The sequence below is a fragment of the Lycorma delicatula genome, chromosome 7 (genome assembly GCF_047948215.1).
Source record: "Lycorma delicatula isolate Av1 chromosome 7, ASM4794821v1, whole genome shotgun sequence".
Taxonomy (NCBI): domain Eukaryota; kingdom Metazoa; phylum Arthropoda; class Insecta; order Hemiptera; family Fulgoridae; genus Lycorma; species Lycorma delicatula.
This window is the reverse complement of record NC_134461.1, coordinates 71,864,701-72,153,058: the sequence shown is the minus strand read 5'-3', so window position 1 is coordinate 72,153,058 and position 288,358 is coordinate 71,864,701. Positions and strand designations below refer to the sequence as shown.

Sequence of the window (288,358 nt, the reverse complement as noted above, 5' to 3'; positions counted from 1 at the left end):
GAAAATATAAGAATGCTAATGATGAAGAAAGTAAAAGGAACTATCGGCAATTAAGAAATGTTATAAACAGGAAGTGCAAACTGGCGAAAGAAGAGTGGATTAAAGAAAAGTGTTCAGAAGTGGAAAGAGAAATGAATATTGGTAAAATAGACGGAGCATACAGGAAAGTTAAGGAAAATTTTGGGGTACATAAATTAAAATCTAATAATGTGTTAAACAAAGATGGTACACCTATATATAATACGAAAGGTAAAGTCGATAGATGGGTGGAATATATTGAAGAGTTATACGGAGGAAATGAATTAGAAAATGGTTTTATAGAGGAAGAAGAGGAAGTTGAGGAGGATGAAATGGGAGAAACAATACTGAGATCTGAATTTAAGAGAGCATTAAAAGATTTAAATGGCAGAAAGGCTCCTGGAATAGACGGAATACCTGTAGAATTACTGCGCAGTGCAGGGGAGGAGGCGATTGATAGATTATACAAACTGGTGTGTAATATTTATGAAAAAGGGGAATTTCCGTCAGACTTCAAAAAAAGTGTTATAGTAATGATACCAAAGAAATCAGGGGCAGATAAATGTGAAGAATACAGAACAATTAGTTTAACTAGTCATGCATCAAAAATCTTAACTAGAATTCTATACAGAAGAATTGAGAGGAGAGTGGAGGAAGTGTTAGGAGAAGACCAATTTGGTTTCAGGAAAAGTATAGGGACAAGGGAAGCAATTTTAGGCCTCAGATTAATAGTAGAAGGAAGATTAAAGAAAAACAAACCAACATACTTGGCGTTTATAGACCTAGAAAAGGCATTCGATAACGTAGACTGGAATAAAATGTTCAGCATTTTAAAACAATTAGGGTTCAAATACAGAGATAGAAGAACAATTGCTAACATGTACAGGAACCAAACAGCAACAGTAGCAATTGAAGAACATAAGAAAGAAGCCATAATAAGAAAGGGAGTCCGACAAGGATGTTCTCTATCTCCGTTACTTTTTAATCTTTACATGGAACTAGCAGTTAATGAGGTTAAAGAACAATTTATATTCGGAGTAACAGTACAAGGTGAAAAGATAGAGATGCTACGATTTGCTGATGATATAGTAATTCTAGCCGAGAATAAAAAGGATTTAGAAGAAACAATGAACGGCATAGATGAAGTCCTACGCAAGAACTATCGCATGAAAATAAACAAGAACAAAACAAAAGTAATGAAATGTAGTAGAAATAACAAAGATGGACCGCTGAATGTGAAAATAGGAGGAGAAAAGATTATGGAGGTAGAAGAATTTTGTTATTTGGGAAGTAGAATTACTAAAGATGGACGAAGCAGGAGCGATATAAAATGCCGAATAGCACAAGCTAAACGAGCCTTCAGTAAGAAATATAAGTTGTTTACATCAAAAATTAATTTAAATGTCAGGAAAAGATTTTTGAAAGTGTATGTTTGGAGTGTCGCTTTATATGGAAGTGAAACTTGGACAATCGGAGTATCTGAGAAGAAAAGATTAGAAGCTTTTGAAATGTGGTGCTATAGGAGAATGTTAAAAATCAGATGGGTGGATAAAGTGACAAATGAGGAGGTATTGCGGCAAATAGATGAAGAAAGAAGCATTTGGAAAAATATAGTTAAAAGAAGAGACAGACTTATAGGCCACATACTAAGGCATCCTGGAATAGTTGCTTTAATTTTGGAAGGACAGGTAGAAGGGAAAAATTGTGTAGGCAGGCCACGTTTGGAATATGGAAAACAAATTGTTAGGGATGTAGGATGTAGAGGGTATACTGAAATGAAACGACTAGCACTAGATAGGGAATCTTGGAGAGCTGCATCAAACCAGTCAAATGACTGAAGACAAAAAAAAAAAAGTATTGATATATAAATATATTAATAAATATTTTTTATTAGACTTAGAAAACAAGATGATTATGGTTTCTTTTTTGTTGAGCTTACGCTTAGTTAGAGATAAATTAATGGCTAAATATAAATCAGGCTTAACGAAACAAAACCTTTATGTGCTATACCGTTAAAATTTTATAGCGGATTAATAAAATTGACATAAAAAAACATAATATTCTTACTTTTATTCTTGTTTCCATCTTTTTACCTTTCTTAGTTAAGACACTTTTCATTCACTGTATACATTTTATTAACGCAGTAGAGCAACGGAATAAATCTTGTAATACGCTTTCTTATAATAGTTATTTAAATATTTTTCAAAATCAAAGATAGTTATTTTTCTCAGCATATGAAAAATAATTCTACAGGGAATGTTCATCTTAGTGGAGTTAATTATTTCCCCCAAAAAATATATAATTGGTATTCTTAGGTTAGTAGCTTTATTCGGATGGTTATTGGTTATCCACAATCATTAATAAATGATCAAGGCAATGGTAATCACATATCGCTCAATAAATTTATATTATATTATTTTTTTCATATACTCAATACGTTTTGTTAGCTCAGGATGGATGGTTATAAATATATCTAATAGCAGTAAATCCTTCATAACCTTTTTTACTGAACAATCATTATTTTGTGATAATCAATGAAATTTTTTATTATTTGTACAGACCTATTAAATGCTAAGCAAAAAGGACTAATAAGGAATAATTATGTAAAACTAATAAACCTTAAATCCACACAGGCACAATCAATTTTTTTAAGACAAAATAAACAGACTGATATTGAATATACGTTATATTTCGGTAAAATCAATATTTTATCAAAAGGATAATTTAACTATTAGTGAAACAAAGGTGCAATAGTTATTAAAAAAAGGAATGATATTTTATACAAAACCAGATGAGTTCTATGTTTTACAAATCTAAACGGATGATATTTTAAGTGAAAATATATTTAACAAAAAATATATAGATATATGGGCGTTTATGAATCAGTTAGTTGGTCAGGACAAGTTATTTTATAGGTACAGATTTATATAATATATATATATATACTGTATATTTAAAAAAGATATATAGAAAACAATGATCACCCAATAATATTGTCTTGAATAGGAAAAATACTGTCCAGTATAGGGTATTTAAATTTATGATGACTTTCACTTGAAATATACAGTGTGTGTGTGTGTGTGTGTGTGTGTGTGTGTGTGTGTGTGTGTGTGTGTGTGTGTGTGTGTGTGTGTGTGTGTGTGTGTTTATATATACTAGCTGGTCAGGATTCGGTCATCCTTCCCGTCTAGACAGGGGGTTCTGCCACCCTGGATCTTTCTGTATTCAATAAACTAACTGATGCTTGTACGAATAGAAATTAAATCCTGTTCAATTTACAAAAATATACCAGTATACTGTTAATTTTTTCGCAGTAACAGTTTATTCAGTACAGGACGCGAACGTTTGAGTGATCTAAAGAATATGGGTTTTAAAATAATTCAGTCTCTCTTAAAAATAGTAGTTATATCTGACTACCCGTCCTTCTCACTAGTAAAAATGTATTTTTCCCCATCCTTAACGTTACCCGACATTTAATATTACCCCATTTTAACCCTTTAAATCCGAAATTTCAAAGATCTAGTAAATGACCATTTTATATATTTACATAAAGATTACATACACGATAAATGAATTTGATATCTTTATTTATTACTTTATATCCACTGATTTATTTATTTATTACTTTAAATCCACTTTTAACACTTTAAACTCGGAATTTCAAAAAACCCTTCCCTAGTATGAACATGCATAATAAAAAAAGTGTGCATAAAAAATTTCATTAATTTATCGTCAGTAGTTTTTGCTGGGCGATGATGAATCAGTTAGTTGGTCAAGACAAGTTGCTTTATAGGTAAAAATATATATATACTGTATATTTCAAGTAAAATCCATTAAAACATTAAACACGGATATACTGGATAATGTTTTTAAACAGTATTATAGTACATACATATATATATATATATATAGTACAACTAACACAAAAACACTACATAACATCATCATGAGAACAGTCGAACAACTTCGAGAATGAAATCTTCAACTAAGCCGAATGAAATCTAATATTGAACGCAGCCTCAAATTCTCGAGATGGGCTGGAGTCGCTTCCTTGTGATAACTACCTCAACTACGGATAATGGAAAACACTAAACAGATTATGAAGTGGCGTGGCCTAGTCAAAACATAACAATCGCAAATGACGGCAAACAGATAGCGATCTCTGTGAATATAGCAAGATACAGAATGACAAACAGTTACCCGATTGCAAACATTTCGGCATATGTGATTCCGGTAAATTGCATAATACCACAGACGAAGAGGTGATCAAATTCCTCGAATATTGGAGCAAGAAAGTAGTATCATTTTAAGCTAGTCGACCGGATATGATAAAAAACTATATAACTTATTCTCAAAAATATTTAAATACAATCAACATTTTGTCAAAAAACAATAAAACCGCCTAACGTTTATTATTAACACAAAACCATAATTTTATGACAACAATAAGTAGTACTCAAATTAATTTCAGAGCATACATTTAATGTTGACAAACTAATTTTTCAAAGGTTTTCAAAATGTATTCTACTAAAAACAATTTGTTTTAATTTTGAAAAATTCATAAAATGTTTCTATAAAGTCTTGTTTTGTTTTCAGGAATGAAAGTTGTTTTTTTTTATCATACACTTTATTACATCAATTTTCTGTGAATTAAATCCTCTACATGGTTTGATAATAAAATTTACTCATTTATTATTAATTTAACAAAGTTATTATACTTCATACCTAAAAAAAAAACATGTTTTTCGTCACTGATATTTTTATATTTTATGTAGGATATCATGAAAACAACGAGAGATGCAGTTCCAAAACAGTATCGGAAACTGAAAGTTCCGTGGAACTTCCATCAACTTGCGGATCCGTAGACGTACCGCCAAACTTTCTGACCTAGCTAGGCTTCTTTTGGGTTGAAATGGGTTTTTGTAATCCATTTTTAAGATTGACACCCGACTAAATTTGTCGGGTGGACAAAGTTGTCTAAATTTTAAAAGTGGACTGGTAAAATCGATGGCAAAAGTGGGTTGGAATAATACTATGTAGAAAAATTCCGGACCTGATTAGCCTCACATCAGCCCCTGCGCGGGAAAACGAGATTCCCTCATAAAATAATCTCAATAACTTTGGGGTTACTTCTGTCCATAAAATGGAACACAGTAAATGTATGTAGATAGAAACTTTCGCCAGACCTAACCTCTAAATTGGTCGAATAACCGTGTCGAATAACAGACCGTTTCGAATAACTGATATGAAACAGCTGATCGGTAGCTACACAATATTCAAGCAACAATAGGCCTTATGTATTTACAAATTATAAATAAACACTAAAACAACATACATTCACCTGATACACACAACCCTTAAAGAATGTGAAAACACAAGGAGTCACACATAAAAAACTACCCGAATACACACGAAAAGTAATAACCAATCTAGGGAGCGCAGCAATACGTCTAATCCTCGTGGAATCCACCACCTAAAATAAAGAAATGACAAAATAATAAATACTTAGTAAAACTCAACATACCCGTTTACATGCAAAACATTAAAATACTCACTGTATCAAATTATTTTAATCTGTAAGGTATGAAGACTTTAAAAACACAAATTTCAAGCATGTATAATAAATTTCCTTCAAATATTTTAGAAATAGATAAAAATAAAACCCACCAGGTTGTTCTAGTGGTAAACTCGTCGCCGTAAATCAGCTGATTTCGAAGTCAAAGTTCTCAGGTCCAAATCGTAATAAAGGATAGGAAGTTACTTTATTCGGATCGTGGATACCGGTGTTCTTTGATGGCTGGGTTTTAATTAAACATACGTCTCAGGAGTAGTCGACCGGAGTTTGTTCAATAGTACAAATTTACCACTGTAAATTTAATTTACCACGGTTACATTACACTGATAAGTCGCTAATGACTTTAATTGATGCAAGATAAAAATAAAATTTTCTATAAAAGAGTTTTTAATTATTTATTAACGGGAATTTCTTAATCGTGTTTTCCTTTTATTATAAATTAAATTATGTTCTATGTTTTAATTATAATTGGTATTTCTTATATTATAAAATGTATATTATAATTTGCAAGTACAGCCTTATTTAGCTAAATGCATTTATTAAAAATTACCTTTATGTATACTTCTGCATTTCCTTACTAGTGTACTTTTGTTAAACCTCTTTTAAAGCAACCTTAATTCAGTATTTGAATATACTAATATTCATACTAAATATATTAATATTTATAGTATAAATATTATAAAATATTTAAAATGTTAAATATTATTTTATAATATATATACATAAATATTGTAATTTATAACTAGCATATGCTTTAATTAGGTGAAATGTACGATTATGAGATTAAATGTTGATAAAACTTTTAAAAAAATGACTGAGCGCTAAAAATAAAGAAATAGTTCCGTTACCATTCGAGTATAAAATATTCGTTGAGAATCTAAACAAATAAATATACCCGAATATATTATTAATTGATTTACTTTAACGTAAAAAGGATAAAATATATCATTTAGAATTTATCTTAAGACTAAAAATAAAAAGACAGTATTCTAGACATATAAATAACAATGTTATCTTATATTTAGCTTTATCTTGCCGTTGATCTTTCGAAGCTTGATTCGTATAGTCAATTGTTCAATTCAATCACAGTTTCTATGTTCAGAAGACGAAGGTAAAGGAATAAGACGAATAGAAGAAATTGTACACTATCCCGTGTAGGTTACGTAGAAAATACCTTTGATGTTCTTTCTGTACAAGAAAATAATCCATCAGAGTTTAGATCAACTCACCGTTATATTGACATCACTAAAAGAAACCATCTAACCAACATTTTTTTTTTTTTTTTTTTGGGGGGGTTTTCTTTTCTCTAACATTATTTTCTTTTCTTTTCATTTTTCTTATTTAATCCTGTTTCTTTTTTTAGTAGTTTACTCTTATTTATTTTATACATTATGTTTACAGAAAAGAATTTAAAATTAAAATAATATTACTTTAATATGAGTGGTCTTATATTTTATATTTTCTGTACTAACGCACAGCATATGTAATGAGAAATAATGGGAAAAAATATATATATTGCATAATTGGGGAAACTACAACAATTTTATCCTAAAGTTCATTGGTCTTATCTATATTTATTTATTATCTACTCTATTATTATTATTTATTATCTGTTATCGTTGTTAACAAATATAGCTTCTCAGCCTTTTTTTTTTTTTTATCTTTTTTATACCCCCTGAGTCAGACCCACAGTTAAGTATAACGCAGTCCAAGGAGTGTCCTTTAACTCCAACGGACCTTCCCGCCCACCAGCGAACATCTGGCAAGGCAGGTCGGCCCGCCGGTTGGATCTTTTACTTTATGCCAACCTCTAACCCCCCCCCCCCCAGCAAGGAGACTCCAGATCCAGCAATGCCGCTTCATCCCCACCCCAGGGGCCGGGTCTCCGTCTTTTGAGTGCCTTATACCTCAAATGGGGGCTCCCAAGGTGATCACCCACCGGGACTTTGGTCTTGACTCCCGCCTAAAAGATGTCAGATCCAAATGATTGTCGACACAGCAGAAAGCGTCGCACTTCACACATGGAGTCTCTAGCTGATCATCGGAGCCAACACACAAGAGCATACCAGCCCTCACAGCTGGAGCTGTCTAACACATCCCGGTAGAAACCCGTCCACCGTTCCTCATCATCTTTGGCTCGAAGCACCGTCCGAGAAAAGAGACTGAACGCATCCCAGAAAGCTGCAGATCGCTTCTCAGCTTGGCTCTGTGCTTTCACACTTTGTCATTGTGTAGGTGATTTTTTTTTCTATTGCTGTGGAAATACCATGGAACAACCGTTCATTGGAAGTGTATAGATGTTTGCACCTCCAGTAATGCAAACTATATATTTATAAATGCCTATATTACTTTTTCGGGAAATACAATTTGCCGGTCGGAGCCCGGCAAATTGACTGAGTTAGGTTTTCCCGGTAGGATAAGTTAGTCAGATACAGAAAAACAGTTCATACAGGTTAACCACTTTTCTCCTTGACAATGACAATTTACTTTTTTCTACCATTTTTTCCATACATACAATTATACATTATAAAGCAAAGTGTAGTTTCTGAGGTTTTATTTCCCTGAATTATTGGCGGTTATTTTAGAATATTAAGGTCACAAAGAAAGGTAGAAAGAAAATATTTGCTGTAAGATCTCAAAGAAAGTATTCTCAGTGATATAAATAATGTTTGTTTACGAGTGCCTTATGTTAGATCCAGAAAGAATCGCCTTTTACTTTGGGTGCAGCAGCCAATTTCATTGCTTTATTTTTAAGGTGCTTAGAAAAAAATTAATGTTTATCTTTCTGATTCAGTGGATGTTGTTGCAGATTGTATTGTGTTAATTTGTGAACCTATCTATTATCTCTCCAACAAAAAACGTGGTGCTTTAGTTTGTTTGCTGTATGTGCTCAAATTTTTATTTTGAATGAAGCGCACAAACAATTCATTCGTTATACGATTTCTTAACGATTAGTTAGAACGATTTCTTCTTAATACTATCGATTTATCTAAAATTATATTTGTGTTTTGGAAATAAAAACGAATATATTGGAGCTTAAGGCTGTGTTATAAAATCACAACTCAATAAACGGATATAAATGTCCAGAATTTTGAAGCTTTTCGTTGTAAACACTTTTGTTGTTATTAGTACGCTAAAATCATGAACGTTAAATAGTTACCATTGGCAAAAACATTTAATAAAATCATGTATAATGAAACATAAACCATGTAACATTTTTGCGGCGGGTCTTAGGCCCGCGTTTTTCCTAGTAAGTAATTAAGAAATCCGTTTTAAATTTTTTTTAAATTATTATGGCTTGTTCCGACAATGAGTATGGTTTTAGCTCCGCTCATTTATGATTACTATATATGGATTTTATATATTTTTTCCTTTTTATTACACCCCAAGGCAACCGGCTCCCACCGTTTAGACATTACTCGATTGCCTCAGGGTGCCGTGGCAGCAGTTTCTGCTCTCCCTATCTTAGCCCCACTAGAGGGTTTTCCCAACAGAGGTCCCCCGAGCTTTATAGTGACACGCCGACCTCCTCTTGCAGAGACAGCCGACGCGCCTCTCCGTTGGGGGTTGCCCTCCACGGCCTTAACCTACATTCTCCAGACTTGCCTTAGTCATATCCTTTGCAATCCGCGCCCCCTGCACACACCTTGAGGGTTCCCTATGTCATCATGGATTTTATATTGAACGAATATTATTAATTTTTGCGTGTTTTATTCATATTTATATCTTATTATTTTTTTGTGTAGCATGTTAAGGTTTAAAATGTTCTGTTGCACTTTATCTTCTTTTTTTAGCTTCCTGAATCAGCGTTAAGTTTGCTTCAGAGGATGAGATGAAATGGCAATTATGTAGGTTGTGAAAATGCCAAGCCTGACCGGGATTCAAACCCGGGACCTCCGGATGAAAGCCCGAAAAGCTGCCACTGACACCACGATGGCTGGCGCGCTTTCTCCTTATCTTTTTCCCTGTTTAGCCTCCGGGAATCACCGTCAGGTATTACTAATGAGGATATGTATGAGTATAAGTGACGTGTAGTCTTGTACAGTATCAGTACAAGAACTATTTTTGAGATGTGTGCTTAATTGAAACCCAACCACCAAAAAACACCTGTATCTACGATACATGGATTAGTATTCAAATCCATATAAAAGTAACTGCCTTTACTAGGATTTGAACTTTGGAACTCTCGACTTCGAAATCAGCTGATTTGCGAAAACGCATTCACTACTAAGCCAACTCGATGAGTACTTTCTCGTTATCTAGGTCATTTCAACTTCCCAGAATTCTATTTCAGTAGTAGGTTGTGGACAGCTGATAGAGAAGGTATGTCTGCAATCAGAAAATTATTATTTTATTATTTATTGTTACCAATTCGTTCCATAAACATCATTTATTTACTCAGATTTTCTGTTTCATTATATTGTTCATGTTTTCATGTTACATTCTTTTAACCTTGTTTTTATGTTTATTATATATTTTATCAACTTTATCTACAACTGTTTTTTTCTTATTATTTTAATTTATGATTCATATTTATTTTTATCATTTATGATGACAGTTTTATTCGGCATTAAATTTTAACAATAAATAATTAAATATAAAAACTGGAACATAAAATCCTATTCATTCGAAGAATTATATCAATAAAAAGGTATCATATTTTACTTACCAGACAAGAAGCAGAACTAGCGGGACCTTTGTTAAAGTATCCGATCATAAATGAATATATACTTTAGGAAAGGACTTAACAAGAAAAAAAACACATAGTTAATATTACTCAATTACAGAATATTTTTACAAAAGTATTCTTTTGCACGGATCGACTATATACTTCATACTTAAATAAAGGATATAATACATATTTTATTAGGTTGAAGCAACAAAACAATTTTTAAAAATTAGTATTTTTTTATTTATTAAAACCTTTAAAAGAAAATGTTTACTAAAAATTGACAGTTTATTTAATATCATTTTACTGAACCTTAAAATATTGTATTTTCTAAACGATATATCTTGAAGATGATCCTCAATTTTTAATAACTCGTTCTTGAAATCTAATTATTTCCCATCATCTCGTGATGTAAAATATTCACAGAAATAGCATTAACTTTATGTCGAATTTTTTCTCTAAGTTCTTCACTGTTTCATGGGATGGGATCTTACTTTCATATAGTCTTACAAGAAAATATCGCACTTGTGAGATCCGATGATCGTATTAACCAAGGAATTCTCGTGAAAAAGCATGGTCTGGAAACATCTGCAGTCATTGTTCGCCCGATCTCTTGAAACAACGTAACTTGAAATAATTCCTTTCAAGTTTTTTCGCAGTCTGAACAGACAAAAATTATTCAGTAATTTGTACTCTCAAATGGTGGTAACAACTTTGCTTTGAAAGAAATATGGGCCAATTATTCCTAAGGGTGCTTTTAAATACGAAATTATGTATTTATTTTTATTTATATTTAGATTTTTGGTTCACCAGTATCAGTATTTTCCTTATTCATTTATTCACATAAGTGGAAATGTGATTTTTCAATCATTAGTATATAGTTTATAATCCCTTCATTGCCAGTAATAAGATTCAGAATTTACCGATAAAGTCATACGATTTATTAGAGCAACATCATTAAATGACGTTGCTAAATGATGTTGCTTAAATGACGTTAAATGACGTCATTAAAATTCTGTTTGAATTTTATATCAATTTATGCAGACATTCTATTGAAAAATCCTTTCAATAAACAAAGTGAGACTTAAATTGCGATAGGCAGATCTTTGGAACTTCGTTACACTATAGCTTATACGGTGTCGATGTTATCAGTTTTACGTATAATCCTTTGTTTACCAGGAAGCTTCTAAACTACTGCTCCCAGATATTAATAGTGGATCCTGACGGTGCCTGATGATTCTAATAGATATCGAAGTATCATCAAAATATCCGTCCAATATACAGAGGTAAAACTAGTCCCATTTTTTTGTAATGCTTTAATCGAAAATACACGTTGTTCAACCTTTTATCATTCCATCATACATAAATGATATAAAAAGTTGGATTTAGTGTTGCCGGTTATTTATGAATAAACCCGAATATTATCGGAATCCGATAAGCCTATGTTTAAAATCGTTTCTTTCAGTAGCTCTTTCATCTTTTTCCATTTTAAAAATAATTATCAAACACATGACATAAGCATCTAGGTACGTAATCGCACGCATCAAAACAAATGAGTTTTTTTGGGGTTCAACGCACTTAAGCACTTTTTGGAATTAAATTCCATCTTCAGGTGATTAAGACCACCAAACTGACAGGACGTTTACGTTGACAAAACTTTAAAACATATGATGTCCAACTGTTGTTATGTTTTTACGCAAATATCACGATTTTCTTACAAATTATATGTTACGTTTTAATTAATGTTGTAAACAGAACGAATATGAGAGTTCCTGAAAATGGAATTTAATTTCGAAAGTTCTTGAACGCATCGAATTCATTCTTTGGTAAGCGGTTTATTGAATATTAACTAAATATAAATGGGTTTTGTAGTATTGCTTTTACTATTTACAAAAAGACCTAAAACTATAAGTTCAAAAAATTGTTTAGTTGTATACTATCTCTCATTCGTACGTACGTGTTAGTTATGAAGTATTTAGTTATTTATTTTCATAGTATTTATACTAAGCTACAATATGATGCGTACCCCCCCCCCCCCCGCACATTCTGAAGATTTCAATTTATTTATGTTCCTATTTAAATTTGTTTCCTATTTACTTAATTATTTCATATATTTGATAATTATTCGACATTCTATTAAATTTACAAAAAAAAATTTATAGAAATAATGACAAACTCTTAGGTAATTTCGAAAAAATATTCTAGGGTATTATATAACGTAAAACACAATCTTATATACTGAATCTTCTGTCTTTTAAAAAAAAAATTATCGATACATGATTTCTAAATGAAATTAAATTTAATCAGAAATACATACTCATTTACCGAGCTGCAATGTTAGTGAATGAACGGTAAGCCCAATTCGCATAGACAAAATAGTCATGCTAAAATTTTGAAGTTTCATATATTTAGGTGTTGATAAGATTTAACTCTGTAATGGAACTGCAGTGTGGGAGGGTGTTGCCTTGAACCTAGCTCCCGAAAGCAAACCAGAGTAGAGAAATATAGTATATTTTCATTAAAGGCTTATTGAATTTGTGAATCTCTTTCTTGATTTTTAAGCAAATCAGGAGGACATGAGTAAAATGAATTATAGGAAAAAATAGTTGTTCATCAAAACCTTGTTTTTTGGGGGATTTTTATCAGCAATTTGTTGTTTTGTTATTGAGGATAGTAATTTTGGTGTTTAGAGACTCACTCAAGTAATGACCTGAGTGCATAGCCTAATTGAAATTAGATATAGGAAGAGTTTTTGGGTGAAACCTTCGGTGTTAGACGAAGGCGCGGGGATCGCGTTTTCGCGAATCGATTAATTTGATAGTTAAGGGTTTGTAAGTTGTGGTAGTCGTGGTTGGGAGAGGCCATACGAAGGCGATAGTAGATTGTGTAAGTACACTGATGGACTTACACTTTTTTGGCTTACACTTTTAGACTTACTTATTTGGCTTCCTGATAGAGACCAAACTGATACCTGGGTTGTGTTATCAAGTTTAGAGCGTCTAAAAAAGGACTTCTAGTAAACCCCATCAGGGCTAGGATCGGAGGCGGTGATGTGACGATTGGGATCGTCAAAAGGCGGGTGTCTTCCCCTAAAGTCGTCGGGATGATAAGAGCTGTTTTTTTATAATTACTGGTCTTATTTTGATATATATATTCATATTACGAATAAAGAGTTACCAACTGCAATAGGAAAATAATTTAAGGTTAAGTAGTTAATATTTCTTTTACACATTTAGTTTTTATCTTATAAATATCAAAAGGTTGGTTTTTAAATGTAAAAATATGAATAATAGTAAAAGATATTTGTTGAAACGTTAGGATTTTACCAATTAACACTCTTACAAAAAATGCTCAATTTAAGAAAATCTGAAATCCAATCTAAAATTTATAAACCAAAGTTTATATTTCGAAGAAACATGATTAAAGCAATTTGACCAACATTACCAATGAATTATTTTTACCAGTTGCATTAATACGTTCCAAATTTGATTTTATCTAGCAAATTTTGTTTAGTTTTATATTTTAATTATAGGTTTTAAACACAATCGCTTTATTAAATTCAATTAAAATAATAAAATTATAAAATTCAGTTAACGTAATATTTAATCAAATTTAATATAATATTAATATTTAATATTTAGACACTACATATACATATATTACTAATGTAATATTTAATCAAATTAAACAAACATTAATATTACTAATTCCTGAACTAATTTATTCATATAAAATATATAACGATCAGAGATAATTAAAATTAATTAATAAACAGAAATATAATTTATCTTCATCAAATGTCACTGATATTCAAGAAATTTGTCGTCAAATACTCTACGGTGGTCGTTACGTTTTCTTACGTTGTTTTATAACAAATTGTTTCATTTCTCGTTTCATTACATTAGTTTAATATCTCACTGCTATACAAATAATCAACATCGTTTTCACTTGGTTCCGATAACCGCGAAAAATACTGAATAAGTCATTATGAAATTTTATCGTAACTTTCTTATGGCTGCAGAAATGTTTACTACAATTCAAACTTCCCGAATCTTCGTTTTATATAAACCATAAATAGAAAAATTATAATTTTTTTCTAATTTTTTATTTACAGTCGGTTACATCTTTGTGGGAATGTTAAGTAAATTATTTGCAGATGTATTCATATTAAAAAGGAATTCCCATTGAGATTCCTCAAAAACTACATACTAGTACTATGTAAAACTTCTGAGGCTAGAAGGTACAAAAGGTAATTTTGAAGAACTGTACTTTCAGAAGTATAATAGAAAACAAATAATAATAACAAGAATCACAAAAATGGCGTATTGATGAAATACTTAGAAAAGAAAAAATAAACCAAAAAATTAAAAATGAATGTGAAAACGTAAACGGAGAGGAAAGAAATTAATGATTGATTAATAAATGCACTATACTTAGCGGGTGTAATAACATTATAGAGTTATTAAGATCCAGAACGTGTAGTCGCTTAACATCCTCACCGTTGTCCAAAACGTTTACAGCATAGTGGTTAACTTGGTAATTTATCCGAAGTCCATATTTCAAACTAAAACGTTGTATTTTTTCTTTACGTATCGTAGACCCAATATTCTTGGATTTCATTGTTTTTAGCAATCCACAGAGCTTCAGTTATACAATTCGCTAGTTTGTTTTTAAACCACTCAATGATTTTAACATTTTTTTTTTACCTGTTACCATTTACTTACCTGTTACCATAACATTTTTACTTGTAGTTGGACGCCACATGTCACCTACATTGGTTTCAAAATTGCCGAGGATAAAATTAGCTTATTAAATAAAGTTAACTCAGACCTCCTACTCGGCAACCAAAACATTATGTTAAGTTGCATTCTCTTCTCCCTTACATGAACTGTCAACGTCAAACCTGGTGAAGAAACAGTTACCATATATTTTCAGTACGCAGGATTAAAGTTCCATCAGGGCGGACTCGTGGGCATTTCCTCTCCTTATTCCAAATTTCACACAGCTCTATTTAGCTTAATTAACCCTTATAATTCATGTATCCAGCCACCTACTGATTAGATTTAAATCGGATTGTAGATTAGTTGAGGCCACAGTTGGATTTTCATCCACAGCCAGAATAGCCTTGTCATCGGCAAAAGAAGCGACAACAACTCCATTCTTAATCGGTAGGTCGGTGGTAAAGATACAGTAAAAGAAAGGCCTGAGCCTTGTGGAACCACCGTCTTAGTCAAAAACAGAGATAATGTTTGATTATATTTTGCCTAAGAGAAACGTCCATAGAGGTAGCTAAGGAGAAGTTTATAATATGAAACATTTATAAAATCTATAAAAAGAAGTATAAATAAATATAATATCTGTATCGATTGTAATCGTCTACACCAATCGTACATATTCTTTAGATAGTTATTATGTGATCTATTAAATTTAATGTCATTGTCTATTAAAAATCAGTTTGTACTATTATTGTAATACATGTAAAACTAAATTAGCTTGACATTAAAATTAAAGGGAATGATGATAATTTTAAAAATTTAACAAACTTTTGATGGTTTGAGGAATGTTGAATTTCGATACCCATATAGACTTCAGAACGTTATTATAACACATAAGCATTTTATTAAATTTGATACCATTGTCTAATGTAGCGCTGATCCTTAGGAACTTCTGTCCTCAAGCGAACAAAGTAGCACTGTGAATTTTTATATACTGAACTAAAAGATTCCATTAGGGTAATTGGCATAGATTCGACTTTCTGTTAGGTATTGATATTTTTAAAATAATATAAATATTAACATTTTCATAATAATATTGCTATTAAGATATTGATATTATGTTATTGTTATTATTATTACTATTATTATTATCGCTTCCTGTAGACGAGGTTCTGTGACCTCGCCTATTGGTAGAAGAGTTTCTAGGGCTACTAGAATTTATTACCGCAGACTACGTAACACTACGTCAGAATTTTCTGCATCCTACATATACCCTCGGCTCAAAATTGAGTATAACTTTGAGAAATACGTTACATGTCAATTCAAATTTTGATCGTTAACTGAATCTAAAAAAGTAAATTTAATGTTTGAATTCATCTGAATTTGAAAGATATTCAAGCCGGTATCATGATTAAAATATGTAATCCCTGCAAAGCCAAACAAATGAAATGATGAAAACTCTCGATTTTGTTGTGCTACTTTACCAACAAAGTAGTTCTTGAAAAACTTCAATATCCTCCTTATTTCATGAAAAAAATTGATTTTGGGAACACATCCTTTATCTGAACATTTTATTTAATCGGATAAGGTGTGAATAGTGATGTGAGCAACACTCCTCACATAACCAATAATAAACTATTTTTTATTTTTTATGTTTTATACGCATCGTGGGCGAATCCACGACGGGGGATGTTAATCATTGAATATAAATGGAATTTTAGCATACCATGGTTTCTTTAAAACTGTCCCTAGATATTTTGTTTTAAAATTTTTATAGCATCGTTACTACAGTGACTTAAAGTATCACTAAGTTGAACTGTGTATGTACAGATAGATTTCAAAATTCATTTCCATAATGCCATCTTAAATTAATTTGTGAGTTAAGATCGTTTCCAATCAATCAGTACATATTTTTCACCGTCAAGTGAAAGTATTTCATTTTCATTTTATGTGCTTCTTCTATGTTAGGCAACAAACCGTGTGCATTCTCTGATATTTGACATTCAATTGACTACCACAAGCCTAAGGTATTCAGCATCGCAGATGAACACACTCCTTTACAGAAAGTATATCACTACATACTGTTTACTTGTTTTCATTAATCCTTTATCAATCCAATTGATCTACCATTTTAAAGATTTAACGAATCCTAAAATGTCAAAAGGATAATGCCTACTCTCATCCACAGGTAGAATAGTTGTGTCATAGGCAAAATGTTTGATCATAATATGTTGAACGATAGGTATAAATAAGCAGCATACAAGACATAAAATGACAATAGTCCAAGAACAATATGTACGTTATACCTGAATAGTTTTTATACGATTTTTTTTTTAAATTGCTTTTGTACAAACTTTGAGTATTTGTAAAGATTTTCACCAAATTTAAATTCTACGCAAAAGCCTTCCTAATAAAACATTATTATGAGATAATAATTACGTGACACTAGCAGCTACACTAACTTATAAAGGATATAAGTAAACAAGCAAAAACTTTCTTTACAAACATCTAATATCATTATAATGACAGTTATATATACAGTGCCTTTTAAATTTATTTTATACATATAAAATGAATGTTATATAATTACTAAAACGAACCTAATTTACGAAACGAAGTTATTCGCCTAAAACTGGAAAAAATTGGTATTGGATTCGTTACTTGTTAAATTTTAAAGGAATTTAATAATAATTATTATTATTGTTTATTTATCTACATGGTAATTACAACTCTTTTATTGAGTACACCATTGATTTATCCCCTCCCCCGGAGCTGGAATCGAAATTAAGCATTTACTCACCTCCAGGGGGTGCCATCACATTAAACTACCTCGTCGGAAACTAAAGTTTCCCCCAGTTAGCCGGGACCCGGACTTTTAATTATACATCATGCCTCTAATGAGGGAACCCCAAATAGATCCCCCACCGAAACTACGGTCTTACTTTGACTCCCCCACACATGTTGAAGACACAAGGGAGAATTACAAGCCTTATACCCTCTTACACTTACTAGATGAATGATAAATGAATTTTTTAGCTTGTGAAAATTGCCATGCCTGACTGGGATTCAAATCTGGGACCTCCAGATGAAAATCCTAGACGCTACCATTCTGCCTAATTTACAATTAGGATTTAGTATTCAAAATTGTTTAGGTTATTTATTTTTTCTTTATTTATGAAAGAAAAAAACTTTCTTTTTTTTTTAATTTTACAAATTTTTGTTTTTATTACATAATTTCATAAGTTCAAATATTATTTAGATTAGATGGCAGTTAACATTTTTTTCTAATACTATGTTAAGGTCCTAAAAAATCTTTTATTTAACAAGCTTTTTTTTTAATTTTTTAAGAGGGGAAAAAGAAGGTTAATTAATCAAAGAAAATTGAATTTTCCGTTTAAAAACCTATTAAAATTTATGTTTATTATGAGATACAATTAAGATTAAATGCTTTTAGAGGATGAGTAGATATTATAGAAATATGTTATATGTTACCTAGATGGATAAATTTTCCTCTAATTAGCTACACATCTACAAAGCAATGCGATAATGAGTAACACAAGATCACATAGAAAATTGTTGTAATTTCCCCACCTAATTCATAACCCCAATACTCAATTTCACTGTCTCTTCACGATCTCAATTTCCTTTATATCTCAAAAGAGCTAAAACCTTACTAATACACATTCAATTCTCATTTGCTTTGAACTTGGCCTCCTCCAAATATTGACGTTAACTCTTTTTATACTATTAACACCTACGGTGTAATTTATGTAAAATTTACTCTCATCTGCTCTCATATATATGTAATAAAATAATAAATCTTCTCAAAAATAAATGCAGTATATATATATATATATATATATATATATATATATATATATATATATATATATACAGTATATATACAGTAATAATATTAATAATATAAATGTTCGTTCGGGAAAGTCTTACTAGACTTTTCATTGATGATGGAAGTGTCTCGGCCTTTGATCCGGTGATCCCGGATTAGAATCCCGGTCAGGCATGGCATTTTCACACACGCTAAATATCATTCGTCTCATCCTCTGAAGCAATACCTGAGGTGGCCCCGTAAGTTTAAAAAAAAAATAAAATAAAAAAAGACTTTTCACTGATAACTAATTTAATTTTTATTTTCATTTATAAACTATCTTCTACGGAATATACATTTTTATTGCTTTAAACATTTATTTAAACTGCTTATCAAAACGAATAAACCAAATTTTGTAATTTTTAAAAGTTACTTTTCCTGTTAAATGAACGGTAACTGAAAAATATTCCTAGATATTCAAAGGTATGAGGTAATTAAGAAAGCATATTTACATTAAGAGATTTATAATACGGGTGAAATTATTTTATTAGTTTTTTTTTTTATCTTTGTTATAAATTTACCGATTAAGTACGCATTCTATCAAAACGATCAGTAGATAGAAATACAATCTAATTCACTATCTACAATTTTTTTGTTTGTTTAATCTTTAAACTTGTGAAGAGGAGGCTTAAATAACTTAATCAAAATCAACTTACGTAACTCTTACTATATACTAATTATGTAATTAATATAAAGTATATTATTTACACTTGTCAAAACGCTGTTTTGACAATTTCATTGTTTATAGAATTGCGTTGATAATATTTTCGATTTTAACTTATTTTGTTCAACATATAAATACGTGTAAATTTCTTTATCATAAATGAGTGATCTTTTTTCAAGAAAAAACCATTTCTTTTACATTAAGGATGCTTTATTCTTAGCAAATTTCATGGGAATTGTTTTCATTCAAAAAAGGAGACTTCATCCACTACATTTTTAATTTTTCCTTTTTTTCCTAGAAACGTATTTTATAAAAAGATTTAGATGACTAAAAGAAAAACGAAATGTTCAAACTGTTTTCATTGGAGTCATATTTTAACAATTTGACCTTCGGTAATCCTTTCAAAATAAATATAAAACATATGTTCATTTATCTTACATTACATTGTACGGTAAAGTATTTACGTAATATTTATTGGCATCAATAACTCTAGTGATGTGCTGCCAGAAGAAATTATTGTAATGAGTCAAAAAATGGGACATGTGTTTTTTTTTCCATTTCTCGAAGTTTTTTGTACCAGAAACCACAAACAAACCGTTTGGGGTAATGTTCATACGTACGTGTTGAAGCTGAATAAATTTGACTGGATAAACCGATTTCGATGAAATTTTATACACAAACTTCTGTATATGGGGCAATTTGTTGGTAAAATTTTGGGCTCTGATCTCCAAAAAATGGGATAAATAGGTTTTTAGGGTCAATTCTCGCAAAGTTTTGCTAACAAAACCTCACTTTATACTAAGCTCAGTAGTTTAACTTACCATTTTTAAAAAAATGGTGCCCCAAAATTTTCCCTTATACAAAAATCGAATAATCTTTTTATTTTATTGGATATTTTGTAACTGATTTATTTATATCTCTCTAGTATAGTGATAAGTGACCCAAACAATTATAGCGATAAATGACCCTAGTATTTGGACTCAATATTGTTGGTGGGGTAGCCGATCAAAGTTTAAAAATATGGATTTTTATAATTTTTTCAAATTTCTTTGGTTTATTTACATTTTTATTATTAACAAAAGTTTAAATAATAGCTTTTAATTTTAGTATTACGATAAAATTTCACCATAATTCACCACCACCCCACCAAAAAAATTCTTAGATACTTTTTATTGGTTGTTCATTTTTCGGTGAAATTTTAAAATATTTCTTCCTTTTAAAATAGTAAACGTAGAAAAATTTTATAAAAAATTTTTGTAATGTGATTTTGTAGGTGGAGAGAGAAGAAAATAATTAACACTTTTTTAATTTAAAAAACTTTTTTAGATATATTTAATTATGTAATGATAATTTTACAATAAAACTTCAACATAGATTACCTACCCCTACCGTTATTTAAGAATAAATAACCAATGCCAGGAAAGTATAGCAGCTTTGTTGTCAGATTTTTTGTTAATTTATAGCTCGATCCGGCAGGTAACCAATATGGGATCCTACACCTGTTGTTTAACACGAAAACATATGTAATGGAATATTAGTATTTTCAAATAATTTTAACAGAATTTTCTTCTTTTATAGTATCACTAAACAAATATTCCTCAATTAATTTTATTTAATTGATGATGATATATATATATATATATGCAAAATCAAACACCAAAGTATTTATAAATAATCAATTTTAAAAAATTAATTTTGAAATAGAAGGTATTAATTTATTAATAAATCTACATATAATTTAATTTAAACTATAAATTTCTTACGCAGAAGTATTTAAAACAAAAAGCAACTTAATTAGAAGAGCGATTCAGGCTTTATTTTTACTTCCAAGATTACAATTCCTACTCTCTTTAGAAAATTTTCACCAACTATTTATCTTTACCTTTCTAAAGAGTTTCCTTCTTGTAGTCATTTGCGTCATATTAATAGATTATCCGACAAAACTGATTGTATTTTATAAATCTAAACTTTTTTACTGAATACACATGATAGAATAAGAAAATGTTTTCGTAACCTTCGCCTTCAAACCTGTACTGAAGACGTACTCAATTTCTTTGAAAAAGACCGCAATCTTTCTTTATATAGCTACTCACTCGCAGCCAGGATTAGCTGTTGAAAGATTAAATTAAAAATAACTGATAATTTTGATTCCAAATTATTACAATTTTACAAACATATTTAACTGAAATAGAAGTTGGCGATCCAGTATTTTAAGTTTCTATCTATGAATATGGCTGTAAAATACCTATATATATATACTCGTATATATACCAAACTTACAGAAAGGTGTTTGTTATTTTCAATAGTTCTAACAAAAATGTATCGAATATATTTTTATTATTTTAAATAAATAAATAACTTAAAATTTTACGCAGAATATCGACGGAAATAATGCAATCCTAAATGATTTTATTTTGTTTTTTTTTACAAGTCGAAAAATTTGAATTAAATAAAAAATATTTTCGATTACAGCATTTATACATTTGTATCAGTAGAGTACATATTTCTATTATTTATTAGTTTTATATGTATGTGTTTATATGAAAGGTTGAAAATTGTTAGTATAAAGGATACAGGAAAATGGGTTTGTGGATTTCCCATGTGGTCAGGAGTCTTTGCATTTATGTTACCGGATAAACTTTTATCATTCCCGAATGAATAAGTTGTTTCTACATACTCGTTAAATATGGTGTATTTTTTTGAATAAAATCTAATAACAATATTTTTTTATTATTATGTATAATATGTTAATAAAAAAAATTAACCTTTCATCATAATTTTAAGTGTATTTCAAACAGAACTAATAAAGTATAAATTTAAAAACCTAATATATTCACCAATTTAATTTAATTAAATTGTTAAATCTATTTTTTTAAATTATGCTGAAATGATTATTTACGGTAATTGTTATAAATTTTCTGTTACTTTAATCGTCGGAAAGTTTTATCAGTAACAGAAAAAAGTCACCTGAAAAAATATGCATCAAACGGCTGTAATCTAAATCAATTCTTTGATGAAGATGGTTTTAAGTCTTCAATTAATATAAATATAACGTACAGTCTAACAAATAATAAAATGACAATTAGGGTTGTCCCTGTGGGCGCATCATACAAATACTACTGGGCAGATTTTAATAAAACTTTGCAGATTTATACCTTAGAGGCTTGGTCCAAAATGATCTCCAAATATAATTATGATTGTATTCCTTGTGGGGGGGTTAATATATTATTGATATTCATTAAAGGAAAAATTGATCTTTTTTCTTGATATTTCTCTTACCATGTTTAAAGAAAAATATTTCACAGTCAGATCAATGTACTTTTAAATGTTCTATTATTATTATTATTATTATTGTTTTAGCTTAAATTAGTACATTTAGTAAACATTTAAGGGTTACGATTGTTTATTTTGACTTTATATTGGATTGTCGAAAGTAAAAAAAAAAATGCCTTCAAGAAAGAAAAATAACCTTTCTTATTATTCAAACTCTGTTAAAAGAATGAGAGTATCTCGTTCCTATGAAACAGTTAGCTCTCGGTTAGCTGTTGACTGAGAGTGCTACGCCGAGCCGCAATAAATTTGCAACTCGGGTTGCAGTTAAATTCCTCATGAGTTCACTGATGTTATTGTAGAGCTACCATGGTCACATAAGAATAGAACTGACTTTACCTATAAAGTAAAAATTATGTTGGTCGATTATGTTCGTGTTGGTGCCATGACAGAAGTGTGTTCGTATCGGAAATGGAAAGGGGAAACAAAAGGGATATGTTGTGCGCCAGGAAAGATTTATTTACCTCCAATTCAAGAACCGCCAACGGAACTTGATGGTACTTAACGGAGACCATCCTATATCCAAATATTTTCTAAACAACATAAGAGCTTTCAACAGCGCCTTTCAAATGGTTTCGTTTGGAGATTTTATCAGTATTATTCTCACAAATATGAGGATAACGAACACAGCGAGGGTTCAAGGGGGTGGAGTCCCCGGGCTAGATGTAGGGTGAGCAAATCTTTCAACATATGCCGAGCACCTCGTCCAATGTAAAAGTTATAAATCGTAATCGTAATTTTTTTTTATATTTTCAAATCGGCTATAGAGTTCTTAATTATTTTGTTTCAAAAAAACTTTTTACAATATCAACTAAGGTTATATGAGATTATTTATATTGGTCAGACACGCAATCATTCTATGTAAAATGAATAAAGAGTCACAGAAATCAATGAAAAGTTAAAACGTATACGTTTTAACTTAAAAAAAAAACTAAATAAAAAGGTGACAACACAGTTGTAGGACTTTCCCGTCACGCTGTTTTTTTTCTGATGTACGGCTTACATTAAAATATTTGCAATTTTCCTTAAATATAATATTTTTTGTACAACTCTATAAAGATTGAGAATACTATACATAGTATTGATATAGCATTCTCAATCTTCGTTATAATTAGACAAATTGAGAATATAGATTTCAATTGTGGCAAGAAAGATGGGATGAGACAACTAATGGGCGTTATACGCATGGTCTCTTCCCTGAGGACTTTATGGGGTGCCTCTTGGTGTTTCCTAATAAATATTCCACACAGTTTCTTTCGGACCATGGTGCTTTTAGAGATAAATTGGCTCGTTTCAGCCTGGCTGGGTCTGTGTCCGAGTTGTGGTATAATGGACAATGCTTTTCACGTTTTTTATGTCTGTCTTCGTTATAAGAACAAACGATTAGAAATTGTGAAACGGCTCGGAGATGCTGGATCTTGGATTTAACTGCCAATTGGAAAAATCTGGCCGAATGGGTTATAGTAGAAAGTTTTATGAAATTTGGTTATTCAGCGTGTTGGGGAAGGCGTATAGGAATGATGTTCGTGTAACACGGGTGGCTAGAGTCGTTTAAGCATTTTAGTTGTCATGACAGACTTTTTTTGAAGTTTTATTTGGTGTTAATTGTTTTCGTTTTGTTATTTTGCGGTGTTGTTCGTTAATTTTCTTTTGTTTAGGCCATTTAGCTCAAAATTTATGATTTGTTCTACTCGGTTTATTTCGTATGAGTATTTTTGGTTGTTCGTTTCTCGTTATCTTAGTTTATAGGGTTTACACCAATGGAAATGTCATTAGTGGCATTTACATCGGTGGCATTCTGTCAGAGACCAAGATGATAACTGTGAGACGTTAATCAGTTTGACGTTAACCACGTTAATCAGTGGTACGGAGGAGATGCCGTGGCAACCAGAATCGTCGGGGTCAGGATGTACAGCTGTACGTCAGTGCTACACAAGGGCTCCTTGTATTGATAGGGGGTACTATTGACCTACTTAGCCAATAGTTTAAAACATTTTTGGGTGGGGATATGATTTCGAAAAAAACGTTTTCTACAAATATTATTATTTTTTAATTGTTAACAAATGTTCTTCAGAAAAATATGACCTTAATTAGGCGAAATTTCGAGACACTGAGGGTGAGATTGCTCTACAGCCTCACCTCCTTGACCTTTTAAGTTGAAAATCTGATGGCATTAGTGCTTCATATACAGAAGTAATCTGACCAAGTTTGGTCAAAATCGGTCCAGCAGTTCTGAATATATAAGATTTGATACTCGAACATATTAATATTCCATATTCCTTCTTGTGAGTAGATTATTATCAGGATTCTGTTAAAAATTCTTCCAAAAATCTCATTCAACTAAATCTTGAAAAGTAGAAAGATTGATAAAAACCATGTGTAATCATTCTGTATTAAACTTATTTTGAGAAACTAACCGAGGACCCACACTCCAGTTACAATTTAAAATGTATTTTGCTTTTTTTTCACAGGATAAATTTAACTAAATATTTTATTAAATATTTAATCTCGTACGTTATCATCATTTTTTATTTTATCTTTTTAATTTTTTCTGTTCTACAAAAATTCCAAATTTTTCTTTTTTTTTGTTATGAATTCTTTTGTTTATTATTAAATCGGATAAGTTTTATAAGGCCAATGGATAATCGGCTAACGTTTTGACAAATTAAATTTACACCGAATAAGTACCGAAGGATGAATACATACTGGACAGCAGATAAAGAACACACTGTGTATGTGATAGTTCATATATATTCAATAAAAAACGGGCTTTTATTTGTTTCATCATGATTTCAATTTTATTTTCAAGAGTAAAATACAATTTTTTTAATTCTTATTTTGTACAAGAAAATGATTAATAGTTACTTTTTAATATATAAAATGTCGTAATAAAGGTGAATTAGCCATTTACTGCGATACTGTTACGTACGTTCTCTAAAGATTTTGTCCCATCAACCGTAGTGTAATTTCATTAATTCTGCTATTGTTCCTCAGTCAACTGAAAGCTGTTCAGCTTCACTTAATTACAGTTAACACATATCTGTTAACGCCTGATACAACGGTGCTCTTCTTTAATTAAAAGAACCTTTTTTAAAAGTAATTTTTTATTTTTTCATTTAAAATAAAATTTTATTCAGTTTTGTCATGTTGAAAAATCATTTTGCCGTTATTTTTTTCTCGGGTGATCAAAAGGATGACAATTCAACTACATTCAAATAAACACTTTTTGACATTCAACTATAATTAAAAATGGGAAATACCTGGAGAGTTAAAATTCATAAACAGTTAAGATACTTAAGATACCAGGGTATCAACTTTGACTTCCAATTTGAGTTAACTGGTGGTTGATTTTTGTGAAAAAGATAATAAATAAATTAGGGTAAAATGAATGTCACATTAAAATTACAGTTGTAAATGGTATTTGTAATTTTACATTTAGTCATGGTATACATTTAAGAAAATGCAATGGTATTATGCATTTAAACATTTATTTAATTCTGAATTTCATCTACTAATTGGTTGTACATTCTCCATAACCTTATACTGTTTACTTAACCTTAACGTAATTAAGATAACAATTTCATTGCTCATTTTTTTGTAAAACGTATATTTTTTTAGACTTTTACTTGTTAAAAATTTCATTTGTTAATGAGATTATATATATATATATATATAATAAATGATAATTTCTCGGTTGGATATTAAATTACAGGGACAGAAAATATTCAGATCCAAATAAGGATCAGATTTATATAGAATATACGAGTATATATATATATATATATATATATATATTACGATAATTCACATATGTGAATAATACATACCGTATATAACAAGTATATATGTGATAATTAAAATATTAATATTAAATCTATTACTAGTACTTCAATTGAAAAAAAATCATAAAATTGATACTATACATATTTATTTCTCTTAATTTAAATCTAATTAAGAATTTGATACAATGAAAAATAAATATTGGTAGAATTCAAATAAAATATTAATTAAATTCTTTATTTCTAACGTAAATGATAAATTATAGGTTTCAAAGGATTAATAAAATGTAATAGAGATTTTATAAACTGAAATTTCTAACATTCCTACACAAAACACAACTAACATTAATAAGCCTTAAAAAAAAATTGATTGATTTAAGTGTACTGTAACTCTGTTAGACAAACTGTTTTTTTTTTTAACTTTCTACCTTCTTTTTTATGATGGGAAATATGGCTAATGTGTGACACAGATTCGCACTCGAGATTGTCTGCATGAACTACAGAACGCTGTCACTTTTCCACGGAAGTCACCGGAGAAAGATAGAATATTTGTTTTTTAAATTCCTGAAATTCCAGATTGTTAGAAACTATTATTAATATTATTAGATATGTAATTAGAGATTATTAATAATATTTAATACTTAAATACAGAATAATAATCATTTGATGACCAGACTATTTTCGGCAATACAACATAAAATGCAAATTACATCTGAAAAATGATATTCTCGAAAATAACAATGGTTGAATCCCAAGAAAAAGGAGAAAGGAAATAATTTATCATTACCTTTTTTATTGATGTTGTATGTATATCATGCTAAACTCAGTTCAGATATTCTTTTGACCTGTATATAATAAAAAATAATTCTTTAAATTGTAGAGTTATATTTATGAAGTTTACATCATCTTAAAAATATATTTATGTTACCGGCAATGATCATAATCAGGCAATAACGACGTTGCTTAAAATCATTCGGCATTGTCGATAGTGATAGACAATGATGATGTAACCAAATAGTTTTAGGCTATCTCATCATTATCTTAATTGTTATTAACACCTAAAGTAAACTCTTAACCATGTTTAAAAAAATAAATTACTCGTGTCTAACTCACAAGGAGAATGCTATAAATGATAATGTGGTTTCAGTGAAATTAAGTTAAGAACGAGATAAGATTCACTTAACACCAATTAACTTAGGTGTGGGTTTTGGTAAATACGTAATATATATTATTTGTGAAGTAAATAACTTAGTTTTAGTGTTATTTGAATCTAGTTAGGTTTAGGTCAAGGTTAAGATTAAATCAGATTAGGTATCTAACGATTCTGTGTAAGGAACTTCGTACGATATCATAACCAAGCCAAAAAATACCTAACGGTCGTTAACCTTGTCTAATTAAACTTAGATATGTAATTTTCCAATCGTTAGGCTGATTCCATAACTCTATACAATAACCAATTATTTTGTCCGAAAACAATGTATTTTACGCTTGTATATTACTGAATCACGAAATTTTTGGTGACAGTAACTGTGTAACCAATAAGGTACGTAACTCGGATGAAAGGCGTTTCAAACGAAATTTCAGTTGTAACGAATTACATAGATCCTAAATAAGATATGTTCCCAATTTCACCAAAATTGGAGATGAGCAAAATTGAAGTATAGTAATTTTATATAACTTCCCTTGTGGTAATTATCTATGGGCATTGGTAATTGTGTTAATTATGTGTAAATATTGCTTAAATATGCTCGCCATTGTCAATATTACCGAGGCAAAGATGACATTATCTAAACCCATCAGGGAATGTTCACATTGTCTAAGTATTGTCGGCAGTGCCGGTAATATATATATATATATATATATATATATATATGTATATATATAATTAACTTAATACATATATAGTGGTAAATGTTGTTACATACTTACATAAATACTCCCTACTTATACTATCCCTTTGAATTCATTCTTGGATAAAACCTGAATTAATATCCAGCAATAATCTGTTAGCCTATTATCGCTCTATCGTTGAGCTAGCGGTTTTCCATCAGTGAATTATTTTCGTGGTAAATTTTACTATGTTCATCTCTTACTGTCCCAGGTTTGATAAAAAGAAATCCAGATGTGATTCTAGAAAATAAATTTTCAGCGACGAAGTTTATTCTATGATTATCATCTTCGTCCTCTCTATTTCACTAATCATAATTTTCAAATAATTAACTTACTGGAACCTTGAAAACTAGTAGGGCTTTTGTATAAGGTACAGCTCTGTATGCTAAAATAATGTAACGTTCAGTTCAAATAAATAATTTTTTACTTCCTTGTACGAAGTAAAGGAAGTACTGCGACCGCGAAAAATTTCGGTTTTTTACAGATTTCAAAGGAAATATCTATTTTGACCATCCCTGAATCAATTTTGATAGTTTCGGCGTGACGTCTGTACGTAAGTTGAAATTTTGGATTTAGGACTGTTGTAACATCTAGTTGTACACTTCCCCTCTTGATTGCAATCGACTGGACCAAAAATGTCTAAAAAAGTCCAAAATCCAAAAAAATTGTATTTTAAACTTTTTTTAACTGCATTAATAAGATCTAGTTGAAAGCCTTTCACCGATATATCATAAGTGGTAATTATTTTCATTAATTCCAGAGTTATAGTCAAACAAAATTATAATTAATTTTAATTAGACAAATAAAATTTTAATTAATGAAATATTTTGATCTTACAAGGGGTTTTGCACATCGGTTCAAATCCGACATCATCTCCTTTTTTTAACTTCTTTTTTAATTGAAATATATTGATTTATATTAAAAAAATATATTTATATTAAATATAAACTATTTTTTATATTAATATTATAACTTTTAACCTCTGATTGTAAAAAATGTTTACAATAAATAATAATTCAGTAAAACAATAAAAAAAAACATGAAAAATATCAGAAGTTTATAATGAAATAAAATTTTATGTAATTCACATTAAAAAAAAGTGTGTGTGTGAGTGTGTGTGTGTGTTTGTGTGTGTAATAATTATATTACACATAATTATATTACGCTTATTAAGGCGTAATAGGAATTCTTGTAGTGTCTACATCAGATTTTTTTTAATTTCGAAATTATATTGAGATCACTTAATTATTATAATTAATTAATAAAATTAAATTCGTTACGTAAAAGAAATTTCTTGGTTTACACCTTAGCTCATATACTCACCCTTTTGTTTCTGTGGTATATCAATACATGACCGTTTTCATGACATCTAGACAAGAAGTGATCAACGGTTATAAATTTATTTTTTTCTTGAGAAATCGACTCATTTCGATTTATATTTTCTCGGTGATGAATATAGAAAATATGAGTATTTCAGTGCAGGGAGGTATTTTTATACAGAATAAATCTTGCTGTTAAGTAATTAGGTTTCCAGTCACCTTGCTCTTTGGAATCCCTATAGAACCTCATTCGATTGAGAGTCAGATACAATTGGTATAAACCCGGATTCACCGGGCAGCTATAGCGGAGATTTCAACATAGACGATGGTGTAATATTACAATAGAATATGGATGACGCTCATACCCTGGAGAATAATAATTTCTATGAAATGGGACAAAACCATATCAATTGTCTGAATATGTTTGATGTCAATTTATCAAATTTTCATTTTTTAAAGAATTTTGTATATATATCTATTTATTTTCTAATTTATTATTTAGATCTATTCTGGAACAGTGCTGCGGTAATGCAGGTTTAAAATCTTCATGAAATACTCGTACAAATTAAATTAAGACAATTGTTAAATGTATTTATAACTGGTTAAACTGAAAACTGAATTGTTTTATTTGATCCTACGGTTTTAGAATATCATCTTGTAAATATAGACAATAAAAACTTTTTATAGGTGGTTTCTAATTATTTTGATTTCATAATTAAATGTATTTTTCAAAACCACTAAAATAATAATTACGTAATATATGTATATATATATATATATATGTGTGTGTGTGTGTTTGTGTGTGTGTGTGTGTAATTCTTAACGGTTTCACTTTCTTTCAAATAAGCCGTCTTTAGAAAAGCATAGTCAGAACAAAAAGTATTCCTTTTTTTGGATAAATTTTTATTTCTGTCAGTAGTATTCGTAAATTACAAGAAATTCCAATATAACGATTTTTATTGGAATTCTTAGCATAAAAATCCAGTAACATTTTTTTTTAATAATCTATTAATTCATCCCAGAAGCTTTTACATGAGAATATGATGATAGAAATTTATTTCGTATGAAAAGTTCCATACCTGACCGGATTCGAACATGTGACCTCCGACTCCGAATGAAAATTCCACCACTCCACCACTGAGATCGGCAGAGTGGTGGTAACTTAAAAAAAAAAAACATTTATTTTCAAATTTAACCTTTTATTTAGTTTTACTTAAATCTTTGGAACCAAGATTCAATATCATATGTGGTTGGAAAGGGACTGAAAAAGGTTTCAGTTTTTAAAGTTAAATAATGAAATTTTAGAAACTGATGTAATGAAAACTTGATTCGTATGAAATATTTTTTAACTAGTTTAACGTCTACCTCATTTGTTGTGGGTGATTAATGGCACCTTTTTCTTTTAAATAATTTCATTCATAAATGCAATAATTGACAAAATTTCTCACTATACACGCCAATCGATCAATCTAGTTTGAGTATTTGCTGTTTCATTTTGGTGCCACGTCGATGTTCAGAATCCAACCATCTGGTATGCTATTGGCTTTAGTCTGCGGTGAAATCCTATGTCATGCAGTGGCTTTCTTTTAGTATGTTCTAATAAATATTTCCTCCTCTGTTCCATATGTTCAGCACATAAGCAGTCCAACTGGCTACAATGTATCTATATAAATAAAAACGTAAATGTTCGTTTGTTCAAAACCTTAAATCTCCGATAGGTCTTCACCCATTGCTTTGAAATTTTGACACAACGTTGCATTGGAATACGCGCGTGTTTTTATTTAACTAAATGTCACACCTGTGACAGGTAATAAGATGCTTTTTTTGAAAAACAGCGGTATCTGTTGGGCGTAAAAGCAACACACTCTATACTAAATATTTTACGATTCCATTTCAATTTTTCCGGTATGTGTGACCGGTATAGACTAAAAAACTACTGGACCGATATACGAAAGTGGAAAAGGAGAAAGGGAAAAATCGAAAACGAAAAAGGTAAAAGGGAAGAAGGTAAAGATAGAAGAAGGGAAAAATTGAAAAAAGAAATAAGGGAAAACGAGGAAAAGGAGATATAAACGGGAAAAGAGAAACAATAAAAGGGAAAGGGGTAAAGAGTTAGGAGGAAACAGGTATGGGGAAACAGAAATAAGGGAAAGATAAATAATGGAAGGAAAGGGAAAAGGTGGGAAAATGGAGAAAATGGAATACGGCAAAATGAAAATGAAAAGGGGGAAATGAAAGATGGAAAGGGAAAGGGGGAAAAGGGAGAAATGGTAAAAAGAAAAAAGGGAATGGTTAAATTTTGTGAAGTTCCGTAATTTTTATTTTGTTAATGTTTTATCAAACTTTCAATTGTGTTCATTTAACCTATATATATACATATATATATCAAATCTAGCAATAGCGAAGCATTGCCGTGTCTGCTAGTGTAAAATGTGTTCATATGGAAAATTTTTAAAATGAGCGGTATAAAACAGTATATTAGTTTGCTTTCTCTAATGTATTATTAGGCTATTTTTATTGAGTTATACAATTACTACGGTATTTCTCTAATGTTTTTTCATCAATTATTATAAAAAATGCTACTATATTAAGTAATCTTTATGTGAAAAAATCAGAAAAACGTATGAAAAAGTACTGTTAACTCTAGGGATTAATATAATCGTGTCAAAAAAAATGTTACATTGTGTTCGGAAGTAATTTTCATAATATAAATTAATATTGAAATTATTTTCTGTTTTTAATCCGTAACCAAAAATGGAAGTTCTCAGTTTAATAGTTTTCTAAATGTATTTTTTTTTTTTGTAGAGAAAGTTTTTTTGCTGGCTCTTTCACAAGTAAATTATAAGTAAAGATAACATCAGTAAAAGAATTTGAAACGAAAATTTACACGGTAAGATAGATTATTTGAAAACTTATTTTCGACATAATTTCTAGTATATGATTGTTTTAGCTTAAGTATATAAAAACACTTGAAGTAAGTCTTATAAAACGACAAACAATTCTATATTCCGGATGACATGTACTATACGATTGGTGTAAATTACTTAATGATGTTTTTCTATCTTCTTTGTCTTGATTTTATCAAGAATTAGCAAGTTTCTTGCAAACAGATTTCATTTTTTTTTACTAAAAAAGTAAATGTTTAAATTAAATTACTTTTAAAAATAAATATAAATTAAAATGATTTCAAAAGACTTCCTAAAATCAAAACTATTACCAATCACATTAAAAGGGATTATTTTTTAACTTTGATTTTTCTCGTTTGAAAATTATTTTTGAAGTTATCATTATTAAAAAAATACCATCAAACAACTTTAAAATGTTTACTAACACAGTAAATTTACTAGCTATTAATTTGAGGATGATTTTAAAAGGAAAAATTAAAAATAAAATTATTTTTAGTGTGGTTTTTTGTTTTGAAGTCAATTTAATTCATATCTTGATTTTATATATTTTTAAAAAGTTTAAGGAAAATTTATTATGCCTGACAAACGAAATATATTATAATGATAATGATACATAGATGAAATTGTAACATTAGTAGTACACCTTTACATAACATGAACTAAGTTCAATGTACCGCTTATATAAAAAAAATTACTTTGACTTTGTGTACTTAAATATTTATGAATATTGGATTGATATACTTAAATATTTATGAATTATACTTTGTGCGCAGCAACGAAGGATTTCATTATTGATAGAGTTCCAATATAAACAGATCTTTTGGTGAATCCCCGCAGGGCCCGAGAAAGCGCTTTAATATGTTGTAACGGAGAACTAACTCGACTCTCAAGTTTCATGAATTTCAAACACCTCCAATTGGAATTTGGAATTCTAAGGGTGGTTGGATAAGTAGGCTTGGCTTTATATATGAATCAACCGTGGCTTCCTAGTGTCTTTATATTGGACTAGCTACGTTATATCTCTGTTTCTCTCATTATTTCTCTTTCTCGCTCGTACTCATGTCTTTCGTTCCCATTTATCTTTACTTATGTTATCTATAGGAGATTCTCATTTTAAATTCCTGATTTCTCATTCTAACGAGTAAAATATCTTCAGTAAATATTAATCAGTTGAATACTCATAGCATTTTCTAGTCCTTTTTACTGTATGTTTGAATTAAATGTGGAAATACGTATTACTGCATTGCAGCTGTTAGAAAGTTTACAAGAATAAAGGATACATAATATGTCACTAACTATGAGAGAAATTTATTTTAAATAAGGCTGGATTTTATAATTATGTTTAACTCATTTACCTATAAAGAATTATTACTCATTCAAACTTCATTATCCCTATATTAAATACAAAGTAGGGAATATGTTTATTATACCCATTCAATGGTATTTTATTTAATACAACTGTATTATAATATCTGTTCTTTTTTGGTAAAAGTTGTAGCTGAAATTTTATCCTAGAATACATTGTACAAGGCATACGTGCACTGCTTCTTGTCACGTGCAAAGGAAAAAAAATTCATTACTTATGTAATGTGTTTAAAATATTACTTTTTGAAAACGGTAAGAATGAAAAAAACATAAGGATAAACACAAATTATTCAGCGCAATTTAGGGATTTAAAAATGAACAAAGCAATATAGCTCGCTTTGATTTTTTCAAACATTAGTGCAGATATTATAGTTATTGCTGAACTTGAATGAACACTCCGGCGCGTTGTAACGGCAGGGGGGATCAACTGACCAGTGGTTTACCTTGCTGGATAAAGTAATGTGCTTGCTGTGGTCTCATGAAAGTAGATCAGTTATTATTGTTAGTAGACGGTTTCGTTTGAAGTACGGCCGTGATATTCGTAATATAGACTCTACTAAACGTTAGTATGAGCAGTTTAAGGATACAGAAAGTTTAATACACAAATAAGGTTCTGACAGTCCTTCCGTCTCCTAGGAAGTTGTGGATCGAGAAAGAGAAACTTTTAAGAGAAGCCCGGGTAAATTGACTTGCCGTGCGAGTTTAGATCTGAGAATACCGAAAACTAAAATGTTGAAGGTCCTACACAAACGTCTAAAACTTCAGTCGGTGCATGAAGTTGAATATGATATACCACGTCGTAACAATTTTTCCGTGGATATTCTTGATAAAATGAACGAAGATAATGCGTTTTTAGAAAAAGTAATCTATGACAAAGCTACTTTCCATATTTCTGGTCAGTTAACCATCATAATTGTCGGATTTGTAATAGCAAGAACCCTTAAACTCAACGTGATAGCCCGAAAATTAACGTTTGCTTATGATGTGATCAAATCAATTATGTTTGCTTATGAAGTGATCAGACCATTGTTCTTCGCCAAGCCAAATTTTCTTTGTTGTTTTATGGACTTTATTACACCAATTCTCCCAGAATTAAAAATCTCTACAAATGTTTATAATAGAATTTACGTAGTTACCAGACATTTAAGAAAGTTATTGTACTTCAAATATAAAAAAGTAATTTTCGTCACCGAATTGTAGTTATATGTTTGATATCACTGAAACTGCAGAATTACTGTTCTGGGATCTGTTGTATTCGATTTTTATATTATTTTTCTGTGCTCTGTATATATATGTTTTATTCGAGTTTAAGGTCAAATGTCAAAAGAAACCATCAAGTTTATCGCTGATATAATGGTAAAAATGTCATTATAGTCTCATTTCACCGAGAGAACTGAAATCCAGGTGATAATTTTCGCTAGCCTTTACTCGAAAACAAAGCATTATTGGACATATGATTTTTTCCTTATTTAAAGCTCTAGAATCAATTCTAAAATTATTTGCCTTTCCTCCTGAATCACTCTGTATGACAGGATTACTTACCTAAGTTATAATAATAATAATAAATAAATGGTTTAATTAATTAAAGAGCTACTTTTTTTCTTTTTTTTTAAAGTTTCACCAACAATATTTTACAATTTACGAACAATTTTTGTGAAACAACTATTTCAACTAGTACTTTAGGTAGTTTGACAGTACTATAGTTACCGATCACCAGTTTCTTATGTAGAGTTTAATTAATTCCAAAACGTCTAGTTAATTAGCAATTTGTATATTACATGGAATATTGTCCAAACTTTAAGATTATATTCTATAATCATCACTTCACATAAAGATAGGTAGAATCACTGTAGGAAAAGTTTGTAATATTAATAAACCCACCGGGTTTGTCTAGTGCATTGATTCCCAAAGTGGTCCAGGTAAACCCCCAGGGGTCAACGGGAGACTCGACTGGGGTCTACGTTGGCGTGACAAAAAAATGGGGGTTCACAATTCGTAAGCGGGGGTCCACGAAAATTAATCTAGTTTCGATAGTGAAGAACTAAAATGTTGGCTTGACTTTCCTAGATAAATCTAGGCAGATAATGTTTTGAGAAGCTCAGCGACTGTTACTTGTAAAAACTTGCATATTCCATATTCAGTTCAACGAACGTGTCAAGACTTGCAAAGCGCCACCGCTGCCTCCGCCGCCGTCCGCAACGCTTGTTCAGACGTGCAAAGGGACGAAATACGACTTGTGGTGTGTGTGCTAGCAATCTTGCATGAACTTATTTGATTCTTCACTAATATAAATACGATTGACAAGGATAAACGTTACTCATTTGTTTCCGGAATTTCGAAAAGAAAAGTAAAGTGAATAGATGTTAGCGTTTGCCACTCACAGCACAGTCAATCAAAAATTAACCAATCAATTCTCACTTTTTTTTCGGAAGCTGTTAGTTCGTGGAACTCAACCGTAACGCAAATTTTCATAGTTAGATCTAATCTTCACATTTTCCGTCGACTGGAAATATGGTAGAAATGTAGCTGTAATGGGTCCACCGGAACCAGAAAAATTTTGAAATTGGTGTATGAGAAAAATAAGTTTGGGAACCTCTGGTCTAGTGCATTCGTTCTCAAAGTGAACGATAACGCCCCCTTGTGAGCGCTGAAGGCCTTCAGGGGGGAGGCGGTACAAGGTCTACAGAAAATTAAGTCGTTAGGCGGTCTAGGATGGCGATGGCTGATTAAAAAAAAAAGGTAAAAATTATGTTTGCCTACTACGCTAGTAGAAGAAATTAAACGGACACCTATATTTTGTGATAAAAAGTGATTGTATTCAAACTACTTCACTTTGCAACCAAGAGGCTTATTCAACACAGAAGTAGGATATGTCACGTTTAAAAATAATTGCAATTGCTGTTTTTAAGAGCTCATCTTATAAACAGCAATTGCAATTATAATTTTAACAAATGGTATATTTAAAATTTTGTGGACAATAGAAAACTTTTGTTTCTCAATGTGGGTGGTGGGCGAAAAATTTTGAAAATCAATGGATAAACAGCTGATTTTCAAATTCGAAGGTTCTTAGGTTCAAATCTTATAAAAGGTAGTTGCTTTTATACGGTCTTGAATGCTAGACAGTGAACCTGCTACCAGTGTACCTTGGTGGTTGGTGTTCACTTAATCACAAGTCTCAGGAATAGTTGGCCTGAGTCTGTACAAGATTACACCTCATTTACATGTCATACATATCATCCTCATTTCATTGAGATATTTTAGGTTTGCTTACTGTTCGCTAGTTAAATAGATTGCCACGTACACATTAGGAATAATAATTAAGTGTAACCTTGAATATTCAGAACAGTTTTCAAAACTTAGCTTGAGAGAAGCTTATAGAATAATTACAATTCAAAGCTTATTTTTTTCTTACTAATGCTACATTTTATTGGATAATGCCAGCTACTGTTTTTTTTGATAATCCAGTCACTGCAAAAATATACTAAAATCATAACAACAAACTGTGAAATGTTTTTCTTTAGAACTATGCTATTACATCAACCGTTTATGGAAAAATCTGAGTGATAAATGTCATCACCGTGAAAACTTCTGGTATGCCTTTCTCACTTTCCTACGCCCTATATAAATCAGAATAATATTGGAATATTCTCAGGTGTTTTATTTAGATCTGGATTAGCCAATTGTAAAATAATGTAGAGATTTTTTTCTTCAAAAATATATATACTAAAAAGATTTATATTTTAAATAATTAAAATATAAAACTCACTTACCAACAAATCTTTTTATGCGTACAAGCGCTTTCTGAAAAAAGAGCAATATAAAAAATCTTTTAAGATCCTGAAGATGGAATTCGTTTTCGAAAGCTTGAACGCATAAAAAGATCTGTTGGTAAGTAAGTTTTATATTTTAATTATTTATTGTATAATCATACCAACAGGCCATGTTCGATAAAATTATTATAGATTTATATTTACTATTAAAACCTTTTGAAACTTGAGAATTTCAGATTTAAATAGTTTTATTTATGTATAATATAAGAAATTTCAGTAATTTTAAAATGTATAAAGTCATATTTTATTTAATTTTTGTCTTTGATTTGGTTTAATTCTAAAAACACTTATAAAATTATTAAAATTCCATCGAACTTTATTACGGTAACAAAAAAATAAATTTTTACAAGTATTTATGTATAAGAATGTAAAATAATATCCATTTTGTTTTACACCATTATGAAAGAAGATATTATGAACATATTTATTAAAAAATACTCAATTTCTAAATGAATAGTAGTATTTAATAATCATTAATAAATCGGTACAAATTTTTAATAACGTAAGTTTTGATAACTTTTTTATGGCAGTTATAATTAAGTTCACTGAAAATTTATTAATTTATAGTAATGGCGTGAAATAGTAATACTATTTGTCTCATTATACTGGCAATAATTCAACGAACGTTTATGATACATTTAAACATAAGCTTTACCTTTCTTTGCTTTTCTGTTTAGCCTCCGGAACCACCGTAAGGTATAACTTCAGAGGATGAATGAGGATGATATGTATAAATGTAAATGAAGTGTAAAACATAAGCTTCACCTGCTTTAAGCCCGGTTCACACTGAAAACTAAGCAATGCTTTGCGCACACACATTCTCTCTTTCTTTTTCTGTTTAGCCTCCGGAATCACCATAAAGTACTACTTCAGAGAATAAATGAGAATGATATGAATGAATGTAAATGAAGTGCAGTCATGTACAGTCTCAGGTCGGCCATTCCTGAGATGTCTGGTTAATTCAAATTCAACCACCAAAGAACACCGATATCCACGATCTGGTATTTGAATCGGCATAAAAGTAATTGCTTTTACTAGAATTTGAACTTGGTTTCGACTTTGAAACCAGCTGATTTGCTATGACGAGTTAGACGAGTCCGGTGGGCTTGTAGTGTCAGTCTGGTTTTGCTCATTGCAGCTAAGATAAAACACCTTTTTACTTACCCAAATTCACTGTTTGTTCTATCCTGCTCCAATGTACTCGAAGTTAAGTTACGGGGTTTTTTAAAAATATCTAAGTTTTCAAAAAAGTAAATTCTCTTCTAGCAAATTTTCAATTAATCATTTCATGTTAATATAAAATAATAACTTAGCATTATTCAGAACGTATTCTTAAGGTAAAAATTTTAACTAGAATATGGTGAATTCCTTAAATAATTTTATCAAAAAGACTTAATAAATTAATTAAAGTGCTACAAGTAACCAAAAATACTTAAAACAATACTTAAAATCGCTCTCGATTAACACTAAAATTAGACATTACAAAACTGTGGTTAAACCAGTAATTACTTACGCGAGCGAGACTTTATTTAGATTAAATCAGAAAAATAGGACTGAACCTTTGCTTAATGTTGAACGCAGGATTTTTTGTTTATGCAGAACCTGTATAAACAAAAAATATAAACACGAAAATCAGTACAGATTATTGCCTAATAAATTTCTGTACGACAACTTGGAATCCTTTATTGATACTATGAAAAAAGCGAATTTCTTTCTGTGCACACTTGTTAAGATTACCGCAGGATAGGATTACTAAGAGAATTATCGATCAATTTTGGTCTTTAAAAAATCCGCCATTATGGATCAAAGAAATTAAAGAAGATATGCAAGAATTAAATTTGATTTACGAAGATTTACTTAATAAATCCGAAAAATTAAAATTTGTTGGTTGAATACCAACTTTAAAGTAAGAACTTTTAATTATACAAAAAGGGTTTATTCAGAAGAGGATCGTAAAGCAAGATCATTAAGAGTGACTAAATATTGGGAGAATATAAAAGCTAAGAACTTAAAGGCCAAAAGATCGGCAAAAAAGACTTGAATTATTTTGACTAAAGTGGTCCTTTGCGGCCTTAAAAGTAAAAAAAAAATAACTTTTAATATTAAGCTGAAATGAATGATTGATTACTTATACATGTGAATGCAAAACCACAACCTGAGATGATTATATTTAGCAAGCCATGTCTTTAAGTTGTGGACCAAGCTTCGTTTTATGTATCTGCTAATGAATACAACGAATTGCAAATAAATAAGAAAAACGTCTGGTTAAAAGTTTAAAAAACAAATACAGTTCTACATGGCAAGACGTAGGTTTAATATTTTCTTTATGAAACAGCACATTTATATGTATGTTCATTGTTTTTCAATATAAAAGAATAAAATTTACCTTTCATTTTATCATAAACCGACCTAATTTTCATTGCAATAGCAACCAATACTAATTATTCAGAGAACGTATTCTTAAGCTGAAACTTTTAACTAGAATATGGTGACTTTCTTAATTTTTATTAAAAAATCTATGATCTTTACCTGTGTAATTCTGTATTTTTGCATGTGTACGGTACAAAATTGTGTGTGCGTGTATTATTTCTTTAAAAGTGCATTAGGTAGTCAACCAAACAATTTTTCAGGAATAAGAATCCTGTCCAACAGTATATGATTTTTTCTGTAGAAAAATATTTTTAGAAATTTATTTATTTTTTTAAATTGAATGTTTGAATTTAATTTAAATTTGAAATAATATATTTTATATTTAATAATAATTGTTATTATCATGTATAAGACAAAATACTAAGTCGTGAGTCATTCATAATCAACGCCCAGTAAAATATACTAAGGATAAATTGATGACAATTTGTACACAATTTTTTTCTTATGTTAAGTGCACACTAAGAAAGGATTATTTGAAATTCGGATTTTAAGGGTTAAAATGGTGCTACATTAAATGTTACTATTTTTTTTTTTTAATTCCTCGGTAACAAATGAAAACATCAAATTGATTTTTGCCGTGTAAAATTCATGTGAATATCTAAAAACTAATTTCTAGATTTTCTGAAATTCGATCTTGAAAGGGATGAAGAAAGCAAAAAAAAATTCCACAATGATTTTCAAGTTTCCTCCATCATCGTCTATACTAAATGAGTTACTAAGTAGATTTGGACTTATAAATAATCTTCAGATAAATATCTAAAAACCATTTTGGATTTTTTTTTTTAATATAGATTTTTTAAGGGTTACGAGTTGTACAGCGCGATGGCTCACAACACAGCCCCGCCCGCCACTGTTACTGTATGTGCAATGTCATCACCCGCCTCCGGCTGCTTGACTAAGACAAAAATAAAAATTGGCCGTGACAAGAAACACAATTAACTGCATAGAGCGAGTGAAGCCGTGTTGGGAATTCTAGTTATTTATAAATCATTCCATTTTTGTAGTTAGATCCTTATTTTAACAAACCTATCTTTTTTTTTTGATCTATTAAAATTTTACAAAAATACAAAAGCAAATAAGTAAAATTTACAATTAAATTAAGAAACTACGCAAATATTAATCAGTTTTAATGTGTCTTCAACTTTTGATGGTTAAACATTAGCCCGTTTATAGCGCAAAAACTGCGCAACAAAGTAATAAAAATAATTTATTCCCTTTTTTTATATTTTTGTAATTAATTATTATTTTTTTTGTTTTTTGATTTCTCACAAAATTTTAACCAATTGTTTTAAATTACCGAGAAATTTCCGAACAGTAGCAATTACAAATAGATGAATTTATTTTTATGTTTTATTCCGTGCTGCCGCAATGAAATATGCAATTCTTTTACTCTATAAATGATAAATGATAAATTATTTATTCATGAACCAAAGAAATAAAAGTAGAGAATCGTATTTTTACAATAAAAAAAATGTCATCGAAGAGATTTTTACGGATTAATAACTTTTATCTTTTCAAATTTTGTGTGTGGCTATTTAACCACACGCCAACTTTTTGGCATGTCCAATAATCTTGGACATGTTGACAATGTCCAACGTGTGATTTGTTTTTCAGTTTGTTTCCCGCAACCAGCGAAGTGAGTGACTGCTTGTAGAAAGTTGTGAAATACTTAATTTACTTATACAATATTAAATATATATATATATATATATATATTACCTATTTATATTGAATTTCAGCCAATCCGCGAAGTACAGAATTAACGAAACATTCTTACCTTTATTTCCTTTATATTTTAGCGCTTTCGGGCATAAGCCCATCCTCAGTAATGTTTTCTGATTTATCTTTATTTCCATAATTACCATGCAACATTTTTACACTTGATTACGTTTTTATAACTTTGGTTATTGAGCAAAATATAAAAAAGCTTTAAAAATTTTACGGAACATACATTTGTTCAGTCAAAATTTTTTTTTTTAAATTTAAAAATATCTACTAAAATTACAGTAAAGTTAACATTTTTTTTAATTTTAATTTTTTCTAAGAATGTTCCCAACAAATTCTGTCTGCAGATTCATGACGAAATGTCATGAATGACCGAATTTTTTGGGACATTATTATAAAAATTATTTAAGTTGGTAATACCTTTGATAACATTTTAATAAAATTAAATAATTGAAAGTTTGTTGTGCTGTACTAACATTATGTAAAGTAACATAGTAGTAGTAGTAGTAGTAGTAGTAGTAGTAGTAGTAGTAGTAGTAGTAGTAGAGTTGGTAGTAGTAGTAGTAGTAGTAGTAGTAGTAGAGTTGGTAGTAGTAGTAGTAGTAGTAGTAGTAGTAGTAGTAGTAGTAGTAGTAGTAGTAGTAGTAGCAGTAGCAGTACCAACATCGAAAACAATTTTAAATAAGTTTTAGTAAAATAATTTTAATTTTAGTTGCAATTTTAGTAGATGTTTTTAAATTAAAAAAAAAAGTTTGACTGAACAAATGTGTGTTCTGTAAATTATTAAAGATTTAAAAAATTTTTCTCAATAACCAAAGTTATAAAAAAAGTAATCAAGTGTAAAGATGTTGCATGGTACTTATATGTGTAAATGAAAATAAAGATAAATCAGGAAATACTACTGAGGATGGGCTTATGCTCGAAAGCGCTAAAATGTAAAAGAAATAAAGGTAAGAATGTTTCTTTGATTCTGTACATGGCGGATTAGATGAAATTCAATATATATATATGTATATATAAGTCAAATTAACGTACAGAGAAATTGTGGACTATAAAAAGATTAATTTAAATAAATTGATATATTTATTAATCAAATGATATGTATGATATGTTTTATTCTCTGATTAGTCTGATCAAAATGACTAATACTGTGAAATGGCAATAACATCATTTTTATTTTTTCATTCTTATGCCTAATATATTATCCACTGTTTTAAACTAAAATTACTTTTTATGTTTTAACTCTGTAGTCCGTGAATGAATAATTATTATAAGTCCATTATTCTGAACTACTGAAAATGTTAATGATTGTTTAAACTATGAAAAATAAAAGAAAATGATTTTAACAGATTATCAAAATCCTTTGTAAATATACTGTTAAATGAAATGAATAACAGATACTTTAATAAGTTATCATTCCTCTTGTAAAATGTGTAATTGGTAATATAATTAATTAGCAATCTAAAAATATTGCTTCAAGAAATGTATTTGGCAGTACTTGAGTGTTTCTCTTACTGCCTTTGAAGCTATGTTTTACACAGTTACGAAATATGTTGGAGGTACATTAAACAATTTTTTTTTCCGTTTATTGAAGTTTTTGATATCATTAAATGCTGTTATATAAGTAATAATTAATTTTACTTGGAACAATATCTATCAAATACAAAGTATATTTTTAAGTTTACGTTAAATTTAATATTAAGAACTTATTTTGGTAGTATAATGAAGCTTAAACCTAGTAAAGTTAATTAAATTTGTATTTCAAGACTAATGAGTTATTATCTTAAAAATAAATTAGCAGGACTAGAATTCAGAAGAGAAATTTATTTATATAACTGGTACAAATAAAAGAGTCTAAATTAAATACAATTACAAACAAACTACGGTAAAACTCCTTTTAATGAAGTTTGAAAATAAGAGTGTTTTAAATTGTGCAGATTTTTTTTTCTACAAAAGAAAACGCAGTGATAAATGGGTTTAGTCGTTGAAATTATTTCATACAACTTGGGTATTATTGGAAATTCTTAATATTTGTGAATTTTGCTATTACCTAATTTAACAAATTAAGTGTTGGCCAGGAGCATTAGACATAATTTAGGCGATATTTCGAAAACATTCGTATCATTCTGTATTTTGGCATGATGATTAAACCGATTAAAACTGTTGTTTTTAACAAAAAGGTAACATAAAACAGGTTTTGAAAGGTGGGAAAGAATGGGAAAATTGAAAAAATAGCCCGAGTGATAGGAATAATTTGCATATAGCTCGGCCAGAAATAACTTTAGAAAAAAAATTACAGAGGATAACGTTTCAGGCAATCTCTTATCCTAAAAATTTAGAATTTGTAAGAAATGATTTCATAATTAGATCACGAGCAAAAAATTACTGAGAATGATGATTACGGGGATGAAGATTCGGCAAGCGAAGAAGAAGATAAAAGACACGAAGAAGAAGAGACAGTAAAAGTGACAGAACAAATCTAGGAAAATCCTAGGAAAATTTTCGAACATTTGTAATGATATTCTCATATTCCTTCCAGTACCGACACATTCTTTAAATTATCCTTTCTTTCATTACGTATGAAAATTTAATTATTAGTAACATTGGATTATATTGTACAAACAAGACAGAGTACGTACAATTCATTGTAATATTCATTAATCCATATTTCATTGTTGATAAACAATAATACATGTTCAAACATATCAATTAATCGGTCTTAACGTTAATAGTATAAGAAACGATACAACTGTACAGTTTGCAGCCGGAATATAACGCGATGATTACAAATATTACGCTTTCATACTACAAAAATTAATTATTTCAAGAAAAACATTAAAATTTACGTGTTTTTCCCGTTTATCTCAACGCGCTACCTCGCTTTAAAAGAGAATTATCAATTTTGAACTATTAGAACTAGAGATATTAAACACTGCGACGGTTTGAAACCCCGTGGTCACGTATTTGCGGGTGGTCGAGAGCCTTGGTAGTAGTGCAAATTCGATCGCGTGATCGGTTTGCTGTTTTGTCATCGCTGTTTTTTGGACAGCTTTTTAACTAAAATATTCTAAATACACATCAAATCAATGTTTAAACATTTCTTAATCGTCCCTTTAAATTTCAGCAGTTAATGGTAATTAGCTTTGGAGATATGATTTTTGTAATAAAAAACACATTATTTCAAGTATCTCAAAAACTATAAAACCTATTAAAGTTTTTTAAGCTTAAATTAAATGTAAAAAATACTGTTAGATGCATTTGGTTTCATTTGAATACTTGCATTTTTTGTTGAAATATTATATTTTAGAATAATGCAAAATATTATAAAAAATACAAACCTGAGCTGAAAAATAATTTTTTTGACAATACAAAGTCACATTTTGATTCTTCTTTCAATTTAGCCCAAGTAGACCCAGAAATCCCTAATGTCTAATGCTAGCAGTCTCTGAAGCATATTTGTTAAGGTTTCTGTAACGATCTACACTATTAATGATTTTAAAGTTCTTAATGATCTGCTTGAGTCTCTGAGAAAAATAAAAACATAAATTAATAACGGAAAAAATAAAGGTAAGACAAAAGGGATCAACATTCATACAGAATCTTGAACAAATAAATGTGGCAGAGTGTGCACATAAATGCCCTCGTTTAGAATCAGCCGATTTGCCAGAAGCGAAACGAAAACGGAGTAAGAACACAGATAAAATTAAAAGAGACTTGAGAAATCAACAGACTTTTTTCAGTAGTAAGCCCAGACCACGACATCTTGTGGTTAAGAGAGAGAATGGTAACTTCCAAAAAGAAGGAAGTGCATTCTTGGTTGTCCGTGAGATAACAAGTTGTGTTGGTGATTCTGTGAAGGAAATACGTAAGCCTTTTAACAGTCTGTAGGTCTCGAAACCGTGAATGACATTTAATCTCAAAAAGTTCAAAAATTAAGATCAGTAAATTCTCTGTGCTTGTGCAATCTCATAGAACCTTTAATTAATCAAAAGGGGTTGTTCTTAATTGAAGGATCTTCTTAATTGAATCGAAGAAGAAACAGTAGAGGAGTTGTAAAGTCAAGGTGTGACTCAATGTCAAAGGTTGACCATGAAAATAAATGGTGAAGTTCTTCCTTCTGCTTCGCTTGTATTAACTCTTAACAGATCTTCCTTGCTTAAGAAAGAGTACGTATTGGCATACACCGTCTACATGTTCGAGATTTCATACCGCAACCTATGTGATAATTTAAGTACCAGCGTTTCAAACACATGGTAGTCAGATGTGAAACATAAGAAATCTGCGTGTGTGGAATGAAAAGTAATGAAAGCGATCCGTGCAAAGATTCTCCAGTTTGTGTAAACTGCAAAGAACACCACTACTGCCGTTCAAGAAACTATCCGGTTTATAGCGTGGATACACGATTCAGGAGGTAAATAATCCTGTAAAAAGTAAGTAATCCTGAAGCAAGGAAAATTGTGAGTGTCGAGCACTTCGACTGAAAACGACTGACTGATACAGAGGCGGTTGGTGCCCCTTCTGTATCAAAGGTTATGATGGAGCAGTTTTTTCTGCTCTCGCACCAAATTTTTCTGCTATGATTGAGAGAAATAGATAATAGGCTGAGATCACCTCAGTAAAAAGAACCAGGAAATCCTGCTAACACACAGCCACAGTGAACGTTGTTCGTAAGGATGTTAAGGAAACATTTAAAAATGCCAAAAACACCAGTCCTTCGACACGTCATAAGATGAAGGAAGGTATGGCAAGGGCGAAAAAGAAGTTGAGTTTGGTGCGATGCTGGTCCAAGTTAAGATAAATAAGGTGCTGAATAATGAGACTGTTCAACAAAACTATCAAGCTTCCAAAAGCACAAAGGACTTCAACGGAGAGAACGAGTACTTCAGCTACGCCAAAATGTCGTTTGCGAGTGCATCAAGTTTAGACTGATGCAATGCTTACCGTTCCATCGAGTACATATCACCTGATGCCTGGCGCAGAACCTCCCTGATATTGGAGCTTGATGAAGATACCACTTCCGTGTCCTCAAACATCTTGTCATTATAGATAGTGAGCGTCAGGAGGGTGGAGAAAAGAAGTATGAAGGAATGGCCTAAAGGAAAACCTAGGTATAAACAATGAGATATGTTTTAAAACAAAGTTTTCTAAGTTTCTAATATATTTTATTTTCAATGTTTTAATAGTTGTTCTTAATATTAGGGTCGGAAATTTCTTGTATTTTTTTAATCTTTCTTTGTAAAAATAGTTAATTACCAGTAACGCTAACTCCCCGAAGAAAATAAAACAAAATAAAAGTAAGAAAATAGCAATCGAAAGATGGTTTAAGGGTTGTAAATGAAAATATAATTTTGATGATTACAAATTCCTTTCCTAGAATTTACTACAGGTATTATTTATTTTATAGTCCTGGACGAATTTAAAACAAAACCCACCAAAGATATGAGAATTTTATAATTCTTCCATTGTTAAAAAAAATTAAAGTTAGCAAAAGCTAAATACTTCTACCTCAAAAATCTATCTTTCTGTGTGAGACTCATATTCCTCATGCTGTCGTAAAAGGTAACCAAACAATTTTAATGGAAAGTTTGAGACTTCCAAATGATCCACATTTAATTATTTTTTTCATTGCTTGTTTCAAAAATGTCCTTCTTTAATTATAAGTATTGATCTCGTATAGAAAAATAGGTCGTTTTGAGGTAGGAACAACTGCTAAATCTTTATTCTCTTTTTTTTTAGTTCTTCACCATTCAGCAGTTATTTAAAAACAATAACAGGTGATAAAAAGAATAAGTGACTGCCGTTTTGGTCACAGTTCTTGAAGTTCAAAGTTTTTGAATAAAAATTTTGGTTTTCAACATCATATAATACGATTTTCATAACCGTAATCTTTTCATTTAGAATTTTTGAGTGACTTACTTGGGGACTTTGATGTTGATCTTATGACAAAAAAGAAATCGCTTTGAGAGAGAATTATTTACCAAATTTTATTTTTTTTTTACATTTAACTGTTGTAAAGTTATTTGAAGTATCCCAGACTTTATTATTTCTCTTTATATTATTTATAAAACAAAATTATTCTCTTATCGAATCCTTTTAATATATGACATTATATTATAAGATAATCAAATCCAAATCCTAAAGTTGCCTGAAACAAATGAATGATGGATAAAGAATTGTTGCAGTTTACCAACTCGGGAATATCAGTAATTTTGAATTCATGATTGTAGTAATTTTTACTTTATAAAATATTTTCTAGTCTAGTTCATGAAAACTCAAATAGTTTTAATTAATAAGCTCATATTCAAATTTTCAAGAATATTACAATGATTCAAGAAAAATTACTCAAAAAATATGGTTTTCATTTTAAATTATTTGTTACGTGGGAAAATATTACGTACATAACTAAACAAATCCCTCCCGCACAGCTTCAGTGTGATATTACAATTAAAATGATGTTGATATCTGAACAACAAAGAACTTAATTTTGTACTTGCCGTATCTTTCTGAAAATAAATGACAACTGTAAACAATACTCATCGTAACGTTCATTGTCACAAAAAACGTTTTGCTACTATCAACTGCTAAGCGTTGGACGTTTTACTACGCATCTAATTAAATACCAGTATAATCATGTAATCTATTTGTTAACATTGATATATTTTCAATTAAATCTGAGATTTATATCATTTTTACTTCCTTGTACGAAGTAAAGGAAGTACTGTGATCGCGAAAAATTTCGGTTTTCAAATTTCAGCGGAAATATCCATTTTGACCATCCTTGAATCTATTTTAAATAGTTTTGGCGTGACGTCTATACGTACATACATGTGAACGTATCTAGCATAATTCAAAAACGATTAGCCGAAAGTTGTTAAAATTTTGGATTTAGGACTGTTGTAACATCTAGTTGTGCACCTCCCGTTTTGATTGCAATTGACTTAAGCAAAAGTCTTAAAAAAGCCCTAAATTCCAAAACATTTGGATTTTGGATTTTTTCTTAACTGCAGTAATAAGTCCTCATCGAGAGCTTTTCAAGTGGAACTTGTTTTCATTGGTTCCAGAATTATAGCCAAATAAAATTTTTATTAATGAAATATTTGGATCCTACAAGGAAAGGAACATAACATCGGTTCGAAACAGACTTCATCTTCTTTTTTTTTTAATATATTGATTTATTAATAATTATTATCCCGTGATTGTAAAAACGTTTTTACAATAATAAGAATAAAAAAATTATGAAAAAAGTGAATTAAAATTTTATGAACATTTAAAACTGTATGTAATTTAATAGTCATTATTACAAATTTGTATATGTAAGATTTGGTGAAATATCTGATTATTTAGTATTAATTGGAAATTATAATTTAGAATCGTATTATTTTTTAATTTTCTGGCTTTTTTTCTGGCATTTCTGTTTAACTTTATCTAAATTAAAGTTAACTACAGAGTGACAGAAATAGACGCTCACAAGAACAACATATACACTGAGGCATACATGAACGATATTTAATAAATTAAAAATGTTCTTATGTTTTAGTTCATTACTCCTCTGATATTGTCGAACAATATTCTACCTAAGTCGGAGTTGATCATTCTGTTTTTTTTATTGCCAATCATTTAATCGCTCTTTTGTTTGATATAATTCTTCTGATCTTAACTTGTGTTCTCTAGTTTCAAATTTTGTCTCTATATTCAACACCCTCTCGTAATCTTTTCATTCTTTCCTTGATTTTAACGTTATTTTCTCTTTATATTTATCATCTCTTAATGTTTTTATTCTTTCTTTGGTTTTAATATATTCTTCCTCTTTATATTTATCATCTTCTCTTAATTTTCTCTTCCCTTGTTCTTAACATTCTCTTCCTTTTCATATTCATCTTCTTTCGTTTTTTTTTTTGAGATATATTTCTTTATATTCTTTTTCCTGTACGTTTGTTTCTTTTTCATTTTTGAGTATTCACCAAATAATGCAATAATAAAAACTGATTATTTTACACCGTAAAGTGAAAATTAACATTTGTAACCAGCATATAGGAGTTCTCTAAACGGAATAGTTTAATTATTATTAACTTTTATTTCTACGACACACAAAAATCTGAAACTTTTGTTAATCAGCCACTCACGAAGATACGAATAATACTCATCTTGTAATACGAGTAATAAAGGGAGTTTTACTCTATCCTAATATCTCATGTAAGATTGTTGAATCTATAATTGTATAATTATTTGATGATAAACGAATATTTCACCAATTCTGTAACTGTTCACTTTATTTAAGAATTGGAGGATGGTATCTCACTTGCAAATGAAATATATTTAAGCGAAGTGCAGCAAAAAATTTGTGTATGTAATTTAATAGGCGTACAAGGAAGTCATGTTGTGTTCACATCAGATTTTTTCAAAAGAAATTTACAGATAATGTGTCGAGATAGTTACGTATTATTTTAGTATTTAAAAATCAAATAATATACTAAGATGTGTTTAGGTTATCTATTTGTCTTCTTACCGTACTTTGGAACAAATATGTCCAAACTAATAATATTTATAATAAAATAAGAAAGTTTTTTCAATAAATATTATATTTATTTGTTACAATTATAATACAATGAATTAATTGATATAATTCTACAATTAATATTTTTATTGTTACTTCTTACAATATGTATTATTAGTATTATTTACAATTAGAACGATAATTTATAATATTTTATAATAAAAACAAAACTATACAATTTTTAAATAGTTTTATATTTTAATAATAATTTTATAGTAATCCCAAACAATTTTTCATATATTATTAATAATTCTATAAATTTTCAATTTATTCATTTGTAATAAATATTATAATAATAAATTTAATTAAATTTTGTAACATTTTTAAAATAATTAATCAAATATTCACATATACATTTTATTAAAATTTTGTGAAATTTACATAACTTTATATAATATTATAAATAATAAAGTAATTATATATTTTAAAACGTGTGCATTTTTTTTAAATTAACGCGTTGTATTATAAAATATAATAATAATATTTTATAATTACTAATAAATTATGTAATATTTAATGTACATACATCCATTTTTGTTATTATTACATTAAACGTAGTATATTACAAAATTTAATTAAGTTAATTTCTTTTAAACAATTCCGAGGGTTTTTGTTACAACAGTACAATAATTACTGTTTTTACAATCAGTTTTTATTGTTACTTTTTTTTTAATTATTTTTTTTTATTTTTTGTTAAATCTACATGGCTGATTCGTGTTATAGTGGACTGACCATTGTAATCAGTGTAAGAAGTATCATTACCCATCCTCGAAATAATGTTGTTGTTATGGACGTACCTGAAACAATATAAATACATTTCGGTTAATTTTAAATATAAATTAAATTTTTAGGTGTAGGACACATCATAATTATATACATAACAGATTAAGCTAAAGTGTAGTTTACCTGAATTATTGATAAGTGAACAGTTAAATTAACAAAAAATTGTTTTAATTCTCGCATACATAATACATAAAGACGTTATTAATAAATGTGTTATCCTTTTGAACTTATGCATTGCTGCAGCATTTAACCGCTAAATTAGACCTTTTTTTTTTCAATAAATATTTGTTTTGATCTAAAACAATTGCCCGAACTTCGTTAGACGAAGTTCGAGTAGTTGGCCTTTTTTAAGAATATACCATCCATTTAACGTTTCCCTAAAATGAAAGAAATCGAATCAAGATGTGTTTTGAAACATTGATTTTTTTACATAGGTAAATTAGATATTTTTTCTGTTTAGGCTTCGGGAAGCACCGTCAGGTATTACTTCAGAGGATGAATGAGGATGGTATGTATGAGTGTAAATGAAGTGTAAGTCTTATACAGTCTCAGGTCGACCATTTTTGAGATGTATAATTAATTGAAACCCAACCACCAAAGAACATCGGTATCCACGATCTAGTATTCAAATCCATAAGATCTCTCCTATGGCTTAGAACTCTCGACTTCAAAATCAGCTGAATTGGAAGACGCATTTACCACTAGACCAACCCGGTAAGGTAGTCTAAAAATAAAATATTTTAAGTTAATAAATTATTTTTAATAATAACAAAACATTCTCAGTCTCCTTTCAACGATTGCATAAAAAATAAAGTATTCCAACGGTTTTCATTAACGCCTTCTTAACTATGTTTTATTTTATTCTCATTCCATATATTTAATATTTTCACGTAAGACTTTAATAATCTGTTGTTCTGAAAAAATTATAGTACGATGATATTTTTTATATATCAGACAGTCGTTAGTTTTTATTTATCATTATTATTCTCTCAATCATGAATTTAATTAATCTGTTTTTATTAAACATAGGATTTGTTTAATGAATTGGATATAACTAGATAATATGTATTGGATATAAATTAATAAGGATTGAATGATTAAGGATTCTTTAAACACAGGACCCAGCCCCTGGACTGGGAGTTCAGAGGGCAGAGCCCACTGGTAGAGGGGAAAGGCAACGACTGAAGCGAGCAATGATCGGCTAAACATCCTCTGACCACGATGGGAAATGTAAGTGCCCATAAAGCGCGGGCGAAGCCGTGAGGGTGATACTAATGTGTGTGTGAGTATATATATATATATATATATATATATATATATATATATATATATATAATGAAATATTAACTAGGGTCATCCCTGTTCGCACATCACCCAAAAATAATTGGGCTGATTTTAATAAACTTTGCAGATTTATACAATAAAAGCTTGATCATTATCCAAAATTAGAATTATCGCGATATTCCTAAGAGAAGTTAAAATATTAAAGATATTCATTAAAGAAAAAATTATTCCTTAATTTAATTCTATTTCTGTTACATGGTAACAGAGCTATAACGAAGTAAAGTGATTTTTTTTTTCTTTAATGAATATCTGTAAAATATTTAATATTTTATTAGTTTAAAATGATTAATTATTATTACTACTCTAATCAGCTAAATTAGCATATTTAGCGAACTTTTATGGGTTTTGAATTTTATTTTGGCTGTCGATATTGAATTGTCAAAAGTTAAAAATATGCTTTCAAGAAAGAGAAATAATTTGTTATATTACTCAGTCTGCTAAAAAATGGCTATTTGGTCCTACGAAACAGCTGAAGTGCATGATTCTCGGTTAGCTGCTGACCGAGGGCGCTTCGCCCTGACTCCAGATGTAGCTTCATATACAGCCAGAGTGTATCAGAGCTTCTACATCAAGAACGAGGGAAAATTTGGAGAAAAGAGAGTATTTCAAGCTTTAATTATTATTATTATTATTATTTATCAGTATTATTCTCATAACCATGTAGATAATGAACATAACCCGACTAAATTCCTGATGAAACTTTATTTCCTTATAAAACTGTAGTGCAAATTATAATGTTATTTGTAACTGAAAGCAGCTGAAAAACATGTAGGACATTTTTTTTTAACATAAATGGATTATTTAAGGAATAATCTAGAACTGTTACTTTATATTCAAGCGATTTATATGTAAATAAAAAGTTCAAAATATATATCTATCCATTGTAGAAATAAAAAGAATTCAGATTTAAATAAGTACAATATATAAAATCGAGCGGAAAAATGTTTTTATCAAAACGAAGGAAATGTTATGTGAAATCAAGTGGAAATAAGATAGTAAATTTCTCAAGGTAGAAATAATTGGGAAATGGAGGAAAAAATAAAAAAGGAAGAACGGTAATTAAACGATTTCTTTATGCTAAGAGAGGCACATTTAATTTTAAGATACAATGAGAATATTCTGATGACAAAAATAGACAAAGGTAATGGAAACTAATATTAAACATAGAAGAACAGCAATTTTATTTATAGTTGATTTACTTTAGTATTGTTTAATTAGAGAAAACCTTTGAAACACGTGTGTATATGTCGTAGGCGAACTGAAAAAAAGGCTTATTGTAAAGAGCGCCATCATTTTGCAATGCGCCCGGCAAACTGGAAAATTATCGTGCGATTTCTAATCAGCCTGATATTTTTCAGGTTTATTGTAATGAGCCCATACAGCTTTAGGCTAATTATAAAATGTGCAATTGTTTACTCATTAAAGAAAAATAGAGGTTATTGCTTATAATTTTGAGTGTAATTATAAATTATAAATATAGTCCAACCAAACGTAATCTACGCTCGCTAACCATAACTAGCGATTATGTTTATAATTTCTCTCTAAATACCTCCAATTACCCACTGATTTTGAAGAAGAAATGTTCAAATAATTACCCATTTTCTAATTACCCTAAAGTTGGTATGGGTTCACTACAATAAGTCTGATAAATATCAGGCTGATTAGAAATTGTTAGATAAGTTTCCAATTTACCGGGCGCATTGCGAAATATCGTAGGCTCTTTACAATAAGGCTGATTTTTCAATTCGCCTCACAACATATACACAAAGAGGGTGGGTATTAATGTTTCCACCTTAATAATTAAATAATATATATTTTATGAAACGTGTACAAAATGTGTTCATGTGTTCTATCGAGTATGAATCTAAAAGTATTTTTGCCAATTGAAATTTTGTAGCAAATAAATTTTGTATCGATAAAACTTTTTTCTGGTTTTTTAACAACTTTTTTTTTATTACTTGATCTACTTTTTTTTAAATATGGAAGAATGTTTTTGGAGCTAAATTCTAAAAATATAAAGTTTAATACCAATGATTTTAATACAATTTTAAATAATAACATATTTTAAGAGCATTTCCGTTTTAGTCAAAAGAAAAGTTTATTTTTTGATATTTTTAAAAATAAAAAGTTCATACATAAAATATTATATTTTAGTAACTTTAATTTTACTTTTTCGTAACATATTTAAAATTATATGAAAAAAATAATAAAAATAACCCACCGGGTTGGTCTAGCGGTAAACTTGTTGTAAATCTGCTGATTTCAAAGTCGAAGTTCTCAGGTACAATTCCTAATAAAGGTAATTACTTTTATTTGGATTTGAAAACTAGATATCGGTGTTCTTTGGTGGTTGGGTTTCAGTTAACCACACGTCTCAGGAGCAGTCAATCTGAGTTTGTTCAAGATTACAAATTTACCGGTAGTTACATTACACTGATAAGTGGCAAATGAATTTAATTGTTGATGCCACTATAAATCAAAGTATTAACAAATAAATAAATTTAAAAAACGTTGAAAATTAAAAATGTTAAAAATTTTTACGTTGAATAAAAAACACGATATATATATAAAACATCATACAATAGCTGTTAACTGCAAAACATACTGCAATTATAATCATAATACATAATCCAATCAAGAATAACAATTCAGTAAAGCATTCAATGTTCAGACCAGAAGAGTTGACGTTAGTTAACATTCATTGTTTATCCCTCAGCTTATATCATATCGTACACAGTAACGTAACTTTAATATAACATGGAACCTATCACAGTTCTAGCGATAAGTTTTTACATCCTTCAAAGTACGTTATTTAACGTTAGAATATTTGAGCTAACAGTATTGTTTACTTGAATAAATAGGAATAAATTAGTAATTCGTAATCATCTGTGCTCAACAAGTAATGCTGAATATTGTTTGCATTGTTTAACCGCACAGTCAGTAGTAGATTTTGTTAACAGTGTAGTACAAATTCCTTTAGGCGTATAGCTTTGCGATTTAATTGAGCCGCAGAAGAGATTATTGATACCTTTAGTTGCCAATATTTAATGAAATTCCAGACTGAACTTGCAAACCAAGTTTAATTTTACAGGTTTAATAGCTTATAGAAATCTAATATTTTAACTTGAAAATTAATGTAAATAATTTATGTAATTTACATTCCATCTAATGCTACACTTCATAACTTTCCTTTAATGTATATATATTATTTTTAATTTAATATGATCGATGTCTTAATGAACTGTTAAAATTTAAAACTTTTGAAAGAAAACTTTACAAAGTAAATATTTAACTCGTTGCTAAATTATTATTCATATTTATAAAGAACTTGTAGGAATATTAAGTAGTTATAAAATTATATTATAATCACACTGCTGGTGCGTATAATTATTGGCTTTTATGGTAATACTAACACTAAAATTACCGCACAATATTATCATGTAAAACATGTGAATTCCAAAAAAACTAAAAATTTTGAAATTAATTTTACCATTATAAAACTCAATCATTAACCCCAAAAAAAGCAGACAACACAAATTTAGGATTTTCCCGTCACGCGACTTTTTCCTGAGACACGGCTTAAACACACACACACACACACACACACACACACACACACACACTTGTGGTGACAGGAGGTGCCATTGACTCTGTTTACCCACTTAGCCACATTAGTCTAGAGCAGTTTTTTGGATGGGGGTGCGATATTCATTTTTTTTTTTTTAATATTATTATTTTTTATTGTTAACAAATATTCCTAAGAAAAATAAGCAAGATCTTGAGATACTGAGGACTGCCTTGTTCTACAGCCTCACCCCCTTAACCTTCAAGTTGAAAATTTAATGGCATCAATGCCCCATACACACAAGTAAACTGACCCAGTTTAATCGAAGTTGGTCCCGTAGTTCTGGAGAAATAATGTGTGAAACATTGAACACCCACACGTACATCCGGAAAATTTCCATCCGGTTTTTTGGGATCTTTGTTGCCAAAAGGTCAAAATCCGGTGAAAACCGAGTTTGCCCAAATTTGCCGATTACAACACTTTCTCTTCTACAGCTATAACGCTAGATGGGAAAGCAAAATTAGTCTTTGTTGTAAATATTTTCAAGGGTGTAAGCCTTCTTTCTTTTTACTGTTTGGCCTCCGGTAACTACCTTTCAGATAATACTTCAGAGGATGAATGAGGATGATATGTATGGGTGTAAATGAAGTGGTCTTGTAAAGTCTTAGTACGACCATTCCTGAGATGTGTGGTTAATCGAAACCCAACCACCAAAGAACACCGGTATCCACGATCTAGTATTCAAATCCGTGTTACGATAACTGACTTTACTAGGACTTGAACGCTGGAACTCTCGACTTCCAAATCAGCCGATTTGAGAAGACGCGTTCACCAGTAGACCAACCCGGTGGGTTCAAGGTGTAAGCCTAAAATTCCATTATTTCACTTTATACAATTAACACTGAGAAGGACTTAATTAATTGTTTGAAAAATATTATATTAATTGTCAAGTAAGGAAAAACACATGTATTTATACTGAAACAATAATTAAAAAACAAACAAAATCTTTTATCGTATATCTATATGTATATATTGTTTTTTATAGTTACTAACTTTAATTAAAATCGGTTAAATTTATATTATCATTGAGTAAATTTGATTACATTAGCAATCTCATGATAAGGAGATCTCAGTGAAACTCCTCAAAGGCCACACACTAGTATTACAAAGAAGTTTAACAGCAATAAATAGAATATACACTAAGTAATTATTAACAATATTTAACACCTAACAGTAGAACAAGAGAAAGCAAATTGAAAAGAAGTCATAAATAGCAATAAAAACAATGAAACAATGAGAAGAAAAAGAAAAGAATATGCAATAAATTTGAAAATAAAAATCGAAAAGATAATGCAGAGCACTCACAGCTAAAGACAATATAGAGTCACTAAGTCCAGAATGTGTACCGGCCTCCATGATGTGAGTGGTAGCGTTTCGGCCTTTCACCTGGAGGTCGATTCCCGGTCAGGCATGGCATTTTTCACACTCGCTGCAAAACATTCATCTCATCCTCTGCGAAATGAATTGCTTGACTACGAACCCGGAGGTAAAACAATCAGAAAAAAGTCCACATGTGAACCGTTTTAGTCTTCTACCGTCATCCCTGTTGTCTAAAAGGTTCACTGCTAAGTGGTTCACGTGGTTGTTAAGTTACAGTTCGTACTTTGAAATGAAACATTGTATTTTCTATCGAACGTATTTTCTATTCTACCTAAACCTAAATATTCGTGTTTTTCACTTTTTTTTCAAACCAGCTGCCTTTTTATACACCTCGATTGTTTATTTTGAAACGGGTGTAAGATTCTGACATTGGACTTGATCGCAGTACCCGATAGTTGTATCCCGTATAACCAGATCGGTTTTAAAATTTTTGAGTACCCCAGCAGCATAGTAGATAAAGATAATTGAGAACGTCTGCCCAATAACCAGAAAATTTCCTTGAATTTTACTTCAAGTTGCTTTCTCTTTTCTCGAATAAACATTCCACATTACTCGACGGTCGAAGTGTAGACCTTGATAACTCACCTCATCACCACAGTATGAGATATTACAACGCCTTCAAGGTGGACCCGTGGGCAGTGACCTCTTCTCATCGTGAATCACATTGTACGGTTTCCATTGTTGGCATTTCACATTTCACCATCGAGCAATTACACAAGCTCGCAAAAATAATCAGCCGAAACCACGAAGAGAAAAAATATTATTATATGCGTATTATTTTTATCTATTTGTACAGACTTTAACCCCTCTATTTGCTAATCATTTTTTCATTTATTGCTGTGCATTTAATTACGCTCGGTAAACGCATATTCTCTACGTAATCAACCACCTGCTGATTAAGTTGAACTCAGATCGTTGGCTATTTGATGATATAATTGGGCTGGCATCAACATTGAGAATAGCTGTGTCATCCATAAAGGAATTCGTGTGTGGAAGGTCTGAAGTAAAGATAACGTATAATACTGGTCCTAAGACCAGTATTATACGAGGAACCCCCGACTAGATTTCAAAGAACGTGGATAACTCCTGGTTATATTTCACCTGAGAAAAAACGCCCTTCTATGAAGCCGCGTACAATAAAGTAATAATGTTGAAGAAGGCTAATCTTCAATTTGTACAAAACTCCCGAGTGCCAGACCTTATCAAAGGTCTGTTGGATGTCTTAAAGGCTGCCGAACAGTATTTTTTCTCTTCATGGCTTCTGCTGATCACGTTTACTAGCCTGCGTATTTGCTCGATAATGAATCCCCACCACGGTAACCAAACTGATCGTCAGGAATTACATGGTCATTCCCCAATACAGGCCACATCTTCTGAAGGTACAGCCTTTCGAAGACTTATTGGCATCTATGAAGTCATATCGTGGACCGGTTTCCCTTGTCTCGGGACCATGACTATTTTCGAAGCTTTCTACCCCATTGGAAAGTATGGTTTCCGGAGAATGCCATTAAATAAATGTATTATATACATGATGACTTCAGATTCAAATGTGAGAGCACCATTCAGCATTGTCCGACGTTGTAAAATTTATAAAAGCCAACAAAAAGTAATGCAGTTGATTGCATTACTTTATGCAATCCCCAATGGCCCGTCAATCTTACTTACATTTCTTAAAGCGCAAAAAAATTAATCTTCTATTAATTCATTACTAATTACATTATGTAAAATATTGAAAGGAGTTAATTCGCGACTGTTTTCATCATTTTTATTTATATTTTGAAGTCCTAAAAAAATAATTCATATTCTATTAATCCATCCATCATTTATTATAATAAATTATAAATTTAAAAATGATTATTTTTTGTTTATTTTTATAATATTTATTTAATACGCTCCATCATTTATAAAAACTGTTAATTGTTTATTAAGTAGTAGGTAATTTATTTCAGTAATATTTTAATTGTATTTTACTAAGAGTTTATCATAATTATTGTAAATTTATGTTATTTAAATTTGTTGACTTATGCCCCTAATTTTATAGATATACATTTTTAATGATATTAATAACAAATTTGATAAACATGTAAAAGTAAGGAACTTAACAGAAAATAAAAACAAAAACTCAATAGAAATTAAAATTTTCATAAGTAAATAATATAAATGAAATATGTCAAATATTCTGCAAGTTAATAGGTATTTCTTTGGTAACATCTGAACTGCTACGTATCTTCTTTCAATAAAAAAATTATACAGTGCGTTCAATAACTAAATATACATCTACGTACGAATAAACAGTATTATGTGTTGAGGGATTATATTCCGTGCTCTAAGAGAAATGTTTACTGGCAAGGTTGGTATTCCTGCGGTTCGTGCAGTTTGCTTCTGCGAACCAGTCAGTGACTTGTCACTAAAATTACGTCTAGTATTTTTTTTGTTCATTGTCTGTTCGTCGCCTTTGAAGAATTATGACCGTGTCTTGCAATGTGAAATCTGGATGGTTTTAACTTTAAAACAGGGAGATTTATTGTTAAGAAAGTTTAGCGTGAGGTGGTAAGTAAAGACAGAAGTGAAGGACCAGTTTTTGGTTAGATTTTGGATAGATCCTAGTTGAGAAAGTTTAAGATAGGATAATTTTTATGCAGTTTTAATAATTAATTTTCTATCAAATATATACGACTTCACGAAATACATATATATATATATATATATATATATATATATATATATATATATATATAAAAGGTTTATTAAGAATACGCAGTATAATGTGGGATGTAATATTTAGTTACTATGTCTTATTCAAATTGCCGTATTTAAGAAAATTAACGAATTTCTTATTTTAAATTATTATAATTGATTATTACTACCAAACTTCTTTAATAAGAAAGAATTCTAAGTAGTTAATAATTAAGAAAGGATTTTTGCTACTGAAAATTAAAAAAATTATTAAACCTAATTCATTTTACACTGCTTGTTCGTTTTGATAAATATGTTATAATTATTAAAAAATCCCTTTCAGCAAGCCGGAAGTCGGAGGTAGATTTCACCGGTGCTAAGTAGGGGATAAGAAAAATTTCCACCTTAAAATTAAGAAAAACTTCAAATTTACTCAATACGACAATGGTTGCATGTGAAAAAAGTTTAGCATACAACAATGGTTGCATGTGAAAAAAGTTTAGCATACAAGTCCATCTTCTTACAATTCCAGCAAAAGTTTGGTCATCTCTTGTTTAAGGGTTGGTTATATCAAAAATTGTTATAGACAAATTTTTTAGGTTATGTTTAGAGGACTAACGACCACTTTAAACCGATTCGATACTATGCCCATTAAGATACGTAAGTTTTTTTTTATCTACAAACCCCATTTTTTCCACCCCCTGGGCCAATGGTTCGCTATATCAAAAAACTTTACTTAGATAAGTTTTAGACCCTTATCCAAAGAATCGTTGAACTTTAATTGAATTCGACATTTTATTTAATAAGAAAGTTATAGCGATATTTTTGTGTGTTTTTTTTTTTTGTTTTGGTCATCCCTTGTCGTAAGAGTTGGTCATATGAAAAATTGCTTCAGACAAAAGCTTTAGGTAATGTTTAGAAGACTAAGGACCACTTATACATATACGATACTTGCCTATTAAGGGAGATATGATTTTTTTTTTGGCTTCAAAATTAAAATTCCATCACCTGTACCAATGTTTGGTAAAATCAAAAAACTTTTCTTCCATACATTTTAGGCCCTTATCCAAAGAATAGTAGGAACTTTAAACGAATTCGATATTTTACTTCAAAGCAATTTTTTTTTTCGAAAAACCACCCCATATCCACTTCATGGTCCGATTTTGGCCGTTAACGAACTCGACCGAGATTTTGGATCGAGTTTTTTTTAGGGAACAATTTGAAAGTAATTGGCGCAAAATTACGGCAGTTATCGTGTCCACAAGAAAGTGAAAAAAAAAATATATATATTTATATGATGTATATATAAACTTTTGAACCAACGGTGGTTTTGGTGACTGGGGGTTGTGAAACGAGAAGATATGTCGAAATTTTCCGGAAGTCGATACATGGTACCAATTATAATAGGTACGTTACTTATGAAATGTATCTAAAAAACTAATTTAAGTAAAACTTAAAAGAATTATTAATAACGCATCAATAATTTAACAGTTTCCTTTTCAAACTTATTCGGTGAAATTAAGTAATGAACTTTCTATGCGGATTGGACAGCAAAGGGTTGCGTAAAGTAAATGTCTGTATTGATGACGTTTACCAAAAGCACGCTCTATCCGTATTGGTTTAGGCTTGTGTTTAGATGCTTTTAGTTTTGACTTTTACTGTAGATGATGTTTTTTTATTTATTTGTTTCTCTGAAACTTTATTGACCTTTATTTGACTTTATTGACTTCATGACCGCTTCATGAATTTTCATAAAATATTTATTAAATGTTCTTCTGTATCATGCAAGTGAGACTGGATGAAATATCATTTGAAGAAAAGAATACGGTTGTGTGTTTAATGGCATTTTTTTCCTGTGCAGCCGTCAAACCTAAATATGAGGAATCTAATTATGTCCTTGAAAATATGAATTCAATTATACATAAAAATTTTTGAAGTTCGATTTTTATGTTGTTTACGTATAAATTATTAAAAAAAAATCCTTTATCACGGATAATCTTAGGATTTGTTTTTAAATCAATAAATTTGAAAAAAACGTGATACATCAATAAAGAAAAAAATTAATATTAGTAGGTAATTTAAAATAATTAGTTATTTAATTATTGGAAGTATTTTAGAAAATTTTACTTTTTTAATCAGTAATAGAAAATAATCAATAAATGGAAAACAGTAATGGAAATCAGCAGTAGAAGAAATATTCTTTACATTTAAAAATGATTAATTTTCATCAATAATTATACATCTTGTTTGCAGGATTAAGCAAATTTAAAAAAAAGAAGTAATTGCAAAACGTTTTTAATTAATTAGTATAGGATGTACATGATATACATATCACAGGATACAGATCTAAATTGTAAAAAATATTATCTTCAGAATTAAAATTCAATTTTTTAACAGATTCTTATAAAATCAATATTCAAATTTTTGCTTATTTTTAACAGGAACTCAGAAACGTATCTGTAAACATTTTCAGTAATTAAAAATTTTAATTAATTTTAAATAATCTATTTGTATTAAGATAATTATTTACTTAATGTTTTTTCAAATTGGTTTTATTTAATCCATTTTTTATGCTTTATAATTAATATTAATATTATTAATTAACTTTTCTTTTTTTTAATAGTTAAAAACTATTGAATACTTCATCCATGAAAATTTAAACAAATTTAGATGTAATAAAAACTGTATTCTATTTACAGGTGTGTTTAATTGATTGATTAAATTTAAAATAATTATTTAATCTTTTGCCTTTACCTTTTTTCAGTACTAATTTTTAATTACTTTGTTAAAAATTTTACAGCGATTAATTAAAATTATTTATTTGTATTAATTTTCCTATAACATGTATTTTTGAAATGATGCTAATGAGTTTTCATTTATTTTCTTAATACAGGAAGTATAGTTTATAGTGACATCGCATATAGTGACCAAACATTGTCTGTTGGTTAGTTTGGTATGCTGTTAATAAATAAATACAGTATGTATATTGTTTATAATTACATCGCTTGTAAAAGATATCGGTTATTATGACTTATTTTTTCTACTGCAATGCAACATTTTATCTCTTGTAATGACGGACGGAACTGACTCGTCAGTAACCTATTATATCTACAGAATAGAATAGTTGAATAAGTAGAATAGTTGAAAGTAGTAGAAAATAGTAGAAAGTAGAATAGTTGTAGGTATAGAAATATTTTGACTAAAATGAGTCACCTTCGCCTTTTTCCCTGCTTATGTACTATAGTTCGTGATTTTCTTATCTTCTCCTGTACTAGATTATATAACTCAATCAGTTGTTATTAATATTTTGCTGTGAGCGTATCATATCGTGCGGGTACAGTATTTTATTTTGCGTAGGTATAATTCACTTAATAATGATTTAATTATGACATCGCGATAGAGGAATAGGCGCACATTATCTGGCGGTTACGGTTACAGAATGGTGAAACTAGTAAGGATATTGCCAAAGAATTAGGCGTAGGTCATTCGACAATATCGGTGTTATGTAAGAAGCGTAAAAAAATTAAGAAAAATTGCAATGAAGTAGCTTTAGCGGAATGGGGCAATAATCTGCAAAATCAATCGTTGTCAAATGCATTGTTTGAAGATTGCCAGGAGGTTGATAAAGATTTAGAAAACATGAAATCGTAACAGATGATGTAGAGCTTCGGTACTAGCAGAACTAGACGGGAACGTAGGTAATGACAACGAATAAGTCGACAAGTAACGATAAGTCGACAAAGATGAAGACATCAACCCGCCAAATCATAAAGAAGTTTTAATAACAATGAAAACCGTTAGCGGTTCTTTTTACAGAAATTGCTAATGAAGAAATAAAGAGCGTATTTTAATTTAGAAATGAACCTTCTAAAACTGTACTATAACACGAAATGTCTGAAACAAAGTAAAATAACAAATATTTGGCAGAAAAAGTAATTTTTACAGTTTTTCCTCTCTCTTCTTTACTCGACCGTATTTGTATTTATTATTGGATATTTTTGTTTTTTTTTATAGTATTTTATTATGGAAATAAATTATTATTATTTTACTGCATTACAACACCCGTGTAGATGGCATATTAAAGTAGTACAGCTACCTAAACATCGGTTATTGTGAGTACTGGTTATAATGACCTAAAATCGTCGATTCCTTGGAGGTCACACTATAAACGATATATACTGAATTTATATATTATTTCTAACGAATTATATAGGTTCTTTCTAAAATGTTCAAAATTTTTCATTGATCATGTCGACATGTTTCGGTAAAATATAAATATAATTTTAATCCTTTTAATTTGACGCCTCATTTGATTAGTTTAAAAAATTGTTTGTTTTTCATCTTTTTTAAAAAAGGAAGTCAATTATTTTAACTTTTAATGGTAATAAAATTTACAAATTTACACTCAGAATTTTTGTTTGTTTGTTATAAAAGAGCAGGTATCAACAGGTATGGTCTTCAGCCCGGTGGAAATTGTTATCTTATGAAAAGAGGCCATGCTTGACCAGTATTCGAACATCACGGTACCTTCACGCGAAATCTCGATACGCTCCTACTCAGCCACGGACGTCGGCCACACCCAGTTTTATAATTGATCTATAAATTTTATGACGTCTTTTACGGTAAAAAATATTCTGTTTTTACAGATCCGTAAATACATAATATCAATCGCATTATGCTTTCATAGCCCTGACCGGTAAAAGAGTATGAGGACTCAATTAAGTTATTATTAATTTTTTATTATTATTATTATTATAATCATCAGACCGTGCTATTCCCTCGGCGATCCGCTTGACGGAGTGATAGTTACACTTGTTATTTACTCCTTTTGGCAAACTTAAGGATGCTTAAAGTAATGTTATATTAAATATGTATAATTTACTTTTTTGTTTAAACTGTGTATTATTTCCTTTAGACAAAGACATTGAAGGTTGTTACACGAAATTTCTACCTATTTAGAATATTTATGTTTTACATTCAAATTTAATTCTCTTTAAAAAATCTCGTTACGGAGTAAACAAAGGTCTTAGTTAAGACTGTTCTGTTGCACCCTTGTTCCCTTTTGGTCGGGTGCCCTTCCTGTCCATAGGTCTAGAGTGGTAAGGGATGTATACAAGGAGTATTGGGAGGACGTCCCATTTTTTGATTTTTTTTTTCTTTTTAATATTTGGGCATCAACTGCTGTGATCATTTAGCTCGAATGGAAATTTATATTATACGAAAAATGCCATGCCTAACCGGGATTCGAACCCAGGACCTTCGGGTGAAAGGCTAGATGCTATCACACGGAGGCAGGCACTATACAGTAGTATTGTTGTTGTTATTAATGTTGTTATTATCTTTTTTTCTTTAAAATTATGAATTGAATGTTTTAGTAGTACATTTTTAACTACATTTTTGTAGTTAACAAATGTCGAGAAGAACAAAAGGGATAGGTTTAGAATTCATAATTTAACAAAAAAAAAATTTGGTTTTGTGGGTGTGTATGTATATTTTAATAAATCATTCTCTAATATAATGTGAATGGTTTTCTTAACTTCAACTTTAAAAAAAAAATAAAATAAAATTCCTTTAAATTAATTAATAATAGCTTTTTATTTAATCTTTACATAATTGTAATTTTAATTATGAATATAGAAGTGACGATGGCTGATTATTTTTTCAAGTTTTTTATTCATTTGAATATTGATGTTACTGAAAAAACATTAACATAAATAAATATTAATTTTGTTATGGTTTAAATATTAATGTACTTTAGAAAAGAATACTTATTAAGTTGCTTCTTTTTTTTAATTTTTCAGATTTTTTATTTTTGCTTTAGAGAACTTTTTCTTGTTAAAGAGTATCGAACATTATTTCCAAAAAATCGTAATTGTATTATCTAACTAATTTATATTAAAAAAATAATAATTGTTACAAAATATTTATAAGTTTTCTTACATATATGGAAGTTTCATTAAAATGAAATTAATCAGCTTTAATAATGTTATTTCAATTTATTTATATATATTTTTTACGAGAAATTATTTAAACAATAGTATACTCTTTCCCACACACTCTTTCTCTTTATTTATATATATATATATATATATATATATATATACTACATAAAAAACTGTGTGGCAATTGAATAAGACCACTTGAACTAGAATAAGTGGACAGAGGTCATCCCTTTTAAAAGCAGCCAAATTTCCACTCCAAGTATTCGATTGGACCACCATTTTGTTCATATAATTGAAAGTCCCTTTCAACGTTAGACACAAAGAAATCCCACCATTGACAGATTCCGCCCATCAAGTCACCCAACCCTACTTGTCCTATATAATCGTAGCCTGTAGTTGGCGGATGAACAATTCTGTTCACACATTTTATCTCTGCTACCGAGTGAAAGGCTCAACTGTAATAAAAAAAAAAGTTCTCTTGAAATGTTACAATGTAAATGATTTGAATGATTTTTTTTTCTTGTTTGACTGATGTAGTTTAAAACGCGTTTCTGACATAGACATTAATATTTTCATATTATTTTAATAAGTGCATGCAAAGTGGAAACATTTAGGAATAAATTAATGTTAAATAACACTTTAATAATCTTTCAAACATTGAAACAACATTGTATAAAACTATAATTGTAAAAAATTATAATCTCTTACAGCTCGTAAGTGGAAAAAATAATAAAGAAGGAAATATGAATTTTAAAGATAATTTTCATACTGTTGTTCATTTAGAAATGAAATAATAATAATTAGATACAACGTTTAGTAAGTTTTAAGTATTACTTTTAATCAGGTTAGACTAAGTAAAACTTCTGCTAGTTTTTATGCGATAATTGTGTATACTATTTTAAAGGATTAAAAGTTTTACATTTTAGTATTGTTAAATTTATATAAAAGAGTCATTCAGTAATTAAAGAGATATATATAAACAAAACAATTGGTAAGAGGATTGCAGTACTTTCAAAACAGTAAGTTGGTATTCCTGTAGTGACTTTTGATCAGCAGCTTAAGTAAAATTTTTTGTTTATAACTTCAAAATCTCATTTTATTTGAGACGATTCTTTTAAAATTTGCGAATTAGTTGAACAGCAAGCAGTGATCCATTTTTGGCTTTTTAAAGGTAAAAAATCGGTTAAAATTTACTCTCGTTTGAACGTACAATACATTAAATGAACGGCAGAAAGTTTTATAAATGAATAGAAAAATTTAAAGAGGGTCGAACTGTAGTAACTGACACCACCATTTTGGACGTCCAATTGAAGTTTCAACCGACTTGAAACTCGCATAGATTCCTTGTTCTAGACCATCAAACAACAAACAACCCCTACTACTATGACATCAAAAAAGTAAAGCCAGCCTGTGTAGAAAAAACGCCCTAAATCTCAACAAAAGAGTATCATTCTGCTGCACGTCAACGTCCGGCATCACAAAGTACAAATAACACGATAAACCATCAACAAATTGTATTGGGAAATACTAACTCATCTTACCTCCACCGATTTTTCTCATTGGTTAGGAGCCCTTCGGAAATCCAGTAGGCTTCTGTCTTGGCCCGTCGGATTTCCACTTGTTAGATCTACCGAAGGAGGCGCTACGTGGTAATAAATTTAATGGCAATGACGACTTCAAGAAAATGTGATAAAATACGCTCTGACATGATAACAAGGATTTCTTTGTAGCATGCATTAATAAGATTCAGAGATCAGACAAGTTTGTTAGAGATAATGCTGAAAAGTGAAAAAAAAGTCATTGATGATTAAATAAACTATTTTAGCTCCAGAGCAATTTGTGTCTTTAATTATTGAATAATTCTCGTGAAAACTATGTATTATTTACAGTAATTTTGGCAAAATTACTGAATAAAACTAATCTTAGTTGAAATTTACTCTGTAATAACTTTATCAGTTTTTAACTATTAGTTCAAGGAACTTCATAAAAATGAAATATTGAATGTTTAATGGAACAACTTTTTATAAAAAAGAATTCAAAATTATCCTAAATTCTGTTACACAACTGTGAGTGTAATATGCGCGCGTATACATACACACTTACTGTTTTTCTTTCCCTTCGGTCTACCTATCTATCTCTCAGTAGATAAAGTTTTGGATTTTGTTTTAAAAATTTTTTTTTCAAGGAAATTCATTTTAGTGATAAAACAAATATCAATAACAGAGTAAAGCTATTTCCTGTTACAACTGTAGGGATCTAGTATTACGAACAGAAGAACATTATTAAAAAAGTTGCAGCAATATTTAGTTTGTAATGAACATAAAACAAAATAAAGATATAAATATAAATATAATAATGAAAAGAACTTTATTCTTATTGACGTTATCTTAAAACACAATAAACGCTGGACTGATCAATATTTTTATTTTACAAATGTATTTATTAAACTTTGAATATGGTTGTAGATATTTATTTACTTAGATAACTATAGCATTAACTAATCAAAAATGTTTAAATTGAGAGCATATTATTTTTTTGTATAAATTTTTTGAGTTGCTGATTAAATTATGAGTTTTTAGAGATGGCTAAACCGTCTTTCGCCGCTATAGTTTAGTAAAAATATTGAATAAGGTTTTGGTATTTTTTTTTTTTTTTTTACAAAAATCAAGTAATCTTTTCATGAGATATCAGTTGTTTTACAGAATATCTTTATTACAAAGATTGTTTTTTAGTAAGCAAGACTCATAATTTTTCGAAGTAAATGTTATCTATACACTGTATGTATAATTAAACTTACTTTTACAAGAAATTTGTAACAAGTATTTTACTTTCATGTTATCTTTGCTTTGCATAAAACTAAGGTAAAATTACTCTGATTATTTCAGTTTGTGTCTGTTATTTGGACTAGTATCTGAATTAATGTTTTAATAGGATTACTGAACGACCTAACCTGTTTTAATAAAACTTAAGAACTTTAAGTGGACATAGCAATTTTCACGATATAAATCTAACTGTCTGCTTATCTTTTCACTTCAAATATTTACGTAGATTACCTCCACTAAAATAGCACATTTGTTGTATTTGCTCTCGAACAAAAAAAGTTATGTATGTATATGTATATATATAAATATATATATATATATGTATACACGGGTATTCCGGGACGTATTAGGTGAACTTCAAGAACTGATTCAGAACACCAAAATGAACAAAAAGGTTCATACAACTCCTATTTTGCTTTGTTTCCCTTCTGGTCGCCATATTGTAATTTTCAACAAAAAAATTATTTCTCACGAATGGGCAAACCTACTTCAATTAAATTTGCCAAATCTAAGACTAGTAAAAACGTCATCTTCAAAAATTTCAAAATTGCGGAAATCTTAATTTTTTAATCTTTAATATCTTTGTAATTATTTGTTTGATTAATTTTTTATTTTAAAAATTTATTAAGTATTTTATTTTGAACAAAATGACACCTCATTTGTAAAAATCCGTAGACAAACAATCGAGTTATTACAGATAATTAATCCGGCAGTACACTTGCGCATCGTAATGCAAGCTGATAATTTTTATTAATCTATTATTATTATTCATTATTAATAATTTTTATTACATTTAGAGGAGAAAATAAAAACAGCCAAAAAAGTATCATAAATTAATAAGACAGTAGTCTTAGATTTGCCAAATTTAATTAAAGTAGATTTACCCGTTCCTGAAAAATAATTTTTTTGTTGAAGATCACGAAACGGCGTCCAGAAGAAAAACAAAGCAAAATATGACTTACGTAGATATGAATAACTTTTTCCTTATTTTGGTGTACTGAATCAGTTCCTGAAATTTGGCTGATACGTCCTGAAACACCTTATATAAGGTTATATAAAACAACAAAGAATCTACTCCGTTAATTTTCGGTAATATATAGCTCATCCCACAGGATGAGTTTAGCAAAAAAATTCAATCAGTGGAAACTAAAACAAATGTAACTTTCTCAAACTTTTTTGCGTTTCAAAGAAGTTTCTTACTCCATATTTCGGAGACAAATATTTTGTGATTTACATACTCTAGATAAAGTGTTTTTAAATATCTCAGTGGGGTCATGAATTAAGCCAGTAATATTTGAAATCATTTTTGGAGTAAATTTATATATAAATTGTATGTATCTATATATATATATATATATATATAATTATATGTATGTATAATATGTATGTATGTATATGTGTAAAAATATATTTATGTATTATGTATATATACTAGTCAATCAGGGCTCACTTTTATCGCCCTTCCCGTCTAGTCGAGGCCCCCGCTGTGTTCCTTATCCGCATGGTTGTGAGAATAATATTGATTAATAATAATTAAAATATACAGACTTAATAAATACCTGAAAAAGAAAGTAAATTTAAAAAAAAAATAAGAGAATAGTAGTAACTATAGTACCCAGAATTTTGACGAGGAAAACTTCAAAACTTCACCCACAAGGCCCTCGATCTAAACCTTCCCTGGTATAACACAAATATATCCGGAGTATTTGAATGCAATCGGTAGATTGATTCTAGTTTGATGCTGTTGCAAACAGATAGACAGAACCCGTTACAAACTATCGCATTTATATATTGGAATATTATTTATCAATTTATTTCTCTTTTATTGGTTGTTTCCTTTCGAGGTAATAAGTAACTGTAGTATTCCGTGTTCTTCTAAAACACGGAAATACTAAATCACACAGAAATCTGTGTGATGTTTTCTAATATCACTTTATAAAAAAATCGCAAAAAATCTCATGAATTCTGAGTATTGCAATCCCAAACTTGTTCGGGGAAAATGAAGATTGAAGAGGGTTCTTATTTTCTTTCCTGAATAAAATTAACTATTGAATGTTACTTACTACTCCAGGCACACCGCATATTTGCTATTCAGTGCTACACGTAACATACTCACTCTTTGCAGCATTGGAACATTATTATCTCTAAGTAAATTTCGATGTTTACAAAAAATTAATTCTTTTATCCTCAGTGTTCTCCATTGCCCAACTAAATAAATATTGTTAACCAATAAATTAACCTACTCTTTGCAGCGATAAATGTAATTAGACTAGTGAATTACATAGCCAACTGCCTAACGTTATACTAAGCTACTGTTCTTCACACAAAGCAAATGTACATATTATAACAAGATCGGTATAACGAAACTGAGTAACTGATTCCTGCCAATTAAGAAGAAAGTAATAGAAAATATAATAATGGGAGGAATCCAGAAAGGGACTAAAAGAAACCTTTTCAGTAAAGGTAACAGGTCCGTTTAAAAATCGTCCTTTGTAATACTACTCACTCATACACCTAAACAAATGTCCGTAAGAAGAGTTACTTGACGCTGATTAAGAATGCATGGGAATGAAAGGGCTCAGTGGATCGTCTAACGCTCAACTGAGGTCTAATCCTGCAGAACGCAGAGGATAGGAGTATAAAACTACGGGGAAGACCAGTTGACAATCAGTCTAAGCGAGACGTATCTAGCAATACGAGTAATAAAGGAACTTCTCCTCTACCCTAATATTGTTGAATTAATAATTGTATAAATATTTGATGTTAATAAAAACTAATATTTCTGCAGTTGTCTAACTGTTAACTTTATTAAAGAATTGGGGGACTGTATCTCACTTTCAAATGAAATAAGTTTAAATGAAATGTAGCAAAAAATGTGTATATATATAATTTATTAAACAAGGAAGTCATGTGGTTTCCAGATTTTTTTTTAATAATAAGAAACGTATTTTTGGGTTGTATATTTTTTTTATTATAAATAAAAAAATCAATTGGTAAAATATAAAAGAAATAAATTTTATAAATTAATTTCTAGTTTTGAAATTTGACAATTTAGTAGTAAAAATTTAAATAGAAAATTAAAATTACAGACGTTAAATAAACATCAAATTACAGAAAATATCAAATTAAACAATTATTGTTAAAAAGGTTATGTAGTTGACGCAAGTAATTTTATAACCTCACAGTAATGATTTTTTTTTATTTCTTTTATCCTAGAAAACTTATGTTCGTATTATATGATTGTTATAATAAAGTTTAACAATTTCAGAACAGAAAATTTAAAGTTTGATGATAATATTTTTTTTTATTTTTGTCCTTCGGAAATATTTTTTTGTAAGTCCCATTATTTTTTTATCCAGTATATATGTACAGAATTTTTGCTTGAGGTAAATCTTAAAATTCAATTATCTTCATTACTTTATATCCTATACAAAATGATCAGGACCTTATTACAAATTTAAGTAATTTTTAAATGAAACAAAAAAAAAATGAGCAGCATTATACAACAATTTTTACCATTTGCTAAAAAAAACACATCATCTATTTATTTTCATTTTATTATAAAACAATTCATACTAGTTGTCAGAAATAATCTTTGCCTTTCTAATTTAATGTAAATAAATAATCACTTGAACAAACTTAATACTTAAAAATGAACAAACTTAAGATTAAAAATAAATAAATAGAAAAAATATATTACAATAATAATTAAATAGTTGAATGCAGATAGATAGTTGCACGGCCTTAAGAAACAATAAGATATTCTAAAACATCATCATATTGTTTTCTAGAATATCTCGGAATTTAGCTCCTCCTAATTTATAATTATTTACGACGCAATGCCGCATAACACAAACAGTTCATAAAGATGTGGACTGTGTATGTTAGTAGCGTGGTATTCGGTTCTATTGTCATAGAATCGTGCAATTTATTTATTCATGCAATTTAATTGGACTAGCTTACGATCTTATAAATAGCAGGAAGAGAATTAGTCGTAAATATAAGGTTATAATATAATTTAAACAAAATGTTCTCCTGAATCTAAGTGGCCGTGGGTATGAAGAAATCGGGATAAGATATTAACTCTGCAGTGGAACTATTAGGTTTAAATTCGAAATGCATAGTTTAATAAATTTGTAATGTGATGAAGAAATGTGACGATTATCAATGATATATGACGGCAAAGACGTTATGGAGAGAGAGTGAATGAAGAAAGAAGAAAGAAGAAAGAGCGGAAAAATCAAGAACAATAGATCCTAAAGATAATCCTGCAGGATTGGATGCAGTGAAATGGTAATTACCATAATTAGTTTTAAAGAATTCAGCGCCAGTATCGCGACTTGACATTTTCGTTACTAGCAACCGTTAGAATTCAAACTTCTTTTGAAATTAAGATCGTTATAAGTGCAGTACTATTCTAAACATAGAGATAAAAAGAACATATAACTAATCGCCATAATTCCCAAGCTCATACGGATTATAAGAATGGAAATTGATTCCATAATTTCTAAATGATAATAAACTTTTAATTGGATTAATATAAGAGTACAACATTAGCCTTGACTGAAGTTAACAATAACGCTTACATAATTATCTCAGTTAAAATTAATCTCAGGTAATAATAATAATAATAACAATAAACTAAAGATAGTACTTTTTAAAGAAAGAGAAGTATTTTTATAGTTTTTTTACTTTACTTTTCAGGGGTTAATTGTTTTTTAAAATGTCGACAATTCGCTTAAAATAGATATTTTATTCTTTTCCACCTATTCGAAGAACTATAGGCTCTTCGCACAGTTTTCTCAATTATAAATCCCAGTCTTTCTTAAGGGACCCTATACCTTTTTCTATTCCTGAGTTCTTCAAATTATAGTCATTCATTCGTATCGATAATTTTCTCTAATTTTTGCTGTAGTCAGTTCCATTTCCTTTTGTTCCACTTTCCTTTTTTCCATTTCATTTTGTTTACGGTCGGCTCATTTTTTTTCTTATCCGTTCTACTAATTCCCATTGTATATACTTTTCTATCAGTTTCACTTATTCTGCGTATTTTTTTATATAGAATCGAAATTTCACTTGCGTATGTTAAAGCAGGATTAGCCAATTTGTTCGACTAGCAAAGTCGACCCATTTTTTTCTTATCCTTTCTACTAATTCCCATCGTATACCTTTCTTCTACTACTTTCACTTATTCTGTGTATCTTTTGATGTAGAATCAAAATTTCACTTGCGCACGTTAAGAGGGAAGTCTAACCAAAACATTTTTTTTCTTTAGAACTGGGAATAGGAAGTTTATACTTGGTCAGTTTATTTAGCTTACAATGAAGAGTACTTTTATCAATTTTCAGAGAATTATATTCACTACAATCCCTAAAATAGGAGTTGGGGTGAAAAAAACAGTACCCAAAAAGAAAAAATGTATCTCATTTGTTATTAAAGATACAAAATTAGAAAAAAACACCAAAATAAAGATAAAATAAGTGTCTAGTGCCTTGTGTATATACAAAAAAAAATACATTTTGTAGAATTTTTGTTACAAATGTTTAAACAAAAAATCGTCACCATTTTAATTTCAACCCCGTCTCATAATTGTACCACATGCACCTAGACAGATATTTTCTGTACAATGTAAAAAAAAATTCATGCAGTTATCTCAATTACACTAAAATTATGATTATTTTTTAGTGTTAACAAAACAGAGAAATTAATATTTTTAGAAAACACAGATTAAATATTGCAATCTACTATAGCACCTGCCGATTGTATCGCATGGTTTTAGCAATGTCCTATGAACTTCAAATTGATGTAACCTGATTAAATGTGAACTAAATATAATAAAAACCGAGGTTTAAATGGTGAAATATGCATATTTCTGTTATTTTTCGTTCGTTAGATACAAGCTATTGAATTTCGTATTTTACACGGAGAAAATACAAAATATCGTTATGGAAACAGTCTTATTTTTTTTTTTGATAACGGAAAAATAAATAATTACACAGTTAAAAAGAGCACATTCCTTAAAATAAAAATACACTAAAAAAAATTCTAAAAATTTTTTTTTACTCTATTAAGGGTAGATTTCCCACCTTTTAAAGCAGGAATAGCCAGTTTGATCGACTTCGCTTTAATTTTTATATCAGCTTTCGATTTGAAAACTTTTTTTAATTATCATCACCATCCTTTTCTAACCTGAGCACTACTCCAAAAAATTTCCGAATACTGGCCGCCAGTACCGAGGTAAATTACAACTTCCACCCTATTTATTTGGAAATCTACTATTAATTTTCTGAATCAAATTTTATACAGATAAATTTTAATTTATCTGGATACACATGCAAGCCGACGTTTTTACTCTATTCAGTTAAATCTTGAGTTTTTATATGTTCTTTCATCCTTTCAACAATTAGGACTACCTCATTACAAAAATCTAAATTATTTAAAAACACTCGACCTTTTAATTTCTAATTCTAACCGATTCTGTTCATCAAAAATAATTTAGTAATAGTAAATTAAAAATTTTCGCTGAACCCAATATCCTCTTTTCGCACTACCTTATTTATTTTAATTACCTTTGAATTTCCATCCATTAAAAACATAGAGTCAGGTTGACATAGAGTCAGTTTTTTAGAGTCAGTTATTAAAGACATTTATTAATAACTGACTCTAAAAAAAGTTGAGTTAATATTATTAAAGACATTTATGTCTTTGAGTTAATGAGTTTTGAGTTAATATTATTAAAGACATTTATGTCTTTAATAATATTTACTCAAAAAAAAAAAATTAACTCGGCAGTCGATATATTTACTACTTAAGGTAGTGATTAATTACATCATTCTTGATTGAATTAGATACCTGTACAAAGCGTATAAAAAAAAGAAGTAGGAAAAATGTATAAATGTTAGATCTCATAATCAATTATTCGTCTTAAAATATAATTTGCATTATTGAATTTTAGTCTTTCCCAGATTAATTTGGTGAAATAAGGAAATCCGATCTGTTATTAAGCCTACAGAATATATACAAACTATTATAATATTTACTATACATATACAAAATATCATAATATTTACTTCAATGTATAAAATTTTTCATAAGTATTTTACTTTTTACTGTCAGTAGACTAATATATTTGAAATTAATCAGCTCTTAAAAAAGATTATCAGTTTAAAGTATCTCCACTCTATAGGGACTTGGTTAAACATCAATTGGGAATAGTTGTTAGGAACAAAGCCGTGGTATTGTATCCAGCCTTTAATACTGTAACTCCCCAGATGCCGTATGGTCCTGCTGCCTTCCATTCTCTCATCGATTTTATAGTATTCTTAACCTCTTCTTTTGTTTTTGCTTCTCAGAGAGGGGGTCTTGATCACGTCCTTGTCAAACAGTATTGATGAAGCCATTTTTCATAATCAATTTTGTAAAGGCTTTTTAAATACTTCTTGTTCGTGTTTAGAATTTCCTTCCTTTCTTTAAGCTCAATACCATGTTTATCACTAATTGTTTTTTAAGACTGCTTCTATTTTCAGCGGATTTCCAAAAAAATTTGGAAATCGCCACTGAGCCCGGTCACGTTTATATATACACGTATGTATGTATAAGATTTTTTCCTCCGCCCGACCGGACGAAAATTTTAATCGACTTTGATAAAACTTGGTGGGATAATGTAAACGTATTAAAAATACTGTTGTATTGATTTTCAAGAGAATCGGTTCACAGAAACCGGAGTTAATCAAAAAACGGGGTTTTTGGGTACATTTTCATTTTCTTTAGTTCTACTATTATGCACTATTAAACATGCACAAAAACTAATGCTTTCATGACAACTACAGATCTGTTTAAAAATATATCAAATAATCAGCTAATTATTTTAAAATGCATAATAAAAATATTGAAAAATAAAAAACAAATTTTTGAAAAAGTTTTGATAAAATATACTTTCAATAAAACTGTTTAAGGTTGCGATCTAGCGTATTTGTTTGTATTAAAGTAGAAGTATAGTTTTCAAGAAAGCATTATTTAAGTGCATGACTTAATTCAGAGGACAGATAATGAAGTTCCTTTATCTACTTTAAAATGAGCATAACTAAAGAGAACGATTTGGTAATCGTTTTTTAGTTATGCTGATTCAAATCTTCATCAAATTTTCACACGCATAACTTCAGATACACTACTACAGAATGTCTAAATCTAAACCAAATTGATCTAGTAGTTTTTTAGATTTTCTAGCCACATTTTTTATACGTAGCCCTATATGTATATATATATATATATATATATATATACTTCTTAAATCTCACTGAAGTTGACGACCTAATGTTTTATTTGTGCGGTGATTTTCTTCACTTCGGTCTCGTTTAGGTAGTTGAGAATCGTTAGATGAAATTTTATCCAGTATATCGTATTTTATCCTATCTTAGTATGACATTATATTATCCCTGATTTTTATACTTAAAAAAATATTTATCTGAGTAATGGATGGGAATAAATCTTTTTTGATTATAAAGTATTAAAACAATTCCGAGACATTCAAAATTCTCCTTGACCATAAGATCCGATTTCTAAATAGGAGATAATTCTGATCAGAATATTGTGTTATTTTCTCCGTTAAAATTTAACATGCGAAAACAGTCTGCATTTGGTTGTTGGTAACCCAATTTCATACAATCGCAAAAGGAAATTTAAATGTTACTACAGTATTTTTCATGATTGCTTTCATTATTATACTGAAACTGTCTAAAGGAACAACTGATAACAAAGTTTTTATACTTTCCTGCCATTGGTTATTTATTCTTATACAGTAGAAAAATAATGATACATGAAAAAAGATTCAAAAAATGTTTATTTTTAAAATTGGATCGGTTCCCCCCCCCCCGCAAATACTGCCCACGGTAATTTTTGGGCCACTTGCACTACTACTATGCTTAGAAAGACGTAAAATGTGTAATAAATAAAAGGATAAATTTTCTAGATTTTTAGGGAAGGGAAAGGATTTGGGGCAAAATGTTTTTAATTATGAAAAGCAAGTACTGAGTTAAATATAAAAAGGGGTTATGTTTGCAAAATTCTAGGAAAATTGACCGCAAAGAAACTATCTATCTAACCCCTGAAGATATTAACCCTAAACCTTTACCGTTAAATTTCCCCAAATAGACGAGTCTTTGTGCTAAATTTCATTAACATCCTAATTTATCTAGTTAATAGTTATTAAGCTTCAAACATGCCAACACACTTGTATACATATGTAATATGTACGAACATTACACATACTTTTTTTAGATTTTTTGGGTCCCTAGATCATGAAATGTTAATAAAAAACAAACCCATTTACCATTTAACTGATTACCATACTTTCTTGCAGTATGATACCAGGAAACTAAAAATATATTTATCATCTATAATCCTACGTCCACCTATTATTACTCGTACTTGTCGCACCTTATACCTTATACAATCCTTTTCGTGTTTTTGTAGGATGGACATAATAAACTCCAGCCCATTAATGTTTTTTGGGAATTACTTAAATAATTCCTCATTTACTGTAAATAATTAATCTTAATACGTAACTACAACATTCCTTTTTTCACTCTAGGATATGTAGTATTGATATGATTTTCAAATTGAAAAGGATTACGTGGCATGTTTTTAAAGTGCCATTTTGAAATTCCGCCGCTGCTACGTTGCGGTCGGAAATCCACACATGCGCACTGTGTACCCGCATCTGTCGGCAAGCCACAGATGCCATTTAGGAAATATTCGACTGTGTTTACCTTTATTTGTGAATATTTAAAATGCCTCCGCTGATCGAGAATCCCGAAGACTGTGAAATACGTGGTGTGATTCGTTTTCTTAGTGCTAAAGGCGTGAAAGTGGCTGAAATTCATCGTCAGATCAGTGAAATGTACGGAGAAAACCTTATGAGCGATGAAATGGTATGAAAATGAGTTAGAGCTTTTAAAGAAGGCCGCCAAATGTTCATGATGAGGAATGGAATGGACGATCTTCTGTCATTACTGAAGATTTGGTGCAGAAAGTTGATCAAGAAGTGTTGTCTATGAAATTTTGACCGAAAGCTTAAATTATCGACGATGATAGTGTCAAAGCGACCGTGTTGTAGTGGTTATCTTAATAACCACTACAACAGGTGGCAGACTTCTATGACGACGGTGTTCAAAAACTGGTTGCACGATACGAAAGTGCCTTAATATTGGTGGAAATTATGTAGAAAAGTAGATTAAAGTACAGGCTTTCACGAAAAAATAAAATTAAAAATGGTATACTTTTTTTTAATTTCAAAACGGCACTTACTCTAAAAACATGCCTAGTATTTTCCACATCAATAAACATTTGACGGATGTCATCCGCAGTTTGCTTTTCACTATTTTAATATTTAGTTGCAAATATTAAAATATAACAAAAAACAATATATTCAATAAAGAAACGTTAATAGTTTACATAAATCAGCTGTTTTCAACATGTTTTGGGCTATGATAAAGCTGCGAACAGCCAGTAGAAAGTAAATTTACTACAGTAATGAAAAACAAGTAATTCATTATTTATTTTGTACTCCCTGACATTATTTAAAATATACTTGTGAATATTGTTACGCATAAGGTATTTTTATTTTTTTTAAATAATAAAGAAAACTCAAATAAATTCTGTCGCATGATCGCCCAAGGGAGGGTGAACGTTGCTCGTGTCAAAGAAAATTACCTTGTTTTCAATGTGGTGTTTTTTTATTCTGTTTTAAATTACTTTCAGCTGCCATAATGATTATCGGACAATTAAAAATAATACCAAAATGTTTAACCTTAAAAATAAAATATTATCATATTACAAAATTACGAACATTTGTTTTCTTATTTGAGTATTCTAGCTTTATTAATTGGTTGTTATAAATAAATCCCTAATTCTACGCCCACAAATGTATAGTAAATGTTGAAGATTATATTATTTAGAGATTAAATATTAAGATTTAAAGATTAAATTATACTAGAAGGACATTAGTAGTATAAATATGATAAAACGTTATGTGATATACTTCATTTATCTCAACAAAAAAAATTATGCGAGTTTGATTTTCTAATCAGCAAGCACGTCATTAGTCACTCGTTTATCTATAGTAAATATGTGTGCTATGCACTGACTTTTTTATATAAATCTGTTTAAAGTTTTGTAACCCAAAAATCTGAAAAATAACATTATAAAAACTTTGTGACTCGAAAATCTCCAAAACTACCAAATCAATTTCATTGAAACTTAATATGGTGTAATAGTGTATCTTATCTTCATAACTTCAATTTTAGATTATTTTTACTTTGTACTGTTGTATTTTTCATACACGCTTATGCAGTGAGTAGCAATGATGAATGAGTTTAAACTTGATGTTTGGGTGTTAGGTCTACTCATTATTTTTTAATTATTTCATCAAATTACGGTTATAATAATTTAATAAAATTATTCTTTCTACAAACTATTATAAATTTCATCTTAAATGCTCTTTCTAAATTTTATGACACATAAAAACATATTAGATGATTTATTTCAAAAGCTTGTGGAAAAAATCTAATTTGTATAAATTATTGTTTATTTCATCGAAAATATTTATTAAAAAAATACTCATTTTAAAAATAATTCGTTGAAATAACTTTTTTTAATAAAAAATTTGGTTTCTATTGAAACGATTTTTTGTTTTCACTTTATTTGGAAGTATGTTTGCACGAAAGGTTTATCAAATTGCTATTCTTTGTTTAATATTTAAGTTGTCCAGGGATGTTTGAATTCATTGTGAAATGTTGTTTCTATAGAAATGCAGGGTTTTCAAGAAAAATAATTTATTATATATAAAACAGTTTTTTTAAATTTATTTGGGAAAAGTATATTTCTTGAACGAAGAATTTTTTTGTGAATTGAGAGAGGTGCTTGATTTATTTTTCCTAATAAAAACTTAAATTTTTATATTTAATATTTTAGAATAAAAAATTATTTTTGGTACAGAAATATTTTTTTGAGAAACTTTTTTATACAGGTCATTAAAGGTAAAAACAGAAAGTAAATCTTAATATTACAAAAAAAAGTTACACTTTTTTTACTGCTCTTATATAATTTATTATCTTTTATTTGTATATTTCTTGCGCAAGAAATTATACCAAAAATTTTATACAAAATATAATGACAAAATCTCTCTTCTTGCCCTGAACTGCACAAGAATTTTTTTTAGACGTTTTTTCAAAAGATGCTGTTAAATAAACAGCAAAGTTTAAAATTATTAAATTATTTTAAAATAAATTTAATATCATTTATTTTAAAATAAATACTGTTAAAGAAAATGTAATTAAATTCGATACAAATTATCAAAAAAGGCTAAATTAGTCTAAATTTTTGGTAATTAAGTCATCAGTCACGTGATCATAATAACAATCGTTTCATCGGACGCGCACGAACTACACTCTCGCTTACTCCCTTTTAACTTCCGGCTAGGTGCACCTGTGGAGAACTACGCCAATAGCACACCAAGCTGAACGTTATTACCTGAAAATATTTATATTTTACCTAAAGAATATTATTGTTATAGAACAACCAGAAGACCAAAGATTAAACAACATTCATATTATTTTATTGATTCATTGTTTTTTTGTTTTTTTTTGTCTTCAGTCATTTGACCGGTTTGATGCAGCTCTCCAAGATTCCCTATCGTCATTGTATCGGAAAATTTTGAGTTTCCACCCACGATATAGAACAACTTCACAGCTAGTTTAGAAAGAAAAACAAACTGGTGCAAATCGTTTCACTTACAATTTAATAGAAAGTTTTTATAAAGCACATACTTGAAAAATAATTTTGTAAATATTTCTTTTAGAATTTCAAACTGACACTTATATCAAATTGAAAAGTGTAAAAGAACCTGTTAGAATTAAGGATCTAGTAAATAAACAGATGTCGAAAAACTTCTTAAAAAACAAAATAAGTAAATATCATAAAATAACAGACTACAGTATATGAAATGTTTGGAGTACTATAATAAACAATATTTTTTCATTTGGATCATAAATTTTTATAAGCAAAAATGTATAATTTTATTGTATCATTTATATTCTTAAAATTTAGTTTTAAACAAATTCCTTTATTTTTTTTAATTAATATTTTTGTATAATTACAATATCATCTACCCTAGTATTAACTGAGATAAGTGGTGCGCAGTTTATCTGATATAAAATGTCCTAAATTTAGGGTGCTTGTTCAATCTAGGGTTCGTCAAATGAATCCAGGCACTTGGAGAACAATTCGGGTCCGCCGGTTTCATCATCAACATATGTGGATAATTAGTTTTGGGGTTATTGCTAATTAGTTTATGCGTCTACTTTCATAAAATACTTTATAATTTTCTTTTATTTTTATGAAAACGTTTTTGAAAGCAAAACATTAGGAATAATAACTCTTATTTTAATCGCAATAGCGATGTTTACATTATATCCATGTGGGATTGGCTTTTAAGTAATGAAATAAGTGCTTCCTATCAAAGATTAATTTCACTCAAGAATAATAAATTGTTATAGATTAAGCAAATATATCAAACTTTTAAATGTAGTGTCCAAAAATATTTAATTTTTTTAGTTTTGGAGCTGTCATTTATTACCGGAAAAAAGGTTTCAAAATATAATATTATAAACATGTAATGAATAACTCTTTTCAAAGTATGCCAATAAAATATTGGTTTTTCATTGAATCCGAAATCCCCTTAAAAAGCAACAACAAAAGGAAATATTTTAAATTAATTTATCAGTATCAGTATTCAAATCATTTCAGTTAAAAGTTAACAGAAAAGTCTATTTTAAAAACATTACAGATTAAATAAGGGTTAGAATCTTCAAATAACCGGCGGGTTATTACTGAAATGTTCTGCAATAACTAGTTTTCGGAATAGAGGTTATTTAAACTAACTACTTTTAAGAAAGACCATTATTGTACGAAATTATTTTCAGTTATATCTGTGAACTTAAAAATCGATTGCCTATATACTCATTTGAGAACATTTTAATTTTTCTAGATTATTAATTGATAATTATTTTTAAGTTTGCACTTTTAGATCATTTTCTTTAGTTAAGATTCTACTTTAATTTACTGATCAAAATAAGTTTCACTGTAAATTATTTTTCGTATATGTATAATTTGAATTATTTGTTTACGAAAACTTTTCTTCAGTACAAAGTAAAATCTGAATTTATAAAACCTAGCAGGTTGAAAGTTATACATATATATTTTTTTATATTGAAAATCTTGGTTAAGATTTATTTGTTTTGTTTATGTTTGAGTCAAAAGCATTTTCCTGTCAAATATAATCCCAAAGTGTACTTTACCATTGTGATAAAGTAAAGAAGGCAAAGAAAGGATAGACGAAATACATATGTTAAAGTTTTCTCTTTAAAGTTATAATATTATGAAATAAACACAACTCTTTCTATTAGATTCTTAAAATAAATGTTTCACTCACGCGTGCTCGCACGCACACAAATATACATCCACATCCGTATGTATAATATTAAAAAATTTATATTTAAAATATATATTTATATATTCCCCTTTTTCTCGAGATGTTAAAATACTTTAAATTTATCCTCCACTATGTTCAAGAAATTTTAATTTATTTTATTAAAATGGAATAGTTTATCATACTAGCAGAAATTCAGTGGTAAAGCGAGAATATTTCAAAACATTAAAATATGAATAAAATTTAAATATATATTTTAAAAATCCAGTAAAACAAGGAAATAAAAACACTGTGAATGATTTATTTATGTTGGACTATACTTTTTGGCTTTTGTTCTTAATTCAAATATATAGAAATAATATCGTATGTTACACCTCAAAATGAAAAATATGTTATTTCATTTCCCATTTTAATATCAAAAAATGTAAAAGGAATTTCATTCCATATAGATTTTTTTTTAAATAGTATAAATTCTCAGTAGTAAATTTCAAGTTATTAACATACATGAATACAAATGACTTTTTTCTCTATAAAACTTGATTTTTATAAATAGATTGCCATTATAAATAGATTCCGTATCTTTTTAGCCGTGTAAGTTGGTTCTATATATAAATATACATATACATATATATAGATCCCCATAATTTACTTCAACTACCTCTGTTAAATAATTTAGCAATCATAATTTATAGTACGTTAGAAATAATACAATGAACTGTTTTATGTAAATTAATTTTTAATTTAGCCGTTATATTCAAAATTAGTTTTAAAAATAATTTACCTTTTGATCGTTATGGTAAATTACCATTACGTTTTCGATAAAATTCATTCAAAATCCCTCCCCAAAAACTATTTATGAGTTTTTTTTAAAACAAAGAGCTAATCTGATCTTCACTGAGTTTTTGGGTCCACCATAGCGTTAATGTTAAATTTATTTTTTTTTAAATTTGTTTCCCCCAAATATATATTTCAATTTTAAATATTCAGATACATTATTCTTTCTTTTTTTATCTTATACACAATCTATATTAAAATATCTTTTAAAAATAGAAATTCATATAGAGTGCAAGAAATATCTGCCAAAACGAAAAATCAGTCCCTAAAACAGATTTTAAACCAGTTGGCTAATGGTTGTAGTTTCCCCTGGATGCTTTCCCCTGAAAAATAATTTTAAGGTGGCTTTTTTTAGGAACCTTTTTAAAAAACTTTTTAATTTCATGAGGAAAAAAACGATTTCAAGAGTATTTAAGCTGGTTAACACTTAATCATTGATTTTCTAGTCACATTTAGATAAAACATCCCGACTTCTGAAAAAATATGCGTACTACCGGGAGGATGGCTGGTGTTTTAGTATCACATAGAGGTTTCTCCAAAGTTAGATTATCTTTGCATAGCATCAACCTATTTTATTATACTTGATCCCTTTTCCTCTTCTATAGTTATACTGATATAAGTCTGCTTCGGCTAGGTCCTCCACGCTAAGAATGCCGTAACATGTAGTCAATGCTGCTTAGTATTATCAGATAGAAGAAGTCTGTGAACTAAATTACGATCCCTTTCTAAACCTGTAGCTGTACAAGAAGCCTGAAATACCTGTTGGTTTGATCCTGAGCTCTTAATCTCCCCTAAAATGCAAATAATCTGATAAAGGGTATAACTGAATTTCACAAGTTATGAATAAGTATATTCGGATTAATGAATATGAAATACTTGTAATTCATTAATCACACTCATAAAATATTCTCATAATGTGTTATTAAACATAATGTGCTCATACTGTCTTATTACTATTATACTATTATTTTACTTTACTATTTTGGATATGATTTTTTTTTTTATCAGATCAATCGCAACTGTTTCAGTTTTAAAAATAGCAAACAAATCAGACGTGTTATAATGGAAAAAATATAAAACTATTTAAAAGGAAACAATTTCCTAATTTCATTACGTTTGAATAAGATGAATTCGTTTTAATGAACAAATTTTTTTCGTAAATTAAAATTAATTCTATTTTTATATCGTTTTTAATTTTGTATTTCTTTTTAAATTTTTATATAATAATGTATTTTATATTAAAAAAAAACTTTTCTATTACAAGACAATTCTATTCTATATGATATATTTATTATAGTTTTGTCCGTACTTCTCGTCAATTAAAACAAAGTTTTTATTCAGAATTATTGAAAACGGATGATATATATATATTTAATGTACAAAAATAATATCGTAGTTTTAATTTGTTATAACACCAGTTTTCCGAAAAAGAACTCCTGCATTTCAAGAAGAAATATACAGCTTTTATTTTGCAGCACTCAATAGTGTTTTATATATAAAATACATCATATACCAAGAAAAAACCCAGTCACTTGATCATCTGTGCTAAAGAATAACAGAAGCATTGAAAGCGATTCCAACAAACATGCTCGCCAGAATGTAGAATGAGGTAAACGTTGCTTATATTGAGTTATATTACGGTTATAAAGAGGTAAAAAAAAATTATTTAACTTTGTACTTTCATCTAATAAAACACATACATTTGTAATTAAAGTAAATTTAATTTAAACAAAATTTTTTTTTTTGGACATCTGGTATCTCTTAGCTAAGTTGTGCAACGTTGATTTAAGGCTAGAATCAAAGAGCAAAAACGAGAATTTTATTGCGCGCATAGCTGTAGATTCTCTAGCTTTCCGCTTGACAGCGCTACTAATAATGATGGCGTATTCTAAAAGAAAGCCTTCTATGTTTTGCCATTTGTAAAATGTGAATCTGTAGTTACAATTCAACGTGCGTTCCACTAAAAGAAATTTAATTGTGGATCATCAAAGTGACATGACAATAAAATTCTTCGATGGTATAATTAGTTTGAAACGACTGGATATCAATGTGTAGAGACGTATACAGGATGACCAAGGGTGTCGGAATATAATTCGAACGTGTTAGGGAATCTTTACTGCGTAGTCCAAAAAAAAAGAAGGAAAATCACTCTCACGAACTAGAAATGTCACGGTGATGGCAGTAAGAAATATTTTCAGGAAATACTTAGGTACTTATTCATCCATACCGTTTATAGATATCACAGGATTTGAAACTTACCAACTACATTGAGGTGTCATCTTTACAATAAAAATATTTCAGCTTGAAGATGACGATTTTTTTATCGTATTGTGTATAGTTATGAATCATCATTTCTTCTAAGTAAAAAAGGTAACTTTTTTACATAGATGATTTACATTACACGTAATGTAGAAAATTATATATACCACTAGATACGGATCTGGGGGTCAGAAAATTTCCATTAACACTGATAATGCAAAAAGGATTCTCAAAATTGAATTGTGTCTGCTCAATATCTCAAAGGAAAGTTTACGGGCCGTTATTTTTGGTTGAATGACATTTTACACAATCTCTGCATTTTTTATTTTTCCTGTTTAGCCTCCGGTAATTAACTTTTAGATAATACTTCAGAGGATGAAGTGTAGTCTTGTACTGTCTCAGTTTGACCACTCCTAAGATGTGTGGTTAATTGAAATGCAACCACCAAAGAACACAGTTATCCACGATCAACTATTCAAATCCGTATAAAAATAACTGACTTTACTAGAACTTGAACGCTGGAACTCTCGACTTCCAAATCAGCTGATTTGGGAAGACGCGTTCACTAATATACCAACCCGGTGGGTTTTGTCACCTTATCTGGCCGCATTTGGTTCTTTCCTTTGAGGGTTTATAAAATATTTCTTGTATATGCCTCCGTTACCTTCAAATTCATCCGTTTCAGGTACAGGATTGAATCAACTGTCGCTTCAGTTATTCCAGACATACTGGTTAGAGATGCTAACGATGAATATTTAGAAGGAAAAATTGAAAAATTTACTCTTTCATTTTATTCTGATTCATTACTTTAAGAGTGAATTAAAATATATTAAATAGCTTCAAAATCTCGATTTTTTCGTTTTGTATAAATGTTGTTTTATTTATTTTTTTGTTTTAAGTAATAAAACTTTATTTATATTAGAATAAATAATACTTAACAACAAAATAAAAATAATATAAGTATATAATACTTACTATTGTTTCTAAACCTTTGTAGTGAACTCTCAATAGCTGATGTGTATTGTAAACGATGAGGTCGCATAAAGGTTTCTAATGACATGTCTGCAACAGTCGCTTTACACTGGATATTTATGTAATCAGTAGATGGGAGAAAATGACCCTCACCCACTTGAAACTGTAACCCAAGTGATCTTGAGTACAGATTATCACCATTTTCAATGGTGTGGTATTGACGTAAATTTTTTAATCCTACCTGAAAAATAAAAAAATGGTTATTTAAAAAAAATTCTTATCATTAATAAATTAATAAAAATATGATTTATTTTCATGATTCACAAAATTACTGGAAAAATATCTGTTGAAATTATCATAATAGTTTCAACAACTAAAAAAAAAATTATCATAATAATTTTACACTTGTCTGCACATAATTTTTTTAATTGTTCAATAACATTTTCATCATTGCTTAACTTTTATCTTTATAAATTTTAACCATTTCTATGTTACAACCTAATTATTGAATTAAATTTATCTTTAAACTGTTAATTTAAAGTCAATAAAAAATTTTATAAATATATAAAGGCTTCTTTCTACAGTCGTATACATTTGAAAAAATTTATATTGAAAGTAATATAAAGATATGATAATTTTCTATATTGTGTATATATTCAGAATGAAAAATCAACTTTTCAGTGAAGCAGATTAACAAAAATTTTGTAGGGGAACTCTACCCTTGATACACTAAAAAAAAATTTATACAATTTTTATTAGTGATTTTTATTCTGTGGAATGTATTCTTTTCAACTGTGTAACTATTTATTTCTTTGTTGAACACAAAAATTTTAATTAAATAAATTATAAGACTGTTTCCATGGCAATATTTATATTTTTTCCGTGTAAAATACGAAATTCAGTAGCTTGTATCACACGAATGAAAAATGATAGAAATATGAATATTTCGAAATTTTAAACCTCGTTTCTTATTCTATTTAGTTCATATTTCATCCTACAGGTTACGCCACTTTGAAGTTCATAGGACATTGCTAAAACCACGTGATACAATCGTCAGGTACTATGGTAGATTGCGATCTTTGATCTCTGTTTTCCGAAAACTTTAATTTCACTGTTTCGTTAAAAGTAAAAAAAAAATCATAACTTTAGTTATAATTGAGATAACTGCATGAAATTTTTTTTTACATTGTTCAGAAAATATTTGTCTAGGTGTATGTGATAATCCTATTGTATATAAAATTATGAGAGAGGGTTGAAATTAATATAGGATGATTTTTTTTTTAATTTGTAGTAAAAATTCTACGAGATGTACTTTTTTGTGCATACACAAGGCTCTAGACACATATTTTCTATTTTTTTGGTGATTTTTCTAAGTTTTTATCTTTAGTAACAAATGAGATAAATTATTCTTGTCGAGAACGTTTTTTTTTCACCCCCAACCCGTTTTAGGGGTTGTAGTGAATGTAATTATCTGAAAATTTAGAAAAATACTCTTCACTGTATACCAAATAAACTGACCCAAGTATAAACTTCCTATTCCCAATTCTAAAGAAAAAATTGTTTTGTGTAGTCTCCCTCCGAAACATTTTGCTGTAGATTAATGGATAATGCACAATGGAATACTTATAAATTTCCTTCAGTATTTTATTTTGATACGTTCTAGAATTTTAATATTAGGATTACTCGGTGTACTACAAACCAAACTTCTATACAACTAGACACGTTTAAAGACCTTTTAGAATATTTATATTCACTTGATAATTTAAACAGTTTTGTAGTGAACTAGTAAATTATTAAAACTAGTTGTTTCATTTTATGCGATTTTTCGACGAGGGCTAATAATCCAGGTATATTCTCATAGATTTGGCATTTTCTAACTCAACAACGCCATATTATTTAGCATCGCGTGTAACTGAATTTAATTTTTGATTTAAGTTCCAAAAAACCGGATAATATGAAATTCAAATTCAAATTCAAAATTCAAATCAACGAAACATATAGTTGAATTTTTATTTGGATGACAAAACAGAATGCTTGATTCTAATCTACTGTATTCGCATTATTTGTTTCAGAAGAGAAAAACCGAAATATATATATATATATATATATATATATTTCGGTTTATATATATATATATATATTTATATAATATATAAATATATATATATATATATATATATTTATGATGTACTTATACAAAAGACGAAAAAAACAACTAATAATCATCTTCGTCGACTTTAAAAGGGCCTATGATTGTATACACCGACCATCCATGCTGAATATTCTGAGAAACCTGGGCCTTCACCCTAAACTCGTAAACATGATAAAATTAACTTTAACCAATACCCAGACCAGAGTAAAATTCAGAGGTGAACTCTCTCGACCCTTCTCCATAAAAACTGGATTGAGGCAAGGAGACGGCCTCTCACCACTCCTTTTTAACTGCGCCCCCGAATTTGTCATGAGAAAATGGTATGAAGTAAATCCCAAAAATATAAATATGGGTATTAAGAAAAACTCCATCATACTAAATTGCCTGGATTTGCAGATGACATCGCTCTTTTAGCAAATAATATTCAAGAAGCCAAAACAGAATCATGAGCCTTCAAAACTTAGCACAAAAGATAGGGCTTCATATCTCTTTCGAAAAAACTGAACTAATGGCCATAGATCCTCTTGTAATGGAGCACATTACGGTAAACAATCAGAAAATTAAAATAGTAAAACAATTTAAATATTTAGGGGAAATAATAACTTATAATTTAAATGAAAAAGTGACATGGCAAAACAGGACAAATAAAATGATTAAATCCCAAAAATTAACTTAGTCAACATATAACAAAATATGCCTTTCGGCTAAAACAAAACTTAAACATTATAAAACTGTAGTTCAGCCAAAAGTAACCTACGGAATCGAGACCCTTTTCAAAATCACTCAGAAAAACCGAATTGATAAAATTCTGAAAATAGAGAGGAGAATTGTCAGAACGTGTATCAATAAAAAACACCAAAAAGAAGTCGAATGGTGGATTGTGCCAAATGAGGTGGTGTATCGAGAAATAGAGCCTGTTACAGATACTATGCGGAAAAAAAGAATATCTTTCTTTAGTCATCTCATAAGGACACCGGAAACAAGACTGTTAAGAAATATCATTGAAAAGCTCTGGTTTCAAAAGATAGAAGTAGGATGGATCAAAGAAATTAGAGAAGATATAAAGAAATAGGGAATTTCCCTGACTGACCCAAAGAATAAAACTGGAAAAATTACAAAGCGAAAAGACAAAAACATTAGATTTAAACAAAAGACAGACAAACGACAAAATACAACGTAGAGGGTGTTTACAGATGAAGAAAACAAAGCAAGATTTGAACGGATGAAGAAATACTCGGAAGAGTAAAATAACACGCTTTTCTCGGAAAAGATCTAACTAAAATTGACTTAAGTGGTCCCATGTTGACCGTAAAAGCATAATTATAATAATAATAATAATAATATAATAATAATAATAATAATAATAATATATATATATATATATATATATTTGTCTTGAGTGTGTGTGTGTGTATACAGGCGCAAACACCCTTCCACATTAGAACACGGGTTGTTTTTTAAGTTAAAATCGTTTTTCTTCGAATTGGTTAAGTTTTATTACATTTACAAGTCCTTATTTTTACATTAAATATAGTGTTAAACTATCTTTTTTTACTAAAAATTTTCGTTGACAATCAAGCATTTTTTATATAGGGTATATAGCATATTTTATAGCTCCATGATTTGTTCTTTTAAAACTTTGACATTTATTACATGAACCAGTCGACAACAGTTTATAAACGTCATCAATCTGCATTCGTTTTCCGCTCAAAGAATTCATTTAATCAGTGAAAAATGAAAGCCAGATCGGTCCAGATGTGGACTGTATGGAGAATGGTTGAATACCTCCTACTGAAAATTTTGAACTCTCTTTTCCTCTTTTGTAATACGAGAGGATGTATATTTCATGTAGCACGCTTCCCTCCCCCTTTAATGAGCAGGTCCTGCAACTGGTTGTGAATAGGATCCGTAACGTTTTTAAGATTTTGCTACAATTGATATTTTATTGTATGTATTGATAATATTTTTAATTAATCAGTTAGCAACAGAGAAGCATCAAAACTATTTTTCTTCCATGTTCTTTGACCTTTCGTTGAATAATTATCCCAGTTTTATTCATTTCATCTTCACCAAACAGTCAATAAGGTGTGGATAAATTTTATTCTCAAGAATGTTTTTTTTTTTTTAGAATTACTGGGAAGTTGAATTTCTTCTTTTCTAATTTTTACCTGTGCCAATGAAGTGTAATATTTTTATATATACATGTGATCATTATCCAGACTTTCGATGGAAGCCGTTGTATTCAATAATAAAGTTGTGATATTAATGTTGTATTCAATAATATATACGATTATTTAATTTTTTTTTTATTCTCCAGATTTTGAAAATCTTTTAAATAATTTTTTTTTTTAAGCTTTTATTTACAGTCGCATCAACAATTACAGTCATTAGCGAGTAAACTAACACTATCATGTAGTGTAACATAAAACAAAAAATAAACAATAAAGGATAAACATAGACAAGTAACAACAACAAATACAAACTAAAATACATAAATCAGAAAAAAATCACTAAATTGTATTCTTCATTTCACTGTAGGAGAGGAACCAGGGGAAGGTATATTTATACCTTATTTCTGGTTTAAATAATTTTGTTTCTATAAAACAAATTGGTTTCTTACAAGCAGTTTTAATGTTAGTACAATAAGAAATATCATCAATGTTAATTACATTTACATTTTTTTTTTTTTTTTTTTGCTTTTGTACAGAATAATAAGTTTTTGCAATTTTAAATTTATTTTAAGAGGTGATTCAGTAAAAAAGCTTTTTTTTTAATCCATGGTATAAATTTTTATTGTTTTATAATTTTTTATTTATATTAATACTTTAGTATTAAACGAAATTTATGAATAGAATATTTTATTTTTTTAATACGTTGTTTAATATAGCAATGCAATTCTAATTTCAATTCAAGTCACAGCGCTACTCGTTGAATAGTTTGAATATTGAATGGATATAAGTTATTCTTCATTAAAGAAGTTTTCTTCAGATACTGGTAGCAAGTAGTAACAAACTATAAGTATGTGTGATGTAACTTTTACTAACAACTTGTTGAAAAGACAGTTACTGTAACGGTTCAGTTTAGTTATATCTCGCTTTATTACAAAAACAAAATTATTGTAAACTAAATTGACTTTTTTATTATTTTTCTTTCTTTAATTTTATTTTATGTCTCCATTTTTGCGTCAGTTTCATATTAAAAAATAACTTTTTAAAATATTTATCGTTCGATTATTCTTATTAAAGGGTTTTTATTATTCATAAAATTTTACTAACTCTAATTTTTTATCGTTTTAATTCGATTTTTGTAGAAATAATATATAGTATTATAAATACTCTTTGCACTCATGTACTCTTTTGAATTGAATGTTTGTTTGCTGCACTGTAACGTCAAGACGATTGTATCAATTATGAGTAATAGGTCAAATTATTTATTTCAATTGATCTTATTCCACTGAATAAACACTTATTTAATGCAACGAAAATAGTAGGAAATATTTATTATTTATCCCCGGTGAAGAAAAAACTATTTTAATGGCATCAAGTGTATATAAAGGAAAATTATATTTTATTCGTTGCATCATAATATTATGCATGGAAAATTTATTTATTTATAAAATGAAATATACATTCAGTACATTATAAAAAGGTGAGTTTTGAAATGACTCGTGCAGTTACAAGTTCAGTATAAAAAAAGGAATGTATGTTTTATTTAAAACAAAGAAATATAGTTTAGAATAAGTGGAAGTACAATATTTTACACAGATTGTTTTAATAATAATAATAATACGTATTTCATAATTCTTGTACTATGCTTCAGCTTAACAAGCATATATTGTTTTTGTTATGATCCTCTTTCAAATATTTGAAACTCCTTTATCACTTGTTAATTTCTTTCTTTTTGATGACAGAAGGAGTTTGCACATTTATACAGCTAAATTATTCTTATTAAACAATAGCAATCAGAAAAATTTTCAGTAAATATTATATTAATAAAACTTATAAGGAGCATTTCATTAATTCTGTTGCGGGTTATTTTCCTAAAACGAATAATTTATTCAAAAATTTCAACCTCTTATTACCTCTCATTATCTGTTAAATTTAAAGCTTCAAACTTGTAATTTCTTTAAACGTAAATATAGTAAGTGTATAAGAACTTTTGAGTTGAAAGCCTAAGTTATACCAATTCTCTATAACTTATTTTAATTTTTTTTCCTTCAACTTATTAATATAAATTCAATTTTTTTTTTTTTAATAAATGGAAAACATCATATGGTTTTCATTGAAAATCCCGATTTTCGCGTAAATTAATTATGGCTTATAATAAAAAAATTAAAGCAATTTTAATAAATAATAATTACATATATATATATGTGTGTGTGTATGTGTGTGTGTGTGTGTGTGTGTGTGTGTGTCTCAGATGATGCATTAAAAGTAATTTTTGAACAAAAGTTTTTAAAACTAGGAACATACAAAAATTAACTTACGATTTTTTTATTCCAAAATTATTTACGATTGAGTAATATAGGGAAATGAGATTGTTATTGGTGGTTAACGAATGACACTACCCTTTAATCATCTACATGAATGAGTAGATAGGAGTACAAGGAGTATTATGTGTGTGAGATAAAAAGTTACATTTTTTTTAATCCAGTTAAAAACATGAATATTTCATTTTCAAAAAGCAATTATACTTTTAGTATTCAATAGTTTTCAAGTAAAATTATGTAACATACGTAGAAAATTATGCGTTTAAGTAAAATTCGTTATGCTTATCTTAATAGTTTAGCAGTAATCAAGGAAATATTTATAAAAATCAGTTCAAATAAATCGTACAATAATTTTATAAAATCAATATATATAAATTTATTTTTATTACAATTATTTAGAATAAATTTTAAAATGAGAATTGAATTTAATGGGGGAAATATTAGGAAATTGATACCGAAATAAGTAACGTAAAATATCGTTCTGTAATTATAATAATAAGAATGATTTGTATATTGATTTTAAAAATAACTTTACTTTAAATTTAATGGTATTTATTTTCGTCGTACGTCATAAAAGAAGAGTTAAGATATGCAGCAAATATATGGGCTTTCCCTGCTCATATAAATAATAAATTGTTTACGAGTCATCCCATGGCTGCATTATACGAACGTCGTGCTACCTATTCCAGACCAGCCGGAATTAGGTACCACGAATTAAGAAGAAAATATGAAATTGCTATATATTGCAGAGACTCTAGCAATTTCTACTAGAGAAATACCGCCATGGCTCTTGCCAGCGGTAAATACAAGTTTGGATCTCTCTCAAGGAGAAATAAAAAAGAAACCAGCAGTGATCATCCAGCAGGAATTTTTGGCAACGGTCAGTAATTACGAAGAACATATTAGAATTTATACTGACGGTTCTAAAACCGAACATGGTGTTGGATGCTCGATATATGTAAATGAAGAAGCCATCTTTTGGAGACTGCCAGATGTGGCCAGTGTCTGCACGGCAGAACTCACTGCAATTCAGCAAGCTCTTCGCTACACTGAACACTATTGTGAAGAGAGAGTGCTAATATGTTCCGATTCATTAAGTGCACTCGTCGCAATTCGGAAGAAGAACATTAAGGATGTCCTAATTGCAAACATCCTGTCCATTTTATACGTACTAAAACAACGAGGACAGCGATGCGTATTATATATTATATGTATGGACTCCGGGGCATGCTGGTATTACAGGTAATGAAATTGCAGACGAAGCTGCCAGAAAGGCAACAGTCTGCGATGATTTGGATGCATTTCCTGTAAGAGTGGCAGATGTTAAAAACCGTCTAACAAACATAGTAAAAAACAAATGGAATGCTGAATGGAGGAGATTAAATACAAAATAAAACATAGTAAAATCTTCTCCTTATAAATGGAAAAGCGACTATAAATTGACTCGCCGTGAACAAGTAGCGGTGACCAGACTTAGAATCGGTCATACGCGATTAACAAATTTATATTTGTTAACCGGCGAAGTGAGACCAATGTGCGGTGTTTGTAATAAAACACTGACAATCAAGCATCTTATAGAAGAGTGTACCATATATGAGGACCTCAGAAAGAGGTTCCGTTTTAGAAATAATATTACTGCTGATCTGGATAATGGAAATGAAGAAAATATAGTTGCATTTTTACACGCCAGTGGACTTCTTAAAAGTCTATAAAAATGAAAGTTTAAAGCTGTGACAAAAGAAACTTTAAGCGGTAGTTTATATATATATATATATATATATATATATATATATATATATATATATATATATAAAGAAAAAATGGTATTGATAAGTTTAATTTTAATTTTAAATGTATGCATATATACATAAGGGAGTCTTGAAACGTGGCACGTATAGTGACGGGAGGTAGCCCTCTTGCCTAGGCCATTTTGGCTCACCTGCATTCAAGAGCAATGAGTCGGGGTGTGTCCGATGATGGCATGGGGGACCCTCAAGGGTGGATTGAGGGCGCGAGGCTGTGGGTGTGCGCTGTGCATGCCTATAGCCTGTTTATAAGAAGGATTCAACTGCCACGGCACCCTGGCGCGACTGATATACTGCTCAACGGCGGTTCTGGTCGACCCGAGGGTGCTTAAACAAACTATAAATGAGACTCGTAGAAGAAAGAAAGATATGGTAGGATAAGTTTTAATTTTAATTTTAATTTAATGGTCTTTTGGGAACCTATCTCAAATTTTAATATTGGGGCCCTTTACACCCCATAAGTGTTTTTGATTGTCCTTGTCTTTATGTCTTAAATGTTTTGTGTAGTTTGTGCTTTTAAATAAAATGTAAGGGCCCTTTACACCCTTACATATGACGATCCAGATGGTGATAGTAGTTTCTTTTAAAGATTGTGACGAGTTCTAATGACCTTAGCAGTCGATGCCCATAAAAATTCAGAAAAAAAAATAAATAAAAATGATTTGTATATTGATTTTAAAAATAACTTTACTTTAAATTTAATGGTATTTATTTTCGTCGTACGTCATAAAAGAAGAGTTCTCGAGGCTACTAAATATTTTAGGAAATGTTGATAATTTTTCTTTATTTTGTTCAAGAAGAAGGTCTTCAGTGATCTTTTGTAATTCTTCTTTTAACACAATTCTTTTTATTTTACCTCACAATTTGTTTATTTACAGTTGGTTCCGAGTATGGAATCACAAGTAAACCGTTTTAAAAAACCTCGTTTCCAGCGAACATTCTCAATAAAACATACATATACATAATGGTATAAATAAAGTATATATATATATATATATATATATATATATATACATACATACACACTCGTACCGAATAAGACCACATAGGTGTAAGGATTGACAAGGGTCCAATGAAAAACAAAAAAAGGAAAATGTAACATTTTTAAACTATTGTTTATTATAGACAAAAACAAATAAACAGTAATATAACAAACTCATAGAAATAAATAAAAGACGCTTGGCTCCTCGTGAAGGTATAAAAGGTGCCCGTCACATATGTGATATTGAACCAGCTTAAGAATCACTCAGATTTCCCCAAGTCCAGCACATGTAGGCAATTCAATCGCCGGACATCCTCGCTGTTATCTAGGAAATTAAATGCTAGAAAATTCATCTGATTTTCTAACCGCTGCCTATAATTTGAACCGAACTGTATAACCTCTTCGCCAACATAAGTTAATCCAATAATCTCCTTGTGTTTTTCGTTCTGTATGAACCATGGTGTCTTTGCAATGGATCTTGCCAACTTATTCTAGAAACATTGTAGAATTTCAACGATATTCTTGCTTATTTTATCCCATAGCTCCAAGCTACACGTCCAAATCGGTTTTACAATCATCATGTATATTAAAAGTTTGTTGGACAGCGACAAGTGTGCGACAATTTCTGTCTAATAATCAATAATGCCTCTTATTCTTCGTTTTTAACAGTTTCCTTTTTTCTCTCACCTGATATTTCCACGTCAAACAACGACCAGTTGGAGCCCAAGGTACCGTACGCGGTCAGAGTGTGGGATGAAAATAACGTATAGATGAACCCGCGGCAGTCACCTCTTCTCATTGCAAACTATACTATGTTTGCAATGAGAAGACTTGACGAAGGCCTGCTGAACATCCAAGAAGGCCGCCGAACAGAACCTCCTCTTTTCTAGGCACTTCGTGATGACATGGATAGCCCTGTGCGTTTGTTTAATTGTAGAATTTCGAATTTTAACATTAAATGGAAGGATTTTAACATTTTATGGATAAACTACTTTGTTTATTTGCACGGTTTGAATATATTTTCAGTTTATTTGCCATCATCAATTAGTATTATATTATGCGTAAATTATTTTTGCACGAAAATTCAAGAAAATTAATACTTTTTTATTTTTCATTTTTTTACCAAAAGGTATCCTAGCTAAAGGTTTACCTAAAGGATCCTAGCTTTCGCGTGCCTACTAAATAGCGTTTTTAACACGGCAGGTATTTTTGTTGAGAAAACATATTTTAAATGGTATAAATATAGAATGCTAGTTATAAAACAAATGAAACGGACTTCTGCAGAAAAAATAAAAAAATAATAGTTTTTCACTTCGTCTATATTTTTGACTTTTTGAAAACCACACCGAGTTAGAGATTAGGAAGTTGTTCGTAGTTAACTATATTTATTATTGTTATATATTATTATTGTTATACATCAATATATAAAGATTTAAATTTGAAGAAAAAATGAATATATTAATTTTATTTTCAGTAATTTTTTTTTTAAGTTAGTTTAAACTTATTTCGTTTAGTTATTATTTTATTTTTTTTAATATTATAATTTTTATTGAATATACTGTCAAAAAAAGGCATTTAATTATTTTATATAATTTATTTTTTTTTAATTATAGTGGATTGCGTTTTATCGATCACTAAATTTTGTCATAATTCCAGAATTATAAAAATTAAAAGGATTCTCTAAAAACTGGAGAGATAGTACAATAACTAACTCTCTTGTGGAATAATTTATTATAATTTACACTTAGAATTGGTTAAGAAAATATGAAATATTTTACACAAAAAATATATGTTTATACATAGACTTTTAATTCTAGCAATTTCTGTAAAACAATACTGATTTCATAATTCTAGTATGTACTCGTATATGAGTAAGTAATTTTGAAATTCAGAACCAGAAAGAGAGATTGTAGCTCTAGATTGCTGACTGGTTGAAATCTCATTAAGATATATCGCATACTACTTTAAACTTTTGAGATATTTGAGATATCCTTAAAACCGTGCTAGTTAATTGTATTTTTACAGTTTTCGATTTTACAACATTTTACAAAAGATTTAAAAACAAATATTATTATTTATATACACCATAATATAGCTGTAACTAAAATTAATTGTAATATAATGTTTATTATTAATGGACTAGCATTGTAATTCTGGGATTTATAAGCAACATTTTATTACAAAAAAAAACATTAACTTATAAGATGTATCTGCAATATTTTAATGCATAGAAAAATAGAAAACTATTTATCCAACATAACAAAACAATAAAATTTATTACAGAATATCATATAATTTCTGATATTCTTAATAAATTAATGACGTTTCTTTTATATATTATTATTATTTATATTTATAAATTGAACAATATTCTTGTCCTGTTAACACATAAGACCTAGCAGGTTACCGTATTAAAATAATTTGAATACATGTTAGTCAGACAGTAGAACGTAACAAATTCAATGAAAAATATACTTATATCCTTAGATAACAATAGTTAAATTTGATCAATTACTTAATTAAGACGACGTCAGAAGGAAGACGGAATAAAAATTAATCTAAGTAAATAGAGATTAATTAAAAAAATTAAATCAATTTCAGTAAAAAATTTAAAACGAATTTAAATTAAGTTTATTTTTAATACATTCATACGTTTAAATTATTAGGCTGTTCTTGCATATTACAGAATACGTATTATAATATACGAATACAAAAAATAAATAATACGTAGATCATACGTTTTATAATGATTAACAGAATACAAAATAATAATTAATATGTAATATATCTTACAATAAAAGGAAAATAACTATTAAAAGATTCCCACAAATAAAAATAATTAAAAACTTCTTTCTGAAATATTTTTTTTTACACTATTTTTAAAATATGCGAAGGCAATTTATTAAAAATGGTGAATTCTGGTTTTTAAAGTCTTCTTATCTGTAAATTAAAAATATTTGGTACCGTTTACAATTACTTTGTCGCAAATAAAGGGGGTACATTGCGTTTTATTACGTATTTGTTATTTTGGAAAAAAATAATTTACTAAGTGAGAAATAAAAGAAACCTAGAGTGGTCAATGTATTATTACAATGCTTATAAAAATTTAAGTTTGGGTCGTTTAACAAAATGCCTGAAACAAATTTAATCTTAATAATAATCTTATTATTACTAATTTATTATAATTTATATATAATAATATTATGATAATTTAATTTAGAATTTAATCAAATATTACAAACACTAATTATTATTCTATGTTACAATCAAATTAATTTAGGTGTCTTAATAATACAGTTCAGACAACACTTCTAATAGAAATTAGATATCATTAGAGGTAAACCTGTTTCAGAAATTACTAGCAATTAAATTAATAAGAGCAGTATAATTAATATAATAAGACCAAAAACAAAAAATCTATTTAATACTAAATTAAAGGAGGCAGACAGGTGCTATTCACCATAAACTTACCGTACAGTATAATGTACTTCCCATTAAAGAGACATATATATATTTCCTACCTTATGATGTAAGATTCCATAAAATCAGGGGAAAATATTGCATTTAAAGAAAATGACTTATTGAAATTATTGTTTAAATAATTAAATTTATTAATAAGTTTAAAACAGTTTTTGTTTTAATAAAACTTCTCTACGTACATTTGTAACATTCTGTAATTGTTAATAAAAGTATGGTAATTTTTTTTTAGATATTATTATTGATTATTTTACGATTTTTTTACCACTTCTTTAGCATTAAATATAACTTATCGGGACTTTATTTTAATTTTACATATTTATTGGCATTATGTGTAAAATTAAATTGGATACTAGGGCATTAATCATGATTTTCTCTTGAAACCTAAACGATATGTGTAGCCGAAAAATTATAATTCTATCATAACTTCTCTATTTATCGAATTATTAATCAGGATTCTATAAAGGTTAGTGTTTCTTTCACTCGGTATTCGTATTTTAACAGCTCCTTTTTCAGAATTACACATTCATCTTAATCTTAATTTGTTAAAGACTCCGAAATGTCTTGTTTATAATAATTATGTAATCACATAATACAATGATATTATTAAATTAAATATCATATTTGACTTTTATTTAATAAATGTCATATCGTATTTTACTTAAATACACATTATACATTTTGGCCGTCAAATGTACATGGTGTACCGAGGCGTCTTCATAACCATGATCTCTTACGCGGCGCCCGTTTGGGCGTATAGGTTGAATATGAATAGAACACTTGTTCAAAATTTAAGGAGTGCCCAGCGTAGAGCCTTAATTGTATACTCTGGTGTTTTTAAAACAACCTCCTACGAGGCTATCAGAGTATTGGGAAAGGCTCTCCCAATCTATTTAGTGGTGAAATTTTGGGCAGCCATGTGGAGATTGCGAAGAGGCAGGGAGTCCGAGGTATTTGGGATGCGGTTTCGGGCCAGGCCAGTACCGGAACAGAACGGTGATCACAAAGCAACGGATCTAAATTTCGTTCAGTTGCCCATCTCCCCCCTGCGTAAGAGGCTGCAGAGCCTCGTTATGGAACAATGGCAGCTGGAATGGGACACCACGACTAAGGGAAGATGCCTGTACACGTTTACACGGGACCTGGGAGGATGGTATGCATCGAGTTCGCTTTTAAGGGCAACGGATGTCCAGGCGCTCACCAACCATGTTAATTTGAATCAATATCTGTTTCGGTTCCGCCTGGCAGCTGATGAGCTATGCGTTTGCGGGGAGGTCTAGTCAAATGAACACCTTATGTTTAACTGCCCTACTTTGGGGGGGGGGGGGTCAGAGACCCATGAAATTTAGAGGTCATGGGGAAAATTGACCACTCACAGGCGGCTAGTAAATGTGGCGAGAGCTGCATTATCGGACCGTTTGGGAGTTCCTTGATGCGGTTGGTATCGACATCAGTAGTTTACTTGAGGGAAAGATTCCTAACACACTACTGTGGGAAGCTAACCTTTGGCTGACCACTAGCCAATTAAGGCTACAAACGCTTTAATATGGTGGACAGGTACTTTCTGGCATTCAGCGACCTAGGTGTGGCAGCGAATTGCTGTCTAGACAAAGTAAATTTTAATTTATGGATGTCATATATATTTTTAGTAGTTGACGGGGTGCGCCTACTCATTATAGTAAATATATGACAAGTGAGCGGTTGGGACACGAAAACCGGTAGTGTATGGCACCCGGCTTAGTCCACTTACGCTGTTAGGTAAGCTCTAGAAGCTATTTAGGAGACTGGTCGCTAAACTGTTTCGAGGCTCAGTAGTCGTTTGTGGACGGACATTCGGTCTTATGCTTTAGGGCGACCGAATGGGGTGGTGAGGGGAGAAATGCCAAGCAAACCAATACAATATACATTTATCAAATGAATAAATGAACTAAAACATGATATTTTTAAAGATATCTATCGAATACACGACATCAGTTCTTGTGAAGTAAGTTTTTGTAATTTAAACTTAAAATTGTATGAAAATTTTAATTTTTATCGTACTCCATCATTTTTTACAAATTCACTTTTAATAATATTTTTATATCATTTTAAAGATTCTGGAATTATATTATAACCAACTAGCTGGTAGAAACTTTGATAAAATTTACTAATTCAATTTGAATCCAATTATTTTTTATCGAAAAATTAAAAATTTTAGTAATTTCAGTACTGGAATATCAACGAAGTAGAATTTCGTTTTCTACTTTAGTATTCATGTAAGTTACTTTTTACTTAACATCATTTATAAACTCTATTTATCTATAAATCGACATATAAAATTAAAAGATAAGTATAACCATTAATGTATGTACGTAAGTAGGTTAAACGGGTTTCGAAACAGTCGGCATCCATTTTAAAAATATTAGTTATAACTTTAATTTTATAGAGTTAATTATGTATCTGTATTTCTGTATTTGTGGTGTTCCGTTATGTTATGTATTTTAGCCAATTATTTATGTTAATTGAATTAATTAAAAGTCCCTTTTAAGAGTTATAGTTAACCTTACTGGTTACCTAGGTTTCTGAGTTAGTCGTACTTTAGTGAATTTTGTTTAACAAGTTTATTTTGGATTGTTTTTATTAAACTGGTTGCTTACTGAGTTTGATGAGCATTTTGGAGATATTTGTAGCATTAATGATAAATTGTAGCTGAAAAGTTAAATATATCATGTTTGCTATGGCTTTGGTGTGGTATTAATATTTATTAAGGCTGTTATTTGGATTACTTTTTTCCTGGACTTTGATGCTACTTTATGTACTTTATGTTTATGCTACTTTATGTTTAATGGATATTTTTATGCTATTTTTTAGCGCCTAATATATTTTTCCATTTATTTAACTGATGTTTTGAAAATAATAGACCACCGTTTGGTATTGCTTCACAGGATCAGATGAATGATTTGTAGAGTGTGTTAAAATGCCATGCCTGACCGGGATTCGAATCAGGGACCCCCGGATGAAAGGCCAAGACGCTACCACTCACGCCATGGAGGCCGGCAAAGAGCTGGATGTTGTTTACATTTGGTAATTATTTGTTTGTGTTTATATTTAGTTTATATTTAATTTGATTTGTTGTAAACTGATTTACATTGGAAGGATTATTTTATCTTATACTTGGACACTGACAGTGAATTTTGTTTCTTTGATTAATATATTGAATGTCCTAAGCCCGGAATCCTAATGAAAACTAGGAGGGGAGGAAGGCTAGTCTACTGTCGACAGACCTAAAACGTAAGCATGAACCCAATGGAAAACGAGTCAAATGCGAATTCAAATAGACTCAGTTGTAATGCACAACCTCAATTGAACTCGAAATGCAAAAGCGCAAACTGCGGTGGTTTGGACACGTATACCGAATGCATGAATACCGACTTCCATACAGTCTCCTATGGAGACAACGACCTGCACAGTGGAAGATCCAACGAACTGCAACAAAGAAAATATGGGGCAAACAAACTGAGGACGACCTACGAGTAAAACACCAGAAACTAAATATAGTTGACGCAAAACTCGAAGCTACCATCGTGAAACAATGGAAAAATATCGTACACAATGCTCGTTTTCCAGCGGCATCCACAACGACTTACTGCTCCGAGTTTACCCTCGCTCATTCGTTCGTTATGGGATCAGAGAAGAAGAAATTCTATAGCTCATTCGAATCAAAATATATCTATAAACACTCAATAAGTTTTAAAAAGTAATATAATTGATCATCATTTCATGCAAATCAAAAATTAAACATTTTTTTAATAAAACGTCTTGGTAGAAAACTTTTGACTATGGGTACTGTTTGTTATCCGTAGATTGGTCAATACCTTTGTTGTGGATAAAGTACATTATAAGAATGTGCTACAAAATGAAAAAGTATTCCTTAAATCTTTAATACCTCTCATTTTAGTTTTTTTATCTCTCGCCCTCCACCTCAGACTGCTCTCATTCTACGTAGGAAGGAAAGTGAAAAGAGGAGTTACCAGTCCCCATGCAGGGTGGAAATTATTATTTCCTTATCGTTGGATTCTCATTTATCAATAATTTTCTAAGATTATATTAATATTAATTGAGGTTATAAGATGTTTCTATGATTTTTATATTCTTCTTTTCTTTAATAAAAATTTAAATAATACGTTACGGCTAGAAATAATTGTATAATTATTTTCACTACTAGACCATACAATATTCTTCAATAATTATCCTCAAATATAAATGGATAAATGATTATGCACACAGAATTTTACCGTTTTCTCTATACTTTTATAAAAACTGTGTTTATATTCTTTGATAAAGAATATAATATTTATAGAACTTATAATTTTAATTCGTTTTATTATTTTATATGTGGAAACATATTGAAACTAGGTTATTATTTATATTATTTATTAATTCCTATACGTATATACACGAGTAGAAATATTGGTTTTCTATACGTACGAAGGTTAAAATAATATATTTACTTACCTCTTCATCATTTATAAACCATGATATACGTGGAGCAGGATTTGACGGACCAGCTGTGCAGTTAGCTGTTATTGTCTCTCCTGGAGAATATCTATCAGCCACACCTGATATTACTGGTTCGTAACGAAGATATGCTAGAAAAAAAAAGAAAATAAAATAAATAAATTATTGAATGTGTAAATAAATGATATATAAATATAAAAATGTGTGTGTGTGTGTCGTTGGACTGTTATTTTTATTTTTTTATTTTTTATTTTTTTTAATATTTAAAATGTTTTTAAAAATTAATTTTACGGTACTAAGATTATTCATCATAGAGTAAAATATATATTAAAAAATCCATTCTCGGTTTACCATAGACTTACAGAGAAATAATAATATTCCGAATTAAATATATTTTCCAGCAAAATTATATAAACATGCTGATATAATTAACATTAATGTGTGATACAAATCACAATAACGTGGATTAAAAGTTATTTTATAAGGATTATTTCACTACTACATAAAGAAATAATGACTTTTTCGTTTGTTCTCGATAAACGCTAGAAAACTGTTGATCCACTCACTAAAAAACGTTAACTGTAGATTTCTTACTACCCCTTGAATGTTTACCGTAATTAAAACTTCACCAACCTCCCCGTTATGTAAAACATAAATTATAAAAAGTATAAATAACCTAGAACTTATTTTAGTAAATTTAATGCCATTGTCTATATCGATCATTGTCTATGTCAATATCGATTTCAGAAAATTATTATGCGATTTACTAATTTAATATCATTATCAATAAAAGATCAATATGTATAATTACATACTTGATAGTTTGAGGAATATTGAATTGCGATATCAATATCGACTTGTTTAGAAAGTTATATGTTTTACTAAATTTAATGTCTGTCTAATTTTGCGGTGACCCACGAAATCTTCACGCGAACAAATTAACATACTGAAGATTTTTATATCTTGAATTAAGAACTTTCATCAGGGTAAACCATATACATAATCTTCATTTCAATTTGTTATTAATATTTTACATAATGCCTAGGTCGACGTACTTCTAGAGCTATAATAATTTATGATCGACGATAATGTGACTCTATGCCAGAGCATTCTCAAAGACTTGAAGAGGAACGTTTACGCTTGGCTTAAAATCGAATTCAACCTCCTAGAAATATGTGAAGTTTCGAATCGGTTTTTTTATAATTACCTTGAATCTAATTTAAATATATAACATGGTTAAAATATATATGTTGGGTAAAGTTAAAAAATAAAAAAACACACAGCTAGTATTTGCCAAAAGAAATTGGACTTTAATGAGAACAACTTGATATAAGTTAATTATTATAACCTTAAAAACTACTTAATACATCAGCTGAAATCAGCGTCTGAACAATGATAGTTAACTGAAAAAATACATGAGTACACGCTTCTAAATACAGATTTTTACAATATACGTTTTTGACAAAGCCTGAAGGATAACATGAAACACCTTAGTTTTAATTATAACTTTAGAAAAATATGACATCAATAAACATAGTATGTCTGAAAACTATTGCATTACTGACAAATGCTGTAATATTGAAAAATTAGCAATGAACAAATGTCATAACCTTAGAAAAATAAATTAAAGTAAATCTTGATTGCCATTGGCCTTTCCTGATTTATGAACCACAAACTTAACGTTAAATAATGTAAAAATGTAATTTTAGTTTGACGTAGAAAAATACACAATAATATTACAGTACAAAAGAGTTAATTACAATATAATCACACTGAACTTAATTGAGCACATGAAATGGGTTGCAGCTGAAATGACAGCCTTCTGTAAGTGACCTGTCGTGACTGTACTAAAGTGAAATTGAAACTTGAACGGCATAGGTAGGATGAACTGAATGTTCCACAAATTTGAATGATAACATAAAGGTTTAACGTAATGAGTAAAGAAAAACTGAACTTGCCTGTAGCACACAAATATTTGCCAGAGATGACCTCGTAACAGCAAGTACGGAAGAATACCTATGTAGTCCTGGGCGTAGTCCGCACGGTGAATCAGGAATACAGCGGCGTGATGTGGTTTAGTGGTAGAATGCGGCGCGGAATCTCAAATGTGTTGTGATGAGTTTGAAATTCTGCTTGAGCGTGAATGTTAACACAGAGTTTGCAGGAGAGTATTGCCCGAGGCGACTGCAGTGGTGAGATGTTGGAGGTACTCTGCCGAAAAGATGGCGAAAAAAGGCGGGGGTAACCAGATCCAGGTAATGGACAGGAGAGTGTGTGTGTGTGTGTGTGTATAAGGGGACGAAAAAATAACGGGTGTTTGAAAAGGGTAGTCAGAAATAACTCGATAGAATAATAGGCGCGGTCGCTAAGGATGACGGTGGGAGGTTCGAATACAATAACAATAATAGAGACAGGTGGACTTTACGGACCCAGCAATACGAAACCAAGTGGAATTCAAACATTCCTTGTAACAAAGCAACGGGACCTACCCTAGCTGTGAATTCGTAGAAATAACGGAAAAACTTTATGCCAGAATGGCGTAAACAATATAACTACTGCAATACCAAAAAATCGATTGTTTAAACTCCTGAAATTTGCTGTGCCGTTGGTAAAGCGGTTGTTTAAAAAACTTCAATATCCTCATGATTTCATTAAAAATATTATTTTCAGAACACATCCTTTACCGAAATAGGTTTTTGAATCTGTTACATTGTGAATAGCGAAACACTGAGAGCAACAGTTCACAACTAATTACTAAAAATCAATTCCAATTTTTTAAAGATCTATACGCATATACCGCGGATGAAGCTGTGACGGGGGATGCTAATAATGACTAAAATACTTTCTTTTTTTTTCTTTTCGAATAGCCCATTTAGAGGGCACGCTTAATCAACTTTTTAGCCCATGCTTCTTTCGTTTTTCTAGAGTGGTGTTCTTTGTCTTCTTCAGTCCATTTTCTCCATCTTCTACAAGTAAGTTTTTTCCTCTCCTGAAACTCTAATTCCTATATTGTTTTTCTGAATGTGGCTCTGTCTTTTAAAATGTTTGAGTCTATTGAATTGTTTACTCATTGTCTATTTCTTTAAGGCAGGTTATCTTGTTCTTGTGAGTATTTAGTAGGGTGAAGATCTGTTTTGTTAGTCTGGTGTTCTCCATTCTGTATATGTGTCCATAGAATTGCAATCTTCTTTTCCAAAAAGATAAAAAATACTTTTTTTATCTTTTTGGAAATTTTCAACGTGTAAAAATATCATGCTTGACCGGGATTCAAACGCGGGAGCTCCGGATGAAAGACCGAGACGCTACCTCGGAGGACAGCAAATTACTTTGCGGAAAAATTACTAAAAAAAAATTTATAAAAAAATAGAAACAAATTACAAGAAATTGAAAGCTAATATTTTTTCAATATATTGTTGTCATATATGAAAAGTAGTAATCTTTATGTTTTTTTTTTTTTTTTTTTTAATTATTGAATTTTTCTTTTAATTCAACATGGAATACATTAATTTCTTTTTAGATATTTTGGATGTTTTTTCCCTTTGTCTATCGTTGTGGCAAATAATAATATTAATTCAAGATTTATTTCAAATGTAGTTATTTAAAAATAATATTGTGTTGTTAAAAATATTGTTTAAAAATAATAACTAATCTTAGTTAAACCAATCAATAATCACTGATTGAATTAAGTTTAGTATATGCTTAGTAAGTTGGGATTTTAAATTCACTTTACAGTAACTATCACAGAACGAACATTCTGCTCATTAAAAAACGACTTATTGGAAAAATTACTCAATATTTACTTTTTTCAACATTTCAAACTTTTTCTTACTATAAAAACGTATACTCTTTACTTTTTTATCGTTATATTTTTATTTTGAAATAAATAAAATTAGACATTACGTGATCATCCTCGTACGCTTTTAAGTTTTATTGTATGAAAAATAAATTAGATTATTTCTTTAAATACCTGCTTATTCTTAGAATTTCTCCCCACATGCTCACAAAAAGTTTTGGTTGATTTATATATTTCTGAAATATAATATATATTTATTCATAATTTTATTAAAAGTATTCGCTCTTATTTTTATACTTTATGTTGATGCATCATATTTTACAGTTATTTAAACGTCAATAGAATTATTACTGCAAAATGACAAAAAACAGATATTTTCTACAATTAAAATATTTGATAAAAGTAACAAATGAATGCTCGGCAATTTTATCTGAAACATGTATTAATTCGATTTTCTCAAGAAATAATTATTTTACAATTATTCAGGAAAAAATTATGAAAATATTTTTTTTCAGATGATAACCATTACTTTTTTTTTTTTTGCTGTAAACCAAATTTTACAATAGGTTTCGCTTGACAGAACCCATAGTTAATAATATTACATGAGAGAGGGCCATACAATTATAACCCCCTTCCCACGAAAATAAAAAGTAAAGGATTATAATAACAGAAACGATCATGTAAATAAATATATAGTTAAAAGTAAGATCCACTACCACCTCTGGGGATTCCATAACTTGTCCTGTTTATGGACCACATGACTTTTATCAAATATAAGATAAACACAGATCGATAAATGAATGAATGAAAACAGCGTTAAACAATAACAAACATACAATGATAGCGTTAAAACAATAGTAAATAAAAATTAATAAAATAATAAATAATACCGGAAAAATAATCTCTATAATTATAATCACTCTGCAATTGAGTGACCGCATCTAAAACCAAACTGAAGGTAAGGTATTACATCCTCAACTCTAAAGTAGTCCATATCCTTCGAAGAAAAAGCCTTTTGAAGATGTTGGATAATATCGGCAGGAGGCTAATCTCCCTATAAGAAGAAACTTCCTGCGAAGGTTTAGGACCTGCTTTTAGGATCATCATCATCTGAGAATCTTTTCATTCCAGAGAAAAGTATGTCGTTCGAAGAATCCATTAAATGTTTCTTTTGTATAATATTGCGGAAGACGACAGCATAAATAACATCTTATGCGTTATAGAATCGAATCCAGGGGTCTTTCTTATTGTATCTATCTATCCATTGAGTTTACTAGATACCTCTTTTAAAGAGGATGAGTTTTGTCTTATGGGCAAACTTGAGAAAAAACTCGATCTTAGATTTAGTTTTTAATCTTTAAATTGAAAAAAAAACTAAAGATAGACAATTTTGCTTCGAAAAAAACGAAGCTTTTTCATTAGTTTTTTTTCTATTTGCTGAAGTCTTTACCCTATTTTTATTACTTAAGAATAAATAAATAAAAACAATAAATAATGACATTTAATTACTTATTAATTTTTTTTCGCACATTAATTAAATTTCAGCACCATATAGTCCGCAAAAGAAACATTAATAACGGTGCTGAAATTAATCGTCTGTGATTTATGACTGAGCATGGTATTTCATATTTGACTTCAAGTTTGCTTGCAACTGTTTATTGTGTATTATTATTATATTAATTAAATTTAACTACCCTATTTTGGCTGTGATTACAAGAAATAAAAATTATTTGTTCTTTAATTACTGGAATTTTCGCTTCAAAGAAATTATAAAGCGGAAATTTTAGAACAAATAATTTAGCCTATTATAATTTAATAATATACTTATTATTCAGTAAGAGTATTATTGAATAACGATTGGCAAAATTTATTACAAATTCTACTCGTTCAAATTCGTACTCATAATTACATTTTAGTATTAGTTTATAATAAAATCACATTTTATAATTTTGTTAGTGTTATAGTAACAGATGTAATTAAATTTCACTTTTCATTATTGTTTTCATTACGTAAATTATAATTTTAAAAAGTGATTCTCTTTTAATTGATTAATGACTGTTTTTGTTTGTGTTTTTTTACACAATAGTTGATAATAAGTCTACCCTGAAAAGGTTAATTTTCAAAATTTTCTGTCAAATTTAGGAAAGCCATTACCTTGATTAATGACCAGTTTATTGTTTCTCCATTTTGTTTAATTCATATAAATAAAAATGAAATATATTTTTTTTTAAATTATAATAAAAATGGTAAAGTAAAAAAAAATGTCTATACCACTTTTTTATTTATTCATAAATTTATGTATTCTTTTTATTTTACTTTAATTAATTAATATATATTTTTTTAATAATTCTTTGTATCTTTTTACTAGAGTTCATTCTTTTCTAGACATTCGTATCTATTGAATTTACACAGGCAGTTGAAATGATTGTTTCTTAATTTATGTATATACTAATAACTTTGAAAAAAAAGAAGATTATTCATAGTATTAACTTTGAGAATAAACAGAACGAGAGAGATTTCATCATATTCTATCATTCAGATATATAGATAAAGATATTTTTTTTAAATTACTATATGTTTTTATAGAAAATTAAACTAAATAATCTTTTTTCAATTATTACCTTGAAAATACTTTGTAAGCCTATTAAGAAACATTAGTTGGGACTACTAAATAATTAACCCGTGCATTATGTCCTATTACGCATATTTTAACATGTCATATTTAATTTTTTTTATTGTAATTAAAAACGAAATTTAGAAAAAGTAGTTGAAGAAATGAATTTTTTCCAATTTTATACTATAGCCTACACAATACTGAATACCGCGTACTGCGTGTGAACGCAGTGGATCCGTCTACGACAGTAGTTAAGGGGAGGAACATAGTACTTGATGTACTACTGTTACGCAATCTTATGTAATTACAATGTTGATATTTTTAGAAAGGACAGTTTTAATACTGCCTTCATGAGAAAACGGAAATGCAACCTTTTCTGCAGGACATCACTAACTTTCTTCTCAGTTATAAACCTTTTGGAAAATACCGGATTTTGCATAAAGCAACAAGAGTATTACAGTAGATTTAATTATGACAGATAACTAACACTTTTTTTTTTAAATTCAAAACTTAATTTATCATGTTGCGTTATAAAATTTTAATCTACATAAATATTATTTTAGAAAAAATGTTCTTTCACCATAACCCACCCTAATTTATTGGCTGTGCAGCTTCAGGAACTAAATATGAGAAATTACACCGATTCAATACTGAGATTTTTTATTATAAAAGTTAATTTTCCTTATTAATATAAAAATAATGCTAAACGTTTTTTTACACATCATAACACAATCATAAGAAGTGTAAGTAAATTATTCTTGCGTGGTTAGGGTTACGCAAAGTACATCTTTTGTTTTTTTTAATTGATTTCTTTCAGGAAAGTTCGTACCTAATTAACATTACTAATGTAAACATAAATTAAAAAGTAATTATTTTTTCTTTTTACATTCACAACTTTCTAACTGTTAGGTAGAACTTGTACGTGCAGGTATCATATAACTGTAGGATTACCGAAAGCTCTAAATTAGATTTTCTCAGTTGTACAACGTGTTTCAAAGTGAATATCGGGGTTTTAAAACTAATATTTGTCAAGTTTTACATACATTGATTAATTACAATATGAAATGAAAGAACAACTCAAACAGTTAAAGCTGTGCGCAAACTCATAATTGTACCTTCCGCTTGAAAATGCTAGTAGGAAAGATGGCGATCTCCCAACAGAAATCGTTCTCGTTTTGCAGTTTGCAAAGTATGAATCTGTAATTACCGTTCAACGTACATTTCGTCGTGATCCCCAAGTAACAATAACATTTGTAGATGTTATAAACAATTTGTAACCACTGGCTGTATTTGTAAAGGGAAGAGTACAGGACAACCAAGGACTCCAAAGACAGTGTTGAATGTGTAAGAGAGTCTTTTATGCGTAGTCCTAGGAAATCCGTCCTAGGAAATCATTCCTCAACTGCAATACAAACCACAGAACTTTACTTGGCAAAAGAAGCCTGCTCATTGACGTAACATAGTACGTGATTGATCGAATGAAATTTTCCACGACTCCTGGTTTGGTCACCCAATCTAGTGGTCGGGGGAAACAATCCAGATGACAGGACTTGTTTGCCATGGCCTCAAAATGGCCGTGCGATTTTTTTTCTTTGAGAGATTTTTTTCTTCGGTGGTTTATAAAAAGGATCTTGTATATGTGCCACCCAATACCAGCTGACCTACCCGACTTGAGACACAGCATTCAAGCAGCTGTCGCATCAGTTGCTCCAGAGTTACTGATTAAAGTATGGATGAACTCTCCTGTCGGCTGGATGAGTGCCGTATGATGAATGGTGCTCACATTGAACAGTTATCGGAAAAACTGTTTAAGCTGATCTTTCATTACATGTATGATTTATCAGTGTAAGTAAAATTTAATAAATATTAAATAACTTTAAAACCCGGGTATTCATTTTGAAACACGATATTACAATAAGAAAAGTTATTATTAATCATTAAAAACACAGTCTTCTGGATTTTTTAATTTTTTTTTTGCGTAAAAATTATAAATCACATTGGTTATAAATAGTTATCATGCATATTTATATGTGTGTTGATTTGAGTTTTATTTTCTGCCTTTCCTAGCATTATCACGTTAAAATTCATAGTTGACGAAGTTTTACCACTCCAGTGCTAAAAGTAGTTTAAGAGTAGAGGCACTTTGAAACTCGTCAGCTATGAATATTAGAGTGACAATCCTGGGAAAATCAGAGAATGATACTCAAATCAATTATGATAGTTCTAGCGGAAATTTAAAATATTGTTAAAGTTTTATGTATCTAAATATATACACGCATATTTGTTTGGCCTTATGCATCGTGATATTACAAATCTCAAAACCGAATTTGGTTCAGAATTAATGTATTATGGAGATGGGTACGACTCTAGTTATTCTCATCTAGTTGTTTTTATTTTTTTTTAAATCACAATTAAATATCAACAATCTGTTCTCTCGGATCAGTTAATACAATGAATTTTTAAAACTGATTTGGAAGTTGATAAAATAAATAACTCGTCTGTATTCCGTTTATCCCAACTAGCACTTTGTAATTGCTGCCACAGCAGCATGATGATTCTTTTGTAGAATGCGAAAAACACCATGCCCAACCAGAACTCGAACTTCAGAAGTTCATTCAGAACTTCTGAATGATTGATAAAGACGCTGCTACCACTCCTGCCATGGAGATCGGCAGTATTATAGTAATACAAAATTTTTTATACTTATTTTTTGTTTTTTAAATCGAATGAGGGTACAGAGTTTTATTATCAGAAAATAATAGAAATCAAACTGTTCTAATATTTGTCATAATACTTTCCAATTGAAAATTGAATCTTCTAACTTTCGCTAATCTCCTTTTGTAAGTTTAATTATAAATTGTTTATTAATTCTCAAATGAAATGTATTATAAAGAAGTATCAGAACCTGATCAAATAATTAAACAGAAAATATTTAATTTATAAAATGAGACAATTACCTCATTTAAATGAGAAAAGTTCTGAAATTTGAAATTATTTTTAACTGAATTTTTTTTTTTAAATCCTACATTAGGAAAGGAACCTAACAATAAAATTGGATATTTTTTAAATTGTACACATTTTTGCTAGTTTAAAAAAATTTTTTTATCAATTATTATTTACATCTTTATAAAAAATAATCCAAAAAGTAAATTTATCCATGGATAATAATTTTATTTTATCAATAAATATGATTTAAAGTGAATATAAATATAGGAAAATTTTTCCGTTATCGTTGTTCCATTTTCTTAATTTAATATAAGAATACTAGTTATTGAAATATGAAAAAAAATGTATAATATAAAAAAATTACTTTCAAAAAATCATTTTCTTTGTATAATGTTTTCTTTTTTTATATTTCATAAAACGTCAATTTCAATTTTCTTTTACTTGTGTATCTCTCTTTTACATACCAGCGTCTGTCATGAGATATTTATTTCAAGTCATACATAGCATGGGATGTATGAAATTTCACTCAAATCAAATTGTTTAAAATACGTAAAAGTTATTTTATAGAAAAAAAAATACAAAATATTAAACGCTGAATCATTTTGTAGAACATCTTTTAATTTTTGTATCTTCTGACAACAGATATTCTATTTTTTTTAAATAATTTAATTGTTTTTAAATATGATGGTAGCATCAGAAATAAGCTTAGGAATAAAATATATTTTTAAAAAACACTATTAAATTTTTAATTTGTCTTTCATAAATATTCATATTGAACAAAATCTAAAATTCATACGAAAATAGTTAATTATTTAAACATCAGCTGCCTACTTTCAGTTTTATTAATATAATTACAAACAGATGTCCTTTTTCCAATAAAGTATTATAAATTCTATACGGCATTTAATACAGTGTCGTTCGGAGTTTAATAAACTAATTGTCATGATACAAGAGAAAGGTTATTAATGAATAATAAAACATTAATTTGAGGTTATAACAGAATTCAGTAATAACGGTATTTATTTCATTTAGATACGACATGATGATCAAATAATTAACCTCAATTTATCAGTAATACCGTACAGGCTACAATTAATGATTATAATATCATTAACAATTTATTTAATTAAATGTCAATTAATTTACTTTTAGTTAGTTACTGTGTGATCTGATAATACAAAGAATTAATTTTATTAATTTATAATAACATACTGTTTAACAGAACAAGCACTTTTATTCTATTAATTTAATTGAGTTTAAAATTTATGTAATACATTGATTTTATTAATTTTGTTTAGTTTTTGCACAACAAAAAAAATTATTTATTTATAACTTTTTACTCAACTAATTTATTAATTTTAATACTCTAATATTTAAAAAATAATGTACTAGTTAGTTTTACAAGATTAATAATAATATAATAAATTATGTGTTATATTGTCCTTCCTTTTCTTTTTTTTTAATCTAATCTCGTTGTAGGTAAAATTCAAATATAATTTGTTATATACTGCACGCAATTTTTTATTTATTTTTTAATTCTAAAATAATTATTTTACTTACCTGGCATCATAGCTCTAAAGCTATGCTACAAAAAGAAAAAAAATGAGGTAAAAAAAATGGGTTATGGGCATTTTTTTTTTTTTAATTTTTCGACGTTTCATGATCTAAGGACCACAAAAAACAAAAAAAAAACCTATCGGTACGCCGAAAGACGGAGGTAGATTTCACCGGTGCTAAGTAGAGGAAAAAAAAGTAGGGGATAAAAAAGATTTCCACCTTAAAGTTAAAAAAAAACTTCAAATTTACTCAATACGACAAAGGTTGCATGTGAATAAATGTTTCACGTGTTTAGCATACGATAAGCCCGATCTTCTTACAATTACAACAACATTTTGGTCATCCCTTGCCGTAAGGGTTGGTCATATCAAAAATTGTTTCATAAAAATATTTTAGGTAATTTTCAGAGGACTAAGGACCACTTTAAGCCGATTCGATAATTTTTCCACCACTTTGGCCAATAGTTGGTCATATCAAAAGACTTTGCTTAGATAATTTTTAGGACCTTATCCAAAGAATAGTAGAAACTTTAAACGAATTCGATATTTTATTTAAAAAGAAAGTTACGGCGATATTTTGTTTTTTTCAAAAAAGCGTCCCCCATTTTTATCACCATGTCCGATTTTGTCGATTAACGAACTCAACTGAGATTTTGGATCGTTATATTTTATGTATCAGTTTGAAAGTTATTGGCGCAAAATTATGACAGTTATCGTGTCCACAAGAAAGTGAAATATATACATTAACTTTTGAACTGACTGTGGTTTTGTGGTCTGGGGGATATGAAACGCAAAGATATGTCGAAATTTTCCCGAAGTTGAATCATGGTACCTATTACAATAGATAGCTTTCTTATGAAATCTACCTAAAACTCGTGGGTGGTGGGGTAATATTTGTGGTTACATATTTAAGTGTTTTGGCGTTTGAAACTTAGTAACTTTTGACTGGATAAACCTATCTTGATGAAATTTAATACAGAGACTCGTGTATATGAAGCATTTTTCTAGTAAAAGTTTGGAGTCAATATCACCAGGTGGTGAGGTAGATAGTTTCTTTTGGGTGAATTTTCTTAAAATTTTGCCAACATAACCTCACTATATATTAACCTCAATACGTACATCCATATCTTACCATTTAAAAATAAATTCCCCAAATTCTCCCTCTTCCCCTTTTTTTTGTCTTCAGTCATTTGACTGGTTTGATGCAGCTCTCCGAGATTCCCTATCTAGTGCTAGTCGTTTCATTTCATTATACCCGCTACATCCTACATCCCAAACAATTTGTTTTACGTATTCCAAACGTGGCCTGCCTACACAATTTTTCTCTTCTACCTGTCCTTCCAATATTAAAGCGACTATTCCAGGATGCCTTAGTATGTGGCCTATAAGTCTGTCTCTTCTTTTAACTATATTTTTCCAAATGCTTCTTTGCCTCTTCCCCAAAAATAAAAAAAAACTATATTTTTATTTATTTTATACCAAATTTTTTAACTAATATTTTTATGTCTTCATCGGCATAGAAGTATTGGAAGTGGCCCAAAAAAATACTTTGAAGCTCAATATTAGGATTAGGGAAGCCGATCAGAGTTTAAAATAACGTGTTTTTTGGAATTTTTTAAAACTTTATTTAGTTTACTTAAACTTTTAATAATGATATTACAATAAAATTTTATCATAATTTACCTCTTCCCCCACCACCAAAAAAGGAAAGGTAAATTTTAATTGGTTATACATTTTTCAGTAAAATTTTTATTTTTTTTTTCTTCCACTTAATATAGTAAACGTAGACAAACCAATAAATTTTCTTGTAAGGTGATTTTGGTGGTGGGGGAGCAGAAGAAAATTAAAAAAGTGGCGGTGTTTTAATTTTTTAGATTTTTTCATGTAAAATTATTATTTCACTACATAAGAATTAATAACCTAAAGAGTATTTCAACTTTGTTATCAGATTTTATTTATTCTATATCAATCATAATAAATATTTATTCCACTCTACTTGCGTTGACCTTCAAAAAAATTAATTTATAATTTAATTGTAGCTATAACCTAATCTTTTATTTGTTTATTTATATTTTCATTAAATTACAATAAATTAGGAGGATGTATGATTTAAAGACATGGCCGGTTGTGTTAACTATATATTAGAAATAATAAAATGTTACTCATAATCATCTTTTTTTCCACTAAATTCCTAATTTCTTTCATGTTCCTCAATTTACAAATAATTTTACTAAGTTTTTTATGCCTTTTATTATTCAGGTACGTGACAGTGTCTGAGCGAAATTGTAGCCTAAGTACTACTAATGATGACACTGATAAAAGTGGCACTTAGAGATAATTTTTTATCTCTTTCTATTTTCACTATAGATGATTTTATCACATGGCTGTCATTTAGATAATCATGCTTTAAATAATACTTGTCTGTACTTTTTCAATTTTTCATTTAATCTTTTATTTCTCACTAGCTATTAAGGTATTTAAAGTTTACAACTAACAAGCGACTAAAATATCTTAAATCTTGGAAAATATATTGATTATTCTTGAAAAATAAAAAAATAACGTTAAATAAAAAAACAAATTTTCTTATATAGAAAACGACAGAATAGGTAAAGTGTTAACAACAAACCAAATATCTCCAGATGTGAATAGAGAAAATAAAAGTTATGTCTGAATAAAGAAAAACAAAATTATAAGAAATGCTAACTTAGTTACAAATTTTAGATAATGCAAAAAACAAATTTCAGTAATAATATATTTTTGTAAATATATTAGGGTTTTTTTTGTTCAGTAACATTTTTAGTATTATTAAACATACTCGCTCATGCGAAGATTTTGAACTTAAAGAATTTTCTGATAGTTGTAAAAGTAATTAAATTATTTTTATATTATATTACTTACTATTAAAAAAAAATCATAACCCTATTTTTAATTTCCATTATAGGTTTGAACTACTATTAGGTACTAATTTTCTTCTTGATAGGATATTTTAGTTTTCAAAATTTGTAAAAAATACTACAATATAAAAAAACGATTTTTTCGTTTGTTTCCGATAACCACTAAAATACTAAACAAATCATTAAGAAATTTTATCTGTAGCTTTATTATGATCCCAGGAATGTTATCTCACCAATTTCACTAATATACAAATCATAAATAAAAACAACATAAATAAGTAACCTAGAACTTCATTTAGTCAATTTAATATCATTGTCCACGTCAATACCGACTTCTTCCGAAGTTATTATGTGATTTATTTAATTTAATGGCATTGTACATAAAAGATAAAATTTTATTGTCATAATAATGTAGATAAAACATATTAGGTTGATAATGAAATTTAAGGGAAATAATTACTACATATTTAACAAGTGAAAATGTATTATTCATCCAGATTAATCTGTTTTAACTTGTAAGTTATGAATAGGAATACTCTGAAAGCAACTACTCAGACCTAATTACTAAAAAATTATTTCCAATTTTGAAGTTTATATGCATATAGAGCAGAAGAAACCGCGACAGGGGATTCTAGTCGAATTATAAAATAAAAAAGTATTATTTAATAATTAATAATTATAATTAATAATAATACAAATATATTAATTAATAATTATATTATTAATAATAATAATTAATGATTAATAATTATTTTTAAAAATAAAAAGGTGTTTTAAAGCAGATAACCAAATGTTTACTCCTACTGAATTTTCAAAGCATTTGTAAGAGCCCCTCATTATATAATATACAACATGTAAGGCCAGAATAAAGTTTTAAGAAATTTTGAAGGAGTTTCAGTTATTCCGGTGCCATTAATTGACTAAAGATTTTGTTTATAATAATAATAATAGTTTTCCTTTCATTTTTTTAAGCCTTTAAACCTAATGGTTGTACTTGACATCTCAAAATATTCTTAAAAATTGTAAAATCTTTCTTCAGAATAAAATGTAACCAATTCTATATACTTATTGAAATATAGTAGAGAAGTAGTACCCATTTCTTCATTGTCATCTTAATATTATATGCTATTCTATGCTGAATGTGTTATTATAGAGTATATCAGCATACAAATGCCACCGAAATGCAGGGGTTATTTGACCCAACAAGTGATACTTCCACGCTATTCACCACAAGGACTGGCAGTGTAATGAACATCGTTATTCAAAGGAAGTAACTACTCTGATTGGTACCTCTTGTACCTCAGGTCCTTTACATACATCGTAGTCGTAATAAAGACTGAAATCCAGAGTGCAAAGCAACAAATTAACAAATCCCTCATACCCCTTTCTGTTGTAAAACAAAGCATAATTTAATTACCGCAATTTTGTGTGGATTTTCTACATAAAGAGTTCTAATAATCCAATTAAATTGAAATGTCTTTAAAAACCAAAATAAAAAACAAACTGCATAATATTTAAATTAGGCAGAAAAATGATATTCAATAAATAACTTTCCCATCCTTTTTCCTGTTTAGTCTCCGGGGATCACCGTCAGGTATTAATTCAAAGGATGAATGAGGATGATATGTATGAGTGTAAGTGAAGTGTAGTCTTGTACAGTTTCAGGTCGACCATTTATAAAATGTGTGGTTAATTGAAACCCAACCACCAAAGAACCCCGGTATTCACGATCTAGTACACAAATCCGTATAAAAGTAACTTTACTAGGCTTTAAACGTTGGAATCCTCGACTTTCAAATCAGCTGATTTGAGAAGATGTTCACCACTAGACCAACCCGTTTGGTATAGTAAATAACTTTTTATTGAAAGTTATCTTACCCTGTTGTTTCATATTAAATTTATAACCCCTTTTTATTATTTTTAAATATATAATTTAAATATGTATATTTCATTTTTTACTTACCATTTACAGTCAAACTGCCATTTCTTGTATCAGTCTTAAAATCTGGTGCATCTGAAGACACCTCACACTTATACAAACCACTACTATTATACGTAAGATCTGTTAGTGCAACATGATTCTTATCGGATTTTGACATCTGAAAACAAAAGAAAAAATTCGAAATACAGTCTACTAATTATTATCACATCAAGTAGTGTGAGTCTAACTGTGTAGCCCTATTTAATCCGGGTATATTTTAAAATATAATTTACAATTATTTATACAAATAATTGAATATATCCTTGTTCTAATAGATTCATCGGACATGTGTAACGTGATTACACTTAAAAACTATAAATTATTATTTACTTTCAAATTAATATAAATTTTTTTACCACTGGAACTATTAGAGTTAATTATTATTATCTTCCTCATAGGTGTTATCACACGGGGTCATAGAAAAAGGTTGCAGCAATAAATGAAAAAAAATCATATCTCCCTCTGTAATTGAGACAATATATTAATTAGAACTGCAAAATAACCGGGATGTCATCAAACTTTTTTAGACGTGACCGGCCGTAATTCTAAACCGATGCGCACAACGCCTCTGCGCTACTGTCAGCGCAATGGCAACAGTTCAGCAGAAAGCACAGTGCGTTTTGTGGTTAGCGGAGTATAAATCAGTTATACCTGTTCAACAGACTTTCCGACGTGTTTATGGCATTGATCCCCTTCATGCAAACAACATTAGACGGTAGTACGAGCAGTTTAAGAAACCTAGCAACATGGAACTGAAAAAGTCCTGCGGATGGCCCAAAACGAGTAACAAAACAGTTGAGCGTATACACCAAAGTTGTTTAAGAAGTCCTAAAAAATCAATTTCTAAGCAAAATTTATAGTTAGGGATTGATTCCAAAGACAATTATTGAAAATGTGTTGCACAAGCTTTTACGCCTTCACGCTTACAAAATTCAGCATAAACATCAAACTAAACCTAGGAATCGTCCAAAACGTGTTGAATTCACATCTAAAATGCTTAATAACATTGATGATGAAATATTTTTAAAACGCGTTATGTTTACGGATGAAATGACTTTCCATGTCGGTGGTTGTGTCAACCGGCATAATTTTAGGATATGGGGATCTCAGCAACCCAAAGAAATTATTCAGTATATCAGAGATTACCCAAAAATAAAGTTGTGGTGCGATTTGATGTCCGATCGTGTGAGTGGCCTATTTTCTTTTCTTTTTTTTTCATGAGTCTATTATCACAGGAAATGTTTATTTAGACAAGCTACAACTGCATGTTTTCCCGCAAGTTCACCAAATTGAAAAAGAAAGTAACGTTGCTGTAATGTTTCAACAACACGGTGCGATCCAACACGTTAGGCGTTTGACGCGCTCTCAATGAAAGATTCCCTAATCGTTTGATTAGTAGAGCCGGTCCTGTGCTTTGATTTTTTTTTAAATTGCTGCAATCTTTTTCGATGACCCTACTGCTGTTATTTGTGGCGCTTGTCTTGAAAAGTTTAAAAATTCATAAAGAGTAATCAAATAACATATTCAAACTATATTCTGATTTCTTTTTGTTTTTGTTTTTTTCATTTTAATATAATTTTTTGTAAACAATATATATATTTTGTTTTTATAAATTTTATTTTATTTGAATATGCTAACATCTTATTTTTATTTGCTAATATTACGTAATGTGCAACTATATTAAATACAGTTTTGTGTGAGGTAAAACGATTTTTATGAAGTATTTTGCAAAAAAAATTGGATTCTCTTTTTGCATATATTGCCTATATGAATGTATTTGATGTATGTGTTTGTGAATTTTTCACCTAATCTATTCAGTATATAGTGTATTTACTCTATTATTGAAGTTCTAGTGGGTGTCTTCCAAGATGTTGTGTGTGTCTTAGTATATTATTATCGGTCTTAGTTTGCTGTACAATCTTGCATATTTTATTTGTTATTCTAAATATTACTTCCTGTATAATAAAGTGTACTATAGTGAATGGAATGATGTTTGAAATAGAAATCTAGATTAATTTGAAAGTGAATCAATAATAATTTTGAAATTTAATAAAATATTTAAATTTTAAAAAAATAAAGCATATGAATGATCAATTGCAGGGGTAATATTCTAAAATAAGGATTTTTTTGGCGCATTTTTATAGTAAATTAATTTTTCATTTTCTTATTTAATTTATAAAAGTAGCCTTAGATTTATGTTAATTATTAACTTTTATTTGAGGTTTATCAGGACTTGAAGTGCTAAAAAAAATAAATAAATGTTATCTGGTATTGTAATTTTTTGCCATAAATGTTTATCAAATTAAGCCAAATAATGAACAAAAGATTAATCCACTGGTGAGAAATTAATAACATGTTATTACCGGAATCAAATAGTGTTGGCAAATGATATTCCAAACGGAATAAGTTTTGAAATAATTATTTCGATTATTATAACTTTTTTTTTTACAAAAAAAAACAATTTTGTCAATATTATAATAATAAACGAAAATTTGTAGTAAAATTAAAATAATTACCTTTTTTAATTAAATTATAAAGTTTAATTTATGTACTTGTACCGTACTTTTTTTGTTCTCCCTTATACGCATTTGGGTACCGGTCTATATAAAGCACGTGAAAATTTTAAGTTACCCAAGCGACAGTTTTATTATACTTATGGGAATAAAATATTGTAGATATGATTATTAAGCCTTTATATTATCGCTTTTATGAACTTTGCGTTACATAAATATCTATATAATATAAAATGGTAAACATCTGATGATGGCTCCCATAAGTCCCATTTTAACTCTTTGTATATTTTAGTGAGGAAATTCTCTGATACCAAATTTAATAATAATAATAAAAAATAATTTCATTTTATTAAATTTTGATAAACAATGTAGGAAGTTATGAATATTAACTAATTTTAAAAAATAGCAATTTTCTTAAAGCTTAAAGAACCCTCCGTATCGATATTCTAATGATTTAAAGGGAACCTAACAAGTAAATTTATTTAGGAGAAATTAAAAAAATAATAATTAATACTTTTTTTAGTGTTTTATTAAAATGTCTGATGTGGACGCCAAATGACTTCTTATACCTCTATTAAATTACATATTCACATTTTATTAAAGTAAAAAGTACATCAAATTTTATTTATTTAATAACTTCTGATATTCTTCTTTTTTTATTGTTATTATTGAATGATTGTTATTTATTGCAAAAAAAGTTTTATAATTACAGGTTAATAATTATTAAGAAATCAATATATTTAAATTAAAAAAAGAGTAAAAAAAAGAGATGAAGTCGGATTTGAACTGATATCCCTTCCTCTTGTAAAATCAAAATATTTCATTGATTAAAATTGTATTTGGTTATAACTCTAGAACCACTTATGATATATCGTTGAAAAGCTCTGAATGAACTTTTTTTGAAATGTTTTTTTCATGAGGTGGTTACGGGCAAAAATATCATTCGGGGTTATAGAGATAGTTTTTTTTACAAATTTAAGGAGAGTAATAGACTTAACATTACCACCTTGCATAATAAATAATTAAATTGCAATAAGATTTTTCGATTTAAAAGATGTATGCCGAATAATAATACGTATGTAGCCATTTAATTTAAATCATCTGATTTGGTTGATTTATAGTAAGCTGATTTTTTTTCCGTTTATTTCTTACGTGTTATGATTAAATACTACTCGCGCTCTACTCTGTACTAATTTTTCAATTCAACATACATGATTCTTCGAAAGTAATTAATTATTATTTACATTATTTATTATATGTTACGTTTCTCGACAGAATTTTTATTTTTAAGCGTTCTTTTTTTACCACAGGCTTTTTATTCATTGATTTGTGTTAAACCAACGAATTCTGTTAAACCATATAATTTTTACAAAAGGGTGTACAGTAAATAAATGAATCAAAAACTCTTGCATGTAAAATAAATTTACAAGAAAAGTAGAATTATGCTCTCATTAATTTTTTTATTTTTTGTCGAAGTAAGAATAAGTAAATAACTATTTCCGGCTTTAGTTTTTTTTTGAGTTTTATTTGAAATTATTACAAATAAATAATTAATTAATTAATTTAGATAAAATAAATAATAAATATTTTAACTAAACAAACTTTATGATAGGTCTACTTCAGCAATATTTTTCGGATAGGGTTAAGTTAAAATAATATAAAATAAAGATAGGTTATTTCTTAGGAAAGGATAAATGTAGTTAGTATACCCAAGAATTAATTGTCTGGGGTGATTATATAATTTATTCTAATAATACCAGGTTACAACATCCTAAAATAACGTAAAAGTTTTCATTAATTAAATAAAAATATGATTCTGAGCCACAAAAAATTTGGCTACCGTATACCAAAATGAGTTATATAAAGAATTTATAAACCTGAAGTTTCGTTAACCAAGAAATCAAGTAGTAGAGCCGTTTACGCCTAGTCTTCAAAAAGTCAAGTATTTTGGTCATTCGATGATTCCATGTCAGGTGGTTAGCACTACAGATCCAGAAATATTTTACTTTGTCAGTTCAATACGTCTTGTCATATAAGTGAATTAGCGAACAATTTTGATATCGCTAAATAAAAGTAACTTGTGAATTTTTGTTAGTATTTATTTTTATACACTATGTATACTTGTGAATCAAGGTTTGATGTAAATAAAGTGATTTTGTAAATTTAAGATGAAATCATGAATTTTTTTTAATTGTACAGTATGCGAATATGCAATAAAATATTATTTAAAATACATTATACAGTTTATATTATAGACTTATATTTATATATTATATTATCGCTTTATATATTATACCTTGTAAAACTTGTTGATAATAAATCAGTATAAAGGGACTAAAGATTCATATAAAATCTTTAAAAATGTATACGTTTAAATAATTAATATTTATCTACACATATACGTGGTTTTTGCGAGTTTACTATATCGAGCCATTGTTCTAGATAATAATCGATGTCTGTGTATAAATTGCCAATATGTTCGTGTACTTTAAAATCAGGTGCTTGTAATTTGAGAACTTTCAATTTTTTTTTTCGAGTATTTTGTTATTTAAATTATTGATGCGAGTATAATTTTCATAGTTTTTTCTTTAAAAGGAATATATATATATATATATATGTGTGTGTGTGTGACAATTTAAAAATGAAAGTTCTTAAAATTCTTTCAAATATTGTTTTAATCAGCGGAAATATATGGATTCTTTTGATTTGTCAAGTGCTATTTCATTATTTTACTTCAAAGACTTAAAAATACAAATCGCAAAATACACAATGATTTTAATGAAGAAAGAAGAAATAAAAAGGAAAAAAGGTTATGTTCCTAAAAAGAAGAACAATTACTACGGTTGGTTCATTAACGCAAATGATAGAGAAGAGTACAAAAAATAAAATAAAAAATATATACTACTCCTGGCACATAAAAAAAGCAGAGAGTTTTATGTTTCACCCTAGTTTTTTGTGAATTAAAAAATTATGAACCAAATGATGAGGGCATAAGAAAGATAAGACTTATATTCCATAGATAATTATTTTTAGCGAAATTTTGCTAAAAACCTCTTTAAAGTCGTGTTCAGATTATCTTCCATGTATAGGGAATTATTCATTTTTTCCTATCACGAATCTTTATTATTATTATCCCTTTACGTTCAATTTATTCTTTTTTATCAGGCTAAATTCCTTGTTTTTCCGTGGAATTTTATAAATATACAATCTGTCTGCATCATCTGTTCTCCTCTTATTTAAAAAAAATGACAATCAGAAGTTTTTTGATGAAAAATTCATTTTTGTCTAAAGTTTCATGAATTAATTAAGAATGCTGATTTTATTTTTGCTTATTAAAAACTTTAAACCCCATTAATCTTGGAAGAATATTCAAGATTTCATCACTATATAATCACTTAATATCTTAAATGGACGCAAAGTTTCAGGTAATATTTTCTACTAGTGAATAATAAGTACTCTCCCCCACAACTGCCCAGTGAGTTAAGGATAATATTTATGACATATAAATCAGTTTTAGTCTTGTACAGACTTAGCCGATCATTCCTGAGACTTGTGGTTATTTGAACCCATCACCAAAGTACACTGGTATCCAATGCCTAGTATTCAAATCAGTATAAAAACAATTAAATTTTACTAAGATTTGAATCTCAGAGTCTTCTACTTTGAAAATCAGCTATTAAACAACTGATTTGCGACGACTAGTATTTGCGACGACCAATAGACCAGCCCATTGGTTTTCAGTAATTAATTTTTTTTTATCATTGCTTACTAAGCAATAAATCTCAGTATAAAAAAAAATGTTTAATGGAAGTTGCGGAAAAGTAAATAATATACATAAATAAATTGAAACAGATGTAGGCTCTTAGTTACATTGCCAAAAACATACATACTGGCTGCCAAATATACAAAGCGCCTACCTTAGTCAGTTGAAAGTAAACACTGTCGAGTTAAATTATATATTATAAACATACTGTTATACTGTATTACTACATTACTGTGTAGCCTGTACATGTAATACTATAATATAATTTAGACCTGTTATATTAACATAAGCTTAAAGCAACATAACCCCACCTGCCGAACGTACAGCCGGCAGGTGGAGAGGCCCGAGGCCCGTTAGTCAGAAGGACACCTCTCCTGATGCAACCTTACCTGCTTCACTGCGGACCCGTCACGGAGAGGCAGTTAGGGGAAAAAAAGCAACATAACCAGACTGACTTGCTCCTTTTGTGAAATTTGTTGGAAAATTATTATAAAATCCTTTTACAAATTTAATGTTAAATTTTTTTTTTTTTCTATGAAGGAATTTACAGTTTTACTATTTACTTCCTCAGAGGATAGTGGATAGGATAGTAAAAAAATTAAATAGCTGATATATCTTCCATTTTTATCGATAATAGCTAAATTATATGAACATAGCTTGCGTGGTACGTTTTGATATTTCAAAAGAAGACTTTTTCCTTCCATAACCTATGTACATTTTTGGAAAACTATGGTGTGTTAGTTAGATCTTTAATAGTAGATTACTAATGTTTAGAAATGCCCGTAACAATAACGGAATTTCTTTTTCTTGGTAATTTTTTTACATAAACTTGGGGATATGGAAATGTAATTTTTTAGTGTATGAAAAATGACATATCTGACCGGGATTCGAACCCTGTACCGCCGTTTAAAAGTCCGAGACGCTACCAGTCTGCCACAGAGAACGGTAGAAATTAATTATTATAAACATTAATCGATTTTCAAAATTGCAAATCTGTTTAATCTTTTATACATCAATGAAAATTGATGTTTGGGAAATATCACACATATTTTGTAGATTTATTAATAAGCAAAGTGTACGTATAACCTTTACAATGTATCGCAAACGTGAATTTACGGTTGAAGAAAAAATCTTGACTTTTTCCATAACGATCAATGATAAAAATGATATGCCTTTAACATTTAACAAGAAACTGAAAAAAAAAAAATTATAACATTTTAAAGCTCACATTATACAGTTTTATTCGCTTTTCTATGATTGGTGCTTTGGTGTATGAGTACCTGTCACATTAAGACCTAAAGTAAAGAAATAATAGATTTATAAGACAAATGGAACTGTTCTTTTACTTTAGGAGTAATCTGTTGGTTTGATTTTGTTCTCCATTCCTTTGTGTTCAGTGTAAATCTTTAACCACAGATATTTATTACATTCTAAATCTTCACTTAACTGTACAGTTCTTAGTTAACTCTGAAAATTTTACATAACTTGGGTGTCATAATTCATGGTTTACCAATCTAATTGGTCTCTTTATAATATTTAGTTTGACCTCTTCATTTCTTATTTTTACGACCTACTTTTTTTTAACCTCCGGGTCCGCAGTTAAGCAATTTTTTTCCGCAGAGGATGAGATGGATGCTTTGTAGCGTGTGAGAAAAATGCCATTCCTGACCGGGATTCGAACCCAGGACCACCGGGTGAAAGGCCGAGATGCTATCACTCGCGTCACTGAGGCCGGCATTTTTATGACGTACTAATTTTTAACATCCTCCTCTATCATACCGTGTTCATATACTACCAAGGAAAAAGGTTGGACCATCTCCTACGGGTACGCTACACAACGTGATCAACATGATACAGAATAAACGTTTAGACCTGGTAAAAAAGAAAGTGCTGTTTCATCACGATAATACGCCTTATGGCAAAGATGTCTTGCTTATGAAAACCTCCACGACCTAAACCTTCGAAGTGTTTTCACATCCGCCGTATCATCGGATTTGTCTCCCAGCAATAACTTTCTCATCACAAACCTAATGAAATGACTTCCTGGACGAGGATTCACTTCAACTGATGAGGTAAAAGCTGAGACAACCGCTTATTTTACAAATGAGGATAAATTGAATTAAACTCAGTGTATTAAAAAGTTGGAAAGTTGTTGTGTTAAATTTCAATGCGTCTACTTTGAAAAAATTAAATACACATTTTGAAAATCATGGGTTTTTTATAGGCCGAGAAGTCAAAAAACAATGCATTGCATTCTTCTCCTCAGTATGAACAATTGAAAAGGTAAAAGTGTAAAAACAAAATGTTTATATAATTCGTAACTTACGTATTTAAAAAAAAATTAAAATATCTATTATTACAAGGATTCAAGGTGTCGGTCTACCTTGATCTTTTTTTCTCTTACATAAGAACCGTAAGAATAAATAACTTTAAAAAAAAAATGACAAACTGAATCGTATCTGAATCGTGAAGCTGCATTGTTTATTGTATGACGTAGCTTACTAAATTTTAGCCAAAAAATTAATGGGAGAGACTGTGATAATTAAAATTATCTTTCATTTTCCTCAACCTGAGGATAGATAATTATCTTGTTTAATGGATGAATTATCTATAAAACTAAAATTTTTAATCTGTTTGAGATGGGTTCTAAATTACCTCTAGATTAAAAAATCAGTGCTGTTTCAGAGTCGTTTTTCTATTCTTTTGATATTTAAAAAAATAAAATGTAATAATTTAAAAATTAAGGTTTTTTTATCAATAATGTATTATGAATAAACATTTATAAAAATAAAATGTTCACCTCACGGAACATTTTTAGGAATAAATATAATTTTTTTACTTTGTGATTATATTAATATTTTTAAATCTACAAAATATAATTGTTGCTGTTGGCTAATGAAAAAAAGATTAAAAAATATTTAGCCTCTTGAATATGCATTTTGAATAATCTTTTGATTACACCATTATTTTTTTATTAATTAGTTTAATGAACAAATTATACAATTGATACAGTTTGTTATAATGAAAATATTAAGGTTGTATGAAGTAATAAATAATTAACTAATATTAATTGATTTATTAATACAGTAAAATATAAAAAATGACATGTTTTTATTAAACCATTATTATCACGGAATAAAAAACCATTTGTTAAATAAATACGCTAAACAAAATTTAATTTTTTAATTCATCACTTTTTTTCATTAAAAATTAAAATTTAATTATATTTTCAATACCATGAATTTAGGACAAAGGATTTTAAAATTTTATTCCTTTTTTTAATAATTTTGTGAATTTGTATAAACAGTCGAAACTGTTTCATCACTCATATAAAAGCATAATTTTATTTTAATTTCTTGCCTGTAAGAATGGCAGATATTTTACATTTTCATCCCGAATTTATTTTAACTGCTTGGATTAGGCAAGAAAAAATCAGTAAAATTTTATTATCAAAACATCCTTCTTGACGACAAAAGAAGGAATGTGAGTCGGTAATAATAAATATGTATAATTTTAAGTTATCTTTTTTTGTGTAACTAATGAATTATATAGTTATAACAAGAAAAAATGCAAATATGAAAGCTAATATAGGAGATGCATAAAATAACTAACATAAAAAATGTATAAAATGTTAAATTCAGTCCTAAAGCACATCAATATAAAGGATTATCAATTCAAAAAAATAAAATATCGATTTTAAATTCATGATGTTGATTTTTTTACAATAACTAAAAATATGTTAAACGAAATATTGATCGGTGTACTAATTAGTGAAATTAACTGAAGTTAAAACTATAATAGAATGCTGAAATAATACTTTTCTTTTAGTAGATAATACAGAGATAAATAATTTGAAGATAGGATAACATCCTACAATAAATTGGAAAATTTTGTTAGAAACTTAATATCAAAAAATGGACGATGCAAAGAAGATAGAAGAATATATAAGATATATAACTAAGAATATTATCGTGATAAAAAAATATCTGTTAGTATCAAATATATAGATTTAGTATTCTAATTATAAACATAATTACAATATCATTTTGTAAAACAAATGATCAACATAATAAACTATTTTAATATTAATTTTAAAATCAATCGAAAAAAGTTTTGTAAATTCTTTAAATTACAATTCAAAAAAAAAATGGATGATAATAAGATTTTGGAATATTTTAATACAAGAGAATTATAAATTTATATAAAAAAAAGGTTCTAGAGAAGATATTTTAAAAAGGAATTGTATAAGATGAAATTAATCTCTATTAGAAAAAGAAAATTTGATTGATGTGGCATTATTTAAGGTATCCAGTTGATTTCTGTGGTGATTATTATGTCTCAGCCTTTTATTCGGAATGTCCTAGTTTCGGATTCGAATTCCTTTTCGATTAGCTATTTATTCATGTTATCAAATTTTTGTTACATATTTACATTCAGAAACAACTTATTACACTAAATTAATTATCAGTAGCGTCTTTCACTTTCATCCGGTGTTCCCGGGTTCGAATCCTGGTCAGGCATGGCATTTTCACAGACTAAAAAGTTTTCAATTTATTTCATCCTCTGAACCATTACCTAACTGTGGTCTCGTAGGTAAAACCCACCGGGTTGGTCTAGTGGTTAACGCGTCTTCCCAAGTCAGCTGATTTGGAAGTCGAGAGTTACAGCGTTCAAGTCCTCGTAAAGCCATATATATATATAATATATTCAGGTTTTTTATAAACCACATCCAATGCTTAATTTCTTAACTTAATCAACCAATTTTCTTTGTAAAATAAACCAAACAATTTTACGTTATGTTAATTCGTACAAATGTAGGAACGATTTAACCTTCCATTTTAATTATTTAAAAATAATAAGAGTGTGTTAATTTTATGTTCACACAGGAAAATCTTGTTATTAATAATTTCTTTACAAAAGATATATTAATTGCTAGCAGACCAGGCACTGCTTCACTACTGCTGGATTTTATATATATATATATATATATATATATATATATATAGAGAGAGAGAGAGAGAGAGAGAGAGAGAGAGAGAGAGAGAGATTAAATTAACACAATTGAAAGTTTGATAAAACATTAACAAAATGAACATTACGGAACTTCCCACAATTTAACCTTTCTTTTTTACTCTTTCATCCTCTTCCCCTTTCCCTTTTCCCCATTTCCTTTTCCCATTTTCATTTTTTACATATTCGCTTACCCCACATTCCCTCCTTTCACTCTCCTTTCACCTTTTCCCTCCATTGTACATTTTTCCTTTCCCTTTGCTTCCCCCATTTCTCTTCCCCTTATTTCCCTTTCCCCTTCCTCCTTTCACCTCTCCCATTTTCTTTTTTCTCCTTTCCACTTTTCATTTCTATTTCCCGTTTTTACTTTTCCCCGTTTTCCCTTTTTTTCCTTTCTTGCCTTTTACCTTTTTATATTTTTCCCTCTTTCCCTTTTTCGATTTTTTCCTTTCTCCCTTTTTACCCACGCGTAAATCGATACCGTTATTTTGTTAGTCTACAGAGGACACACATATCGGAAACATTGAAATGGAATCGTAAAATATTTAGTATAGCGTGTGTTGCTTTTACGTCCAACAGATAACGCTGTTTTTACAACAAAAAAAAAACTTGTTTTTATATGTCACAAGTGTGACATCTTAGGTATATAAATAGTAGATATATAAAAACACGTGCGTATTCGAATGCAACGTTGTGTTAAAATTTCAAAGCAATCGGTGAACTTTCGGAGATTTAAGATTTTGAACAAACGAACATTTACATTTTTATTAATATAGATTTACTATTCTATGCCAAATGCTTTTACTTTTTTACCTGTTAATCTTAATCCGTTTTCTTTAATTAAATACTTCATGTAAAAAAAAAGTTCATATAAGTTTTCAAGTTTTCATAAAATTTTAATAAGCTTAAAATATGAATTTTGTATGCCATAAAATAACGAGGAATAAAGAAGTTTTCAATATTTCATTTTTTAAATTTTTACAGGCAGTTTTTAAAAAAGTAGTAATTAAAAAAAAAAAAATTTTAACAATATTTTATTATATCAGCAATTTAAATATTTAATAATTGCTTGAATAATACCGATCGAAAGTAGTTCTATTGAAATGTACACATTTTCTACAAAAACCAAAAATAAAAAAAATAATTTAAAATTTGTCACAATAATGATTAATTACACAGTTATAATTCTTATAACTACGTAAAAAAGTTTTTTCGTCTGTTGTTAATACTGTTTCCTGGGCACCATCAACATAATACCCAAGAAAGATCTCTTGATTTATTCTTAATCTTATATAATCCATCCCATTAAAAGGTTTTGTTCTTTGAGTGGTTATAAATATTTTATTTACAATTAAGACAAAAATGTATTTATTGAAAAACAAGATCCATTTCAATTGTTAGAAAAGAAAATTGCACCTTTAAAAACTAAATTTCAGTTTTCTAAAAGGTAAACTACATAACGAATGAACGGAGTACATTTACTTTTCAATTAATCATCAAAATCATCAAATTAACTCTTTGTGGTATTTATTTATTGGACTATGTACTTGAAAAGAAATGTGGACAGGAGTAATATAGATGTATGAATTAATTTCTTTTAGAGAGAATTATGGAAAAATGAATTAATTCTTCAAGCAGAGAGAAATTTCTAAGCATATTTCATATTCTGTAAAGTATTGTTAATAATAATGTAGCTGTGGAAGGCCTTCAGTAAATTGCTCCTGTTTTATTTCCAGTTACGCTTAAATTTTAGAATAAAATATTAATAATTTCAGCTTAATATATTATAACAATAATATTCTTGTTAAAATATATTTCTTAAACTTCTCAACTTTTTGTTTATTTATTTCTTCTGTATCCATGCAAAATTACAGCTAAATCGTTAGAAATACTTATAACGAAATACAGATGAAAATTTTTCGAAAATCATGTTATACAGAAGTAGATTTAAGTACAAGGAAGTATTGTATTCGCGAAAAATTTCGGTTTTCAGATTTCAACGGAAATATCCATTTTGGCCATCCCTGAATCCATTTTGACTAATTTCGGTGTGACGTCTGTACGTACGTATGCATGTATCTCGCATAACTCAAAAAAATTAGCCATATGTTGAAATTTTGAATTTAGGAATGTTGTAAAATCTAGTTGTGAACGTCCCCTTTTAACTGCAATCGTCCGAACTAAAAGCCCAAAATCCAAACAAAATTTGGATTTTGGACTTTTTCTTAACTGCTAAGTTCTCATTGGGAACTTTTCAACGATATATCATAAGTGGTACTTCTTTTCATTGGTTCCAGAGTTATAGCCAATAAAATTTTAATTAATGAAATATTTTGATCTTACAAGGGGAGGACAGATCGGTTGAATTAGACTTCAACTCCTTTTTTTGTTTAATGTAAATATATTGATTTATTAATAATTATTAATCCCTGATTGTAAAAAATAAATTACGATGAATAATAATTCAGTAACAAAAAAAATCACAGATTGTTAATGAAATAAAATTTTATTTACTTTTCACTTTAAAAAAATGTGTATATGTAATTTAACAGGCGTACAAGGAAATCATATAGCGTCCACAACTTTTTAAAAAAAAAAATACGACAATATGAAAGGCATCGTAAAAAAATTATCCGAGCATTGCGTGAAATTAAAATATTGTATATCTATATAATATAATTGTATTATATAATGTATCTAGTATATAAATGCGAAACTATGTAGTGGTTCTGTCGCTTTGCAACAGCATCACGCGAAAAACAATCAACCGATTGATTTCAAATTTTTGGGATGCATTCGTGTTATACCAGTGAAGATTTTAAACCACCGTTCCAAAAATTTACAACTTCGCCTCTTGTGGGTGAAGTTGTGAATTTTCATTTTCGGACGACGACTTATACCGTTTATAATTTCTTTTTTCGACATAAAAATAATACATTATGCATTTTATAATGTAACCAATTTTAAGCTCTCTAGAGTTTACGTAAACTCTGTTTACTTTGTGTAAGATATAGGAAACTTTAAGGTATGAAAAGGGGGACCTAAAAGGATTCGTTCGTCTACAGAAGTACAGAAGGAGTTTCTATGTCAAGAACGAAAGGTTTTCAGGCTTTAATTGTTATTTATCAGTACTATTCTCACTACTATGAGAATAACGTACATAGCGGGATCCTGGTTGGACGGGAAAAGTGAACAAAAGCGAGCCCCGACCGGCTACTATATTACATTATAATATTGACGTAAGTTATATTACATACTGTACTGAGTAACGCTTCTGCAGTAATTATATTTCAAGTAATTGGCTATATCAAGTTTGTTCAGAAACGTCATTAACAATCATAATTCATTATTTAGTTAAATCTATAATTTATATAATTCTTAAATTTCTTGTTGCAGCCTATTTTCAAAATACATTTGAATTTCAAACATAGACAATATCACTGTAGTTTACTAGCTGCTAATATAGAATTCATGAAAAACGATATTTGACCCGATTCTGAGCTACTCAATTAAATCTAAAATTTCGAAAATAAAACTAGAAAATGAGATGAAGTAAAATGTGAGTGATGATTGGAGAGGGTGGTGAAGAGATAGATATTTTCAGAAGGTGGTTTGCTTTAAGTTTGCTTCGCTTTTATGGTCTGACGATGCTGGTTTTAGATGATGTCTAACCAAGATAAGAGGTTGTAGAATGGAATAATTTATAGGCTATCTACACAACTACTATTACTGCTACAGAGTGTTTCAGTGCTTTCCTTCACAGCTCTGCCAGGATATCGGGTCTCTCACTGCTTCTTCTTCTTCTTATGCTTTACTCTTCCCTTCTCTGCAGTGTTATTCTGTCTATAGCAGTACTTTACTAAAATCTTGGCAGAAACCGCTTATATATTCTCTTCATTTATACTAAATGGAAACCACTCCACAGTAAAGAGTTTGAATATTTAAAAAGTTATTTTAATATTAGCACTGCTTACCTTCTTTAATAAAAAATTACATTTTAATTTCATTAAGGTTATATAAAAATTGTATTCTATATTATGAAGGCAACAAATTACACCCTTATTTTACGAGTTCTTTTTCAATTTTTACACTAAAATAAATGTTAGCCTATATAAATTTTACAACACAAATTTATATGCAGATTTAATTTTCTTTTCATTTAATATACCTAAATTTAAACTGATATTACTTGAAATGACCTTACTTTTTTATATTTACATCCAAAATTTTACTGCATTAAAATATGTTTTAAAGATAAGTTATATTAGACATCAATACTCGAGTTACTCGTATTAGATAAGAATTTTATTAAGAGGTTTTATTTTATTACATTTTCTTTAACGTAAAGTAATAAAATAGGAATCATAAATAAATCGGTCTGCAACATGATGTTTTAAAAAGGGTATATTATTATTGATACACGTATAACACAATAAATTAAAAACAAAATAGAATTAATATTATAAATAAGAACGAATTAAAATTTCAAAATATTTTCTCTTTTTTATTGTTTACTCTTTTAAAGAGAGTATTATGTTATGCAGCAATAAAACAGGCAAATGGGTACAGTTAACTACTCATATATTGTAATCAAGATGTTGTATTTTTCTTAAGTTGGCAAGTCCTCTATATATGCGCAGTTTGTCACAATTTTTCATGATCTGCGCATACCATTTTTTACATAATAGTACTATATAGGTATATTTAATATTACCAGATAGTTAAATACTATATACTCATTTTTCAATTATTTTATTTGAAACTGTGATTTTAATATCAGCTTATCTCGACCCAAAATCTTGGTTGATGTAAGTGAAAAATAAGATAGTAGAGCGTTCAACCGATTAAAATATGGCTACATCTTTCTACATGATCCGTAAAAAAAATAAAATTCTGAAAAAGCAGATCAAGACGGTGAATATTTGAATTCAGGATTTAAGAAATATTTTCGGAAAATTAAGAACGATTGGATATATTTATAATAATATCTTCATTATGTAATTAAATTTAATAAATTATAAAATATAAATACAACTTATACATAAACGTTTTATTATTAAACATTTTTTTTTTTAATAAATTTATATTTATAAAATCAAATTAATCTATAATAAGCTTTATAAACTGAAAAAGGTACCAAATTTTATTTTTTCTATAAATTTCTGTAAAGAATAAAAAACGTAATACTACAAAGAAAGTCTTTATAATTTAAATACAAAAGAAAATTTCGCTCGAAGCTATACGCTCTTTTGTTGAATGGTATGAATACTATAACAGAGTACAACCTGTGTTCATTTTCAGTAAAGAATTCATAATGTCTGATATTGTTACACACAATATTGCGAACTGGCATGGCTTGGCTAGATACATAAATGAAGTACAGTACACTGTAACAATGTCTGTTTTTGCAATAACAAGAAACTTCAATTTCTGCTTTTGCTTTGCTCTTTGTATTATTGTATATCAAGAGAATGGATTCTTCTGTGTCATGTTGAACGTAAATTCTTTTGAATTGAATTCCTTTTTGTATCAGAAAATAAAATTAATTTCAAATTTATTACACAATATGTATTGTACTCACGTTATATAGGTTAAATAAAATCAAATGAATTTTAACTTAAATACACATACATTATATATTAAAAAGCTTATTATTGTTTTATTATATCAAAGTGCACGAATATAAATCATGACTTGAATGATTCATAATTAACTCCCAACAAAAACTACTGAAGATAAATAAATAAAAATTTATATAAACATTCTTCTTTCTGTGTAAGTACACACTAAGGAAGGATTTTTTGAAATTCCGAATTTAAAGAGTTAAAATGGGGTAACAATAAAATTTACAATTTTTTTTTTTTTATTAATTTTCCGGTAACAAACGTAGATATTAGCCTGATTTTTGTTGTGTAATCTACATGTGAATAACTAAAAAGAAATTACAAAATTTTATGAAATTCCATGTTTAAAAAGGTTTTTTTTTAATTTTACTTTTTTTTTTATTTAACCACGCAAGGCCAACTGGTAACCGCCTAGAAGACGTTACCTCGGTTGACCTTGTGTGATGCGGTGATGTCTAGCATTTCCAAGATGTTCTCAGCAAAAGTGCTACCTTCCTGGCCCTGCACGGTTCCGCGCTTCGACCCGACTGGCTACATTATTTTTTAGCCAACTCCCAGTTATTATTTATTTTGTTAATTTTTTTAAATTTATTTTTTATATAAATATGTGTGTATATATATTTTTTTTTTAATCACAAAAAAAGGACCAGCACCAGCCTAGCCTATGAGGCATACAGCACCCTCCTAAACACCTCTTACGAAAAGCGCTTATAATGTTGCACCTTTAGATGAAAAATATCAGGAAACCAAAATATGTGATAAGAAAACACAATTATAATACGCAGAAACATATAAAACCAAGACAGTAAAAAACAAAGTAGTACAAACGCAAAAGTAGGGACGCTATTAAACGCATTTTCTACGTCGAGGGGCATCACAAGGGGAATCCGGCGTCAGCGCCAGGTTCTAGCCGCACGTTCTTTGATCCAATTTACCACATATTGCACTGCGTCGAAAGTAGAACGCCCCTTGACGAAGCCAAACTGGGTCGGGGAAAGTCCTCCTGTAGCGTTAATTTCGGCCCAGATACGGTCTACAAGTAACCTTTCGTAGAATTTTCCTAGTTCGTTCAACAGAGAGATAGGTTGAAATTTTATTTCTCCATGTTCTCCAGTTCCGGTCTTAGGGATAAGGACAAGCCTGGACTCCCTCCAACATCGAGGGAAATCCTTTCTAGTCAGGGCAGCATTAATACAATCCATGACCGCCCACGGATAGTGGTCCACCAAATTCTTTACTATGATTCCTGGAATTTCATCGGGCGTCGGATTCTTTATCCTGCTGATTCTGCGGGCTGCCCGGCACAACTCTTCTTCCGTGAAGGCCTTGGAAATCCACCCGGATCTCCTTCCAGTCCAGATTCTCAACTGGAAAGAGGCTCCGGACTACCCCTATCGCCTGACTTCTTTACAAGAGGGGGAAGTGTTAATCAAATCTCTTAATCACAATTTCATAAGCTCTCCCCCATGGGTTATCATTCAGATCTTCAACAAGCTTGTCCATGCCCCTTGCTTCGCAAGGAACTCGTATCTGGTTCCTTAGTTCCTTTCTTGCTACATGGTAGGTCTCCTCAGCACCCTAAAGACAATCCAGATGCCTCCTTCTGGCTCGAATCAAAGCCCTTCTGGCCATACTAGCGTCTGCCCTCAGATCCGCAATGTAATCCTTCCACCAGTAAACAGTAAGCCTTCGATGGGAGTTGCGGTGGCCTCCGTCTGGCACAAGGTCACCAAGATGTTTATTAGTTTTTCGGGATCGTTTGGCAGCCAGATCCACTATTCTGTCTACCTGTCGTGTCGTGGGTTTCCAGCGTGGCGTCGGGTTCACAGTATGTGGATGATTGCATGTGTCCTCAAAAGTAATAGCCTGTGGTTGCTGCCGTAGTCCTCTTTTAGGACTCTCCACACCACAGTTCTTGTTGCAGCAACTTTTGTTATGGCAGTTATGTCTACAACAGAACCACTGTCTCTACCAACAAAGGTGGCGTCTTCAGGGTCATTCACTGTGATCATACCCATGGTTACTAGCATGGCTGCTAGCATATACCCCTAGGCGTGGACCTGAACCCCCCCTAACTCAATGTATTCCGAGTTCAGGTTTCCTACTAAGATTACCGGCTTTCTTTCGGCTGCAATACATTGCTCTAGTCTCCCGATCATATCGGAAAACCAAACCTGATCGTAATTAGGGGATATGTATACGTTGAGAAGGACGAAGTCCGAATTTAAAGGGCTAAAATGAATGTTTTTAAACCCGGCTTTTTTAATTTTCCGGAAAAAAGAAGATTTTGATATATATAATCTACATGCAAATATATAAAAACTAATTTCTAAATATTTTGAAATTTGTCCTTGCAGTGGTGTAGAAAGGTAATAAATTTTGAAAAATTATTTAAAATTTTCCCCATTTCTAACTATATTAAACGAGATATTCACTCAATTCAAGCATGGAAATACTCTTAAGATAAACATATAAAAATCATTTTGTTTTTTTTTTAATTTCGATTTTTTAAGCGATGCGACGGTGTACGGCGCAGTGGCTCAACTAATTCAGCCACTGGAATTGATATTGTATGTACGACGCGACTGGCTCTGCACCTGCCTCCGGTTTCTTAACTAAAAAACATAAAATAGAAAAATCTTACCGCGACGGGAAACGTACGGAACCATTCATCGCGGGCAAAGCCGCAACGGGAATACTAGGTTATTTATAAGCTTGTACGACTAAAACAATTTAACAGTCCCCTTTTTATTTTTCAAATTTAATTTTTTTTTCAGGCTTTCTATTATTACTCAAATATTGTTTCTCAGTAGAGTATAAGACATAATTAACGAATATTAATAGTACTAATATAAAAAATAATTATCCGGTAATTAAACTCTAAAAACTTTTAATATTTTTTCTTACTAAATATTCAAGATTTGAAGCCTCTCCATGTCTATTTTATTTTTGGGGTTTGAATACTTCAGATTTTTTATCTTTGACGTCATTTTTCATCATTCACGTCAATCTTAGAATTTTTGGGAACTGATTTTACTACTTTTCTGATGTAATTACCATGTTTTTTTCTTTTTTCTTTTCCTGTTTTAGCCTCCGGTAATTACCTTTCAGTTAATACTTCAGAGGATCAAGGAGGATGATATGTATGAGTGTAAATGAAGTAAAGTGTTGTACAGTCTCAGTTCGACCATTCTTGAGATTTGTGGTTGATTGAAACCCAACCGACAAAGAACACCGGTATGCACGATCTAGTATTCAAATCCGTGTAAAAATAACTGACTTTACTAGGACTTGAACGCTGGAACTGTCGACTTCCAAATCAGCTGATCTGGGAAGACGCGTTCACCAATGGACCAATCCGGCGGGTTGACTCTATAAAAACTTTTTTTCCTCTACTCTAGAGAAAAAAATTCGACTATTCCACATGAGGTAAATAATTATTTTAATTTTTAATTTGTTTTTTCTATATGCATTTTTATTTCTCAACACATTTTACAGCATATTATGTCGTGTAAAATAATTATGTAAGCTTTTTCAATTATCGTATATAATTAGGTAATCCCACGGAATCATATATTTTATATTTTTCGTCTGAAATAACGATTTAACCTTTAACTATATTTTTATTTTTTCTGGAGAGCATGATATTATAATACCTAACTTAATATCACGATTAAATGTGCGATATTTTGTTCCTCAACAGATAAAATTATAATTAATTTTCCAACAAAGAAAATTACATATTTTTTACATTGTATTAGTTTTATTCATCACTATCATGCCCGTCGCGGCTTCACCCGTGCTACTTGCGTATTGAACTTCAAAATTGGAAATAATTTTTTAATAATTATATGTAGGCTGATTCTTTCAGAGTTTTCGTTATTCAAAAATTACCGAATAAAATAAAATATTTAAATAAAAAACGTGTTCCCAATATTAAATTTTTAATTAAAACAAGAGGATATAAGAATTTCTCAAGAACTATTTTGCAATCAGCCAGTAAAGTCCAGAAGTTTAACCATTCCATTTTTTGGAATTGCTGTGGTTACATATTATAATCATGTTACCTATCTGAATAGCTTTCAAATGTCAATTTCAGGGTGATATTCAAAAGCTGATTTCAAAAATATCATATTTCGTGAAGGTTGAACTCGATTTTAAGCCGAGCGTATACGTTGCTCTTCAAATCTTTGAGAATGCACTGGTATAGGTTCATGATCTCTCCGATCATAAATTGCAGTAGCCCAAGAAATTTATCTTTCTACATTTGTCCTTACCGATCCAGGCGTTATGAAAATATTTATATAAAATTGAGAGTCGAATCTATGTCAATTATGATGGTATGGCTTATCATGTTGGAACATAAAAATACAAAGAATATAAAAATTTACAGTGTTACTTTGCTCGCGTGAGAGTCTCGCGAGTCGCCCCCAGATTAGATCATTTTTTTTTCTTAAATCATATTTACAGTCGCTTTCATTCATTCAGAAACCATGAGTAAATAGCATCATAAAAATACGTGAAACCGTCGAAAGCCCTTAATGCACTACATTCAAGTCAATACATCTAAGAAAGCATTTACATCAATAAAGTTCAGTGAATAATAAAGTTGTAAAAACAATAAAGTCCAACATTACGAATAACGCAGCTAAGTAAAAAAAAAAACAAAAACAAAGAATAAATAACACTAGAAAACACAAAAAAAATAAAACGATGAAACAGTGAACAGTGAAAGCGTAATTAATTGAAGCCTCGCCCCGAGTATCACTATGAATCTTCCAGGTCCAACATATGTTTAAGCCGTTAAACGGCTTCGCCATTGTTTATAAGGTTAATAGCCAGATAGTTTACATGATCGTTAAGTCTTAGTTTGTACACTGATGCGAATTGATGAACTTATTCCCAATTTCAAGTAGCCATGAATCTTGCTGTTCCATTGTGCCTTTGTTATGCACCTCACTAATTTTCTCTGGAATCGCTGAATAGTTACTATGTGACTGTTACTTTTTGTACCCGAGTTGGATGCCATAGGTTCAAATCGGCTTCAAAATCACTTTGTACAACAGTTGTTAGTGATAACTGCGATTTTTTTGTCTTGTAGTATAGTTCCTGTAATTCGATGTCCAGCTGTTCCTTTTTTTCTTCACATTAATCTTCCGTGTTAAACGACGATCCAGATATTCATCTGGATCGTCGTTATTAGATAATGCCAATAAATTTAGTAAAACGCATGACTGTGTGAATAAGTAGTTATTGAATTTCTCAAACATGGTTACCGCTGATATATTAATAAATTATTAAATATTATTAAAAAGTACAAATCCACTTTACCAGCAATTAATTTTGAACTTTTCGAGATCTTTCAATCCTTAAACCATTGTCAAGAGATTAAAATAATCAGTCATGACTGCTTATTATTTTAATTTTTTAGCTTTATTTTATAATGATAATTTAATCTCCTTACGATGATCAAAGGACTAAACGATCTCGATAAGTTCAAAATTAAATGCTGGTAATATGGATTTGTACTTTTTAATAATATTTAATAAGTAGTTATTGATACTGAAATTCAGTATTCCTTAAACCACCAAAACCTCGTTAAGTTAATTAATATAAATTTATATTTTATTGACAATGACATTAAATTAGAAAATCGCATAACAACATGCGAAAATAATAACACTATTTGTTTGAAGAACAAATAACACTAGAAAACATAAATAGAAATTAAAGGAAGAAACAGTGAAAGTATAATTAATTAGCTTATGAATAAACACTTCTGAATAAGTCTTAGATATTGAGGTAGACAATGATCAATATGCACAAAAACAATCGATATAGATAATAGTTATCGATATAGAAGACAACTAATTTACAAAACAAGTTTTAGGTTATTTATTTAAACGTTTTTTTTTATCTTTTTATTTATGATTTTAATAGTGGTAAAATAGGAGGTTTGAACTATGGAAAATATTCTAGCGATCATGAGAAACATGATCGCTACAGTTAAAATCTTTTGATAATTGGTTGTATTTTTCGCGGTTATCGCGTCAAAGTAAAAAAAACATTATCTCATATATTAGTGAGATGAGAGATAATAATACACAAGTAAAAGTATGTTTAAACATTCTTACACGCTAAATATTTTTATTTATTTATTTTTTTTTTTTATATATATCCGGAGGATTTCATCTTTTCTTTTTGACAGCTTTCTGTTTGAAAAAAATTCATAATCTTCGTAGCTGGAATTATTTACGATAAAATTTAAATCACTGGTAATTTGGTTTATCAACCCTCCAAATTTGATACAACAAAGCTTCTTTTCTGCTTGACTAGAGAAAGAGTACAGAAAATTACAGTTACATAGAAGAGAATACGATTTACATTTTTTTTTTAAATCTCAGGTAGCAGTTTTTAAAAACTACCTTAAATTAAAACTTTGGAGTAATTATTTTTTAATATAAAATATTAACAAGTAATAATAGTTTCATATTTTTTTAAATATATCTTAGTTCCTTTTATTTTTATTTTTAATCCGTCCATTTATTAATGTTATAAAAGGTTAATACTAATGGAAAATGAATGTAAAAGAGTATAAAAAGGAGGTAATAGAATTTCGAAGCAGGAAAATAGGATTAAAGTCTTTGAGATTCAAAGCTTTTTTAGAGAAGAGGACGACCACCTCACCACCTTTTAAATTTAACTATATCTTAATAATTTTTTTTCTTTTTTTTTTACTAGAAATCTGTTGGTAAGTTTTTTAAGTATCATATTTTACTATTTGTAAAAAATACAATACTTTTCTAAGAGTTTAAACCATAAATTAAGAAATATACTTCTTTTTCGAGTAAATAAGTTTTCTTTTTTTCTTTTGTCTTTCTTAATGTACGCTGGAGTTATGGTATATTTCTTTTGTTCTTTGAAGTATACCCAAACTGAATTTTTTTTATTTTTACCCGATGAGGTTTAGCCTCATTAAATTTGTTACTAGCATTATATTTAAAGCTATTTTTTTTGCATTTGTGTTACAATAAATCAATTCCATTAAAATATAAAATTTAATTTTTGTTTTTATTTTTATCTACCAAACATAAAATTACTTTAAGAAATGTTTGATTTTATCCTTATAATCTTTCAATTGTATTAAAACAATAATAAAATATAACGATTTCTTATTATTTTGATATGAATTAAATACGGTTTTTATTGTATTAAAATACATTTTTAACATTTAGTGCTGTAATTACTTGTAATTTGATTTTCTTTAATTCTATCCTTCTTCAGTAGTTTCCTGAATATATATATATATATATATATATATATATATATATATATATATATATAAACTATGATTATTTACATAATATTTAAAAATGGAATGTTACGTTCTTAATTTAAATCTATATAACAAAATTTAACCTGGATCTAAAATAAGTTTAAAAGAAAGTAAAAGTATATAAGAGAGATTGTAAATCATAAAAGTAAAGATTATAAAAAGTGCATATAAAAAAATGTGGTATTTAAGAATACATACTGACATAAAAAGTTAACAACGTAATTTTTCTGTTAATAAACCTAATCGAAACACATTTTTTCACTAAATATGAGATACTTTTTTTCTTTTAAGAAAATGAGACATAGCAAAAAGGAGATGATTGGGTGGGAAGAGAGAGAAATAGTTGTAATTCAGGCTAAGTTAAATACTTTTACTTCGATAAGGGATGTGGTATGCTTATTCATGAATGTCACAGAATTGATGTGGCTTTGTACAGAATGTTAATACCATAATGCTGACGTCAGACACACAATAGTAAGTCAAGGACAGAAGGTGAAATGAATATTAAATTTGCGAACACACACAATATATATATATATATATATATATATATATATATACATACATACAACTACAACTTGTAAGAAAGAGGAGAGGGAGAGGGCTACTTAAGTAATATAAGAACAGACTCTTAAATAATGTATACCATTTTTAAATATTGAAGAGGAAGATGAGACCAGAGTAGACTGTATTTATTTTTAGGATTTTTAACTTTGAAGCAAACGATAACACTTGTGTTAAAACAGTCTAGTGACGAATATCTCTAAGTTTATGTATTAAAATCAACAAAATAGAGTAAATATATAAACTTACTTCAAAGTAATACATAGAGTACTGATTTTTTTTAAATAATAAGGAAATTACATAGTCATTAAAAATAAATTTCAGTTTTTTGAAAAATAGTTGCTTAATTAAATTTTTTTGAATTTATAGATTTAATTTTTATAAACAATCGCGCTTTATATATATATATATTCTGCTATTATTTGACAGAAACGTCAAACTTTTAGCAAATAACTGTTTAATAATAAACAAAATTATAAGTATTGAGTGGCAGTTATTATATATTAATCTGTTAAACACCGTATTCAATAATTCGCAGTTTTGAGTTTCCAAATATTTGATGATAGATGGTTTATAGATACAAATTGTTAAAGGAATAGTCAGCAAATTTGATCGGTCAGCTTGTAGCCTGTCAATTGAAACACCACAAGGTTCATCTTTGTCAACTCATGTCTCCGTAATGCTTACTCAGCAAACCGCTTCTGGATATCGGTTGCTGATTGGGCGCATAAGTCACACTCACCCTAATCTCATCTCGTTTACAGACGTAGCTTATATATGTTTGATTTAAACTTTCTGTAATGTTACAAACGTAATCAATAGTTTCTGTTTAATTAAGTATATGCATTAAGTATATGCATATAATTAAGTATATGTAAATAGCTAGTTTATTATATAATCTTTAGAAAAAAAAGCAGGAAGCAGAAATTATATCATGTCTTCTTTTTTATCGACAGTTAATAATCAATACCTACTGATGGAAAAATTGCCATCTAATTTCTGAGAATCAAACCTAGGAATGTTTAATTAAAAAAAAGTATAGTACGTAAAATTATAAATAATTAATAGGAAAACATGAAATTTAAACTAATAGTATTGTGTGTGTGTGTGTGTGTGTGTGTGTGTGTGTGTGTGTGTGTGTGTGTGCACGCCCGCGCACGGGTATTAAGTTTTCTATTAAACTTACTGTTGTTCCTGTTACATTCTCCTCATGTCACAAAGAGAAGATCCAAAATATTATGAGGGTGCAGCATACATGTAATTTTTGTTGTCTCAAATATTGGGTAACAAATCAAAATGAAGGAATGTATTATATCTGTGAAGCTACCAACGATATTAATACAGCTCAGGGCGAATTCATCTAATGAGTTCAGCCAGAGCTTCAAAACTAGCACAATTACTACCCAATGATTGTTTTATACGGTGTTTTCTCATGTTGGTAAATTTATTTGAAGAATGAAATCACTATAAAAATTTCCACGGATCTAGCAACTTTGGCGTCGGAAATAGGGGGCTGATTTCCTGACTGTCCTTGCTGCGCACAGGTAAGCGTTATAATTGGTGATGAAGACAATTTTTATCATCCGTAATTTTAGAATTAGATAAGCCCAGCCAAACCCGATAAGAGACACTGAAATTCTCAATATACCTCTATTCGTATCAGCTTCTGTTCAGGAATTAATGTTCATCATACTCAAACCCAAATTGCACAAGATTTTGACCCATTATTCGACGATTTACTCGATTAATGTAGCAGCTGTGTTAGTTATGCTTAACAAGCAGCTGTATTAGGTTAAACTTAACAAATTTGCTTAGGTAAAGGTTTTTAAAATTTTAAACTTTCTTCAATAAAGGCTAAATTAACAAAAATAAATTTTTCAAAAAACTTTTCTGCACCAAAGTCCTGGGTCTATAGTTTAAAAAAAGTAGACATTTCTTGACAGCTTTATATATGAAGTACAAACTTCTAAAGAAATGTGTTTTTAAAACCATAGAGCAAAAGAATAAAAATCATACATTTCAATTTTAAGAGGTGGGGGTTGATTTTTTGAAAAAAGTTTTTGAATTATTTATATAAGCACTATAGGTAAAAAATTTTCTTTAATAAAGTTTTCTCTAAAATATCTGGAAGAAAATCGAAATAGGTTTTCTATGATATCCCCCGAACGAATTAAAAAAAAAATTAACATGATCAATGCCCCATAAATAGAAATATTTTTACTAAATTTGGAGAAATTCGGTTTGGTCAACCGAACCACAGTATTCCAGGAAGAAATTGAGAAACTTTCGGGACAATTTTGTGTTTTACGTCGGATATCGTAAAAACTACTACAGTTATCGTTCTGGAATTGATTTTATCATACTTCCCAGCTCAAATTACATAAGAAACCATCAACTTTACTACTTAATTTGGGTCCCAAAAATTACAGTAGGGCTTCTTTTTATTAGAAGACTTGAAATCCGGGCATAATCTTTCGCTAGGCTTAACTCGAAATAAAAAGCGTTTCCAAACCTATGTTTTTATGAATGTTTTTCATTATTTTTACCATTAGAACATGTTCTGAATGTTTCTCCGTTTCTTCATGGAACACTTGTATAAGGTCTAAAACAGGGCGACACACGTACGATTACGTAGATACATAGTATGTTTTCTTGATATAGATGAACAAGTTGGTTCCTAAAACGTAAAGTTCCATAAAACACGATAAGCCTCCTTTTTTATGATCCGTGATAGTTACTTTAGCTATATTAACACGGGAAATATATATTAATAAATCTTAGAACTACTTCGAAAAATTAGAACAGATTTTTACGTTACAAAAGTGAGTTGTTAGATCTTTTTTGAGGCTATAATATTTTTTATGATCCATGTAAAATAATTTCTTAAGTATTAAAAATTAAAAATTCGAGTATTTATACGTTTTTTATATTTAAGAATGTTACCTTTAATAAATATAGTAATTTATTTATAAGTAAAAATTATAAAATACTCTTGTATCTTTCCTTTAATACATGATACTCTTAATAATGAGTGTTGATGAGTATTGTGCGTCATATAGCATAACGAATTAATAAAAACCTCCTTCAGTTTATACTTTTAAAAAAATACTAAATATCTAATAAAGTCTTCCAGTCAATTTAATTTAATACAAATAGTTTTTCAGAAATGATAATTTTTTATAAGATTTTTTTTAGTAATACGTATTAATATATTTACACTTGGCTTCTCAGTATTGGATTTTGATTTAATGTGAATTTTTAACAGTGATCATATATTTAATAATTACTTCAATTTTTCCTCATTTTTGTATTATATACAGCTGATCTGATCAAATTTTTCATGATTCCTTCAAAAAATACTGTAGAAATTCCAATTATTTATTTGTAAAATAACTCGCCTATCATTCCTGGAATGATAAGATGTTAAGATGTTCAGATATAAATGAAGCAGTTTTTTTTATCTTCAATTTATAATCTCTTCCATTTGTTGGTTGTCAATCTTTTGCTTCCGCGATAATTTACTCATATCAATTGCAAGTTACTTCCGTTGTTTTTATTTTTATATTTTAATTAATTATCCTTAATTTTTTCTTAGTTTTAATAATGTTGAGTTTACTGTCAGACATGCTACAATTATTAGATTATTTAGGGATATTCATTCGATAAAAAGTAATAAATAATGAAGGTGAACAACGAAAGTTAACAAAAAAACAATGCAGACCATCAAAATTTTGTTTAAATACTTTAAAAATTGCTATCAATAAACCTACTTAATTAGAAAAATATATATAATGTATATGCGTATATATTAAAAAAACTTAACGCTAAAATTGTTAAACGAAAAGTGAAAAAAAAAGTTACTTACGTCCAAAGCGATGCCATTTTGTGGGAATATTTGAATATTTGTATTTGGTAAATTAACATCTGGTAAATAACGAAAAAATTCTAGTTCGTCTTTATACCACTTAACTGAATTTAATTTTCCCGAACCTAATGTGAAATTACATTTCATTATTATCGTGGAACCCAGTTCAGCATAACGTGGTACAGATATATCAGTAACTCGAAGACTCCGTGCGACTGTAACAAAAATAAAAAAATATTATATTTTACTTTATATTATAAAAACAGTTTTTTATTTGGAGTTTTTTTTCACACAATATATAATTGATATTTTGTTTATAATTTTTCAAAGTTATTTTCTCTCTTTTATAACAAATTAGTGTTTCATAGAAGACTGAATGACTGAATTTTTGCATGGATAAAATGTTCATCTGAACATGTTTTAGAAACGATTTTTTAATTTTTTCAGAGAGGAACTATCTTTATTATTTGTTTAGGCATTACTTGAAATTATCTTAAAGAATTTAAAGAAACTTTTTTCCTCCGGGACCACCGTTAGGTATTGCTTCAGAGGGTGCGATGAATGATTTGTACCGTGTGTGAAAATGCCATGCCTGATTGGGATTCGTACCCGGGACCTCCGGATCAAAGGCCGAGACGCTACCTCCCGCGCCACGGAGGCCGAAATTTAAAGAAATGTATCCTAAACTAAATTTAAATTATATCAAAATCATAATTTAAAATAGATTTTAGGAGGTGGTCTGTTGAATAAAAGTAGAATTTTAGCATTTCTGACTGAACATAAATTAAAAAGGATACACATAGTATATATAAATGGAACTAAAAATTTTAACTGATAAATACTCAAACAATTTTTTTTTTAATTTATAGAACTGCTTGGAGATTAAGTAGATTGCTGAGGAATATCAAGAACGAGTCATTCAGGGATTACTCGTTATGGAAAGTTACGAAGAAATTTGGGTGGTCATCTCTCTCATTTCCTCCTTGAAGAACACCCAACGGATGGGCTTGTGGTGATGTTGAGAAGGCCGAGCGGTTTGCCAGACGTCTTGGCATGGTGTTCCGTTCACACAATGAGTAAGGAACAAAAGAGGGAGACATTTTTGACTTTTGGAATAGCCCTTTACCTATGAATCTACCAATAAGACTATTCTTTTTGGAAGAGGTAACTATTGAATTCAAGGGGTTAGAGAAAATAAAAAGGACTCTTGGATTCCACTCAATAACGTATATTATACTATTTATGCTGCCGATTCTGGCTATATTACGCATAAGAATCTTGGGATTCTAAAAACGACTCACTTCCCTTTGGAGTGAAAATTTTCTCAAGTTATGATGATCCAAAAGCCAAATAAACCCTCATAGGAAGTTTCTTCTTACAAGTCGATTAGCCTCCTGTCGATTTTATCTAAGATCTTCGATTTCCTTTTAAGGCTACAACTTATTTTGGAGAGTGCGGATGGGATAACCGACCGTCAGTTTCGATTTTAGAATGGCCAATCAATCACAGATTATATCCATAGAATATATATTATTATCGGGTGCCTCGAGAGAAAAACGTAATGCTCTGAAGCGTTTTTAGACGAACAAACCTTTGACAAGGCCTGAACAACAGGCCTGCTTTTCAAATTGAAATCTTTCCTTCCTCAACCTTATTATTTGATTCAGAAAGGTTTTGGTCGCTTCTCGCAGGTTAGGTATAACCATGAATTATATAATTTTTTGAAAATGGCTCGGGAGTAACGCACCTCAGTATTGGGATGGGTTTTATTCCTACTGTACAATGCGTTGACCTTCCTTGTCCAGAATCTGTTGAAATTGCATCGTATGCCTGTGATACGGCAATCTTAGCGGTTTACAGTGACCGAATTGTAGCCTCGGTGAAGCTTCATTCGGCGCTGGATGCAATCAGTACGTGGTTACACAAGTGGAAAATTAAATTCAATCCGGCAAAATCTACCCACGTTACTTTTACGACTAAGAGAGGAGACTGCCCTCCAGTCAACTTGGATAACATTGAAATTCTTCATACAACTAGGGAGAGATACCTTGGCTTACATCTAGATTGATGTACTATATGACGCGTAAAAATCATGTATTAGAGAAGAAACAAATTGATCAGAAATTCAAGGGTATGTATTGGGTAATGGGTAGGAATTCTCTCAGTTGTCTCTTTCTAAGAAGGTCGTTCTATATAAGATCTTCTTGAAACCGATATGAACGTATGGAATTCAGTTCTGGGGGACAACTAGTGACAATAATATTAAAGTGATCAAATGTTATAGAACAAGATATAGAGAAAAAGTGGACAAAACCAGCCTTGGTTTGTCACGAATTTTTAAATACATGAATATCTAGGTATTCCGTATTTTTCGAATGAGATTGACCGTTTCAGTTCCAAATACTCGATTAAGCTAAATAAACATGTAAACCCTTTGTTGCTTTGAACTTGCTGATGACATTAGACGATTGAAAAGGTTCCATGTGCTGAATCTTGTTGGTGGTCTTTGAAGATACTCTATTTTATTATTTTTTTCTGTATATTATCTTTTTCTTTCTGTTACTATTTGTTGTTAGCATTTTTTATCAATTTTTGTTTACTATTGTTTTAACGCTACTACTGTTTATTTATTATTATTTAACGCTGTTTTCATTCGTTTGTTTAATTATCTGTGTTTATCTTCTATTTGAAAAACATCTCGTGCAAACTGAATGTGTTGGAGACACGTAGTCCATAGATTGGTAAGTTATATAACCCAATGATGATAATGCTTTTGACACACTGAGCGGTAACTGGATCTTAGTTGTTACCATAAGTACGTTATTAACATACCAGTTTCTGTTATTACACTTTCTTGCTATTTGTTTTTGTGGAAGTTCATCGTTATTTCATTATTTGCTTATGATTTCATCAGGAGAAATCGATTGTAAATTTTTCTCTACAGAGAAAGTTAATGCTTATGTCTAGCAAATGTTTCAGAAGGGAAAGAAAAGCTTATGTGAGCTTTTCTTTTTTTTAAGCCAATAAAGGTGAATTTTTACAAAAATTTAAAAATAATTTTTTATGTAGAATTTCAAACGGTTCTTTCATACACTTCAGGAAAAATTGTTTTATGATATTACTAGTAAATTGTAAAAAAAAATACTTTTTGGAAATTTTTCACATTTTTAGTGAAAGTTTTCTCCTAAGTTCTCAGATTAATATTAATTTGGTATCTGGAGAATTCTGGATAATTCCTACTAGGTTGGATTCTTACAGTATAATGATTCAAAGTTACTAATAAAAGGTTATTCTGTTTAAAATATTTGTTGACAAAGTTAAGCGTTGAAGCGTTGTAAAAATAAAATAAACATTTAATAATAAATAAACAATGTATGTATATATGTATATATATATATATATATATATATATATATATATATCTGTTTTATAATACCATTGTAAATCTACAATCTGTTTGTACAATAAATAAATTTGTTGACTATACCATAATCAAACGTACACGGATGAGAACATACTCGAAGGATTTCTCTCTAACGTTTATGGTGCAATGAAATTTTGTGACCCGATAGTTGATAAAATAAGGGGCTTTGTAGCTTCTGGATTTTATGGGTTTCTACTTCCTTTTATATGTAGACACATTAAATTTCTTTGTAAATTGTAGAAATGATCCTATCTGTGTGTTATGTTGTTGGGAATGTATCAGGGGCAATTTTGCAAAGGTTCGAATTATTTTTTATTAAAGTCCGTAAAGTGTGAGAGTACCTCAATTTCCTTATTAAGTGATATATCCAACAGCTATCCAAATGGGTTTAAGAATATTTTCTAAATAAACAATTTGTTATTAAATGTTGAGTTTTATTTGATAACCAATACAAATTAAAATTTTCATGCATTGCCTGTTTTCCTTTCTTTCTTCCATGTAATGTATCTTTAGGTAACACTAGGTCTATGAAAAATAAAATGTTCAATTGTGACAGATGGTGAAATGTGTGTGTTGTTTAAATATAGTGGAGGAATATTTCTGTTTTAAGCGTTAATATGACAAGTACTATTTTGTTCACCAATTTCATTTACCAATCCTTCATTTATAAGTTTAAAAATGAAATAAAAATGAAAAATCAGTTATTATATTCACCATTACAGAATTTAATTTGATGTTAAAATTTTAATCTGTCTTAATAGTAACAAATGTGTAATGTTTACAAAACCGGTCTGGGTGAGAAAAGGAAAAAAAAATCTCCGTTGTGAAGTGGTAGCGTTGGTTTATCCTGGTCCAGGCATGGAATTTTTCATACGCTGCAAAATTCCATTTCTACATTTCCACGTAGAAGCTTCTTTGTAAGCTTCTGTGAATTAATTCATCAAACAAAAATACAATCTGACAGCAAAGTTGTAATACTTTCCTGGCATTGATTACTTATTCTTACGTAGTTAAAAATAATGATATATGAAAATAAGCCAAAAGAAAGGTTTTCAAAATTTAAAAAAAAAACTTTTTTTTCAATTTTATCAGCTCTTCCACCTCTAATATTTCCCCAACGTATTTTTTGGGGGTCGCTTTATCATGAATCGTCGAAAATTGCAAAAAACCCCGAACTCCATTTTTGACTACCATATTTTACTACTTGCAGCAGTGGTCTAAATCTATGATGCCATGAATTTAAAACTGTATCAATAATTTGTCAGAAATTATTGAAAATTACTGTTCTAATTATCTTTTACAAATGTTCTAAATATCTAATTTGCTGAATTTAAAAATTTCTATGATAAAAAATTGTTGTTTATGTATAAAAATGAAGGACTAATAATCTCATATTGTAATTAATACTTATTTTACTCTCTGTTCAGATTCCTGACCTCAATAACCTTTCAAAAATTAAAACGAGGAATTCCTGGTTTATAAATATTTTCCAGTATAAAAAATTACCTGCACTGTTTATAATCAATAAGTAAGTAACAAACGTTTAAACATTTTTACTAATTAACTACTAAATTAAATAATTATAAGGAAGCTCTTAATTACTAAAAAATAAAAATCTATTACTGGAAAAGTATTTTGATTATTAGTCATCATTCACAATTATAAAGGAATAGTTAATTCAAATAATAAATTCAGAATAAAGTAAATCTACGTGAAACGCAATGTCCAAATGGAAAATTAGTTGGTAATAGATTACATTGTACGATGAACTTTTGTTTTCCGCTTGGACTGTACGCAACAGAACTGTTTTATTTTAATTTTCAAGTTTTTGAATTATCAAAATTTAGCACATAATTTGTTTAAACTAGTTTAGCAGATTTTTTCGTCCAGATGATTTTTGGACCACCTTTAAATAATATGGCTCTTTTCTTTTCCCAAAACATCCTTATTATCATCTCTGGTTGTTGTCTCTGTTTACTTTTCTCCACTTTTTTTTGTTTAACTTGCGGATCCACCTTTAGGTATTGTTTCAGAGAATGAGATGAATAAATTGTAGCGTGTGTGAAAATGTCATGCCTGACCGGGATTCGAACCCGGAGCCTCCGGATGAAAGGCCGAGACGCTACCACTAGTGCTACGGATGCCGGCTGTTTTTCCGGCTGTTTTTCGGGTGATTTCTTATAGACTTTGTTTTTTCTTGAAATTTAGATAGATCAAGCAATTTCGTATATGTTTTTCTTCAATACATACATTTTTTTTTATCTTTAGTTCCTTATAGTTTTTTTTAATTTATTTTTATTTTTTATTTTTTCATTAATATTATTAAAAATGTTCTTTGTCAGTCTGTTACTGTTCGTTCTACATACTCGTACATACATCTCGTATATGCCCACAGAATTTTATTTTTATTTTTTTCATTGTTGTTCACTATTATTTAATAGTTTTTATGTTTTTATAAATTTAAAAATAGATTACATTGTAAAACTATTTTTTTTTATTTTTATAATGTCAAAGATTTTTGCTATTTGTTTATATTAACTGATGATGTTTCAACAAAAACGTTTTTAGAATTACATCTAGATACCGGTTAGATTTAAGTCTAGATACTTTTTTTTGTTAACAGTTCTCGTTGATTGTTTTTATATGCTAATAACGGTTTTGTAATGGCTCAATCCTTGTTTATTAACTACTGTACCATTGTTTTACTTCACTATTACTATTATTATTATTGTAACTTATAACATCATTATTAATGAAAGTGTCTGTTATTATTAGAAAATGTGAATTCTACTGAACTCCATCTTAAATATAATGTATGTATGTTTAAATATCAAATTAAGTAATCTTTTATTTTCATTCTATATAAACGAAAATGTTTTAAATATTTACTTTTAAACATTAAATACTTAAGATACTAGCTTTACTAATGACATAACAAAATAATAAATAAATATATTCTTAACAATACTGAAGCAATATTTATTAAGAGATTATTCACAAATAAAAAATGGGTTATGCTTCCGCAAAATTAAAACGTGTATAATTTAAATACAGTAGATGGTCAAAAAATATCAGTTTGATTGAAATTCAGTATTTGTATGTTCATAAATATACAAATTCTTTTCTTTTTAATCTCCTTATTGCAGGATCATGTCTTATTACAGAGGAATATCGACGCCGTTCTGACATGTGTCAGGATAATCATTGCTCTTTAATCTTGATACGATCCAGCTGATTTTTTTTTTGAATATCAATATTTCATTGTTCATCTACTGCTTTGCTTGTCATATCATTCGTGACAGCAAGGTGACGGATCTGAAGTTCTTCTCAATGCAGACGTCTATTTTATAGATCGTGTAGATAAAATGTCAATAAGGCCTTTCGGCTTATTAGAACGGTTAGGGAGAAATTCCATGAATCCTTTTTATCTGTCTGATATTATATAAAGCTCTTGTGCATAGTCAGCTTGAGTATTGTACCCACCTACTGGTGTACGCGTCTACTGGTGGTCTACTGGTGTACGCGTCTTCGCAAATCACCTGATTTAGAAGTCGATAGTTCCAGCGTTCAAGTTCTAGCAAATACAGTTAGCTAATTTTACACGGATTTGAATACTACATCGTGGATACCGGTGTTCTTTGGTGGTTGGGTTTCAATTAACCACACATCTCAGAAATGGTCTACCTGAGACTGTACAAGACTACACTTCATTTACACTCATACATATCATCCTCATTCATCCTCTGAAGTAATACCTGACGGTAATTCCTGGAGGCTAAGCAATATAAAGGAAGGAAGCTTGAGTATTGTGCCTGCATTGAGGGTGTTCAGTCCCGTATTGTACTGGTTGCAGTTCCGTTTTCGTCTCGAAGACTTTAAACATTTCGGACCTTCGGCAACTTTTTGACTTTCTCACCTTGGCAGCGAGAACAGATTTCTTTGACCTATTATCCTTCTACAAACGCCTTCATGGTTTCTCTTAATCTTTTTTCCTGTTACTTTGCGGGTACCAAGAACAGATGTTACAGGTATTTGTTTCTTTTTTCCTCACTATTATTTCATCTCACCTTTTGATAAATGAATTATTCCTTTCGTTAAATATTAGAAAGATATCGATTTTTTCGAACCGTAGTCAATTTTTTACCATGCTATTACACGATTGCCGTAGATAGCGAATTATGGATATTTTAATAATATCGAACTATTAGAATTGTTGTCATTCAGTAATTACCTGTATTTTTTACATAAGACTTAATTAGTTATGTACTGAGATATTTACGAAATTTGATAATACTTGAATCTGCTTGTTTGTTTTGTGTAAATATATATTTGTAATTTTATGAATTGTTTATTGTAATATTCTTTTTTTTTGTTTTAAGAATATAAGGTCTTGTTTTTTTTTAATGATTAAAATATTATTTACAACAGGGTATATCAAAGCTTTATGCTGTTGTAAAAATAAAATAAAATAAATAAATAAATAAAAATTATTGAAAAGATAAAACACAAATTACAACGTCTTGCGTGAATTCTGGTCTTTATTTTTAAAGTTTATGACTGCAGTATTTTATTCCGAGGAACTAGAGATTGTAAAATTATCCGTCGTTAAAAGTTATGCCGAGGTTTCCATTGGTAAAAATCGCCGTATTGTCTATAACTGATAAAAGAGTACAAAAATTAAGATATTAAATTATTTGATCTACTGAAATTCTTATTTATTTTGTTATTGAAACTCAGAAAGTGAGTTTAGTAACTTTAGATAAGGAAAACTCGTTTTTTCAATTATTCAAGTACTTTTAAAATAATGAATTTTTCTTTTTTCTTCGTTTACGTATTAAAATAATTTTTTATTCTTTATACATAGACAATCTTCTAGAATGCTCGCTTATGAGTGTTGTGTTTCAACACGAGTGCTGTGTCTACGTATGTATATGCGCACATGTATACCGAGTTTTGTGAGCACGCATAACAAAATCCATTAAAAATGTATTCCTAATTCTGTTTCTATCTCATTCATTTTATCATAAAATACAAGTAAATTTATTTTTTTATGTGACTGAATTAATTATTTTAAAATTTAATCCTTTTCTGACTTCGATAAACGAGATTAGTCGTTATTAATGGTCCACCAGTATATTTCTCTGATATTAATCCTTTTTAATTATAGTATTTTTAATATAAAATTCAAAGTATAATTGTTATGTAATACTACATAATGTATATATAAATCTTTACTCTAAAAATTAATATAAAATACATAATGATGAAATAGTTTTAAAAAATGGGATTATAAATGTAATATAAAATGTAAGAGAGAAAAATCGTAATAATTTTAGGTAATATTACCGTACCTTTCATATATGATTTAAAAAAATTCTTGTTATTGGAAAAATTTCATTTAAAACATTAAATTTAATTACTGGAAACCTATTTAAATTTTAATATAACGTTATGAAAGGTTAACTTGTACAATAAAAAATAATACGGTTTATTACATTTATTATTCTAACCTTTGAATATTAATAGGAGTTTTTAACCAATAGGAAAAAAATAGTATTTCTTTGTAAATCTCATCAACAACCTATAATAAAAAAAGCCTCATTCTGCAAAAAAAAAAAAAAAATAATAAATAAAACCTCCAACTTATTCTCCAGTTTCCGTAAACTGTAAAAATGTATTTTAGTTTGATAACGAATATATGCAAATAAAATAACAATACATCGTAATGTTAATAATATTAATTTTCAAGATAAATTATTAGTTGCAAAGATTTTGCTAAAAAACATATTAAAACTATTACTGAAAATAACTTTAAGGTTTATTTTTTATATGATACAATATTATTTATCTTTTTGTAACTATTTTTCATTACGTAGTATGAATTTATGAATAATTTTTTTAAATAAATAATAATTGATTTGACTTTATAAAATAAAAATTTGTTTCAAAATTTTAAAAAAGGCGATATGTAATGAAAGAGATTACTTTTTTCTAAACGTAAAAATTCTATTTTAAATTTTTATTCAAAATAATCAGATCATTCCTGCCCATTTGTAACCCAGAAAAGGGAAGACTAATGTAGAAAACATGTTAGCCACTCTTATTGTATCCATAATTACGGTTTCATCTTTCTTCAATAGAACAAATTTTTCTTTTTCATATTAAACTACAAGTACATAGACTGTTTTATAAATAAAGTATAAATAAAGATGTACGTAAATATTACGTACATTGAAGAGAAGAATTATCCACACCTTATTATGTTGATATCCTAGATACAGTTCTCTTTATTAGTTCGTAACAAGAGATTTAAGCAACTTTAAATATATAAATATATATCTTATAAAGAAACTTGTCCTAATTGGTTGACTGACTGATTCATCAACGCCCCGATAAAATTACTGAAGATAAATTGATAAAAATTTGAATATACTTTCTCCTTACGGTTTGAGTCCACACTAAAAAGGATTTTTCTGAAATTCCGAGTGTAAAGAATTAAAACTGTGTAACAATGAAATTTAATTCTTTTTTTTATTTCTCGGTAACAAAAGAAGATATTAACTTGATTTTTTGTGTATGTGTAATTTTCATGTAAATACCCAAAAACAAATTTCTAAATATTTCGAAATTCGACGTTGAAAGGAGTGAAGAAAGGTAAAAAATGTGAACAATGATTGTAAATTTTCCCCATTTCCTACTATACTAAACAATAAATTAATATTCACTAGATTGGGGTTTGTAAATACTCTTCAGATAAATATCTAAAACCTATTTTCGGGTTTTTTGAATTTCGGTTTTTTTTTAAGGGACGCGAGACGGAGTACAGCGCGGCGGCTCAATCAACACAGCCGTTCTTACTGTATGTATCCACTGTGACTGGCTGTACCTGCCTCCGGTTACTTGACTAAAAAAAATAAAAGTAATTAAATTTTTTTTTAAATGAGACACGAAGTACGATCATCTCCTAATAGTGTTTGTCGGATAACGCTAAGAACCGGAAAAAAATAGGTTGTCCGGGCTAAAGATATTCAAATTCAATAGCCTATAATTAGAAAACCAGTCATTTTAATCTCTTAAATCTAGGCTCAATCGACAGGAAATATCTCCAAGATTTGTTCTGTGTACTCTCAACGTTAGCGCAATCACTTGCGCAGGCAATCCGACTCATAGTGCAATTGTAATCCTTTCATTCGTGATTACTGAATAGGATTTTTAATACCCCAATTCGATAACTGTGTCTGTTAACATTTTCGCAAATATGAAGGTTGCCTTATCACTAAATAACAACGTATCAAGATAATTAGGATTGTTTTCGACAAAGAGTATTACCTTAACAGCAAACTAATATCGTAGGGCGCGATCATGCTGAAGGAGATGAAGGAGTTGTAACTTGTTCGTTCACAAACGAAGCCGCTTATGAACAATGTCGTGAATAGTGGAACAGAATTTGCAGTTCGTAACTAGCCCTCTAATTGACATTCCAGGACTGACAGTGAATACATTGCGTACACGATCCACCATATCGTCATTAATTGAAACTTTTGTGAAAGCAAGCTTCCAGTCTCTCATAAACTCGTATCCCACTCACAAATAGACTTGGATGTAGAAGGATCGATATTTCAGTTCATACTCGCCGTTGAACTCGCGTAACTGATTGAAATTCCACTAACCAAAGAACACGTTGAATATTCTCTTGTGGGATTCACATCCCGACTGACTACAACTGCATTGTCAATCAGCTTGCCTGTGCTGCGTATTCCACTGACCTTGTGTGTACATAGGACAAATTTTGGAGATATTTCCTACCGATTGAACTTACTTTTAAGAGATTACGACGACTGGTTTTCTAAATATAGGCCATTACTTTTGGATACCTTTAGCTCGGAAATCTGTACATTTTTATCCGTACGGATAACCAGTTATAACTAATACTTTTAAGGTGGAGGCCGACTGTTTTGAAACCCATTTGCAGACCCATTTGTAGGTCACTCAAAGTTTTGGGTCCTGTACTGACCAACCTGTTGCTCTGAAAAAATTATAATACACTGATATTTTTACTTCCTTGTACACAGTAAAGGATTGATATCGCGAAAAATTTCGGTTTCCAGATTTCAACGGAAACATCCATTTTGACCATCCCTGAATCCATTTTGACTAGTTTCAGCGTGACGTCTGTACGTATCTATGTATGTACATACGTATATATCTCGCATAACTCAAAAACGATTAGTTGAAATTTTGGATATGGGACTGTTATAACATCTAGTTGTACATCTCCTCTTTTGATTGCAATCCACTTGACCAAAAGTGTCCAAAAACGCCCAAAATCCCCAAAAATGTGGATTTTGGACTTTTTCTTAACTACAGTAATCAGCCCTCATTAAGCGCTTTTAAACAATAAATCATACGTAGTATTTATTTTCATTGGTTCCAGCGTTATAGCCAAATAAACTTTTAATTAATGAAATATTTGGATCTTTTTGGATCTTAGGGGAAGTTACATCGAATCAAACTTCATCTCCTTTTTTTTAACTTATTTCTTTTTTAATTTAATTATATTGATTTATTAATAATTATTAACCTCTTATTGTAAAAATATTTTTACGATAAATAATAATACAATAATAACAACAAAAAAAGAAAAATATCAAATGTTTTTAATGAAATAAAATTTTATGTACTTGTCTTTTTAAAAAAATGTGAAAATGTAATTTAATAGGCGTATAAGTAAATCATGTGTTGTCCACATTAGATTTTTTATAAAATGTACCGGGTTTACTTTTTATTTATCTTTATTATTCTTACAAACATGAGCTTAATGAACACGGGGTCCAAGGGGCCTTTTGGCTAGACGGGAAGGACGAGCGAAGCGAGCCATGACCGGCTAAATATCCCCTGACCCATTCGTAAATTCAAGTAACCACATACCGCGGTGAAGCTGCGGTGGGGATGCTAGATTGGGGATTGTAATAATTTTTGCTTTATCTTTATTGGGCTTTTGCTTGTCAGTTTATATTAGATTATTTCAATTCATTAATCAGATGGATTGGTCTGACAAAGATTGTTCGATTTTCTTTTCTTCCTTTTTTGTTTTTCTTTAATTGCGTTGGGCAATAATTCAGTTTTTACTGTATAGTCCTTCTATACTTTTAATAAGGGTTTTTATTTATTATTTTGTAAGAATTTAATAGAAATTTAAAAACAAAATTCTTGATTACATAATTGTTATTTATAAATAAATAAATTTGCTATTAAAAAGATATCACGGGAGAAGCCGCGACGGGGTAACGCTAATCTAAACGTATAAAAACATGTCGTGCTTGATTAATAATCAACGCCCAGCATTTACTTCTTTTTTTTAATTCTCGGTAAAAAAAGAAGATATCAGCTTGATTTTTGATGTGTGTAATCTTCAAGTGAATATCTACAAAAAAAAAAAACAGTTTCTAAAATTTTCTAAGATCACCGTTGAAAGAGGTGAACAAAGGTGAAACATTTGGAATAATGATTACAAATTTGCCACATATCCGACTATTATATTAAACGAAACATTCAGTAGATTTAGGCTTGCAAATATTCTTCAGTTAAATAAGTAAAAATTATTTTCAGATTTTTTTGAATTTCGATTTTTTAAGCGTGCAACGGCGTACGACGTCGGTAGCTCAACCGACACAACCACTACCACTGTTATTGTACGTGCAACACGACTGGCTGCACTTGCCTCCCGTTACTTATCCAAAAAACATAAAATAAAAAAAAAAAAATATTTTTAAAAAATGAGAAAAGAAGTACGGTGACTTCCTACTGATGTTTTTCGGGTAACACTAAGAACCGGATAAAATACATTTTTATCAATACGAAGAACGGGTAATCAGTTATAACTAATATTTTTAAGATGGAGGCCAACTATTTTGAAACCCGCACATATTTAGATCACTCGAGGTTTCGGGTCCTATACTGAACAAACTGTTGGTCTGAAGAAGTTACAATATACTGGCATTTTTTAATATATTGAACAGGCTTTAATTTTTATTTATCAATATTATTCTCAGACACATGAGTATAATAAACAATAGTATAATAAAGGTTAGGGGGCAGAGCTCCCGGGCTTGTCGGGATCTGTGAAATATCCCCTTATCTCGACGCCCAAGTAACCAATTGGCACGGTTGAAGGGGATCCTATATATATATTATATATATATAAACAGATATATATGAAAACTTTTGTATGAATAGTTCTCAGTTAAATGTTAATCAATATAAAAAATACTTTTTAATGTTGATAAAGAGATATGTTGTTACGACCTAACAATTTGTTTCCAAATTAAATTCGATGCAATAATATTCTGAACGAAAAAAGTAATGTGTTTTGTTTCCTACAATTACATCAGATGAACAGCTGAGATTGTTCAAGAATATTATTCAGAGCGATATAAATCCTTGTTAACTGAAATTACATCATGTTGTTTATTTATATCCTTGAGAGTTGCAACACAGTTCTCTCTTGTGCGGGTGCGCCACCGCACAATGATTTTAGAGGATGCAATAAATTGCATGAAGAAATTTAATTCCCGTGCGTCTTCAATCTTCGTATTGTAAATATTCAAGTTCTATTCAATGACACGTTTAGTTGAGCTACGGAGTAGCGTGACTTTCTTACGGGAAGTTTATAACTACTATTCACAATAAAAACATTCTACTCGGTTATTAGCAGTTCATCACTCCACCGTCTAAGTTATATAATTATTCATTATTAGCTTATTTATATTTAAGACTATAGCTAGAATATAATAACAAAATACAAGAATATCGATTGAGGAGTTTTAAATGTAAAGGAAAAGATTACTGTATGAATCAAAAAATTATAATCAGTCATTAATCACAATTAGTTGTCGAAATCTGTCAACTGATTTATAATATACATTTTAAAAAGAATTAACTATACGTATTACTTATAATGTTGAAAATAAATACATAGAAATATTAAACAATATGCGATATCAAATATATATATTTCATTTCCTTTTCCCATGGTTGACCGTGAATTGTAATGTTTTTTTTAAAAGGATAATACATCATATCATCTTCATTTAAATAACTAAACATGTTGTTTAGCATAACTAAACATTATAGAGTATGCTAACGCTACAAAGCGCAATCGTTTTATACAAATGACGTCATGACAAAGAATACATAGTCGACTCGAAGTAGGTAACAGAAGAATACTTCGCACATAGATTATCAAAAATGACTTACGCACACCACTTTTTGACCAAACAACAGCGCTGTGAACACTGCCCATGCGATATAAGCGAATGACGTTATAAAAAATATTCATAAATAGGTATGCGTGAGCATATCTTGTATATTTTCTTGCCTTGGATATACGAATCGGTTACAAATTAAACAACGTGTTCAAGTGTAGTGTGGTCGTTACTCTAAATTTGATTTTTTATATTTCAATACAAAGTTCTGACAGAAAAATATGGTACTTTTTGTATTATTTGTTTTAAAGTTATAATTATAACATATTATATTGTAATAATAATTATATTGATAATTTGTCCTTAAACATTCAGATAAAAATATTTAAACGAAGAATCGAAAGTAAGAAAGAAAATACTTCCAGTAAAAAAGCTTGTATATCATTTAAAAAGGAATGAATTTCAATATTAGTAGAAACTGATATACGATCTTCAGATAAAAAAGAATCCATAAACTTTAGTTAAATTTTTCAATATGATGAAGAAACTGGAAATGTTTTATGTAATCTGTGCGAAAGCAAAATCACCGGGTGAACTTATTATGGGAAAAGGCTGGGATTCATGGAAATTAGATTATTTGAAACGATTTAATTCAAAACTCAAATACAGAAGCAGTAAAAAAGATTTGATAAAAAGGTGAAAGTTTAAAATTTCTAAAGAAAACTTATCAAGTACGTCAATTTAAAAAGAAAAAAACAAGAATGTACAAAAATCAAATTATGATTTGGTGAAGATTCTACGTGATATTGGTAATAAAAAACAAAGCTTCACTTAATTACGTTCTTGGTATACATTAACACATGGAATAATTTATTTAACTGCATCAAAATTGAAGAAGCAAAAATTATGGAATTTATTGATGCATAATACAATAATAAAAAAAAAGTATTTTATGAAGTGAGAAAATATATTTTTCATATTCTTATTTTAGAAGAAATCACTGATATTTCTGTACAGAAAAAGCTAATTTTGTATTTTAAATATCGTGTTGATAATGAAATTGTATACAAAACTGTACTTGGAGGTATAGTCAAACTGAAAAATTGCGATAGTATGTCGATTGTAGAAAAAAATTATACAATTTAATAACGAAAATAATTTCAATATTAAATAAATTGTAATGTTTACGAGTGATGGGTCACTGTTATAATCGGGAAGAAAGATGGGGTAGCAATTCTCAAAAAGAGAAATATTACGTTTATGTGAACTACACTGTATAGCACGTAGGGAAGATTTAAGATTAGATGATGTATGGAAAAATGTATTCATTATGCTATATATAGAAAATTTGATTAGAACTGTGTATAGCATGTTCCACCGATCTAGCATCAAAAAGAAAGATTTTGAAAAATTTTCTCGAAGTGTCAGAACATGATGCTATATTATTTAAACCATTAGACGAAAATAGATGATTATCGAGATATTTCGCAGTTAGTACTTTAGTAAAAATTACGGTACTCTATTGAGTACTATAAAAATCACATACCAGAATGTAATGACCCGATTTAAATACTCTGAAAAAATTCTAATTCACAATATTGGGTAACAATATTTTCTCTGAAAGATGTATTAGACGAGCTTATATCTTTGGGCAAGTACCTACAAAAAAGTGATTTAACAAGTATTGATCCTCATTGGTATGTAAAAATTAAAATTAACTAACTAAATCTCAATATTTGGAACGCGAAATCTTTTGAAGTGACACTGTAAAGGAAATAATTATGGAACGTCAGAATGATTTATTAAACGTATATGTTTACAGTTAGAGAGCAGATTTCCAGATGAAGAATTAAAAGATTGTCAACAATTTGACAATGAAATAGTTTTATGGATATATGTGGATATATGAATGTATTGTCTAATTGATACGTATGTATATAATAACAATAAAAAGTTTTGCACAAATTGATTTTTCGATAATTGTTTGTCACATTGAATTTTGTACGCGCAGCTGTGAAAAAAATTAAAGGGTATTTTGGTTGTAACGATATTGGATGAAAAAATATTGGTTATTATAATAAGAATTCTCAATAAATGCACAACAAAAAGGGATGAAAAAGGTGTAGGTTACGTCTACAAAGAATAATTTTCTAAGGAAGAAATACAAAAAACCCATTTCAGTTTTACAATGAAAATTATCAGAACTTCCTAGAAAAATTTATTTGAATGAAAGATGTAAATTGTTTAAAAAAGTTACAAAATAACATACTAGTAGTATTAAATAAAATGTGTTCTGCCTGTTGGCAAGTCCCTGGCATCATTGTTGTCTCCATTTGTTTTTGTTCGATGCTTTTGTTTTCGTCTCATCATAATCTTAACTACCCTTAATGTCATTTATTAACTTCAACCCTTTCTTCATCATCTTTTTTCACTTTAGCAGGGCCTTCAAAAGCAGTAGGCTATCTATTAAATTTTTTCTCCTAATTATACGCTAAATCCAGTTTTCATTCCTCCATCTGTTAGTCCCAGATATTGTTCTATCTTCATTTATTCTTCTTAATACTTTTATGATACTCTTCCACCCAGTTTATCTTCACCGTCCTTTTTCAGAACCACATTTCATAAGCCTCGATCTTATTTATCTTTTCCCTTTTTCACAGGTGTCCATGTTTCACTACCGTACAAATAAATAAAATTACCGTAGAATAAAAAAATTAATTATAAAAATAAAATGAACTAAGTAATATTTAATTACTTAAACAGAAGGTATATAAATTTACCTTTGCTTTACAACATATAATTTGTTATGTATATTACAATAAAGTAATTCTGGATAATTTCAGTCAGAACTTTCAAATAAATAATTTTAAATGAGATGAAAATCAGGAACGCTACTTATTTACTGACTGCTAACGTTCCATACATACAAAGAGGCAACCTGATAAACAATATCTCTTTAATTGAACGGTAAAAGCAAAACGTAATACCGTCATGAGTTCATGGTAATATATAATTGTGTGCGTATATGTGCGGGCGCACGATGGCGATTGCAAAGTCCTAAATTATTTGTTTGAAAATATTTACTTTGTTCAATGTGAAGAATTTTATTTGTGTTTGACATTACGTAGCATATTGATTTCAAAAGCCGAAAAAAAAATGGAGAAATTTCTACCAAGATCACTTTATTAAAGTATTCACAATTAAATATAAAAATCAAAAATTATACCGATATGAAAGTTCTTCAACCTGTAAATGTTTATGAAATTTATAAGGCATTGATTAAATTTTTAATCAAGCAAATGTGCAGAGTATAACAGCATTATGTGCATCAATTTCGTACAATCAAACTTAATAAAACGAAAACACCACGTTTTTAAACTAATATAAAAATAAATACTCTGAAATTGATATTAAAACTAAATAAAAAATTATGCATAGGTAGAAAAATATTAGTTTAAAAATCCTTTAATTGGAAAAGAACAATGGGAAAAGATTACTTAATTGGTATTAAATTCTTGAATTATTTTTACTTTCTCGTACAAGGAAAGTATTGTAATCACTAAAAATTTCGGTTTTCAGATTTCAACGAAAATATCCATTTTGACTTAATTCCGGTATGACGTCTGTATACGTACATATGTATCTCGCACAACTCAATAACGACGATTAGCCTTAGAATGTTGACATTTTGGATTTAGAACTGTTGTAATGTCTGGTTGTGCACCTCCCCTTTTTATTGCATGCAATCTACTGGACCAAAAGGTTCCAAAAAAATCCAAAATCTAAAAAATTTGGATTCTGAGCTTTTTCTTAACTGCCCTCATTTAGCTCTCATTTTATAAGCCCTCATGGAGAGCTTTTCAACGATATACTCGTATTATAAGTGTTACTTATTTTTATTGGTTACAGAGTTATAGCCAAATAAAATTTTAATTAATGAGAAATATTTGGATCTTACAAGGGGAAGGCGCATCCGTTCGAATCCGACTCCATATACATATAATCTTTTTAACTTTTTTTTTTAATTTAAATATATTGATTTTTTAATAATTATTAATCTGATTGTAAAATAATTTTACGATAAATAATAATTCAATAATAAAATATGAAAAAATCAGAAGTTATTAGTGAAATAAAATGTTATGTACCTTTAAAAATGTGTATGATGTAATTTAATAGGTGTACAAGGAAGTCATGTGATGTCCACATCAGATTTTTTTTCGTAAAGAAACAGGAAACTTTTCATTTAATTCTTTTCTCCTTTTAGTATTGTTTTCATATTTTAAAAAAGGTCAGCAAGAAGAGTAATTTTGTTTATGTAAAGAAATTAAATTTAGGAATAAAATATGAGATTATTATAGAAATAAAATCCGCTCGGATATAAAGCAAATAAAAATACTGCTGTGAATCTATCTTCCTGTTGTTCCTGGTTCAGTTTATCAGGCTAAAGAAAAATTGAGTTTTAGATACATACATTGTTATAAATGCTTATGTATTGCGTATTAACATGGATCTATAAATATTAGATGCTGAAAAAGTGGGAGGAATGGTGTTCCGATGAGCTAGTAAAGTTGCATTTTGACTTAATAAGGACAGTTTGAACTTATTTAACTGAAAGATGAAACTTTTTACAAACGTATAATTTGGGGTTAAAATTTTAAGAAACGGAAATTCGATTTTATACAGCAGGCAAGTTACAGACTTACGAAAAGATATTACTCTTGTAGAATAGTTGCAAAATAAAATAAAAAGTAACAGAAATTACAATTATAATTATGATTTTATTAAAAATTCGAATATTAGTACGGGTGTGTAAACATTAGCCGTCTACGTCCAAGGTCAATTGGTAGCTTCTCCGGTTTCATCCGGATATTTCTGGTTTCAATACTAGTTAGGCTTTATATATTTTAAATGACAAGAAATTCATTTATCACATAATGACTAATTGGGAATAAGCCTGTGGTTACTGTGAGAATAAATAAGTAAATTATTTTCGTTAAATGATTTTTAATTCTATACTTAAATTCGAATCGTTTTAATGTAAAGAGAAACAAACTAAATATTTTATTATTCATATATTTTGAGATAACAGCTCCGGTAAAAAGTATATCTTCTTTTAATTTTTATGAATAAAAGCAATTCAAGTATTAGAATAACACAGAGCAATCTTGACTTTAAATACGCTGAGTTTAAATGAATGAAATATGTTACAGATTAGTGAAATGAATGGAAAACAAAAAATGTTCAAAAATAATTTTCAGAAAGATGTTAGCTAAAGTCTAAAACTAGATTGCTCTTTCTACTATCAGGCAATAATTATAAGCAGGTACTGAGAAAATCTTATACATAAATAAAAACGTAGTGGTGTATGTAAATCTGTTACTTTTTCACGCATAAACTACTCAAACGATTGAGCTGATATTTTTCACAAACATAGTTTGTATATCTGTCCTTTCCAAAGGACTTGAAATCTAAGACCTTTCTTTCCAAATATAAAAACTTTACTTTCTAAATGTTAATTTGTGCTTTCCATTTGTCCAAAGGACTATTTTCGTTACGAAACGATTCACCGTTTCAAGATGGTATCCGTTTTAATGTCTTGCGATAACAACTGGATTATATTTTTTTTCGATATTCACCTTGAATATGGTCAAATCGAATTCAGAGACCACTTGAAATGAAATTTTCTACAAAAAAGGTCTCTTTGTCTTTTCCGATATCTCTTTTGGTTATTGAGAAAAGTACCTTCTAATGCGCGACGATGTAAGGCGTAGTCACTCAAGCAAAACAGCCACTGTCACTTCTAGTGTGTATCTAAGAGTCTGGTTGCATATGTATCTCCGGTTACTTGGCTAAAACCTTAAATAGAAAATGAGAAAGTATAAATGAGAACAACGGTTACATCCTCGTGGTATTTTTTGGTAAACGCTAAGAACCATGACAAATAATTTTTAACCCGTACGAAGGTTGGATAACCACCTATAACTACGATATTTAAGATGGAGACGGATTATTCTGATATTATTTTCCCCCTACACCCTGGACCGGATCTCCAGCATCAAGTATGACAGTCCAGGGGCGTGTCCTTGCGACTCTAACGGGCCTCCCCGCCTGCCAGCAGTAGTTTCATACTTAAGATCGCTAAAATTTTGAGTAGTTTGTGATCAAACTTTTGCTGTGATGAAATTAAAGTACACTAATCGTTTTTAAATAATTAACAGGTATTTAATTGTTATTTATCATATTACGCACACAAGCATGAAGATAATGATCATAGTGGGGGTCCAAGGGGGTAAATCCCCCTGAAGGGAACCCTGACAGGCTAGTATAACATAAAAATTAAATAAATAATGCAATATAGAAAAAAAATCTTTTCTTCCTGCATTTGTTAAAAAGACTTAAAAATTAAAACTATTTTCCGAAATCTTTAGTTATTTCTTTTAATTTGTTTATTTACTTACTTTTAAAGTTATACATTTATATTTTTATACATTTTCTTAGAATCAACGATAGATTTTATATTTCAAGTAATTTTTTTTGTTTATGGTTTTTGAGCGTTTCTTGTTTGCCATTTTGAAACAAAAAAAAAAATTTCAAAATGTTGCTTAATATTTCAGAAACCTCAATACGTAGTTATTACTGGTCATAAGAATACGTAAGTAGAAATTTTTTAACGTATGTATAATGTAACGATAGCTAATTGTTCTATCCCTTTGTATATTCTGTGTGGTAAGCAGAACATAAGTAAGAGAAAAATCTAATTTATTCAAACGCATTCTAACAGAACTTTTACTTCGAAAATTCAATTTCATTATTTATTTTTTTACCAAAACGACATTCAAGCCAAAAAACGGCAAAAGAAAGCATTAATAACTAACAGAACATCCTACTTTTGAAAGGATATGGCGTTTTATTTTGAACCAAGGCTATGATGATACATTTTCTGATTAATATAAAAATGTGAATTTTAATATTGTTTATAAACTGCGCTGTAAAAGAATGAGCCGTTCAGAAATGATTCAAAGAAATAAATCATTTATTTTTATAGAATAAATCATTTAATTTTTATATTGTATTAGCATTTAAAACTTTCAATAAGTAAATCAGATTTGTCGATCACTATTTTATGAATTTATTGCCTTTATGAAAGTACTTTCAGAGGTAGACTAACATTTCCGCTTTTATAATATTTATTAAAATAAAAGAATAATTCTGAGTTAGAGAAAAGCTGTGTATTTTAATTTACGATCGATGCAAATAATCAAATAATCTTATGCTGTGTACAAAATGTCGCAAGAAATAAGATTACAATTTCTCCTGCTGATTTGTAAAAGCAGTTTGTATTTTCACCCAACATCCGGTACAACAGTTAAATTTTATAAATATAAAAATTAAATTTTATATATCTTGGTTGCCATAACGACAGAGATTATGATCGTAGTTTGATCAAGTTATCTCCCATCTGTTAGATGATTTATTTGACAAGACATTATCCTAAAATAGAATCAGTATTAGTTTGACACTTTTTGTACTGATCCAATTTTATCAAATACCACTCGAAAATTTTGAATCAAGTCAAGTTAACTTTAACTACGTCTTGTTTTATCCTAAGGCGTATAAAATATGTTTAACGTAGTTAAAACTTTTACCGAGTTATGAATCAAATTAATCTCTGCTTATTTTATTTTTATTTTTTATGAAAAATCAGAAAACATTCATTGTATCACAAAACCGATATTTTAAGGGATGAGGATTTGTTTAATATTTGTCGATATGTAAAAATTTAAATTACATAAACCCTCTTTTATATTATTAGTGAGACGGTATTCTTTTAAAAAATTGTCGTAATATTCTTATTTGTAATTTAAAAAAGAATAATTAATTTATCGATTTAAAAATCACTAAGCACATTAATGTATCTACCTATTTATTCATATACAGTTAAGAGACAGGTTTAATTATATTGTAGTTCTACTGCAAATCCTTTAATTGATTCTAGTTCAAAGAACAAAATTAGATCAATTAACTTTTTTCCTGTATTTTTCTTTAGGAATTATATCTGCTTACTTTATTTTTTTATCATGAATACCGAAAAGTATTAGCGTAGCAGATATAATTGCAAAATCATTCATTCTACAAAATATCCACAGTTTCTACCATGTATTTTAAATAAAAATTAATACTTTTCTGAACGTTTGTTTTTCACATAAATATTTTCAGAACCCAATCAAAAACTTGTCTTCATAAAACTATATATTTTACGAGGTTATCGTTTTTTTCGTATGTAAAATTTTTATTAAATTTAATATCATTCTCTCTAAAGGATTCTCTTATTCTGTAAAAGAATTTCTATTATTATTGTAATGGGAATGAAGACAACTTATATATTTAACAATGTTTGGAAGCATATTGAATTTCGACATCAATATCGACTTCTTCAGAAAGTTATTATTTACTTATACATTATAACTAACTTATACATTGTCTAATTTGGCGGCGACCCACGAGAATTCATCCTCACTTCAGTAAAGTAAGCGTCACTTACGTAATCCTCACTTCAGTAAAGGATATGGCGTCTTATTTTGAACCAAGATGTTTATATCCTGAACTAAGAAGTTCGATCAGAGTAAGCTACACAAATAATTGGCATAATTCGGCTTTGAATTTTGTATTAATACTTATTCAATGTCTATTTTGGCGGAGATACATAAGGAAAGAACTTCTGGGACTACTAGAATCTATGATCGTAGACAACGTGAAATCTATGCTAAAGCGTTCTCAAAGACATGAAGAGCAACTTATGCCTTAGCTCAAATTGAATTTCATTTATATTTATAACTTTAAATTTAAACAAATAAAAGAACATGGAAAATCTACAAGAATTTTGTAACTTATGAAAAATGCCATGTCTGACCGGTGTTCGAACACGGGAACTCTGGAAAAAAGACCGAGACTCCGCCACGGAAATGGGTGGAGTAGTAGCGAATTAAATATATTTTATTTAATTATAATTGAATTTGTAATTATTATTCAAAATTATAAAGAAATATATATATTAGAATATATAGATAAAAAGATTAGTACACTAAAAAAATTGAAGACGTAAGATAAACGACGTAAACAAAATTTGTTAGATTGGCTCAAAACAGAAAATAATAAATAAAGGCAGGACATCAATCCAGTCAAATGAAAATTTTAAAAGCATTTGTTTTAAACCCGAAAATGATATTCAAATCAAAATAAACGAACTGGATTGGTTTAAAAATGAATGATTTTTGTATACGTTAAAATTATAACACCAAAATTATTAGATTAAAATACGAGGGTTATTTTTTTTCAAGGTTCGATCGGTCGCAAAATAAAATCCCGCGCAAAAATCGGATGAGCATTTGCGCACATGTGTTGCGCACGTCTCTAGTATGGCCTTCAATCACGCCGCGTCACTTCGTTTAGTTTAGCGCACATAAACATGTCTACAAAAATAGCATCTCCCGCCAAGTGTGAAGTGCGTGCGGTAATTCGATTTCTTCAGGCTGAGGGTGTAAAGCTGCTGAAATTAATCGACGAATAAGTAATGTGTACGGTAAAACTTCAATGAGTGACAGCAAAGTGCGACAATGTGCAGGAACTTTGAAGCACGACGTACAGATGTTCATAATGCTGGCGGTCAGGGAAGGAAGCGAGTGTTAACCGTTCTCGTTGAGCGAGTGGATGCGGCAATTCGAGAAAATCGTCGGTTCACAATTTCTGTATTGAGTGATTCGTTTCCTGAAATTTCAAGGTCAGCTCTCTACACCATTGTGAGTGAGAGACTTCAGTACCGCAAACTGTGTGCGAGATGGGTTTCCAAGATGCTGTCCGACCATCACAAAAGAATGAGAATGGACGCATCCCTAACGTTTCTCCAGCGCTACCACAATGAAGGAGAAGATTTTTTGAACAAAATTGTCACAGGGGACGAGACATGGGTCCATTTCGAAACTGAAGAAACAAAAGAACAATCCAAACAGTCGATCAGTCTCATTCTCTCAGTAAACCCAGAGAAGTTCAAGCGAATCGTCTCCAACAGAAAGTGTATGGCTACTGCGTTCTGGGACCGGAATGGAGTTCCTTTGGTGGAATTCATGGAACGTGGCATCACTATCACTGCAGCCTCATATTGCATGACTCTTCAACGTCTACTAAGGGCGATTCAGAATAAGCGGAGAGGAATGTTGTCATCAGGCATTGTCTTTCTCCATGACAATGCTCGGCCGCACACTGCAGCTGTAACAAAGAAGCTCCTGCAGCGTTTTCGTTGGGAAGTGTTTGATCACCCACCATACAGCCCGACTTGGCTCCATCCGATTTTCACCTCTTTTCTCACATGAAACGCTGGCTAGGAGGACAACATTTCGGCACAGTCATCGAGCTGCAGACTAGCGTAGAAACATGGCTGAAAACACAGGCGGCTCTGTTCTATGACGAGGGTATTGGAAAGTTGATATCACGCTACGAAGAATGTCTAAATCGGAGTGGCGAGTATGTAGAGAAATAGCGTAACTATGTAAGTATTGTTTACAAATAAAATCTTTTTTATTTTCACTGTGGTTTTAATTTCGTGACCGATCGGACCTTGAAAAAAATAACCCTCGTATAAACACATGCAATTACCTCAAAAAAAAATCTGTTTCGTGTTTTATATGCAATATCGTTTTCCTTTGAAACCTGGAAAAAATTTAGCGCTACCAACAGCGTATATATTACGATAAATCGATTATTTTAGTTATTTTTTTTACTGAAAATAAAGGTTGCAGTTACAGTATAAGTACATTAGTTCATAAATAATTTTTAAAACTATGTTTATTTAAAATTTTAACAATTAAAATATCTCTGATCGGTAAGCAATAGATTTATATAGTTTAAATTTCAGGTAAATTATCTACCCACTCAATAACCCACGCAATAAATAACTTTAAATCGATTCTAAAAAGCGATAACACCTATAAAAGAATTTTAGAATTTATTTAAATATTTTATTAAACTACAAAAATATTCTGTGAGAAAATATGTAAGGAATTAACGTAGGAAAAAATTTAGTTGTTTGCCAAATTCGGATGGGTAAATTTTAAAGTTACCCAGTTAAAAAAAAGGAAATGAAGTCTGATTCGAACCAATGTGCCTTCCCCTTATACGATCCAATTATTTCATTAATTAAAATTTTATTTGCCTATAATTCTGGAACCAATGAAAATAAGTACCGCATGATATATTGTTGAAAAGCTCTCAATGAGGACAGATTACTGCAATTAAGGAAAAGTCCAAAATCCAATTTTTTTTTATTTTTGGATTTTTTGGACACTTTTGGTCCAGTCGATTGCAAACAAAAGGGAAGGTATACAACTATATGTTACAACAGTCCCAAATCTAAAATTTCAACATTCTTCGGCTAATATTTTTTGAGTTATGAGAGATCCATACGTACGTATATGTCGTATGAAGTTTTTAATAATAACCCTTTTTCTAAAAAACGTAGGATTCAGAAGAATTTTTTTTTGTATTTTACAGTGAGGATTTCAAACAAATTACACTTTTTTACATACGTAAAGATTTACATTTTTTATTTCGATGTTATTTTTTCTAATCATGTTCGTAAAAGATATTATGTCGAGTGATAAAAAAAACTCAACACGCCGTGTAATATCTGTTCGTTTTCAAGGATGCCGATTTTTTTTTAGTTGTATAATATATTTGGCCCTATTACTCCCGGAATGTATACTACAGTTCAAACCTCACCAATCACGCTACTGTATAAATCACACACACGCGCGCGCGCGCACACACACACACACACACACATACATATATATATATATAAACATAAATAAGTAACCTAGAACTTATTTAATTAAATTTAATATCATTCTCTGTAATAGATTCTCTTATTCTGTAAAAGAATTTCTGTTGTTATTGTAAAGGGAATGAAGACAACTTATATATTTAACAAAGTTTGGAAGATTTGAAGTATATTTAATTTCGACATCAATATCGACTTCTTCAGAAAGTTATTATGCATTTTACTAAATTTAATTTCATTGCCTAATCTGGCGCGCGAGAATTCATCCTCACTCCAGTATTGTGAGTACTCTGTAGATTTTTATATCCTGAACAAAAAGTTCCATCAGGGTAAACTATACAAATAATTGGCATAATTCAGTTTTATCAATTTTGTATTAATACTTACTTAACGCCTAGGTTGGCGGAGACACATAAAGAAAGAAGAACTTCTAGGGCTACTAGAATTTATGATCGTAGACATCGTAAATCTATGCTAAAGCGTTCTCAAAGACATGAAGTAAGCCTTAGCTCAAAATCGATTTCAACCTTCGATAAATGTGTTAGATCTCCAATCAGCTTTTGTTTATCTTCCTAAAATTTACTAGAATTTGAATTAGGTAATATAATTAAAATGTATAACTACAGCAATGCCAAAAAACTCTGGGACTTAGCTGTTCTTGGAGCAAAGTAGTTTTGAAAACTTCAGTATTCTGATTTCATTAAACATTTTGTTTTTAGAACACATCCTTTATCTAAATGCTTTATTTTATCCTTCAAGTTATGAATAGCCCTGCGAAATTAACACTCCACGCAATTAATAACTAAAAAACTATTTCCAATTTTTCCAAGTGCCATACGCAATAGCTCGGTTGAAACCGGGACAGGGATGCAACATATATATATATATATATATATATTGTAATAGAACCGGTATAACGGACCAGGGTAAAGTATTTCTTCCAATTAGGAAGAAAGATAAATTAATAATAAATAGAAGAATTTCGGAGGAATTAAAAGGATTCTTTTCTCAGAGTAACAGGTTCCTTTAAAAATCTGTTCTTTATAATAAAGATAATAACACCACTAAAAGCTGTTGTTCAACTAGAAGGGTTACTGGACCTGAATAAGAATTCGTAGAAAAGCGTAAGGACGTGGACAACGAAAATTATTACGGTTGAACAGTTAAAGGAATGAGGCGGGTACTGGTTCTTCAGGCCAGGATATACAAATACTTCCAGGGACCAGCAAAGAGAGACAGTAATTCTGCAAGGCCGGGTTCAACCAATCGTGATAGCAGTCAATAACAGAGCAGTTTTGCAAGTCTGTGTTCGACACGGTTGCGGTGACAGCGATATCATTAAGCTTGTGTTAAAAACTAGTGAAGAGTACGTCACGAGTATGCCAGCGTGGTCAGTGGGTGAATCCATGAAGTTTTTCGGCGAGTTATTGATAGACAGTAGTGAAAGTGACAGTATTCATTCTACTAATTCATAAAGTGTAATACAGTTCTATTGTAAACAGTAAAAGTAGTAATATTTGCAGAAATTAAATTGTATGACCTTTAGACTATTTATTGTTATCTTGTAATGCAATTTTAGTTTTCATCAATCATTTTAACATTTTTAGTAAATTGGGCTGTATTCTGGTTTTTATAGTTTAACCGTCATTAAACAAATCTTGTCCTTTTTATTTTAATAACTATTTTGTATGTTATATATACTTATTGTTATTATTATTGTTGCTGAAATAATTTTTTTATTGTTTGTTTTGTTTGTATGTCTCTAGAGCAGTAAATTTTATTTATAAGAAATTTTTAGTTTTTTAGTCTTTTTTAGTCTAAATATCCTGGTCGACCCGCGAACACGCCAATATTCATATATTCTTTTTTTAACAGAAATCAATGGATTTGTTTTTTTTTTTTTTTTTTTTTTTTTTTTTATTTTAACATTTCAAAATTTAAAATTCAACTTACTTTTTTTTTTTATCGTACTTATAAGTCGTCGGTCTTTTAATTAGGTCAGTTTTACTATGCCTATTCAGATTGTTAATTTGTTTGTTTGTATCCTTGTAACTACCAAACATTTACATCGTGATTTTTATAAGTATAAAATGATTTCTCTCAAATACAAAAATTACACTGGATGTATGAAGAATCAAGAAAATAAAACACTGTAAGACAAGTAATGTTAGATACTAATTGTATATAGCTGCTGAGTGCTTTTACGTGTTAATTGTAATCTATTTAAAACTGCATCCAATTTCTCTTTAAACAAGTAGGTTACAAACATATAAAAGCACTCCATAACGATATAATTAATATTTATCAATCACCTCGTTGAAACAAATCATAAATCCAGTAAAGGTATCAACAACAATCTTAATTATTTACACATACTTAAAAAGATCTACACCTTACCAGACTTGAGAATTATGTAACGTATAAACGCCTTTCAATGATTTATTGAATGAGCAAATACAGATTATAATCTAATAAATATTTCGACAATAGCCTAATCTATTTATTAATCGTTTGTTTATATGTATGTGTTGTGGCCATTTCTTATTATTTTAATAATTTTTCTAAACATTTTTTGGTCAGTAATTCCTGAAAGTATATATATTAAATCGTTAATATATGCGGTTGTTTAAATTGATAAACAAAAAAAAAGTTTGTCCGACTACTATTTTACATTTACCTTCCTGCAAAATATATATATGAGTGATTCGCGAAGGATGTAACTAACTGTCAGGACATGTTCTACTGGTGAAAATAAAGAAGAAAATTCATATAAATATAGGTTCGAAAACTTTAGAGAGTATCGGCTGGCAAAAGATTTCGCCCTGATTTCTGTGCCTTCGGTAAATTTAAGCCAGGTTGTAATTCTTAGGATCCAAATTAAGTATAAATTTAATGATTTTTTATGAAATCTGATCTGAAATTGAAAAATAGATCTGAGACCTATTTTTTTTTTTTGTTTCAATTTTTAATATTTCTCAAGAAATCTAGAGTAAAATCTGGGAAAGGTCATAATTCGGTCACAAATGTTCAGTAAGAGATAGGAAGAAGACATCTATATATGACATTTTTGCATTTTCATGATTGTTAAATGTGTTAGTACAATGTTTGTGCAGTATGAGGTTGTTTTGTGATTGTGTATGACAGTCTGTTGTCCAGTATTTATGTACAGTTGGAAAATTTTACAAGCGTAACAGACCAGGGGACGGAAAACGAAAATAAATGTTATTTTTGCTATTAATAGCGATTAAAATACATATTGCATTACTAACGAAATATTTTTAAAAAATTACTAAACAAATATTTTTTGAAATTTTTGAACTTTCAAAAAAAAATTATGAAATTTTCTACAATAGTTTTTAGAAATCAATAAAATCGCTTTTTTTTAAATTAGGTCGAATTATAAATAAAGGATTTAAGTGTAAATTCTAGATAGGTTAAAATATTGTTTGTTTTTGTCACTTTTTCAGTTTTTGAAGACCAACTGCAGTGACTAAATATGTAAAAGCTAACAGAAATGTGTCAGCGAATAAAATTATATTAATACTCTTGATATTTAGCTATTATTATTATTTTTATTATTATTATTCTAATTATTTTTTGTATTTGACTGCATAATTGTTATTATTATTATTATTGTGTTTTAAATATTGTATTTTTAATTTATATGTGGGTGTTCTTTTGTGACTTTATGTGATATTGTGTGGCATACAAAGGTTTTGTAACTGTTCTGTTGCACAATTAAAAAGAAGAAAAAAAAAATTATTATTATTATTATTATTATTATTGAAGCAAATGTTTAAGCTTTATACTCATTAGCAAAACGCTACTCATTAAACACAAGTCAGATTAATAGAGATTTTTTATTAAAGGAGAATAGATATAATAATTTTTTTTTTTTTTGTAAAATCAAACAATATTCCATCGATAATGTGGAAATTTCTAATGAAAAGTATATTCTAATATACAAACTAAATACTATAAAACCGGTTATTTTTTGTTCAATTTTTGTTTGTGTGCGCGTGCGCACGCGTGTGTTTGTGTAGTGTATTCTCATATATGTTGTAGAGAATTACTAGGAGTTGTAGGATGTACAATTATGTACGATTACATTCTTGTCTTCATAACGAAACTGTTCAGGTATACAAACTACGTATGAACATTGTATACGTAGTTTGTATACTTACCTTATTTATTATTTATTCCTATTACCTGCTATTTTATCTTCATTAAGGCAGACAGTGATTTACTAATCAATGTAATTTTTTCCACATTTTATTATTGATAAGAACTTACACACACACACACAAATTATATTATTATAAACTATATAATCCAATTATAAATTTAAAATTGATTGAGGAATAATAAACTTACGCATCCTTTAGTGATGAAAATGTTTATTGATGAATAAACATACAAACCTTTTCAGACCTATTTTCTAAAATATTAAAAATCATTTTTGTTTTAAATAGACTTATTTTCAGATAATAGGGTTCGGTAATTAGATTTTATTGGACACTTGGAAATTGTTTGCTGAGCTTGTGCGCTTTTATTTACCAAATATAGATCGTAGTATCTATACAACATGTTACGCTTTGTTTCAGTAAGATTTTGGTAGTAGCATTTGTATATCTACTCTCTATCGGATAATATAACAGCTTTGGAAATATTAATGAAATTTAAAAAAAAAAATGTTATTATTATAACTTTTCCTAAATCGAAATTTAAGCAAGAAAATAAAAATAAATCGTAACCTCTTTTGGAGTACCAACATAGGACAGTAACTCAACAGATTTTTTAAAATGCTCTAATTTAGGTTTGAATCTAGATCTAGACCACATCAGTTTTTTGTCATAAATATAGGAATATATTCTTCATAAGTGAAGCCTTAAAATATTATAAGACAGAAAACGTTTCATTTTTACCCAACATGGTGAAGCCAAACGAAGATTATTCGATTTTAGCTCTCCAAATACGCATCTCCCCCTCAAAAAAACGGATATTTTTCAGAATCATAAACCGTATTTTACTGTTTTTACAGGATTTAAAAAAAAAATTTATTCATGCTTTCATTACGATTCGAACCTATAACCACTCGGTTGTAAATCTGACAAGCTAATCACTACACTAACTGTCTGGTTATGTGTATCCGAAAAAGAAAACTTTATCTCAGTCATTCAAATCAAGTTCTATGTCTTCTTACAATTTAACCTAATCTAACAAAATTTAATTTATCCCTTTGATATCAGTATTCAGGAGACCAGATTTAAATAATGTAAAATATTTATTTTGTAAAAATTATAAAGCTCTTTATTTATCTGGAATTGCATTAATACAAACTAATTAATACAATAATATTTTTCTCAAAACAATAACTATGCAGAACAACGTAAAAAATGTAACTTTGCACAGAAATCAGTAAATATTAAGTACTCGTAATTATATGACTATAAACAAACATACGAGTAAATAACTATCTAAAAAATATAAGTAACTATCATTCAAGGCTATTTATACGAGTAAATAACTAACTTAAAAGACAAGACGTATTGAATTAAAAATATAAGGCAACGACAAATAAAATTAAAATAAAAATAACAAGAAAATTCTTTGACCTGCACCCTTCTGTGTTTTTAATCATATTTTTATCGGTCAAAATTTTCATGTAGTAAATCATGATCGAAGGCAGTCCCGGGTCCATTTTCCCTAGATTTTTTGGTTGTTTGAAATAATACAAACAAACAATTGTCATTATTATCTAATTCCTTTTGCCTTTACAGCAATCAGTTTATTGTAGTCTATTAAATAGATTTGCGGCAACATTCTGATCAGCTAGTCAAGTGAAAGGGCATTCTCTATAAAGAGCATTCAATTCAAAGATAAGTTAATCCTGATATACTTAATAACGGTTAATTTCTCTCTTTCTCTTTCTCTCTCTCTTTCTTTCTTTCTTAGTTTGTGCGTATACGTGAGTGCGCATGCGTACGTCCGTGTGGTATAGATGCAAACATTATTTATTGAAAACTGTATTAGTTGAAAAGTGTTAAAATCTTAGATTAATTGATTTGTGAAATAAACCACAACGAAATATTTTTAAGAATGTAAAAGATGATTGAATGAAAAATTTTACTCAAAAAAATCGTTCACAAATATTATTTTACTTTGTGCCATTTCGATTGTAAAATAAACATTATTAGGCCTAGATCTACAGAAAAATGATAAATAAATAAAATAATTAATAAGCAAATAAATGAATGAAAAAATGAAATAATAATTCTGAATATTAATTGACAAAAAACTGTTTTTACATACGAACAATATTATAAACGGAACGTTATAAAATAAGTAAATGATAATTAGTAATTTTCTATTTGTAAACTAATATTTTTCTAATTTATACGTAATTATATTATTTATTTATTTTTATACCCTAATGCTAGTATAAACTGATAATAATTGTTTAACAATGGAAATTGGGTAGAATTTTAAATTCAAAAAACATTTTTTTTCAATCTAATTTATTTCAATAGCTATTTGGCGTAGTTCATTATTTGTAAATCCAATAAAGATATTTGGTAGTAGTAAAAATAACGAAAAGATACATTACATTGTTTTATTGCAATAAAGAAAAGTAAAAAAGTGTAAAATATATAGAAAGGGTAGGGTTGGAGAAGAAAAAGAGATGAAAAGGTATGCAATTAAAATAGCAAGAAAAAAATTATATGAATGAGTTGTTTCTCTTAGTATACTTAGTGTACTTAGTATTATATTAACGGTTAAAGTTATGAAAAGCACATTACAAAGTTTTAGCACATGTTCTCTATTCAGTCCTTAACATTAAAATTTCCTTATTTTTATTTATCTTATTTAAACTAAGTTTTAAATAGTTAACATTCTCTTTTCATAAAGTATTTATTTGTAAAGTTTTAGATATATTGTACGTAAATTGTAAAAATAATAAAAAAGTTTATTCTGTAGATGTTTTCTGAAGTAGATCGGGTTTATGTACATAATTTTCTGTAAGAGTTCTATATAAATTTTTATCTTTTATGAAATTTCATTCAATTTTTAATATTTTGCCTTTCAGTAAAAAAAAAAAAAAAAAAAAAATACTATTTCAATGAAATAGAAGTGTTTTTATTCAGTAAATTTTACACAAATTATCTAACAAAAAATAAAATTTTAAACCCTCATTTCCTTTCCCGTTTTTTTTATTCCAATTTATTATGACTCCATCGTTGTTATAACAACACAATTTTTTATGATTTATAAAAAAAAATCATTTATACTTGATCATTTTATATGTATATATACATATATATATATAGAGAGAGAGAGAGAGAGAGAGTTTAGATTTCATTACAATAGTTCACTTTGCAAATAACTAAAAAACCTATTTTTCTTTAAAAAAAAAACTCCTAAAAAAATTCAAGGTACAAACGCTATGACTTAAAAATTATATGGTTTTGTTAAATTATAGATTTTTGTTAACACCTCCAAATAATTTTTTTGTCATTAGTCTTTTGATCAGTTTCATGAACCTTTCTAGTATACGCTAATTTTTACTTTCCCGTCTATCGCTATAGCAGAGCTACAGCTTTAGAAGGGAAAGTATTGTAATCGGTCCAATTTGAGCATATGCGGTTTTCCCCAGATCTTTACTTTTGATGCCTAAGAAATCCAACCTACAAAACCGGATGGAAATTTTCCCGATGTTCGTATGTACGCGCGCGCGTGTATATATATATATATATATGTGTGTGTGTGTGTGTGTGTGTGTGTGTGTGTGTGTGTTGCATTGTAAATCACCTTATATCTCCAGAATTACTGAACCGATTTTCACCAAAAATATTCAGATTTACGTTTATGTATGGGGCATTTATGACATTAAATTTTAAACATAAAAGGTCAAGGGGTTGAGACGTAAAGCAAGGTCAACCTCAGTATCTCGAAATTTTGCCTAATTAAGGTCTTATATTTCTTAGGCAGATTTGTTAGCAATTAAAAAATAATATTTCCATAAAAGCCTTTTTTCAAAATCACACTTCCACCCCAAAAAATGCTCTAAATGAAATATTGGCTAAGTGAGTATACTGCGACATTAGTACCCCCTCTCACCATAAAGAGCGCTAGAAATCATTGACTACAGTTACTGTAACCGGCTGCTATGTTGTGACGTCACAGATGACTGGTAGATTTAAATAAATGTATAATATTTAAAGCGGCCGCTAGTACCGCCACACCCGCGCGAATGAAATACGCTAGCACGCGCGCTTTAGTTAGAAACATTGAATTAAATTTTAAAAAATATTATATTTAAATAAAACTAAATATTTTTAATTAAGTTGTGTATGTAAACCGTGCATCAGAAAAAGCTGCGTGACGGAAAAGTACTACAACTATGTTGTCAACTTTTTTAAACTTAAAATGGTGTTTTCTAAATTCTCCATTTTTTATGTTGTTATTAATTTTCATTTTATTATTTCTTCCGCCTGAAAAGGTCGATTTCGACCTTTAAAGTTGAAATATTTTTAACTTCATCTAGCCATTTTTTTTTTTTTTTTGGTTATCCAATTTACCTCCCAGTTTAAATTTTTCATTACCGTTTTTCCTTCCCCCCATTCCCTTAAAATATCCAAGCTATCTGATTCTTTCTCTCTCTCCAGTCCAACAAATTTTCTGTATTTTTAAGCGTCTTTATTTCTACATTCTTCACACAATCTGTTTTTGTTTTACTTTTTATGTCTCTAAGAATTTCCATATAACAGTTTACGATTTATATCTTCTTTTCCTTCTTTTTTCTTCTTCTCCTTCTTTTTTCCTTTATTTCCTTTGAAACTGAAACCTCTGCAAATATATGTCAGAACTGAAGTTAAGTTCTGTAATGCTTCTGTAGTCCAGTATCTTACTGTGCAGTCAGAACACTGTGGAATTTTTTTATCTCTGAATCATACTTCTTATCCTGCATTAGCTCACAAATGAATCATTAGAAAGTTTGTATAACTTCTTCAAGAACTTTATCTTGTTTTTTAACAATCTTCTTGTTTTCTTAATTTTCTGGTCATTACCAAACCCTTGATTTTTTTTATTTATTATACTATTTACTTATTCTGTTCTCCAATCCTTTCTCAAAATAATCCCAAATAATCTTTCCCCGAACACGATTTTCACTTTTATTTTGTCAGCAAATAATCATTGTTTGCTTTCTACCTTTTCCTCTGATCATACCTTCATTTCCTTGCAAATTTTATCCATTATTATTATTATTATAAATAAAGTTCGTGATAATATTCTATACCATCTTAAGTCAGTTATAACATCAAAATGCTTTGAGAATCCTACTTTTTATTGTAAATAGTACGTACATTTTTTGTTCATTGCCTTGAGCCATTTTCCTTATCTCCATTTACCCTTTTTTTTTTCCTGTTTAGCCTCCGGTAACTACCGTTTAGATAATACTTCAGAGGATGAATGAGGATGATATGTATGAGTGTGAATGAAGTGTAGTCTTGTACATTCTCGGTTCGACCATACCTGAGATGTGTGGTTAATTGAAACCCAACCACCAAAGAACACCGGTATCCACGATCTAATATTCAAGTCCGTGTAAAAATAGCTGGCTTTACTAGGACTTGAACGCTGTAACTCTCGACTTCCAAATCAGCTGATTTGTGAAGACGCGTTAACCACTAGACCAACCCATGGGTTATCTCCATTTACCCATCCTATCTTTATTAAATTCTCCAACCTAATCTTCTTGGAATCATCAGAGACACCATCATTAAATCCTTATTACATTTTGGTATGATTAATTATTATTATATTTTGTTATAATTTTCTGTTATTAATCTTTACCATATCATTGTTGTTGTCTTCTCTACTGTTTTTACCTTTACTTCTCTTCTTATTTTACTTCGAATGTCTTTATTTATCCAAAATTCTATCATCCTTCTTCGTAATTTCATTTTAAAGACTTTTTTTTAGTTTTTTTATTCTATCAAACAGAAAACTTTCATTATGCATTGGTAATAATTTTATTTTTTATTTTCTATTCATATTTTTTTCATATATTATTGGATGTTCAGGTTTTAATTGATTTGGTTAACGCCATAGAAAATTATTTTCTACTAAGATAAACTGTTTTTTATTCCATTATTTAAAGTTTCCATTAATAAGATTAGATATTCTAATGTAAATCAAAATATTAAAAAAAAATTGTTCATTATTAAGAGACATATTTGTTACGATAAATGTGATTTAGTATTATTTTGCTGTAACCTAACCAACTATAACAAATAGTAACGTACTAAATAGTACAGTACTACATTAACAAATATACCATTACTCATCAGATTGTATTCAGGGGGAAGAAAATTTAAATCCATCAATAAATTACCAAATTTATTGACATTATCATATCGTTTTGAACAATCTCTATTACTGTTTATCTAAATTGCAATTCATCAAATAACAACACTGTTTTGGTACCATAAATGTACGCAGACAGTTTAAATATCAAATAATGTATGGTAGTCAATATGCGATTTAACTGTTTGTAATTTTCAAAATATTTCTATATCTAAATTTGTTTATTCATTGTTCTGAACAATTATATTTGATAACTGTACTACCATATGTTGCCATATCATAATTATCTGATGATTTATTAATTTAATTTTTTTTAATAATATTATACTTTTTAAATATTTTGCCAATCGAGAAGCATTTCAACTGTTTTTTTTTTTCTAATTTAAGAGGTTGTACCTTTTCATCAGTTTCATTCTTTTATTCTTTCGTTTTTTTCTTTATTACCACAAAATTTTTCTTATTTTGTATCTTTTTGAAAAGGAACAGTTTAAATATCAAAATTTTTATTAAATTTTAGCAAAAAAAGGACATTCAAAGTCTAAAATAAATGATTAATTCCTATAAAATAAGTAATTACTTAAAGAGAGAAGTGCAAGAATACCACTATGTTTAAATTTTTAAATGTTCATAGTTGTGTAAAATATGGTGCAATAGTCTATAATAGTATAAAAAGGGTCAAATAGTCTAAATGTACTAAAGATTGTTGAGATAATGAGATTTTTATTAAACGGCTGCCCCAAAAGAATTGCAATGTATTTAGAGTGTGTGTGTGTGTGTGTGTGTTTGTTCCAACGTAGCAGCTCAGCGGCTGAACTTTGGATTTATGAGCCCGCGTTAAAATCCTTACGTTGTGTCATAGGCTGTATAAACGCACGCGCGCATGTGTGTGTGTGTGTGTGTGTGTGTGTGTGTGTGTGTGTGTGTGTGTATATATAAGTAATAAAAATTAGAAAATAATAATTATTCTATACAAAAATATTACATACAAAATTGTCAGAGCAATGTTTGTCAGCAATCTTCTTTTACAGCAGTCGTGTTTTTTTTTTGTTTTTTTTAATATCTATCTCTTGTTTGTTCATGAAATTAGAATGGAAAACTATTTTTTCTATTACACAAACTTCAATTTTTTGTAGTAATTAGATTAGAAGCGGTAAAAGGGTAGGAAACCTAAAAATTAGACATATTAGTTTTAACTTGTCTTAATAACTAAAATAAATTTTAAAATAATAACGATTCCTTAACATTATAGTGGTCTGGAGAATGAGTTTCTGAATCAGTTTTAAAGAAATTCATTTTAAAACTTAATCATAGAAAAGTCAATAGTGAATAAACAAATTCTTCAACTTATGATAATTGAAGGAAAACCATTCCTTAAGGCAAGAAGTTCTGAACCTCTTATATACTATTCTCTTTCTACCTTTAACCTGAAATTAACGTACTTTTGAAAATATGGATTGAATATCACATTAGGGAAGTAATTATTTATTAGGGCTAAGGCATAAGTCCTTGAATAATTAAGTTTGTTTGCTGAACCTAAAGGAAGAAATATTTAAAATAGACCTCTTTGAATACAGCGAAATTTCAATATTTTATTAATGGGGGACTGGAAACCTAGAAGTAAGAAATATATTTTAAACGTCATCGACATCATTAATGTTTTTATTATTTTTTTCAAATTTGAGACTTAAAAATATTTGATTTTAATTTTTCGGTTTGTAAATCCAGGAATAAAATTAGGGAAGTCCGAATCCTCATCTAAACCTAATTAATCTCATTAATAGGCCCAGAGAATCACATCCCACGACTTGATAGAATGTTAGTAAAATGTTTTCTTACAAAAAATATTTTTATATTTATTTATATAGTTTTTGCAAGAATCGCTGAAGTCCAGTAGAACTGCCGAATAAAGTTTTATACAGACTGATTTTAAATAGAAGTGAAATAATCAGCAATCCATCTTAATCATAACGATAATGAGAGCAGAATTTATGAAAGCAGAAATTCTATAAATCATAAAATAGGTATTTTTTTATAAAGTTTTTTTTTTAATTTTGTACTGTTTACTGTTATTATAATAAAAACGAAAATTCATCATCAAGAGACTGATGGATTAAATTTTCTTTTAAATTTAGTGTCCAAAATACAGGATACCAAAATTTCATGCCAAATGCGGCAAAAATTATAATTGATAATTTCTTTTTGAATTTAAACAAAGTATTATCTAGGTTGTTGTATTGTTATTTTAATCTATTTTATATAAAGTTTCTGAAATGTCATTTAGAATAGAGGAAATGTATTCAATAAAATTTATAAGCCCACAAAATTTTAATTTATGTAATCCATTTACACATGTCTTTTTTTAATAATTAGCCGAAGTTTTACAAGAGAAACGTATAATAAACTTAGCTTTTATGTTCGCTAAGTGATTTAATTTTTAAAACTAATCATACTTTGATAATCCAAATAAGCAAATGTTCTAATAAAGTTAGCAAATAAAAATTCTCGTACTTTTTTTTTCAGTCTTTTAATTTAGCTTGTCTGATAATCAGGAGCTTCCTTATGGGATGGAGTGAATGGATTCATTTTGAAGAGCAGCTTGGGCTAGAAATTCAAACGCTGAACAGGCATCGTTTCCCGCAGGTAATCTTTTTATTTATTTATTATTTTTTTATTTATACATCCAACTGTTTTATATGTACAGAATTCATGTCAGGAAATCTAAAAGTCTGACATATTTAAATACAGTACGAACATTTTGAAGTGTGAACAAGAGCTTGATTTTGAACCCTTGAACTTTCGAATGAATATGACATCCTGCGGGGTTCGTATAACATTAAATATTTGTATGTAATTTAATTGAATCCTGGTATGCAAAATATAATTATTTATTAAAATTATTTTTTACCTGAGGTAATACAAGGCGTTTCATAATGTTCTTCACAGTTTCGGAAATTCATTAAAACTATTTCACTCAAAGAATAAAACAAGTACTGCACTAAAGAGTACTTCAAATAGTTTTTTTTTTTTTTTACATATACTAGGCAGTTAGTAAACCATTCGCTCGCTAGGCGTCGACAGTAGACCCACCGGATTGGTCTAGTGGTTAACGCGTCTTCCCAAATCAGCTGATTTGGAAGTCGAGAGTTACACCGTTCAAGTCCTAGTAAAGCCAGTTATTTTTACATGGATTTGAATACTAGATCGTAGATACCGGTGTTCTTTGGTGGTTGGGTTTCAATTAACCACACATCTCAGGAATGGTCGAACTGAGAATGTACAAAACTACAGTAATTCATCTACACTCATACATATCATCCTCATTCATCCTCTGAAGAATTATCTAAACGGTAGTTACCGGAGGCTAAACAGGAAAAATGGCTGCCACGGGAAGCGAGAAGTCGTTTTGCATATTAGAATTTCACTTGACAAAGTCAGTAATTTCCGTGCGTTTCGGTTGAAATTTCATAAGGAACCACCAAGTGACAATTCAATTCGTGCATGGTATAAACAATTCAGCGAAACTGGTTGCTTGTGCAAGCGAAAATCAACTGGTCGTCCATCAACCTCAGAAGTCAATGTCGAACGTGCGCGTGCAAGTTTCATTCGCAGCCCGTCAAAATCGACTGCGGCTGCAGGCAGAGAATTAGGAATTGCGAAAACAACAGTGTGGAGAGTTCTCCGTAAACGTTTATTATGAAAACCGTACCATCTTCAATTAATCCAGCGTCTTTCTGATGGAGATAAAACACGTAGGCTCGATTTTTGTCTACAGTTACAGGAAAAGATGTTGTTAGATGAAGGTTTTCTAAACAAGATAATTTTCAGCGATGAAGCTACTTTCCATATTAGCGGCAAATTAAACCATCATAACGTGCGAGTTTTGTGGAACTGAAAACCCACACTCTTAAGTGGAACACATTCGGGATTCTCCGAAAGTAAACTTTTTTGTGCGATCTCTCGTGAGGCAGTGTATGGGCCGTTCTTTTTTATGGAAACGACAGTAACCGGCATGATATACCTGGATATGTTACAAATATGGCTTTGCCTCAGCTACTCAACGACTTCATTTTCCAGCAAGACGGTTGTCCTACCCATTTTCATAACGAGATTTGACAGTACCTTAACACAACATTACCTCGGCGCTGGATAGGACGTGCGTTGAAGAAGACCAACACATTATGCTGTGGCCACCACAATCACCAGACCTCACGCCATGTGATTTCTTTCTCTGGGGTTAGGTGAAAGATAACGTTTTATCCCACCAATGCCGCACGATATCGCTGAGCTAAAGGATCGTATAATCAATGCAATCAACTCTATCGAAAATGACATTTTAGAACGAGTTTGGCAAGAGACTTTCGTGTTGATGTGTGCCGTGTCACCAGAGGAGCACATATTGAACATTTATAGATTTTTAAAAAACTGTTTGAGTCCCTGCATTACCGCGTATAACTTTCATTTAGGTAAATGAAATTACAAAACTTCAGTACAAAAAAAAAGTTACTCCTAAGAACATTATGAAACGCCCTGTACTTTCGTAGAAATAACGGCTTCATCAAAAGTTTTATTTGTAAAAATCTAATTAAAAATAAAATTTTAAATATTAAAATTATAGGAAGGTAAGTTTATCAACTTAGTCACTTATACTCGTATAATGCATTATTGACTGTATTTATATATACAGTATTTTAGTAACTTATAAAAACCGTTCTGATAAAGCAGAAATTTATAATTAAACTACTAAACATGGATAAAATGTAAAAAAGTTATTGAGAATAAGTAATAATTCTAATAAATAATATATACACACTATTTACAAACCCGCACACACATACATTTTTTTTAATTTCGATTCTCCCTGGGAATTGAACCATGGACCACGATATTCTATCTACCAGTGTTAACCATTTTATCTATGCAAAATTTTATATATATTTATGAATATAAAATCAGGAAACCAGTCATACTTACTCCTTATACAATTAATGCGCAAACAACAACGAATTTACTGCAATAATTTCATTTTTTCCATTATTGATCCATAAAAAAAGCATCTTATTTTATTCAATATTAGAATTGTGAATATTAATATGTACAAAATCATGACTACAGAGATAAAACTACTAAAAGTAACTCAGACCAAAGGAAGACGTTTAGGAAGTATTTTACTATAAAAAGCATTTTATAGAAATGCAGTGTGCCCAACTTAATAAAACCACAGCAAATCTTACAATATTTCACTTCCACTGCTGTACTTCAGTAGATTTTTCCGAGAAGGAAACGAAACCCGGTAGGAAAAACGCCACACCTCCTGCTGCTTGCCTCCAATGCCTTTGCATACATGGTTGCTTTTCACATTTATCTTAGACCCGTCCCTGTTTGGAAAAGTACTTACATTTTTTCCCACATATTCATTCTTTTTATTTGATTTTAAAGCCCATTTTTTAGTAAAATATATCGAACCTTTTCATGAAATAAAGTGTTAAAATTCTTTTAAATGAAGCAAAGAAAGGAAAAGCAGTACGCGAATATTTTGAAATACCAATCTTTATTTCTAGTACAAAAGAAAACTACGTTAACCGTTCTATACTTCATAAACAAATGTAATAGGAGTTCACTTCACCTTCTTCTACCCACCATTGTAGAAATATGACTTAATATTCTTACAACACTATTTTTTAAAAAAAAGATAAATATACGAGTACGTATTTTAACATATATTATTTATAATATTAAGCTAAAAATTAAAATAAACCCTAATAATAGTCAAGGTCTCATTACAAAATTATAATTAAGTATTTTATATTTTATTAATTAAATCACTTTATTTAAGCAGTCGGAAAGTTTTATCGTCGTCATAAATATAATAAATGCTCAGGCTGTTATAAAATTATTTTTTATTTTTTTTATAAAAGTCTAGATAGCACTATAGCAGAGTTACAGCTCTAGAAGGGAAAGTATCTAATCGGTCCAGTTTGGGCATATGCGGTTTTTACCAGATCTTGACGTTTTGATACTAAAGAAACCCAAAAATCAAAAAACCAGATGGAAATTTTCCGGGTGTTAATGTTCGAATATACTTGTGTGTGTTCGGTGTTGGCCTCTAAATAACCTTATATATCCAAAACTACTGGACCTATTTTGACCAAACTTGATCAGATTAATTCTATATATGTGGTGTTCATGCCATTAAATTTTCAACTTAAAAGGTCAAGTTTGTGAGGCTGTAGAGCAAGGTCACCCTCAGTATCTCGAGGTTTCGCTTATTAAGATCATTTTTTTCTTAGGCATATTTGTTAACAATTAAAAAATAACAATATTTACAAAAAAATGTTTTTTCAACCCCCACCTCAAAAAAATACTCTAAATTTTAAAACTTTGTTGTGATCGAAACATCCATCACAGCTACCACTATTGTCAGATTACTATAGCTAATATTGTCATAGCTAATATAATTAATATATAATATTATATACCTAATATAACTGTCATAGCTACTATTATCGTTTAATTACGCATAAAAATTAATCTTTACTAAATTGCGAGCCCCAAACTCCACCAATCGGCCGGACCCAACCAAAACTCATGTATTTTTAAAAATTTTCTTCTTTCATTTTTTTATTGTAATCGAGACTGCTTTAAAAAAATATTTTTTATAAAACTGAACTTTGACTCGCATTTTGGGGTTCGCGCAAAAAATGGTCGTGTGAAGAATCAATTTATGGATTTTCAAGCGCGCTGAAAACGATTTTAATATTTAAAGTTATTTAAACAGAAGTTTTTTTTTAGAAATACCAGATTTGAAATTTGCGGTTTTAACCTCAAGCCAATTAATTATCTTGGGATTTTTAAATTTAATTATAATGAAATTTTTCCAACATGTCATTAATATATTAATTATTTTTATTTTTTAATAGCCGCGTGATGGGAAAGTCCTACAACTGTGTTGTCAGCTTTTTTAAAGAATTTTATTATTATATTTGTAAAATATGAATTATTTTTATAATTATTCTTTTTATAAATTTAATCATCTGTATTACCCATAACAGTATTTCATAAATACTTCTTAAAAAACCTATTTTTAATCTCTTAAAGGCATGTTTACGCTAGTTTTTTCAGTCTAAAATATACTTTTTTTTCATCATTTACTTGTACCTACAAACAAGTTATTTCAACAAAAAATTGAGTCATACGTGTGTTTCTGTATTTTTCATTACTTAGTTTGTTTAATTATAATTATAAAATGAAAAATAGTATAAAATAATATCAATCTGAAAAAATTTAAAAGCAGTGCTATTTATAATTTTTTATTATACAAAAAATTAAATTTATGACTCTTTATTCGAATGATAAATTTATTCAAACCAGCATGAAGCTAAGATCAACCAACTCGCTATCAATCGTGTTCTATATTTTCCCCTTTATTTTGTTCTATTTTTGAAATTAGAAAATTTAAATACTAGTCACTATTACTATTTATTAATTTAGTATTAAAATTAATAAAAATATATACACTAATTAATTACTTACAAATATTTCAGATGTTGTATTCAAATTTATTTGCAGTTTTTTTTTTGCGGCTGTTTTATTGAATGAACTTTCTTTTATTGTATAAATTAAGCAAATTAATGCTGCAAAAACTAAAATTAGTAAACTGTTCTGCCAACCCACTTTTCCGACTTTAAACGTCGTATAAATAAACTTTTCTTTTAGGCTTCAGGGATAAAGTTACAAAGTTTCATTGAAATCCGTTCGGCTATTCCATATTTATGAACTGACAAACATAATAAAAAACCATTTTTAAATATTTAAATACAAATTTTTTTAAATATTGAAAATTTTCATTTACCGTGAGATGATGCTTTTTATTTTCAATTAGATTTTCATCGATATATCCTAATACTAATTCAACGAAGTTAAAATAAAATTCCTGGAACATTAAATATTAACATCTATGAATATTTTCTGTTATTGGTGAAATTTACGAATTTATTTTTTCCTGTATTGTATTACCTTCCCTTTACATTGGTCATCCATATTTTATCTTGTGACGAAATTATAAATTTTTGGAAATATTTTGGTGATTAATCCATTTCCCATTGTTTTTTTACTCCATAAGAGCCTAATTATAAGCCTAATTTATTACAGATTAGTAATCGATCTATAAAAAAAATTGATTGGATCTGGACAAAGGCAGAAAAATCTGTCCAAAGCCAGCCTATTTGGTTAAACTTGGCAAACTTTTGGAAAACGTGTCTTTAAAAGAAAGATAACAACCAATAATGTTAACAGGCTAAATGTGTTAAACGTACTTAGGATTCGGCTTGAACTGTCTCCTACGGTGGGTTTTACAAATCTCAAAAATAAAACGTTAAAAAACAATGACATTTCTAATTATGTCCAGTAGTTCTGATAGGGTATTGGTATTTAAGGTATAGTTAGGGCTGTCACCTTCAGCGAGCGTCAGCTCCTTCTGTTTTATAAGCAGATAGTCGATTTTATCCTGTCTTTTTCTAAATATTTCTTAGAAAATGCAGTTAATTGATCTTCAAAAACTAAAGGAAATATATATTTTTAAGTGATATTTAAAATAAATATGCCTCTAATTATTTATATCTATAATGAGATTCAAATCCCACTTAATAAAAAATTTAAAAATATTTAAACTAATGAAATAATAAATATATTGAATGATTAGATAATTAATCAAAAACGGCTTATTAAAATACTAACATGCTGAGGTTTATACAGACTGGCCTGTTAAATTTTTATTAAAAAATTGTCGTTCAGATTTAACTAAATTAGCATATCAAAACATTAGAAAACAATAATTATTAATTTATTTACACAGGTTTCTTTTTTCGTAAACCAAGTAATGAATAATGAGTTAGTAATTAACTTTAGACAATCCTTTTCTTTAAGTTTATATATATTTAAATCAAACAAAAAATCAATTTAATTTAAAATATTATTTTTTAAATTATTACTTCGGCGAAAAATCATAAGCAATATCCAAATCTTTAATTGTAAAGCATTTCGTCAAGTCTTTATTACTTTTCTAAAATATGAAATTCCTTAGACCATAAATTCCACTCCTGTATCTAGAAGTTCTGTTTGCTGTTTTGACAAATGCAACACAATTCGAACCAAATTGTTAAGTTCCACTTGTGAAATTGGTTCACTTTTTATTGATTTTTCGGCATGAAGTCATCGACTCTTGAAGCTTGTACCACCCCAGTATTTTCAGAAAAATCTTCTTCAGAATCTGAAATCTCATGCCAGGAAGTCGGAATAGGTAAAACGTCTCCCAAGAGCAATTGGTCTCTTAGCCGATAGGTGCACAAAATTACTATTGTTCTTTGAAGATAAACTAGTGAAATCTGTTAAACAGAAGGAGTAGTCGTTAAAAGGATGTGTTAGTTTACCCCAAACCATAGTTATAACAAAAAGAAAATGCTCCTTCTTCCCTTGTAAACCATTCTTGAACTTAACATAACACCTAGCATACGTTATTTGAGGAGTTCGTAGTTCTGTCATTCTCGGCTACTGGACAACTGAAATAAAGCCCATAAGCAGTCTTCATTAATTTTTAAATTGGCATACTCTAATTCTTTGTAGTGAACTCATCATAAACGTGACAAAAAATATTTGGAGAAGTTTTACAATAAGCTTTTCCTGGCTCGTTATGTAAATATAAGCTGACGTAAAATAAAAATAAAACACACTTCTTTGGCACTTGAATTAATAATGAAAATAAACTGAATTTGATTTCCAGGAAATACTAACGCTTCTGGATAATAATAACTAACTCAACTCGCACAATTTAACACGTACTATTCCACACATGTTTAATCATTAAATAGTTCTCCCACCATAGCGGCCTGCAGCCCCACTACTCTCAGGCTCCAATAAGAGAGCGTGCACCACGAGAGTGAAGGCAATTCATCGTCCAACACCACCTGCAGAAGACCAACAAGAAGAAGAAGTTGGAAGAAGACAGAAGCAGTTCCCTGGTCGGCTCAACATGTGACCTCCCGGCGGGTGCCAACATCCCCACTGGAGCAGTAGGCCTGGGCCGGCCTGGGCCGGCCCGCGGCCTGGGTCGGCGTCGGTCGAAGAACGACCGAACATTGCGGGGCTCTGGGGGCCACCACTGCCATGTGGGGAACCAACTGCTGCTGCGGGAAAGCCAGGTCGGACTTCAATGGCCGAGCCGCCACTCCCCGACTTCTCTGGAGACCAGCTTCCGGACCCAACAGCTTTTCTCAGAGCTAATTCAAAAAACGGCCCTTTTTAGGGCCACCACAAGGCTATGAATTACGTGCCGTCGAAGCCATTCGGCGACAGTACGTACGTACACGTCAAGCCCGAATTGGTCAAAATGGTTTCAGGGGTGGTCAAAATCGATATTTCCGTTGAAATCTGAAACCGAAATTTTTCGCGATCACTATACTTCCTTTACTTCGTACAAGGAAATAAAATCCAAGAACAATTTATTAATTTTAATATATGGAACTTTGTTCAAGTTTTATTTGCACTAAACAGGATAAGACACTATAAAAATTAGAAACATTTTATGACAATATTAAAAACAAAAAAACAAAACTTATTTTTTTATTTTTTTACAAGAAAGAATATTGAAATTTATTATTTTTAAAACTAGCTATTTTCTGATTTTTTGTGCCACCGCCCATATACACTTAACAAAAATTTTAACGTCAATATCTTGTTTTGATTTTAATGCGTCATTTGTATTAGCAATATTTTTAATCGATTATATTTTCAAGTAGTCATTTCCGTACTTCGTCAGATTGTTTAAAGGTGGAATCTTGTTACACAGACTGATTTATTAAATAGATATATTTAAATTTTAGCTTTTTTTAGCTTGAAAAAGGTTGGTAGGCTAGAAAATTTAAAAAGGGAAATGGGTAGGACAAATGTGGATATAGTAGGAATTAGTGAGGTTCGGTGGGAAGAGGAAGGCGACTTTTGGTCAGGTGATTTTAGAGTAATTAACTCAGCGTCAAATAATGGGCAGGCAGGAGTAGGTTTCGTGATGAACAAGAAGATAGGGAGGAGAGTGGAGTATTTCAAAATGCATAGCGATAGAATCATTGTAATAAGGATAAAATCAAAACCTAAACCGACAACGATTGTTAACGTCTATATGCCTACAAGCGCCCATGATGATGATGAGGTAGAGTGTGTATACGAAGAGATTGATGAAGCAATTAAATACGTAAAAGGAGATGAAAATTTAATAATAGTTGGAGATTGGAATGCAAGCATTGGAAAAGGCAGGGAAGGAAGTGTAGTGGGTGAATACGGGCTGGGCAAAAGGAATGAAAGAGGGGACCGACTTATAGAATTTTGCACGAAGTATAATTTAGTAATTGCCAACACCCAATTTAAAAATCATAATAGAAGAATATACACTTGGAAAAAGCCAGGCGATACTGGAAGGTATCAGATAGATTATATCATGGTTAAGCAAAGATTTAGAAATCAATTCGTTGACTGCAAAACTTACCCTGGAGCAGACATTGATAGCGACCATAATTTGGTGATAATGAAATGTAGATTGGGGTTTAAAAACCTGAAGAAAAGGTGTCAGATGAATCGGTGGAATTTAGAGAAGCTTGAGGAAGAGGAGGTAAAGAAGATTTTTGAGGAGGACATCGCAAGAGGTCTGAGTAAAAAAGATAAGGTAGAAAATGTAGAAGAAGAATGGGAGAATGTTAAAAAGGAAATTCTTAAATCAGCAGAAGCAAACTTAGGCGGAATAAAGAGAACCGGTAGAAAACCTTGGGTTTCAGACGATATATTGCAGCTGATGGATGAACGTAGAAAATATAAGAATGCTAGTGATGAAGAAAGTAAAAGGAACTATCGGAAATTAAGAAATGCTATAAACAGGAAGTGCAAACTGGTGAAAGAAGAGTGGATTAAAGAAAAGTGTTCAGAAGTGGAAAGAGAAATGAACATTGGTAAAATAGAAGGAGCATACAGGAAAGTTAAGGAAAATTTTGGGGAACATAAATTAAAATCTAATAATGTGTTAAACAAAGATGGTACACCAATATATAATACGAAAGGTAAAGTCGATAGATGGGTGGAATATATTGAAGAGTTATACGGAGGAAATGAATTAGAAAATGGTGTTATAGAGGAAGAAGAGGAAGTTGATGAGGATGAAATGGGAGAAACAATACTAAGATCTGAATTTAAGAGAGCATTAAAAGATTTAAATTGCAGAAAGGCTCCTGGAATAGACGGAATACCTGTAGAATTACTGCGCAGTGCAGGTGAGGAAGCGATTGATAGATTATACAAACTGGTGTGTAATATTTATGAAAATGGGGAATTTCCATCAGACTTCAAAAAAAGTGTTATAGTTATGATACCAAAGAAAGCAGGGGCAGATAAATGTGAAGAATACAGAACAATTAGTTTAACTAGTCATGCATCAAAAATCTTAACTAGAATTTTATACAGAAGAATTGAGAGGAGAGTGGAAGAAGTGTTAGGAGAAGACCAATTTGGTTTCAGGAAAAGTATAGGGACAAGGGAAGCAATTTTAGGCCTCAGATTAATAGTAGAAGGAAGATTAAAGAAAAACAAACCAACATACTTGGCGTTTATAGACCTAGAAAAGGCTTTCGATAACGTAGACTGGAATAAAATGTTCAGCATTTTAAAAAAATTAGGGTTCAAATACAGAGATAGAAGAACAATTGCTAACATGTACAGGAACCAAACAGCAACAATAACAATTGAAGAACATAAGAAAGAAGCCCTAATAAGAAAGGGAGTCCGACAAGGATGTTCCCTATCTCCGTTACTTTTTAATCTTTACATGGAACTAGCAGTTAATGATGTTAAAGAACAATTTCGATTCGGAGTAACAGTACAAGGTGAAAAGATAAAGATGCTACGATTTGCTGATGATATAGTAATTCTAGCCGAGAATAAAAAGGATTTAGAAGAAATAATGAACGGCATAGATGAAGTCCTACGCAAGAACTATCGCATGAAAATAAACAAGAACAAAACAAAAGTAATGAAATGTAGTAGAAATAACAAAGATGGACCGCTGAATGTGAAAATAGGAGGAGAAAAGATTATGGAGGTAGAAGAATTTTGTTATTTGGGAAGTAAAATTACTAAAGATGGACGAAGCAGGAGCGATATAAAATGCCGAATAGCACAAGCTAAACGAGCCTTCAGTAAGAAATATAATTTGTTTACATCAAAAATTAATTTAAATGTCAGGAAAAGATTTTTGAAAGTGTATGTTTGGAGTGTCGCTTTATATGGAAGTGAAACTTGGACAATCGGAGTATCTGAGAAGAAAAGATTAGAAGCTTTTGAAATGTGGTGCTATAGGAGAATGTTAAAAATCAGATGGGTGGATAAAGTGACAAATGAAGAGGTATTGCGGCAAATAGATGAAGAAAGTAGCATTTGGAAAAATATAGTTAAAAGAAGAGACAGACTTATAGGCCACATACTAAGGCATCCTGGAATAGTCGCTTTAATATTGGAAGGACAGGTAGAAGGAAAAAATTGTGTAGGCAGGCCACATTTGGAGTATGTAAAACAAATTGTTGGGGATGTAGGATGTAGAGGGTATACTGAAATGAAACGACTAGCACTAGATAGGGAATCTTGGAGAGCTGCATCAAACCAGTCAAATGACTGAAGACAAAAAAAAAAATTTAATTTTCTAATAAAATCTTTCAATTTAATTTTTGGGAAGAAGATATTTGTTATATTTTTGTATTAATAAAAAACAAATATTCCGCAGTTGACATTTTGATTTACAAGAAAATTAGACTAAAGCAATTTGGATTACTGGAAGTCTAGTGGGTATATTATTATAATATAAATAAACCCTTTTAATTTATTATTAATAATTATAATGGGCCATACAGGAAACTGAATTTGATGTACTTTTAAATGCGGTATTTTTAAATATAATGTTTTTGTAAATAGAGAGTATGTAATCTTAAATCTAAATAATACGGCAAATACATTGTCGTATAATACAAATAGTGTATATAAAGTCTGAATACATTTAACGTTTTAATATTTTTTCAGATGTATTACTATGCTAAATTATTTATTTTAATTAGATTAACATAGCTTTGAAAAAATGTTTTAAAAGTGAGGCCTAGGCAAAGAAATCATAAGCTTCAGCTACAGACGAAATGTACATAATAAATGAAACAAGTTTTATGTACTCATTTATAAAATTCAATTATGATTTTTATGTAAATATTCCTTAAAACGTATACCTCGTAAAAAGGTTTATAATTCCAGTCACTGAAACAACTTTAATGCCAATTATACCAGAATATCATCGGTAAATCTAAGATAGTTTGGATTTTTTTTTTTGAGTTATCTATTATTTGAATGATTTTTGATTTGAACTCGTTTTTTTGCTAATTTTTAACCAACAGATTTTTAATAACGAATGCGTTTGCATCAGATGTTATAAGTTTATAATTTATTCTAAATTTTATCTTCCTATTCAGTTATTTAGGGTTTTCGTTCAACACATCTTTCTATTATTAATTAACTAAAACCCTAAATGTGTAGGACTGCAGCAAAAGAAAATATATAATTTTTTTTAATTTTGCTTCTTTCAGGAACGATGTTTTTTAAACAAATAATTGCCGGTTATATTTCTGTAGCCATAAAATATGTATAGTAAATTATTAATATTTTTCTCAAATTAAAGTATTATAAAATAAAAGAGAATAATGTCTATTAAAAATCTGTCGATAAAAAAAAATTAAATTAATGGTTTTAATTAAATTTTGTGGGAAAGAAGTGGTTAGCATACATCTCTAGATGGAAAAAAACCACAGTTGTAAGTACAGATGAAATTAAAGGGAAATTCTAACAGTAGAATTTTTGTAAAGGTTAGAATATACGTTTACTAGCAAGGATGAAATTTATCTCAAACCGAGAATACTATTTCTTAGTAAGAGAAAGGAGAAACAATTCTATACGATCTCTCTCGTTAATTTGCGTACTGGTTGCAGATCAACCACGCTTATAAATTTAATTATAAAAAAAAGTAATTACATCTCTTCAGTAGTTCATTCAATTAAAACCAAAATTAAAAAAAATAAAATAAAATAAATTAATAAAAAGAAAAACTTTCTTTTTACTAATGAGTTTTTCAACAAGTTTTTCAATTAATGATTTTTAATATATACTAAATATTATGTGAACGTTTAATCTTTAAAACAAAAATTTTAAAAACTATTCAAATTAACCCAAGTAAAAATCCCGTAAAGTTTAAAAATATTTGTATATAGTTTAATAAAGAAATTTATTGGCAATATTTTGAAACCTTTGTCAATTAAAAATGTTATTTTTGTTCCCTGACCAAGAATAAAGTATTTAATTTTTTATAAATCAATTAATCAGAAATGAAGATTTCAAATTTGTGTCTTATAATACTCAATTATATAGATTTTCATTTGATTATAATCCTAAAAGCAGAATTATTAAAAACTACAGGGAATTTTAACTTTCTTTTTTGTAGTACAAATCTGAACAACAAATTGTGACAATCGCCTTTTCTGTTTATGTCACAGCTATACTTTTTACTTCCTTACTGAGAGCTTTTCAACGATAAGTGGTACTTATTTTCGTTGGTTTCAGAATTATAGCCAAAAGAAATTTTAATTAATGAAATATTATCGTTATAATGAATATTAATGAAATATTATATATCGTACAAGGGGAAGCACATCGGTTCGAATCCGACTTTTAAATATAACTTTTTTTATTTAAATATATTGATTTATATATAATTATTAAAATCTGATTGTAAAATATGTACGATAAGTAATAATTCAGTAATAACAATAAAAAAAAATATGAAAAATATCCGAAGTTATTAATGAAATAATATTTTATATACTTTCCATTTAAAAAAAATATGTGTATATGTAATTTAATAGGCGTAAAGGAGAGTCATGTGGTGTCCACATCAGATTTCTTACTTTTCAGATAACTGGAAGTAATTTTTCTACATGATTATTATGGATTTAATTAATTTTCTTTATCTGAGACAACTGGTTTTCAAATATACGTTAAGTTTTATAATATCATAAGAGTTATTTGTGGTGATAACTTCAGTGTCTTGCTGCACATTTTACATTTGTGCCATTTTATGGCATCGCTGTTGAAATAAATTTTATGAGATTTGGGAACATTATGATGGTAATTTATTTTTTAAATTCTGATTATATATTTCGCGAGTAAAGCCGTGACGGGAAATCTTTAAACCAATTTGTGGTCCTGCACTGACCAAATTATTGCTATGAAGAAATTACAATACACTGATAGTTTTTATAAATTGAACAGACTTTAATTTTTATTTATCATTATTATTATTTGAAGCATAAGTTCAATGAATATAGACTGGTCCGGACGGGAAGAATGTTTAGCCCTAACCGACTAAACAAACTCTGACCGCGACGGGCAACACAATTAACTATATACTATATTGCAGGCGAAACCGCGGCGGTGTTGCTAGTATAAATATTTTTTAACTTTTGCTGTTTCAACTTATCTACATGAATTTTTAAAATCATTCTTTCTTAGAAAGATGCGTTATCAGGGTTAAAACAATTAACGAATTTTATCAGGGTATTAAAAAGTAATTGTTTCCAGTTTAAAAAACGTTTTTATAGTTTTAAATAGAATATTATGGAAATTAGAAAGCTGAATTATTAATATTTCTTTAAAATATTAAAACATAAAAGAGTGTTCATATACAAATACTTACACAGATATGTAAAATCTTATTTTCTGTTTCATGAAGGAAACTTATCATATTTTGAAATTACATTCAAGCAGTTCAAAGAAGTAACAATATTGCAAACCTGTTTCTCTTATACTGATGAATAATATTGAGTTTTACAGAAAAATAATTTTCTAAATAAAAATACATTTCAATACGCTACCATCAATTTCCACCGGGCCAACGACCATAGGTGTTGATGCCTGCTCTTTTATAAAAAAAAAGAAAAAACATTTTTATTTTTTAGGTTTTTTCTGTAATTTTCTTTAAAAAATATACATACGTTTTACGCAACACTTAAATTACAAAAACATGATTTATGTATATATATATATATATATATATATATATATATATGTGGGTGTGTGTGTATACAACTAAGCAAAATGCAATGTAGCCTATAAGCCAAATTATTTTTTGTGAAGTAATAAAGAAGGCTGAAAAAGAGTTATGGAGTGAAGCGAGAATGTTTTACTTTTTATATTAAAAAAAAAATCTACAGAAACATTGTTTCCAGTTAATGGAGTATCACGTGTGTAAATTTTTATTTGTAAGGGGGGTGAATGTATGGGCGCGTGCGTGTATCTTACGTAAACGATAAAAGCGAGCGTTGGGGGTAATACTAGTATTTCATGTTAGAAGCGATAAACACCATTTTCTTAGATAAATGAGCTATCATAAGTTAGCAATTAAGTTTTAATTAAACACTGTTATTAACTCACTCATTTTATAGCAACGAAACGAAAAGTTTTTAATAAAGTTTTCTATTAAAAATATCTCTGTCAAAAGCAAAATTTATCGAAACAGTTTAATTACAATATTATAGCTATTAGGTTATACGAGTACATATATTTTTTATTCAGCACTTTTTATTTTCCAATTTCTGGAAAAAATTCACTTCGTACTGAATTATAAATGAAATACAGAAAAAACCGTAATAAATTAGTTTTCCAAGCTTTTTTAACGTTCTTTTACAGAATTATTTTTACATATTAAAAATATTATAAATCAGTACATAATTTGAAGTCAGTATAAAATATATTTACTGTCTGTTTTTATTTTATTTATTTCATTATGTTTCATTTTTATTATTTGTATAAAACGATTGAAATGAGAATGCATAATAAATGTATCATAAATAAATATGTGCTCAAATCATAAATATAATAATAAAATATAAATCAAGGAAGTAGAAATTACACATTTATTTACAGATTCAATAACCAAATATTTTTTTTTCTTAACCAAATGTATTTATGTTACTTAGAAATACTTGTTATATTATTATTATTTATATTTTTGTTATACAAGACTTGGTAGTGTACTAAAATGTTAAATTTTAGTGAAAAAAAATTTGTTTTTTAACAAATAGAGCATTAACGAAAAAATTGTGTACTTTCTTGTATAAGACCGCTGGTAAAAATTCTGATGTGGACACGACATGACTTCCTTGTACGGCTATTAAATTTCATATATACATTTTTTGCTGCACTTCATTTAAACTTATTACATTTGAAAGTGAGATACGATCCTTGAAGTCTTTAATAAAGTGAACAGTTACACTGCATCACTTTTTTTGTGGTGTCTGTATCAGCAGTTTTTTATTAGTTTATATATGATTTTGTTTCACGTCGCTCAAGTAGTTACGTGGTTTAAACGAGAACGTGTCGGATCCGTAACCAAGCACACATCGGTTCGAATACGACTTCATACACATTGATTTATTAATAATTATTAACCTTTGTCTAAATTTTTGAATTAGAATGAAAAGTACGTATAATTTTATTTTACTCAAATTTCTGATTTTTTTTCATGTTCTTTTTTATTGTTATTATTGAATTATTATTTATTGTACATTTTTTTATAGTCAGAGGTTAATAATTAAGTCAATATATGTAATTAAAAAAATATATATATATATTTATATGTATTAATTCAGATTAGAACCGATGTGCCTTCCCCTTGTAAGAACCCAATATTTCATTCTTTAAAATTTATTTGTCTATAATTCTGGAACCAATAAAAATAACTACCACTTATATCGTTGAAAAGCTCTGAATGAGGGCTTATTACTGCAGTTAAGAAAAAGTCAAAAATCCAATTTTTTGGATTTTAGGTCTTTTCGATACTTTTCCAGTCGTTTGCAATCAAAAGGGGAGGTGCACAACCAGACGTTACAACAGTCCTAAATCCAAAATTTCAAGATTCTACGGCTAATCGTTTTTGAGTTATGGGAGATACATACTACGTACGTACGAGCCGAAACTAGTCAGAATGGATTCAGGGATGGTCAGAATTGACATTTCCGTTGAAATCTGAAAACCTGTGATAAATAAAATATTGTAATTGTGAAAATTTTTTCACAATTACAATATTTTATTTTGTACAAGGAATTAAAAATGTATTTAGACAAGCAACTTTCTTACAGTCATGGTTATTTCCGGTAAAAAAATTTGGTTATAATTTTATCTACAAAAATATTAAACCTTATGTTTAAAATGAATGTTTAGCTAACTAACTGTATAAACCATGTACCAGCAGTTTTCCAGCAGCGGAATATAAGTACATATATATTCACACATCATTGTTTAGAGTAGAAGATTCCTAACAGTAAATTATTTATGTCATTCTCAGAAATCTGGCAATCAAGTCTATACATAAATATATACGAGTTTAAATATATTTTAATCTGGTTTATTTTACAATAATGACTCGGAAAATATTTTCTTTTACAGTTCTTACATGTTATTTGGATTTCTAATAATTTTGAATTTAATGAAAAGAATTAAGAAAAATGATTTTTTTCTTATTTGTAAATGATGAAGTTAAAAAGACGTATTTTTAGTTGTTCTTGAACCTATGTTGTGTGTGTGTTATATGAATTCTACTGACTGGCCTAAATACATAAGCACATATCAAATTCCTAATAAAAAAGTACTTTTTACAAATTTTTGTTTTTTTTCACGCCTTTTTGCAAAAGTCTTCGGTATTAAATTTATCCAAATTCTTTGCTAAAAATATTTTTTAAAGATAGGAGCGAAGGGTATAATTTAACAATTTTAAAATGAAAAATATGTTGTTTTTTAAGAAACTTTATATTAAACATGCAGTAATTAATTACAGGTTAAAAAATGCTTTGTTAATTTTTATTTAAACTATATTGCTTCTATCAAAGCAGCACAGGATTGAGGCAGGTAACTTTACCCTTAATAAAATTAAATATGAAATGAAAGTACATCATTCCATAACCATTATCATACAAAGCTGTATGTGTGATAGAGAAATTATTGTACGAATCCATCATTGTTTTCTCACCAGAGAAAACGTAAATTCGTAATTAGAGCTGATAATCTTCTAATTGAATCACAAACATAGAATTTCAACCAATTTTCAATAAATCTAACTCATAATCTCCAAAATAAAATGCATGTCGACATTTAACAAATGAAAAATGAGTAATTAAGTTTTGCCGGCTTCCGTGGCGCGAGTGGTAGTGTCTCGGCCTGTCACTCGGAGGTCCTGGATCGAATCCCGGTCAGGGATGGTATTTTTCACACACGCTGCAAAACACTCATCTCATCCTCTGCGGAAATAATTGCTTGACAGCGGACCCCAAGGAAAAAAGTAAGATTTATAATTTAATAAAAATTCTATAAATTGTTTTAGTAAATTTAAAAGCATGCTGTAGAAGAAAATAATTGATTGTGTAAATTCTTGGAGAATTCTTAACCACTAGCAAATTGACAGCCATGAGTTTCAATTTATTTAAATCTTTCATGATACTTGTATTAATAAGAAGCTATTCTGTCTACCATGATGTGTTTAAAAGTCTTGTATAAGACTGATAAAACTCTAAACTTATATTATACATTGAATTAAGAGCATTAAATTTAGAGAAACGTATCTCAGTTTTTGATTTTTCTTTAGAATGATAATATAATGAGTATTAAGATAAGACCAGTTTAATTATATATTTTATAGAAATCTTTTTCAAAGAATAGTGAAAGTGATGTTGAAATAAATGATTAATGCCTGACTAAAAGTTCTTAAAGAAAATATCTTACATGCGCGCGCGCGCGCGCACAAATACACAAATATATAAATATATATATATATATATTTGTGTGTGTGTGTGCGCGCAATTTTAACTTTTATGCATTTTAACTTTTTTTTGGGTTCCGAATATAAAGGTTTTGATAAATAAATATATGTGTGTGTGTGTGTGTGTGTGTGTGTGTGTGTGTGTGTGTGTGTGTGTGTGTTTACGCGTATAATATATATATTACCATGTTAACAGAAGACCCCTCATTTATCACTTAATTTATTTATGTAAATTCCGTTTCAATTTAAAACATTATTTTGTAAGCTGATAAATTTAACTTCCTTTTCAATCTTTTTATTATGTTTTATTGAGAACACCGTAACAAAAAATTTATTTAAGCAATTTATAGTTTTTTAATAAAAAGAAGTGATCGCTATTACACTTTTTTATGCAGTTATAATTTTTTTTCTGATTAATGTTTCAGCTTTAAACTAAAGTTGAAAAAAATATCGGTAATGAAAATTTTAAATAATCGAAAATAAGAATTTAATAATTAAATAAAAATTTTCAATTTTTTTTATTGGAATATTTCCAATACATTTATAAAACAAAAAATATAATTCTTTTCCATAAATCATAGAAGTTCAAAATTATTTTTATCGTTACAATCTGATTTTTTTAATTTATTTGTTATCCTATATGAAAATAAATTGTACGCGTCTTATTAACCCTGCTGAGTTTTATGAAACTTCATCCCAACACCGAGGTACTTAATTCTTAAATATCTTTATAACATTACTTCAAAAAAACAGTAATTTAGGATACTCGTAAGACAAATCATTTAATTTTGTTTTAGCTTTGTTTTTATAAAGATGTAATTAACTATTAGCAGCAATTTGGTGTATTCTGCTTGTAACGTTGTTGAGGGAAACGCGTATTTTGAACACTATCCAGCAACATTAAAACAGAGTATACAGATATCACACCTCGAAATCCCAAAAAAACAACCGCAGCCATGACTTTTTCTGCAGATATAACCGTTTTTATTTTGTTTGATGCCTTTTCACCTTTAACCATCACTTTTCAGACTGTTGTTTGATCTGTAGCTAGTAATATTGAGTCCAGGTTTAATATACTGTTATGAAACGTAAACGAAAATCAACGGAATCGCGTATAATTAAGTCCAAAATTCCTTGAGAAATGTTCAGTCAAAACGTTTTTAATCGACTATTAACAAACGCGGCACCCACGGTTTTGACCGTAGTGTTACAGTAGTCCAGAGCGCTCATCTTGACTTGACGTATGACCCCGTTCAAATTTTCTAGCCCACATTTTGACCTTCAAAAACGAAAAGGAAGAATTCTTTTAAACTGGTATCTTAAAACTTTCTGAATGTCCATTGACGTTATACTATTTAAAATAATTTATAACAGCTAAATTTCAATCGTAATCATTTTTCAGAAAACGTCAAACTTTTTTGCCTTGCTCGACAGTCATAAATGAACAAGTCTTTTTTTCTTTTTCGTGTTTCGGGACTCCGGGAATTACCGTTCAGGTATTACTTCAGAGGATGAATGAGGATATATGAGTCTAAATGAGGTGTAGTTTTGTACAGTCTCAGTTCGACCATTCCTGAGATGTGTAGTTAATTGAAACCCAACCACCAAAGAACACCGGTATCCACGATCTAGTATTCAAATCCGTATAAAAATAACTGACTTTACTAGGACTTGAACGGTGGAACTCTCGACTCCTAAATCAGCTGATTTGGGAGGACGCATTCACCAGTAGACCAACCCGGCAGGTAATATAAATGAACAACTAAACGCACGCTTCTTCTTCACAGAACGCCATCTAAAGGATCATACTTCTAATGGATCATAGTTATTTACTTACTTCCGCCATCTCTGTATTAGATTGAGAACTTTCCGAACGACCCTACTGAACGTCACCGGGGAAGAATAAGCATAGCTCATTATGAAACTGTATTTAAACAGAAAATTTGGTGCATGCTGTTGATTAGGGTAAACACAGTTAGAAATTTGTAAATCATTACATTTTGCATTTTATCACAGATTGTATTGTTTTTCATATCTTCATTTATTACCGAGAAATTAAAAAAACAGTAAATTTCATTTTTACTCTATTTTAACCCTTTAAACTCGAAATTTCAGAAAATCCTTTCTTGGTGTGCACTTATACCGTAAGAAGAGCGTGTATACAAATTTCCATCAATATCTGTAGTATTTTCCAAGAGTTGATTGTGAATGACTCACGACAAGTTATTTGATATATATATATATATATATATATATATATCAAATCAATAAAATCAAAATAAGAATATACAACAAAAACATAGTAAATGCGGAACGTATTTACAACAAAAAAACCGCATCAAAAACAAAAAAAATTCATACAGTGTAATAATAGAGAGATAAAATCATAATACTTAACGCTAATAAAAGTAATAAAACAGTTATTATGGACAATAATAATTATTCAACAAATATGGAAAATATGTTAAATAACAAAATCACATACTGAGAAATAAAAAGGGATCCGATCAATAAATTACCGCTAGAAAATAATAAAATAGCCAAAAATTGTCTGCACATGGATATATAACAAATGAAGAAGCGAAACTAATAAGTATCAATAACGCAATATCGCCAAGATTCTACGGTCTAATAAAATTACATAAAAATGTTTATCTTATAAGACCTATAGTTCAGTGCATGCAAAGTCCCCGACGTACAAGCTATCCAAATTTTTAGTTAAAATATTACAAGTAATCGGAAAAAATAAATACATCAACGATTGATTGGAATTCCACACATTTATTAATAAGCAAGCAAGTAATACCCACACACCACAAATTAATTTCGTTAGATGTAATTTCATTACACACCAGCATTCCGAAGAATTTAGTAATTGAAGCAATAGAAAAGTAAATGGAGTGAAATTGAAAAAATAACTAAAATTAGAAAAACAGAATTTTTTTAAAGTATAAATATTTGCATAGATAATATGTATTTTAAATTTAAAAATAAATTATATGAACAATGCCATGGTTTAGCGATGGATCACCAATCTCAGCCTGCTTAGCAAACCTAAAAATGGAATATTTAGAAAATAAAGTATTAGAGAAATTAAATACTTAGGTCTCATTCTATAAAGGATAGGTAGATGACATTCTATTATGTGCACATGAACAGGATATTGATTTAATATCAAAAGAATTTAACCTATTTAATGAACATATGGAATTTAGAAAGGAAGTTGAGATTAACAATAGTATAATCTTTTTAGATTTAACAGTAACTCAGTTCGAAAAGAAAATATCAAGAAATTAGTATATAAAACATACATCTTAAGGCAGATACCAAAATTTTCTATCAAAACAACCAATATCACACAAAAGATCAGTAGTCAAGAATCTTGTAAACAGAGCAGTAAAATTTACAAACCCCGAAGATAAACTAGAATGTATAAAAAAGCAAAAGATCTATTAATAAATAATAATTATCCAGAAGATACCATAAATAATATATGTAAAAATACAATTCATAAATCTATAATAATATATCAGCCAACCATCCTAATAAAGATAATATGAATGAGAATTATGTTGCATTACCATATGTCGCAGATCTGTCAGAAAATATTAAAAAATTGCTAAAAAAGGATTTCGCAATAGCCCATAAAAATTACAAAAATCTGAACAGTATGGTTTCTAAATTAAAATCACCGATAGAAAAAAATCAACAAACTAACGTAGTATATACACGGAATGCTCCGTGTAAAGATTCTAGCGCGTTGTACATTGAACAAATACCTTAAAAAAGAATGGAAGCCCATAAATATAAAAAAACGGAAGTAACAGCGCTCACATAATATACAATAGAACATAAACACTCAGTCACCTGAGGAAGCTAAGAGAATTCTAAAGCAAATATTTAAATATCAAACAGGAAACCAATTAATTTTTTTTTTAAATTATATCTCTTTTAGAAAATACAATTGCTACTTTACTTTTAGAAAAAATGAAATGCTACTTCTTTTACTCGTAGATTTCAAAATATCGGGAAATAAAAATATTTTATGAAAGTAATTCTTCAAAGATTTTCTCTTTATTATGTTATACTATGAATCAGAAAATACGAGTAAATTCATTTAATTATTATGATAAACCTAGAAAAAAAAAATGTTTGAATAGTTATAATTTACTGATTTCTTGAAATGCTTTACAATTGTATCATAGTTATATAAGTCAACATTCATATAATTAGTTTATCTATATTACTTTTATTTCCCCGCTGATAAACAGAGAATATAATAAATTCTATTTAAAATTACTCATTAAAAACGATAATAAAATAAACATTAAACTTGATGAATCATTCAAAACTTTAAGACATAAATTATAATACAAAATAATAAGATATAATTAAGGTAATATGAAACAAATCCGGAAAATAAGAAAATAAAACAAGAAAAAAAATACTATAACAAAAACTAAGAAATCCAAGTTATCTCTGTAACTAAACTTAAACTTTAGTTGATATTTAACTTTGTCTTTATAATAATAAAGCCAAAACTTAACGTAGAATTGAATCGAGTAAATATAATTAATTATAAACTTTATTCCGCAATTAAGTAATTTAAATTGCTATAGATTAAAATATAAAATAGTTAAATTATTAATATTTCATGTAATATTATAATAGTTATTTTATAACGAGGAATGCAAAATTGAAGAAAATTGTATTTCAACAAATTTACCTTTGTATTCATTATTACATTAGTATAACTAGGTAGTGTTGTAATTTATCTTACTATAGCAGAAAGCAGATAGATTTGGCTTGGAAAATTCTCTGAAATTTTAGTTTTAATTGAGTATGAACAATATTAAAATCGTACATCGGCCTTTTATTTTTAAAGAAAGCATATTTAAAGAAATATTTTAATTTTTAAAGAAAGCATATTTAAAGAAATATTTTAATTTTTAAAGAAAGCATATTATGTCTCTATGGATTTTAATACTCTTATTTATTTTGTTGTAAATTCTTGAAAAATGATAAATCAATACCTTATCAGGTATTTGATAAGTTATAGAGTGGTTTACAAACTTTAGAATAATAATAATAATTTCCGCTATTTTATTAATTTTTGTAAGTGGGAGTGAAATAATCTGGTATACAGTTAATCCGTAATTACGGAAAGCAAATATTAGTATGTAAACTAGAATTGCTTGTTTATAAACCGACATTAGGCCTCAAACAATACATATCAAAAGCAAATATGAAATTAATTAATCATTGTTTAGTCATCAATTTTTTTGCCATTCGCCATGTTTTTATTTTTACAAAATGTATTATGTTAAATAAATGGCTTAATAAATTTTTAATTTACGAAAAATTAGTAAATACATTTTTTAAACTATTTTATCCTATTTTTATATTATCATGACTCATTTAAAGCACCCTAGCTAAGTACAAAAAACGAAAGTCTAGTTTCTTTCTTATAATGTTGATTTTACAGGCTTTCCTGTTTTGAGCAGTATGAGTTTTGACTAAACATTATCAAACATTTAGCAAATTTAAAATGTTGACTTGCAATGTATTTGGCAATATAGTAATCGGTCAAAAAAAAACGAGAAATAATTTCACTTTCTCTAGCATAGAAAAAAGATTATGTATTTATTTTTTTTATAACCCAAACCGCGGTTTTGGAAATATTGAAACTGCGTAGAGAATAAAGAAAACCCCTAAGAAACACATTTGTTAGCCTTCTTTAATTCTGTTTTGAAATAAACAAATTATTTAGTTCTTTAAAAAAGAAGAAGCATTAAAATTTTGTGTTTACATAAACCAAGTTCAATCAAGATAGAAAATATTTTTTATAATAAATCAGATGTTTCGTAAAATGAATTGCAATTAATTCATTACAGACTCATATTCTATTTTTTCCTAACTTCATTTATACAGTATATGTTAAGTTCCATAAAAAAAATATTGTAAGTGAATAGGCTCACCCATGATACCAAAACACCCCATGACTGGCTTACCAGGGAAAATGAGGAATCAATTTTGTTCTCGTAGACATTTCATTGAGCCAAAAATAATGTAACACATTGATGTACCATTCCAACCGAAATGTAGGTGTTGTTCATCCATGCAGGTGAGATTTTCATTCTTCCAGCACTGGAACCGGCGGTGAAATTAATATCATTACTCTCAGAGAAAACAACTGTTATTATCGTACTTCTTGTGCCTCAAATGCTTTACATAAATCACGACCTACAGTCGTAAGAAAGTTTTATGTAAATCAGGAACAAACAGTCCATTGTCGTTGCTGCCAAAATTGAGGTTTTCTTAGCTAGCCAAAACTGAGTACATCAATGAGAATGTGTTGTAGGATTTATTAAGATGAAAAATTATTTATTGAAACTAGTAAATAATAAATAATCCGTTACGGTGCTGCACTTCTCATTCGGTCGCTAGGTGGGGAGCCGCTATATTCTCTTATGGCGAGCCGCTTCCAAGATTTTTTCAACTGAGATATTTTCAATAGTGGTCTTATTGAAATTGTGGAAAACATCGTGAGTAATTCATAATCAACGCCAACCAAAAACTTCTGAAGCAAACTGATGAAAATTTGTATAGACGTTCTTCTTAATGTGTAAGTGCATACTAAGAAAGATTTTTTTTTTTTTAATTCCGATTTTAAAGCGGTAGAATGGAGTAACAATGAAATTTACTATTTTTTTTTTAATTTCTCGGTAACAAATAAAGATATCAACTTGATTTTTGGCGAGTGTAATTTTCTTGTGAATAAAACAATTTCTAAATTTTTGAAATTCGACCTTGAAGAGGGATGAAGAAAGATAAAAAAAAGTTTTGAATATTGATTAAACATTTTCAGGATCCCGACTATAATAAACGAGATATTCAGTAGTAGATTTGGGCTTGCAAATACTCTTCATAATTTTTTTTTTTTTAATTTCGATTTTTTAATAGGTGCGATGGTATACGGCCCGGCGGCTCAACCGTTACTGTACGTGTGACTGCTGCACCTGCCTTCAGTTATTCGACTAAAAAACATAAAATAAAAAAATTGATTGCGACCAAGTAACCATTTAGTGCGAGTAAAGCCGCGGTGGGGATACCAGTTTACATGTATTAAGATATAAGTGCAGTTATTCAACTTGGGCTTTTCCATGAATTTCAGACATAAATAGTTTAAGCTATATGTCATGAAAAATTTTTCTAAGCCAATAAAAATTTGGTAAATATAAAATATTACAAGAACGTAATTAAAAAAAATCAAAAACTGATTAAAAATGTGTAATAATATAATAATTTATCTCGTTCGTTTGCCCACTGCTCTCTGCTGTCTGTACGTATGACAAAAGCACACTTTCTTTTATCATAAATATCTTTATTTTGGCAGGTATAGCTCTTTCGATCCTCCAGGCTAATAAAACAAAATTATTAAGAAGAGACCTTAAAATTAAGTATTTTTAAAATGGCAAATTCTTTAAGTTGTTCTAAAATTGTATCTCAAAATGTTCGTAAATAAATTATATTGTATCTTCTAAAAATCAATAGTTATACCTAATAAAAATAGTTAGAGAATTTAAAAAAAAAAATAGTCATTTGTAAAATAAAAATAACATTTTGAATTAAGAATATTTTATTAATGAAAACGAAAACTTTTAAAGTGTTAATACGTTAAAGTTTTCACAATATTTAATATTTTCTGTAGGATTATCATAATTGTTTTGAGAGTCATTTTCTTCCTTTCCCACCATTGTCACTCAAAAACTAGTTTTACGCTCTTGTAAGTAGGTAGTTTTGAGAATGTAGGTACTCCGAAACGCGTATACTATGAATGTTACAGTGACAATGTTAAGAAAGGCAGAAAATAAAAATCAGTTTGATAAAAATGGATTTAGACCGTAAAAATATACTTTAATTAAAAACTAACGGTTTATCCTATAATCCAATTTTAATAAAATCAGATAAGGGATCCAAAACCGGGTTTTTATTCGTAAAATCTATTTTTATAATGGATTAAAAATTGATAAAAGTTTGCCCAGAATAAAAGAACTCAAGGAATATGTTTTAACTCGCATGCAAAGATAATGTTCTCGTTTCTCATTCAACAATACAGAAGTTTTTTTCTTTTATTATTAGTTATTTTTTACATAATTGTTTATTGAGAACACATGTACGTAATATTTAATAATAAACTGATATTAGTAAATTTTTTTGAATTAGAAAAATATTTAAGCATTGATGAAATTAAAGGTTAATGTTTTTAAGTTATAAGAAATAGCAATACAAAAATACTGAAAATTTTGATTACATAACGCATGAATAGTTCTATTCAGTTATAAGCCTATTAAATATTTATTTATTTACAGGCCTCCTTGAATCATAGAGAACCAGGAGAGCTGCAAAGTAACTTCATTAAAATAAAAAAATGAAAAACACTTCTCTTTTTTTATTCTGTTTACTTAAAAACTAATTGGAAACAAAATTATGTTTTATTTATTTTTTCCTCGAAAAAAAAATTGTTTAATTATCAAACAGTCACTGATGTAAACACAGTTTTTAGAAAGAAGAAATATTATGATGATTATTAAGAATTATTGTTATTTAATTTTCCAATCGATTATTTAAACATTTCATTACTATTGTTTAAATATATTTTTTATTAAGTATTCAATGATGTTCGAGGTAAGAATAACTTTATACTTATTGAAGTACTTTTCATATAATAACTTATTACTTCAAAGTTTCCAACTCTGTTGAAGTTAAAAAAATTAAAGGTAGGTTTTACTGCACATTAGTATACATTTAACAAAAAGATATCTACTTTTTACGTTAGACATTCAAAGATACATTTTATTCTTTTTTTAATTTTATATTTTTTAATCTTATTTTGTTGGTTAAAAAAATTAAAAACTTTTTTCTGCTTCTCCTGTAAGCTATTTCAACTTCATTAATAGGCATTTAGTATTATAATTTTTTTATTTATTTTTATTTTTTGTATCATTTATGTACAATATATATATATATATGAGTAAATTAAATAAATTTTCCTCTCTTTTACCACTCATGTTTGTTCTTTCTCTTTTTTGTTACTTTTTTATTTTTATAATGAAAAATACGGTGGTCATTCTGTATCAACGAAAAAATACAAAAGAATTCAGGTTCTGAATTATTAAATGTTAAACTGCGGAAAGAGAAAATGTTCACAAACTCCTTCCGCTCCACCCATTTCTTTTTTCTTTTTTTTATACCGGTTAAAACTGTTTTCTCCTTTAATTCTTTTTTTAAACTTTATAACATTTCATTATAAAAAATTTAATATCAAATGAAATAATTTAATAAAAAATATAAAATGTGTCTACAATTTTATAAATTTTTAATCTGATATTTTTTTTTTTATACAGACGTTTATAATTTAAAATAAATATTTAACATTTAAAAATGTAATTTTAAGAATTAATCCTTCTATGCATTTCGTATTAAAGTTTTATATATATATACATTAGAATTATATTCCGTCTAAATTAACTAAAATATTTTAATTAATTAATTATTTCTAGTTGCTTTACTTTCTCGTGCATATGATCCGACTTTAGAATAGTAGATGAGTGTAATTCATTCTCAGACTAATCAGTACTAAGATAGGAATTAGCTATTAAAGTTAATGTCTAGAGGTCCACGTCGCTTTTATTATTATTTGAAAGTAGTTTCTACAGATCATATACCAATTCTTGAAATAAATTATTATTGGCGAGTTTAGTGAATAAAAAAAATTATCACTATTACGGCAATTACTGATAAAAATTCGTCTCTTTTACCACAAATTCTATTTGTTTCTTAATCTGATTTACCTAATTTTGTTCTTCAGTTTATTGTGATACGGTTGGTTTTATTTCTTATACTTGCAATTCCGTACAACGTTATTTGAGGGAGACCTAAACTCCATTTGCAAGAGTAACGTTGTAATATGTGAGATTTAGACGCTATTTAGTTGGATAATAAGTGGAATACTATCATCATCCAAATGTTGAGATATGTTGTGGGATGAGTGGAAATTTAATTTTCTTATTTAACTTTCATCCAATTGAGAATTGAGCAAGTAGTACTTTAATGTAATATTCAGCAATTCCGAATACTACTACCACTTTGCTATACGTTAATAGAGATGCGGTCATAGAAATAATAGTGCATTCAATAAAACCCGTAAAAAACTTTCAGGACAAGTTTTATTGGTGAAATAAAGAAGAATGTTCGTATAAACATAAATTTGGAAACGCTTCGATTGCAATTGTCGGCTGACGAAAGATTATGTTCTGATTTCTGAGCCTTCGGTAAAACTAAGCCAGACTGTAATTATTGTGACCCAAATTAAGGGGTAAATTTAGTGATTTAATACGAAAAATTTTAAAAAAATATATTCCAGGACTATTTTTAGTAGTTTTCCAGAAATTTTGGTTAAAAGAAAAAATTCTGGGTCGAAAAACACATTATTTTTTCTTTAGCGTTTTAAATGATCATATACATAAAATTTTTAAAACTTAACGTCAAAAATAAGACCGCCAATCTTTTCCACGCAACTAATTATTTTATAAAATTATTCTTTATAGTATTACAAAGAATAACAACATTAATTAAACATTTTTGAAATAATCAGGATATTTTTTGTGAAGAAAATTCATTTTGAGAGTTAATAGGTTAATAGGTTCTGATTTTGTTGAAACTATATAAAATGTAGTGATCAATGTTAATTTGTTATAAAAATGTTAATTAAAAATACAAAAGGCTAATTACAGATTTGTGTACGGTGAATAATACATTTTTATTTGTTTCTAATAATTCTAATTTTATGAAAATGTTATACAATTTCCTGGAAAAACTGGTATATAGCAATTTTTTTTTTAATTTAACAGAAATATACCAGGATGAAACTCGCTTTTAATTTAAAATAAAATGATTGATCTGCTTATAATAAATAACACGTTACTATAATCGTATGATTAAACAAACTGAATACAATTCTTAGAATTTTCATTTGAAAATAAATAAAAATAGCATTTCATAACATGTAATTAGCATTTTATTTGAAATAAAAAAGCTTTTGATTCTAAAATAATAATGCAATATTACGTAAAAAGATTAAACTGATATTAAAGAAAGAAATTAATTTTTTTCTATATTCATTTAGAAATTGAATGCAACAAAACAAAGTAAATGGTGTTCTAAATAATAATGAATAGGTTGTTCGGAGGGTCTGCAAGTTCGGTATGAACATATTTTGTTTCCAACATTTGTGTGTACTAGTGTATATATTTGTATATATATATAAAAACCACATTTTTTAAGTTGATATACAAGCGAGATTATTGTTTTTTCTGTTGAGACAGTTGTTATTTTTAATATTATATCACATATTTTTGTAATAAATATAGTAAAAATTGCGAATTGTTAGTAATAATTGGGTAGTAATATCTTTCCCTTTAAAAAAAAATATTTTATACTTTTCAAATAGAACAATTGTGCCTAATAATAATAATGAATATAATTAAAAAGATAATTTTAATAGTTATTATCAGAATTCTAATTGTATCCTTTTGACTTAAGTAGTGTAAATTACCTGGAAAATGGATTGACATAAATTTCCAGAGTATTGTACATATTTATAAATGTACAATAAAATTTGTTGAACTTTAAACAGTGAACAACAAAATTTTGTATTTTTTTTTTTTTTTAAGAATGTTCACAGCTGAGTTTTATAGAATTTTTGACGCTGATGTCAAATATGAAAGCGGTTTCATTCTACTAGACATAGCTCTTTGTAATTTCCATTTGATGTTGTAAGAAAAAATCATTGTGATTGTAGTATAACAATATTATTCATGCAATTTCTACATGTCTAAAATCTTCTTCTTTTTGATTTTCTGTGATAGTTTGCATTAGGTTCATCAGTCTTGAGATTCCAGCAGTAGTCAACCAGCATTATTGGGTTTCATTTTTCCTGGTAGCGTTTTTCCATGTTGATATTTCCTGGTGAAAGTATTCTCCGTATTTCTCATACACAGCTGCAAAATTAGGGGAAAAAATTAAGCTGATAATCAAAGAAACGAATCTTTAGTGGCATATTACACCAAGAACTTTATATTGTTTTTAAGAAGTTCAATTATAAGTTCTTCTAGTAGTATCTCCCTTATGTTTTCCAAGGAAATCATTTTAACAGATTTCCACGCAGCAACCTTCCAGTCAAACTGTCAGTTTGTTTAAACTCAAACTGTCTTAAAATTCAATGTCACTCATTAGTTTTCTTATTTGCAGTCCAACAAATTACTTATATTAGGGAATTTGTTTTTTATAAATTAAAATTCAGTCCCTTCACTATCCACTGCTTTAAGAAGATTTTTCATTAAACATAAACATAACATAATATTTAATAATAATAAAAGTATATAATAAACATGTAACATGTAATAAACATAGCATTTTTCCTGTGACAAAATATAAACAATAAACATTTATTGAACTGAAATGGTAACAGTTTGGATGTGAAAATTGTGACCGTTTCTAATAGGAAATTAATATTTTACCTGAAAACATTCCCTTTTTGCATGTGAAAAAGAAGTAAAACTACAGTAATATACGAATTCACATATTTAAATTAAAGCTTATAGTGTAGGTGTAAAATGTATAAACTGGGTTGCATATAAAAATAAAGTAAGTATCGTTTATAGTGACATCGAATAAAATGACATATCGGATATAATGACCAAAAAGATGTCTCTTGGTGTGCTGTTAATACATAAATGCAGTTTAAAATTACATCGTTTGTAGGGACATACGAGTATTATATATATTACAGCCCTCATATTTAGAAAGAGAGCTATTACTAGCAAATAGTTATGGGAGTTTAATATTCGACTTTAAATCGAATAAATTTAATTACTTAATTTATATTGATAGTTTATTAAGTTTTTTTTATCATTATTATAAAGTCTTTGTATTTTTTTTTTAGATTATCTTATTCGGCATCTTCTTGTTACTATAAATTTAACGTTTAAATTTATGGTCACTCCTGCTTTACGCACTAGACTTTCTCCTTTTGAGAGCAGATCTGTAATACGTTTATTTATGTACTCGTAATCTAAATTTATACATCACCTTTTGTAAATATTTACGAGTATATATAAAGTAATAGAAACATGGTTTTTGCGTTAAAAAAGGAACATTTTTTTATAATTTACTTATACTGTTCAGCAAAATAAAAGTTTATTGATACATTGTAACGAAAATAAAATTAAATAATTTCTAATTTTGTTTCATTGGACGTTTATGAAACTTTTATTGTACAGACATATTTTTTTTTGTTTTTGTTTTTACTGTTTTATTTACAATAAGTTTCTCAAATAACCAAAACACAAGTAAATCGAGGCTACTCTACCACGGCGGTCGGTCATCTAGGTTAATTGGGGCTTGGTTAAGGGAGGCTCTACTATACATTAAATAAAAATAAATTCATGTGATATAAAGTAGAAAGAAATAGATATTTATATTATTTTTAATTACGTAAATGAGCTCTAATATATAAAGAAAATTCATCATCGATGTAGGAGTAATTTTTAATTTCCCGTCCAGCTGTATAGCAGAGTTAAAGCTCTAGAAGAAAAAGTACAATATTTTAACCGGTCCAATTTGGTCATATGCGGTTTTCACTGAATCTTGACGTTTTAACACCTTAGGAACCCAAACAAAAATACCGGATAAAAATTTTCCGGATGTTAATGTTCGTATGTACACGTGTCTGTTCGGTGTTTGCCTCTAAATTACCTTATATCTCCAGGATTACTGGACTGATTTTGACCAAAGTTGGTCAGTTTCCGTCTTTATATGAGACATTGATGCCAAAAAATGTTCAACTTAAAAGTTAAGGGGGTTAGATTGTAGTGCAAGGTCACCCTCAGAATCTCGAGATTTCGCCTAATTAAGGTCATATTTTGACAATTAGAAAAATAACAGTTAAAATAACAATATCTGAAAAAACGATTTGAAAATCGCACCACACCCCAAAAATGTTTGTTGTAGCCGACTATTATACACCCGTGACGTCACAGTTGAGCGGTAGAATTAAATAAATGAATAATAATAAAAGTGTAGAAACGTAACTCGGTCTGGCTGGGTTTGGAATTCGATCACCCGTTTGATTCAGTATCTGCCTCGTTAAGTTTCGCGGCTACACCAGTCTGCCGATCGTACAAGCCAAATTTATTCTATTTAAGTTGTGAAATTACATTAGTTTTATTAGTGTCAACCGTCGCCGCTAGTACCGCCATACCCGCGTGAATTAAATACGGTATGTGCACGCGCTTTAGTTGGAATCATTGAATTAAATCAGTGAAAAAATATTATATTTAAATGAAATTTTTGAAAATAAGTGTGTGTGAATGTGTGTGTAAGCCGTGTATCAGAAAATACCCACAGTTGTAGGAATATTTCGGAACTTGGCTTTAGCCGCGGGACGGGAAAGTACTATAATTGTTTTTCAGCTTTTTTCTTACCACGTAATGTAAATATTTTCCGATTTCTAATTTTTATTCTTCATTTAATTACTTAATGAACTGAATAATTTCGTTGTATTATACGTTATATTATTAATGATATTTAATTAGTAAAACTGCAATTTATTAAAAATAATAATAAAAGTACTAATTATTACAGCTATGAACACCATTAAGATTAAAACTAATATTCTACTTTTAGATATGCAAATAAGTTTTGCATGTTTTTAATACTAATAAACTGAAAGGAAATTAGAAATAAAGTTATTTTAATCAAATGAAATAAAACTAAGTAAAATTAATAAATTAAAATTTCAATCAAAAAAAAAAAAATATTTAAAATTTATGTTAAAATTTGTATCACAACTTTTAAAAATCGTTTTCTAGATCTTATAGGTCATTAGGAAGTGGAGAACTCCGAACAGTAGCTGTTACTGACATGTTACCAAAAAATTCTTATATCTGAAGACCAGAAACCAATTTTGAATATCACACTTTTCTGCTGATATTAATCAATTAGGATACAAGAAAGATTGTAACGAAACTAGCTGTTGAGATATACTTGTCAGCCTTTATAAAGGTTTTTTTTTCTTTTTCACTCCTTAGACCGTTCTTTGTACAATAATGCTTCCCTATGGCCCACGATATTATTTTATCTTAAAGTATCTTTAGCTCCAGTACACAGTACAAAAGAAATAATAGTCCACGAATTTCTTTTAATACATCGGGCTCAAATATTCTTCCCAGTTTTTGTACTGTTGTCAAATATACAGTGGAGGTGGTTTGTTTCAATTAACTACAACTGTATGCCATTCGTCTGGAATTTACGCCATAGATTTTTTTATTGATGAAACCCATTTGCTTAACGTATTCGAGATAGTTTTTATCTTTAGTACTGCTTACTTTTCTCATCTTCATTCTTTTATTTTGTTGACGCGTTTTGAATCCATTCCACTGTCCAAACTTATTGTGCTGATACCTTATATTTCTGTTAATCTTTATATAACATTTAGTCCCCTCCCTATAGTTTACGTCATGTTATATCTGACCTTCGTCATGTTTTTTTTTACTAATTTTTATACTTATCTTTAATTTTATTTATCTATTTCCTGCTTTCAATAAATTAAGGTTCTTAGAAAGAACATCCACTTGATTATTGATCTGTTCACTTATGATTGTTTTATTGTTACTTTTTATTTTAAAGTAAAAAATAGTTTAAGATAAATAGTAACCATCATCATAACAACAACAACTTTACTACAGAAAACTTTAGTTGTTCGCTTTTTGAAAGTCACAATAACTTCTTCAAAAATCTATTTAAATTTATAAATGTAATTGTGAAATTTTTATTTTTTCCATATGCGAGTTTAAGATTTTTTAAGATTGGAATGCAATGAAGTAGAAATAAAATGGTCAAGGAATATTAACTCATCAAAACATTTTTTTTGGTAACTGTTTTTTCGTAAGAGGATGTATAATCAAAAAATATGTATTGTAAAGGTATAAAATAAATAACAAAATGATTTTATAATACCCATCATTATACGTGAAGTTCAGTATTAGCAAATATTTTGAAAATGAAACGAAAGATTTTTTTTGTATAAAAAAAAATTGAAAATAAGAAGCTTTAGTTGGTTGAAAGTTTTTATTTCACCATAAATTTTTCAACAACTTTTCGCTCTTTATCTCACATTCTTGTTAAAATACAGACACTTAATGAAAAAACTAAATACAAAACTAAAGGAAGTTTTATTAGAATAATTATATCTACATAAACTGTAATTTTTCTAAAATTTTCAAACTATAATCACATTTCACTTATAACATAAAAATAAGTTAAATATTCCAAAAATTACAAAATACTAAAATCGCATTATCCCTTTCAAAAAGTTAAGACTCGACTTCTACATTACATATGATGTGGTTTCGTTTTAAGTTATCAACAGAAATCCTACCTTTCACATCTTAACTTTGAGAGAGTAACACTTAAAAAAATAACCTTTCAACTGATTAGTTTTAATCTATATTACCCGTGCTGTTACGATTTACTTTTTAATTACAAACCTGAAAACAGTAAAAACACTACCATAAATAAATTATAGTAAGTTAGATTGTGTAATTTATTCTCAAGGTTTCAGTCCTAACTTTCTATACGGCAGCAAACTGTTGGCTTTATACCAAATCCTTCAGGAAGTAAGATGTATTCATGGAATACATTAGTTAATTGTTGATTTTATATAATCTCCTTTATATCATTATACACTTGCAATACATTACTTTATTGCTGGTTTCATACGAACTCCTTCAAGGTATCAGTTGCTTTTCATCCGATCATTCGGGGGCTTAAATATCGATCAGGCGTAGCAAATTTCACTCTTTACAAAGTTAAACTCATCCATCAAAGCAATGATAAAGAAATATATATATATTTAGAGAGAGAGTGAGAGAGATAATATCGTATATATTACAGTAATAGACTAGGTCATTCTTTCGTTTTTAAGCTATATATATAAAATTGTTAAATAAATTTAAAAAATTTATAAAAAAAAATTATACTATATACAAATACTGCATACATAATTATCGCCTACACGCTCTTTAATTATTCTATTATTCTGTATTAAAGAGCAATGTTTTGTTTTTTTTTAGCAGTCATGTTTTTTTTTAATATTTATGATATTTCTGGCGTTTTTTCCCCCTGTTTGACTGGCTGACAACGGTTACTCTTTTTTCAACCAGAATCCAGATTTTTTAAAAAAAGAAATGATCCCAACAACAAAAACATATAAAGAAACTAAAATTTAGAAGGCTCTTTGTCATTTTGTAATCTTCAAAGTCTTCCTATCAACATTTCAGCCATTACAGGTTTTGAAAAACGTTTTTAATAGTCCTATCTAGAAAAAAGTTAAAGAAAATCATCTGATACCTAAACAACCACGTTAAATGAAATAAAAATAAGAGATATGCAAAAATTTGTCAATGAAGATAGTTTTAATTGTTTAGAATAGTTAATATATTACAATTAGTATAAAGATATGAGTATTGAGAAACCTACTTACTAAACATAATGAGTATTGTTTTATTTTATCTTCCTTTACTAACATTGTAAAACTAACATTGAGCTACGTCTGCTCACTAACTGTTAGTTATAAAAATCTAATTCGCCTGGTATGTCATCGTGTCTAAAATAAAACTGCAGTGATCGAATATTTAACAGTAAAGAAGTGAATGCTATTGACATTGATCGTCGTCTAAAAGTCGTTTATAGTGATAAATATTTTGATCGAAGTACAGTGAGTAGGTGGTTAATAAAATTTCATGCATCAGAACCCTGGTAAAGCGAATATAAAGAATGAACTTTGCAGTGGTAGACCAATTTCTATGACTGATGAGAAGAACTAAGAGGAAGTGGATTCGATTCAAACCAAGGCGACTTTAAATCTTTTTGCGATGCATAAAAATATTAAACACCTTTTATGCGTCGTGTTTCACAATCCACGGAGCCGATAATTCTGTTACATGACAATGTTCGATGACACGTACATCGTGTGCAATCACCGAGGTTCTTGTGAAGTTGAAATTTGAAACTATTCCACATCCTCTATATTTATCAGACTTGGCACTCTCCGATTTTCACTTCTTTTCATAATTAAAGGGAATATTATGAGTATTTTTTCTCACGAATGATAAATTGATGAAGGAAATGAGGTCGTAGATCAAAGAAAGATATGTCAGCATTCTTCATTAAAGTAATGAGAAAACTGCTTTACAGTTGGAAAAATATGTAGTTATAAATTCTGATTACTAGAAAAATAAATATAAGTATTTGTAGAAAATAACTCGTATTATTCGAAGGCTTGGAGAAATGAATATAGAAAAGGGCTGAGACAGCTACAATGTTTAATTCGTCATCCATAAAGGAAGTAAAAATGTATTAATAACATCAATTATAATATTTTGATATAGCTGGAGTTTTGAGGCTACACTAATTCAATAATATTTAATTATTCAATCATTAATAATTAAAATTATTTAACAATTCCATAACCATTGATTGTTTTTTCAATAAAATGCATTTCCTGTAGTATTTTACCATAGTTTTTACTTCCTTATACAAAATAAAAGAAGTATTGTGTTCGCAAAAAATTTCAGTTTTTAAATTTCAACAGAAATATCCATTTTGACCATCCCTGAATCCATTTTGACTAGTTTTGGCGTGACTTCTATACGTACGTAAGTGTGTATGTATGTTTGTACATTTATAACTCAAAAATGATTAGCCATAGGATGTTGAAATTTTGTATTTAGAACTGTTGTAACATCTATTTGTGCACCTCCCCTTTTTATTGCAATCGACTGGAACAAAAGTATCCAAAAAAAGCTCAAAATCCAAAAAATTTGGATTTTGGACTTTTTCCTAACTGCAGTAATAAGCTCTCATTGAGAGCTTTTCAATGATATATCATAAGTGGTACTTATTTTCATTGGTTCTAGAGTTATAGCCAAATAAAATTTTAATTAGTGAAATATTTGGATCTTACAAGAAGAAGTTCTAATCTCACTTCATCTCCTTTTTTTAACTTTTTTTTTTAATTTAAGTATATCGATTTATCAATAATTATTAACCTCTGATTATAAAAAAAGATATTACAATAAATAATAATTTAATAATAACAATAAAAACATAATATCATAAGTTATTAATGAAACAAAATTTTTTGTACTTCTCATTTAAAAAAATATGTGTATATGTAATTTAACAGGCGTACAATGAAGTCATGTGGTGTCCACATCAGATATTTTAAATTCTGCATTAACTCACAGGCATCGAAAGTCAGTATAAGTTATAATCCAGATATAAAAGTTTTGCATTATTTTATTATTATTTTTGATAGAAAACTGTTACATATAGACAATTTTTTTTATTATAACGATGCAGCAATTTTACAATCTGTTCAGCAAGATAATTGAACAATAAGTAATAACATCTATTTGAACTAACAGTAATAACGGAACGAAAGAAATGAAAAATGAAATTAAATAGAAATATGTCTTCCGTACGTAGACAATGATTTTTAATTAATGATTTATTATTAATGATTTAGATTTGGTTTTTGGAAAGGTATGCTGCTAAATTTTCCTTGCCTTTACAGAAAGCTTAAAATTTAATTCACCCCTCAATAGTAAAGTTTAAATTTATTAATACTCATACAAACTTACTTATTTACTCATTTATTTATTATAAAATCGTGCATAAAAATAAACTTCTTTTATAATCCACAGCGATATGATAAAGAAATGAGAAATAATAAAATCGATTCGCATGTCTAATTAAAGGTTTTTCAGTCATTATAAAATACTGTTAAAAATATACATAAAAATAATCATTTTGGGCTATTTTAATATAAAAATATTTTTAATCTAGGTTTGTATTTAATTTCTGTGGACTTTATTCATACCATTCTACTACGAATCAAATTGTTTACAAAGTTTTTAAAAACTTTTGTGTTTATTACCCACAATGCTGTTATTAACAATGCTGTTTTACACTAAGCATAAAATAGTACGTTTTTGACTCCAATGTTTTGTATTTTAATTCAGATTTCTAAAATAAACTACAAAAATACAGTCCTTGGTTCCATTTTTATTTCAATTTTATTAGATCAGATATCATATAAAACTAATAAATTTATTCTTTAATTTATTACCCAAGAATTACAGTCTAGCTTAATTTTACTGAAAGCGCAGGACGAAATTTTTTCGCCGCACAATCGCTAACGATGAATTTCCGAACCTATGATTATATGAACTTTCTCTTTTTCATTTTCACCAAGAGAACATGTCTTAAAAATTTTTAATATTCTTCGTGAATCAGTGTTAACTATAATGTATATTGTTTAATTGTTCCAAAAAGAAAAATTCAGCAGATTTTCACGTAGGAACATTGACATCGAAAGGAAATTTTATCTTAACTTTAACAATATAATGCATTTAAATTTAATTATACAACACAGTGTATTCATATTCATCAGTAAAATTAAGCTTTGAAATATTAGGCAAATTAACTGGTTTATTGAATGCGTTTCACTTTCTGTACCGTTTCTATGTTCAATAGATTTATTGCCAGAATTATTTATTGAATTTTTTATTTCTTATTTATTACTGAAATTTTTTAATTTTTTCTTTGACAGTAGAAATGTTTAAATTTATTTGAATGAGTTTATTTGTAATGTATCACTCTACTTGTAATTACTTTGGCAGAAAGTTTCTCTGAAAATTCAGAATTATTTATATGTTTGAATTTTTTGACGCTCCGCGTAACTGAATTCCCGTAATTTATAATATAGTTAAAGAAGCTAAAGAATTGCCTTGATTTTTTTTAACTAGTTGCTTATTTTGGATGCATTTTCTATCGGAAGTCTTCTGTTCAATTGTAAACAAGATTTTAGTGACGTCTGAGTATGGAATCTACAGATTACTAAAAAAATATATTACAACAGTTATGGCAATGGAGAGTAAATGTAATATGTTTCTTTGCTTGGTTGATTATAAAAATAATTATAATTTTCAAAATATTTTAACAATTTGACTGCTATGAGACCCGATTCTGGGTTTTAAGTTATATGTGCAGTTCTACTATGAGATCCGTTTTGATGTCTCAGTGTAATTGTAATTTCCAACTGCTAAGAATCATTATTGCGAATCATTTTTCAGGACAAAAAGTTATACTATAATAGACCAAATTACGAAGATTCTAATGGTATACTTAGATTCTTTGTGCGTTACCTCATTTAAAACTTACTAATTTATTTCCCCAAAATGATAAATTTTATATTATTGTTATTAAGTAACCGCTGATTTTTACAAAATAAATATAATTTGTAGAATATATATATATTTATTTATTTTATTTAGATTGGAAAACAAGTAAAGACCCAGTGTTGAGGATGTGCTATGCATATTTGCCAGGACTGTTATTTCTAAATCATTATTACATCGAAATAATTACAAATAAAAAAACTTGTAAATACCGTATATACATTTTTTTTAGATATTTCTAAAAAACTACTATTTTGCTTACAAATCCTTGTCAAAATTCCTTTTGAGATATGTAATTACAAAGGTAAAGATAGATTGAAAAGATAAGTGATGTAAAATAAAAAAAAAAATGGATGTAACGATTTCTCCATGTATGTTGTGAACCACAAAAACGTATATTTATGGATTTCATTATTTTGGAGACTAAAATAGTTTTTTCCCCTTATTTTATTCTTGTAAAAAAACAGTGTATTGTAATTATATAACACCAACTTATGTCTTATTGGCTGAATTTATCTTTCTTTGAGAAGCCAAGTTGTGTTTCATTAAATGTTTTGAACCTAAGATTTATGTCTTACGTTTTTTGTTATATTTACCCGGATTTAAGATATGATCAAAATTTTATATAGAAGATGTAGTAATTGAAAATAAAAGAAAATTGGGAGAAAAAAATTTGTTGCAGTGTAGTCTAATATTACTGTTTTGGGTGTTTTGTATTTTACCCGTAAATCTGGTAAACAATAAACACATGTTAAATTTATAAAACCCTTATTTCTAAATATGATGATTTTATTAATCTCTAACTCTACGATAAGAGTAAAAATTTATTCTATCCTTCTGTTTATAGAAAAATTACACCAGGGTTAAAAAAAGTAAAAAAATTTCCCCAATAAACTTTTGATGATATTAGTTTTGATAAATTAAAAACCAAGAATAAAAAATTAATATAGTCCTATCCTTTTTGAGATTTTCTCAGTATCTTCCTACAATTCATTTTTCAAAAAAAAATTTAGAATCATTACTAGTAAAAACCATTATAGTAAAAACCACTGTTGTTGAATAAAAAAAATCTCCAAATTTAAAATAAAAACGTTCATTGAAACACTCTGTTACAATTATATTTATTTAGAAATTAAGGAACTCTTTCGGAATTCTTCTTCAAACATTTTTTATTTATTTATTTTTTTTAACGATATAAACTCGTAATATTGTGCAACATCATAATTCATTAAAAATACTCGTATTTTAATGACTAGATAAAATTACTTTGAGAAACGAGAGTAATTAAAAATCATATAAGATATTTTTAAACAAAACATTTATTGAAAATCAAAATTACAAATTACTTTTGTAAACACAATACTTATTTTAATAAACGATCATTTTACTACAGGATAAAACTCATTAATATGTTGAAGTATGCAATTGAATAAATCTTCCTCATCTTTATGACGGTAACGCCATTGTAATTTACATAAATAAGAATCTAACAAACTTTATTAGCATCTCTATTAGTATAAAAGATTGCATCGATGTTGTAAATCATTTGTGTATATAACGTTAATTAGACAACGTGAGCGAGCGAAGTGATAATTTTGATATACGTACAATTCGTTATATATAGTTACAAAAAAAAAAGAAAGTTTTAGGGAGGAAATTCCAAAAGAGTCTCGAAATTAACTCAAACAAATGATATTATTATTATTAATTAGCAACAGTAACCATATTATTATAATAATAATAATAATTGTTTTTCGCCCACAAACAACAAAAAAAAAATTATAATTTCAGCTTCCGTTGTTGAGTGATAGCGCCTATCCTATCATTCAGAAGGTTCTGGAATTGAATTCTCCAGTCAATTTGGCATTTTTCATATGATACAAAAGTCATTATTATCATAAAGTAATTATATGTAAGGTAAAGTAATTTTATGTAAAGTAATTAGATGTAAGCCTGTTGTTGCTTAGTGAATAAATAGTTAACGAACATAAAATATGCTTAGATGCTTGTTCCGACTCCGATGGGCGGGGGTAAATGAAGGTGAAAAAAAAACGAACATAAAAGAAAAATATTTAGTGTTATCTTTTCATGGTAGTTAATAAGTGTGTTTATAATAACGTTATATTACACCATATTTTTATCAGTCATTGTTTAATATTACATGAAATATATTGAAAATTATGGATCGGAAATACAAACGGGTGTTTTTTTAACAAGCATGCATGCTTTTAATTAACCCTCTTAGCAACCGAATAAGTTTATAATTTTTGGTAAAATTATTTATATTTTGTTTATCAAATATTTAACTAAGTTATTGTTTAAGGATTTTATGTTTTTCTATGTAAATTATTCATTGTCTTAATATTGCTTTTTCAGTAGGTAAAAAAATATTTTTTTTATGTCATAAGTTATAATATTTTCCACATAATGTAATTTTGAAGTTTTGTGTTAATAAATAAATTATATATATATATGGAATCACCAACCATGAATATATGGAATCACCAACCATGAAAATATTCTAAGAGATATACAGCAGAAATCATCTACGTATTTTTAATCCATCAATATAATTCTGGAGGAAATTATACTGAATTTAACAAAACAAAATATTGTTAACGACAATAGAACTAGCTAAGTAACAAAGAATAAATTATCAAAGGTAATCTCAAAATGTAATGGAAAATACACAGCGATTAACAAATAAAATACGTGGTTTAATATGGACAATTAATTAACTGTATGGGCTACACGTTTCGTTTTCGTAATCATTTTGGCAAAAGCAAATATAATCATTTTGGCAAAAGCATGTGTTACTACGGTTAATATTTAAAGGTTATTACTGGTTTTCATAATATTACGCAATTAGAAGATTACTAATCAGTTCTAACTGGCAATGCTATTCTAATTTTAATACTGCTGTAAATTTCACGTTTATTGGTTAAACCGTTGATGAGATACAAAGTAAAATACAGTCCAGCACCACGTATCATACACGTACAAATATATTTTGTTGCTAGAATTTTAACTTAAAAATAATTAATTTAAAATTAATTTTTGGAGGAAAAAGTTAAAATATAGAGAATTAAAACATTTTTAGACCGGTTTTTGGGCTTATGGTAATACTTTCCTTGTTAAAATAATAGGCCGGAAATACACCTGAGTAATTAATTTTTTGAGTTTTAATTCAAATAATTCAAATTTTCAAAGTTTCTCATATTTTACTCTAACTATATTTATTTTTTTTTTTTTGTTAATATTTGTACAAAAATACCCTGTCATTACAAAAAAAAAATTATAATGAAATATAAATTTACAGTGTAAACTTAAGCCCATAAAAACACAGATATGGAGCTCTTTTTTTTACAATTAGTATCATTTCTACTTGAATAAAAACTAGTATTGTAAGGTTAGACAGTAAAACTTTCTTTTTTAACTCATAAGCCTTTAAACTTTCAAAGATTTCATAGCCTAAAAGTAAGTCTATAAAATTTTACAACTACAGTAAAATAATTTTAAAATGAATATACTTCAAACTTTTTCTATATTTTTGCGTATTAAAATCTCGGATACAGTATTAGTGTTTTTTTTTTTTTTTTTTTTTTGTTTTTTTACGGTTTCCTTATAGTAAACTGAAGGAATAATTCATTCTATCTCTTTGACACTGTTATCTTTTTTTTTAGTCTATGCATGAATTCTTTATTCCATACATTATTTACGGATTCGTTATTCTTTAATTAAATTTAAAAATATATATATATAAATACATTTTTATCGTATTTTATTTATTTATTTTTTAATAATAAAATAAGAATTGTTCAAAATATTTACTTTATGTGAAATATATTTAAATTTATTTATTGTCCTGCTCTTATATAATCACGAAATATATTTTATTCCGTTAGAGCTGTTCTGAACATTATGCTCAAATATTTGATCATAAAGATCTCAAATCCAGTCTTCTGGATATTTGTAATTAAAAAATCAACAATAAATATTAAAATTAAAATTCCTTTGATACTTTTAATGTTACATTATTAAATGTGTGTATATATATATATATATATATATATATATATATATATATATATATATATATATACATTTTTTTTGCATTAAATAACAGTTTTTTGTTTTTCTTGCATTATATCTCACTAAAATTTACATTTTTTTCTAACATCACCCTTTTTTATTTATTAATCATATAATATATTTTAGAATATAACAAAAAAATTGTTAGAATCAGCAAAATATTTGAAATTAGAATAACTATTTAAACATGAAACTTTTTATTAGAAAAGAAAATACAAAGAAGATGATTATTAGACCGATCGAAATAGCTCATTTAAAAGGGGGAAAAATTGTTACCTTGACTTAAGTGGAAATCGTATAATTAAATGGTATAATAAACGTAAAAAAAATAAAATAAAATAGGGTGGAAAAAGGGTGAAAAATGGTATTATTGCGATTTCCGGCGAAAGTTGACTCAAACAAATTTTTAATTATTTAAGACACAGAAAGGTATACTTTCACCAAGTTTCGTCAAAATTAAATTATTTTTTCAAAAATTAAAAAAAAAAAAACTCAGAAAAAAGAAGATTTTCCATTTTTCTCGGAAATTGTGAGGTTATTTTAAAAAGTGACCTCTACAAAAGTTGTAGATTTTTGCATGATCTACAACTTACGTACTGGAAAAAAATGTTTTTCAACCCCCACCCAAATCACTCTTCCACCACCTCCGCTCACGCATTTAATTTTTACGTTTATTTTAAGCTCCTTTACCATTTCCAATTATAAAAGTCCAGGTAACATTTTTTTTTCTCTCTAAGTGTAATTTGGTTGGAATATATATTACATGTTCAAGATTAATATTCATGACTTTTAATATAAAAGAAATTATAAATTACTAAAACAATGCAAAAATTGTACTAGGAGAGAATATAAGCTAAACAGGAAGAAATTTTTTTTTAAGAAATGAAAAATGTCAGAGATAACTACTATTCCAAGTATTTAGCTTTAGTAAATTAGCTTTGCTATAGCCAGATGCTTGATAGCATCTGGCTGTTATATCAGTATTCTGGTTTTGAAACTCAAAGGCGGAGAAAATTTAAAATAAATCCAATTACAATAGGTCTCGTTTATTATTTTTTAGGATTTCACCTTTGACGTGATTTTATTATTATGTACCACTTTTCACCCTGTCATTGGTCATTAACATCGAGTAGATAATTTTAAGTGAAAAAAGAGATTTATACTACAGTATACGTGGTTCTGTTTTCATATATGAGATGTATATTAACATAAATTATCACTAAATTTATATGTTTTTATAGTAAATATATATTTATTTTTTATTATAATTCTTAAAAATTTAACAAAAAAGTAAATACAGATTATTAAATATTTATTTTGTAATAATAAAGAAATATGATCAGAAATATAAAATAATACTTGGTTAAAATTCATATAAGATTCTCTGGAAATAAAAAATATTTCTGTTTAATATATATATTAAAACGCTCATGTTTGGTTTTTTTTATTTTAGTACCGATAAAAATATAATTTAAATAAAAACAAAATTGCATTTTCATTCTATTACAAGGCAATTTAATAAAAATCTAATTAGTAAATGTATTTATTAAAAGGAAAATGTCACGCACAACTTATAAAAAAAAGAATTATCAAACCATGTTTTAAAAAAACAAACATAAAGCATAGTTTCATAAAATATTAAAAATGTTTGTTTAAAATTTTTCATCTATATTTTTTTTTTTTTTTTTGAGGATATTCTTCCCAATTAAAGTCAACATTTAACCTTCAGACTTATTTTAGATTCGTTATTTAATAATAAAAATATTTTTTTTTTAATACGTATTTTTTTTTTGTCTTCTTTTCTAAAAGATATTACAAGAAACATATACTTGTTTAATGATTTCATAAATGAGAACTAGAAACTTTTAAGAGAAATTTTTTTTTTTTTTTTTGTTCAACAACCAGTATATTTACAATCGGCTTCCTAAGTGGCGCCATAAGTAAGTTGCATGACAAGAAGCAAGGGGTTCTTAAAGAACTCCCAAAATAAGCAATTCAAAATAATAGCTGTAAGTAATCTTAAAGTCTAATTTTAAATCTTAAAGAATATTTCGGCCAACACTTCACAGTTCACAAAAACCAAACATTAATAAATACAAAATTAAAAACTAATAAAAAACAATACCACTAGATTTGGCGTTTTCAAATATCAAACTGTCATCCAGTAGCCCCTAAGTCAATTACATGAAGACGTAAGATTTAAGAGAAATCTAAAGACATAAAGATTTAAGAGGAATTTCAATTATTTTTTATAAATATTGACTGTTTCTATACTTTTACTTCATTGTTAAAAACAAAGTATTTTGAAAACGTATGAATGAATTTAACTGTAAAATATTTTAAATGTATTTATAAAATGAATTTTTTATGGTTAAACTGCTCTTGGAACCATAAAAAAATTACTCAATCATAAATACAAAGTATGTAGCTTCATTAAATTAAATACAAGGATTTGCACGAAAAAAAATTCCTTGAAGATATTTTTTGATCTTAAAATTAAGATAAACTAAAATAAATTGATCTTTAACAAAAAGGAATGAAAGCTCTTAAATTTTCCGACATTTTGTGCTGTTTGGTGATCAGTTATATGTTTGTCATGTTAAATCAGATTATATGGGGCCGTTTTTTTTTTCAAAAATCTCTACAGATTCTTATGCTTGAGGACAAGAAATTTTTTAAGAATAATTTTCTAAAAGAACACAAAATATTTTATTGAAATTTAAAATTTTAATAAAGGATTAGCTTCAAAGAATAGCCAAATTCAATAGCTTTAGATCCATACGCTGATATAAATATATTTTTAAACAAAAAAACTAGACTTCGTTCTGAATTAAGGGTTCCAAAAAAATCTATAAGATATATAGATAACTATAAATAAATTTTATGTTCTTTGTAGTTTTTTCTTCTACATAAACTTCATACGTAAATAAGGAACTAAAAGATTTATTGTAACTATACGTATTCGTTTTTCATTTTCTTTATCGTTACCAATGGAGAATGGATGCTGATTGGGTGATTGATACTAGTATTTATGTCATTAAAGCATATTTTAATATTTTATTTGAAATCTACTTTAAATTTTTAAAACGTACAGACAGTTTTAAAAATTTCATAAAATTAATAGCTTATGAGCTATTAAGCTTAATAAGTTATTAAGCTTAATATATCTTTTGTCTTATTTTATTTTATTTTTTGTCTTAATTTTTTAATATCCTTTTTTTATAAATAGGCAGTGCAAGTTAGATACATTTAATTCCTCGATCAAGATGAAATTATTATTGTTTAATAAATAATACTAATTTTTATAATAATATTTACTCAAAAACATTTTTTTAAATGAATAAACTAATTTTATAATGTAGAAATTTATTATTATAGATTAATCTTAATTTTTTTTTTTTTTTTTTTATTTCTGTCAAATGGTTTTAAATACTCTGCGATTGGATCATTAAAATATTTCTATTGATATATTATTATAATTTTTATTTACAAACTATTGTACAAACTTATTTATATTTCTGTACAATTTTCTTTTCCAACCATAATGGATAACAGAATATTTTTATCCCTTTCTGTTTTAGCTAAATTGTATGGTATAAATCTTTTAGTAAGTTTTATATTTATATTTTAATGTATGTTTTAAAATGTTGTGAATACAATTAAAATGTATTTTTTTGCTTTAGTAATTGTTCGTAATTTTTTCAAGATTAATAATTTGGATTCAAACTGGGTAAGACCAATTGCCAAGCATTGATTAGATGTAGACTAGTAGTTAGACATGCAGTTTTTTGTTCTTTTTTTTGTTTTTATTATAACGACACAGCAATTTTACATCTGTTCAGCAAGATAATAGAACAATAACTAAATAAGATCTATCTGAACTAACATTAATTAACAAACCCAGCAGCTGATGACGTAACATCAACAACGAAATAAAAGAAATGAATTAGAACACTCCGTACAGCCAGACCATAAAGTGAACTAATTGAAACGATAAGGCAAACCAAGAATATTGTTCCTCAGCAATCTTGAAAAATCGCGGATCGTGTCATCCAATAAATTGACCGCCAAATAATTTGGGTGCCGATTCAAACGATTTTGATACCGTACGTATCAAATAATTAAATAAGTACTTATCAGAAAATTTTGAAATAATAGTCGAAAAGCTGTGATTTTTCTTAAGTGAATTGTTTTATCGTACATATTATAAGTCGAATTAGATTCTTTTTTACCTGTAAAATCAATTTAAACTAAAATAAATAATATATTAAAAAAAGGCTGTTAATAACTTTTTCTCAATTCATTACAGTTTTTGGATTCAGGAAAAAATAAATGGCATTATATTTTTCTTATATCAATTAATAAACAAAAATAAGATAGCAAGATTTTATGTTAACGTAAAACATAAATTAATTTTTTTTTTTAAATATTTTTTTATTAATATTAATGTACTATCTCAACTTTCTGTATAAATTTTCCCCCTATTAAATTTAAGTAGTTAGTTATTCAACTGCTAAAATACTAAAATTCAAAAAAATATTAGTGTTATTGAACTCTTTTTTAATATTTTTATTCATAGTTGCATCAACAATTAAAGTCATTAGCGATTTATTAATGTAATGTAATTGTACCCGTAAAGGTACAGTCTTGAACAAACTCAGGCCGACCATTCCTGAGACGTGTGGTTAATTGAAATCCAATTACCAAAGAACACAGGTATCCACAATCTAGTATTCAAATCTAAATAAAAATAACTACCTTTATTAGGATATGAACCTGAGAACTGTCGACTTTGAAATTAGCTGACTTTACTATTAGACCAACCCGATGGGTTATTAATGAACTTAAAAAAAATTATTTAGTATAAAAGTATTTAACTTTAAATAGATTTAATCTTTATAAAGTTATTTCAAGTTATTTAAAGATTTTAATTTCAGTTATTTTAGTATAATAATAACTATTGTTGAATAATTTAATATTAAAAAAGATGTGTCAGTATTTTTCTGTGGAATATTAATCCTTATCAATGAAAAAAGAAAAAAATTTATTATTGTTTCAAAAGTATTACAGTTTGTATAAATATAATCAGTAAGGAATGATTTTTCGTTTATATATATATTTTTTAAATTCTACGAAACATATTTAAAATAAAATTATTTATGCTTTGTCGAGAAGCTTTTTGTTTAAAAATATATAAAAAAATGAATCTAAGTTTAGAAAAATAAATAGTAATAAAGAATTAGAGCTTTCTTAAAATTATGAAAGTAACAAAAAAATTTTGTTATTAAAAAAAATAAATGTCGTACTAAATATATTTTTTTGAAATAAATCGTCTTGTATTCGATAAAGATTTTTCAGATTATTTAGATTATGAATACAAACTACTGAATTTCCATAGTCGTATAGAAATTAATATAAATGTGTAATAAAAAATATAAACATCTTGTTATATCTTATAAAATAAAATTTTATAATTAATTAATAATAATAATAATATTACTTAATAATAATAACATTAAATTTTTATGATAAAATGATAATTTTTTTTTCTTTTATTAATTATGGACATTATATGTGAATATTTTTAAAGAAATAATTTTTGCCAAATATTTCATCCTTATTCGTCCCAAATAAAAATTTTGTATAAATCCTATAACCCTCCATATTATATATACATCCTTTGCAGGTAAAATCGCGCACGCGCATATATATGCCTTGACATTATTTTGGAAATAGTTTGTTCATTACCTTTAAAAATAAATAATATTTACAGTTTTATAATTTTGATAATCTGTCTTTATTTTAGTATTTTTAGATTAAAAAAAAAGTGTTTTTTTTCCATTAAATAGTATATTTATTACCACAACTAAAATAAAATATAAAAGTATACTGGATGAAAAAATTAATAATAATTAAATAAATTTAATTTTTGAAGGTAAATTTTATTTTACGCGTAAAAATTTCTGGAATTGTTTCGTAGTTCTATTATACTCTTGAGTTCATTGAATTATGCTTATAGATTGTTGCTAAACTATCCATTTTGTATATACAAAATGGATAGTTACATTAAAAATTAGATTAATGCGTAAGTTACATTAAGTATTTTCGTGCAGTAAAGATTACCTATCAGTTGTTTTAACAGAAATTACTGAAGTATGTTCAATTTAGTAAAAATAAATGGTATCATAAATAAAATGGTGTGCAAATTATTTAATATAAATTTACGTATTGAAGGTAAATTAACAGGTACGTGAAATGGTCTGTAGTAGTTTTTTCTGGAATTGAACGATCTTATATTCTTAAAAAGAACATACACACTTTTTTCTTCAATTTTTTGTAATTTATGTAATTTTTTTCTTTTTTTTTAAATTCTGACTTATTGGAACTGAAAAGCTTATCATAGCTTTTCAAAAAAAAGAAGTTTTTTTGTTCGTACTCAGCTTATAAAAATAATTAAAAATTGTTAAATTATTTTAATATAATGTTTGATAAAAATGATATAAATTTTGAAATACGTATTGTTATTAATTTTTTGCAAATAAAAAATTACGAATCAATCCTAAACAAATATTAAACATTCGTATCGTAATGAAAATTTTATAATCTTTTTATTTATATCATTTTAATAATAAAATTAAATAAATAAAAACGCACCATGAATGATGATAGTGAAAACTATAATTTTATACATATTTATCACTGAAGAAAACCACATGTTGAAATTTCTTTAACCACCGTTGCAGTAACAAAAGATTATTTATCAATCACAACACTGATTATATACCGTCATATCCATTTGGTTGACGTAAATTTATACTTTTTGTTATTTATAAATATTAAAAGTATATTTAACTGCGTTTTAACGCGGCGCTTTTTTTTTAAAACTTTGCAAAAAACCGTATAATTACATACATGATTCTAACGCGGCGACTGGACGCAACTGACGGCTCTGTCTTAGCTACCGCTTAACCGTTCGCAGGGAATTCTGGGACATCAATTCCCTCTTCCTTTTCCCTCGTTTTTCATTCTCCCTCTTCCCTTCATCCATCCTATCGTCAAATTATACACATGCGCAATCATTACTGTTGATGGACATTTCAAAATTGGTATATCGCATTAATTCTTGTAATAACTGAACTTCTACAGACGACAAACGAAACGCCAAGGAGATTAGCTCTGACGCATGATTTAATTAAAGAAATTTCTGGCATGTTTATCTCTTTCATCTAACTCGTTAACACCATGTTTCTCGTATTTATTTTTCTTTTAACCCTTCTTTCGAATTTATTTCTTATACTTCACAACAATATATTCCTTTTGTTAACATAAAGAAGTAACAATTACGTTTTCTTCAAACGTAGTTTTCTTCTAATTAAATGTAATTAAGATAAATTTTTATGCTAAATATGTTCTCTTTTTCTCTTTCATTATCTCTACCTATGTCTCTTAATTTTTTTCAAAAAGACTGGCAAGTTGAAGAATATATTTGTTGTTTTTAATATCGCCTTTTAAAATAAAGCAGCAAATTCAATTGGTTTCTTTTTTAACATTTTCATTATTATTATTACATTCAGATACTGACTGAGTCAATGGTTAGCATAATCGGCAATCAAATTTTATGATAAACATTATCTTCTTATCCAAAACTAGAAGTTTAAACAAAAATAACAAAAGAAATATTTAATAAAGAATGGTTTAGAAATATCATAATTACCGAAATATTGTTCATTCATTAACTTTTTTTTTTTTTTTTTTTTTTATTGACTTCAATTACCTTACACTAAACTAGAAGGAAACACTAAAATAGAGCTAGAAAAGAAAAAAGTATGTAACTGTAATAGAAATTGTTCATGATTATTTTAATAATAGGAAATTTAATTAATATTTTTTTAGGCCTAATGCAAGACATTTTTTAATAGAGGAAAGAAAAGGAAACAAATAAATAAACGGCGAAAAAAATGACAGATAATAGAATTTTAAAAACTACTCGGTATATCCAAAAGCAGAATTCTAAACAGACAAACTTTCAGAAAAATGATAGATGAATATGAATTTCCAGAAAATTAACAAAATCGTAAATGGAATGATAAGATTGATAAGATAAAAAAAAAATGCGTGAAAGAATTAAGAGTCATTGGAAAAGAACGAAGTCTGAACTATGTAAATGTGATCGATACAGATCGGATCGAAAGAAGAAGAAAAACTATAAAATTACTCACTTTTTAATATGATGGAAATGTGCACAATCTGATATTATTTTTGAAGAAACTAAGCAACTCCCACGTCTATTGCTGAGTGCATGTGTCTAAATAGTAACAGATTCTATATTGTTTGTGTCCTGTAATTATGGACTGAACTGTGGATATGGACAATAAACGCACGTTCTATATACATATATATATATATATACATATATTAATACAATTATTTGCTAATTTGAATTATTTTCAGCAGTTATTATGAGTAACTAATTTAGTTTTGATGTTATGTTACGGTTTAAAAGTATCTTTTTTATACTTGGTATCAGTATCATTTTTTAATATTCGCACATTACTCGTTCGATTTATACACAATTTTAAATATCCTCTTCATCATTTTTTTAAAATCACCTAAAATACTCAAAAATTTGCAAACATTTTAATTTCATTATTGATTATTATTAATTAAAAACATAATCTCAAACGACTTTTTAGATGGATTTCATAAGAAAACTACCTATTGTAATGGGTACCATGATTCGACTTCCAGAAAATTTTATATCTTCGCGTTTCACATCTCCTAGACCCCAAAACCATCGTCATTTCAAAAGTTTATATATTTTTCAAAAATCCGATCATAGGAAGTAAATAGGGAATTTTTCGAAAAAAGAAAAAAAAAATCGCTATAATTTTCTTATTAGTTAAAATATCGAATTGGTTTAAAGTTCCTACTATTCTTTGCATAAGGACCTAAAACTTATGTAGGTAAAGTTTTGTTGATATCACCAACCATTGGTCCAGGAGGTGGAAAAAATGGGATTTCGAAGACAAAATTCATACGTCCCTTAATAGGCACAGTATCGAATCGATTTAAAGTGGTCGTTAGTTCTCCAAACATTACCTAAAACTTTTGTCTGAAACAATTTTTGATATGACCAACCCTTTCGGCAAGGGATGACCAAAATGTTGTTGGAATTGTAAGAAGATAAGGCTTGTCTTATGCTAAATATGTGAAACATTTTGTCACATGCAGCTATTATCGTATATTTTATCCCCTACTTAGCATCGGTGAGATCTACCTCCGCCTTCCAGCGTGCCGAAAGGGATTTTTTTTAACAATTTGAAATATTATTTTCAAATAATTTGTGTGTGTGTGTGTATGTGAGAGAGCGCGCGCGCAGGTGTGTGTGTGTAATTTTTTTTCTTATGAAGATTTAAATTAGGAATGTTAAATATTCAGAATATAATTCAAAACCGGTTGTAAAATAGCACGCGCACTCACGGTGCGCGCGCACACGCACGCACACACACAAACACACCTCTTCCTTACTCTTTCTTTCCTTCCATTCACCAAGTCTTCTATCGTATCCACTAATAAATACCTTCTCGTATAATGTCCTAGCCAGTTCCTTTACCTACATTAAATTACATTTAGCATTTTTCTGTTCTCTTCGATTCTCTTTAAAATAACCTTGAAAATATAGTTTTATATTAAATTATACACTAATTTATCACCACCATTTAAAGTTCAAATCTAATTTTGTCAGATTGTTTTATAAGAGTCTGATAGTCCTAATCTCATAGCTCTTAATCTGTCTAAAATATATATATATATATATATATATATATTTTTTTTTTTTTTAATGAGATGTGCTGGCATCGATTGGAGTGACCATTTATTCAGAATTGAAATTTACAGCGTACGAAAAATGCTATATATACATTAATAATTTATATAATATCTATATTTAAATTAAAACAGTTTTAATAATTATATTTACATAAATTTGAATAATATTTAAAAGATTGCTCAATTTTTCGATGACTATCTCTTGTGGAAAAACGTATATTCACAATGTATTTTCCTGATAGCAATATTTCTTCAAAGAAGCTGTTTATATAAACGATTCAAAGCAAGTTTTTTTAAATAAAAAATAACTCGTTAATGTTCAATAACAAACAGAAGACAAATTAACAAACAACATGAGAATAAAATTGTAACATAAAATAGTAGAAATAATATACCAATTAAATTCATCAATTATTTGTAAATCTAGGAAAACTTATTTAAATAAACTAGATTTTCTCATCGAAAGATCAAAGTGACAAAATATGAAGTATGAAAAAATAAAACTGTTTGAACTGAGGTTCACAATAAATAAACGAATAATCTCCATGTCGGAATTGTTGGCGAGACCCCGGGTTCGAATCCCAGTCAGGCATGGCATTTTTCGTAAGCTAAAAAATTTCTACATTTCATATAAGCAACATGCTTCCTGCTTACTTATGAATTAATACTTAACAATAAAAAAACAAAGTAATATCAATTAAAATTTAAAAAATACATTTATAATTCTTTAAAACAAATAATTTTTTTGAATTACCTCCCCATTTTTATAATCTTAATTTTATCCAAATGTTTTTTTTGTCGTTTTTATGATAGATTCTTAAGTTTTATCAAATGTATCGATTTTCACGATGAAAATCAATCATTTTCATTGGCAATAATTGAAACATCTAAGTTTTTTTGCTGCTTCTACTGGTTACGTTCTTCAAGATAATTTAAGTGACAGCTATGAAAAAGGTTTGAGAAAAAATTAAACGGTCAACATGGATATTTATTTATTATTTGTTTATTGTCACACCTATATTTTAAATGGTAAATTAAAAAACATGATGATTGTTTATTTAAAAATGATTTTGAAGTAAAAAATGGAAAAATGTATTTTGAGCCCCCATAGTTTGCTAGAGAGTTTTTCTTTTGTCAATAATTTCGTTTTGTAACACCTGGTTTCTACGTTTCCATCCAGTAGTTAATTGGCACTATTTTTTGCACAGATTCAGTCGATAATTTCTCATATATTATTAAACTGAGTTGACAAATTATTATGCAACCTAATATGAGGTAATTAAATGAATCAATATTGTTCATCATATGGTATTCTGCCTGGTGGTAAATTCCTCAAGCCACTGCTGTCTCCATCCATTTCTATCCGAAATGTTTTCCTTCATCCCCTTGTAATTTCTAATCTTCGCATCAACAAATTTTATTCTTCTTCTTCCTCGCTTTCTTCTCCCTTACACTGATCCTTCCAATGCAATTATCAAGATTATACTCACTAATTTTACGTCCTACCCAGGTCTCCTTTTCATTTATGTACTTCCCGCATAGGTACTCTTTCTTCTTTTACCCTGTTCATACTCCTTACTTTATTCATCCGTTTTACTTTCTCCATACCTTCCTTTTCCACAGCTCAAAAGATTCAGTCTAGTTTGTCTTCATTTTTCTCATCGTCCAAACCTCACTTTCATACAAGACACTCTATATATAGCATTGATTTGGCTAACGGCTTCCTTAACTTATTGAAAGCTTCCTTTACCACTGATATCCTAAATTTTATTTCCATTACGCTCTTCCCGTTCTATGTCAACATAGACTCCAAATATTTGTATTTTTTTAATTTTTCTATTCTATCTTTACTTGTCTTTAAAATTTAATTATATTCGTTATTTACTTTCATTACATTAGTTTTTCCTATGTTTATAATAATTCCATACTTTTTAATTTCTTCCTCCAGGACTGTTAACAATCTTTGAAACGCTTATGTCATCAGCTAGAATTATCAACAAATCTTATGCATCTTATGCTTATTCAATCTTCTCCTTCTTCTAATACATGACTTACCACACCTTCAAGTAAATGTAGAGAACTGTCGATGAGAATTTCTCCTGCCTTATTTTTTTAAACTTCCTTTTTGTTTCACTTTCCTTAACATCTCTCTTTTTACCCGTGGTTTCTTGGTTGTATTTCCTTCAGAATATACTTCTTCATTTTGCTGTTTTTATTTTGGCATTTTTTATTCTTATCCAGGTCTTATCACTGTTCGCATTTTTCTCTTTTTAATTGCCTTAGCTAGTTTTACTCCCACTGCTTTCTCGTCCATTCCTTCAATTTTTCTAATTTCCATTTCATAAAAACCTTTGCTTTCTCTACCTTCTTTAACGTTTTTCTCCTTTCTATCAGAAGTAGTATACGATCACTTTTGATATCTGTACCTAATAATTCACTGGCTTTCTAAACAGCATTTTTAAACCTGATTAAAGCGTACCACAAAGTTCCCTTTCTAATCTTTATTTGTGGTAATTTATATCTATTAAGATATAATTTACTTGAGATTACTTGGGTTTGTTCGCAGGGCATACCCACTTATGGTTAATATACCTCCTTCTTTTATGGTTTTTGAATCAAGTGTTGTTTATAAATAGCTTCTCCCCTTGGCAAAATTATGTTAATTTGTTTCCCTTTCCATTCCTTACTCCTAAGTCAAATTTTCCTATCACCCTTTTCTCTTCTTCATCTCCGATTCCAATACTCTAGTCTCCCAACAGTATCTTATAACAGTCGTTTCCCGATTACATTTTTAATATTGTCATACATCTCTTAATTTTTCTTCTCTTCATAATTTAATATTGGTAAATATACTTGTATTATAAGTAAATCTTTTGGCAACATCCTGACCCCAAAGGGGAAGACACCCATGTGACAGCCATGTGACGGATCTAAACGCCATACCACCACCTCCCTACATAGAATGAGAAGGTTTAAAAACCCCCTCCGTAAAAGAATGTTTAAAAACGGGATGTCGAACTTATAGGTCTAAATTTTAAAAAACATCCTCGCCATTCATGAAATTCTCAAATACCGGAAATTTTTGCAACCCCGAACAGCAATAAAAAACCAGGATTATCCGAGCTAGCCTCGGACATTTAGTAACCCTACCTCTACCTAGGTGGTTGGACGAGCGAAGCGAGTCCTGTCCGGCTAGTTACTTAAGTATTCGGAAAAGATGAAATAACTTTTATTCATTTTGTTATTTTTTCATTGCATCTTTACTACTTGTAAAATACAAGTAAGAAGCCGTACTTTATTTTGCAAAGTTCCGTCCATTTCTTCTTTAAAAATGAGACATTAAATAGCATATTTAGCTCCTGGAATGAAAGTTTAATGTACTCTATTTATTTTTTTTTTGTTCTGTAGTTCGTTAATTTCTTTTCTTTTTTTCCGTTCAACCTCCCGAATCACCATAAGGTATTTCAGAGGATGAATGAAGATATGTATCAATGTGAATTAAGTGTTGTCTTGTTCAGTCTCAGGTTGACCACTCCTAGATTTGTAGTTAATTGATCGTTAATTTAATTGACTGTCTATTAACTACACATACTATTAAAATAAAAAGGAACATAAAAGAGTAATTTTTATTATATAAAATTGAAATATATTTCATGAATTTTTATTTAAATTTAAACCTTCTCTTGATGTCTTCATTAAATAATAAAATTCATATATTATTTTAGTATTTATATTACTTATTGTTTTTTCACCGATTCACAAAATGAAAATGAAGAAAAATAATGAAAAAAATTGAACTAACAAGTGTTTAGTGTGTAATAAATTGTACTGAGTTCTGTAAACAGTAGGTTGTTTACATTAACATTTATTCTATACTAATTTACTTTTATAAAATTTCAAAAAACTATATCTAAAATAGTGTAAAAAGGCCGGTACAGCAGGCCTGAAAAACGGATTCCTACCAATTATTATAAAAGTAGTAGAAAATCTAATAATTGGAGGAATCCTGAAAGGGACTAAAAGGAACCCTTTTAGTAAAGGTAACAGGTCCGCTTAATAATCGTCTTGTAACACTGCCTTCGTGCACAGAATGAACAGATGGTTGTACCTTGAGAAGAGTCACCGGACCGGGTTAAGAAATTCATGAGAACGAACAGACTCAGTCGATCATTTTCACGCTTCGAGCCGGGTCCGGTCCGGCAGGTAAAGAAGATAAAAATATAAATACCCTTGGAAGACCAATTAAAAATCAGTTCGGCGGAGTTCTGCGAACCAGTCCAGCGAGACATTACGACGTTAGTCCAGCGAGAAGAATCTGCGGTTTGAGTTTGCGAGACGAGAGTTCGAGACGTTAGTCAGCGAGAGAATTCTGCGGGAAGGACAGTGAAAGCGCGAATTAAGTTCGATACGATTAAGGTGACGCCACGAGTAATTCCCGTAAATAAGAAATACTATCGGAGAGTTACTGTAAAACTATAAGTGAAAGAAATAATGTACTAATTTCATTCAAAAAGTATTAAGGTAATTTTATTTGTGGAGAGCAGAGGTATTTGCACTGAACTATAAAGTTCAGTCTTATCTAGACTTATCTAGTTCTTGTCTTATCTAGTGTACTATTGTTTGTTAGCACAAGACTAATGGTTAAAAGTGTTAAAACTAACGGTTATTATATAACTTTGTTAATGGATCGGAATTCTGGTTTTGCATATTTAAATGTGTTACAAACTTTTTCATTTTTATGAAAATTTCAAATAAATGATATACTCTCAAAATGAATTTTTTGAGGAAAGAACCATGTGTGCATCATATCCGAGTAGCAACTTCTGTTATTTTGCTTTAACAAAAAAGAACGGCAAGTAAACTTGAACTTGATAATCCCACAGAATTCAGAATACATTTAAGTATTTGTAAAGATTTCTGGTAATTTTTTTCCACATTCTTGATCCGTTTCTCCCGATATCCGGATAGTGTCATGATGTGCTCCATTCTGAGAACATCAGAAATGATCCCTCTTAATCCTTCATAATTTAGAATACCACAATGAAGTTTGAACCAGACTTGGAAAACCAGCGTATACATGGTATTATCTGACAAACAGTAGTTTCCTATAAATCATTTCAGGAACTTAAATTTCCTGTGGTAACTGACAATTAGTCTGATGACTTAAGTGACTATCCTCATAAAATCAATCCTTATTAGAAGATGAATATGATAATACTGGAAGTAGCTTAAAACAAAACTTCAGGGAGGTTTAATTTTTCTTTAATTGTAAAATTACTACAATAAAATTTGCTTTTAAATAAAACTACAAAAGAGAAATTTAGAAGCTTTATGAATGATTTTAGTACAGAAATTTTTCATAATGATATTGAAACTGTACAGATTATATATGGAAATTGTGCTTTGTAAATAAACATAAACTAATGTTCCACATTTATCCAATTAATAATCAAAAAATAAAATAAAATAAATATTTATTAATAATGTGTCCATAAAATCGATAAAATTCATTTTCATAGCAACCATATAAACATAACATATTAAATATTTATTTAAATTTATTATCAAGAAGAATAGAATAGTAACTTGACATATTTAATTACAGCTGACAGGAAATGTTGAATACTGCAATCTGGAATAAGTCTACTATTATAATATTTTTACTTGGGTGAGCAAGCGGATTTATTTTTACCACTCTTATATTAACTAGCTCTTGGACTATGTAAGTGAGAGTCATGGTACAGAACCTTTCAGTTGAATTTTAAAGCACTTCTGCTTATCTATTTGCTCCGAAATTTTGCATACTGGTTTGCTTCTGATGACAATAGATTTTAGCAACATTTTTAAGTCGCTAAGATCCCCATAAATTGCTAAGTAAAAAAATGCCCCTTGAACTTACGCAACCTCATTTACATGCATATTTTCTTAGTGAAGGATTTATCCATGTTTGTGATATTGTCATTTCAGTTGATTAAAATGAGCGAAAGTATTTTTTTCTACGGCTGAGGCAGAAATTCTTATTTCATGTAACTGTTACATTCAACATTTGCTGTCTGATGATTCATGATATTTATCAGCTAGTAAATAAAAGGCATTACTCCTCTTCAATCATAAGTGAGAAGTGCACAGTTTCCTGTGTAGATTACAAAGATCAAAAGCACCTTAAAATTAGAACTTAAAAGTAGAAAATAAAGAATATGTAAAATAAAAAATATGGACTAAAGAGTGGGATACAAAGATTTGAACTTTGTTCTGAGCATCCAAATCTTTATGCTATTCATCAGGCATATGAAAAAATTGGCAAAAAAATCAAATTTTTAATTTGAAGCTCTGACTTTCACATAATCTTACATATCACAGAATGAATTTGACAAGCTGTGATTGTCAAATCCATTCTGAAATAACATCCTAAAATTATTGTTTACCTTTTAGTGGTGTTTTAAAAAAAATTATATTATATTATTGAATTATTATATTTATAATATAATTCTAACATTTTTATTTTATTTAAAAGGTTTTTAACTGTATTACATCTGTCTTTAAATGACTAATCTCTGTTCAAATTTTTCATTTAAACATTGAATGTAATTTAAAAGATGCTGTTTTTAAATAAATTATTTTTAAATTAATAAGTAAAACATAAAAAGCAATACCATGAAAGAAATAGTTAATAATAGAATGACAAAAAGTATTTTTACTAGAAGTATTACAAATATTTATTTGTATAGAACTATTACAAAATCTTTTTGTAATAGAAGTATCACCGAATATTTAAAAAAAAAAATACATAATTGGCTTGAAATAATGATATAACTAAATAATACACAACAATGAATTAGTAAAAATCAAGAAAAGCAGATTAGAAACTTAGTTTTTCTTTTACATATTTTCCTTATTTTTTAATTATGATTTTTCATTACGAAACAAAGTTTTTCTTGATTTTTGTTCAGAATACAGTTTTTAGGTATTTTGCAGGTGAAAACTATATGTTGAAAATAATTATAAATTAATGAAACATTCAGTGATCATAATCATATGAGTAAAATAAATAATTACAGTTCAAAAATAAAATATTTTAGAAAGGCAATTAAAAAATGTTTATTCTTATTTTAAATTTTCTGTTAATAATTAATATAGTTCTAGCAAATATTTAAGTGTTTTTCAGACGTTAAGTAAGGATTGAATATAATTTTTATGTATTGATTAAAAATAACAAATTATCCATATTATGACTGGAATTATTAAATTAAAAAAATTTTAAATATAAAAATTTGAATCTAAAGTTATTAATAAAAAGGCATATGAACTATGTAATTTTCAATATGAAAAACTGTAATAATTTTTATTATCAAAATTATTACAGTTGCTAAGTGATTGTGAATGATTATTAATTATGAATGAAATGAAAAAGAAAGTGAATAAGTTTTTTATTCAGGTTACTAAGTTTTTCAGATACATCTGCAATTAATATAAAATAAAAACAAATTGTTATTCAAAGTTATATGTAATGATTAAATAAGTTAATATTGAGAGCAGTAAAAGCAATTATGATGCAATACGTTAAATGAGAGTCTTGAGGGAGAGAATGATAGATATAAAGTTTTGTGCATATGTTTCATTGACTGAGAGAAAGCCTTCAATTGGGGTTAAAAGGGATAAACTAATGAAACATTTGAAATAGAGAATTGAACTGTATGGATAACTTTATTATGGAATTATGCATAGAATAAATGGTACAGGTTCTAATAAAAGAAATAGAGGCAGTAAAGAAGGGAAGAGCAGTTAGACAGTGATATTGCATGTCGCCAATACTTTTTAATATTTATGGAGACTAACTAATTGTGGAAGCTTTGCAAGACTTACAGGATGGTGATTATGAGGTAGGAGGAGAAGAAATAGACAATTATATATATGCAGATGACCAAGTAATAATGGCTACAACTGAAAGAAGCTGCAACAAATGATGGGTAGAATAAATAAGATAGGAGAAAATACGGCATGAGAATAAACACCGATAAATCGAAAGTAATGAGAATATCGAGGACAACAAAAATTTTTATTCAGGTGAAATAATCGGAATAGGGTGTTGGTTTTAAATACCTTGTAAGCACAATAGTTTGATGGACTGTGGAAATTAGAAATAGAACTGCGAGTGGTAAAAGGGCTTTCAGCAAGGTTTATAAATCTGCTTATAACAAAATGTATACCTATTAATCTGAGAGATTTGTAAGATGTGTGAAATGTTCTGAAATGTGGCAATGAGGGAAATGTTAGGTATCAACTGGCTTGACAAATATAAATGTGAATATGATAAAGGCAATACAAAGAAAGAATGCTAATGGATAGGCCACATCGTAAGTCATGATTGTATTCAAAAAGTACTAATTGAAGGAAAATTGCTGAAGTGAGGATAGGAGGATACGAATGTTGGATGATTTTTTGAGAGACATGTATACTAAAATTTAAAAGAATAAGCTTAGAATGATCATCATGGAAAATGATATGTCGATAAACAGTTTCATGAATGTAATATAAAAACAAATAGTTTAGTATAAAATTACCATTCAAAAGTTATTGTGAAAGATTCTGCAAACTAATTCTGAAAGCAATAAAAAATGATAAATGATTGTGGATGGTCGTGGTGAGTGAAAATGTTTATTAAAGCAAATAACAAAATTCTTCTACCTCCATAATCTTTTCTCCTCCTATTTTCACATTCAGTGGTCCATCTTTGTTATTTCTACTACATTTCATTACTTTTGTTTTGTTCTTGTTTATTTTCATGCGATAGTTCTTGCGTAGGACTTCATCTATGCCGTTCATTGTTTCTTCTAAATCCTTTTTACTCTCGGCTAGAATTACTATATCATCAGCAAATCGTAGCATCTTTATCTTTTCACCTTGTACTGTTACTCCGAATCTAAATTGTTCTTTAACATCATTAACTGCTAGTTCCATGTAAAGATTAAAAAGTAACGGAGATAGGAAACATCCTTGTCGGACTCCCTTTCTTATTAGGGCTTCTTTCTTATGTTCTTCAATTGTTATTGTTGCTGTTTGGTTCCTGTACATGTTAGCAATTGTTCTTCTATCTCTGTATTTGAACCCTAATTTTTTTAAAATGCTGAACATTTTATTCCAATCTACGTTATCGAAAGCCTTTTCTAGGTCTATAAACGCCAAGTATGTTGGTTTGTTTTTCTTTAATCTTTCTTCTACTGTTAATCTGAGGCCTAAAATTGCTTCCCTTGTCCCTATACTTTTCCTGAAACCAAATTGGTCTTCTCCTAACACTTCTTCCACTCTACTCTCAATTCTTCTGTATAAAATTCTAGTTAAGATTTTTGATGCATGACTAGTTAAACTAATAGTTCTATATTCTTCACATTTATCTGCCCCTGCTTTCTTTGGTATCATAACTATAACACTTTTTTTGAAGTCTGACGGAAATTCCCCTTTTTCATAAATATTGCACACCAGTTTGTATAATCTATCAATCGCTTCCTCACCTGCACTGCGCAGGAATTCTATAGGTATTCCGTCTATTCCAGGAGCCTTTCTGCCATTTAAATCTTTTAATGCTCTCTTAAATTCAGATCTCAGTATTGTTTCTCCCATTTCATCCTCCTCAACTTCCTCTTCTTCCTCTATAAAAACATTTTCTAATTCATTTCCTCTGTATAACTCTTCAATATATTCCACCCATCTGTCGACTTTACCTTTCGTATTATATATTGGTGTACCATCTTTGTTTAACACATTATTAGATTTTAATTTATGTACCCCAAAATTTTCCTTAACTTTCCTGTATGCTCCGTCTATTTTACCAATGTTCATTTCTCTTTCCACTTCTGAACACTTTTCTTTAATCCACTCTTCTTTCGCCAGTTTGCACTTCCTATTTATAGCATTTCTTAATTGCCGATAGTTCCTTTTACTTTCTTCATCATTAGCATTCTTATATTTTCTACGTTCATCAATCAGCTGCAATATATCGTCTGAAACCCAAGGTTTTCTACCAGTTCTCTTTATTCTGCCTAAGTTTGCTTCTGCTGATTTAAGAATTTCCTTTTTAACATTCTCCCATTCTTCTTCTACATTTTCTACCTTATCTTTTTTACTCAGACCTCTTGCGATGTCCTCCTCAAAAATCTTCTTTACCTCCTCTTCCTCAAGCTTCTCTAAATTCCACCGATTCATCCGACAACTTTTCTTCAGGTTTTTAAACCCCAATCTACATTTCATTATCACCAAATTATGGTCGCTATCAATGTCTGCTCCAGGGTAAGTTTTGCAGTCAACGAGTTGATTTCTAAATCTTTGCTTAACCATGATATAATCTATCTGATACCTTGCAGTATCGCCTGGCTTTTTCGAAGTGTATATTCTTCTATTATGATTTTTAAATTGGGTGTTGGCAATTACTAAATTATACTTCGTGCAAAACTCTATAAGTCGGTCCCCTCTTTCATTCTTTCTGCCCAGCCCGTATTCACCCACTATATTTCCTTCCTTGCCTTTTCCAATGCTTGCATTCCAATCTCCAACTATTATTAAATTTTCATCTCCTTTTACGTGTTTAATTACTTCATCAATCTCTTGGTATACACACACTACCTCATCATCATCATGGGCGCTTGTAGGCATATAAACGTTAACAATCGTTGTCGGTTTAGGTTTTGATTTTATCCTTATTACAATGATTCTATCGCTATGCATTTTGAAATACTCCACTCTCCTCCCTATCTTCTTGTTCATCACGAAACCTACTCCTGCCTGCCCATTATTTGACGCTGAGTTAATTACTCTAAAATCACCTGACCAAAAGTCACCTTCCTCTTCCCACCTAACCTCACTAATTCCTACTATATCCACATTCACCCTATCCATTTCCCTTTTTAAATTTTCTAGCCTACCAACCTTTTTTTAAGCTTCTAACATTCCACGCTCCGACTCGTAGAATGTTATTTTTTAATTTTCTGGTGACCCCTTCCTTAGTAGTCCCCACCCGGAGATCCGAACGGGGGACTATTTTACCTCCGGAATATTTTACCAAGGAAGGCGCCTCCATTATTGCTATGTGAAAATGCAGAGAGCCACATTTTCTTGGAAAAAAAGCAGCTGTAGTTTTCCATTGCTTTCAGCTGCGCAGTACTCAGAGGACATTGTGACATTTAAGTCATTGTGACTCACGCCCCTAACAACTACTGAAAGAGCTGCTGCCGAGCTCTTAAGAGCTAATTCTCTTTCAGGAATCATTCCTTAGTCTGGCTCTCAACAGATACCTCTCCGATATGGTTGCACCTTCGGTCCAGCTACTCTGTATCCCTGAGCACTCAAGCCCCCTCACCAACGGCAAGGTCTCATGATTCATAGAGGAGGTAATTATTGTAATACCATATTATATATCATGCTATTATAATATAGTTATGGCTATGGTTATATAATTTCTATAGTTATATACACAGGGATAGCGCCTAAACGCCGTCCCCCAAACTCAAAAATTGTACACCCGGAGTTTCATCTCACGGAATATACGACGGGCGTGGGCCCGGATGCTGCCTTGATGATCACAGCTCCCGGTTATTGGCGAGTTAGAGACCCAACCAGAGACATTTTACAACAAAAATTTTCGTTCAACCCTAGAAAAACTACTTAACTTACATTCGAGAAGTTACAATCTAAGATTTAAAAATCATTAGATTATCAATAGAAATTTAGCTAAAATATTAAACTGCTATTAAAAAATATATTAATTATGGAAATTTGACATTTAAACCACTAAAATTAAGTAAATTTACTAATATATGTCGAAATAATTTTCTATTTTTATTGTGAAAGATTCTGCAAACTAATTCTGAAAGCAATAAAAAATGATAAATGATTGTGGATGGTCGTGGTGAGTGAAAATGTTTATTAAAGCAACATACTAACATACAACTTGGAAACAATGGATTGAAGAAATACGACGTACATAAAATGTAATTTTACAACGTTTTCTTATATAAATATATATATATATGTTCGTTTTCATATTAGTTTTTCACAGGGTGTTTTTTATTTCATAAAAAATACCTGTTTTTTTTATATGCAGATGTTCGACCTGCAATGAACATCATGCATGCAATGTTCTATATGCAGATGGAGAGCAAGCATATGGAACATTTAAAACTCGGTAAAAGACATTTTACATTTTTGAAAAGTATATAATTTGTCTTGTAATGGTAACAACACATTTTTATTATGAAATATATTTATTTGAAATCGGGTCATATTTTTTTTATATACGCACCATAATTTACTACACCCTTAGTTATTTGTTTTATATTATCCGAACTTTATCCATCCTCTATCTGTTTAATCTTCATCACGCTGCAAATGAATTAAATGCGGTCGTCTTAATTTTGAACACGGAGCTTATAGAGCTCTACAAGATTCTGCTGTAAATTTTTTAACTTAAAACCTCAGAAGATCTTTATACTTTGTGGATTTTCATCTTCATCCTGTAACACTACGTTTATTTCTTTCCGTTTAGCTTTTTTTTTCGACCTCAACGCGCGGACCTGACGGTTTAAAAAAAATATTAAGAATTTCCTATCTAATTATTATATTTGGTTATACACCAACAAATTTATTTTCTTCTTGTCTCTCCCGCTACGTTGCAATTTCACTACCAAAAAACTAACACACATTTTTTAAATTTTCATAAAAAATAGTTTCTTGTTATCCGCTTTTTTGTAACGTTTGAATAAAAAATTCAGAATCATTTTTTCAATTGTAAGCTTATACATTCGTGCCGTTAAATATAATTTGTAATAGATTATTTTTAATTAAATAGACGGTTTAATCACATTTTATTAATATTTTTAAAAGTGGCTGTCTGTGTATGTTTTTTTATGTATGTTTTGGCGTGATTGATTTACTGGTGAGAGATCTGTAAAAGAGTCTACATCTATCTTGGTCAAAATTGCAGATTTTTATAGCTATAGAAATATTTCTATAGTTTTGCTTTATTGTAATTTTTTTTTTTTTTTTTTTTGTCTTCAGTCATTTGACTGGTTTGATGCAGCTCTCCAAGATTCCCTATCTAGTGCTAGTCGTTTCATTTCAGTATACCCTCTACATCCTACATCCCCAACAATTTGTTTTACATACTCCAAACGTGGCCTGCCTACACAATTTTTCCCTTCTACCTGTCCTTCCAATATTAAAGCGACTATTCCAGGATGCCTTAGTATGTGGCCTATAAGTCTGTCTCTTCTTTTAACTATATTTTTCCAAATGCTTCTTTCTTTATCTATTTGCCGCAATACCTCTTCATTTGTCACTTTATCCACCCATCTGATTTTTAACATTCTCCTATAGCACCACATTTCAAAAGCTTCTAATCTTTTCTTCTCAGATACTCCGATTGTCCAAGTTTCACTTCCATATAAAGCGACCCTCCAAACATACACTTTCAAAAATCTTTTCCTGAGATTTAAATTAATTTTTGATGTAAACAAATTATATTTCTTACTGAAGGCTCGTTTAGGTTGTGCTATTCGGCATTTTATATCGCTCCTGCTTCGTCCATCTTTAGTAATTTTACTTCCCAAATAACAAAATTCTTCTACCTCCATAATCTTTTCTCCTCCTATTTTCACATTCAGTGGTCCATCTTTGTTATTTCTACTATATTTCATTACTTTTGTTTTGTTCTTGTTTATTTTCATGCGATAGTTCTTGCGTAGGACTTCATCTATGCCGTTCATTGTTTCTTCTAAATCCTTTTTACTCTCGGCTAGAATTACTATTCCCCGACGGGGAGTCTTATTCTTTAAGACTTTGGGGGTTGGCGTCCCCACGGGCCTAGCCTCTGCAGCTATTCTTCCCACTATACAGTGAGCTGCAGAACACTTTACATTATACACATATACTACACCAAGAACACTACATAAATTACAACATACACACTTACACAATTACACAACAACATCCTACACTGATATTTCTTACATTAACACTCGGTGGTGTTGCGACATCTTACGAAACGCAACCGTAACCCAAGGTGGGAACAAATCGTGCCGATGGGTGAATGGCTCTACGTAGTGAGTCCCGAACGATGTCCTCTGGGCACCAGGGCGAACCCAGTTGTATTTAGCTCTAACTCCAGTACGCGTGCGCTCTGCTGGAGTGGTCCATTTTTCGCCGGTACTCGTGGGACCAAAATTTCAGTTCCAACAATTAACACAATGATGGTTGGTGGTCCATCTGAAAAAAACCACCAATTCAAGTCTTGCGAAGAGACCTCGATCAGCTTCGTTTGACGAGGATAAAAGTCCTACAAAAGAGAAAGAATCAAAATATAAAAATATTAGATTCGTTGTTCTCAAAAATAGTCAGGAAGGTGGCTCCCTTCAAAAGGTCTCACCGTTTTTAATAAACAAAACCATAACAGGTGCAAGTGGCTCCCCGAAGAATATCAGGAAATTACGCGACGGATCGATTCTGGTTGAAACATTCAACGATGAGCAGAGTCGATCTATCTTACGTCTCCGTAATATGGGTGGTATAAATATAAGTACAGAATGCCACAAAACGTTAAATACGAGCCGGGGTGTAATTTTTTGTAGAGACCTTCTAGATATAGATATCTCGGAAATAGTTGATGAGCTTTGCCACCAAGATGTTGTTGAGGTGAAGCGTATAATGAGACGGCAGAACGGAACAGAAGAACCGACACCATCTCTTATATTAACATTCAATCTCCCTGTTCCACCAGAGAAGATTAAAGTGGGTTACCTCTCGGTTCGGGTACGACCATTCATACCCAACCCACGGCGATGTTTCAGATGCCAAGGTTTTGGTCATACTACAACATCTTGCACGAAAACTGAGATCTGTGCTCGATGTGGTAAAGAAGGTCACAACGACACTAACTGCAAAGAAAGTGAAAAATGTGCAAACTGCAGTGGTCCACATACAGCCCGCTCCCGAGATTGCCCAACTTTTAAAGAAGAAAAGGCAATTCTCAAAATCTGTACGGAGCAAAAAATATCTTTTCCGGCTGCACGTAGAGAATATAAAAAGATAAACAACTCACGGAACCTGGTTAAACCAACGTATCTTTTGCCACCGCTACAACTAAACAAATTCCTACAAATGCTAATAATCAGCAGTGCGGATCCTGCAATGAGCTTAAAAAACTTGTTCAGATGCTATCTGATCAAGTAGCTTCACTTACAGCCACTATCTCAGAGCTGACAAAAATGAATAAAAAGTCCTCCGTCGCAGCTAGTGAATCAAACAGTATGATACATACGAAAGTTCCTATTCCCAAAATCGTACCGCCACGAATAGCGACTATCACAGCTGGCAGTAAGCCACCTAATAAGCTCCCCATAAAGGGAACCCACATAACTATCTCTTCTGGGATGTCAACTACAGCATCCCATTCAAATAAATCTCCTCCACCATCACCTCATATACTGGAGGATATGGTTGAAGAACCACCCGACCCTAGGGCATCGGAGTTCTTTAAAATAAAAAATACAAAAAATAAAAACCGAATCACGTACAACTAATTTTTATATAGTTTCCGAAATTTATTTTTTTTATTAGTTTTTTACACTTATGAACATTATTCAGTGGAATGTTAGAGGTATTCGGTCCCGCATTGAAGATATTAGAGTACTGGCGCACACACATGATCCACTAATCATGTGTTTCCAGGAAACTCACCTTCTACAACATGACCGAATTACTCTTAGAGGATACTTCTGCGAGAGATACGACTGCCTAGTAGACAGTAGGGAGAGTGGTGGAGTAGCGATTTTCATGAAGAATGGGGTGTCAGCTACAAGAATTCAACTAACCACTGTCATTCCTGCTATTGCAGTAAAGGTCACTATTCCCTTCAAATTGCATATCTGCAATCTGTATCTCTCACCGAACACTGTGTTCAGTGCTTTAGATGTCTCAAATCTCCTTACACAAATACCATCTCCATCGTTAATAGTAGGAGACTTCAATGCCCATCATATTTCCTGGGGCTCAACCTTCTGCTCCACTCGAGGAAATATGATAAACAGATTGAGACAAGATTTTGACCTTTGCCTACTGAATAATGGATCACACACATTTATGTCCTTATCAACTGGTGCTGCATCTAACCTTGATCTTTCCATATGCTCACCGAATGTACTCCCTCATCTTAATTGGTCGATTTGTGATGACTATCACGGCAGTGATCATAGACCAATTATTATTAGTTTCGGTGTAGACTGCGAGATTAAAAGAATGCCACGGAGATGGATTGTTGAAAAGGCAGATTGGAACGGATACTGTAAAGCATTCCAATCTCAGTATGACGATGGAGCGAACATCCTCGACCAATATTCTTCTTTTACGTCCATGATACTTAAGAATGCCAACAGGTATATCCCACAAACATCGGGTAATCCTAGACGTCCTTTCGTTCCATGGTGGAACGATGAATGCAAAATTGCTATTAGGAATCGACGGCAGACACTACGTAAATTTAATCGTAGGCCCACAACAGAACATCTAAATTTATACCGCAGGGCTAGAGCGGTGTGCCGTCGAGTATTCTTGGACGCTAAGAGGAATTCATGGACGAAATACGTGAGCACTATCTCGCGCACTACTTCCACGTCTACTGTATGGAAGAAAATTCGTGCAATCTTCGGATCACCGAAACAATCTATTCTTGGTCTTATTGATGAAGGAGAACTCCTTTCATCATCCTCGGAAGTGGCAAATAGTCTAGCAAAATCTTTCCGCTCGGTGTCTCTCACCTCATCATATAATTACGATTTTCAACGGTACAAGATACAAATGGAGGTGTTGTCGTTAAACATTGGTGATTCGGTTGGTGAATTAAACACTCCATTCGTATTTAAAGAATTGTTACATGCTCTTAAAAATTCACGGGACACTTCCCCTGGACCGGACAACATTCGCCTTTCCATGCTTTCACACCTTCCTAATTTGGCACTACAACAACTTTTGAATATTTTCAACGGTTTATTCTCCGAACAAGTCTTCCCACCCGGCTGGTCAGAAGCATTTATTATACCAGTACCAAAACCTGGTAAAGACCAGACGAACCCTTCAAGCTATCGCCCTATTTCATTAACAAGCGTTTTGTGTAAAATAATGGAGAGAATGGTAAACCGCAGACTTACATGGTACTTGCAGAAACATGGCTTTCTATCTCCAGAACAGTGTGGTTTTCGACAAGGACGATCTTCTATTGACCATTTAGTGTCACTAGAAACAGCCATACAAAACGCTTTCCTCAATCGGCAACACCTCGTCGCTATCTTCTTTGATATAAAAAAGGCGTATGACACAGCCTGGCGACGTGGTATTCTTAACACTCTCCAAAAATGGGGAATCAAGGGCAATATGCTTGCTTTTATCCGGGGATTCTTAAATCACCGAACGGCTCGTGTTCGTGTAGATGATTCGCTCTCAGATAGTGTCATCTTGGAGAATGGAGTGCCCCAAGGTAGTGTATTAAGTGCCACCTTATTTTCTGTAGCCATAAATGATATTACCAAATGTGTTCAGGCTCCTGTCTCATGCTCTCTATTTGCTGACGACTTTGCTATCTACATTGCAAGCCGTTCGGCACCTACAGCAGAGAGACTACTGCAGAACACTATATATCACCTTGAAGCTTGGTCCAGGATTACTGGTTTCACATTTTCATCCGAAAAAACAAAATGTGTAGTTTTTTCTCGGCTACGAAACCCTTCTATTCCGCAAATTTTTCTGAACGGTGAGACTATTACTATCTCTAATTACGTTAAGTTTTTAGGTTTAATTTTTGATAGTCGTCTTACTTGGGTCAAACATTTAAAAGAATTGAAAACAAAATGTTCCAAAATTTTAGATATGATGCGAGTCCTTACTAACACCAACTGGGGAGCCGATAGATCATGTATGATACGTTTTTACTATTCCTTTGTTCGCTCCCGTTTAAATTACGGTTGTGTGGCCTACTCATCAGCTCGTCAAACCGTGCTTAAAATGCTGGATAGTGTACATCATGCTTTCCTTCGGCTTGCCACAGGCGCGTTTAGATCAAGTCCTGTCGCAAGCTTACTTGTAGACTGTGGTGAACCATCACTTTGGGATAGACGAGACCAGCTTTTATTATCGTATTTTGCTCGTCTCAGAGGACAGCCAAATCACCCGGCTCTTGAGTCAGTCTTTAAAAATCCTAATCTAGGAAAGTATGAGGATCATCCACGTCGTACTGCACCTGTAGGTGTCCGTACCTGGCGTCTGCTGCAGCATATAAATGTTGACACACCGTCATTCTTTCCTATGTACCCTTGCTCATATCCTCCATGGAGAATAAGCCTTATAAATTTTAATTTTGACCTGACTACATGTAATAAACAATCAACACCATCTATCGTCTTTCAGCAGATGTTTCAGTGTGTTCTCTCCAAGACGAAACCAGACGCGGTTGTATACACTGATGGATCGAAACAAAACGATACGGTTGGGTGTGCTTTTGTTGTCAATGAGAGAACTTATATGTTTGGTCTCCCCAGTATTACGAGTGTGTTTACCGCTGAACTATATGCTATAAATAAGGCTCTTAACATCATTAACCCTAAATATAGAAAAATTCTTATTTGCAGTGACTCGTGTAGTGCTCTCCAAGCCTTAATGAACTTTTATTCCAAACATCCTATCGTCATTGAAATTTACAACGCAATCGCTGAGTTGAATAATCGCAACACAGAATTAAGTTTTTGCTGGGTCCCTAGCCACGTAGGGATTCCAGGTAATGAACATGCAGATTCCGCTGCCAAAGAAGCATGTAACCAGCCTCCTTTCACCACCCGAGTTGCTACTTCTGATTTCATTAACTATGTAAAACAATTATTAAGAACAAGGTGGCAAGGTGATTGGACAGCTACTGTCGATAATAAACTCCGTCAGATTAAAGATTCTGTGTTACCATGGAACTCCTCATACAGAAAACCCCGGCGTGAGGAAGTAGTTCTCTGTCGATTGCGGATAGGACACACGAGAGCCACACATGAGTACCTGTTTACAAGAGGACAACCACCTCTATGCGCAAGATGCAACTGCCGCATGACTGTGCGCCACATACTCGTGGACTGCATATGTTATGCGGCATTGCGTCGTAAATTTAAATTACCTGGTAACATCCGTGGTATCTTGCGTGACGATAAGGAGGTTTTAAACCGGATGTTTATATTTTTACATAGTATAGGGTTAATGCAAAAAATTTAATAAGTATGTGTTCTTTCGTAATTGTATGTATTGTCCTATGTATTGTTTTTGTTATCCGAGTAGGGAGCCTTTTACACTCCCTATCGGATTTTTTTGTATGTTTTTTAAATTCGTCTGTGATATTAGTTATAAGATTTTTGTGATATTAGTTTTAAGTTTTATCTCCTTTTTTAGTTTTAAGTTTTATTTATTTTTAATGTGATAGTTTTTAACATAGTTTTAAGTTTTATTTATTTTTAATGTGATAGTTTTTAACAGAGTTTTAAGTTACATATTAGTGTTTTTGTTATCCGAGAATGGGCCTTTTACACCCATTCCGGATTTTGTTTCTGTGATAGTAGTTTTAAGTTTTAATTTTATCTAAAAACCTAAAATTATTTTTATTTATTTATTTTTTTATCTATTTATTTATTTTCCGGGCGATGATAACGTTCAACCGTTTTTCGCCCTTAAAAAAAAAAAAAAAAAAAAAAAAAAAAAAAAAAAAAAAAAAAAATAGAATTACTATATAATCAGCAAATCGTAGCATCTTTATCTTTTCACCTTGTACTGTTACTCCGAATCTAAATTGTTCTTTAACATCATTAACTGCTAGTTCCATGTAAAGATTAAAAAGTAACGGAGATAGGGAACGTCCTTGTCGGACTCTTTAGGGCTTCTTTCTTATGTTCTTCAATTGTTATTGTTGCTGTTTGGTTCCTGTACATGTTAGCAATTGTTCTTCTATCTCTGTATTTGAACCCTAATTTTTTTAAAATGCTGAACATTTTATTCCAATCTACGTTATCGAAAGCCTTTTCTAGGTCTATAAACGCCAAGTATGTTGGTTTGTTTTTCTTTAATCTTTCTTCTACTATTAATCTGAGGCCTAAAATTGCTTCCCTTGTCCCTATACTTTTCCTGAAACCAAATTGGTCTTCTCCTAACACTTCTTCCACTCTCCTCTCAATTCTTCTGTATAAAATTCAAGTTAAGATTTTTGATGCATGACTAGTTAAACTAATTGTTCTATATTCTTCACATTTATCTGCCCCTGCTTTCTTTGGTATCATAACTATAACACTTTTTTTGAAGTCTGACGAAATTCCCCTTTTTCATAAATATTACACACCAGTTTGTATAATCTATCAATCGCTTCCTCACCTGCACTGCGCAGTAATTCTATAGGTATTCCGTCTATTCCAGGAGCCTTTCTGCCATTTAAATCTTTTAATGCTCTCTTAAATTCAGATCTCAGTATTGTTTCTCCCATTTCATCCTCCTCAACTTCCTCTTCTTCCTCTATAAAAACATTTTCTAATTCATTTCCTCCGTATAACTCTTCAATATATTCCACCCATCTGTCGACTTTACCTTTCGTATTATATATTGGTGTACCATCTTTGTTTAACACATTATTAGATTTTAATTTATGTACCCCAAAATTTTCCTTAACTTTCCTGTATTCTCCGTCTATTTTACCAATGTTCATTTCTCTTTCCACTTCTGAACACTTTTCTTTAATCCACTCTTCTTTCGCCAGTTTGCACTTCCTATTTATAGCATTTCTTAATTGCCGATAGTTCCTTTTACTTTCTTCATCATTAGCATTCTTATATTTTCTACGTTCATCAATCAGCTGCAATATATCGTCTGAAACCCAAGGTTTTCTACCAGTTCTCTTTATTCTGCCTAAGTTTGCTTCTGCTGATTTAAGAATTTCCTTTTTAACATTCTCCCATTCTTCTTCTACATTTTCTACCTTATCTTTTTTACTCAGACCTCTTGCGATGTCCTCCTCAAAAATCTTCTTTACCTCCTCTTCCTCAAGCTTCTCTAAATTCCACCGATTCATCCGACAACTTTTCTTCAGGTTTTTAAACCCCAATCTACATTTCATTATCACCAAATTGTGGTCGCTATCAATGTCTGCTCCAGGGTAAGTTTTGCAGTCAACGAGTTGATTTCTAAATCTTTGCTTAACCATGATATAATCTATCTGATACCTTGCAGTATCGCCTGGCTTTTTCGAAGTGTATATTCTTCTATTATGATTTTTAAATTGGGTGTTGGCAATTACTAAATTATACTTCGTGCAAAACTCTATAAGTCGGTCCCCTCTTTCATTCTTTCTGCCCAGCCCGTATTCACCCACTATATTTCCTTCCTTGCCTTTTCCAATGCTTGCATTCCAATCTCCAACTATTATTAAATTTTCATCTCCTTTTACGTGTTTAATTACTTCATCAATCTCTTGGTATACACACACTACCTCATCATCATCATGGGCGCTTGTAGGCATATAAACGTTAACAATCGTTGTCGGTTTAGGTTTTGATTTTATCCTTATTACAATGATTCTATCGCTATGCATTTTGAAATACTCCACTCTCCTCCCTATCTTCTTGTTCATCACGAAACCTACTCCTGCCTGCTCATTATTTGACGCTGAGTTAATTACTCTAAAATCACCTGACCAAAAGTCACCTTCCTCTTCCCACCTAACCTCACTAATTCCTACTATATCCACATTCACCCTATCCATTTCCCTTTTTAAATTTTCTAGCCTACCAACCTTTTTTTAAGCTTCTAACATTCCACGCTCCGACTCGTAGAATGTTATTTTTTAATTTTCTGGTGACCCCTTCCTTAGTAGTCCCCACCCGGAGATCCGAACGGGGGACTATTTTACCTCCGGAATATTTTACCAAGGAAGGCGCCTCAATTAATGCTATGTGAAAATGCACAGCCACATTTTCTTGGAAAAAAAGCAGCTGTAGTTTTCCATTGCTTTCAGCTGCGCAGTACTCAGAGGACATTGTGACATTTAAGTCATTGTGACTCACGCCCCTAACAACTACTGAAAGAGCTGCTGCCCTCTTTCAGGAATCATTCCTTAGCACTCAAGCCCCCTCACCAACGGCAAGGTCTCATGATTCATAGAGGAGGTAATTATTGTAATAGCATATTATATATTATGCTATTATAATATAGTTATGCTATGGTTATATAATTTCTATATTTATGCGCAGGGACAGCCCCTAAACGCCGTCCCCAAACTCAAAAATTGTACACCCGGAGTTTCATCTCACGGAATATACGACGGGCGTGGACCCGGATGCTGCCTTGATGATCACAGCACCCGGTTTAGACTACCCGGCTTAGACAACCAATAGTTTTGCTTTATTTTTTTCTATAGTTTTGCTTTATTGTAATAGCATATTATATATTATGCTATTATAATATAGTTATGCTATGGTTATATAATTTCTATAGTTATGCGCATGGACAGCGCCTAAACGCTGTCCCCAAACTCAAAAATTGTACACCCGGAGTTTCATCTCACGGAATATACGACGGGCGTGGACCCGGATGCTGCCTTGATGATCACAGCACCCGGTTTAGACTGCCCGGCTTAGACAACCAATAATAGTTTTGCTTTTTTTCTATAGTTTTGCTTTATTGTAATATAATATTATATTTTGTGCTATTATAATATAGTTATGCTATGGTTATATAATTTCTATAGTTATGCGCAGGGACAGCGCCTAAACGCCGTCCCCAAACTCAAAAATTGTACACCCGGAGTTTCATCTCACGGTATATACGACGGGCGTGGACCCGGATGCTGCCTTGATGATCACAGCACCCGGTTTAGACTACCCGGCTTAGACAACCAATAGTTTTGCTTTATTTTTTTCTATACTTTTGCTTAATTTTAATAGCATATTATATATTATGCTATTATAATATAGTTATGCTATGGTTATATAATTTCTATAGTTATGCGCATGGACAGCGCCTAAACGCCGTCCCCAAATTCAAAATTGTACACCCGGAGTTTCATCTCACGGTATATACGACGGGCGTGGACCCGGATGCTGCCTTGATGATCACAGCACCCGGTTTAGACTACCCGGCTTAGACAACCAATAGTTTTGCTTTATTTTTTTCTATACTTTTGCTTAATTGTAATAGCATATTATATATTATGCTATTATAATATAGTTATGCTATGGTTATATAATTTCTATAGTTATGCGCATGGACAGCGCCTAAACGCCGTCCCCAAACTCAAAAATTGTACACCCGGAGTTTCATCTCACGGAATATACGACGGGCGTGGACCCGGATGCTGCCTTGATGATCACAGCACCCGGTTTAGACTACCCGGCTTAGACAACCAATAGTTTTGCTTTATTTTTTTCTATACTTTTGCTTAATTGTAATAGCATATTATATATTATGCTATTATAATATAGTTATGCTATGGTTATATAATTTCTATAGTTATGCGCATGGCTAGCGCCTAAACGACGTCCCCAAATTCAAAAATTGTACACCCGGAGTTTCATCTCACGGAATATACGACGGGCGTGGACCCGGATGCTGCCTTGATGATCACAGCACCCGGTTTAGACTACCCGGCTTAGACAACCAATAGTTTTGCTTTATTTTTTTCTATACTTTTGCTTAATTGTAATAGCATATTATATATTATGCTATTATAATATAGTTATGCTATGGTTATATAATTTCTATAGTTATGCGCATGGCCAGCGCCTAAACGCCGTCCCCAAATTCAAAAATTGTACACCCGGAGTTTCATCTCACGGTATATACGACGGGCGTGGACCCGGATGCTGCCTTGATGATCACAGCACCCGGTTTAGACTACCCGGCTTAGACAACCAATAGTTTTGCTTTATTTTTTTCTATACTTTTGCTTAATTGTAATAGCATATTATATATTATGCTATTATAATATAGTTATGCTATGGTTATATAATTTCTATAGTTATGCGCATGGCCAGCGCCTAAACGCCGTCCCCAAATTCAAAAATTGTACACCCGGAGTTTCATCTCACGGAATATACGACGGGCGTGGACCCGGATGCTGCCTTGATGATCACAGCACCCGGTTTAGACTACCCGGCTTAGACAACCAATAGTTTTGCTTTATTGTAATAGCATATTATATATTATGCTATTATAATATAGTTATGCTATGGTTATATAATTTCTATAGTTATGCGCAGGGACAGCGCCTAAACGCCGTTCCCAAACTCAAAAATTGTAAACCCGGAGTTTCATCTCACGGAATATACGACGGGCGTGGACCCGGATGCTGCCTTGATGATCACAGCACCCGGTTTAGACTACCCGGCTTAGACAACCAATAGTTTTGCTTTATTGTAATAGCATATTATATATTATGCTATTATAATATAGTTATGCTATGGTTATATAATTTCTATAGTTATGCGCAGGGACAGCGCCTAAACGCCGTTCCCAAACTCAAAAATTGTAAACCCGGAGTTTCATCTCACGGAATATACGACGGGCGTGGACCCGGATGCTGCCTTGATGATCACAGCACCCGGTTTAGACTACCCGGCTTAGACAACCAATAGTTTTGCTTTATTGTAATAGCATATTATATATTATGCTATTATAATATAGTTATGCTATTGTTATATAATTTCTATAGTTATGGGCAGGCACAGCGCCTAAACGCCGTTCCCAAACTCAAAAATTGTAAACCCGGAGTTTCATCTCACGGAATATACGACGGGCGTGGACCCGGATGCTGCCTTGATGATCACAGCACCCGGTTTAGACTACCCGTCTTAGACAACCAATAGTTTTGCTTTTTTTCTACAGTTTTGCTTTATTGTAATAGCTTATTATATATTATGCTATTATAATATAGTTATGCCATGGTTATATAATTTATATAGTTATGCGCAGAGACAGCACCTAAACGCCGTCCCCAACCTCAAAAATTGTACACCCGGAGTTTCATCTCACGGAATATACGACGGGCGTGGACCCGGATGCTGCCTTGATGATCACAGCACTCGGTTTAGACTACCCGTCTTAGACAACCAATAGTTTTGCTTTTTTTCTATAGTTTTGCTTTATTGTAATAGCTTATTATATATTATGCTATTATAATATAGTTATGCCATGGTTATATAATTTATATAGTTATGCGCAGAGACTGCACCTAAACGCCGTCCCCAAACTCAAAAATTGTACACCCGGAGTTTCATCTCACGGAATATACGACGGAAGTGGACCCGGATGCTGCCTTGATGATCACAGCACTCGGTTTAGACTACCCGGCTTAGACAACCAATAGTTTTGCTTTTTTTCTATAGTTTTGCTTTATTGTAATAGCATATTATATATTATGCTATTATAATATAGTTATGCCATGGTTATATAATTTATATAGTTATGCGCAGAGACAGCGCCTAAACGCCGTCCCCAAACTCAAAAATTGTACACCCGGAGTTTCATCTCACGGAATATACGACGGGCGTGGACCCGGATGCTGCCTTGATGATCACAGCACCCGGTTTAGACTACCCGGCTTAGACAACTAATAGTTTTGCTTTATTTTTTTCTATAGTTTTGCTTTATTGTAATAGCATATTATATATTATGCTATTATAATATAGTTATGCTATGGTTATATAATTTCTATAGTTATGCGCAGGAACAGCGCCTAAACGTCGTCCCCAAACTCAAAAATTGTACACCCGGATTTTCATCTCACGGAATATATGACAGGCGTGGTCCCGGATGCTGCCTTGATGATCACAGCTCCCGGTTATTGGCGAGTCAGAGACCCTATCAAACGCATTTAACAGCGAAACTTTTCGTTCAACCCCAGAAAAAACTACTTAACTTACATTCGAGAAGTTACAATCTAAGATTTAAAAATCATTAGATTATCAATAGAAATTTAGCTAAAATATTAAACTGCTATTAAAAAATATATTAATTATGGAAATTTGACATTTAAACTACTAAAATTAAGTAAATTTACTAATATATGTTAAAATAAATTACTGCTTTAAGTAAAATGTAGTTAGTTAAAATGTAGTTCGGTAGAGAAACGACAGTACATTGTATAGAAAAATCTGCCCAACTTTTTTCACTTTAAAACTGTTTTAAATTAATCAAGTCATAATAATAATTTTGATGAAATAAAACTACATATCATCGCGAAAATTATGTTCTTTTTTGTAACGTTCGAATAAAAATTTCTGAAACATTTTTTCTCTTGTAAGCTTATACATTCGTGCCGTTAAATATGAATTGTAATGGATTATGAATTAATAGACGGTTTAATCACATTTCATTAATATTTAAAAGTGGCTGTCTGTGTATGTATGTTTTGACGTGATTGATTTACTGGTGGGAGATCTGTAGTCTACATCTATCTTGGTCATACATGCAGATTTTTATAGTTACCTATACGAGCAACTTTGACACCAGGAGGACCAGAAATATTCCCATGATGCTCCTCCTGGATACCCGCAATGCTTTTAATAGCACTCGTTGGAAGGTGATGATGAAAGAATTTCATGACAGAAATTTCATGAGAACGACTATTAGAGATTTCTCTCTTGACAGAGAACTACTCGTGATGACGGAGGAGGTTGAAGTTAGATTCCAAATGAGAGGGGGTGTGCTGCAATAATCTGTAATTAGCCCTCTCCTTTGGAACCTTTTCTTTAATGAAGATTAATGAAGATTTCTTTTGAGGATGGCATTCGCTGAAGGAGTTAAATTAATCGCCTACGCCGACGACCTGGCGTTGTTGGTGTCTGGAAGATCGGAGGATGAAGTGGAGAACTCGGCTAATAAAGCTGTAAAATCGTGTGGTTAAGGTCACGACGACTGTATCTTGAGCCCAAAAAGACCCAGATGTTTGCAGTAGTTTGACGGCGCAGAATTTGACTGATCAACGTTTTGGTAGACGGTCACCAAGTAGAAATTTGCCATTTGTGAAATAATTACTTGTATGGTTTCAAAAGTAAGAATTATACCAAAATCAACTTCAGGAAATTTCGGATAAGGCAGAGAAAGTAATCAACTCCCTGGGATGGCTGATGGGTGGTGGCACATGGGGACCGCTGACAGCAATTTCGGAGGCTGTAGCTGTCTACGGCGACATCGGTGGTTCTTTGTGCAGTCCCCGCATGGTTTTCCGCTTTCGATAGTCAGAAAAATGTGAGGAAGTGAAACGCACTCCAAAGAAGAGCCAATTTGAAAATCATTACAGCGTATCGGACGCGTATTGTTAACACGCGTATGGTTACATAATTTCTATTTATGCCCAGGGACAGCGCCTTAAACGCCGTCCCCAAACTCAAAAATTGTACACCCGGAGTTTCATCTCACGGAATATACGACGGGAGTGGGCCCGGATGCTGCCTTGATGATCACAGCTCCCGGTTATTGGCGAGTCAGAGACCCAATCAAACGCATTTAACAACGAAACTTTTCGTTCAACCCCAGAAAAAACTACTTAACTTACATTCGAGAAGTTACAATCTAAGATTTAAAAATCATTAGATTATCAATAGAAATTTAGCTAAAATATTAAACTGCTATTAAAAAATATATTAATTATAGAAATTTGACATTTAAACCACTAAAATTAAGTAAATTTACTAATATATGTTAAAATAATTTACTGCTTTAAGTAAAATGTAGTTAGTTAAAATGTAGTTCGTTAGAGAAACGACAGTACATTGTATAGAAAAATCTGCCCAACTTTTTTCACTTTAAAACTGTTTTAAATTAATCAAGTCGTAATACTAATTTTGATGAAATAAAACATCATATCATCGCAGAAATAGATTTTCTTAATGAATACAAGTTTTTTCGATAATCTTTGTAATTTCACGTTTTTGAATTTGATAATGTGAAATTTTGATCCTCTACCCGTTTACGAATCGCGTCGCTAGATAGCAGTTGTTGATAGTGCTAGGTAGCGCATACTTGAAATATAAAATTTAAAGGAAAATTCGAAAGGGATCATACTAGTTTTATTAAAAAGGGAATTAATAAAACAGAAATAAATTGGTTAAATTTTATTTGGTAGCACTGGGGTCGTGATATTTCGAAAAATTGTATTTATGGTCCGATTTAGCTCATATTCGGAATATATATGTTACGTGAAAATACATATTTCTGAAAAAAAATGAAATAAAAGATTTTTATACATGAAGATCGAGTGCTTTATATGATGAGAAATTTGAAGTTGTTTTTTTTTTATAAAAATAAGAAGAATCTTATAACAGATGAAATAGTTATCGACAAGACTTGATGAAGAGATCATTCCCAATCACATGATTTCTGATTTAGTCTATTCTTGGCTGTAGTACTTCAGTGGAATCCTCTCTTTAAATTACTGATAAACAGGGTCGGTTGTTAGTGACAAAAAGTAAACTTGATCAAGATATACCTCCTATGCGATCCTCAAATTACCGAGTACGGACATTCAATGGCAGGGGAACAGGTTCTTCGATTGATATTGCGGCTGCCTCGGAAGATTAAGAACCGGAGTCTGTACCTGGAATGTTATGGGAGAAGACTTCACAAGTGATCACCGGGGGTTCTTGTTCGATATCGGAATTGGGAATATGATGGAAAAACACAATTAATTGATTGTGTTGAGGCCTTAAGAGCTTCAACAGCTCTTAAGCTCAACAGCTTAAGAGCTTCCTTCAGCCTGAAGGAAGCTCCAGAGAGTGGGACATAATCGCCGGGTGAAGTTGAGGGTGCCGAAGTCCTCTACAAAAGAGCAAGAAAGGAATTATGTGCGGCTATAAAATCTTCCATGCGCGAAGCCTGGGAGAGAATGGTGGAAGCTACGCCCCTCCCAATCTTATTGAGAGCGCAGATGCGGAAAGCTATCTCGGACCTTTTCCTGACGAAAGAAATAAATCGGACCGCTGTCATATATAACGAGGAAAGACAATTCTCTAAACACGAACTACGCTGGGCGATCACTCGGATCAGCACTAAGATAACTCCTGGGCCAGATGGCTTGTTGGGCCTACTTCTCAAAGGTCATACGGAAAATTCACCCTCGGTTGATACTAGAGGCTCTATACAAAGCTTTGAGTACGGGCTGTATCCCGAAGATGTGGAAAGAAGACAGACTACTGTTCATTCCTCAATCAAAGTCGACTGACCATACCCCGACTTATCGGCCGATTTGTCTTCTACCCACTTTGGGCAAACTATACGAGAAAATATTCGCTGAAAGAATCTGGTCCGAATTAAATGAGACTGGGGGGGGAGGTCTTTCGGCAGCCCAATATAAAAGGCAATATAAAGGTTTATAAAGGGCAGATCCACTGCAGATGCCCTTCGTAGAGTGGTGAACTGGATAGTGACGAGCAGGGTAGGCACCAGAAAAGGGAGGACCATCAAGGGAAAGATTCTCTTGATGGTCCTCCTGGATACCCGCAATGCTTTTAATAGCATTCCTTGGGTGGTGGTGATGAAAGAATTGCATGACAGAAACATCAGTTCATATCTGAGAGCGACTATAACAGATTTCCTCTCTGACTACTCGTGATGACGGAGGAGGGTGAAGTTAGATTTCAGATGAGAGTGGGAGTGCCGCAATAACATGTTCTTAGCATAAGGTTCCTTTGGAACCTTATATGTGATGGAGTTCTGAGGATGGCATTCGCTGAAGGACTTAAATTAATCGCATACGCCGACGACCTTGCGATGTTGGTCTCAGGACGATCAGAGGATGAAGTGGAGAAGTCGGCTACTAAAGCTATAAATCGTGTGAGCAGATGGTTAAGGTCACGACGACTGTATCTTGAGCCCAAAATGACCCAGGTGCTCGCAGAAGTTGGACGGCGCGGTCCTAGCGCGGTTTTCCGTTTAAATAGCCAGAAAAATGTGAGGAAGTGAAACTCACTCCAATGAAGAGCCAACTTGAAAATCACTACAGCGTATCGGACGGTCTCCACCGCGGTAGTGGGAGTCCTAGCGGAGGTCTCACCGATCCAGCTACTGGTCCTCCAACGAAGGGGCTGGCCAACGTTTAATCCGAGAATGGCAAGAAATATGGGACTCTGCACAGACAGGCGCCTTGACGCGTCGCTTGATACGCAAACTGCGGCCATGGCTGGAATGAGAACATGGGGAGGTGGACTATTACACCTCCCAGCTCCTCTCCGGTCATGGAGGATTTGGAGACTATTTAAGTAAATATAATAATTTGGTAATATAGTAATTTGGTTAAAGTAAATCCCGAAGAAGAGAGTTAGCCAACTGTGTGTATTTGTGGGCTTTTGGACTCTGCTCAGCATACTTTCTTTGAATGTCCAAGGTTGGAGGAAACCAGGGAGAGGACACAGCTGAAGGACGTCTCCTCTGATACTACTGTATCATTCATGCTCCGAGGCTCAGAGAAATGGAAAATGATTGAAAAACCGGCAAGGGACATTGTAACAGAAAAAAAGGACTATAGAGTGTGAGTAAAAACACACTCCCGGTCCCGGTCCCGGGCGCTGGGGAGGGCCCGGGAACGACATAGCCGGGCTCACCCTCCGCCAGCAATTTGAGGCAAGCAAGATGGGGTATTAAATCAAAATATGCAGACCAAGTCCCGGTCCCTGGAGGTGGCCCAGGAACGATATAGTCGGGCATGGGTAACCTCTTCTCTGGTGATTAGAGGCAGGCAAATGGGGAACAGAAATAAAGTAAAAGATCCAACCGCCGGGCCGATCTGCCGTTCCGGATATTATGCCGGCGGGCAGGAAGTCTCGTTTGAGTTACAAGGACACTCACCTCAGCTGAGTCATGCTTAACTGCAGATCTAAACCAGGTGAGTAGGGGAGAAAAAAAAGAATTACCTCCTGTGGACTTAATTGAGAATTAGCAGCCAGTGTAACAGATTTACACATGACAAATGTTAGACGACATTTTGCAACTGAAAAAGCTCATCATCCAGCTGAAAAGCAATGTGCAAAAAAAGCTCGTATGGGCCGAAGCTCATACTAACTAAACCAAAGAAGACAAGAAAAATGTTATTTTTCAGACTGAGTCATATTTATATGTTCAGGGACAAACGGTTCTATATGTTAAAAAATCATCAAATGAAAATACATCACTGGCTCATATCCAACAATCAGTTAAAAATCCCCAGAATTGTGTTTTTTGGGTTGTTTCACATTTGAAGGTCTTTTTTTATTACTTTTTTATTTCAAGATTCCAAAGGAAAGGGTTGGGACACAACTTCAAAACAAATTCCTACAAGGCAATGGAATGTTCCAACAAGATTTGGCATCACACCATACTGCTAAAAAAGTGGAAAAATTTCTCAATGAATGAAACAAAGTTGCACGGCCAGGCAACTTTCCACAATTAAACTAGATTGAAAATCTTTGGACAATAGTCAAAAACAACTCTCAAAATTGAATTGCACCACAAAAACTATTAAAAAATGGACTTCATTTAATATTGGTATTGTTTTATGATGAAGAAATCAAAAAAAGTGTACTACACTTGTTGAATCCATGCCAAATTGTATATATGAAGTGATTAAGAACGAAGAAGATATTATAAGATATTACTAGATATTCTCAAAACTAAATCGTCTCAAATTGTACAAGTATGATTTTTTTCTAAATAAAGTTACATTTTATTAAATAACATCTGTGTTTATATTAATTTGCATTCTTCTGGAGAACAGTTTGTCAGATCTTGACTGTCTAAAGGTACTATGCTGTGCAGTACTATGAAGTGAATATATCTTACTGAACTTTCATTAAAATTTAAACATATTTTTAAACCCTGTAGTCTCTTAAACATGGAGTTTTACGCCATTCAGGTTCTTTTTCATTATCCACATTATATTATAACATAAATATTAAGAAAATTGAAGGTAAAATATTAATAGTTAATAATGTTGCTTTTATTACACCCACTGTTATTGTCAAATGTTTTATGAAAATCTTCTTTGTAATGGAGAGAAATACACATACTAATTACATTGAAGCAGAAATGTACCCTATATCAAATAAATACATTAACAAGGAAAACTCAAGGTTAAGGCAAAAGTTCCTTTTCTGAAATCAGTAGTCAAAACCTAGACTTGAAGAAAAATTAAAAAACTTCACTCTTTATATATTAATATATTTCAGTGCACATTATATAGTTGAAGTAGACACTCAAAAATATGTCACTGTAAATGAAATATAAGTATAGATAAATATACAACGACGACTTTGTAACAAGACTGGCAATCTTCAATTCATGTAGTAAATACAAGATAACATAAATTACAAATTACTAATTAATTTCCAACAAAACAAAAACTTCACACTTTTATCAGGTATCATACAAATAATTGAATTCATTCGTTCAATAAAAAAGCTCTCAGTTTCAGAATATTAGTAATGAAATTAAAAATAACTTCAAGTCCCTCCCTTCAATAACTTCAGTCCCTATTCTTTAATAAAAATAAAAATGTTATGTTTCATTATATTTACTTCAATATTAAGGTGCTAAAAGTACATATAGTATAAAAAACAGGTTCAATAGAATCATCAAACGTAATCTTCACAAAGCACCATGTTTCATTTTGCACTGTTTTTTATTCAGTTAAAGTGACCATAACTTGATTAAACTCCTTTGACACAACATTTAAAATGATGGTATTTCTTTACTATTGTTAATGCTTGGTGAGTAGACCATGTACAACTTATTATATAAAGCTGTAAGAAAATGCCATTATACATCAACATTAATCAGATGAGCCTACTTTTTTAAAAAAGAATTATTTTTTTCAGATTAATAATTTCTTTCGGGTCAAATATATTCCAAACCAGACTAGTCTCATAACACAACTCTGTTACAATATTTCTTACATGAAAAAACATAACTTGTTCTGTTCATCTCCTACCTTCCACTTAAATTTCTTAATTATTTAATTCTTAATTACTACATCTGCCATTCTAGTGGGTTGCTGTATCTTTTCACAATTAATTCTACTTTTTCTTTTCATACCAAACACACTTCTTTCCACTGATGTTTTTTTTTTGCATGGATTCTTCAGCAAAGTCCAAGTTTGTGAGCCAGGGTGTTGCACAACATAATAATTTACCTTTTTTTACTCAACCACATGGTTGTTTTTCATAATGAATTTAAGGAACCAGTATTTTTTCAAAACAGCTGCTATCCTTCTTTGGTTCTCCTTTCTTCTTCTGACCTCAAAGTTCACCATTTGCCTTAAATAGATTGTTCATTTAACCGATATAGTTTTTTCTAGCAGTTTTAATTCTTTCCTAACTTTACTTATTAGAATTTTTTTTTTTCAACTGTTTATTAAACCTGCTGCCTGGCCCTGTTTTTCCAATTCATTCAAAACTTCTAACATTTCTGGAGGTGAAGCCAGTAGTATCAGATCATATGCAAATCTTTTATTTGGCAATTTTTTACCACTAATATTAATTCCAATTTTTTACCACTAATATTAATTTCAATTTTTTTCTTTCCATTTTAGTTGAAGATTTCACTGAACAAAGCCAACAGGGGGGGTTGCTGTTGTTTGGTCCATCTCTTACTCGATGGATATATATATATATATATATATATATATATATAATCTTTTATTAAATTGAGATATTTAGGTAGCATATTCTGGTAGCTTAATGCTCTGTGTAGGAATTGGTGGTTTATGAAATTCAAAAGCTTTATAATAACACTGATAAATATAATTTTTGTTTCCTAACGACCCAAGTCCAATATATTCTTGTATAAATGTCAAATAGTCATGTTTAAGAAGATTGAATAGGCTAGAAGATTGAAGAATTGAGCTGAAAATACTTTTCACAAATAGAACTTTCATTAAATGGAATATCAGTATTAAATCTCCTCAATTTTCCAGAAGTTCTCTAATTCAGTCAAAAGATTTGTAGAACCCTTTCAAAAAATAAAAGCTGTAATGGTATTACTCTTAGGGTTTATAGGAAAACAACCACTGAGAATATATCCCAATTTGGTTTCTTGTAGAACAGGATATTTAAAGTTTCAAATAAATTTGTAGGTAAAATAAAATTCAAGTAAAATTATGCTAAAATAATGATGGCAATTTTATTTGTTATGTTAAATTCAGGATTTGCAAGAAACAGATTATGAGGCAAATTGAAATACGAAATACCAAAGGTACATGTCGGTAGCCTAATTATTTCTGTTCGAATTTCACATTGTAATTGGAATGAAAAATTCATATATAAAGAATGCAGTGTCAATTCAACACTATATTCAGAATGTGAAAGTGCATTATTTATTCCTAAGATAGGAATATCACCTTTCATAAGTGAGAAATCTTTGTGCAAAGTCATGAGTACAAAAATTTGCTTGGCTGCCAGAGTCTAGTAAAATTCAACATGTATATCATCACTAATACATAATGCCATTGATAAAATTATGTTTTTATTTGAATGCAATATAAATGATGTGCGATTATGATTCACAGGCTTAGAATTAATATTATTTATATGAATAATAATGCTATGTTTTTGAGAACAAATATCACATATAAGTTTAGAGAAACATTTGTCAACTGAATGACCTTTGAGTAAACAATTGAAACAATTATAATGTTCCAGAAATTCATCCGTTAAGATTTAGTTACATTATTGTATCATAGTCCCTTGGAAATATATCTTGAGATGTCTTGATTGATTGACTTATTTGCATTGATATTTTCAATGAATCTGTCTTTTGAATTCGAGGAATTATATGAAATCCTTGAAATTGGGAAATCTTTGAGTTGAAAGTTTCTCCTTCTATAATCTGGAGGTATTGTAGTTAAATTCATTCCTTCAAGAGCATTGACATATGAAGATACTTTGCAGCATTGATAAAATTGGATAAATTATCAAAAAAATCTCCCTTTATGGTAGTTTATCAACTATTTATTGTTGAAACACCTTTTTAATAGATCTAATGCAACTGTATAATTTTCATTCGTAATTAATAAATTTTTAATGATAGCTAACACCACTTCATATTTCAAGGAGGTATGTAAATAATGAAGTTTTTGTAAATTATTTAAATCATTTCTATTATGCACTAAACCACTAAATAAACTATAATAATCTTGCCAGTCAAGAATATTACTCCTGAAAAATGGTAAATTAATTGGTTGTAGTTGAGTTTGCTTAGTTGCTGTAACTACATTAATTTCTCTATCAATGTCGAATGCTTATCATTATCTATTTTACATTCAAGTTTATGTATTTTACACACAATAATCTTACTCTATTTTACATACAATTTACAATCAAAACTGAATAAATCATCTTTAACATGTACAAGGTCTGTACAAATATCATCATCTTTCATTTCAAGTTGCGTTTGAGTGGCATCATATTTGCAAGGCAAATGCCACTTGAAAGTTTCTTAATTTGATTTGTAGAAGGTGAACATCATTATTAAGTTGAGAAACATTAAATTTTTCTGTAAAAGTACCAATTCTTGATAAAGAGGATTTAATTGATCCTCTCTGTCAAATTAATTGTTCTCTATTCATTCTTAATTAATAATAAAAATAAAAATTAAATGAAAAATAAATAAATACCTGATAATAAAGAAATAATTTGTAGGCTGTATTTCAATTGGTAACCATAAAACTGCTGTACTGAGCCATAAATTCATTTCTTAAAGATTTGCGACATATAACCTGAATGCTGTGTAACTGAAGCATGCCACGTAAATTAAATCTTCATTATCTGGCCCGGAGGATCAAAAAAAAATGTGCAAGCACATCCCCAATGCACTTTTCAGTATTCAACGCATTTGCCACTGCATTCAAAATATGCATCGACATATTTATATTATTTTTAACCTTTTCATATTGTTTTTATTTTTTTTATTATATTATTATTTTTTTTTTATATGAGCATCGACTTATAAGGTCATTAGGCCTTGTCAAATTTTTAAAAGAGGTTTATATCACGATCAGGATCGTCATATATAAGGGTGTAAAGGGCCCGTACATTTAAAAACACCAAAATTTACAGAACATTAAAGCACAAATACTAAAAACACTTACAATTTGTAAAAGGCCCTGATTTTTAAAATTAAAGAAAATAAAAACAAAAATATAAATGGAAAAGAAAAGCTCCATAATACCAATATCTCCTTTTTTCTGTCAATCTTATTTTATTTAAACACCCCCAGGGCAGCCATAACCGCCGTTCTGCAGCACATCAGTCACCGTAGGATGTCGTGGCAGTTGACTCTCCCTATAAATAGTCCCATAGGATGTAACCCATCGGGGTGCCCCCTCGTCATAAGAGCAATTTAAATACAAATTAAATTATTATAAATTTATAAAATTAACCGATTGCAGTGTTAAAATATCTGGCAAAGATATTGTATAATTTTTCCTACATTGTTTAGAGTTTCAAAATTAACATCTTATATAACATCATTAAAATTATTATTTACCAACTAAATTATTAATTAAAATTTTTATTTATTTACTTTTCGTAATCATTATCTTAAATACCTTATTTTGAATATAATCATAAAACGTCGTTGAAAGCACGTAAAATAAACTTATATTGTTTATTGGCTGGGAAATAGTATTTAATTGGAAATCTACTTCACCGATAAATTTTAAAAAGAAAAAAATATATTTTTAAAATAACTACTATTCACGGAACATATAATGACAGAATAAAAGAATGACAATAAATAAAAGAAATAAATTGTGAATAAATGACAAAAAAAAGGAACCTGAAATAATAAGAGAAGATATGAAAGATAAGGTTGTGGAATATCACCGTTTCTGTATTTATACGAATGATTTATTTTAAATTCTTTGTTTTATGTATACGAATGAAGTACCAAAATAAGCTGTTTAAGATTTTAATGTGGTTTTATTATAAGAGAAGAGATAAAAAAAAATCGATAAATATACAGATGTTCAAGTAAAAACTATGAACAGAATACAATATGAACCTGGAATGAAAATAAACCGTGAAAAGACATAAATTATGAAAATTTCAAAACATTTAACTTGTAAGATAAATGTCGTAGCGGAGGATAAAACAACCGGAACGAGTTACAGTTTTAAAGTGTTTATTACATATTTAGTATAACGGATCATGTGGAGAAGAAATAATCAACAGGATAGGACCATTGGAAAATAGGGAATTCTGTAATAAACAAAAATATAAATATAGGATAGAGAAAAAAAATTAAATGTTTTATGGGCAGTACAACATCAAATATATTAAAAAATATTGACATTGAGAAAGAAAATGTAGAAATATTTGTAAAAAACCTTTCATCTACGTCTAAAACTACAAATAATTAGCACTACAATATATTTATAATATCTTTTAAACATTTATATACATTTGCACTTACAAATTCAGTGTATCTTTACCCAGGAAATACCATCATGGTGATCGCACAGAGCTATGTATTTCCACGACCTCTTTGACATATTGCGAAAAATATCAAAAAACTTCTTTCACACTGTTATACAATTTATTTGTTGCGTATCGACATATACACAGGCCTTGATTATTCACCAAAATGAATTTTCGGGTTTGACAATGTAGGGTCTTTGTTACGGCTGTTGGGATAAGCCCAATGAGGCTTGTAAATCACGGCCGAACCAACTTGTTAATTTTGGAAATTGCGTACTGGAAGAACAAAATGATTGGAGCCACGTCTTTCTGTGTCTAAACACGTACAATGGCAATCTTCTATTAAAATTGAGGTTTATCAACAGTATTTAATATTGATAAGGTTTATTGATTATTGAGGATTTTGTCTTTCCAACTATTAGAAGAAATACGATTCAAACAAGTATGCGATATCAGTCCAGATTATATCTTAACAAGTGGTAGATTCCTTTTAATCTCACGTACGAAATAAGGGTTCTCGAAAAAACAAACAAAAAAATACTCTTCGTTCATAAACCGCGATAAATTGCACATTCACCAGAAAACGACACTTGTGAGGGACACAGGGTTTGGAAATAATATTAAAAACGCACGACAGGCTGCAACATACTGTGTTTTCCATCCGACAATTCATTGAAAAAATTGTATCAAATTTTTTCATATTCGTATTTTTTTAAAATGATCATGCACCTTAAGAGCAAGGATGGCGACCGTCTTATATTATTTCATAGGAATAGAATACCCCCGCCGACTTTCAAAACAGTTAACATCCAAAATGATAATTGAAGGGAGGAAGGAATACGGGGACTTTTTCGAATGTACATCTGCAACTGTAAGCTTTCATGGCAGATGATGTGATTCATCCCTGTTGTTTTACGGTTTTAAATTGTTTCAATAAACGGAAGAGACAGCTGAACAAATTCCATCGATAGAAGTACATAAGATTACTTGTGCCGATTAACAGTTGTCGATTAGGACGGGCAAAGCTAGTAGACTTGAAATTTATTTTACGAGGTAATTATACAAATTTGAGATACTTTTTATTGGTATGTTCGGTTTATTCATCTTGTGATTCACATACAATCTGCCATTTTTTGGTAGAAGAATAGCAATACCCAAAAAGAGACAGATTCTTGATATAAAAGGATCAAAGGCAGCTTGATGATGTGTATTTGTAAATCTCTGATCATCTTCATCTAGTGTTCTGTCTGGCACCCTTTTCCACCGCTGTTTTCATCCGCCTGTAACTCAACCGTTCTCCTTCATCCGCTTGTAGTTTACAATCTTCAGTTCATCTATTAACTTCAACCTTCTTCTTTTTCGGTTACTTTCTTCTTCTACTGATCCTTTCGAAGCAGTCCTCAAGATTCCACTACCTCTACCCATATGTCCTAACCCGGTTTCTTTTCGTTTGTGTACTTCATGCGTAAATTATCTCTATTTTTCTAATCCTGTATATTATTCCTCACACAATTCCTCATTCCTCGCTTTATCCATCCATCTTATTTACTCCACCCTTCTCCATATTCACATCTTAAGAGACTTAATCCAATTATCTTTCCTTCTGCCTCGTAGTCCATGCTTCACTTCCATGCTCCAAACATAGCAGCTGGCCCAACCTCTTCCTTAATTCTAAATCCAGACTTTTACTATATAATTCCCTCTTCTTAGTGAAGGCTTCCTTTGCCATCGTTATTCTTCCTTTTATTTCTATTGCGTCTTTCTATTCATAGACCCTAAATATCTGTAATTTTTTGCTTTTTCTATTCTTTCTTCACTTATCCTTACAACTAAATCCTCTTTATTGTTTACTTCCATTAATTCAATTTTTTCTGTACTTATATATTTGCGAGGCACTAAACTGTGTAGTTTTGTTCTAAACATCAGGCAGGAGGTTTTTAATTTTTTTAAGGTCAAATATTCCAATTGTTTGTAATTTTAATTTAATACAGTTTTATGTATAACTGTATTAAATTCTCTCTCTCTCTCTCTCTCTCTCTCTCAATCTTTCTCTTTCTCTTTCTCTTTCTCTCTCTCTTAATGATAAGAAAGGAAAAGAAAAGAATGAAAGATTTTTGAATAACTGTTATACGGTAAAGGACCTTTATGAGAATTATTAGAATGAATATGTAAATCATTAATGAAGTTATTTGTAATACTCAGCTCCTTTGTAATGTACTCTTGTATTTAAGCAAATAAATTATTAATAAAACTCGTATTATCACAATCTTCAAATGCAACTGCAAAACTTATGGTAATTGTTATTACAAAATTGATTCAAAACTGTAATTGCATATAATATTTAAAAAAATTAATTTTAATTATAGGTGCAATGTTTTTTCGATTTGATTTTACGGTAAACTCACCACTTACATAACAAAAATTATGACACACTGCACTATTAACAGATGTAAGACAGCAATAAGACAAAACAAAATTAATTCAAACAACACAGCTGTGTTTTCAGCTACATTATTTGACCTGCACAGACATGATTGATCTTGTCCATCAATGCTCACTCTTCAGTATAAGATATGATGATGTCATAATATGTGACTATGATATGATTTAATTCTTTGTCTAGTATCGTTTATTTATAGCTTACAAATTATGTTAACAAAGTTAAACGATAAAAAGTGAGCTAAAAAAATACAATATAGGAGCTTAAAATGCTATCTATACGTTGAAAAATGAAAAACTCCTTTAATTAAAATTTAAAAATTTTTCAAAAATGGTGAGTAATAGAAAGATTCTAAGTTCATGTTCGTTTTTAGCATAAAAAAACAGATTAAAATCGTGTATCACATGTTTTACCGGATGCCACCTTCAAAGGCCTTTAAACATCCTTCTGGCAACATCCTAATCCTTAATGATATTAATTTATCATTTATATAATATCATTTCTGCACCCGTTTTCCTATTTCCTATTCTTCATAATTATCACCACTCCGTTTTTTTCTTCCAGAATAGAAATATATTAACTTCGCCATTCTTCATTTCACTTTGTCTCTACCATCTTATTACAGTCAGTCCGAATATATATATTTTTCATCTTCATTTCCCTCTTGAAATTCTCTATCATGCCTTCTATATTCTAATATCATTGACTTTCTGAAGAAGTTCACCCGCTTTCGAAAGCAGTGTCTTTCTTACTACCAGGGCAATTGAATGCCTTGTGCTGAACATCGCCATCCGCCTTTTAAGGAGGTTAAAAGGAGATATTGTATTAGGGTGGATGGACCTTATACCTGCAGTAACTCGGTTCCTTCATTCGTTATCCGCTTATATCTATAGCAATTGTTAAAATATATAATCGTTGCCGTGATTGTTCCATGAGGAGGTGAATAACAGGATTTTCCCTTCATCAAATCACGGACCTTAAAGGAAATTGTCTAATACTTTTAAAAAGGATATTCTTTTTATTCATAGTCTGTCTAAAAAAATGTGGTAGTTATTTATTTCAGGATTAGCCTAGAAAAAATAATGCCGGTAACAGTATGATGGTTTTTTGCACTTTTTCTCTTTTCTTTTATCAAGGTGTAACTTTCTGACCTTTGTTTTTATGAAACGTTTTTATATATGGCTGGTATTTTTCATAAGTTTTCCAGATCTTTAAAATGAAGACGCTTGAAAAATATTTCTTTTAAACACCTAATCAAAAAGTAAAACATAATACTTTTTCAAATTTAATTTTGTTGATGTTAGCATAAAATCATTGAAGCGAATAGTTAATAATTGCTTGTTTGTTTGTGTTTTTTTTTTCACCAACTTCAAAAGTTCGAAAATTACAGAAGTATAGTAGTGTAATCTTTAATTTTACTTCTTATAACTTTAGACTATTTATTTAAAAACGAAGTTTATTTGACATACTTTATAAAACGAAGGTATTATTTAATTGACTTGTGCGTAAGTTTTATTTTGATTTTACACAGAAACGTTTAACTAATTAATAAAGCATGTTATAGGTCATGAAAGTCCTTTAAATTTGTTTTAGTAATAATTAATACAACTTTTTCAGCTGAAAACTGTTTATTAAATATCATATTTATTATTGATTGTCTTTCAAATATAAATTCGATCGGAATAAATTTTTCTATTATAAGTAAAGCTAGTTTTTATTATTACCAACTGTTTTTTAATAAATGTTTTAGTTTTTATAAAACTATTATTAGTAAATATTGAAGAGAGTGCCGCTTTATGCTTGGGTGTTAATCATGTTTTTTTTTTCTTTATTTTTGTAAATTTATAAAATATTAAAAATAACTCTCTTAAACAAATTTTTGATTAAAACCTTTTCCAAATTATTTAATTATTTTATCTGAATTTTTTTTTTTGTAAATCTTAAAACACAAAAATATCCTTTATTCTAAAAATTATGCTACTGCACTATACTTTTGATTTAAATCTGATATAGTAGGCGTACCAGCTAAAAACGAATGCTGTTGTCATTGAGTAACATGAATTTCAACTTTTCTGTGGTTACATGTAAGCATTCCTCTGAATAATGTGTTGTTAATCAGTTTCGACGTGATCATTAGAAAACCACTTCCAAATAACTTTAAAACATTATTATGTTTCAGCAAGCTATCCAAGTAATTATTATCATTAAATATTTACGTAAAATTTCATTCTATGTTGGTCACTGAAATTGTATGTTGGTTATGCGCACCTATATATTTTTTTATTTTTAAATTTATCGAAGTTTCCGAATCTAATATTTATTAAGTATGAGAAGTGTATAGTATACTAAATAGCGTACTTAGCGTATAACGTATTATTACTACAATATAGCTTATATCGTATACTCTCTCGAAAATGTATTATGCATAAGTTTGTCTAGGTGCTACGCCAGGATCAATGATCCTAGTTAACCAGCCTACATTTAATTACTCTATTTGCAAGCTTGATTGTCAATGAGTAAACAGTCGACGGTCCTTCTGATATCATTCTCCTCTAAAGCTAAACTATATGCATTACTCATTCCTCATTTCCACATCGCTCTTATAGCGAGCGGTGTTGTTGCTCTGCAGTCGGTCCATTTAAGCAATTAATTTACGACGATCAAAATACTAATTAAGTTTAATTAATTGTTTCATTAATGAACATTTGATTTCTATATTTTGAAATTATTATTTATGCTAAATACGATAAAATATTTTATACTGTATTTCGTTTAATTTTACAATCTTGAGAAGTTGTATAATACAGAAAATTTATTGTATTAAAAATTAACTCAGATTTATTTGTGGGAGAAGTATAAATTAATCAGATATTTTTAGATATCTCTTAGATATTCAAAAATCTAAAAATCACTTTAGGAAATCTAAAGTCACTTTAAAAATTGCTTTTCAAGAATAACGTTTGAGTTTTCAAAAAATATTTAAGATTTATTGTTTTATGAATATCTTTATAAAATATGTATTTAGACGATAAACTCCTGAAGTTCAATTATACAATAGGAATTAATTAATATTGCTTTAAAATGTATATTTTTATTCAATAAGAATTAGTAGATTTAATTATTATGATTATAAAAACCTTTTCCAGAAAATATAGTAATATATTACTTGGTCGCACGGTGGAATTGGGGATAAAATTAATTTTTCAATTTTCTTTACGTTACATATAGGCCTATGTATAAAAATTTTGGCTCAAAAATCTCCAAAACTATTGAATCAATTTCATTGAAATTTAGATAATCTGTGTATCTGAAATTTGCATGTGAAAATTTTATGAAGATTAGTGCGGATAGGTCTTCAAGGACCACGCGAATATCATTTCATGTAATTTCTTTCTTTTTCTTCCAAAAGTTCTTCATTCTTTCGGACTGTTTAGCTCTTCTTTCTTCAGTCCATTCTTCTCTGTTGAATTTTTCTTTTCATCTACAGGAACTTTTAATTCAAATATTTTTTCGGTATTCTTTTCAATCAAGGCAGTTATTTTCGGTTGAAAACGCTCAATTTAAGTTCGACAGTAGACTACTGTTTAGGTTATGTTGATTTTGAATTTTTTAATTTTTTATATGCGCTTATGCAGCGTCACATTAGTGGACGAGACTTTAAACTTGATGCTTGTGTGTAGAGTCTTCTCGTTATTTTTAATTATTTCATCAAATTACGGTTATAATAATTTAATTTTCTTATAAACAGAAAATATATTTTAGTATTAAATTTAACAAAAATTATACTTCTTTTAGTTTTTTAATTTAGTATTTTGTATATTTCTTTTGCAAAATATTATACAAAATAAAATAATGAAAATTCGGTCTTCTTGCGCAGTTCTGCACAAGAATCTTTTTTGGGATAGTTAAGAAAAAAGAAAGCTTGCTTATTTCAAGATCCTATGACTAAATTTTGCAAGGATTTAAATTTTATATCTTGGTTTTTAAAAGCTTTTATCAAATGTCTGGAGTAAATGTTTCTCCTTCGTGATCAAACCTTTGATAAATTCTCAAACGTTCATCAGTCTTTCTCTCGCTATTGTTAATAAAACTCTTGTATTATAATTTTATATTAAATTATTAAATAAATTTTTATTTTATTTTGGGTTTTAATTTACAGCTGTTAGGTAGACCTATTATTCATTTATTTTTAATTATTTTCACATTGAACCTTTTATAGGAAATATTAAATTAAAATTGGGAATAATAGAGTATATTACAATACATAAAAACTAATGATCTATTTAAAAATTATTAATTTACATTAGCTTACATTCGTAGTAAAAATAATATTTCACATTAGGAATTATAATTTTTTTCTCCGCGGATAGGTCTTCAAGGATCACGCAAATATCATGTAATTTATTTCTTTTTCTTCCAGACGTTCTTGATTATTTCGGACTGTATAGCTCTTGTTTCTTCAGTCCATTCTTCTAGGTTGAGTTTTTATTTTCACCTACGGGAATCTTTAATTCAAATATTTTTCGGTATTCTTTTCAATCAAGGCAGTCGTTTTCTGTTGAACTTTTTGAGGTCTTCTTTCATCCGTTTAACATAGTAACCTTGACCTTTATAATTCAAGAGTTATTGAAGTCTTAATTGTTTAGCCTTAATTAGTTCATTCGGACCATGTTTCCGTAGAATTTTAGTTGTTGTTTTTTTATTGTTACTTCCAGGTCTTAAGTTTACCGTATCTCTTTATTTGATCTCATTTTGTGACCTTATTGTGTTTTTCTTAAATTATAAATCCTTAAAATATCTGGAGTAGATTTTCTATTCCAGTTATATTTGTAGTTTTCATGTTGTACAAGATTGCTACAACTGTGCTATAATGCATTAATTTTGTTTTTATAGTAAGGTTCTTTTATTCTGAAAATTTTTTGTGTAAAAGTTTAGTTGTCTAATTTGTGTTTTTGGTGTCAATCACTATTCTATCTGTTTCGTTTCTACTAATAATTTAAACAATAACAATTCACAAGAAATTCAGTATCTAATGTTAATCAACTTTGGTGATCTAAAGATACGGTTGACAAAAATATGACTGTGGAATTAAACCTTAAATTTCCCTAACTTTAAATTTCCAGGAGGATATTCACTGAGAAGTTTCAAGTATTGCAGAAGTGCGAGGTTGTAAAGAGTTATTAATTACGAATAATTTATTGATTAAAAGGTTTTTCATTAGGTTTAACTAATTTACTGAGTATGAAGAATATTCTTGTAAATAAATACATAACATTAAAGGAAAGGAAAACATAGTAATTTTAACCGAAGTTAAAAAGTAATTTGTGACAATTAAAGGATTCATTCAAATCCCGATTTTATTTATATAACTGCTAAAACGATTTTCAAAGTTGTAAAACCAAAATATTGGATTATATCGTAGACGAATATTAATCTATTTAAATTTTATCTAAGGTATATTATATGATTTTACAGTTCACATATTATCAACTCATCAAATTTTAATGAAATTAAAAACTTAAGATGAATATTAATTTCGATTATTCATAACATTTTCCATATTTCCTAACAACACGTGAAACGATATACTAGTCTCCTTTCAACCAATAAATGGTTTTTCAATTGTTTATTTTTTTAACTCTACATTTAATAAAAAGTTAAATTTTATTCCTTCCGTTTCTATTTCTTAAAAATATCTATAATGAAATATTTTATCATGTTGTATTATAGAGAAATGGATTTCAGAT

The 288,358-nt window shown here is 29.4% G+C and overlaps 1 protein-coding gene across 1 annotated transcript; it reads right to left on the bottom strand.

The window, feature by feature from the left end:
- Positions 1–51,097: 51,097 nt before the first annotated feature.
- Positions 51,098–239,846, bottom strand: LOC142327428 (uncharacterized). Its single transcript, XM_075370490.1, has 6 exons — positions 239,511–239,846; positions 149,642–149,856; positions 120,949–121,084; positions 105,180–105,313; positions 87,784–88,021; positions 51,098–51,455 (listed from the first exon to the last, which is right to left on the bottom strand). The coding sequence occupies exons 1-6, from the start codon at positions 239,569–239,571 to the stop codon at positions 51,376–51,378; spliced, it is 864 nt and encodes a 287-aa protein (XP_075226605.1). The 5' UTR covers positions 239,572–239,846; the 3' UTR covers positions 51,098–51,375.
- Between the last annotated feature and the right edge of the window lie 48,512 nt (positions 239,847–288,358).

Bases quoted from the DNA above. Each gene is read 5' to 3' on its own strand.
- LOC142327428 (XM_075370490.1), bottom strand. From the start codon at position 239,571: ATGTGGTTTTCTTCAGTGATAAATATGTATAAAATTATAGTTTTCACT. The intron at 121,085-149,641 runs GTAAGTAACTTT...TTTTGTTTTCAG, and splicing joins AAAATGGCATCGCTTTGGAC to ATGTCAAAATCCGATAAGAA. The intron at 88,022-105,179 runs GTAAGTAAATAT...TTTATTTTTCAG, and splicing joins GGTTTATAAATGATGAAGAG to GTAGGATTAAAAAATTTACG.